Genomic DNA, 272,534 nt, shown 5'->3' on the forward strand with positions numbered 1-272,534 from the left:
GTCCCAAGTGAAAAGTTTTAATATTTTATTAGTAAGTCATCTATACTTGAATCAACATTCTGGGATTAAGAACCTGAGGGTAATTGTGGGCCCATTTCAATAAAATATCATCTTTTTCAGGTAATTTTCCTTAAAAAGAGAGCATTCATATTGTTTTGTATTCTACTTAAGAGAATCCAAAAAACTTGAAAAGAATAAAAATAATTCTCAATCAGAGTTCTGGACTCCTAACAGGAAAAATCTGGAATGAACAAAAATAGGAGCTGCCTTCAGAGCACCCCTCAATGAAAAAGCAGGAGTACCTAAAGAATTAAGAATAGCAAAATTACACAGAAATGTACAAAAAGAAAGCCTTACCCATGTTCTTTCACCGAAGTTGTGAACAATAGCTTCCAACTTGTAATGTCATTACTGACAGGCGTGGAAAATTCATGAGAACAATTTATTACACATGCTTAAAATGAGGCACATAAGAAATCTGCCAAATTCAATTCATAAACATTGTCAAAATATTTTTTTTAATTTTGGGGGCTTACATTTTCACAGAATGACATGGGGATCAGAGGATCTTGTGCAACTTGGATTTGCAGCTACAGCTGGGTGTTCCTTTCACTTCTGCTGACACATCTCTAATAGCTTTTCTTCCCATTAGTCACTTGTGTAACAAAGATTTGGAAAAGTGTCACAACCTCTTCAATATCATGACCTTTCTCTAAACCTCTGAGGGCATCTGCATTTTGATTCTGAAGATGAGTCATAGGGAGATTGGTTTTCTTATTTTCCTTGGAGAAGAAAAACTTTCGGAAATCATGTCCGTAGGCTCCCACTTACTTCTCCTGTACAAAGCCTCTAAAAACAATTTAGCCACAACCATTGATCTGCTCCACCTCCTAGTGAGTTTTAAACTATTTTCCAAATCCTTTAGACAATCCCTTTCAGCTCTTCAAGTGTTTATCCCCCAGTGGTCCTGTTTTTATCACTGGTCCCACCTTATCCTCTTTTGGAGTCTCTAATTCATTCATTATTCCGCCACTAGGTTTCCATTGATATGAAGGTTTTCCTTATATGGCATGAGTTTTCCATTAAATCTCTTTTTCTTAGGCTCTAAGAGCTATTGCTAGGGCTCAGATTTATGCTGTTCCTCCTAGCCTGCAAAAACGAACAGCCAATACATGGGGCTCTCTTAACAGACCACTGGTGCCCTTCTGTTTCCTGCTGCTTTTCTCCCCACCACAGTCAGTAGCTGTCCTATCCCCCACAATAAAAGCATCCGGTGCAATTGATGATCTACCAATGGCCCATCCTTTAATGGATGCCCAGCAGATTGGCATTACCTTTCAATCTAGCCAGTGCTCAGCAACAAATTTGGCAGTGTTGTGATACTGCACATCAACAAAATGCTAAATTTGATTTTCCTTGTATATTTTAGCCCTTGAAGCAGAAAGGCTGGTATGTGCTGCCTCCTGATCTATCATGGCCTGTAGCCTTTGCAAAGAGACGGAAAAACTGAAAAAGATCCTGATGAATTTCTGCTTCTCATTCTCACATACAATCCTATAAACAGCAGATTCAAGTTCCTGCAAACAATAGAGTTGGTAAGCAACAAAATTTGCATGATTAAAGTTAAGAAAGCACCCAAAACTTCTCTGCCTCTGGGGCAAGGCAGCAGGCAGGCTCAGTGCAACAACTCAATTCTTTGTGCTCACAGTAGGTGATCAGGGAACTAAGAAACAGACAGAAGCTGAGAGAACTGGGGTTGTTCAGCCTGGAGATAAGAATGCAAAGCAGGAACTTTATTGCTGTCTTCAAATATCTAACGGAAGGGTGTCATACTCATCTCAGAGATGCACAAGGATAGAATAAGAGGCAATGGAAAACGAGGCATTGGAAACATGCAAAAAAAAGAAAATCCCAATTAGGGTGTTTGGGGTTTTGTTTTGCTAGGGTTTTGGCTGTTCGTTTGTTTTGTGTGGCTTTTATTTGTTTGTTTGGGGTTTTTTTTTTTTTTTTTTTTTTTGGTTGTTTGGGGTGGGGTTTTTTGGGTTTTTTTTTTTTTTTTTTTTTTTTTTTTGGTTGGGGTTTTTTTGGTTTTGTAACAGTGAGGGAAATCCAGTACTGGGACAACAAAGAGGGACTGCAGTCTCCATCCTTGCATGTAGTCAAAACCTAACTGAAGAACGCTTAGAGCAATCTGGGGACGCTGGCTCTGCTCTGAGCACATAGTTGAACGAGATGACTTCCAGGGGTCCCTCCCAATCTAAATTATGCCGTGAGGCTACGATTTGTAACTGGAGCTGTTCATCCATTAGAGGTCACTATTGTGCAAGCACCCGGAGCAACACCACAGAAAAAAAACCGACACACGCAATTATACAGGCAAGGTGCTGCACGAATTTGGGTTCCCTTTCACTCAGTAGCTGAAAGTTGAGATCCATCTGGCTGCAGGTCAGTTGTATGATGGACGATGGGGCATATGGCTCACTTATCTCTCGTTTGCCACGTAGCACATTCCAAGTATGGGATAAAAAGGTGAAAAGTGAGGTTAGCAAAAGAGAGAGGTGTCTTGGAAAAAGAAAGGAGAGTAACGCAGGAAGGTAGAAGTATTTGTTTTGAAAGAAATAACTCAGTGTACCAGCAAAGCTTCAGAATATGGAGTTTGTGTATGCTCTCTGCCTAAGTTGACTTTAACAAAAGGACTGTCAGCAGATGGAAAACTGATTCTGGTTGTCTGCTGTGATTGTCAGAGGCATGGATGAATGCATTCTTACCTAACCTAACTTCCCATTTCCTTTGTTTATGGGTTTATATGACAGGTTAGCCAGTCACTTTAAAGTCAGCAGGCTTTGTGACCAATCTGCTATCACCCGCTAAGGATCAGGGATCAGAATCCATTGCTAGTCAACATAAACTTCTTTAAAAGCCCAAAGGACTGGGCCATAGAAAGGATGTTAGACATGCCACAAATCCTAGGCAGAAGAGCTTAGGAAAATTTCTGTTGAAACAGTCTTCTTAGAGATGTTTGGATTAGACTGGGGTTTCATTTCTAAATTTACTGTCTTTAATTAAAATTCCCATGGGAACATTTTTGACATTATTCTGTGTTTTGAAATGTTTATGCTGTGGGAGCATGCTCTTTGTTGTTATTTAGGCCAAACCATTGTCTTTGTTACTGATGTCAGGAATCGTCCTAAGAAATCATATAAAGGGCTGCATTTATTTTTAATTAAACTTCAATGTACTGAACATTTTTCCAGATGCCTGATTTCATGTCTAACAATCCTGGAAAATGTGTTGCTCACACAAGAAAATTCACACTAGAGAATGTGAGATTGCTTATATGAAAGCATTTCTGAGGTTCGGCCGGTTCTGTGACTGGTCAGATGGTCCAGGAAGAAAAGTATAAAAAAGAACAAAAGGCTCATATGGAAGACCTTGCAGTACAGCACTGACTGGGAGATGGGAATAAGAATGATTCTGCCCATGCGCAGCACAGAAATTACACTATGTTTGTATTTTGCTTGTTCCTGTCTAACTGACCAAGCTGTCGTGAAGCTGTGTTCAAAGTGTGTGTACCTACCTTCCTTCTCCTCCACTGCAACAGTAGTTCAGGGACTCCTCAGTCAAGCACACCTCTAGTACAGTTACTTTAATACTATGTTTGTTTGTATTGCTGATATAAATTCTGTACCGTGTAACCTCAACCAGTGAGATTATTTGGATTGAAAAGCACCTCTCCTCCAATACCACGGTTCCCTTCCTTTTCACTCATTTTCTTTCCTCTCCTTGAGTATTCTTAATCTTGTGTATTTTTCAGTGATATGTGGTACAGAACAGCCTTCTATAGCATAAAACCTGAGGGAAGGTAAGTGAGACACCTTTACAAGCTGCTGTGGAAAAGGTCAAGGTCATTACACAGGCTTCTAGCCTTTTGGGGAAACATGTAAAAGTGTAATTATTAGGTGTCCCATGCCTCACATCAACACTGAGAACATACTACTTCCTCAGAAGGTACAACTAGTTAAAGTGACTGAAGGCAATGACAGCATAGGCTCATTTTTTCTTTTGTGAATTTTCCACTGATGTGGTTAAACTGTTGACTTACTGGAGGAGTTGCAGAAACGGTGCATAAGATGTGTGGCAAACGGATGAATGATGACTTATAAATAAATAGAAAAGGTCTGTAGCAAGAAAGAATAAATGCCAGGCCTACACATGGGACTCCTAAATTATGTTTGCACAGTGGCAGTAGCTGGAGATTAAATGTGTTCTTGTCTTCCTTTCCCGTCTCTTCTATTGTGCATCTTCCCTTCCACAACCCAGACCTTTATTCTACATCCTCACCCTTCTACCTGATGCTACACACAAACTGGGATCTCAATCCATTCCCTACCTCCTTACAATACAGCTTTAGCTCTGCAAAAAAGAACCCTAATTGCATCCTGACACAAAGACCTGTTTGTAATACAGCATATATGGTAACTAAAAAGTTAAAATCCAAGACCATGAGAAAAATAATACTAATTATCACAGAAGCATTGTGAAAGGGTGCAGAGGCAGAATGGTAAAAGATTCATGGCAACTGAGAATTTAACTTGAGCTTTCATTTTCTCTGTTTCACATGTTTTCAAATTTGGTCCTACTTGTGACAGGTACTTTCTTCCTGAGAGCACACAAAGTACAGAGAGATGCCAACTGAATTTCACTGAAAGACATTTTGTCTTAGCTTTATTATGGATTGCTTGACTTACAAATGTGACCACGAAAATATATTTTTGATTTTTTTTTTTTAATGCAAATATATTTTTAAAGCAAAAGCAGCCTGACCACCACTGGTGCGATTTCAGCAATGGTTACTAAATGTAGGTCTGATCTTCCACTTTTTAAAAGGAAAAGACTGAAGAGCTGTTGGTAAGAAACCATATGATGTTAACAGAACCTAAATTGCTCTCATCTGAAATCTTTTCTTCAGAGGTTTAAGGAGGAGATTTTGAGGGATAAAGGCCCTTTGCTATCCTCTTCCCAGAGAAAGCTCATGATAACTGAGCTAGGTGTTACCTGAGGAGGCACAGACGTCAGCTGCAAGTCCTCTGTGCCCCCATGAGCTAGTGCAGAAGGGCAAATAGTGAGAGCAGGGCCTTGCCTGGAACTGAGATGTGTTTGGGAAACATGGGTTTCTGCTTTGCTTCTCTGCACTAAAAGCAGATGAGACTTGCAGAGCTGATGGGGGTTTAACATACAAGAGCGCAGGAAAGGAGGTTAAGTTTGAGTGTGAAAATATGGGGTGTCCCTCTCTCGCTCCCACAGGTTTGCACAACTCCCGGTGAGATAGTTGCATGTTCTTGCACATTTTTTTGCCTCACAGGCGGAGGCAGGGAAGGACATGTTGAGGAGAAAGGGAAGTCAGTGGTGTCTTGCTAAAGCTGTCTGTTCCTCTTGCTTTTCCACTTCCTCTTCCTCCTGGTATCAGCAGCTGTGGGGGATGCAAGGGGAAAGCCAGGCCAGTGGATAATCCCTTGCCCCACCATGTATGTGAGGGTGTATGGGGAGGAAACCTAAGCAACTTCTTCCTTGCGAAAGTTGTTTCCTCCCTCTCTTCCCATCCAATCTCCCCTTCTCCCAGTGCAGGCTCCCTCTCTCCTTCTCTCCCTGGGTGCCGGGACACTGGTGACAGGAGATCCTAAGATGGCCGCGCCCACGTGGGCCCTCAGGCTTGTGCTGGCTCCAGCCAGTCCTGGGTCCCTCCATGACAGCCTAAGCCCCAGCAGGGAGGTACAGAGCTACTCAGGGCCCCATGAGCTGATGGCGGGGGAAGGCAGGACACAGCCATGAACACTGCTGAAGGGCACAGAGGAGGAGGGCTGAGGGAGCACAGCTTCATGAGCTCCCCAGCAGCCAGATCTCTTTTCCCCACACAAACTGCTCGTGCCAGCTCCTGTTAGACCTGCATCGCCCTTCCATTCTCCCTCTCACCCCAGGCTCTACTGATTTCCCCTCATACACAGCTTCTAGCAACTTCCCAGCCAGCAAGACCACTTGCTTGCCAGCCTGCTTGTTTGCCTGCCTGTCAAGATGGCCACCAGGTCCTCTCCACATCCCCCTTGCCTCAGGCTAGGAATAGGTTGCTGCAAACTCAGCCATCACAGCTACATGCACATCACCTGCAATTTAACTCATTAATCATCTAATCAAGCTACCACTGATGACCAGCTGCAGTCCTGAACAAGGCACGAGCTGTGGGATGTGAGGGGCAGTGGTGCTGTGGCAAGCCCTGTGAGTCCTCCAGCTCTGTGTTTCACGGGGCTGTGGCTGTAAGCTTCAGGGCTCTTGACAACTATGGTGAATTCTGCACTTTCAGGAGGGTTTTCTCGTGCCTCTGGAGGGTTTAGTAAAGGCTTGGTGTTCCTGTTTGGTCTGTTTGGAGTGTTTTCTGATGCAGCACTGCTTTCAGTTCCCCTGAACTGCTGCTGAACCCAGGCAGGCAGAATGCAGGAGCACCGACATTTGCAGAAACCACAGAGCTTGTAGGGCAAAAAGAGCAGAGTTCAAAAGCCACTTAATCGGAGCCCGCTCTGTGAGTGAGCTTCACAGCAAAAGGGGCAGGGAAGAGCCTGTGACATGGCAGTGAACACTGAGGGCAGCCCAGGGACAGAGCGCAGAGCACAGAGCAGGGAGTGCAGGGCAGTGAAGATGAGTAATTCAGTGGAACACGACAGTTAATACCTGAATACAAGCTTTGTATTCAAAGAATTGCTTGAGATTTGAGCCAACAGAGCACTTCTAAGGTCAAGTCACAAAAAAGAAAGACTTTTTGTGTGCAAGATTGTTTCGTATGGCAGGTGCTTTCCATCAGCTTTAGATGTCCATGGGAAGGACTGTGCCTGGAAGGAGTGATATATTATAGTGGATACACCCAAGCAGAAAACCAGGAGCTTAACACGCACCTGACCGTGAAGCTGTGGAGTATGCTGGCTTTCCTTCATGACAGAAATATATCCATCACAAAGCACAGCTGGGGTAAGGAGGCTCTGCCAGCATCATTTGACTTCTTTCTTGAATTTGACAATTCTACTTTCTCTAGGATAGAAAAATACAAATAGTGGAAAGAGATTTCTGCAGTCCTTGTCAGACAAATATAACAACAATAGTTAATGGTTATAAGAGTATAGGGATTGAATTATGACAATTTTAATGAGTCACAGCATTGGCTTGAGGAGCATTCAGGGAATTCTGCACGTCACCTGTCCACAAACAGTATCTGGAAAGCCCATTTGTTCCCACAAACGTGACAGTGTGTGTATATATGAGAGAATGCTGCTAAGTCACCCATGAACACTTCAAACTTCTGTCATAAATAGTAAAACCACCTTCAAATGACAACCCAATGGAAATGCAGCAGCACATTTTTCAGGAAGTCTAGCCATGTCTGCAGACATAAAGATAACATAGACTGAACAATCATGAAGAAACATTCAGTGTCATAGTGTGCTATAGCAATTGGAGTTAGAAGCTCCTGCCAGTGTTCACGAATATCGAGCTTTTACTGAAAATCAGGTACTTTCCAGAGTGTTGCTGTAACAGGATCAACGCTGCAGCACAGTGGCACTTTTCCCCAGACCTTAACTCTGTGGAGTGGCACAGCATTGCAAAGCAGAGCTGCTAATTCTCTGCCTTGCCCTCTGACAAGGTTCACATACATGTAATCATGGAGCAGCATGAACATAGGCAGACTGTAACTCTCTCAGAACAGGTACGTACAAAGAAATGATCAATGGCAAAGTATGTAATTTCTGCTGCTGCCTAGCATGCCACTAGGAGGCAAAAGCCCCATAAGAGCAAGAAGGAGGCAGGAAGAGAAGTTTCTGTGGAAAACTGTGCTAATATTAACTTTCTCTTGCTGAGTGCTCCTTACATTTGCATGTGTTGCATATTACACACATACAGAGCAACACTATTCTGACTTAGGAAGGAGATTGTCAAACTTCCTTAAACAATATTAATGCATCTGTTCAAAGATGCTCTCACATGTACTTTTTTCCCCCATATATACATGGTTTACGGATTACCTGCCCCAGCCAATAATTTTTGTCTTGTTCTTCTCCACCCTCATTCACCACATAATTCTGTTATGACATCTCACCTGTTTTGGGATCATTTAATAGACTAAAATCAGTGAAATGAAGCAGGTTAAAAACAACATGGAAAGAAAAAAAAGGTATTTTTATTTTGTATCATTTCACTTCACCTCCAAGCATGGTACTGACACAACTGTGGAGGTGACAAGATCCTGACTATGATATTCTTTGTGAGCATTGAATTCGAAAGCCAGAGATGTTCAGATCAGAGTGCCCAATCACTCAAACCACTTCGGAGTACAGGACAACATCGGCAGATGAAAGATACCTTAAAAAGATGGACTAGCACTTATGTCAGAGAAACTTAGTGAACATCTTACCCACTTCTTTTTCTTTCCTCTGTTTTTGTCAAATTTAATATAATTCCTAACCAGCTACTTTTCACAAAGGTAAATGGAAACAAAAAGTTGAATAAATGCTCTGATAAAAAAAATACTTAAAGCTGCAGTCATAAAAGTTGCACATGGGAACAGTAACACATCATTGCTACTCTGGGATTTAGATGCTGGTTTTGGTCTACGCAGAGAATGGAATGGCATGTTTATACATGAGAAAGCATGACTATTGCTGGTATTCTTGTCTTGCTTGAATATAATCTTGTAATTTTGTTGCTGGTACTGCTGTTGGTTTTTATGAAAAGTAAAAAACCAAAATATCTATAAGCTGCTTTTAGGCTTGTGGGTCCTCTTCCTTAAAATATTAATTCCTTCAAATTTTTTATTCACCTCAAAATAGCTAGTTTCCCCGAATCAATCACAGGCATCCTTCACAGAAATAAGTGGAAAAAACAGAGGATCCAGGAAGCTTTTGCACCTGCAAGTGTAAAATTAAGCATATGATAGACATTTCAGATGGGCAACTTTCACAGAAATTTCACAGCATGAACAGTTATTTTAATTGTGTTTGTTGCAATTTATATTCTCAGAAGCATTCTATCAGATATGAATATATTCATTTCTGAGTACTGGACAAACGAGAAGATGACAGGAACTGCCTAGCATTCAGAGTTGCAAAGATGAGCTCGTCCTTTGATCATTGCAAGATTTGTCTAGTGCTGATACTGTGCACATACTTTTGCAGTGGTGTTTACCCATGCAAAATGACTGTATTGCTACAATTAGCACATTGATGGTCATGACAACTGCCAGATAGAATAGCAACAGTCACAAAGTTTAATCTTCCTTAATAATAAATGCCTCATCATCAGTTGATTGTTTATTTTCACAAATAAACATGATTTTATAAATAAAATCCAGTGTTTAGCAGAATGGATAGCATAAAGAACTGCATTTCTCCCACTAAGAAAAAGCCCCATTGTGTTATGCAACAAAAAAAACTAGTTGTCATTGGTAAGTGGCAAATAAAAAGCACATGGCAGTGTTTTTAACTCAAATAAGCTCCATCCAGTACTCTAATAAGCTTCTGAACTAGCTAAGATTGGTTTGTTTTTTTTTTTTTAATTAAGCTGGAAATGTCAAGCACTTCCAAAGCTTTATTTTAACACCCCAAAATGTTTCAAAAAGTAGTTAAAATTTTGTGCAGAAGGGGAAGCAATAAACAATGAGGAAGAGTCAAACAACCTTTTGTGAAGCTCAAAGACAAACAATTTTTATTCTGCAATCTCATCCCTGCGAAAAGCTCAGCAACTTCACTGAGGCCTATTTAATATAGGGTTCTGCCTTTGTGGTTTGGGTTTAACTTAGCACAAACACAGGTTTAAAATTTCATGCAAAACTTATTTTCTCAGTATTGGTTTTCCAATCCTTTATTATCCTTCAAAGTCTTTGATTCATGTAATGAACTCACACACAGAAGGACAGAAGAAATTTATGATCATAGTTTTAAAAAAAATAAATATATATCTCCACATAGCTAAATCTTTAAAAGACTGACCAGCAGAATCTCTTGAGATCCTACTGGCAAAGGAGAGAGCAAGCAAACATGTTATCGGTCACCTGAGGAGTGGGAATGTACACAGCGATTCTCAATGGTAGCAGGGAACTAGACTTCATGACCCAAGAGGTTGGTCCACTTTTGTCTTTACACCTGTAATTACCACACAAATTTTGTTAGCCATTACTCTGTAAAGACTTGAGCTTGTATGCACCAATATGGCTCTACAGGACTCTGCAATATGCGGTAAATGCATCACAGGGTGAATACTGCTGATAGCAGCAGCCAAACAGTCTGAATACATTTTAGTTCCCGTTCTCCCACCACTTCTTGCTTAATATCCTGAGGAGAGCAGTTTTCTCCACTGATCATAATGAAACCCACAAGCAACACTGTTATGCAAACCCTTGCTGAGAAGCAGAACTCATCTTAGCAAACAGAGCATGCTGCTGAAGTGAGATACCCATGGGTTGTCTCATTGCTGGAACCAGTTTTTCTGCCTCTATCAAAGTATTGGAGAGCTTTGGGGAATCAAGGTAAATTGTTGTATATGTTTGTCTTAGAAATAAATGAGCAAAGTTTCAGGAGAAATAGAATTGGTATGAGGTATTACATATAACCTCATATAACTGAAAATTTTAATTGTAGATTTTACTTAAAACTACTTATGGAGCCGAAAAGATGCCAGGTTAACATGAACTTCTCTCTTTCAGAGTTTTCTGTCTGGTTCCCTGAAATTTTACTAAAAGCAGTCCTACTTTAAGTGCTCTTTGCATTTTGAGTAATAACAGAAAAGGTATCACTTAAATGTAATTATTTTCTAGTAATTCTTTTTGCATTATTTGTGCCTAGTTGGTTGTGGGTGGGGTATTTTATAATATACCATGCCCTGGATTGAGGTATCTGTATATAATTTGTTTGTAGTGGGTCATGAAAAATATTTGTCTTTCCATCGGTAAGTCAGAATGGTAGTCAATGTCTTAAAACTGCACAAAAGTTCCTTTACAATCACAGGGGACCTTGAAATTCTAGAAATAAGGGTAGGAACTTTTCAGTGGCAGGAATTTACATTTTTCTTCCTGGAGATTTGGAGACGTTACATTAGCTTTAGTGGAATAACCAGAGTCAAATCAAAGATGTTCATAAGGCGGTCACTGTATACACTATATTCAGAATGAAGAGGGATATGTCTGCTTCATTTCTGGGCTGTCTCTCTAGAAAATTTACATTATTCTGAAAGCTGTTGATTAGTATATGAGAAAAATTATTTTTAGAACACAAATTATTAAGTACCATGGAAGTCTGTAGCTATATAAAGCCATGTTAAAAGAAAAATGGTAATCCTTTTTCAGAAAGGGATATTAGCTAGCCTGTTCTTATTGGATAGAAGTTCTTGGTGGAGAAGTTGCCAGGTTTCGGTTGTTGAAAACTGAGTTGCCAATATTTGACAGGTATTTTTATTTTGACATAGACAGGTACCAAAAAAAAGCCAGAAAATATGAGTTAAACTTTGTGCTGGACTTACCGTGACATAAGATGAATAGATGACCATGAATGGATAGGTGCTTTGGCCTCTTGCATAGGCTGTAACAATAGTTTGAGTCCAACTGGGGTGCCATCTGGCTGTTCTGATCAAGCGCTATGCTTTTGCTAGTTCTGATCTCAGTCTGGAGTGGATAAACTATATTTTCCTCTCATGCTCCTGAAATATGATGCAGTTGATCTTATGATTTGGTAAAAGATTAGAAAAAGTGACAATGGAGAGGGACAATGGAAGTGTAGAGGAATGCGTAATGGAAAAGATGCAGAATGCAGTTGTGATCAGGCTGGAACACTGTCTTGTCTAATTTTAACAACTACATGTCCTCATGAGTGTGCTGGTTTTGCCTTGCTGGTGTTACATAAGGATGTTTGAAATTATGCTCTCAGGATAACATAGAGGGTGTGAGCCTCTCATCAGGGAATCACTTAGATAGTGTTGCACAATTCCTTGTACAGTCAACAGTTATATACATTTCACTTGCTTAATTGAGGGTGGTATGCACACCCTTTTATTGATTCGGTGTTGCTGTTTGAAGAAAGAGCAAGCACAAGCGGAAGTCGAAGTGAAATGGTCTTTCGGCTTCACCAAGACTGAAAAGTAAATAATGAGACCATATTTATGCCAAAACAAAACAACTTTTTTTTTTTTTTTAATCAAGCTGCTAGTTGAGACTGGAATATTCACAGTGAATTCAAGAGGAATACAGTTGAAACATTTGTATTTCTGTGTTCTTATTACACTGTATGGGAATGTGCAGTTATATTGTAAAGAATGGATAATTGCCCTTGTTTACACTGAGGTGTAATTAGGATCCAGTTGTGGAAGAAGTCTGTACAAGTGTATCTTGATATCTGTGTGGGTCTTTGTTGAAGGCAGTGAGAGGCTGGGAAAGTACTGCATATGCAAATCTCCTTGATGAATCCATGGAATGGGAACTAAAACCTGAGTATTGTTCCAGATTTGAGCAAACACGTTTGACTAATGCAACCATCTCATAACAAAGCAAATGTTACTGTGCACCTTATGTGCTGCTTCCAGTTCAGAGCAGAAGCTGAAAATCTGAAGTATTTTCCACTGAATTTCCCAATACAGTGCAAAGAGAAAGTTCAGAAAATAACCCAACTACTTCTTGCATGAGACTCCTCTGTCCCACAGGCACTTTTCACTTTAGAGGGGAAGAGTATGGTGAACTTAATCTCTCTTCAGAATCTTTTCAAGTTCCCATTTCATGATTTACAGCATATTATATGTGCTAATGGAATAGGTAACTGCTGTCACTTCTGGGAAGGGAAACAGAAACTGCGGAGATTTCTCTGGTGAGCATAGCCACACATAAAAGATTTTCCCTTTATCCCAGTTCTTTTTCTGCCTCCCTGGCCAGTCAGGTTTTACATTAGAATCCACAATATGGCTTCTAGTATAACGTACCTTACGAAAGCAGGAACTGGTGACGTACATTAGAGAGAAGCAGATAGACTTCAGTTTCTTACTCTATTTTGGTTCTTAGTGTTACCTTTACCCTTTACTACTGATAAGTAAGTAAAAGACAGAGGCTACATTGCTGATTGTAAACCCTTCCACATGCCCAGGAGCTTTTTACTCTTGAAGTGCTTGTAAATCCGCATGACTCGGGCAAAGTTTGTTCACAGTACTGGTAAGAAATTTATTAAAAGAAATACATTGACAGTCATAACGTGGCAGTCATGAATGGTTCAGTGCACTCAAAAGCATGTATGAATGTAATTGATCTTGCTATTACAAAGATGTAGAAAACTTCTGAGAAACCATAATTCATAACAAGAACTTCCTTTAAAGCTGCATTTCCAGCTTCCGAAAGTCTACATGATGAATGTCTATTTTCCAGGAGGATCACATAGTTTGACACAGGACATTTTCTTGAATTTCAAATGGAAGAGGTAGTGGAAGAATCAATTTATTGCTAGAACTTTCGAAATAAATGAACTCCTGAGTTAGCCAAGTGGCTGATCAGATTGTAATTTATAAGTTCTGAAGACTTCAGACACTGAGGTAAAGCTATAGTATCTCTGATGGTTTAGATTTTGTTACGACAGTTGAAAAAAAGCATGCATTAGTACAAAGTCAAATGAGATCAGAGACAAAAGGCTTTGTTATTCTCTCTGGCACTGCAATTAGCTTAACTTTCTACTTACGTGGGTGAAATCAGTGCTTTGTGAGGCAGTGTGGGAGAAATCTTGAATGATCAGTGATACATATACATACTTCTACAGTGTAATTGTGTGTATGTGAGTGCATATGCATCAAATAGCAGTAGATGGCTTACCCCTGATAATCTCTATAGTAAACGCGTACTTCCTCTCTTCTCTATACGTGCAAAAGAAATGACAATATCGTGCTCTGGGGAGAAGTTTCACACACGTCTTAGTTTGGCTGTTTTTATTGTATGTAAGTTTGTAGTATAATACGCACAGCTTGGAAAGACTGAATTTCTTGGTAATACTGAAAGACTGGGAAAGTTAACTTTAAGTTGCAGAAGTCACAGGTAAAACTATTCCAACATAACTGGCAATTCATGCAATGTGATACAATCAAACAGAAGGCAAAAGGAGCAACACCCCAATTTAGAAGCTTTTGTTAGTGAAGTAAAAAATAAAAAAATACTGAACACCTACTGAACTGTACTGGGTAAAGATAGTATATCATTCTTCAACCTCTTTCTAAAATATTTTTCAGACCCCCATTTATTGTGCTTTGTAGTGATACTCCTTTAATTCGAAACAAATGATTCAGAACCCTTCTAGATATAACATTCTAGCTTTGTACCATTAAGTTTTACATTTTAACTTCCATACACAAAACAGATCCCACTTAAAGAAGTTGTGAATCAGATACACCACTATTATCTGCTGTAGCTGCACCCCTGCTTCCACTGTTGGCTGGGAAAGGAGTCCCTGCTGCAGAGGGCTCCTGGAACCCAAAGTTAGCCCCAGCTCAGGGGTCCAGCTGCTTCCTTATTACCCTCATCCTTCACTGCACTGTGCTTTAATTGTACTGAATTCAAACATATTGAGCTTTTGCTCTCAGTTCACACTAAAGACTGGTTCTGAAAGTTAATGAAAAGGGCTGACAAATGAAAACAGTTTCAAATGAAGCTATGTTTTTTCCACTTGGAATTGTTCAACCTTTTTTTTCTCCCTCCAAGAAATTAAGTACCTTTGACAGTTTCTAGGTGGTTTGATTGTTGTATCTTCCTAATTTACTCCACATTTTTTCATTTTCCATCCAAACATGCACTTTCTTTTTTTCCAGATACAAAGTGGAGAAGATAAACAAGAACACAGAGTGGAGAGGGGGAGCAGCAGGGAAGAAAATTGCTGAGAAGGAAAAGAAAAACTGACACACACCCCCAAACCAGAAGAATTTCTGTTTTCATAAGGGAACTTGCAGTTCTCTAAGGAGTTTATAGGAATAACCTTAGTCTAGCAACCCAAGTTCTAGTACAGTCTATGCTTCTCACCGCAGGACACTCATATTTTAATTTTAAAGTAGTATGTATTTTCTTGGGTTTATTAAGTGTTCAGTTCCTAATTCTAGAAATGAAGAGAATTTTTAGTATGCCCAAAAGGAGCTGCATGACCATTCTCTAAAGGCGGTACCTGCACTGAAAATTTTAAAAGATCGTATAACCACAGCAAGGGTATAATAAAATACAAATCTTCTCTAACCCTGCAGGAAGATGTGCTATAATATCTCCACAACCAATCAGCAGTACTACAAGCCTCAGACCAGGAAACTCTTTAAAGTACAGTATGTGTGAACATTGCAACAACGACTTTCTCATTGCCGCTCTTTCTTTTTGTCTTTTTTATGCTTATAGGATGTCAGGGTAGATGTGAAATCACTCATGGCGAAATTTAACGCGGGTAACAACCCCACAGAGGATGTTTCTGGTAACAGCCACCCCTTCAAAGCCTCTGGACAACCTACCTATACAGGATTACAGACAAGGAAAGCAGCATTTGAGAAATTTGCAAGTCAAGGAAACGCAACTACTTCTTCAGGACCCAGTACCTTTCACAAACCTGTTCATCCTAAGCCTCCTCTGGCAATCAAGCCTTCAAGTGATGATAAAACAGAGAAGGATCCAAAGCTCCCATATTTGAAACCAGTGGCACAAAGGTTTGGAGTTCAGCTTCAGGCAACTAACAGAGAAAATTATGAAAAAGCTGGATGCACTAAACTCCCCACCAAAACAAGTGACTCGGCAAAGGAAGAGCCAGTGCCTCTGTATCCAAAACTTGCACAGAACAGGTTCCTTAACTCTGCTCCTCATGAGAAAGAAAAAAGTGCTCTGGGAACAAAATCAAATCCAAATTTTGCACCACAGGAGAGTGAGGCAAAACCAGCATTTTCAAAAGTAACTGGAGTTAAGGAAAAGTTCTTGTCTGCAACACAAGAAAATGAGCCCAAATCTTCTTTCTCTAAACCACCTCTTGCACAGAAACCTTCTCTAAACCATGATGTCTCCCACAATGAAGACACTTCTAATAAAAATGTTTTTCTTCAAAAAGGACTATCAGGCCCTAGACAAAATATACACTCATTTAAGGCAACAAAGGAAATGGATGAAAATAGTAACTGTTCTGCAGAAGCTACAGGCAGTCATATTTCTAACATAGCTCTGAAGCCTACTGATCACTGCGCCAGTTCATCTCAAGGAACCCCCAAAAATATGGAGGAAAAAATTGAAGAAAAGGGAATGAGTGCTGCGAAGAACATCTTTCTCAACAAAATTATCCAGGAAGAGTCAGGTTCCTCTTCTAAGTTCCATAAGACAAACACAGCATTTGCTGAAGGAAGGCTATCAGGTGGATCACAAGAGAAAGAGGATGGGGACAGGAGCTCAGGAACTCCCAAGCAAAAAGCCTTGCCCCCACTGTTCAAGCTGGGCCAGCCCCCGCAGAAGCCCAGCAGGCCCCCCAGCGTGCATCTGGAAAGGTTTCGGAAAAGCAGCCCAAAAGACAGTGAGTCCTCTCTGGTTTTTCTTTCTTGGGTATTGGCATTTTTATGCATTTAGTACCCGTTTCATTTCAGGTGGAATCCCTTTTTCTGTTCAGAAATAATGATACTCATGCATCAGACAACACTTTAAAGCTTTAACCTATGTTTGTGTCTCTTCCACGCAGGACAAAAATTAAGATTATATTCTCCATCCCTCAGTGATAAACTGTAGGACGAATGCTTTCTGTATTGGGTTTATTTGTTTTCAAAACTGCCTAGAGGTAACTCTAACTTGCATCAGGTAGTGTAAGTATTTTTCTCAACAGACGTTTAAGTCTTGACTTCCTATAAATGAGATGTTCATGTCGTGTGCCCCGTTCTTGATAGTAACTTCCTGGGCACAGTTTGAGGGTCATCAAAATGATATACTAGAACCTGTAGTGACCACACTTTTTTTTATTTCTTTTTTGCCTTGCACAATGATTAATCACAGTGTGACCCTATAAGTTACTATATTTTAAAGTTTGTTTAGAAAGTTGAACACTTAGCAAAATTACAGAATCAATTGTTCCCACATGATGCATTGGTTTTATACCCAGATCTGAATCCAGACTCCACAAGCATCTTCTGGACTTCATGTTTTCTGTTAGGCATGCATGATTTCAGCAGTACCACAGTTAGTGGCACCTGAGGGTCTGCCTCACTCTTTTTGTAGAGAACCAGACCTCTGAACTTCCCAGTGGTCGTAATCCAGGCATTAATATTAAGGCTTGTCACTAGGTTTCTGTAAAATTTGAGGTTGTCTTGAAATATCTGGAAGGACACAAATCCTTGTGAAAGAAAGAATTCCACTCCTGCAAAGAATTCTGCTTCAACAGGTTCCTTTCACTGCGTAAGACAAATTGCAACAATGATATAAGCTGTTTCTGAGGTACTCAAAATATGCCTTTGAAAATCTCATGTAAAAATGTAGTTTCCTAAAGTTAGGCCGACATAACTGCTGTCAGCTCCTTGAAGGAGAGGTCAATTTTGTGAGGTTCTGAATGTCCTTAATTCCTCTTTAAATCACCTGTATTTCAAAATTTGGGTTAAGGTTTTCCACCAAAGCTTTTAGGCACTTTTCAGCAATTCTAAAAATTTAAAATCAGCAACTCCAGCTGGAATGGGTGATGCCAATTGACACATTTCTGTTACAAGTTTTACAGTAGCTGAAGGAGGCTTCCTCTTTTTAGTATAGCAGCAGGTGCAAGGAACAGTGATTGCATAAGAAATTCTGATCACGTTTTAAAATCAAAGTTTTAAGTGGTTTTTAAGTTGGGTTGTTTGGATTTTTATTTCTGCCTTAATGCACTGCTGTGTGCATGGATCTCAGGAAGCAAAGACGTGTTCAATCCTCACGTATATTTTCTTATCTTAAGTAATTTTAACTAGTCATGTCCTGCAACTGATTTTGTCAGGTGATACACACAGAGAAGTAATTTCTGGTAATGGGGGGTAGTTCATGTACATTAGTCTGCCGCAACCATCTGGCTTCGATTTAATTAAACACATCAGACTTAGACTCTTAAATTTTCAGCATAGTCAGTGGGAAAGGGAGATGCCCAATATTGTGATTCAGAGGGTTAAAGATAGATGCCTAATGTAGCTGGTGATAGATGGTCTGAATAATTCCACACTGTGCATGTGCACTACATCAGGCACATTAATGTAAAAGTTTGGCCTTGTGCCTCACGTATTTAGAATACACTATAGTTTGTGCTTCAGCATTTTTGAATGCACATAAGACTGGTCTTCCTGAGAGAGAAGATACTCAAAGGGATTATGACTGGATGAAAAAGCTCAGAGATGACTTTCTATAAAGACAAAAAGCCACACTAAAACCACAGAGTGTGCATACAGCTATATATTGTTATTATTAATTTCATTTAAAAATTAGGAGCATATCAGTAACATAAAATGTATGTTCTTGTCAGCTGCTACATCCTGTTTTTTCCTGTCTAATCTTACAGTTACGGGAATGTTTTCACGAATCCATGACCAGAGCCAGATCCTCAAATGTTGTAAATTTGTTTCTCTCTTTAAAAGAAATATGCCAATGTATAACAGCCTGAGCAGCTGCCCCTTCTCCATAGAGCACTGTTCAGGATGGCTGGCTTTACATGAGTGCCCAGAGCAGTTTCAAAATGGAAAGGCAGCATTTTCAGCAAATGGTACCAGAAAATGTTTTTATTAAATAAAAACAGCTAGCATTGCTAGCTAAAACTTTGAGAAGTCCTGATAAAGGCTAGAGACACCCAAAATTCCAACTCCTTTTTAAAAACACATTTTTAAGTTTATTTTTAAGTAATGGAGGAATGATGTTACTTTTTATTTGTTTGTTTGTTTGTTTGTTTGTTTTTCTGGTTGCCATGCAGTTATAGACACAAAGCCTTTTTATCTCATCCTGTTTTTATAACCAAGGGCTAGAAATATTTAACCATTAAAAATGAATACTGTAGCATTAAGGATATAACTAGAACTTTTGCTAGAAGGAGGATCTCCAGTTTTCACTAACCAGCACTAATGCAACCACCAGCCTGGTTGAGTCGCATTGGGAACATGAGGAAAACATGGAGCTGCCCAGTGTGGTGGCACAGGTTTTTTTCCAAACATGTCGCAAAATACACACCCAACCAAGTAGAACTGAAGGGTCAGAGATGGTCTTTCTCTACCTCAGTATTTGGGTCAGGGCAAGACTGAAAAATTTAGGAACTACATCTATATGAAGCTGTTCATAGTGGCTCCGAATTTCTGCCTTCCCCTGTAGACGTGGCATGTAGACACTGACATTCTGTTTGGCTTTAATTAATGTGGCCAGAACTCTCCATAGAGTAGTTCTGGTGGAAAGAATGAATCCTGAACAAACTAATTTTTAGCTCAACAAAGTTATTCGTTGCTGATGGGTTTCTTGGAATACAGTTCAACTGATTTTTTTTGCTTTTTTTTAACTGTCCTTTTAAGAATCAAAGTCATGTCAGGAAGGTGCCACCCCACAGCACAAATTCTTCCTGCTCTTTGCTTTGTCCTGATAAACAGTGGCTGGCCACAGTTGCCTAATTTTTTGCCATGATTGAGGTGCTGAGTGAAAAGAACAAGCAAATGGAAAGGGTTTTCCCATCCAATAAAGCTCCGGAGATCTAACATTGGGTGGGGTTGATCTGTACTAGGGCAAAAGTTAGGCTTTGTGTTGTCCTTTGAGAAGAGAAAAGCTCTGCGTATAGCGGTCATTACACTTGTGTTATGGGCATATGCCTGGGGTGCAGAAAAGCTTGTATTGTCTGATATAAAGCAAGAGTTTGAACTCTGTTTACTCAGAAGTGTCAATTCACCCTTTTGTCTTTGGTTGTTATCCTTTCCCATGAAATCTGCTTTGCCTTTTTTGTAATCAAGCATTCACTTGGCATGAAATAACTTTAAACATTAGAGGCTGAAGGACTTACTTTTGATGAAACACTCTTAGTCATGTATAGGAGAAGGATTTGCATGCCTGCAGGAATACTAAGGGATGCTGATTTGGTGTTGGTCTTGCTTTGGGTTAGAAATTTTCACCTGAAAAGCTTTTCATGATAGAACTTCTGTAGATACAAGTGTCTTGCTGAGGAAAGTGTGACTGCTGATGCATTACTATTTTCCAGTGAAGGCAGGCTTTTAGAAATTCCTGTCTGGGCCTGTGCATACATAGCACTCCGGTAAATTCCTGCGTTATGTCCCATTACAGCAGTTTTCCCTGAGAGTAGATCATATTTACGTCAGCTCAGAATCAGTGAAATGCATGTGATTTCTAGATTCAGAAAATAATGCTAACGATACTGTTTTATAATGAACACCCGAAGTGCAAATGGGGCTTTGTTAGAAACAAGAAGACAAAGTTATTTGCTGACAGCTTTCCATGTGAGGCCACAACCGTACTGTTGCTTTCAGAGAACTGCACCGGGGCTGACCTCAGTGGGATCGTGTGTGTACAGATGGCCACCCACATCAAGTCAGTTGAAGGCTCTAAACACCTGTGAATGCCTTGTGAATGATCAACACTGGGTTTTCTGCTAGAGAGAGTATTTTGAGCTGTACTGGGAGAAATGAAAGGAAACTACTGGATCTAGAAAAGAAGTATACATCTAAGAAAATTTTCACAATTTATAATTTGGGTAATGGTTCTGTTTGCAGTCCTTGTAGAGGTTCTGTTCTGACGCAGGCTGTATACCCACACAATGACATGGCTATCTGAGTTGGGTAAGACAACCAGAGAGAAAGGAGGAATTAAAATTGGAGGTGCTTTGTCAAAGTTACCACAACCCTCTGTTGACAAAGTAATTCACAATCAAGCACAACTCCTGAGGATGGTAAATGTTTTAATTGTCTTTTCAAAGTTCCTTAGAACCAGTCAGTTGTTCCTCTTACTTGATGGCAAGTTGAAAAAGCAGCTTCTGAAGTTATAAAGAACAGGGGATTTTTTTTATCACAGGATGTCACAGCTGTTTACTGCAGAATCTGGACTTAAAAGGTCAACGTAGGTTTTCTTTTTTTACCTCAGTGCTAGATGGGATAAAGTTATGCAACAGCTCAGTATTAAGGTGAAAGGGAATAAAAAGAATTGTAACCTGAAATAAATCATCTTGTTTCTAAGACAGATGAAACTAAAAGTGGGTGATGATCTCAAACAATGCAGTTGAGGGTGGGGGTAGCCGTGTGTAATGATGTGATGTCTCTGTTTGCACAGGTGAACTACAGTATGCCACATAGCCCTGACAGCTCAAGAAAATGTCAAAATCATAATTTCAGAATGGAATGATAATTATGTGCAACATAATGCCTGCACATCACTATACAGAGCTAAAATGTTGAATTTTAAGCAATATGAAAATTGTGAGACTGAGAAATGAGACTGTGGGACTTTGAAGACCTTCAGTGCTTTTTTACCTAGTCTTTTATTAGGTTTCACGATGTTGATGTCTATTATTATTGGTCCCCTGTACATCTACCTTAAAACTATGGAAGTGAATTTGAAATTATGATCATACAGATCTGCCAAGAACTTAACTCTGCTGGATCTAGAAAAACTGGATGAGTATTTACGTGTAGTTTTTAGTGGAAATGAATGTAAAAGCTCTTCGGCTTTCCTCTAAGGGCATTCCTCTCTCTCCTCTGGGAGAACCCAAATGATTCTAGTTTCAGCAGCATTATATTTTCACCTCTGAGAAACAGAAGAATCAGTTTTTGAAGCTCCTAGAAGTAGACAATGGTCAGCTGAAATATAATTCAAGTTGTGCATTTATCATGAAAATCAGTCCTCAGTGTATGAAATCTCAATGTACATAGTTTGGTACAAGTGCAATGACATCACCTGTGCAGGTCTCACCCCAAAGGAGTTGTCTTACTCATGGGATTGGTATAAGGCTAGTTTCAAAAAAGAGTTCTGAGTTCCTTTCTAATTTCAATATTTTCTTTGGCCATCTTTCAATATTTCAAACTGTAAGTTCTGAAAGACCAGGTGAATTAAATTTCCCTTAGTCTTTTTGCTCATATCTTCATTCTCTAGCTGTAATTACATGCACCACAATTATAGAATATGCATGTAAGACTAAGGTTTTCAACAAGCAAAGTTTGGAGACATGCTTTCAGTCTGCTTCAGTCAGAGAGAAATTTTTCTTTAAGGGCCTCTACCGCAAGGAATACTAATGCTATGGGAGAAACCCTGCCACACTGAAGTTTTTGTAGTATTACCTGTAATTGGTCAAGGATTCATCATGTAATTCTGCTAAAATCTGTAGACAAGACTACAAATTAAACTGCTAGCATGTCCTACAGCACTACAAAAGATAAATCACTGCAATTTAAACATGAATGCACCCATCCTGATTGATAGAAATATGAATGAGAAGTTATTTATCTGCCTAAGTTATAGATAAAATAAGTCCTGAGGGAAGCCAACATTCAGAATTTCCCTGCAGAAGATTGTTCTGGGTACAACTTGCTGTTGTTGTGCAATAGGAACAAAATTACGCAAAAAACATTGCAAATTAATATTTAAACTCATTGCTCATTATTATTTCCTAAGCTACAACAGTCTGCAATATCTTTAAAATAAATTAATGTATATTTTTACTTATAAAGGAGTAAAATGTATCCGTCAATAAACCACCAGAGGGCAGTTATCAGTTGCGAAATATTACAGCTTAGGCAACTGGCACATTTGTCTATCTTCCTCTAAATATCTCTGCTTTTGTTTGTTAGGCCTTATGTGGCACACTTGTTTGCTTCCAGATTATCTGATTCTAGTAAAATGAGTAAGATATGGGCTGTTTATATCATAGTATGACGGCACAGGAAAATGTATTTTTCTCAGGTAAACACATGTTATAGTTTATGTAAGAATTCTGGAGTCATTCCTGCAGTTGACTATGCTAATTCTCATTGAGTGAGTTATAATAACTCCTGAGTGAAGACTTCGGAGTGTAAGATGTAAAATTTAGGACTCTGAAGATAAATCATGCAAATGCATCTGTTAATTCTGTTGATTAAAACTAGATGATCACTTAATAGGAATTCCAAACACATGTTGATATGCAATTTGAATTGTTTTGAGGACTCTTCTGTTATGAATCAAAGTATGTGCCTAACATATTCTCTCAATAGGTCTGCACTTCTGAAAGAACCGAACAAAACACATGAGGTGTTACAATGTATTGGAAACCAGTGTCCAGCCCCAGCAGCATGAGTGCTGGATGGTTTTAACACAATGTTTTGGGGATTACACTGTGTGTAAAAGGAGTCTTTGTGAAGAAATGTTGAGAACACTAGTTAGAAACAAGAATTTAAAAGTAGTAAAAAAATAAGACAGCTATGACTTTACCATGGAAGGTGATAGAAAGTAAATGGCTAGAAATAAAGCAGTAAAATTGAAGTAACTAATTATCTCTGCTTAATTATGTTACCTTAATTATGTATCTCCTCCATTTCTGAATACTTCCAGTTGCTGTTCTTTATTCATACATATGAAATGGAGTATACCATGCAGTATAAAATTAACAGGCTCAGGCTTCTAAATATTTCTTATTAAAGAAAGAAGTAATTATTAAGGCTTCTTATCAGACAATGAAAAGTTTTACCTATATTTCGATTGGGAATTAATTTTGTGTTCTTCCTTAAATAAGGATAGGCATCTGCATATGATTACACATCTGTAGTTTGAAATCACTTTCCTTATGCCAGCAGCACTGCCCAAATGAAATGTTCTGAATATCTAACCTCTTATTTAGTCACCATAAGGCTCAGTCTGGTGAGCTTTAACATACCAAAGGAATTTGGATGAAACCTGTGGGTTTTCTTTTGGGAGCAAGATTACATACATGCTTAATATTTTTCAGCTGTCAATCGTAAATGTAGATTTAGACCTTCACTTTTGGGTGTTGTTTATCCTTCATCTGTTTTTCTCTACATTCTCAAATAGAATGGGAATGCCCACTACCAGGTATGTGGTCTGGGACTTGTATTGAATAGTTATTAATTATTAGGTGAAATAGCCTTGAGGTAGTCTGTGCATCTGTTCTGGAAACAAGATTTCCCAATTGAGATCAACAAGAAGTTCTGCTTAAAAAAAGACAAATCCTCTGTTTTCTCTGATCATGTTTTTCATGATGTACAAGCAGCAATCAACATAGTCTTAAAATGGGTGGAGATCTGTACTGAAAAAAAAACTTCAGGACTTCACAAACAGTTACATGGTCAAAAGTTTTGCATTTTGAAAGAAGCATCCTTTAATAGAACAAAATGCTTTTGAGCTACTCCGCAAATGCAATGTTGGTTTTCAGTGTTACTGCAAAACATTCACTATTTCTATATGCAAGATCTGGGAAGCTTTCTTGGTTTTACAGGGGGTTTGCTAACAACCTGAAGCAACATCTGCAGGAGCTGATCACCCACTTTATTCAAAATGTGCAGGGAGCTGTTGTCTGCTCCCCTAACCTGCAAATTAATTTAGGTACAAGCCGTGGTTTCAGGTTTCACAATTATGCTACTTTGGAGCTGCTCAAAGTAAGCAGGTAAACCTGCAACATTACTGAAGCTCAGTGCTTTTGATTGTACTGTTGTCAGACATCCTGTAACAACAGAGACATGAAGCTTATTGGAGACACTGCTCACACTTTGAAAACAAAAACCACAGAAAGGTTTTGGTTATTACCGTCCTTGAGTCCAGACCCTGCTTTAAGAAATGCCCAGATAAAATCCTCTTTTTTCTTTCCTTTTCCTTATCCCTTTCCTTTACATTTTCCCTCCCTCCTCTCCTCTCCTCTCCTCTCCTCTCCTCTCCTCTCCTCTCCTCTCCTCTCCTCTCCTCTCCTCTCCTCTCCTCTCCTCTCCTCTCCTCTCCTCTCCTCTCCTCTCCTCTCTCTCCTCTCCTCTCCTCTCCTCCTCTCTCCTCTCCTCTCCTTTCTTCTCCTCTCCTCTCCTCTCCTCTCCTCTCCTCTCCTCTCCTCTCCTCTCCTCTCCTCTCCTCTCCTCTCCTCTCCTATCCTCTCCTTTCTTCTCTTCTCCTTTCCCCTCTGCTCCTCTCCTCTCCCCTCTGCTCCTTTCCTGATTTTATTTTTCACTTCCTTCAAAATATCTCCTTTTTTTTTGAGGTGATTCCCATTGTTACCAGGTAAAAGCGTTGTGTCAAGTAATCACATTCTATTGCAATACAGGTTGAATTGATCATGAGGGTTTGTATCTTCAGCCAATGGATGGTGAACTGCAGGTGTGAGTGCTAAACATGTTTGTTTGGGTTTTTTTTCTTTGAGTACTTCTGTTCGGCTTAGGTTGATAATTAGATACTGTTATTCATCTATGTGCCAATCTCTCATCCAAGCCATATCAATACCCTAGTATTTAGAGAGAGGAATGAATAGAGACATGTAATTTCATCCATAACACCCTTGCACTGAGTCCAATTTATTTTATGATTTTGAAAAGGAATGGGGAGAACTGGCACTGGACAAAGTACTGGTTCCCACGGTTCCTATCCCACCAAATTTCTTCTTACCTCTACTACTCCAATAAGGATGCCTGGCACTGATGCTACTTCCTTTCAATTCGCCACATATTTCTGGATTAGCATCTCAGGGTAGCATAATGCAGCGTCCCAGAAGAGCACTGAGGATTTTAGCAAGGTGAGAATGGGTCTTTTTCCCATTCTGTTGAAACTTGTTTCTGACTCCATAAAGTACATTGGTTCCAAACACTTGGACTTATTTTGGGGTTTTTACTAGTTTCTCTTGGAGTTCACACAGGAGAAGCATTAAGGTACTGTTATATGCAGGTTGATTTGTCCTGAGGTTGTTGAATACGCAATATCCGGATATGAAAGGGAGATGGGATCTATCTCTAGATATTATGTCACCTACCAAATAGGTATCAGCATTTTCTTTTCACAAGCCAGGAATGGCAAGGGTCAAAGTCACAAGTTCTTCATCAAGACAACTTGAGTGCCCTGAACTTCTGGATAAATAAACATTCTCCAAGAATGTACGTGACCTTTGCTCACTGCACGTGTGGAAGTTGTTTGAGAAGGTTCCCCAAGAGCACAGGAAAAGTGTTTGAAGTGTTCTATGCATAGTTCTGCTGTAAGTGCTGATGTCCAGCACAATTAAAGAAGTTTAATACCACAAGCAGCGGTTAATGGGATATTTGGTACTTTCTATGGACAGTTATAGCAAATTTATCTTAGTTGCAATTCAGCTGCAGAGGTTTTGAGGAACTCATTCCTTTTCATGTATGCTTTCATTTCTTTGGGAAGAGCTTCAGTTTCTGCATCTGTTTTTCAGTGCAGCACAGCATGTGAAAAAACTTAGAGTCCCAAGAAGCAAGAAGAGGCTATCTGGTCAGTGATCTGTTAGTGGCCAAACCTACCACACAGCGATGATCCTTAACACTGTTTCCTGTGATGAGAGTGCATTGGATACATTTGAAGTCAGAATGTAGTTTCAATTCGTTTTCTTGTTCTGAGTGTACAGAGCTGACTTCAGTTTCTCTACCCACACAGACCCTTTCCATGTCCTTAGTGTACCAAGTGTACACAAAAAGATGGAACTGGTGTCAAAATGAAATGCTCTGTTAAAACAGGAAACAAAGCACTACTGAAACATTTCGATATCTTTGGCTCCACAGGCCTGATTATGAGAGCTTTTTCATACTAAATGTCACCTTTCATACAGATGTAACTCATTCCATTATTTTCAGTACTAGAATTAAAGCATTTTACACCCACATCAGTCTCAGTCATAAATGTAGGCAATTACAACTATAAAGGCAGGGAAGAGTCAGTTCTAATCGCTAGAAAATAAAAAAACATTGTTTACTTTAATATGATGATCATTTAGTTATTGTTAGATTCCAGCAGTGTACATAAATTAAAAGGGACAGCTTGTTCAGCCCTTATACTTAAAAATACATAATTAATCTAAAATGCGTGTGATGTCCTTTCCTGGCTCAGTTTCCTATTGCCTGGATTTGGCTCCCAAGAGACATTAGATGAAAGAAGTATTATGCACAGAGACTTGGACAGACTTTTTACCTTAATCCTAAAAAATAGTTGCACTGAAGTAATGCTGTATGAAGACATAATGCGTTTATGCATGTCAAACATATACACAACACTGTATTAGGGAAACATGACCCTGTTAAACCATAGATATTTGAGAATATAATTAATAACAACTAACATGCCTTTAAAACAAAACAAAACCAAACAAAACCAAACCAAACCAAACCAAACAAAAAAGACACCTTTCTGGCTTCTTTTTTTCGTTAGAATCTGCTTAAAAGTATTCAGTTGCAGATACATGCTTAGATTGCCAGTGTTACTCATCCTTATCAGGGATTTTAGAACAATAAGACATTATAGCTGGTAAATAAAGACTATGAAGAGTTAAATGGGAACACAGAATCCTCAGAGAGTCAGATACAAAGAGAGAAAATCGTGTAATCTCGGCTCATTTAGACAAAATTGGTCTTGACTGAAAGTACACATGTAGAATGAAGAAATGTAAACCACACCTGCAAAAAGAGGTAGTGTAATGTCTTGGGAACAAATCTAGATCTTCTAAACAAGTCTATAAATTAGTAAGGACAATGATGTGACAGAAAAGTCTAATGCAGAATTGTTGTCAGCCTGTAACCCTAAATTCTTAGAGATTTAGCCTTAAGGATTCTTCATATAGCTACAAAGTTTTTGAATAAAAGAATTTGCTAATGGGCCTTAGTTTGATATTCAGGTATCTGCACTTCCAAAACAGGAGGAGGGATAACAATTGAAGAAAATACTGAAATACCCTAGACGCAATCAGTAGAGATATGGCCAGATTAAGAATGGCTTTTAATATTCATCACTGCATGTGGTAGAGAAGTGCATGCTGTGTAGAATTCCAGTGCCAGGTTTTTTACAATGCTGGAAAAGTTGGAGAGATTACAGAAATAGCTACAAATTAATTGCTAAATGGGGGGTGGGGGGGGAAGGAAATGCCTTAAGATGAGTCTAAAAATTTTGGGTCTTTGAAGTTATCAAAATGAAATCTAAGATATTGGTTAAGTTCAGTGGTATCAGTGCTTTATGGGTAGAAAACAGTGGTTATAAAAAGACTTTTGATCTAGTTAGCAAAGGTACAAATAAAAGTAATAGAACCTGAAGCCTGATGAACTTGGGAAACAGTAAAATACAAATTTTAACAGTGAGCAAACTTAACCAAACAAACTCTGTAGTGGTATATTCCTTCTCTCATCTTCAAACAAGTGGGACATCTTCCTGGAAGACAAGTTTTAGCCAAAATTGTGTCTTAGTAGATCTCTAGTTGTTGGGCTCAATATATGGCAAGTATTTTAAATGTGATGTCTTCTAAAATATAGGACAACAAACAGCAGATGTCATCTTTGAATTGCAAGGGACATAAAGAAACTGTTTGATGTCCATCCATACAAGTACTAGAACTTATTCATGATGTAAGTTTATTCTACTTCTTCAACATGAACCTTCAAGCCATGCAAATTCCACCTTCAGTATTAGAAAGGGACTCCTAACAAATGTTGCTGGCCTTTAAACACATTACTTCTTGCCTTCTCCACCATGGAAATGGAGAAAAAACATTTCCCTTTCTTCTTTGCCAGAGACTTAAGTATTAATTTTGTTCTCCCTCAGTCTTATCACATTGCCCTAAATAACCACCATTTGTTCAATATATCCAGGAATCGATGTTTTCTAGATCTCTAATCTTTCTCACTTTTCTCCTATGGACTCTCTCCAGCTGGCACACATTAACCCTGCAGTAGCCTCCCCCCTACTAAGTGGACAGATTATTTTACTTGACTTTAGGATTATACTTTTGAATAAAATTATTAAAAGATGTGTGAATAAAAAGATATGTGGTACCGTACAACTTTAATCTTGGCATACCTTAAATTACAAGGGTCTGCTTTTGCAAGATGAATGTTTATGAAGACAATAACTGAAGAATTCACCTGTGTTATCAGCAGCATTGGGACTTTCAGTACTTTGCTGTTTAAGTAACAAGGAGCTTAACAGGTTTCAAATGCACTGTTGTTGACACACATGTTGACAAGTTGCTCCAAGAAACCTTGAAGCCCAGCCTATCTAAATTTTTTGAGTTCTTTGTTAGTAACGAGAAAAATGGTCAAGGCTTGGTAATTTCGCTTTGATTTCCATGTGACACATGAGATGTCCTTCAGAGAGTTGTTGATTCTCCTTCTCCTGTCTCTCAAGGACAGATTCTTAGACTCCTAAACAGCTAAAGAAAGCTCTTTCAGTAGTTTCTGTAATTTTCAGTCTTGATATTAAGCATTACTAAATATTTGTCACTGTTCTGTGTTTAAATCACTTTTTTCTTAAAAAAAGTGAAAGTTTATTTTTCTTGACAAGATTTTACTTCCACTGTACAGGTGTGAACTTGAAGAAAATCTCCAGAAAACAAGGAGGTTCTTTTCAATTTTAATTGGTTTAACTGAACTGTGAATTTTCTTTTTCCTTCTGCTCTCCTCTTCTTAGATTTTGCTGGACTTCCCTCCATACAGCTGACGACAATTCTTTCTGGATACCGTTAAATCCACTCATGATACTTGAAAGAAATCTCTAGTTTTCACGGCATCATGGCATCCAAACAGTGATGTCATTTGATTGTGTTGAATAACTTCTCTCAATGTGAACTCTCAAAACAATGGTTACTATGATTGTTCATAGAGCATGAATTCAGTGCAGCACACATGCACACCAACCCACTCATGTATTATGGCATCTGTGCCTGGTGCACTGCATCATTGTGTTTGTTAGGCTGCATCTATTTGTGTAGCTTCTGTGCAGCTTCTCAAACTACCATTTTTCTGGTAGGGGCTTGCAAGGAAATTAAGTCCAGCCTTTTACAACTTATGTTACAAATGTATTTGAAGATGTAGAGAGACCAGTACACCTCTTAATCAGTGCCAAAATATCTTTTCATCCCTCATCCCTTCCCTTGAAACTCTGTCTCTGAGCAAGGTAGACTCCAGCAAGACTGCATCAGTGCTCACATGAAACTTTGCAGCTGATGTTTTCAAGTAATTCATAGAATTAATTGGCAATTCAATTTTAAGACACAAGAGCTTAAATAGTGGATGAACTGATATTTTTATGTCTTATTCATACCTTGACAAAAAAAATTTCAAGGCCTTCTTTAGGCAGTACATTCTTCTAGGCAAAGTCTCTCTATTCTGGCAAAATAAGGCACCAAATATATCTAAGAAGTGAGTTCAGCAAAATGTATTTGCTCTGGAGTGTGTGCAGTACTGATAATGTATCCTAATACTTCATGTAAACAGTGAGGTTCTCCCCTTAGTTGTTTGCTTGGTAAATTCAGACTGTCCTGCTTTTTTTCAGACCCTAAAAATGAAGGTTTGAAACAGATAGGACCTCCCTCAGCAGCACTTTCCCTGCCTGTACCTCCACCACACTCTGCTACGCAGTTGCCACCTCCTCCATCAGCCTCTCACCCATCTCTGCAGGCCCAAGCAGCTCCTAACCTGCCTCCCAGAAACGTCAAGCCCAGCTTTGAAACAATGTAAGTGAGCATAAACCCAAAGGTCTTTATTGTCTCATCTTTTTCTGTCTATTACTTTGCTCATGCAGTAGCAGATTAAAGCTGCAGGTATCCCAGAGTTCTATGGCAGTGAGGTCCCACACCAATTTCCTTGTCCTACCATGTCCTTGGCCTGTTTGGAATTAGTTTTGGTTAGCTTGAACCCTCCATCTATTCAATTGTTTCCCCAAACTGTCTTATCTATAAAACCTCCTTTTTCTGCCTTGTTGGTAAGGGGAGGAGGGAGGGAACAGACACCCCTTTGGGTTCATTACACCAGAACAGTTCAAGGGTTTTATACACTGGTAGAAAATCAGTTGTATCAATAACTAAAGCTTTCCCCTGCCCTTTTCTGGGGAAAGAGGGCCAGGAGGGTCAGGTCTATCAGCTGATACCCCAGGAAACAGCCTTGCAAGCCGGAGGTACTGAGCTCAGCGCTGGTTGTGAAACTGCAGCAGGGGCTGCGCTGTGGCCTGTTGTGATAACACTGGAAAGCCTCCGTCACATATAGGGCTCCTTTCTAGATCCTTCCTCAAGGAGCTGCAAACAAAATGGGAACCACTCAGTGATGAAGAGCTAAAAGCATCTCAATCTAGTGTCAAAACTGACCAGAAGCAAGCTGAGCCTGAATAATGACCTGCTCTCTGGCCAGCAGTTATGGCAAATAGCAGGAAACAGACGACAGGGAGAATGTATTGGGGATTAGAGAGGTGTGTATTAGCACGCACACTGTATTTTGGTACGGATGGTGTGACAACATCAGCCCAGAGCTGCTGCTGTGCTCAGGGCTGTGGAAACATTCCCCTGGCCCCGCCATGGCAGCCCTGTGGAGCTGCTGTCTTTGTCCCATCCAGCAGCTGGAGCACTGGCCACCTCTCTGCAGCCCCTGCCACAGCTTGCCCAGACACCCTCCTTGCCAAGTGCTTGGGATCCAAGTGTGCCCTCTTTGCCTGCAGGGATCTGCAAAATTTACCTACAGTTTGTCCTTCCACTGTCCCATTCCTGTGTGCCCTCTGGACGCTCCCTTCTGCTGAAAATGTGTGCCTGGGTGCTGACACCGTCCTTTCATCCTGTCTTGGTGCTTTCTCCATCAGGCCAATTTTAAAACATCACATTCTGCTTTCAAGTCCTTTCTTTGATTACATTTCTTTGTTGATGACTGTCAGCTCTAGTTTTCTTTCAACTAACACAAAGTATTCTAAAGTTAAAAGTCCCTGATATTATTATTACTTACATTCTCAATTCTTGCTTCGCTCAGTTTGACCGCACTGTTAAATTTAACAGCATCAGAGACTTACCTGGCCTAACCTCATACCACTGTTTCTCTTGTCCCTTGTTCAGACTTTAAGCACTGCAAGTCAAGGAGCATATTTTAGAGCTATATTTAACACGAAGCAAAAGTCTGGCATTATGCATAAGCATTGTGTGAGAAGCCTGCACCTGTGAAGATGGTTAAAAAGCCCAACAGATTCTTTGCATTGTCAGCCCATCTGCCTATTATATTTTTTCATACAATTTTCATTTGTAAACAAATAGCATGGGTAAGTTCATCTTCATAGTATCTGAGTGCCTTTGGCTCATTTTGTCCTTTCATACTCAGAATCTAGGTGTCCCAAGTGAAAAAAAGTCGCAGTTAGGAAGAACAATTAGCGAATCTTGTGGGTGCTTAAGTAGCATACAGGGCTCTACAGCCTGTCCAGCCATTGTATAAAATAGCTGAAAAAAACACCAGAACAATGGTGCTTGAAAATGCCATCTTCATAGGTTTCACATGTCCACTTTTTCATATTTACAGAAGTCCGGAAAATGAAGAAAATTATGATGATGTTGCATTTGTTTCACAGGGTAAGATGCATACGTTTTAATTAATGGCAGCTATAAGAATCTGTAAGCATACTGTATTTATAAGATATGCAAAAGCAAGTTATGTTCATGAGTGACTTATGTTACTAATTATACTGTTTCTGCAGTTTTATGCTTGAAGTCAGTTGTCTCATAACACTAACTGTTCTATAATTAATATGACAGACTCTCAGGAACTGCTTTAAATATCTCCCCTCTCCCCCCTTTATTCTGTTAGAAGTATGCTGTGACCATAAATTACCAGATTTTCAAATCTGACCCAATATGAATGATGCTGTTTCAGAGTTGAAGTTGTGTGCTCTGGTGAAGCAGGCATTGTTTTATACTTGATAAAAAAAAATAATTGTTGACTGTGCTTTTAATGTCTCTTTGTGGTCTGCCTTCAATAAGAGACAGTGAGTCACCATGTTGTACCAGGAGCAGCCAGAGAAGCAGATTGTGACACAAAGAATTTCAATCTGCCTTCTGATCTCTCCTCTGGAGGACTTGGTTTGTGCCAGGCACAGTATGCATCATTTAGTGTGCTAGCCATCCCTGCCATACAGCAATGTGGGCTGTGGAGCTGAAACTGAGCCCAAGCTCTCTTCTTGCCTAACTGCCTGCAGAGGAAAGAGGAAGGAGGAAATTCTCAGTTTCATCTGCAGCTCAGGGTAGAGGCTGGCTTAGCAGAAGAGCCTTTACCTCCATATTCAGCTGTGGGCCTGGTGCAAGCCAGTTCTTTGAGGTCTATTTGGATTTATTAAATTTTTAACAATTACTTTCTTGCATAAACAGGTATTTTGGTAAACATATAGCATAAGTAAGTTCATCATTGCCACTAAAGAATCTTTAAAGAAAAATTCCACTTTTAAAAATACATGGTGAAATATGCTATTTTGTAGATATTTCTAGTTTACAGTGTATTACAAAAGCAAACTGAAAAAACCTCTGATTTTTGCATTCATACCCTCATTAAAAGCCAGCAGCCTGCACATATTTCTACTTAATATCACTGGTATTACTAGCAGTTTGTAAATAGTTAATGCTAGAATGAATTATTTTCTGTACAGCAAAAAATAAATACCCTATTTTCATTTTTTGTCATATAGGTCATCGAAACACAGAGGGGGTAAGTGTTATCATCCATGATAAACCTATCCTTTTAGCACAAACTTAAAAATTTAGTAAAATCCCTTCAACACATTAGAAAACTAATTGCTGAATGAATCCAGTGTATTGACAGTCAATTATAGAAACACTTACTTATTGTTAAGTACAAAAATAAAACTGGTTAAGTGGAGAAAACTGGAACTAATTATCAAAGCTGGCTAGACACCAGAAATCGATTTTTAAAAAAGCAAAATCACCCCTTCTATTTCCCCTAATATTTTGTTTCACTAGAATTTTCCAGAAACAAGAATAGCTTAAACCATGACACTGTTTTATTTTAGTAATAAACCACTTGTTTCAGTTCAGCATAGGTCTGTATTGGTGTCTTTAAGTACCTAGATGTGTTAGGACTAAAACAGTCTCTGAGACCTTCATCTGAGTCCCATGCAGATCCCTACTGTTCCAGTTTAACTACTGCTAACCCTAGCACCTTCATCATGGCAGTGCAATAATCAACACAGATAAAGGCTTTCCAGGACTAACATTGCAATTAAAACATCCACTTTGGATTAAGCAATGCGCTAGTATGATTATCTCCAGGACTTCACAGATGCAGTAGTATAAAACAAAGCCAGAAAAAAGTGACAGTGGGTTTGAATAATATAGTAGCTTGGTTTGGGATGATTAAATTTATTTGTATTTCCATTTTGTTGGAAATGGTTTTATACAGTTTTTATTAAGCTTACATAACAAGTCTGGTTTCCTCATGTCTTTCTATTGAAAACTGAATTTTTCTTATAGGGCCAAGAAAGCGATGGTGAAATGTATGAAGACATAAATGACATCAGGTAGTAATTTTAAGCTCTATAACCTAATGTATCTTTACTACTAAAAGCTTGCTAACAAAGTTATTTCATCTGGCACATAAGAGCAATTCCACTGCAGTCCCTGCCAGGCATTATTGTGTTCATTCATTTCACCTAGAGAAAGTCCAGTTGTTCACAGGTTCTTTCCTACTTAGATCTGCTATGCCCTGGGCTGGAAAAACTCTTGCAATAAAATCATGTGGTTACTATGACCAAGAAAACAGAAGTCTGATTTCTGACCTAAGGAACAAGTCTGAGTCACTGTTTGGAAAGGAGGAAAAATAAGCTCAGCCCCTAGGTACTATGGTCCCAGATAGAGCTTTTGTTGTGGTTGTTTTTCTTGCATTCTTGGTAAGTGTTCTTAGAACTCCTATGAAAGGCTGGATTTACAGTTTTCACGGCCTGAGTCCCCTAGCATAACTACAGAGACACAATATGAATTCGACTTATTCTTCTGCCATTTAGTCCCTTACTTTGAGTCTCTTGTCCTGCTAATGTCTAAATGTATGGGACTCACTGTGTGACAATAGCCAAAGAAAAGCTCTAATTCCCTTGAAATCAGTAAGAGTCTAAAGTTCCTTGTTTAAGACGTAGAATGACTTTCAGCAAAAATTCATTGTTTAAGTCCTTCTGAAAACAGATGATTTTAAAACTATACAACTGAAGTAAGTAATCCTCATTCAGTCTTCTTTTTTTTAATATAATTTGAGCGTATTAGTTTAGCTAAAGTACCAAAAAAGGAAGAGGAGGGACCCACACTCAGTCAGTTCCACAGGGTTTGTAAAGCACAGCTCTGCCAGTGAAACCATTGGCACCAAATGACAGAGCTGTAGCTATAGTCCTAATTACATCCCAGGGCCCAGATCTCAGTACCATCCAGTACCTAAGGCAACGAAGGCAATGTACCCTGGCGTCATAGGCATATTTGTGATGCGGTGCAGAAGACTGACTGTCATTTATGTAAAATGCTGGAATAGGTTGCAATTAGTTTTGAAACCTCAGCCCAGTGGTAGCTCAGGCTTCATTTCAGGCTGCATCAACCACTGATGGCCTGAGTAAATATTTAACAGCTGCAGTCAGTGCCACAGCACCCAAACTGCTACCAATTTCCAAGCTTGCTTTCTAAAATTAGCTCAGAGATGTTCAGGCATGCACAGGTAGAGCCAGTCTTTTACCTTCAGATAATGTTTTCTTATGTATTGTCCTCTTAAGGACAGCCACTTTAAATTATATTTGTAATAAAAGATAAAGGGCTGCTTACCCTACCTGTTGCATCCAGATTAGGATTTGGAATCTGTAGCTTTGATGTCAGTCTTTTTCCACCACATATAGTTCTTTGTTACCTTGGATAAGAAGGCTTTAGTGAGATTTCCTTCACGGCTACATTCAATCCTGGCAATGCACTTTCAGATCATCAAAGGAAAAAGAGAAGAAGTGGGACAAGGAAGAAAAGAGAAGAGTGGACCAAGAGAAGAAGGAACAAAAGGAAAAAGAAAAGAAAGAGCAGGAAATAAGGAAGAAGTTCAAAGTAAGCATTTTGGTTTGTAATCTAACCAAAGACATGTAAGAAGCATTGTTTAGCGTTGTGAAGTTCAAAATACACTCTTCAGCTGGCTACAAAACTATTTGTTATGATAGGTAGTTCAAGCACCTGGATGAATTCAGAATAAAGGTTTAAGCTACCCTTTTATGTTTGGCATATGCTTGACTTCAGGCTCTGTACTGAGGACAAAGTAATTTTCAGTGCTTATATAGTTTTCATTAAACTCCCTTCTCATATTCCTTTTATGTAAAAAAAGTCTTAAAAACATTTCCTTTCACTTTTCTGTTTAAAAAGCATTTATATCACTAGAATAGCATCAAAAGTCCTTAATAAAAGTGGAAATTGAATTGCATATACTTAATGGGGTTTGCTTTGCTGGAGTCAAATACAACAGTGTCCAGCCCTGAAGAGATTTCAACATTATACTGCAATACATTACCCTTGTCTTGGTCTAAAGAGACCTAAAGGGACTTCCAGCTAGGGGCTAAATGATGAGATAGTTCTTTCTGATATGTATAATTTTTGTACAGCTCGTGGTCAGCATGCTACCACAGTTTACAAACCTGCCAGTCATTTTCTGTTGACTAATGCCTGTTCACAGTGCTGCACTGTGTTTCTTTCAGCATCGTTGTACATAGTGGATAGCTTTGTTTTTCTTCATATTATGCTCTCTAGACAGTAAAGCCTATGCTTTCTCACATCATAGCCTTGGTTTGCTGTGCCATGAGCTGAGGAGCAAATATTGAAAGAAAATACTAATAGTTAATACTAGTGGGTTGGGTAGTGTTTGCCAGGCCCCAGGTCTATTTTTCAAACCACTCCTGTAAAGTGTAGGCATTAGTGCACAGAATGCTTTCAGATTGCAGACTGCTCTCTTGCAGCCATTTAGGTATGTTATTATTCTGAAATGCAAACAAATATATTTTAGTGCATATTTTCTTTCACATTTCTACACCACCTGAGCTAGTCTGCAATTGTCAAAGGCCACTAGCCTCTGCAAGATCCCGTATATCTTGAAGCCACAGATACTAAATCCAAAACAGTTTCTTCATAACATATACTAAAGATTTCACAAAGAGGATCCTGAATTCCAGTAAACAGTGTGATCGTCTCTTGTGAGTACTTGTAGGATCATTTACAGAGCAGAATTGAAAACACAGGACATTATGTGGTAGACTTATTTATGTTAATGCATATTTACTCATATGATTTGTATTAGCAATAGTGTGACAGCAGGGCCAGGGCACTGATCATTCCCCTGTACTGGGCACTGGTGAACCCACACCTGAAATCCTGTTTTGGGCCCCTCTCTACAAGAGAGACATTGAGGTCCTGGAGTAGGTCCAGGGCAACAGAGCTGGTGGAGGGTCTGGAGCACAAGCGTGATGAGGAATAGCTGAAGGACCTGGGGTTGTTTAGCCTGGAGAAAAGGAGGCTGAGGGGGGCACTTACCACTCTCTACAACTACTCTTGTCCCAAGTCACAAGTGATTGTTAGTTTTTTGGGTTTTTGTGAGTTGTTTCTTTTTTTTTTTTTTTTAGGACCCCACTTCAGACCACTGCTGCAGAGATTACTTAGCTCTGGTTAACCCTTACTCTTTACCTCTTCAGAAGCTTTTACTTTTCTATCCAAAAAAAGACAAAGAAGCTATTTGTCATAAATTTAAGACCCCTCAAAAGTCTATTCTTTCCTGACTTACCTCATTTATTACTGATATGTTGACTCATATTAGGAAAAATTTCTTCACAGAAAGGGTTGTCAAGCACTGGAACAGGCTGTCCAGGGAAGTGGTGGAGTCATCATCCTTGTGGGTATTTTAAAGACGTGTAGATGTGGCACTTAGGGACATGGTTTAGTTGTGGACCTGTCAGTGCTACTTTAACAGTTGGACTAGATGGGTCTTTTCCAACCCAAACAATTCTATGATTCTATGAGTAGTTCTGCTGGAACTACATGGAGCTGCCCACTGGAATGAAATATGCGTCTATTTTGTGAACCTGTGAAAGGCTCCATAGGTTCTTAACCTTGTCGGGTTTAGACTTTGTATTTCTGTGATCTTGCCAGTCACTTCTTCAGCTGCTCTATTGCTATGCCATTTCTCTATGTTTTCATTCCTGATTATTAATTTAAACTGGGTAGTTGGGGACAGGAATCATGCCTTTCTGTTTATTTGCCTAGACTATTTTAAATGTTAATGAAGCAAGTAATCAGCATTACAGTTATTTTCTCTTCTGCCTGAATGTTTTGGAAAGAACTTAGTTTTTCCACATCTGCAATTTCTTCTGTTGCTTCTTCTCTGCAGTTAACAGGACCCATCCAAGTCCTTCATCAGGCACGAGCTTGTGCTGACCACAAGGGAGGGAAGAATGAACTGACTGTCAAACAAGGGGATGAGATTGAAATAATTCGCCTCACGGACAACCCAGAAGGAAAGTGGCTGGGCAGGATAAAAGGATGTTGTGAGTTCTGTTTCTTCCCTGTGCTCCTGAGTGTTTTTACTGTAAGATAGCAAATTTGTAAGCATTATACCAAGGAGTAGCCTTACCAAGGCTGAGTCATTGGCCACCAAAGTAAAAAATTACCGCAACTCACTCTCCTGTCCTTAGCTGGCATGCTAGGCTTAGTTCATAGTAGGAAGTTATTTTAGAAGATAATGTAACATCTACAGATACTAGGATAAATTAGGAAGAATATGTTTGGATCTTCATGGACCTATTGAGAGGTAATTCCATGTCAGCCTTCAAATAGTATCATGCAAATAACAAGGATCACTTTTTTCCATGTCTGTGTGCTAAAAATATCATAGGTGTTCCTAAAATAGAAGTGGAAAATATAGGGTCCTGTTTTAAGTGTTTGTCTTGTTCCTATTCCTTACTTGCTTCTAGTCTTTGTCGCAAATCCAAGATCTTTCTCTAATAGAATAAATATCATCAGTGGATCTATGAACATGATAAGGAGTTTATGACCTGGCTCCTGGGTTATAGCAAAGACATTAAAAGACTGAGCCATAAAATCAATGAAAACTATTAAAGCACTTGCTTGATTTTTAGAGAGACTAAAGTGACAGTAAGTTCAGTAAGATGGTTCACACATGTAGAACTGAACAATACCAGCTGAGCACTTTGTAGTGCTGGATGTAAAAAAAATATTCAGGAACTGGATCATGTCTTACACAAAGAGAGGCTGAGAAAGCCAGGACTGTTCAGCCTGGTGAAGGGAAAGCTCAGGGGGGATCTTAAAATTGTTCATAAATATCTGATGGGAAGGTATAAAGAAGATGCAGGCAGGACCTTTCAGTGGTGCCAAGAGAAGAGCTAGAGGCAAGAGGCACAGACTGAAACATGAAATTCTGTGTGAACATCAGGAAACACTTTTTTACTGTCAGGGTGACCGAGCAAGGGAACAGGTTGCCCAAAGAGGTGGTGGAGTCTCCATTTGTGGAGATTTCCAAAACCTGATGGGACACAGTCCTGAGCAACCTGCTCTAGCAGGTCCTGCTTGGGCAGGAGAATTGGCTAAGATGATCTCTAGAGGCAAGTTCCAATATCAGCTTTTCAGTGCTACTTTGAATTTTCATAAATAAGTCTTTTGCATGGGTCATTTTGTACACAGGAAGGCAAATGTTGGTGGGGGCTGGAAGAAGGGTATTTTCTTGAGCATGTGCAGTCAATTAATTAATAGATCTTTAGTAAATTTACTTTTCATAAACCAGTTCTTGCCTCAGCAAACCACAAGCTGCACAAGGCTTCTCAGTGACAAGTGCCAGTGGTACAGCCAAATATGTTTCACCAAATGCCAGTAATGGTCTGTGAAGAAGACCAAACAACAGAGAAAAATCAGTTCTGATCATTTACATAAGAAGGAAAAAAAAAAAGTGACAGATTTTAGGAGAAGCATGCTAAAATCTGGGTTCACTCAGAAGCAGTGAGGGGGGATTTTCCATTTTCAGAAATGCAGAAACATTTTTCACATTCAGGAAAATCCATTTGTGCTCATTTCTAACAGGCAGCACACTTGTCTAAAATTCCTCTCAGCAGAGACATTGTTCCCAATCCCAGGTGAACTGCTTTGCCGTAAGATTCTCCTGAGCCACAGGACTCAGGGATATAACCAGGTTTTTTAGCAAAGATCCATGGACAAGAGGATAGCAATACAGCTTCAGCATGTCTACCAACCTGAAGCAAAATCAGTGCAAAAAAAGTGTGTCTCCCTCCTAATGACCTGTCAGATTCTTGATGTCATGGACTGCCCTAAAATATGCCACGAGACTGCAGTGATACCAAGGTTAGCTGAGAAAGGGAGCTTTCCCCATGATTCCTGGAATTTGCACAGAATATTCTTCTGCTGTACCTGAGGAACAAATAAAGGTGTAGTTAACTTGACACCAGCTGAGGAGGGTTTGGGGGTAGATCTGGGACGGGTCTGAGATTTGTATTTGTATAGACAGATGGAGACCCAAGCTGAGGCTAGTTGGAATGAGACATTTCTTTGAAAGTTTTGAAGGATCGTATAGAACAATTCAACCACGGATTCTGAACCTTCGGTTAAACACATCCCTTTACCATGAGCTTTAAAACTCTGCGTAATTGCATGTTTTCCTTCATATAGATGGATACATTAAAACAACCATGGTGGAGATTGATTATGATTCTTTAAGAAGAAAGCAGCAGCTGTCTACCAGAGCTTCTGTGAAATGTCCAGAGAGTGACCAAGAAGTGTATGATGATGTTGGAGAGCAGGACAGTATTAGCAAGTATGTACAAGGAATGAATGAAAAGGAACCAATGATTCGCCCCAGTCAGCCTAGGCAGGGGAAGGTTTACAACAACAAGGCAGACTCTTGTCACAAAAGAGCAGCCATTTACATAAGAAACATGTAACTGAGCTATTCAAACTGATGTAGTCAGAAGAACAAGGATGGATTCTGGAAGCCAGCATCTATAACTACTCATACTCAGGAGGAATACATACTATTGGAAGAGGACCTACAGGCTTGCAGTCCAAAAGATAATAAAATGTAAAACATGCAGGATTACAAATCAGATCTGACTTCAGGCTGGCATTCTTTCAGCAACCAATATAGTTTTGAGTCTGATATTTTCCCAGGTTGGTCAGTATCAGTTTTCCTCCCTGCACATTGATCTCATAGCATCATAACCTAGCCAGAAGTGTCACTTTAGTTGTTCTAGGTTTTAGGTAAACTGAGCATTAGGTACTTCATTGCAGAAGTATCTTTGCCACTTTCACTATGGCAAGTATTACAATTAACCACCTCAATGCAAGGAATTTAGAAAATTTATTGAATCCGAAAGCAAACAAGAATATTCACACTGTTACACACTAAAGTAACAGTGTAAGGAACTTGGAAGGACGAATGAATGACTCAGATTCGTTAAATCCTTTAAGATGTATTTTGCCATTTTTATCTTCTCTAGTGATGAATAGCATTCTGTTCAGTTCACAAGCATGAGTTGTTGGAAGATCTGACATACATCAGTATGTTTTGAAACCACTGTAAGAATGTCATACTAAAAAAAAACTCTTGATCAAATAGTATTGTTAATATTCCAAAATATTCCTAGTGACCACTAAGGCTGTTGTCTTTTAGGATTTCTTGGCAAAAGAGTTCAACAAAATATATAAAAGTTTAAGAAAGGCTCTGACCTGGAAATAATCTCAGCTACTGTGAAATTACCAGGTTTTTTCAATTACTGTTGGAACACTGGGCTAATATGGAATCCTCGAAATGTTAGAAACATGCAGTTAGAGGTAAAACATCACCCAATGAAAGCTATTTGAGCATTAAGTTTATTTGTTTAACATTTCCTCTCAAGAAAATCCCCTTATAAGGGATAAATCTAAATGATGTGGATGCACTCTTTAGTGTTCAGTCAAATTATATTTTTATCCCCACCAAGTTTGACTTCATGAGCTCCTAAGATCCTTTCCAACATGAAATATCTTATGATCCTAAGTCATATTTCGTACTTTAGTTTGAAGACAGCAACAAGAATATAAAATATGTTCTAAATATATTAAATTATTACAGCTGTAGACATCAATTTGCATTTCCTTGAAAATGACACTTTATTGGAAATTGCTAACAGTTGCTAACAATTACTAACAATTAGGACCAAATGTTCTGCTCACATGAAAATGCACACCTTCATTAGCTTGAAATATCTGCTTTGATTTATGCAAATAGAGAATTTGCTTCACAGATTTACTTATAAAATACTGTACTTTTTTTACATTAACTAAACATGGTATCATTAACTGTCTCTCATTCTCCTTTGATTTACTATGATATTTTAAAATACTATTTTCTGATTTGTAATTAATTATTTCCAAGAAAAAGAACGGTATTCTTTCCTAGTTTACCTAAATCTACTTAATCTTTCCTCATCTAAGAGCTAGTTTACTTACGAATTAGATGGCACCTTTTCTTTAGCATCAGTGAGAATGCAACTAGCATTTGACTGTAAGAAACTGGTGTGCATGTAGTGAAAACAGAGAGAGAAAAAAGAACTGGCACATTTAGTTGTTGCCCATATAGAACACACAAGCATGCCTGAGCTTCCAGTGCAGAATCTGCAGTGCTCAGCTGGCAATGTAGTTGAGTACCAAAGCCAAAATGTTGAGAAGTAATAACTACAAAAGGGGTGGGTGACCATGGGGTTTTCATTTTCCAAAGGATGACTGTTTTTCCCTAAAATGTCTCTCATTTGCTTTTCCAGTCACAGTGGTGGTCAAAGTGGATCTGGAAGTAAGTTCTACATATATTTTTGGGAAGGAATTGTTTCTGCCTACTGCTTACCATCACATCTGCACCTTCAAAATAATACAGTAATTATCCATAACCATGCTAAATATTAGCAAACAGGCAACAAACAAGGAAGTATAATGGCTAAATTCACTTTCTTTCCACCTATGAGAACTTGGGTGATTCAGATACAGTGAATCAGAAGATGACAAAACTCTACTTTCTATTTGTGTGTAAATCATCCCACAAAACAGCACATATATAAATGGAAAAATATTAACATGAGCAACAGGTTTTGTGCAGGAGAAATTTAGTTCTGAAATAGCCAGTAATACTGCCAATTCAAGCTGAATTTTGCTGATAGACTTAAGCGGAACTTCAGTTTCAGCAATACTCTGGAGTCCTAACCAGTATGACTGCAGCTGTTTCACGCTGTCAAGAATGCACCTTCAAACAGTTTCCCTTTCGGTAGCCCATGTATTTTTATAGGATTCTCAGTTGATCACAAGAGCACAGCTGATCTTCTCAGCTTAGAGTTTAGGTACGAGTCATGGCAGAAGCATCCCCTGGCAGTGCTGAATGAAACTGCTGCCAGCTAAGTACAGATTTCAGTGATTAAGCTGACCAGAGGCTAGAACTGGACATGGAAAATGAGCTAACTCTGCACTGAAGGAGGTGGGGCTCAAAGGTCAGACCAGAGACCAAAATGGGGAGCTTACACTGCGTTTGCCTCTGGCTTCTGTGGGTTAGCACAAGACATCAGTTGTTGAGAGTGTTGGTCTGACACCTTCCATCATCACTAGAGTCACACACAAAAAGGTAAAAACCACCAGTCATCATAAGGACTGGGCCAAAATTAGCCATTTAGAACTTCATCAAATACAGTGTATTCATACTCTTGTGATTGGCAGTACCACATTTAAATGCTGTGGATGGCATTCCTAACTGGGATAAGTCTAAATCACTGTTTTAATAAATGGGCTGTACTGGTTTACAAAAAGATTCCATTTGTAAGGATACTGCACAAATTGCACACACATCTGAACTACTTAAGAGGCCAGTAATTAATACCCTATTCAGCAGCATTTAATATAATATATTAATTCACTGTTTGATCTGTTAAAGATATGTTCCCACCTCCTCCTTCTGATCAAGATATTTATGATGGGATTAATGATGAAGATGCTGCAACGAGGTATGCTTTTATATCATTTAAATAATTTGCTTCTTTAGCAGAGTGTTTTCATTTCAGTCTTTAGTATTTTTAAATTAGGAATAATAAGTAGCAAGTATTAGAATGATCAGCAAATTGGTATAGATCAGGATGGGTTCATGAAGCTAAAGAAAAGAGCTCTTTGGTCTTTGGGAGTGGTTTTGTTCTCTAATTAATTTTGATATGTCAGCAAAAGCAGCTGCAGTCATGAAAATCCCCGAATTCCCAACTGGACAGAATAGCTCTGAAATTAAAAAAACAAAGTAAAATGCTAGCTTTTGGAGTAACAACATGAAAACAGTAAGCCACTAGATTAATATCTATACCTACAAATACATCTCAATTTCTAGAAATGATGTAACATACGTATTTCTAGTTTAGCATTTTAGCGTTTAGCATTTATGTAAGAGTCCTCACCTTTTGGTATAGACATTGTTGGCATTAATGAGAATCATGTGCATCAATGGAGAATTTAAACTGGACCTTTTAAAAAGAATGTTACAGTTTACATTGTGATAATTGCATGCATACTCCAAAGGTCTGTATCACAGGATGAAGACAAGAATGGTATCTGGTCCTGGGGAATCTTGAAGAGGCTAATGGTCAAAGATGACAAAAAGAAAAGTGTACGAGAAAAACCAACTAAAGTCAATGGGGCAGAAGATAATGGAGATTTGTTGTAAGAGTCTGCCAGGAAATCACAGTGCTCATTAACTAATTCTAAAAAAATTGATCACATGCTACTAACATGTTCTTACAGCAACCTAATGAATCATGCATCAAATTGCAGCTCAGGATGATACTTTTCTGCAAAAACACTGACCTCCTTTCTTTTCACCTCCATAATATAACTATTTGCATAATAAGCTGCATTTGTTGCATAAGTCTGGTAATTAAAATTACTTTTTTTTTTTTTTTTTTTGGTGAAGAGTGCCAAAATAATGCATCATCTTTGTGCCACTCTGGTGATATAAGTTTTCTGTATCCTCAGTTAAAATGTACTTTGCTCACCAGTACAATGTAGCTGAAACAAACTGGTAAATCTAGCCCCATAATCCAAATTTTAAGAATACTATGTTCAACAGAAAAATGGAAAGATTGTCTTTTACCCATCTTGCCTACAGGTTAGATCAGCAACTGCTGTTTTTACCACCATCTTCTTTCATTCAGTTCTGAACCATTTTGTTTTGATTTAGTGGTAAAAATACGTTTAGTCCATGAGTATCGCTGGTGTCAGCAGAGCTTCAAAATATCTAGAGATTACTTGGAGCCCTCGTTGGAAGTTTTTTAAATTACTTCAATGATGCAAAAGCCTATTAATGTGATATAAATACTTAATGAGGATCCTTTTTTACAGCATGCCTCCTTCAGCAAAGCAGTTTGGAAAAGGTAATTAATAGCCTATTGTTCAGTCTCCATATTGATTCCCAATCCTTTTTTTTTTTTTTTTTTTTGTATACATTACTCTGTATTATGCTGGTCACAAAAATACATTCAAGGAAGGAAACAGGATTTCCCATTGCTTACCCAGTTCCAGTAAACAAATTTCAAATATTGTGACTGATTTGTCTACAGACAAAGAGATACATAAACATTGAAAGCTCTTTGGACAACAATTTAATGCATTTTTTTAAGAAGCTGTGATTTTTCTATGTGAGATTTACACTATTTCATTTTATGTGTCATTAAGTATGAACAGCTAGTCTTGGAAAGAAGTACTTAATGCAAGAATTCAAAAGTAAAAACAGATGCTTGTTATTTTTATCACTTGCAGTGTCTTTGTAAGAGAATGTATACTCATAAATATCAGCTCAGCCTTGGCATAAAAAGCAAATTCTTACAATTTTTGAGGCTGTTGCCGGTACTGAGTTCTAAACCTTCTATTTCCCACTGTGATTTTTCTAGCCATTGATTTGATGAGTTGAACAATTGCTTCCTCTTTCCAAATATGTTGAATGTGATTCAAAGTGTATTCTTGGGTAAGAGCTCTTATCACTGCTTTGGCATTGCAAGATGGCCTAAACCCTAACATACATGTGACTTATATTCGCTCCTAAGCAACGCTGCACTGACCATAGTGCTATAGAAGTGCCTGAGTGTACATTAAAATCAAACTCCAAAAATATACTTTGATGCAATACAGTGGGAAATGAACTCATTCAAATTAAGCTTAAAGACTATTGAATTAGCCAACATGCTAAAACTTGCCTCAGCATCAAAAGATTAAAATATTAGTGAATACCTATTATTATTAATAAAGAGTCTTCTGAAAAGGTTAGCTGGTGTATGTTTTGCACAGTACATTATGCAAAACAGAGAAGCTACAGTTACTATAGAGAGTAAAATGCTACAGTACCATAGATTGTAACACAATGCATTCACTACTCAAGGATCGCATAATGATTTTCCATTCTTTTAAAAACTTTTGTTTCAGATTGTGGAGACAATGATGTTTATGACGACGTAGATTCTTCAGACTTCCCTCCTCCCCCTCCTGACCTCAGGCAAAAGAAAATGGGAATTTCTCCCCTGATTAGAAATATGTAATGCACTGAAAAACATTTTCAAAGTATTTACTAGAGGCACATTGCTACTAATGTATGCTTTATTTGGTGTTGTTAGGTTTAGTTCTCATGAGCCTACTGTTGACAATGGCAGTTGAAGATTCCCTGCCGCCATTTCAGTTTGAAATAATAATTAGACTACAGAATAAATAAGCATGCATTGAATTTCAACAAATTCAGTTCGTGATGGACAAAAGGTAGAAAGGAATGCATGGCCTAACAGTACTTTGTTGTAGATTCTCTGCATGCAGTTCTCTTCCTATCAGAATTTGGGGACTGATACGATAAGTACTTGATTTCAACTGCTGCAATGTTTTAAGAGAAAAGGAGATAGTGTGCTGTTATAGGTATGAGACACATATAACAGTGTAAAGTTCAGCTTGGAGAACTTTTATCCCTATATCAAGAAGTTATGGCCATCTCTAGAGCACAGATGTCTGATGAGAAGAGATGCATCTATGAAGATGACTGCAACATGTCACGTTCTGTTGTCACTAACTGCGCTCAGGTGGAGCTACAGTGTGCGCTACAATAATCTAGTCTGGAGGCACTCAGAGGCAGCTTTTTGAACTGTGTATATAAAGGAAAAGACATAGCCTTCCTAACCTAAATCTAGGTTAGCTCACATACACATGCACATTCATTATCAGTGAAACTGTCATCCACACCTCCTAAAGAGATCAGGAAGGATCAAAAAATAGAGTCAGACTTTGAATTCCCACGTATAGCATCAGGAAACCCTTCCATCCTCATTGGCACAAGTCAACAGTATTCGGCATATGAAAAAAACAACTGAACTTGAAATGGCTCATGTAATGCAGATTCCCTTGTATAGCAAAGTCTTCTGTGGGCACACAGAACTAACACAGTTCCTGTATGAAAGGCCAGGAGGTTCCAGTTGCCTCCGCAGTGGGATATGTGTTATTCAGCCAATTATCCAAAGATACATAGACTTCACAAAATTTGCTCCCTGCCTAGAGATACTAAAGTGATGGGTATAATTTACCTGAACTATTTTTGGTAGATTTAAAGTTCTTATTGCTGTAGCAGCTAGAAACATCAAATAATTTTCCATATTCACTTATGTGATAGATATATTAACATCAGAACGCACTAAAAGAGAACACTAAGAAAGACAACCCAAGATTTTATTTCTTTTGAAATCAAATCTGTATTGATTTATTCATATTAGTTTTGTAGAGCAACAAAAACATATGAAAGACACATGAAGGCAAATGCATTTTCACTAAAATTATCAAAAAGTTTGTCAATACCTCAGATGTGTTGTTAATTTAGTTTTTAACTGTAACTTCTTGTTTTAGTTCATCAAAATCAGCAAAGCTTGGAAAACATAAATCAGATGAAAAAGATGCACAAAAGTTTAAAAATACGGAAAGAGAAGAGAAAGAGTTCAGGAAAAAGTTCAAAGTAAGTTTTGTTCAAAGTTTTGTTCACATAAAATATAAATGCTAAAATATCTGTATTGTATTCTCTAATTTGTATCCTCTAATTTGTCAGTAATCAATTATTTTGCCTTTGAACATAAAGTATTAGTATTCGTAAAAATAGTGATCTGAGTATTTGTAAGTCCAAATGCAAGCATTGTCACGTGCTACACAGCATAAACAATCTTTTGCCCAATTTTCAGAAATTTACTAATGAATGGGAATATATTGGTCTAAAAAAATGCATGATCATAAGCTTTATGTTGAACATTTTTAATCAGCAACTCTTTATTTTACTTTTGCAGTTTGAAGGTGAAATTAAAGTTATTTACTCTACCACTGCAGTCCAGGATTTGCCCCAGAGAAAATGGGGATCTAAAGACTTACAAGTTAAACCAGGGGAGTCTCTCGAAATTATAGAAAGTACAGATGATACCAAGGTCCTGTGCAGGAATGGAGAAGGAAAATGTAAGTTTTATTAAAAAGCTGTAGTACAAATCAAATTATCAGAGAATGATTGAGTCAAGATGTGTAAAAAACTCTCTTCCCTGCCGTATTAAAGCAGAGTCTGGTATTTGTCTCTTTCCTTGCCTGGTGGTTGACAAGAGGCAGATTCTTGTTATTTTGTTATTTTAAGACAGGGTTGCCTTAAAACAATTAAAATTCCAACAGTCAAGAGATACCAAATGAGACAAAAAGTACAGCTTAGTTATGTAAATCTTGCTTTGCGTCAGCTGAGATCAGCAAATGAGTTTGTTGCTTCTGTCTCTATTTGTCAAAAAGAGTAAAGCTATAATACCCCACAGACACTAGCAAAAGTAAAATCCTTGCTGCACCTCTAGGAAGCATTTGCCCATTGATTGCAACCAAGGGAACATCGGTAACAATATTCTTACTTTGAGAGTCTAATCTTTCCAAGAGGCTGTGTGGGAAACTGCTTAGGAGTCTTTCCCCCATCCCCTAGCTGATTCAAGGCATTCCTGATTGTTTGGGGAGCTGCACAAGGTCGTCCAGTGTTTCTTCGAAACCCTTGGCTGGGGCCTGCATTGGCAGAAGTTTTTGCATTTTTTGGAGAAGTTTGGGCTATTAACTGCTGGTTTCAATTTATTAATGTGTTTCTGTTATTTTTCAAATCTGCTAATGAAAATTCACTTTGTGTAAGAAAACTGCATCCAAAGGAGCAGCATTTTTCTGCTCACTTTACTTTTTACCTCTGACCTATGTAGATGACAGTCCAATGCTATAAATCTCTCAAGGAGATAGAGTCACTTTCCTTCTATTTTTCCCCACTTTGTACTGATCTGTTGCAATCTGGATTATAGCCACCTTCTTGGCAGGCCTGCAGGGTAAGGGAGAACTTCTTGCATGACAACACATATGTTTTTCAAAATATGGACTACACTGCTGTAGCCACGTCCCAAAGTGCAGCTTTCAATGCTGTGTTTTTTGAATCAAGCTAATAACAAAATAGAAAATAGTTCATGTCAACTGTTTCCCTCACAGTCTTCAAAGCTTTTCAGTGACAAGAGCTACTGCTTTGCTATGCATAAAAGAGCAAAACAAATAAAAATATCCTCCCTGAAAACTTCTGAATAGATGTCTCATTAATTTTCACATTCATTAGTGAAGTTTGAATCCTACTTTAGTTAAGTGCATGACAGTTTCAGTTATTTTCTCTAGTTGCTCTAGTTTCTCATATCTTAAAGATATGATTTTACCTTTTGAAGGTCTGATAGATGGAAAATCAACAATTAAAGATGTTTTTGTTAATTTCTTGCACATAGATTCTTGTGCTCCAGACCTTTCACCAGCTCCGTTGCACTTCTCTGGACCTGCTCCAGCACCTCAATGTCTCTCTTGTAGTGAGGGGCCCAGAACTGAACGCAGGATTCAAGGTGCAGCCTCACCAGTGCCCAGTGCAGGGGGATGATCACTGCCCTGGCCTTGCTGCCACACTATTGCTGATACAGGCCAGGATGCTGTTGCCTTATTGGCCTTCTTGGCTGCCTGGGCACAAGCTGCTCATGTTCAGCTCCGTCAATCAGCATCCCCAGGTCCTTTTCCACAAGCAGCTTTACAGCCACTCTGTCCCAAGCCTGTAGCATTGCATGAGGTTGTTGTGGCCCAAATGCAGGACACAGAAATTTGCGTTGCTGAACCTCATACTGCTGGCCACAACCCATTGATCCAGCCTGTCCAGGTCCCTTTGCAGATCCTCTATGTCCTACAGCAGATCAACACTCCCACCTAACTTGGTGTCACCTGCACATTTACTGAGGGTGCACTTGATCTCCTCATCCAGATCATCACTAAAGATATTAAACAACACTGGCCCTGACACCGAGCCCTGAAGAACAGCAATAGTGACCAATTGCCGACTAGATGTGACACCATTTACCACCACTCTCTGGACTCAGCCATCCAGCTAGTTTCCAACCCAGCTAAGAATCCTCCTGTCCAGAACGCAAGCAGCCAGTTTTTCCAGCAGAATGCTGAGAGAGACTGTCAAATGCTTTACTTAAATCCAAATACACAATGTCCACGGCCTTTCCCTTATCAACCAGGAGGGCCACCTTATTGTAGAAGGAGATTAGGTTGGTCAAGCAGGACCTGCCCTTTATGAACCTATGCTGACTGGGCCTGACCCCCCTGTTTTCCCACACGAGCTTTATGATCTCACTCAGGATGATCTGCTCCATGAACTTTCCTGGCACTGAGCTCAGGCTGACAGACCTGCAGTTTCCGGGGTTCCTTCCTGCCCTTTTTGTAGAGAGGCTTCATGTTGGCCAACCTCCAATCCCCTGGGACCTGCCCACTAGACCAGGACTGCTGATAAGTGATGGCGAGTGGCCTAGCAAGCTCCTCTGCCAGCTCCTTCAGCACTTTTGAGTGGAACCCACCCAGTCCCATAGACTTGTGTACATCTAAGTGGAGCAGAAGGTCACTAACCATTTCTCCTGAATTATGGGGACTTGAACCAGCTCCCCGCCCCTGTCATCCAGCTCAGGGAACTGAGTACCCTGAGGATGGCTGGTGTGACTATTAAAGACTGAGGCAAAGGCAGTATTGTTCTCAGCCTTGTCCTCATCCTCAGTCATGAGGTTTCAACCAGTATCCAGCAGAGGATAGAGGCTCTCTTTGGTCCTTCTTTTACTGCTAATATATTAGAAAAAGCACTTTTTATTATCTTTTATGGCAGTGGCCAGATTTAGTTCCATCTGTGCCTTTGCCTTTCTAACTTCCTCTCTACATAACCTAACAACATCCTTGCACTTTTCATGGGGTGACACTCCCTTCTTCCACAGGTGATAGATTCTCTTTTTTCCCCTGAGTTCCAGTACTATCTCCCTGCTTAGCCAGGCTGGTTTCTTCTCTACTGGCTTGATTTTTGGCACATAAGGACTGCCTGCTCCTGCACCTTAAGGATTTCATTCTTGAAGTGTGTCCAGCCTTCCTGGATCCCTTTGTCCTGCAGTAATGTTTCCAAAGGAATTCTGCCAAGCAGTGTCCTAAACAGGCTGAAGTCAGCCCTTCAGAAGTCTAAGGTGGATGTTTTTCTCACCTTCTTCCTGACTTCTCCAAGGATTGAATATTCAATCATTTCCTGATTGCTTTGCCCAAGATGGCCTCCAACCATCACATCACCCACCTATCCTTCTCTTTTTGGAACAGCAAATCTATCCAGGCATCTCCCCTAGTTGGCTCACTAACCAGCTGGGTTAGGAAGTTATCTTCTACACCCTACAAGAATGTCCTGGATTGATTCTTCTCTGCTGTGTTCCACTTCCAGCAGACATCTGGTAGGTTAAAGTCCCCCACAAGAACAAGGGGAAGCGATTGTGAAACTTCTCCCAGTAGGGTGAAGAACACTTCATCTGTAGCTTCATCCTGGCTAGGTGTCCAGTCTTAAACAGAAGGTAATGCAGATCAGTGTCAGATAAATATGATCACATGGAATTAATGTTTTTTTAGGCAACCTTCAGGTTGCCTAAAACCTTATGCTTCAGGTCTAGCATAAGACCGAGGTTTTCTTTAAAAATGCAATGTTTTTAATATATTATGGCCTTCACAGAGCAAATTGCTCATCTACTTTATATATAGCACATTCTGGGGGAAAAAAAAACCAAACCTTATTTACATTTCAGATTTATAGCACTATCTGATATCTACCTATTTTAAGATGGACATACACCAAGTTAAAATGAATTATGCAAATATTTCTTTATGAAGAAAAGCAGTATATAAGAATTAGCTATTTGTTACAATCTGCAGGACTATTGTGGATATTAGTCTTGCCGGATAATTTTTCAATATTCCATATAGGAATCATAGGACATTTTACATTGGCCAGTAGAAGACTGTGACAATATGGCACAGCTTTTGGGAACAGTACTAGCACATTGTGACTGATGCTAATTTGCAAGGGATGGTTTCCTCTACTAGTAAATATCTTGAAAAGTGCAATTTCAGTTAGAACAAAATTAGGGCTTGGATGTGAAAAAGGCTTAACACAAAATATGAGATAATCTGGACATTACTGTGCATTTATATTTAAAAAAAAAAAAAAGAGAGAGAAAGAGAGACTTAATTGACTTTCACATCTTGTGTATCAGAAATAAAAAAATCCTTAAGGTAAAACTGTAAGATCTGGAGATTCAACTGGACTGACCTGAAGGATTGCTACAAGAAATATTAGCAGAAAACTGATATTTTCTATACTACATAATGATTCTTCTAAGTACATGGAGCAGTATCACCTCCAGGAATTAAAGGAAATTTCCAATTTAGGCTAACAAATTTATTCTAAATCCTATGAATTGTGTATGAACTACTAAAAACCTGATATTTTATTACGACCACTTAAGCCTCCTAATGAATAAAAGAAGGAAACTTATGTAGTAATTTCAAATATAACACAAGATCGCATTTCTCCTTTAGCACTGTCCTAATTTTGTATCAACATACTAATGTTTACCTACAAATATGTAATTACTATTGCAGCTTTCTCTTTGCTTGTATGTTACACCAACTGACAACTATTTCTGTAGATATCTTTTACCAAAGATAGCAAGCATTTTTTCCAAGAGATTAGATATATTGAAGAAGAATATGTGCAGTTTTATCTTATTTAATTAGTAATGCAGCAGAGTAATAAACTATTTAGCTAGTGAGCATCTTTTCTAAGGTATTTCCATTATCTATATAAACAGACCTTATCAATGTAATACAGTTAATGATTAATTGGTGTATACATCTTGAAAGACATTTTGTCCTATATACATATTTCTGGGTTTTATTAGTATAAATATTATGTGGTTAGTATTATACCACCTTTTTGTGCTACAATTCATGAACTGTACTGTATTTTGTGTCAATAGTTATTGTCTCACACCTCTCTCATGCAGCCAGGAAACTAAAATATAAGATGAAAACCTAATCTCACACAAACTGTATTACTATTTCCTCCTTTGAGCACTAATTTTGTACACAATGGAAACTACTGCAGCAAAACAAGAGAAATGAGATTTTATGAATATGTGAGGTACCTAGCACAGTAGTCATCTAACTGGTCTTGGAGCTACTGTAGTATTCTGATTCCCTATCTAAGGCACCAAGCTATGTTAAACAAGCAAATAATAATTAAAACTAAAATTTGCCATTGGAGAAATTTCCTGAAGTATATATCTATTGTATGTTGTTATCCATCTATTATGTCTTTCCATCTGAAATAGCTAAAAGAGAAAAACTGTATTTCACTAGTGCTAGCAATGGAATAATATGAATATTTAAATTTAACTTAAATACATATATATTTCAATTTTACAGATGGCTATGTTCTGAGAAGCGATTTAGTTCAGAAGTAAGTACAAAGTTATCTATTTGAAAAACTTGTTGTAACACTCAATTTTGTTCTAAACTGTTTGTTAAATAAAAGTGGAAATGCAATTATTTTAGTATGTCATTCTAGTCCTGCAAATTCATTTATTTTAATGGCGTTTAAATTTCTCAAGAATTAGTCACACAAATCCATGCTGGAAAGTTTCCAGGTCTCCATTCCTCATCGCTTAACCATAAACTCTGGTTTAAATCATGAAAAAATACACAAATTAAACATTATTAGTACTAGAATCTATTACTGAATGGCACGTTACTGGGATTAAGTGTGTTGATGCCATTTTCAACTGTTTAACTACCACAGACCAATTTTTCTTTAGGTTTAATATTATTTCAGTCACATTGGGATTGAGCAGATTTGGCCCAGTGTTGCTCCAAATAATTGCATGGAGTTGAGCTTTTAAGTTCTAATCCAAAACTCTCATCGGACAATGTCATTCAATTTCCTTCAATGGGCTTTATGTTAGACCCTTAAACATCAAATCAGACGTCACTTTTAGAATTTAGGCCTGCAAACACTTATTCACACATTTCTTTTATGTATAAATAGCCTTATTGGCTTCCATGGGCCTATTCATGTATCTAACTGACATATTTTGAAAATTCACAGGCATGAATAATTTATCAACATTACCTAAATTCATCACCTAAATAGCTGCTCCTCCAAAACCATTATGGCATTGCCAAATATAGAAACAAATACAAATTTTAAGGGCATAATGATTTTTTTTACTCATCTTTTCTGGTTTTCATTTTAAGAAAGTCAGTAAGCATTTTTTTATGGCAGTATCTCTATGAGTTTTTTAGAATAGCTACTTAAAAGCTCAATTAAAAAACTTTTAATAAAACAAGCCTTGCATGTTAGAAATGTATCCAGCTCTACCCTTTACTGAAAATCTTTTGACATGACCATCTTGTTCAACACTATACTGTTACACAAAGATTGCACTTTCCTAATTAGCAAATTAATTACTTCATAGCATGTCTGCATCATACCGCTACACTAGTTCGTATCTGCATGCAAGTAGTAATATCAACCCAAATCATTCTGATTCTATGATCTGACATCTCAATTTTTTACATACATTATTTTTCTTTTTTTAACTTACAGTGATGGAGAGATTTACGATGATATTGGAGATGGTATGTTGAACATTTCAAACAATACAATAACAGTATTAAATTACACCAAATAACTTTATTCTCGAGTTGAAATACTACACAATACTAATATTTTTGCATTTTATTTCCATTTCAGATTGCGTCTATGATAATGACTGAGGCAGAATTTTATGCAAGTAAGAGGTTCATTGAAGATCAAAATCTATTTCAGACTTGCTAATTGTGGAAGCGAGAGAAGTCACTAAAGCTGATTACAAGTTAACTCTTCTAAATGTACAATTAAACTTTCTTTAGGATTTCAGGGTTCTTTCATTCCTTGCTTTGTATGAAATTTGTATTGCCATTTATCTGAGCAAATAAAATTCAGGGAATATGAGCTAAAGTTAAGGTTACCATTTTCCACTTTCTTTCCACATTTATGATTATCTTCAATTAGCTATACCCAGAGAGGCTAGTTCAGGTCTATGAAGGATACAGATGAGAAAAAGCCCTGGGAACAGGTTTTACTCTGGCTCTGGTCTATTAAACACCAGAGACTGCCACTCTGGGGAGGACAGTATCCTGAAAAGAAGTGCTTCCTTTGGTGATAACATCCTGTTGTGAAAACAGGAAATCAAAAGTGGGCACCAGAGAAGACAATACATTGCTGACTTGCCACTCCAACCGCAATAGCGTTAGCTACACTGACATGTACAGCCATGTACCATTATTGCTCAAGTTTCTTTTTCTATGTTGTGCTAATGATAGAATATCATTCTCTAAGGTTTATTTGACCATTCTGTAAGTACTTTTTGACTAACAGTAAATTAGTAACAATGCTATCTGTCTTACACACAGCACTCTGAGATATAAACTATAGAACAGCATAGTATAGACTATAGATTATAGTATAGCATTGCTCAAAATATATTCAGAATATTTAGGTTAAGATTTAGTTTCTGTTTAGTTTGCAGATATGTTGCTGTTGCCACTATAGTAATTTAGGCATTAAAATGGACCTATAAACTGATGATAAATTGATGGAAAATCACTTCTAGATTAAATACATATTTTGATAATAACTTTTACATCTAAGTACTATATTTTATACTAGACTTGGCTGAATGAGAGTATAGAAACAACATTTATTCCTAAGAATCATTGTGATGCTGTTCTCTGAAAGAACAAGTACCAAATGAAAGTAAAATGAACAATGAATCATAAGTATCACTTTGCACTTATATATCTGAACTCACTGGAAATCAAAAGACAGTTATAGTGAACTCCCAATAAAGAGGGTGAGCATACGCAGAAAATGGAATGTATACTTTTAATGTGTGATGCTTTTTCTGTAGTGCAAGATAATCAAAAACGTGTAATAACCAATGTGGCTGGATCAGTGTAAACAACTCCTCTTGATAATAAAGTATCCTATAATCCTCAAGGGAAGCAAAGTACACTGTGAAAACCAGTGCAATGTAGCAAACTAGCAAGTTTAGCTTATAATCAGAAAATTTTTGGTTCTGTTGAAGTCAGTGAGCTTTGGTCTTACCTTCAGTGGTGCTGAGATTTCATCTTACACAAGTGCCTTTTACTGATGATTCAAAATACAGTGAATCTTGAAGGAGGTATAATGCTATGGGGATATCAAACATAAAATTAACTGTTGAGATAGTAGCCTATAAGCTGTTTTATACTGTATTTAAAATCACTTGTAATACACTGAAAAGCTATATGCAAACTTGAGCTTCCTGTTCTATATTTGTTATTCAAACCAGCATCCAGGCACAGAAATACTGATTTTCTGTGTAAACATCGGCACCAGCACCCAAATTTTAAAAATGACCTTATTATATGAAGTGCAATGAATGCATTTGGCTATTTGACTATGTTGCTGCTGGTGGTTTATTTATTTTTCAGGGGCATTCAAGAGGGTATCTGCATCAAAGTACTGATACACCAAAGAACTGAGGTGGAAGGCAGACATCTAGAAATACACAATCACTTGTTAGTTTTACACAGTTAGTTGTCTCAAAAAGAGTTGGTGTTAAATTCTAGCATATATGCCCAGTCTCGTGTCAGTTTTAACTGATAGTAAATTTCACGTGTTGCACTAAGACCAACAAAGGAACTTCCCTTTTGAGTATAGTTTATCTATCTTGTATTAAAGGACTTCAGTAGAACACAAACCTCTTTTGTCTCCCTGAAAAAGTGAATTTTATTCTTTGTGAGATTTTTCAGTCATATATTTTTAATAGCTTTTAATATTCTTAGCCTTGAGGTGTGTTGTAGGTATTGTGTTTCCTTACTGAATATACTGACTGGATTTGTCATACGATACATTAAATAATGAAAAGAAATAATCATAAGATTCTTCAAGCTAAAAATCTGTGTATTGTTTGCACAGATCAAATATAATGTGGTTGTTACAGGGTCTATAAATGTATTTATAAGGTACTATACACTGAAAAATTACTGTATTGTGTATTTTTTCATTATTTTACCAATGCTGTTAACTGGATGCATTTTTTTCTCTCTTCTGAATAAAAATGTGCTTTTTGACAAAAAATGTGAGTGCACCATTTTCTGACAAAGTAGAACAAGAGTAGCTAAACAGTAACTTCTGAAAATTATCACCAAGTAGCTAGGAGAATGAAAATCAACTTTGCCGGCAGCATAACTACAATGTGGCATTTCTTTGTCAGTAATTACTATCCAAAAAGTGAAATGTAAGCAGAAAATCATCCAAGCAGGAAAATCTATACTTAGCGAGTTTAATAAAGTCTGTGTTTTAAGGGCTTCTCACCTGTAATTTATTCTGTTATCTTTTGAAGGACATATATAAAGAAAGAAAAGGAGAACTGTTCTCTCTCAGATTTTTCCCTCCTCAGACTCAGTCTATAATCCTGGAGTATTTGGCTTTGCCTGCTAAAACATTCAGTAGTGAAAACATCAAAATATTGACATAAAAATTAGACTTCAGCATGAACACCACAGCTATGGTAAACAGAGCTGTTTTCATCTGTGTTGTACCTCTATGCTGCACCAGTAAACAGGCTAAGCAAAACCAAAACTGGGAGGGCAAAAAAGGCTTCTCTAATTCAGGAGCTTTAGAGCATTTCTCTGCTGTTAGCACAGGCTCTGGGCTGCAGGAATGCAGCTGATCTCCTGTGCATTCCTGTGTAAGAGGTTTATATTCCCGATCCACATAATTGCAGATCCCTTGGCTACTCCTCCCACCGTGGTAACAAAACTCCTCTATGTGCGATCTTGTTGCACAATCCGCCTCAGATGTGAAGATCAGTGCTTTAGTGAGGGGAAGGAAACTCAGTGGAGGAACCTAGATTCACTGTGTGAATTATATTACCCATCCCCACAACATTACTTCATGACAGGTACAGGTGTAAACATGTTTGTGTGTACACATATGTGTATCTCTGGATGTGTATATTTTATGTCAAGTAAGACAACCTCTGAAGAAACTAGTGGACCTTTAAACGGACTTCTGTACAGCAGCTCCAGACCATCCTACATGGAAAAGCTGTTGCATGTATCTTTTCTTCAAAGTGAAGCACTCAAATGGTAGGAGGTGCAAAAAATTAGTTTGTATTTGCACAGCCTCCACTCTGCCTCCTTGTGTGGATGCGTCTTTAACTGTGTGCACAGTCTGTAATTATGTGAGGTCTCAGTACTTTTTTCCATAGGATCCCCGCCTCATTTAGTGCATGGGCTGGATGAAAGTGAACAGAAAAGGCAGTTGTTCAGCCCTGCTGATTCAGTTTCTGGCCACTCCTCTATTTAGTGCAAAACTTCTCAAGCCCATGCTGCACCCAGAATTAGTTTCTCATGGCATTCATCACAATGATATCTCAGATTTCCTAGGAATAGTAATGGATTTATATTGTGAGAGAGGAAAATATTTTATCCCTGCTTTTAATATATGAAAGGAAGGCACAAACAGAAAACAATTTGTGGCACATATCCATTAATCCTGGATATTAAAACAAACAGCTAAAGCCAAATTAATTATATTTTTAGTACTTTCCAAGATTAAGACTCTCACAATTTCCCATCTCTTTGCCTCTACTTGTGGTTAAACACAAAGAGAAGATTGAAAACTCTTTGTGTTTAAAAAGTATTAGCATTCCAAATGTGTATTTTAAATATACCGTGCTTACAGTAATAAAAAGAGGGCAAATAAGGGATACTGATTAAAAGTTAATTTAAGTAATAGGTCACATTACATTCTGAAACTTCATAAAAACTGGGGACAAATTCTAGAATTGAGTGGTTGTCCTGGGTTCAGCTGTAGCAGTTATTTTTCTCCTTCTTAGTAGCTGGTGCAGTGCTGTGTTTTCGAATTTAGCCTGAGAACAATGCTGATAACACCGATGTTTTTAGCTGTCCCCTTCACTTACACCCAACCTACATGTCAACAGCAAGTTTGTTGGCCTATATATATGGTTTTGAGTCAGGTCTATGGCTTTTGCCAGAATTAAAACCTTCCGTGTATATGGTTTGGGGATACGCCAGGCTGAGACACCCAAACCAGTTCTGAAAGGATTAACTTATTTATCAGAAGCCATTCAAGCAGGATTGCAGCTAAGCCTTCCAAGTTTGCCACCTTGACTACTTAGCCGGGCTAAGAAACAAGGTAGGGGTGCAGCTGAGGGGTCACCCTAAGCAGTTTCCATCACTGAAGCCAGCTGGAAGGTATCTCTGTGCCACATCAGAGAGTTAGCCACGACACTGCAGAAGGACACTGCAGCATGTCATAGTGTTGTGCAGAACAAGCAGCGTGGTAGCCCCAGGTCCCCTTCTCTGGCTGGGTGGAGCAAAATTGCAATGATCTCACAAAGCCTTTCTTCTCTGTCTTTCATCGTAGCTAGCTGGCTCCTGAACATACGTAAAGTTTGTTAAATTATCTCCACTTGCCGCCTTCTAAAGCACTTTGAGAGGATTAAGTCGTTATTAAAAGTATAGAGTTTCTTGCTCGAGGCTTTTTATATTGTGGGCCTCGTTGAAAAGAATATGGGAAACTATGTTTATTTTCTTTCTTAACACACTGACACATAAATATTGCTTAAACTTAAAGCATTCACTGTTAGGCAAAAAGGAAGTATGCAAAACGTCAACACAAATGTGAATGAAATGTGAATTAGATGGATACCAAGGGTTTTAAGAAACATTATACGATTTGCATTACTTCATTAATATTGCCAAATCCTGCAGCTCAAGCATCATGAGACAGACAAAGAAAAGAAAAATCAGCACTGACTTATTTTCCTGCCGTTTAATTCTTTTTTTGGCCCCATTCCTGATTTTCAAGGTCTTAGCAGGAAAAGCTGCCTGATCCCTCATTTGCGTGTGGGTGAGCTTCAGGTGGAAAACGTACACAACCCAGAGACACAGAAACCAGGACTCCCGTCCCCTTTTCTTGATGACAGAAGGGACACACTGCCAAGCTCCCTTGCCCTCTCCTGCATCTCAGCTTCTCTCAAGTTCTCCTGCCCTGGACAATGCTGTCACACACCTTCCATCTCATGCAGGTAAGACCAGTTTCTTCTTCTGTATTGATCCAAAGACACCCTTCTTTTTGTGTTCTCATTGCCTCCTTTCACCACCTGAGAAGTTCTCTGTACTCTTCTACTTGTTTTCTCTATTACTTCCTGTTCCCAATAATTATTCCTCTTTTCCTTCTTCCTCTGACCATGCTGTTCTGCCATTTGCTTTTGTGCTTCCTTGTTCCTTTCTCTTTTTACCCTTCTAAACTGTTCCCCTACTTCTGCATTCCTGCCCCTGGCACTTTCATTTTTATCCCTTTTTTAAAAGCTGCTCTGTTTAAACGCTCTTTTTTTTTTTTTTTTTTTTTGTGCAAGATTCCTAACTCTGTGGGTGACACCAGCAGAGGTTTTATGAGTCACCAACCACTGAGAAGACTTAGAATTCTTGTAATTTGTGTTCTACACTGTTTATCCCACAGCATTTTAAGTCAGGCCAAACATACCTTCCTTCTACCCTCAGTATTTTGGGGGGGGGGGTGTGTTCAGTACTTAAATTGGGATGATATATGTAAATAAATTTAAATTATTTAAATTTATTTATAGTTTAATAAAAAAGAAAAAAGATAAAAGAATGTATTTTCTACCCCATTCCTTTTTCTGCTCCTATATTCATAGCCATCTACTTGCTAGCAGCCATCTAAGGGAATGAAGCCTGTTCTAATGATATCCACTGACTGCTGAGCATCTCAGATATCCAAATATTTCAATATGGATACCATGATGTATAACAGCATCGCTATTAAAATGTTAGCCAGCCTTTGCCAGCCCATGCCCAAGGACAATGTTAATGTTAAATTAAAAAAAAAAAAGAAAAAAAAGAAAAAAAAAAAAAGACCATGAAGACCCACAAAAAAGTGTCTTCTGCCGCCACATGGATTTTGAATTCAATAGTGACAAATTATCCTTACATACAGCTCCAGCACTATTGCCGAAGCTTATTTGGCCTGAAACACTTAACATCTGTGGTTTTTAAAGATTTTTTCCTCAGGCCTAATTAATATGCCGACCATACCCAAACTCAACACCTGTTGCTTTTCACAGCTTCAATAGGATTACGCAGCGCAGAATGCTGTGAACAATCTTACATGAACGGGTGCCTGCGTGTGAGGTTGCACTAATTAACAATCTAGTTAGCAACCTGCCTAGTTAATCAGGAAGACTTGCTGCATCACTTGACATTCTGTTATTTTGCAGCTGGTTGTTGTTGCTTTAGTTTGACACTTATTGCTACTCTTCATACTTTTCTGCCATGCGCTGTATGTTCGTTTTTCTAATGTCTTCCTTTTCTGGATACTGAAGGAATATTAACATTTCACCTCTTTGCAATTAGTTCAGATTTTTACTGCTAGTTTTTATTTCTAGCTGGACTTAAGGGTACTATATTAATGAATTAACTTAGATTATGCTGTTTTTCAAAATCAGAGCAATTCCAGAAAAAAATATTTACTGAGATTAACATTGTGTTAGGAATTGTTTTTTCTTTAGCTAAATCACATTGCTTTTGCAATTTGTATTACTGATACTTAAAATATTACCTACAGAACTCCTTTTCCATAAAAACATATGCAGAAATACACCTATTGAAAAGGCTAGCACAGGAAAATATTAGGACTATGCCACATCAGCCAGGAGCACAACCACATCCCAAAAAGCAAACCCAGTGGAAGCAGCCTCTCTGGAGAGCAAACTGCAAATTGTCCCTTACAGAAAAAGCTGATTGGTAAACATGAGACCAAAAGGGGCAAATCAAAAAATCAACACATGGCTCAAAAGTTCAACAAAAAATATTCAGCATCCACCTAGACCTAGTGGTTACCCACTAGGGTCTTCTTTGCTTCACTTATTCTCTGCAATGCCCCAATCTGAGCAGTTTGGCAACCCCCCACCCTTGCCTATACCCAGACACAGCAGAGGCACAATACCTACACCCGTATCAATCACTTAAAGCAGTGCCAGGAAAAAAATATCCCTGGGCACTGGATGCTGATGGTCTTTTCTGTCACTCTGGCCAAACCAGACAGTTTTGGCTCAGGACCAGTGTGAGGCTGTACAGAGATGTCCCACCACATATTTACAGGATCTCCATGTCACCATGTCCTTCCCAAGCAACCCCATGAGCCAGCTGGATTCCCAAGGGAGCAGATGTGTGTAAAACGCAATATCCATGCTTTCACATTGCCCTTGTGTTTCAAGCCCACTGTCCTTCCTGATATCCCAAGGTCTGCTAGGTTTTCAACCAAGCTCTGGACGTGTTCATATTTTCTTGGATCCCCTGGCAGGGTCCAGGTCAAAGAGACACTCTTCCCAGGAGGCAGCTGGTTTTATACAAGGAAGAAGGAATTTTCCTATTTCTGCTCATTATTGTATTATAGAGACACACAAAATAAACCTCAAGAATGTCTTATTAAAGGACTTTGATTTATGTTGATCAAGCTGCAGCCAGCAGGGTCACCTTTTCCCCCTAGTTTCCTTTCCTGCATCCTCTGAAAACTCTGCCTTTTCAATCTTTCAGCACAACCCTCTCTCTAGTTGATCCTAGCACTTTCCATTGCACAAGAAGCACACAGGAAGCACGCAAACAAGCTGCAGCTACAGCTGATACCATATGCAGTATCAGACTGCATACAGTCTGATACTGTGGGTCTGATACAGTCCCACAGGCTGCTCTGTATCACTGGATGAAGACGCAGCGTGCAGGCTCGTACTCTTGTACACATACTATGCAGCACTTGGAGGTCTGAGAATGTGGGTGCCAGGCATCGTGCATGTCTGCTTAGTGCCTCTGTGTTACTTCGGAGTGATCACTGATAGTACAGAACTCCAAATAATGTAATTTGATATATTGCACCTTTGTCTAGCTGCCGAAAAATGTGTGATGATCTGGATTTGGTTGTCTCAGACTGCAGAGCTTCTAAACCAAATGCCCACTAGCACCTTTCTCGACCTGACTCTGAGCTTCTGCTGAGCCAGACACTTCTACAGCCTGAGATTTCTTTACATAAGAAAAACCAGTCCAAGCGATTCTTGCAGCATCAAATGGACAAACTAGTATATGGTCATCTGTGGTACAGAAGCCCCCATCCACCGCTGAGAGTATAGAAACATTTTAATATGGTTTTGAGATTAACGAGCCTCTGCAAACCTGCAGATGACACTGGAGATCTGTTGTTATGTGCTTTTACATTGTGCTTTGCAGGTGGGAAAGGAAGTATGCCAGCAGCTCACAGAAACTCTGCTTTCATACCATATCCCTGGCTTAGGGAGACTTACTTATCTATATAGAGAAGTTATAGTAACATAAAATTATAAACTAAGAGGTAAAGTTTTACTATTCTGATTCCCCATTTGGCCATTAAAACATACATTCTTTAACGTTATTTATTATACTTTGGTTTATTGTTATTTAGGCACTGAAAACCAAAAATAATAAATCAGAGGCCACCTTACGCTGGATCAACTGTAATTTGTGACACAGATAAGCCATCAGACAACTGAACAAGCTAGTTTTCTCTTTGGTATTAATTTCCCCCTCTAAATGCACAAAATAGCTCCCCCCTGCCTCAGCGTTTCTCCCCTCCTGCATACTCAGGAGCAACAGTGGCTGATGAAAACATGTAGAAAATTTGATACATAAGGAATCTTTATCATTTTTTATTTAATCTTTTGTGATTCTTTCCCCACATTCTTGGGGGAACAGAACATGGAAAAAGTTCCAAAAATAGATCCTGAAATGTCCTCTACTCTCACAGGGCAAGGAGTCCTCATACCAGCAATGACCATGACATTTTCAAGGCTGGATTTTCAAGGCTGGACTCATTTTTTGGCATGCTTTTTTTTTTTTTTTTTCTTCTTTCTTTTTTGTCCCAGCAGCTCCCTTGTATCTAAGTGGTAGTTATGGGAGGAGCATACTGGACATTTTTCATTTCACCATAACAAAAACTTAAAATTCTAGAGCCCAGAGAATTAGAGTTAGTAAGTGAAATATTTCTGTTATTAAAAGGTGTCTGCAGGAAGAAAGCTGCAAGAGTACTCCGGAGTTCAAACATTACTCCTCTCTTACCCTCGCTTGTTGGAAGATATTCTGTTTCTTTTAAAATACATTGTGTCCTTCTGTATCTGTAAGGGAAGAAATAAGTGCTGAATGGCACTAGCGCTTAGCATGAGGGTCCAAAGCGTTTCACATGCAGATTACACGTTCAAATCCAGTGCAGAAGTTTAACAGTGGCGCAACGCTTAGTGGTGTTTCAGACTTTAGGTGAAATTAACCAGTTCCAGCAGAATTTGTAATAAACAGGATACAATATTACTACCACTAGCAACAGTTGATTAGGCATTTTTCAGGAAGCCAAGGGTTCCCTGGACAAGAAATTTTAAAGGACAGCCCTGAGGCATATTGATGAAATTAATCAAGGAAGTTTATTATGCTTTGGTCCTGTGTTATGGATGGATATTTTACTGTTTAGGCCTCTTAATTTTGAGTAAAGCTGGGGTTCCTCAGGACCATTATCTTCGTATATAAAATAAAATCAAAATAAGAAAGTTGTTGGAATTTGCATTTTAAATTAAATATACTTGACATGTTCCCATTAAATTCTTGTACGTGTGTCATGAACTGATATGCCAGAAAGCTTTTATACTCTTGTTTTGTTAATTATTATTTTAATCTCCTAAATGAGTATTAATGTTTCAGACATGCACCAATCAGCATAAAAACTTCTTTAGAATTTTTGAGATGAAACTTAAATGTCCATGCATACTTAATAAAACCAGATCTTTATGAGTAATGCAGGACCTGAACTGAAAGATCTGAAGAGAGAAAAGGGAAAACTCAGCATGGAAAATGACATGAGTACGAAGCAGGAAAACAATTACCTGAGCTTGTGAAGCTGTTTTTGTACAGCTGGCTACTTCTACACTTCAATTTGGTTATTACTTGCTGCTTTTGTCCCTGAGAATCTGGAAGCCTGTGTGCAAGAACTTGCCTTGTCTATGGCTGTCTGAAGTGTCAGGACATGATGTAAGGTGCTACCTCCTCGTTTAAACTTTTGCCTAAAAAGGACAAGAGCAAGTATATGTAAGCATACTGTTTCTTGTAGCGAGACTTCTTTTCAAGTTCTGAGGGTTGTTTGTTTTTTCTTTTGCATATATACACGTTGTATTAGGTAAGTTTAACAAACATCAAGGTAAGAAATAGATCAATGCTTGAGACTGCAGAGAGACCTTTCCTGCATAAATCAAGAAAGCAATGAGAAGTCTTTTTCCTGTTTTTAATTGCTTCACACATTAAAAAGCAGAGTGCAGATTAAAACCCGGTGTACAAAGCTAATGGTCATGCCGCATCCACTTGAATTACTATCACATCACAAGTGCAGCTTAGAAAGGGAAAACCAAGCGGGCAAACCTCGTAAGAACAAAACCAAAGGGAAAAAAGTAATTTCACTTGACAGACCAAAACCTTCTGATGTGGTGACAGCACAGTTTATGCAGGAAGCCCGCTCCCAGCACAGCAAGCTCTTCGGGACAAGGAGGCGTTCGCCACGTTTTGCGGCGCAGCGGGGAAGCCCCGTCAGACCTCTCTCAGCTCCGGCCACTCGGGGCTGAGCTGCCCGATAAGCCCCGCAGCGAACCCCGGCGGCGGCCGCTGTTTCTCCCTCACCACCGAGGGTGCCCACCGCGGCGCTCGGAGCCGTGGCAACCGTGGCACTGACAGGCGGAGCCGCCCGCGACCGCCTCGGTGAGGCCGGAGGGGCGGGAGCTCTCACCGGCCCTCCGCTACTTGAGCCCCCACATCGGCGTCACCAGCGCCGCTACAACGCGGCAGAGCCCGCGGCCCAACCAATGCCGCCCGGCCCGGCCCGGCCCGGCCCGCCCCGACCCAGCCCCGCCCCGCCTCAGCCAGCCCCGCGGCGCGGCGGAAGGGAAGGAGGGAGGGGAGGGGCGGCGCGGGGGTGCCGGCCGTGGCGGCGGCTCCGTGGGCTGCTCCTCGCGAGAGCGGGCGAGGTTTCCGGTGTTGTGACTGCGGGGCCGTAAACATGGCGGTGAGTCTCCGCGCCCGCTCGTTGAGGCACCTCCGCATCCGAGGTAAGGGGCCAGGGCGGGCCGCGGCCGCACGCTGTGCCCTCGCCGGCTCTCGCACCGCGCTGCTGCCCAGCCGCACCCTCCCTTCTTTTCCTCCCTATCTCCTCCTCTGGCACCCTCCTCTCCGCCAGCCTAACGCGTTTCTCTCCCCCCGTCCCTGCAGGTCGGAACGACAGCGGCGAGGAGAACGTCTCCCTCGATCTCAGCCGAGGTACGGGCCGGGGGCCGGCGGGGCGCGGGGGTGCCGCCTGCCCCTCCCTGCGCGCCCGCGGCGGAGGGCGGGGGGGAGCCGCCGCCGGCGGCGAGCGGCCTGGTGCTGCGGGGCGGCCGCGGGGGCCCGGAGGGCGGTGGGGGGAGGCGGAGCGGGAGGGGGGTGCCGGTGCCCGCCGCCGGTGGGCTGCCCGGCGGCCTGTAGTGAGCGGCGCTGCCCGTAGGTGGAAGCCTCTGCTCAGCCCCCGCCGGGCACCATGGGGCCGTAGGGCTGGCCGTCCCTGGCCGCAGGCGAGCGGAGCCCCCTTCTGTAGGCAGCGGCTCTCCGGCCGCTCCTGGGGTTGTTTCCACACGAGGCTGTGCGTTGTACACCGTGCTGTCTGTTTACAGCTGCCGTCCCGCGCGGGACTGCCCGCCCCGCAGCCGTCGGCCTCGCCGCCGGGGCTCCCTCCGGCCGCCGGTCCGCTCGGCGGGTCGGGCCCTGCGGCTCGGGGGAGCACCTCTGCGGTGGGGCTGGACCTGCCGCCATCCCTTGTCGTAGACCCCTGCCTGTCCTAGGCCGACTGGCCACGGTGCTTGCCGTGAGCTGCTTGCTCTAACACCAGAAGGCACTTATCTCCCGTTTACTTGTTAGATTGTTCCAAACATCCTCCACTAATCTCGGATGTATGGGGAGGAACAGGGACACAGATAAGAGGAAGGAAGAAACAATAACATCTGCTACACACCAACTGGTTTCGTCTCAGGCAAATAGGAACTCGTTTCCTACTCAAATATTTAGTTCATCTTTCCTTGCTGAGGGCCAAGGTAAGGGTTAGACCCTCTCAAGGAGGTGAATAAAATGCAGAAAACGAACTGGCCCACTAGAAGCAATGACCTTTCCTGGTGCAGAAGATCTTGATCTGAGGGAGGGAATAAATTTGATCGTTGTAGTATAACTGTTCTGCTTCAGGAGATGCAGGACTGCAGCTATCCTGAATAGGTCCATTTTATGAGGAAGTAGGCAGGGAAGTGATAGAATCAATGAGACGACTGTGAAATGTAAAGGAAGTACAAATATTAGCAGCATCGATAAAGTTTTCAGCTTAGTAAGAGGCTGTACCAACAATTCCACCTCTACTTTTTTCCGTCAGTATGATAAGTGTTTAGAATTTTTTTTTATTAAGCAGTTTTGCCATGGGCTGAAAGCTGTGTCTCTGTGTACATGTCATGTTTGCAAGTACATTTTTGTTCCTGGGAAAAGTGCTGAGGTTTTTTCAGTTTAAAGAAATGGACTCTTACGTCTCCTCCCACCCTATCTCCAAATGGACATGACTGGGTTAGTGACATACTGTGTTGATTTTTGCCATGAGGTGTTTTCAGCCACCTACTGATTCCATGAGACTGTAGTAGTAGCAGCGCAACTACTTCATGTGTATCATATTATAAAAGAGGCTCTCGGGTAAGATGCAAAATAATTTTTAAATACAATAGAAAAAAAAGCTGTTTTGCATTGTGACTGCATATAGCCCCTATTTAAAAAAAAATATTGTGGTAGTTCCAATTGATTAACAAGCTGCTTTATATTTAGTTGTGAACCAAGTATCAAAAAAGTAGGGGTTTTGGGTTTTTGTCAGAGAAACTACAGCTGACTGATCAGTAGTCATATAGCTATCCATGGTAGGTATTAACCTCATTTTAAAGAGAAAGCAAAAGTAAGAAGTTAAAAAGTCTCAGCAGGACGTTAACTAGGCTAGATCATAACTTGATTTCCACACTGAGCACAGTGTTTGGGTTTTTTTCCAGCTGTTGCAGTAGTTACATAAGTGATTATTTTAAATATTTTAAATTGCTAGCCTCATTCTGTACTGACAATACACTGATCTGATTCACTGTGTTGAGCGAATCACATAGTTTTCCACAGGGCTCATGTTTTCTGTAACTTTAAAGAATATTCTAGTGGTTTTTGTTTCCCCAGTCAGCTGAACTTTGTTTTGATTAACATGAAATATCTGATTTGGGCAAAGTAGAGAATCACCATAAACAGTGCCTCAGACATATGGTTCTAGTTATAGTGTCCACTTTATTACAAACATGTGAAATTATGTTGGTATTGCCTTGTTTTGAACAGATTGCTATTAGTGATGGCTTGGCAGACATGACTTAGCATACAAGTTAGATCTTCACTAGTCCATACCTGTGGACTGTATACTAATTACAGTCTTTCCATGCAAAAGGCCAGTGCTGTTATTAAGTATTTCAGAACTAATAATAGATGGGGAGGGTGTTAGCCCTGTTTGTGCTGCTTCAGGTTCTACTTCTTCCTGGCTTTTTGTGCAGTAAGGCTGGGGGAATGCTTTGCTGCTTGTAGAGCTTATCTACCTTTCTCTGTGTGCTTTTTGTTTGCTCTTTCCTTTGCTGCTGTAGTTTGAGGGTTGCCCATGTTTTCCCAGGACTCACCATGTTGACCATGGCTTGTATAGTAGGGTTTCACTCTTTAGAGCCTTCTTGGTGCCCTGCCATTTTAAAAATGGTGTATAATAATGTTTATGAAAGACATTTTATGTAATGGTGCATTGTGATTATATGTGTGTGTGAACTCCTGTGTGTAAGACTACTCTGGATAAAGATTATAATGTAAGGTCTATGGTTTGCTGTTTCTCATTGGTTTGAGGATTTTTTTCTCCTTGGTGTTTTTGGTGGTTGTTGGGGTTTTTTGTTTGTTTGAGTTTTTTATTTGTTTGTTTGTTTGTTTCGCTTTGTGTTTTGGTTTTTAGTTTTGTTTTTTTTTTTTTTTCTTTTTTTTAACTCACGGGCCACTCAGTCCAGGCTGTCCTCCATCTTTTAAGAGGATTCTGGTAAATCTTCCATTTTTCCAAAAGAAAATTCTTTGGGACAGTAATTTTCTTAAGAAAATCAGTTTGCTGAAAGGATGATTGACTCTGGAAAAATTGTCCCCAGCACATGTCTTCTGTTGATTACAAATTGCAGTTAATAATTGGGATTCAGAGTACTCAGGTTTTGGCCTTGTGTTATATTACCTGCTCAGAATAGAACAGAAAAGGAAAAGGAGGACAGACTCCGCCACCAGTGCAACTCCCATTACAGTCATCTGGAAGGAATTAGCAGTGGGATGAGGCAGATTGGTTTAATTAGACTACTGAAATCAACCTCGTAACTTCTTAAGGCCAGAAAGGACAATTGGAGTTGCTGACTAGGTTAGTGCATTCAGTAGGAATTTTTGCACTGAGTCTGGTCATGGTTGTGTATGTAGTCACGGTACAAGTATTACATGATTTTAGCATAATTCATCTTGGTTTCTGACTGTTTTACAGGTATTCCAAGCTGAATTACAGAAATGTATATACCTCTCAAAGCTCAAAGCTCTGTAAAAGACTTGTGTAATCCACACTTCATTTGCTGCTAAGTTCTTTTCTCGCCTCTGTGGCTGAATCTCCCTATTCTCTTGGGTGACCAACATCTCTTGCGTTGTTCTGAGTTTCAGCTCTTGTCCTTGGGTGAAGGCCTAAGTAGTTTAGAACTTGGTAGTTGAAGAACCATATCTCACAGTGCTCTATCTGTAGTTAGGCTCCTTTAAATGTTCTTCGTTCAAGGGATCCCAGTTTTCTTGGATTCCTGTAGCTCTGAGCCTGCAGTGGCGTGAAGAACCTTTCATAAGCTTTAGAGAGATACAAGAGTAGCAAGTGCTGATGGTCAAGTACTATTCATGTCTCTGTGTCTTCATTTCCTCCGTTTTGGGGCAACAGTCTTCACTTTCTGGTACTGTACTTTTTAATTAACCAAAATGTACCTGTCTCCAACATCAGTACTTTCATTTATTATTCACAAACATGCATTACGAGGTAATGCTTAGATGTAGCAGCTCTTTTTGTACAGCCAATTCTCTCTACTTTGTAAATGTTGCGTCTTCTAGCTACATGAGACAGATGTGAACAAAGTAGCTGAGAAAGCTGCCTTTTTCTCCCTGAGAATGTTTCACAAAATTGGCTACTATTATCTGCAAAACTACCATTTTCCTTTTCTGCCTCTACTGTCCATCATTTTCTCCTATCATGTAGGTAAAAATAAAAGATACAGACGTTCCATATAATTCATGAGATCTGAACTGTATTATTTTTTGTAGTGTGCTTTCATCACTTTAAACCATGTTGTATTTGGTTCCATGTGCCCACATGGCAAAATGTAATGCATTGCATGCAGGGCAAACATCTCAGGATGCTATTTGCAGTTTACAGCCCACAAAAATGTCGGGCATTTTTAAGGGTTATTTGCGGGATAGTCAGAGAAGGCTGGATGAATTTAGTTTCCAAATCCAGCTTGAGATTTGATGACCATGCTGTTCCCAGCTTCCTTCATCAGTACGGAAGAAGCAGGAAGGGACACTGCGCACCTCTCTGATTACTGAGAGCCCAAGTAGTGGAGGAGGGAAAAAAACCCCACTTGTTCTGGAGTGGAGTGCTTGCAGCAAGGCAGTGGGGAACTGGGGCATAAATGGTATCTGCTGTATTCTTCCTTGGTGGCTCAAAGGCAATTCTTCCACACTAATGGCAAGACTTACAGAAAGCCTTTTAGTTCTTTTTGTACTCTTGCAGTACATGGTCTGGCTTGAAAAGGAAGGAGTGGGGCTACAGCACACCGTCAAAACATTACCTTAAAAATACACAAATAAACAAAATATGTGGGTACCTTTCACCCTTGCTTTGCAGTATGCCATCACTGTGATGGGTAACCATAGCAGAATACTTGTGTTAGATCAACACAGAGAAACAGCTAGTTTTTTGCTCCCTGATTTGTGAATCTATGGAAAAAGCTGTAATAGGAGCAAGAAAATAATTAATAACATTTTTTTCAGTTCTGAGATACAAAAGAACAGCCTGAAAAACAGTGGAGAGAGATCTTGTCTTGCTGTCTGAGAAATTTTCTACTGCATTATTCTTTTATATTGATTTTTTTTATATGCGGACACCAAAAAGGAACCGATTGGTGATAGTGGCCTGCCAACTTTTTGGGTAACGTGTTACCTTTTGTTAGGTTTTTAAAGTAAAAAGAGGTACAGGTGCAGGGTCTATACGCTCTGCAAAATGAAGCATGCACTTAGCTTTCCTGTTTGTACTTGCCCTTTAGCTGACTATTGTTTTGGTGACTAGAGTACACTGGCCTAGTTAGATTAATGACTCTTGTGTACCTTTGGCTTTGCTTTCTAAAGTATTACTACTTTTACAGTTTTAAAACTTCAGAGTTACTAAGATGGTGTGTGCTTAGAATATTTTCACTTTTCATTTCTTGAAAACAGGAACAGTGTTTTTAATGAAGAACAAACTTAACAAAAGGCAACTTAAAAACCTTCCAACTTGCTTACCTAGTGTTAAGGTATCTGTAGGAGCTGGGCACTACCATGTCTTTCAAGATCTGCGTTCATATCAGTCTCTAAAGTTTTTATGTGCAGCATCTCTAGATTTGTTTTTGTGGGTGGGTTCTTTATTTTTTTGCTTTTGTGGTTCAGAGTAGTCAAGAAGTGTCAGCCCTCATTCTGAAGGGCAGAGAATAAAATGACTGTCCTAATATCTTATAGTTTCTATTTATATTTGACAAAAGAGATTGTTCTGCAATTTGGATTGGTATGAGTATCTTCTTAGGTGTTTAAGCTGTGCTGTATTTCCACAGCATTATAGTATTCTACTTCCTACCCTCTCCCCCACACCCCACAGAGTCATTTGAATCTTACGAATCTCAGAACCTGTTAAAGTACCAATATCTCTAGTTCCTGCCTTCTTGATATGAATGTTTTAGTCTTTGTCATAAATGTTCCTCATTTTTCTTTTTCCCTTCCCTCCCTTCCCCTCTACCCCACCCCCTTTTGAGATTAATGCTATGCTTAGTTTCAGGATTTTTTTTTTGTCAGAGTCTATCCAGTGTAGATGCTGTGTAAAGAAACACACCCCTTATCATAATTACAGTAAATAAGGAAGCTATGTCAACGATGGCCTTCCCAGAAAGAAATACATCACTTACTTGCCCAATCTCATGACCTTCGTGCATACTTTACCAATTACCTAGCAGTCTCATAAGTTTGCCCCTAATAACATAGAAGAGATAACATAACTCAACATCAGGTAGAGTTTTCTCTTTCAAGTGAGGAAAAAGTGAAATAGTCAGTTATAATGAAAACCTGCTGTTTTCCAACTGTTTATATCCATACAAACCCAAATACTGCAGAAAAGAACAGGGTGGCTTGAGAATTGATATTGAAATGATGGCTGACTAGTTTGGTGGAATGTACTGAAAAATGAGGTAAATTTTTTAATCTTAAATGCTAATTGAGATTCCTGCCTGAGACTTTTTTATTTTGAAATAATAAATGACACGAGTCATCTACCTTAAAACCAGCTAGTTTCTTACAACTAAGACATAAGCATGTGACTTGAGGCTGTGATAGCTACACAAAATGTTAGATAAAATAAGAGGTTTGCTTTTCATTGCAAGTGTTTTTAACTGCAGGCAGGCAGGTGCTTATACCATAGTGTAGATGAATTTGCACACTGAACAACACTCCTGCGATGAGTTCTGATACAGAAGGGAAGGTGCCATAACACCTCTACACAAGTGCTGGCTGATACATGACAAATTGTTTTACTGGATATATTTTGTTCTAGTTTTTAAATCTGTAGCTTCAATGTATTCGTGCACAGTGGAGAATTTTTATTTTTATTAATTTGTTAACCACCTGTTATAGTGATGGAGAATTTGGATAGAATGAATCAAGAAAAAAGCAAGAGTTAACATAACCTCAGAGCATGATTAGTGAAGAGTGTATTCTCCAGATCTTTACATCTGATGAAGAGAAGGAACGCTGGTAAAGATGTATAAGAGAGAAAATGGATTTTTTTTTTTTTTTAAAGCAAACAAACAAGAAAACAAACAAACAACAAACCCAAACAAAAACAAGCACCCCCCCCAAAATCCAACAAAACCAAAAACCACCAAAACAATGAAACCAAGCCCAGAGAACAAAAAAATCCTACTTACAATTGTATTTTCTTAGTTATGCAACCGAATTTTACTGTTAGCACATACCTCAAAGCTCTGTAGGACTCACATTCTTATATTCACCAGTGTAGCAAGCTCAACAGTGGCATGAATAGTTTTGGGTAAGTAATTATTATGAGAAATCTCTTCTCCTAAATTCTACCTGAAGAGTGATATCCTTGGAATCAACATTGTTCATTAATTAATTAGTCTGAGTGATAGATTCTGTTCCTAAATTCACTGGTTTTGTTCTTCACTATCTAGACTTGACTAAGCTCATTTTAGTCCAAATGCTACTTACTGCTATGGTTTTGGTGACATCTGACCATTTATTCAGGTAGCTGTTCCTGTAGCAGTTCAGAAAGCTGGTTTTACTGCATTTATTTTATTTACTATGTAGAAGTTAAATATGCTTCATTGTTTGAAATGTAAAATGAAAAGCACAAAGATTTTGAATTCCCTTTCAGCTGGAGAGATGGGTAGTTAAAGAAATTCATGCTGTTTATCAGTGGTACTTTGAGTAACCTTGTGAGTCTCAGACAAAAAGGATGGCAAAACGGTAAAAATGAGCTAGGACAGCTACTCACCCGTATTTCAAATGGCTGCTGTCAGTTAGTTTGGTTAAAATGAGAGAGGTACATTTCTATACACCATCTGCATAAATTTCACAACAAATAAACTACAGCTGTTGATTTAAGACTACAGAATGATTACTCAGAGATACTTTACATAGAGGTAAGGTATTTAAAGCAAAACAATATGGGCTTGATTTGTGCAAAAAACATAAAAGAGTAACAAAGAATAATTTCATTAGTTGCTTCATGTAAAATGTGTAGTGAACAATACAGGGATTTTGTTTGGGTTTTTTTCAGCTGCATAAAAGATTGATTTTCTGCTTGAAGTGTACACAGACTACACAAAAATACATGTATTAAATAACTACTTCATACAGATAGATTACTATCAAGAACAGCTGTTGCCTGAAAGTTAGTTTTTTTGTGTGTTTTTTTTTTTTTAAAAAGGTTAGATCTATAATCTTTTTCCTTTGTTACCTTCTGAGTATCAGTGATGTCAGAATTCAGCTTTAGTAACCTCATATCTAGAGAATTTAGGATGTGTTCATCTCCTCTGTGCAAACCATATGTGATTCTTGTGGGTAGACTTACTGAGTGGTTTTTTTGGTTTTTTCTTTGGGTTTTTTTTTTTTTTTCATGAAATATAAAAAAAAAAGAAATGGAAAAAAAGTTAGTGTTTACATAAATGCGGTGTTTCCATCTCAGTTTTTGGGGTTAGCCTGTTACTTCAGTGGGATAGACTTTTGTAAGTTGAAATTGACCAACGAATTAGGTGTTGTCTGTGTTTAAAGAATCACACTTATATATTGTTGTGAAATTCATGAATGTGGTCCTTCCTGTCCCTTCTCTGAAAATGACCTTTCCAGGAGAAAGAGTAAAAGTCTTGAACAGTCACAGCAACAGACAGATGAGACCTGTCCTGTCTCTGGTGCAAAGGACTGGAGTTCCCAAGCATCATCAATCTGTGTGCTATTCTGAAATCTTCTGGTTATAGCATTTTAAGGGGGTAGTTGTCATATCATACATTTTTCGCAGTTTAAAGGTTTCCTGCTGCAGATAGTGCTGTTTGCGGATTACTTGCAGTTTCTAGTTGTGCACCTTTATTAATGTTTGAGCATGTTATTATTTTGCTCCTTCATGTCTTGCCAAATTGGCCTTCGTGTCTTCGTCGGCAAACTGGGTGATCCTACAGCCGCTTTGCTTTTTTTTTCCTGAAACGACACCCTGTGTAACAAGGCATTTCTGGGGACAGAGCCTGCCTCCTGGCAGCATGGAGTGTATCTGCAAGGGCCATTTAACTGGACAACATTTATGAATTTGGATTCTTGAACAAATTAAAATGATGCAGAGAAGACTCTGTTAATTGGGAATATACTCAATATATTCATATATATCAAAATGATCCTTTTTCTCCCTTTCACAAATTTTCTTCTAACGTTGGTAATACTGTTACCAACTTGCTTGTCAATTTGGGAATATTCAGAGGAATACATGATCAGAATGCAGAATTGGTGGCAGAAAAAAAGAAGAAAATGAGTTGGAGGAATTGAAGATAATTTTCTAAACCATTACAATAAACTCACATACACCATTCAAATTCATAGCTGATGTTCTGGAAAGTATAATTTGATTTGTATACCAACATAACCAATGTTATGGCTTATTCTCCAGCCTTTTACTGGCTTTTGAATGTAAGAACAGCTGTACTGCTCCAGCCTTGTGTCCTGTCTCTGACAGAAGCTGATAATTAATGCAGAGGAGAGAGTTATAACAACAGGGCAAAGAAACACATAGTCACACTGCTATGGAGTGTTCTCTGGCCTCCAGCATTTTGTGCCTCCGTTTGTGTTCATTTTGTTGTCTTGTTTCTTTCCCTCTTCCTTTTGAACATCAAGACTTTGGAAAGTTTTAGAGAAAGTTCTTCTAGAGTTTGTAACTGTGTATTCTAGAATTTGTGTTTCTGTTTAATACAGGGTCATAATGAAAGAAATTTTGTTAGGACAGTACAATCCCTGCTTGGTTTTAGTCATCGGGTATATAAAGACTGTATATACCAAGAGTGATTGCTAAGATTCTTGGCATTAACATCATGTCTTCCTGAGAGTTGAGGACCTAGTGTAAATGTAAAGGGAGGACTAAATCAAACATTTGTTCTCTATGAATAGGCAAGTTATTTAAAGAAGAGGGTTTTTAAACCTGCCTTGGTACCTAACTTTAATACTATATTCATAATTGGTCTCTGGGGAAATTCATGCAGGTCAGTAGTTTGTGTAATGCTATAAAGCAGTGAAAGAATAGTTTATCAAAAGATATATGTAATTAATTTTTAAATTGTCATTGTAGCTATTCTTTGGAATGGTCCTTCAGTTTTCTCTTTCTGTGTTCAAAATTTAAAGGTATTTTAGGTTTAGCAATGCCAAATAATTTGTGGCCCATCTTCAGCTTTGTTCTGTGCTTCTATTGAAGTAGTAATACTGTAGCTTTAGATGGTAGAAAAGCTGTTAACATTTCAACTATAAAACCTGTTTTTCAGAAGTTTTAGCAGTAAATCAACATTGTCTACAAATCTGACATAACAAGATCACACACTGGGAATAACTAACATAATTCCAAGTGTGGGAATGTAGGGATGGCTCTTCTACGCATGTAATCTCAGGCTCTTGGTTAGAAGTAGTGCTCTAAGACTGTAATTTGGAATGTGGTCCGTCCTTGAACTGCTGTCATTGCTTCAGGATGATGGCAACACCAGAATGAGTATTTCCTGTCATCTTTACACATACTTAAGAATATGAACAAAATTACCTTTTAATTTAAAATACTCTATGCACATCTGCAAAAGAGAAATCTATACATTTACAGTAGGCATTCAAACTTTACTTTCCTGTTTATTTACAGAACGTCATATGTGCATGTCTGGATGTACAGAGCTAACTATGAAGGCTTAGACTCCTAAGTGTAACCCTGGTAGAAGACTTTCTTCTTATCTGAGGTTCTAGCGATTGCTGATTCTACCTTGGATATTCTGTCTTTTGCACTGCTTACTATTTATTAGATTTTTCTTGTTTTGTGTGTGAAGGTTAATTGCTACCTGGTTGATGTAGGAAGAACAGTTCTTTTGCTTTCTTTGCTGACTGCCATGAAAGAGACGAGGTCTGGTTCTTTTTTTCCTACGTTACTGAGCCACTTTCATCTGTTCATAGCTTTTTTTAAGCAGCAAGAATGAGAATAATCTGAGTTCTTATCTGTTGTTTCTGTTTTCATGAACATGAACAACTTCTTTGTTACTGTATTCAAAATAAAGTGCTTTTTGTATGGATTACCTATAGAAGCTATAGGAATCAAATCTATCTCTAGGTACATTCTACACAAATTGCTGGGTTTGATCACCTGTACTTTTCAAGGGGATGCTCTCGATTGCTAAGATTTCTTATACATTGTGGGTTTTTCTAAAATCTAAAATTTACGAGAATTATTTCGCAACACATAAACATCACACTATGCCAGTGCAAAATATTTTTCACCTTAACTGATTCAGGTGTGATAAAAGCATTTTAATAGTGATCATAGAGGATGTCTGTCAGGCTTAGTATTCAGTACATTTTTCAACATAATAGTAGCTATCTAAACTTGATGCTACAAACAGTTTATGTGTTTTTTACCTTGTATGTCTAGACTGAAGGTATATCTCCATTTACGTTACTGTGGTTTTGAAAATCAGGTTGAATGTAAATTGTTCACTAATTTTTTTTCAATCTGGTGTGGGGAAGCTGATGCATCAGTATAAATAATTCAGGAGTCACGTCTGTCATGCAGTTTGCTTTATGTGGCTTTCTCTTCTCCTTTTGTTCTCAGAACTTGGCTGTTTTTCTGTCAGTTTCCACATTTTGAATTAGATGTAAATTAAGAATACTTCATGTTATGACAGATTACATAATTGTCCTGATTACTTTTTTTAAGCAAGTTGATGATGGCAGGATATGCCTCCTCATTGGTGTTTCATTTCATTATTAAAGGTGTTGATAAAAAGTGTTGTAGCAGATTGATTACCTGTCACCTAGGCTTATATAGACACCTTTAACTAACTGATTTCTAATATTTCATTGCTTTTATTAACTGATAACTCATTACTATTTCAGTAGGAATGAAGAAAAGTGCATTAATGTTTCTAGTTGGTGTGTGTTTCACTCAACTTCCTTCATTTTGGCAGCATGTAGTTTAACAAGCCACTAAGAACAGCTTTGCAACATACAGTTGCCTAGCACTTAGACTTTAAAAATGTCTAATGTAGAGGTTTATAGTAAGTTCACCAGGATCATCCATTTATTTCTTTCAGTAAGAGGAAGATATCTCTTGTGTTCTTAATCAATGATGAAATGCTTAACTGTACAACTTCCTCCTTTAAAGGAAGTCTTTAGGCATATTTAGTCTCTTATTTCACTTTTGGCACTGTGATTCCAGTAGGTGTGATAGCAGCTGCTAGTGCAGTCTCTCACGTCAGAGTTTACTTACTGTATGTAGATACTGTCCTAGCGTCTACCAAGTGATGCATATAAATTTTACATGCCTCAGTTTAACTTATTATGCCTGACTTCAGAGTTCCTAAATTACTTGTTTGCTAGAGCCTACCATTCTTTTTGTTTGGTGGTTGTTTTTTTTTTTGTTCACATATGCGTAACAGAATAGTTAACTGGCATGCTGCTAGTGTACTGAATGTTGTCAAACAATTCTGCTAAATCTGTCAGGGGAAAGGGGTTGTCACTTGTGCTAATACAGCTATTGCTGGTCCTGTTTCATCCCTGCATTAGATGCAGCGCTGGCTGTTTTGTGTAGCTGGAGCTCTGTGGTATTCTTTCTCTTGGGAGAATAGGATCTGTCAGAACGCATCATGATTCTCACTGAGGAAGAACAATGTCACAGTCCTGTAGGGGTGAAAAAATGATTCAAGCCCTAAAAGGTTATGAGAGTTCAAAAACAAAACAACAGCACAACTTTGAAGACTTTTAATATACATACATCTGTGAATTACTTTGAGTCATAGAGAATCGTGAAATCCTTGAGGATAGGGTTTTAAAGACACCAGTGTCGCTCTGTGCTAAAGATTATCTTTGTATGTACTGGATGTTAGTTGTCGCAAACAGTTGTGGGTAAGAAACTGTTTTGTGTATCAGAAGTACACAAAACAGATACCTGCTACTTAAAAGTGGTTGCTGTCTGAAAAAGAAGGCAGGTACACAGAAGATGAGACAGTAACGATCAACAAGCTAAGCTGTTCTTGCAAAATACAAGTGTGCTGGCTCAAAATGTTTGTATATATCAAGTTTTTAGATGAGAGTTGAGGCAAAGTGGCTTTATGTTCATCAGTGGGGACAATTTGTCAAGGAAAAAAAAAAATTCTGACTTTTTTTCTAACAAGTCCCTTCTGGAAAGGGTCTGTCCTGCTTCCACCACTCTAGCTGTGAATGGCTCATTAGCACAGCCACTTCTACATGGATTTTTGTAAGACTTTAGTATTCAGTTTGACTCAGTAACACAACAGAAAACTAACATAGCCAAAGAATTAAAAGTATGCTGCTGAGTTAGTTAGAATTATTTTAATGTGAAGTTGATAGGTGCTGGAGTAGTGTAAAGGGTAGAGTGTATCATACAGTGGGAGGGAGTAGAGGGAAGGAAAGTGCATCTTTTGGCAGAAGAAGTAAGATCAGCTCAGTCATTTTGCGCAGCTCCACCCTCAGAGAAGTACCATGCCAAAGAATGTGAAGATACTTATCTTTTGCTATGGGCCAGCTCGAGATCATGGAATCATTTATGTTGGAAAAGACCTTTAAGATCGAGTTCAGCCATAAACCTAACACTGCCAAGTCCAGCACTAAACCATGTCCCCGAGTGCCACGTCTAACATGTCTTTAAAGTACCTCCAGGGATGGTGACTCAACCACTTCCTTGGGCAGCCTGTTCCAATGCTTGAAAGCCCTTTTGGTGAAGAAATTTTTCCTTATGAGTCAGCATATCAGTAATAAATGAGGTAAGTCAGGAAAGAATAGACTTTTGAGGGGTCTTAAAATTATAACAAGGAGCTTCTTTGTCTTTTTTTGGATAGAAAAGTAAAAACTTCTGAAGAGCTAAAGAGTAAGGGTTAACCAGAGCTAAGTAATCTCTGCAGCAGTGGTCTGAAGTGGGGTCCTAAAAAAAAACAAACTAAAAAACCCCATGCAACCACCCAACCAAACAAAAAAACCCCAAACCCAAAAGGCTTTGTCAACACCAGCATGAGCTGTTGAGAATGAAATTTTCAGGCCATGATGTTTCTTGTTTTGGGAGATCAGTTTCATTTTGTGCCGTGTTTTTTCCATTTCTGCGTTAATCAAAGTTCTTCAGTGCTGTTGCATGAGATTTTGTGACAGGAAGATGTGCAGTGCTGGATCTGAGCTTTGATTACGGGAAAGCCACATGGCTTAGTTGGTAGAATCCAGAATGTATTTAGTCTTTTTTTAAGCCTATTTTAATGAAAGGGACAGACTAGCAAGAGACTGTATCTGAATTTGTGAAGTCATCTATTATTTTGTTAAAATTTTTTACATGTGCCACATGTGGAGTTCTCTTAGGCCTGCCTACCTTCCCTGTTGGCTTTTTTTTTAATAAAGATGAGTCATGCTTCAGTAACTAAGTAAATTTGCTACTTCTTTCTAATATATGATGAATTGCCAGAAGAGGAAAAACAGGATAGCCAGTCTTTCCTTGAATTTAATATGTCACAATTTTTTTAACTTTTTTGCAAGATGTTTTTTGCAAGAAGGTGGTTCTGAAGTTTAAAACAAGACTTGAACTGACAAGACTTGGCTGAAAAAGCTTCTGCAGTCTTAGTTCTTTCTGTAGTAGTATGGTATTAGCGGGTATTTATTTCATTACTATCTTGTTTTATCTGCAGCAGTAGTGCTATTGATATAATCAAAGTCTGAGCCAGCTAATGCGCTGTATTCATATTATCAATTTACTAGTGGAAACATCTGCTGTGTTCTCAATTTTCTCACAGTGTTGTTAGATCTTACACTGTAGTCTCCACTTTGCTTCAAATTACTTGTCTGCTGATGAAGCTTCTGGGAAATACCTGGCTGCTCTGCTAAACACTGTGAAAATTGCTTTCCTCAAACTTTTCTGTCCCTCAAGAAATGAGAGTTTTTTTCAGCACGAAGAGGACTCTGTGAGGAGATATTGCTGTAATTGCAGTTTTTCACACACATGTAGAGTAAAATGATCTTAATGTGCATTTTAATCAGCGCATATAGTGAGCTGAGTTTCGGTAGAGGTTTACCTGAAGTATGTAGCCATCTGCACTTAAAACTTCTAAGCATATTTCTAGTCATTTTAGAAAGTTATTGTTGCTGCTTGTTCTCCAGGGAATTGAAGTAGAACATTCTGGAGAGCGTTCCCCTGCCCATTACCTAAGGCAGGCCAAAGCATAGAAATCAGCCAAACTGTATTATAAAGAAACCAAATTATGACTAATTTTCCTCTACTGTAATGTTCCCTTGAAATTAGGGGCTGTGGTGTAGACTATTTGTAGTGTCGTAACTATCACAACCTGCTTGTTTTTAGTGTTTCTCTTGTTCTCATTTTTATGGCTTATGCTACTGCAAACCTCTCAAACTGAGTTAAGCCCTGGAAAAGTAAACTCTGCAGAGGAATCCCGAACTTGGGATGGATCTAGTAAGATTTTCACTGTCTCTAATTGCTGTGATAGTATCAGAGATTTTCTGTTTTCAGTGGCTGGACTGTGGGGATTCAAAGAGGTGCATGCATGTATTCCAGTTTAAGTTCAAAGTCATTGGATGTCAGTTTCACTATGCATACTGTTGTGCAGTGCAAGCTAGCTCAGCGTGCACTTGTGGCTGAGTATCCAACAACTGATCTAGCTTATTGCTGTGAGTTAAATTTGTGGAAAAGGACATTTCACACCAAGCTGGTGATGATTGAGATTGATGCCTCCCCAAAATCTCACTGATCCTTTGTCTCAAAAAGTAACAATTATGTGTTGTGGCAGTAGCATGTCTGTACATGTGCTAATGTTTTGTTATAAGCAGTGTAGTCAATACAACTGATTCCTCTTATGCTTGAGAAGGCATCTTGCAGCTAATCAGGTTAATTGCTTTCGACTTCATTGGCTGATAGGCAAGATCTCCGTTGACTGCAATGCATTTACAGGTTTACACACCTTAGTTCAGGTGCTGTGTTCTTTAAATACTGTTTTGTATTCCTGATGGTAGCGCATATAAAGGGTCTTGTCTTTGCAAGTATGTTCTGGACATATCCTGATGAGATGGCTAGTTAATGTCTGCTTTTTCAAATTTGTTGCTTTTTAAAGTTTTTAAACTGCAGAAGGTGATTAAAAACTCAGCTTGGTTTGTAGAGAGGTGGTGAAGGAGGTGCTTTCTTTACATTTCTGATACTTCTGATTTCTTTTGTGTTATAAAAAATAAACAAATATCCTTTCAGGGTGAACAGGGAAGTAAAAAATTCTGTGGTTGCCACAAATTCAGCTGTATTACAAGGGGATTAAGGATAAATTCAGCTGTAGCTGTTCATACTGCAGTAGGAAGCAAGTTTCTTTTACTGAAGTTAGTGTGGGGTACCACACACAAAACCCTTCTCTTTGCTGCTTTCCAGATGTCTGGTGTTTGGACTCTTCAGGCTTTTTCTAAAGACTTCATTTTATGTAATGAGGTTGTTGGGTTTTTGTTTTTTTTTTTCCTTTTTTAGTAATGTAATACTTTCTAAGAGCTCACATCTGCAGCATAGCCTTGATATTTCATTTATTTCGAACTACAGCGCTGTTGATAGTATTGTTGTAGTGCCTATCACACAGTGACTATTTAATCCAAGACTGCACGAGAATCCTGCAGTCAAGTATCTCCGTTTGAAGACTGTCCTGCTGCAATACCACCATGTACAGGGCTTACTGCAGTTTGTGTTACAGTAGTTCTGCGTGCAGCTCTCTGTGCCCAGCCCCACTCTGTGCTGCTTGTCCCACTCTGCCACAACTCCCAACCTTATTCCCAAAAGTAGATCAATATTGTCTCTTCTCACCATGCTTGGTAGCTCTTTTCCATTTCCCAGCAAAATGCAAGGTCATCAGTTGGTGTCTGAATCTTTGTTTGTGGTTTTGGTTGAGTTTTTTTTGTTGTTGGAATAGTGGACCCTGAGGAAGAAAGGGCATGATGTTTCTTGTCCCCGTATACCTTGTAGTTCACTTCCCATGTCACTCAAAAGTCCTAGCCCTCTAGTTACAGTTTAGGGTGATTGTAGATGGAGATTAATACGGAGCGCAGAAAAGAGCTTTGTTTTCCCCAAATCCCACCAACACTTTGTCTGGAGGGAAAAAAAGTCAAGTGGTGCGGCAGTAACATGTTATCTTTTTACTTCTGTTGTTATGTTTACTTCTTGTCTTTAAATTACAAGGAGATTAAGGATAAAGCTGTTCAGTTACGAGATGTTAGAACTGGAGTTTCAGACACTAAATGGATTTCTTTGTCAATTGTAAATCAAACATATTGATTAAAATCTGCTTTAAAATAGAAGTCTCTCTTCTCCAGGGGCTTTAGCATTTATTCTAGAGAACTCAGTATGCCTGATTTGGTTCTAAACATAAATCAAATTGATCCTTCTTGAGGTGAAAATGATCTGCCTCCTTTATTAAGAGCTGGAGAGTAGCTGTTACATTTAGAAAACTGCATGTTGAAGGCATGTGTAGATTTTTGACTTCAATTGTATCTGCTAATAACCTGTTTTCTTTTGCAGAACCGTCGGATAATATGAGAGAGATTCTCCAAAATGTAGCCAAATTACAAGGCGTCTCAAATATGAGGAAACTGGGTCACTTGAATAATTTTACTAAGGTAAGAGCTTAAATAGTGTCGTAAAACAAATGGTGGGTTAAGTTGCACAAGTAGAGCTAAAGATTGCTTCCTGCTCCACAGAATTGAATCAAAAATGTGAAATGCCAACTCCATGAACGTAAACTGATAGTGTAGTGAGGTTGAGGACTTTATCAATGAGTATGATATGCAGTTGTTGGGAGGCTAATAGAATAGTAACAGCAACTTTCACTACAGTTTTCATGTTTTTCAGTGAAAAAAGACTTAAAGGGGCGATTTCTAGTCTGTATTGTTGATTTTTGAGGTGCTTTTCCAAATACATGCTTCCAAATTACAGGAATGTGACAAGTACTTGCCTGAAAGTGCAATGGATATGTTGGAAGCTGTCATTGTGAATTGACAGGAGGCAAGAATTAAAAACCTACTGCAGGGTGAGAGTGTAGGCTGAATGAAGAGTCCAGGAAAGGCCTTCAGAAGGAGAGCAAGTACCATATTTTTGGGGGGGGGTCGATGAGGAAGCTGTAGAGAGGAGCAGAGGGGGCTGGTGGGAGATAGGTAGTGAGTTAGGAAAATGGTTCTTGTTGTAGCATACTTGAATGGTTGTGGTTGGACCAGCGTTCCATTTGTCAAAGCAAGGGAAAAATGCTCCTAGTCTGCGAGCTAGGAGACATTTTTGAGCTTCAGTGTGAGTATTACCTTAACGGATGGACTGAAACTCGGAAAGAATTGTACACATTTCTGAGAGAGCACTACAGATGCAGCAACGTGCCTGAAGATGATCCTGCAATCAGTGGTAGCCAAGCAACAAGGTAGTTGCAGAGAATTTTGTGAGTAAATTGAGGTTAAAAGCTAGTAATGAATCATTAAGTAAGGTAACCAGGAGGCTACTTGGTATTTTTGAGGCAATCATCTCAGGCGAAAGAACAAATGCTCAGGGGCGGGTTTGGGGGACCAATTGATATAAGAAGGACAAAATGCATGATAAACTTCGAAGTAGGGATGCTTGTTGGCTGTTAAAAGCAGTCCTTGTAAGATTGAACAGCTCTTCAGTGGTATTGTTCGAAATTCAGTTAGCAGGAGGTACTGAGGACAAAATCGGTAGCAAATAAATTTATCTTCCAGTGCATTATAACAAATCTGTAAATGCTTCATTTCCTGTGTTGGTCCAGTATACTGTAAGTGCAGAGCATTCACTGAGGAACTGAACTTGGTTATAGTGGAATCTCTTCTTTGGGTCATTGCCTTGTTCTGTCTGTCAGGCATCCACAATTGACAAAATGTTGCTGTTTGTACTGAGATTCCAAATTGTGTTGCAAGAAAGCCCTTTATTCTGTTAGAAAAGGCCAGTGCATAACTCTGTTTCCTTTTCGTGCTAATCTGAAAACTTTTAAATGTGAGTGCTTCCAAATTCTGTAGTTGCCTTAAAATTAAAGAACTGGATTAGATTTGCAGATTCATGATTCCCAGTGAAAAGGCAATATTCAAAACTATGGATCTTAAAATAGTGTTAGTTTTACACTGAAAATCAGATGCTAAGCACCCTTAAATGTGGTAAAGTCGTAAAGATGCATATTGTAATTAGAGGACGAACCAAAAACTCTTAAAAGGATAATTTTGAAAAATTGAATTATTTGATAATTGAATATTTGAAGAATTTGTTCTTTATACTGAACCTGGTGTTAAAAATGGAAAATACTTAAAAAAACACAAGGAAGATTTTCATAAATTGGACTTAAGACTAGCAAGAAAGTATGAATTCGTGAAGAACAACTTGCTAAAATGAAATATTACTTTTGAAGACAAACTATAATTCATAACTTGGTTTTGATCGTGAATCAGAGTGACTCTGTATAAGAGAATCATCCTATTCTATTTAATGTTGAGCACTTGTTCTTACAGTCGTCTCCCTGGAATATCTGCTTTATAAATGTATAAGTTGTACATTTGGTTTTGAAAACTCTTTGTATTTTTGTTTGAACTGTAGATGCAGTTATGAAAATAGATAAAGGTTGCAAATTGTACTGTATTATCTGCCTTGTGGTTGGAACAATTCTGTGTTTTTCATTCCAGTGGTTAAGAGTGAAAGCCTGGAGCTTGGGGGAGATAGTTTTATTTCCTTTCTGCGCTCTGGCCTTCTACCATGAATTGAAATAGTCTCAGTTCCCCCTTTGTGAGATAAGAGTATGGGGAAGATAGATGTGCTGAGACTTGAGATCCTTGTATCCTATGTTGGAATTACATTGAAGATGAACTTGGATTTCAAGATGAACCTTGTAAATTCTTGTATTTTGTGATCCATTTTTGAAAGGCTACTAGTTATCTAGGATATTTGTCCTGTAGACAGGAAAGAACCTTTCAAAAATTTTAATTAGCATATTTCTGATTAATACAGAAAATTGAGAAAAATTAACCCTCCTGCTAGAAATATTATTCTTATTAAAAGAAAATGTCAGCACCAGTCTAAGCAGTTACTCCCCACTGCCCCAGATTTTCCCTTCAAAGACTGGGCAAATCTCACATTTGGAAGAAATACTGTTCTACTTTTTTGGTCAGGGGAAGCAAAATGTTTGTATTAATGTAAAAACAAGTAATGTAAGTTAATGTGGACTTTTCTGATGGAGACTGTGGTAGATATCTTGAAATTAATATAAAACTTGATGTCTGAGGTATGTTAAGTTCAGGTTTCTTTCCTTGAAAGAGGACTAGATTTTTAAGCTGGAATTTGTTTTCCCTACCCCTTTTTTTTTTTTAAGGGAAGGGAACAAATCACACAACAGTTTGAGTTGGAAGGGACTTTAAAGCTCATGTAGTTGCAACTCCCCTGCCACGGGCAGGAACATCTTCCACTAGAGCAGGTTGCTCCAAGCCATGTCCAACCTGGCCTTGAACACTGCCAGGGATGGGACAGCCACAGCTTCTCTGGGCAAATCACCCTTCAGAAATTGCTGAACTAGACTCCAGGATTTTATGCAGAAGTTAAATACTTTACATAAAATTTATTAAAATAATGATGATCAGCAGTGAACAGGATTTGTTACTTTATCTGCAAGAATCTACCATAAGGCAGATATTTTGTTTGAAGCTTGCATTCCTAATTGGTGTAACTCCCTTTTCATTTGTCTTGCCCTTCAAGAAAAGCATGAACAAGTAATGGTCAAGTCCCCACAGCACCTATACTTACTGTGCAAAGTAAGCTTAACATGAAGTTTTACAAGAACTTGCATTTCATTCATTAAGTTTTACCTAATGCTTCTTAATAAAAACCTTACTGCACACATTCTTGGCACTTTGGCTGCAGAACATGGGTTGTTCTTGCCCATCAGGCACTGTAAGGTTTCTGCTCCAAGAAATTAGCATTCCCAGTCTCATGATAACTCAGGCAGTAGAAAGGTATGTTTAGTGTTGAGCAGTGGAAAACTTAGAAATTTTTCTCCTCCTCTGGTGCTCATCACCTAAGTAAGTGAAGCTGCAGTTTGTGGGCAAAATTACTGCCTAACCTGTGTTAGACAAAAATAATCTTGTTCCTTTCAAACCACCTCTATCACTGTTCAAGCTAACCCAAATTCTGACATGAAAACTGAGGATTTGACCTCCAGCAAATGGTTGGTGACACCTTCAGTTGTCACAGCAGTTCACAAGCTCGGTATGTGCCTTTGGCTTCAGTAAGCTGAGTAGGATTACCCATCTTTCATTTATATGGCCAGCTACATAAGGCGAGCGCCTTGAAGTTTCCCAACTTCTGCTGATTAATACCAAGATATCATGGTTACTTCTTTGGGGTTTTCCCCACCCCCATGAGAAGTAGTAAGTGATAAATTACTGAAAACCGGAAAGAACTGCACAATTATATTTACCTAGTGGAAAATATATTTTGAAGTATTTATTTAGAATCCTTTATTACAGAAGGTTTATCCCACTGTTAGCTTCTGAGAGATCCTCTATACCTTTTCTAAAACCGAAAGTGTATTTAAATAATGAACAGAAAAAAAGATCCACAGGTGGTGTTTATAGGGATTTCTATTTTTCATTCAAAAAGGAAGGTGCTTTTTAAGGACAAAATGAACCTTAATTCATTTTAGCTTAAGCTTAGCAATTGACTAGGCAGTGTGATATGGCAAATATTATTTTCCATCTTCTCAAAACTAATTCGTCATTATTTAATGAGGCTCTACTGTTCTGCGCTATATATCTGTTAGCTTTTGACCATGCTGCGAAATTTCACTATATAGATAGAGTTTGGGGCTATAGAGGCTTTCACGGATTCTGTCTCACTCCGGTTCATAGTCTGTCATTTTAGAGTCTCATTTGTCGTTTGCAAAGCCCAGGTATCTTAGAATCTGAATGTAGTACTGACTGACTGTAACATTCATCCATGCAGCTAAACCACAGTGGGCAAAACTTGAAATGTTAAGGTGAATCATGTAGCAGATATCTGCTTAGGGGCATTCAGCGGTGGAACAAACCTTGAGAGTTAATGGTATAAATCCAGAGTCCACAATTTCAGTAGAGGCTTCTCTTCAGACTAGAATCTACTGAATAGTCCCCTCATAAATATTATCAGTGATGGTTCAAACTGTATTTTCAAAATTACAGTGTAATTAGATTTGGATGCACAGAAGAATATCCTACTTTTACCTACTAATTGCTGTGACTATTCTGTTGAATATAAATTTGAATTGTCTCGGTGTGCACTTAGCTTGTGTATGCTGTTGACCTCCTGTGGTTTTGTTGTTTTGAGCTACTGTTTCCAAGACATGTTGATGTGTTACTCATATTGCTATGACTCATCCAAGTAGCATGAAAAGCTCATAGCTGACAGTAAACATGAAAAAACCCCTTCACTGTGAGTTAGTCAGTCTGTCCTAGTGTAAGTACAATTTTGTCCTAATATTAAATCATACTCCCAAAAAGACTGTGCTATTCCCATACATTTACTATTGTATCAAACATTTTCAATTTTAGAGTTGACTTATTGGGAATTTTAACAAGCAAAGTATTTTCTGTGTGTTTATGTGTGTATATATAGAAATAAGTAATGTTGTGTATGTATAAAAATATATACCTTTTGCAAGATGTATGAAAAATATAAACATATTTGCATAATTCCAGGCATTTACATGATATGATAATCCACTGCAATTTTTGTGAAATACAGCAATGTATAGCCAAACGCAGATTTTAATATTCTGGTACTGCTTGCCTGCAAAGTTAAACTACAATGACATGCACATTAATTTTTTTAATGTTACAGTCAAACATATGACAGTTAGTTGGATTTGTCAGGAATTCAGCCATCTACAAAAGTTACTTCATTTGGGCCAGAATCATTGACGTGCTAATGTTGTTTGAATGTTAAATGAGAGGAAAGTGTCAAAGTTTTCCCTATGATATGTGTAAAACCAGACATTTATAACTGAAAAAATACCCAAAGCATTGAGGGTACCCAAAGCTGAACAGTATCTTCTTTATAGCAGCTTCATGACTTTTTTTCCTCCTTTAAACATGTATCAACCCAACCTTACTTCTATTTTTTTCACCTGGACTAAATGAACCCAATGTCTTAGCCTTCATGGGTGTATTGGGTACATTTTCTAGCTGCCTTGTGCATTCTTCTGCTCTACTTTTTCCAGATTGTCTGCTCCTAAAATGTCGCACCCAAAATTTTGCAGTTTTGAGAGCAGCCTGTGAAATGGTGAAAAGAGTCTCTTAATCTCAAACATAATGCAGTCCCATAAGTACTTCCAAGGGTAAAAATTACTCTTTTTTTTTTTTTGTGTGTGTGTGTGAAATTGCATCACATTAATTCATTTACTTTATAGTTTGCAGTAACTTAGAAATTTTGCTTTCCTTTTGAATTTTGTTTTTGTATTTAGTATTCAGAGTGTTTTCAGAACATCTTTTCTTTCTCTGTTGGACTGGTTTCAGTTTGTGTCTTATGTGTGATACCCTGAAGGATCTGTTCTTTTTATTTAATTAAATGTTCTTACTGAGTTTGGGCACTCCTTTCAAATTACTGAAACATTTTGAATTCTGATCTTGCTGTTTGTCTTTTAAAGCCTTTTCTAGCTGGAAGTCCTTTCATCACACTACTGTGTTTAAGTTGCAAAGAAAGCTAATACATAAGTAATGGTGGTCCATTGGAATGGGAGTAAACTAACAGCTAAAGAAGCTAATTTTGTACTTACCTTTTTTTTAGACAATTTTATCTATTCATTCTCTGAAATATTTCACATGTATTCATAGGCAGCATCAAACACTTTGATAATAATTATTGTTACATTTAGATATCTGTATCCACAAAGCAGTTGAACTTAATGAAAGTTGTAACTGTCATCAGGTTACATGATCATGTTTGAGTTTCAAGATAAGGTTAAGTTGTTGAGTTTCTTTCTATGTCAGTGGGGATCTGTGCAGTGGAAGCGTGTATAGAAGAAAACGATTGGTATTGTGGAGCTAATAACCTCACTATATGTATTTGGTAATAGTGGTTACTGAGAACTAGACTAGAGATGGTCCAGTGGATTGAATGCTCATTAGCAGCAAGTTAGGTGCGTTCTTGGAACACATCTGCTTTATTTTCAGGACCACTCAAGATGAAAACCAGTGGTGAGTGCAGTGATGGGAGACTAGCTTCAGGAATGCAGTAGTGCACACAGTAGCAGCTTTCTCAAAAATGGTTTTTCTACATCAGAATTGTGATTCTGTAGGGGTTTTTAAAGTAGGAAAGAAACACTGTTGAGGATAATGTGGTATGTTAAATGAGGATTTCTCCTTTGTGCGGGGGTGGAATGATGGGCAGAGGTTTAGATGTATAAATGATTAGCCTAAACAACTCTTGATGTACTTGTCTGAAACTGAACAATGAACTGTTTTTACCCGCTGTCTTCTCACACTGTTTTGCTTACACTCTGCCAGCCAATTTTTACAGTTCATAAGATGCCAATAGAAATGCTAAAGCAGCAGTGTTGGCCTTAGGCAGTCCAACAACATGGCATAAAAATAGATTGATGCTAGGAAGTGACATACTGTCATAACCAGTTAATGCACCAATTGTCTTGTTTTATTATCAAATTTGAATGGTGGTGGAAAAGAAATTATATAACTTGCCTTATGTTTTATAATCATCTTTGGTTATAGCCACTGTTAAGAAAAATGCAAAATCCAAAATATTTCGATTAACTGAGATTATTTGAACCCAGACGTGGAGCTGATCCAGACCAATTTAATAATCTAACAACTTTGGATTTCAGCATTATCACTATGCATTTTTCTCACAGTACAAAAAGTCATCTCTTAAAATGTGACGTGATCCTTGGAACAGTTTGTACTTGTTGAACGTAACCTAAGTGTTGTTTGAATTTAAACCATCATCGTAATAAAATGGGTTTAATTAAAAGCAGAGTTTCTGCAATCTACTGGTTTTTCAGATGAACGTGAGGAGTAGAATGGAGCATGGAACATGTGTAATATTTGAACTTACAGTAGCCTTACTTTAACTGTTTAGCTTATTTTTTTCTTTTTTGTTAGCAGTAAATACAAAGAATGCAGCACAAGTTTTGATATATTCTAATGTATTCTAATATTTTCACTAGTTAGCACAAACACTTCCTGAGTTCCTCACTGAGGAGAAGCTGTTAATGCTGTGCTGGCTTGGAACTGAACACGTGCCTGTTCTGAAAAGAGAGGACAAAGTGCAAAGCTATTGCAATCAGTACTAGTCACTTGAGGTTTTGGAAGTGCTTTGGGATTTGGATGTGATAATCAAGTATTTTAGCATTTTAGCTGGGGGTAGTAGTGAGATTTTTTTTTTTTTTTTTTTTTTAGCTGCTCTTGCAAAGGAGAACAGTATCAGCTCTTACAGGAGAGACTGTTTTCCTTCCTTAGGAGGTTAAAACATTGGCATGCACTAGGTTCCTCCTTTTGAGATTGGTTTTGAATGTAAAAGCTGCACTTGTAAATTTTCAGTCTTGTGTTCAGAATGGATAGATATAGTTGAAATGTTCAGAATTTGCAACAGTTTATGGGTGTCTTTTTGTGTGCATGAATTCAACCTTTGTACTGGTGTTTTTCAGAGGTACAAGTTCTATGGAATCAATGGCAGGCCAGACCAAATGTCAGTTAAAGAACACTTATCATTGGCTATACCTTCTCATTTATTTTTTTTCCTTACACCTCTGCCGGTGTGGCCAAACATGATAGTGGACCAGCAGTGTCAATCTGCTTCAGAACTCTCACATTAGAGTTCACTCTTTTTGAATGCAGATGTGACTTCAGTCTCTCTCATCTCTGCTCAGGTTACCAATTGCCAAACTAGCTATTTGGAGCTGAAAAACTGACCAGCAGGCATCTTATACAACTGTGCAAGCTTTTTGCTAGTATGAGAGGCCACAAATTTGTGTGTGAGTGATGTATATAGGAACAGAAAAGTGACAGCAGAAATTCGCAGGAAAGTCTGAAGTTGGTACCCTTCTCCTTGCCATGAATGAAATTGCTCAGGTTTCTTTGAATGCATTGCCAAATATCTACCATTTTACATAATCATTTTTAAAGAGTTAAAAATAATACATGTTTTCTGTTTTGTTTTTGTTCTTTTTTATTTTCAGCTACTTTGTAATATTGGCCATGCTGAAGAAAAGCTAGGGTTTACGTATGACAGCATCATAATATGGTAAGTAGTAAGGAACACTAGAGCAATACTAGGGTTCTTTAATTGTTCTAAGTGCAATTAAATAAACTTTATTTCTGAGCTAGTATTTTGTTTCCTTTATGAGTTTAAATTTCCTAATTCAAACATATACCTGACAAATATTCTGAGTAAAATCAGAAATAGGTTATTCACTTTCAGGCATTTCTTACTTATATTCCCCATAGAGTAAAAATACTTCTGAATATCTCAGGACTTGCAGAAAACACTAATAGCGAAAATGTGCACCTACAGAATTTAGAGCATACTCTTGATGTGGCATCAGGATTTAAGGATAAACATTTATGTTAATTGTGCTTGTGTATATGTGTCTGTAACATTGCTTTTCCTGCTACTAAAATGCCCTGTGTATGTACTTCCAAGTGGAATTTTCCTATATTTTGTTGCCATTTCTGACAGTCAAAAGTAACTACATGCTTATTTCCTGAACTTCTGTGGGTTTACACAAACATTAGTAAGTTTGTCCTGAGACTCAGCATAGATGGCAGAAACAACTAAGATCTAGTATTTAATACGATTTTTGTCTTCTTCCAATTTAGTTATCAGACTTAGAAAAGCTAGTCACTCTTCAAGTAAAATGTAGCTTCTTGTGGAAATATTGTAAGTTCTTTTATAAATAGTTGGTTTTTTCTTGCTAGAACTAAAAAATTTTAAAAATGTTAGTGTATTTTTATGAATGCATATTTTCCTGTAAGCTTCAGTAAGTTATCTTCTGATCTTATTTATGTAATCTATTATGGTTCTTTATGATGGGACTAAACATCACTTAAGAGTATAACTTCAAAATTCAGAGTTCTTTGGCAAATATTTTTAAATACAAGCCTTAAAAGGTTATGCAAATACTAGTGTTTGTTTTTATAGGCAGAAGTTTGCAGAAAGATCTGCTAATCCAAACACAATTACAGATATTGATGTTCTCAGCAGCCCCAAGAAGAAAAATAGCCTTCTACTTAGAAAAATGCCAAAAATGGCTTCTCAAAAAGAAAAAAAAACAACCCAAAAAACCCCACAAACCAAAAAACCACCAAACCCCAAAAAACCAAAAGGCCAACCAAACACAACCCAAAACAAACAAACAAACTCTAAAAACATGTATCAGGAAGGTTACCTTGGTTAGTGTTATTTTGGTCAGTCCAGTGGGTCCTCTGTGTATATACATGAGAAGCAAATTTTTAATGTGTTTATGTAGGTTATTGTGCTATAGTGGTAATTTTCAAACTCAAGGATTCCACTCAGATACTAACATTTTAACAACCATAATCATACTGATTTGTGGTTCTTCAGATAAATTTATAGGATGGATTGTTTTCACAAGATACTGACTTTTCAGGCAAACTTAAAAATGTTGCTCGAGTTACAGCCATTCTGTGGTAGTATTTTGTTTGCAGATTATTTTGCTATATAGCAAAATATGCAGTTATTCTGAGTAACTTGCAAATATCTGAAGTTTTTAGTAGATTTTGGAAGCGACCTTCAGGTAGGCTAAGTACATATAATTATTTGGAAATATTTTGCTCTGCTGATGTTCCCAGCATTATCTTGGATTTCTATAAGGGGAAACCTTTTTGTTCTACAGAACAAATGTGGTTTTCTTTGAAAATGTGGAAAGTTATTTGGATGCAAGAAATACCTTGTGAGTTTTCTGTGTTTGTGAGTTATAAATGGCTAGCCTGAGAGCATTAAACTAGAAGAGAATTATGACTTCAAGCATAATTATAGATTTCCTATAAAGTGCTAGGGTTTGGGGTCAGTAACCTCGTTAGACTATTTACCGAAACTGAAGACAGTCGCAGTCTGCAATAATTGCAATTACCCTCCAGTTAGAAATCTGTTTCTACTCATTCTCTTTTTGGAATTTTGTTAGGCGCCTAATTTTAGTTTCTTCCTACCAGCAGATGGAGGTAATAGTGACACCTTTTGTTGTCATTCCCAGTGTATATGGGTCTTCCTGGTTCCCAGAGTACCATACCATTGACAGATGAGAGGAAGCCTTGAGCCATGAAGAAAATGGAGTGTTGGTAGGCCTCAGAAACTTTTGAGGTCTTTTAGAAATGTGCCAAGAGGCTTTGGCCATGAAAGCAAAATTCAGAATATTCACAATTACCTGACTGGATCAAACAGGGATTTGTCAAAGTCATGGTTATCTCTGTGTAGTGAGTAAATGAGATGCTTTAGAAGAAGGTGCAGGAGTGATACAATAATGGGTATTGAATATCCTTTCTTATTCCATTCTTTATTAGCTCTTCCAGACTTTTTATCACTCTCAATGTTTATCACCTTTAATTCTGTCTTAAGTTATTTTCTTTTCTGCAGTGACATTTAAAATACTAGGGTAAGTAGTAATGTGCTTAGTTTTTCTCTTACACAATCATGATGTCTTTTTGGCACTTTCAGCCAAATAGGTGCATGTGGAATGTGCATAATAATTTTCTTGAGCTGATGGCTATTTTAGAGCCATATAGTATGGGTTTATAACACAATTTTTGTCTCGATGTGTGTGAAGTCGTATCTAAGAATCTTGAATTTTCTTCATCTTGTTAACTATGCATACAGATGATTTTTAAGTTCCCTTGGAGTTTTTTATCACCCCATCCTATTCTTATTAATATAAACAATGTTGTTGTGTATTTTTGCACACCCACCCACATTGCTTCTTCCAAATCAATTATTGTACACTAAATACTGTCTACAAAAAGAGATTGTGAACCTGGATAAAAATGCGGATAAAGACTTGTCAGGGCAAAAATCTTCTAGTCACCTCTACTCTTCCATTATTTTTTCAGATTTTGATTTTTGAAACTACTTTTCATCTTTCTATGATCTCTTTATATCCCTTAATATAATCTTCAGCAACATTTTATGCCTTTTTATACATTATTGTAATAACTCCTTTCAAGTCTTTTTAAAGATTAGTAGAACATAGTTTTTGTGAACTGTACTGGGTGCTTCACATGGCTAGCCAGTTTTATTTTGAGGTGATTTTAAGATCATTAACTGTCCTCTGGATGCCTTTCAGAATCCTTTTTGTATAGACCTGTTTATTGGCATTTCTCCGTTGTGGCCACAACCGTTTATAATTCGGTGCTAGCAAATATATGCAGATAGTTCATGTTGATGTTCTTTCCAAAACTTAGATGTGAAGCTTGGTGGGCTGCTGACAATACTTACTGACAGATTTCCTCCAGTTCTTCCATTATTTTTACTTCTTAGACTCACATGTTGTATAACAAAAAAGGCTTTAGGATGGGAGTCTTCATGCAGATCTCTAAAGTAATGACTTAGTATGGAGAAAATGCTTCTATCAGTCATACCTCTGTCTGTCTCTCACTTGCTTCATTCCTTCTCCTTTTTCTTTTGCCGTATCCAGTGGATCTGATTTAATTTTTCAGGTTTTCTCCTTGTGGCACAGCTGAGAAGTCAGAACATGTAGACACATAGAGCCAAGCACACATAGGTTTTCTTACGTGTCTTTTTTTCTGCCTGCTGTAGCATGTCTTTGTTGTCTTTATAAGGTCAGGTTTCTTTCAAGTTTTTATAGTTCAGTCGTTAACTGGTGAGGGTTTTCTTTTTTTTTCTGTTGTTCTTGTTGTTGGTTTTGTTTTTAATGGAGATATTTTTGTTCACCCTTGTGCGCTTTTATATGTCACTGCTTTCATTGGACCCTTATGGATTTTATGGCCTTTATTTTAGGTCTATTATCTTTCTGGGTAGCTATATGTTTTCATTGCATTCTCACTGTTTAAAGATAGTGACACATCCCTTTTTGATACCTTCTGCTTTTGGATTTTGAATCTCGTGATAGTTTTGTCCTTTGTAGTGGTTTTACTGTTGCAAATTCTTAAATTAACTTCTGTCTACAAATTAAGAACATCCTTCTCTTGTGAGATGTAGAACAAGCTTTCAAAGCATTGATTGCATTTGAGAAACTGTTTGTCTGAAGATTGGTTTGGTCTGCTGTTCAAAAAATGTTTCCTCTCAAGTATGAAAGTAATTGAGGGGAGGGTGAAGGGGAATGGGGGAGTGTGGTGGAAAATCCAGATTTGGTATATCCTAGTAAGAAATGTTATGGATAGCAACAAAACCGTTCCCATGACTAATGGTCACTTCTGCCCTGAAAGGAAACTCTACTGAAGTGTCATAAACTGGCATATCCAAAGCAATTGTAAAGTTTGAGGTAAAAGTCCAAATACAAAAATATCACTGAGTAGAACTGAGTCTTATGTGCTCATTCCTCAGACTTCCATCTCTGCAAAGCTGCAAAACTAGAAACAATTTTTTTATCCATGATCTAAAGAATACCTGCTATCTGGTCAGCAGAATTGAAGAGTTACTTGTCTGCTTTTCTTGAATAACTTTGGAAGTAAATCTTTTCTCTAGTACAGCTTTTTTTAGAGGAAGAATTTTTCTTAACCTCACAGTATTGAGAATCTGTTTCTGATTTGCTTCTAGCTCAGCCTCAATAAACAGAGGCAATTAGTGGCACTCTTTGTATGTAAGAATCATACTTGATATGACAGCAAAACAGGACTTTTCCTGAATTAATTTCCTACGTCGTGCTGAAAGTAATCAATTCATCTTTATTTGCATCTAGTATCGCAGCCTTTTTACTCTGTCTAGATACCACCTGAAAGTAGGTTCCCATTACAGTAATTTTTCAACAGGCCAATTCTTCTCCAGAAATACTCAGAAAATTTTTGGCATTGGAGTAAGCTGATTACCATGCATGACAATCCTAGAATAAGAAAGGAAAAAAATTAAGCCATTTGTATACCACATGCTGAAGTATTTACACTCTTAGATGTCCATTGAAGGAATCCTACTAAAATACGTTACTGGGAGGTTGGGATGTTTCCCCTGCCCTGTATAGTCAAGGAAAAGGGGTGAATTTTTGAGGGCCTTCAAAAGGACAGTGTGTCATTTAATACTTTCAAACTCTTACCTCAGGAGGCCTTCAGTATCTTGTTTCCTTTTATGTAGATAGTGAATTTAGGAAATTACATTATGATGGCAGTTTTGATGACAGGTCTGTTTAGGAAAGCTTACTTCAGAGCAAGCAAAATGCTTTTAAAATCTGTATGAAGAGAAATAATATTTTGGTTACATGTTAAAATGAAATATGTAGGAATCTGTGCTGTGTGGGACTGCTGAAGTTATGACTCTGTCATATTTCATGCAAAAATAACGTGGTGCCATAACATCTTTAGTGAGTGGTGCATATAATTACTTAAGGTGCAAATTTGTCTCTCTTAGGTGTCAAAACATTGTTTTGAGGACCCATGCTTATGGGTTGGCAGTCTAGCAGAGGAGGAGATGTGCTCTACCTGTTAATTTTCTTGGACTAATATTGTGCTCAGCTGTTCTGTTAAATAACAAGTTGTGTACAGGTCTTGGTCATGTATTATTTCATGGATGTACAAGCTCTTCTCTGGGGAGTGAGGGGGCTGGAAATTGGTTTGTGGCTTGTTCAGATTGATACATCTACACCTGCTGGCAGGGGAAGGGTTTGCCTTCCAGTCTGTACAGGTAAGTATCTCAAAGTTGGAAAGTTAATGCAGAACACTTCTCTTTTTTTTTTTTTTTTCTTTTTTTTTTTTTTTTTCCTTTTTAAGCAGACTTTTTATTTTAAATGAGTAGATAGTAGCTGCATATGGTGAAATCAACTTGCTGCTAAGTAGTTGTTTGTCCCCCTTGTTTTCTTCACTGTAGTCTGAGGTTAGCTTTACTGAATGAAGCAAAAGAGGTGCGAGCAGCAGGATTGCGAGCTCTTCGCTATCTAATTCGAGACTCCAGTATTCTGCAGAAGGTCCTGAAGTTGAAAGTGGATTACTTGATAGCCAGGTAATTTTTCTCTTTTTTCTGTTGTAAATCGTACAATTGTAAGTCGCTTGCTTTTTCATGGTTGAGACAGGTTTTTTAATATCCTCTTACATTCTTGATTTGTAGTTGTATAAAGCCATTTTTCTTCAATATGAATAACATCCTTTGTAAAATAGAAGGATAATATATTACACAGGCTAGTACAAATAAAATGCTGTCCTAATATATGATATACTATGAGTAATACAAATTTCTGTTTTCAGACATAAATGCCATTAATCATAAATTAATCTGCGGTGTTCTTGGAAGGTTGAAACCTGATGAAAATCAGTAATTTTCATGTCATTAAGTTGTGTTATAGGAGATGTCATTCTTTGTATTATCATCAGGCTTTGGAGCCTCTAGTACAAACGTAGTTCATGCTCAAGAATTTGTATTTTAAGTATAACCCATGACTCAACAGAAGAGTAGCAACAGACACACGAACAATGAGATGATAAGATCAGCATGATAAGTAGATGTAAATGTTAGCATTTCTAGTGCTTCCTTAATTAAAATCTTCTTGGTTTTAGTATACTGATATAGATGTGTGTATTTCTGCTTATAAATATATATACATAGTCAGTTTTAGTGTGCTGTTTCATCTTGTTGGAGCAGAAGGACTTCTCTGATCACCACATGTTGATGTGAAACATTACTAATACTTTGTTTAGTCTCATTTGAAATTACAAATGTCATTATGCCTTGCCATAGTATATTTGAGAACATTCTAGTGATTTAATTTTAATGAAGAAAACTGGAAGAATATAAAGCAAAGCTGATTGACCAATCATAATGAGTATGCGTGCTGAAAGGCAGAATTTTTTAAACAATCAGTCATAATACTCTTTTTATTCTGTTTATTCAATTTCATAAATATTAACACAAATTGTTAACAGTTAAGGTGAAAGTTAATGTTGTAAACAAAATGTGTTTTTTTTTTTAACTTGTTTTAGGTGCATTGACATACAGCAGAGTAATGAAGTTGAAAGAACACAAGCACTTCGATTAGTCAGAAAGGTAAAACCTAATATATGGTCTTATCAGCTATGCCTGTCAGTCATACTGACTCCTGGTTTTCTTCATCAGCAGTTTTTTTTTCACACAGTCTCTAATACCATATTTTGATTTGAGAAGAAATTATAGCTGATACTTCAAAAGAGAGAAGGAAGGATAGCACTGAGACTTGCTTTGATTTTAATCTCTCACCACTGAGGATCTTGAGTGGGTTAGAAAAATCCTGCTAATTTTCCTTTGATAGAGATCAAAATGGACAAGATTTGGGAAAAACTTCTCAAATAATGAATGCAAGGGTATAAGAACCATATATTAAGTTTCATCTAATGACTTAAATTTGTTATAAAGTGCGTTTTAAGGATCTGTGAATCAAGGATGGGAGATTTTTCTGCCATTTGAGATATGAGACAAATTGCTAACGCTGGAATAATCAGTTGAAGGAATGTTTCTGGCCTTATTGCTTTATCCATACAGGTTCATGCTGTTCATAGTTCTTAGATACACAATGTGACGTAGGTAGTCTGTGGTAGTTACTCTATGGTGTACCCACAGATTTGAGATGTTTGAAGCTGGTAGTTGCATTTGCAAGTTCATTTTACAGAAATTGGCATATACAGCTGTGGAAGATATTCTGCCTTTATACTGGACTTATTTATTCTTTATCGTGCTTATATTCTTCTACTGAGCATCTTAGCAAAAACTACCTCAAGTAAAATTTGAAGTAGTTGGAAGAGTGGTTCCCCAGGAGCACTGTGTGTTTAATCTGTTTTGTATGTATATGTGGTTTTTTACATATATATTTAAGTTGAGAATATGGAAGTGTGATGTGCAGTTTCTTCTCTTATAATAAGCTTACTTGGTTTCTCTCTTGTAGAAGAGATAATATGCTTGATTAACTGTTGCACCAAAGAGTTTTAAAGCTGCAAAACCAGCCCCCACTCCTCCCCCAAACTCAAATGAACAGAAATCATAACCGTAAAGGAATGGATCCTTGAGGAAGTCACAATGTATAAAAGTTCTTCGCTGATCTGCTTTAAAAAGAGAGCTTCAGTGTGGAGCCAGAATAACTTAAATCAGAAGAGGAATGGAAACAGATTTATAATTGGTTCTATTTGGGTCAGAAATATGTCCTCATTTTTCCTGGGCTTTTTTGGACATTTCCTAGTTGATCAAAGACTTCTGTCTTGCTTGAAAGGAACGAGACACAGCAAGAGAAGCAACTCCATTAGTTTGATTTGAAAAAATGATCCTGAAAGATAAGCATTTAAAAAATCATAGAGCTGACCACCAGTTCTGCTTTCTCCTCCATCATTGTAGAAGGATGCTGTGCATGGGATGTACGTTCTTTGATGCTGAGAACTATACTGATGAAAGATTTCCCAACACCTTTTGCTACCTAGAATGTCCTTTTTTTCTTAAAAGACACTGTCAGACAAACAAAAAGCCAAGCTACCTGCCTACCAGTAAAATTAACAACTTTTTTGTGTCCTATCTGGGTTAAGCATGCATTGGCATAGGGCAGTCAGAGCGAGCTTTCTCAAGTACTCACAGGGAGTGCTGTGACATACATCCAGAACGGCACATTCCATATTTTCACACTTTCTTTTTGTTATCCTGCTCTATCCACCTTTTCCCATCTCTCCATCACCCTCAATATCTCACACTCAGTGGCTTGATATCAGGATTCCTAAAAGCTTAGACAAAGGTCTAGAAGAGGACAGCGCATGGCAGATAAAACAGAGTTAATTCATTTGTGCAGGAGGTGATTTACTGTGAGCCACGGAAGAGCTGAACTGGGTTCCATCAGCATCACAGAGCTATTTTCAGTTTCAGATTCTGGATGTGCTTCTATAATCTTATCCTTTGATAGAAAAAATGCTTATGTAAGAATAGATACAAAACTTCAGAATTAAAATAGTCTCTCACTTTCTTTTCATAGAGTAGAAAAAGAGTCAAAATATAAAACGTCCTGTTTAATGAATTTATAAAATGCACTTAATAAATCTGTTTAAAAAAAAAAAGTGCAGGTTAAAGTAGTATAGGAAGAGAAAAATAAAACTTCAAACTTCTAAAATTTAGTCTCTGGGTTTTTTTTAAGGCTTTGAGTGCTCACTCTCTCTTGACTGTAGTCACATCTATATTTCCTAGTAGGAGCTTTGCAATTTAGCAGTGTCTTTAGCCATGAAAAGAAAGGCATAAAGTTGCTTCAGAAACTTTCTCCATCTAATAGAAGTCACTAAGACCATTTTTTATTAAATAATTTAATAGGCAGGACGATGTTTTTATTTTCGAAGCAGAACTCGGGGTTAGGTACAGTATGAGCCACCTTCTTTCTTCCTCTTCTTCAAAGGAATCTTTAAACACCAAAGACATAGTCTTTGTTACTTATTTCATCATAGCTGCTTGTAAGTAGTCTTGCATCACCAGTACTTGGTCTTTAGAACTTCATTTCAATACACAGAGCAGAATGAAAGCAAATGTGAAGGCTTGTATTTATTCTACTAATGTAGATTGGTATGCTCATTCTACTGGTAATTCTTTTTGCTTCATAGCATTGTAAAAGTGAAAGACTGTGTGGGTGGGGAAAAGTTTGTTTTTTCTTTAGAGTCCTAACTTAAAGCTTCCTGTTTTGTGGGTGACAACATTATATATGACAAGTTGTTTCTCAAAAACACATTTTAAAAATTAACTTGTTGAAGTGTTCCAGTGTATTTGTCAAAATGGTTGATCTTATTTTAACATACTCTGCAAAGAAGACAAAACAATTAATTCCCTTTATCTGAACAAATATCTGTAAGACATCCAAGGGAGCTGTAAAATGAATATAGGACAAAACAATTTTGGAAAAATAATGAAGATAAGCTTGCTTTTGTTGGAAACAAAAGGGATATTAAACAAAACCTTTGGAAACTAGCTTTAATTATTTAGATGTTTGATGGACTTTTTTTTTTTTTAACATCTCACTTTCATTTATTAGTAGAAAAAAAAATTGACATGGTTTAGTGGGCTATAACACATTACGTTGTTCCCTTTTTAAGCAAACTACTTCCTCTTTAGTAATACATCTGTTTAGTGATGTTCATGTTCCAGAGTAAAGAGGATATGTATATTTAATTTTCGCAAACTATGAAAAAATGTGAACAGTTACTCAGCCTTTGCAGTCAAAGCCTCGTCTGGGGGAGGGCAAGGAGTTGGTGGTATTGGTTGGTTGTTCTGGTGCAGGGGTTTTTTGCCTTTAATGTGTGCACAGGATTTTGCTCCTGAATCTGGTGTAAATTCTGATCATCCTAAACTTGGCAGCTGAGGATTTCCAAAATGTAGGACTCTTCAGTAGTGTAAAGGAGCATTGACTATTAAATGCATTGTTCTGTTTTGTCTCAAATTTATTGCCTTTTTCTTTATTGAAGAATTAATTGATTTAATAGGACACAGGTCTTGTTTTTATCTTTGCTTTCAGTTTAATGTGTTTAAAATGTGTGTGCGTTTTTTGTGCCATAGTTATATAACTTATGATGAAGTTGAATTACACTGCAATTCTAGGAAGATCAGGAATGATACAAGAGGATTGTAGGGGTGTTACTGACAGTTGTTTTCCAAATACTATGGCAGCTTCTTCTTTGGCGGTCCTTTTTTGTAGTCTGCAGCAATCTAAGGATCTCAGTATGAAACAGGAGATTTTAGTCTTGGCTAATGAAACAGTTGAATAGGTATTGAAGAAATCTTCTAGGAGAGTTTGTAATCTACTGTGTCGTTGGACAGCATTCATTGTTAATAAAGAGATTCTTGGAAAAAAAATAAGAAAAATAAGAAAATTCTTGGAAAAAAGAAAAACGCTGCAGTGAGTGCATAGTTCTCACTGAAGCAGTCATCTTTTTAACCCTTTCCTGTTATGACAATATAATACAAAAATAAAGTGAAGCAGGAAGAGAATGGTAAAGTAAATTGACAAACAAAGAATTTCAAGAACAAAAGAAATAGTTCTGAGGATTAGCCAGATATAACCAAGTAATAGATGAAGTAGTCTGTCTGGGTGTATCTAGGAAACAGATTGCTGGTGAATCTGTGAGTACGTTGAGTACGTTTAGAGAAATACTGTGAAGAAACCAGAGGGCTTTTTCTTTCGTTTTTGGCAGATGATCACTGTGAATGCATCATTGTTCCCCAGTTCTATTACTAATTCTTTGATAGCAGTTGGAAATGATGGTCTTCAAGAAAGAGACAGAATGGTTCGAGCATGTATAGCCATTATCTGTGAACTAGGTAAGATAACTGAAAGCTAATTAAGAAAAATTTTTATATGGTTGTCATCAGTTTTCTAAGAGATTCTTTTCTGTGGGTTTGTGTTAAATAGATGATATTCAAATAATTAAGGGCATAATCAGATGTTAAATATTCGTAATGTCATTTTCATGGATTTTAGTCATTAGTTTGATATAAACTGAAACCACTTTAACTTAAAATCAAAATCTCTTTAAGTACCTGAAGGTATCAGGTGCTGTTCTTTCCATTTAGACTTGCCAATTTTTAGTTTACATTAAAAACATTTCCCTGCTGCAGCTGATGTTTCTAAAGCTAATAGACTGAAAGAAGGGAGAATTCCATCCGTGAAATGCTGACAAATGTACAAGATTTTGGAGAACTACAAAACATCTTCCTTTAAATTTCTTTACAGTGGGTACTGTGGTTCGCTGGCTTCTGGAAGTCGGTGTATGTGTCCACCATGTAAAGGCTGTCTGGATGGTGGTTTATACCAGCTCCCTATACTTGTCTGTGGGTGCTGATTTTCAAAGTTTTTTCAAAATAAATCAATATGAAATAACTTCAGCAGTGTTTTGAAGACAAACTTCTGTTTTAAAGAAATAAATGATCTGTTACTCTTTGGGGTTAGTATAAAATATTTATACTAGAATATAAAAGATACTGTATTTTTAATTTATACATTTCATAATCTCAATTCATTGCTAATGTCAGTCAGTTCCATTAAAAGCTTTACATATGCCTCAGCAGTGTTCAGGAAGAAAAATATAAATGTACTAAAGAGACAGGTTTGTCATATTGAAGCTGTGAAATGTTTTCTTTCCTACCACTGGTCAAAGTGATGTGTTTTTCTTTATTTAGCGCTTCAGAATCCAGAGGTGGTGGCTCTTCGGGGTGGTTTAAGTACCATCTTGAAAAATGTGATTGATTGTCAGCTGAGCAGAATAAATGAGGCTCTCATAACTACAGTTTTGCACCTCATTAATCATCCAAAGACCCGACAGTATGTGCGAGCAGATGTAGAATTAGAGGTGGGTTCAGTTTTACTTATTTAGTGACAGAAATTAAACATTGTATTAATAACAAAAATGTTTAAGTTTTAATCTCAGATTTCACCCTCTGTGTTAGTGCAAAATCTTTAAAATATAACATTTTAGGCTAAGAGCATAATGATTTATAAAGCACGAATAACATGACAGATTGGAGTGGGACTGAGGAAAGGGCAAGACCCATTTAACTGTATTCTCATGTGAAAGTAATGCACGTCTTTGTCTTTTTTTTTCCTTTTTCTTTTTTTCTTTTTTTTTTTTTTTTTTTTTTTTTTTTTTTGTTTAGCGAATTTTAGCTCCTTACACAGATTTTCACTACAGGCATAATCCAGATACGGCAGAAGGACAACTCAAGTAAGTGCCAGTGCTGCTACTTGTGCTGTCAGTTGTTTTCGTTTTCATCGTACTGGAATTGAACTATTTTTATTTCCAAAGTGAAAATAAAAGCATCGACCTAATGCTAAACAAACATCTAACATTTAAAAGAGCTTGTTTAGCCCAGAGAAGAGAAGGTTTGGGGACACGCTTCCTCAAATAGCAGCTTTTCTAATACTTATGAAGATGATGTAGCCTGGGCCCTTCATGGTGGTGAAGGGTGGGAGGACAGGAAGCAACAGGACGAAGTTGAAACAAGAGAGGTTCCAACTTGATTTAAGAAGTGAGGAGGTAGGGGGTGGAATTTTCTGTGGGGCTAGTTAAGTGTTAGAATGGGCTGTGCAGCGAGGTCCTGTAGCCTTCGTGCTTGAGAGTTACTAAAACCCAGTTGGATAAAGTCTTGAGTGTAGCCTGGTCTGGTGTCGTGGTTCAAGCCCAGCCAGTAACTCAGAACCACACAGCTGCTTGCTCACTCCCCCACTTCTTTCCACCCCCCTTTCCCCTCCCAGCTCCCAGAAGGATGGGGAGGAGGATCAAAAGAATGTAAACTGCACGGGTTGAGATAAGAACAGTCCAGTAACTAAGGTATAATATAAAACCACAACTACTACCACCAGTAATGATAATGATAAGGGAAATGACAAGGGAAGAGAATGTAAAACTAAACAGGTAAAAGGAAAAGAAAACAATAAACACAAGTGATGCACAATACAATTGCTCACCACCCGCCGACCGATACCCAGCCCAACCCAAGCAGTGATCTTGGGCCTTCTGGGTAACTCCCCCCAGTTTATATACTGGGCATGACGTGCTGTGGTATGGAATATTCCCCTGGCCAGTTTGGGCCAGGTGTCCTGTCCCTGCCCCCTCCTGGTTTCCCATGCCCCTCCTCAGTGGCAGAGCATGAGAGAGTGAAAAGTCCTTGATCAGAGTAAGCATTACTTAGCAACAGCTAAAAAATTGGTGTTATCAGCACTGTTCTCAGGCTAAAGTTGAAAACACAGCACTGCACCGCTACTGAGAAGGAGAAAAATAACTGTTACAGCTGAACCCAAGACATCTGGTCTGATTGCTGATAACTTCTTTGTCCAGGTTTTTGTATCAGAGACCTCCTGAGATTCAGTGAATTATTCAGGTTTTTTAATTACCAAATGTCATTAGATGCTTAGGTCTGGATAACCAAAGAAGATCCAAATCTTTAGATCCCCGATGTAGACTTGCCGTCAGGGGAGGTGCAGAGTGATTCATCTGACCACATATAGGTGTCTACTTTGTGATGTTATCCTCCTACCATGGAAACTCCCCTGAAAAAGGGGAAGTAACAAAAATTCTAATCTTTGTCTGTGTGGTTGTGTATACATTGCATAAATACATATACATGCATATATGCATACGTAAACGATCTCTTTCACTATGGGTTTTGTCCCTCATCTAAGATATCAGTTAACTACTTTTTACTTCCTACGTTAGTAACACTGTTTGGTTTTTAGTAATTAACTGTATTGTGACATTTGTTGTTTTAATGACAGGGAGGACAGAGAAGCACGTTTCCTAGCTAGTAAAATGGGAATAGTGGCAGCATTTCGATCATGGGCAGGTGAGATTTTTTGTTTGTTTGAAGCTGGATGATTGGAAGGGGAATTTTATTTTCTAGTATAAAAGAGTGGTTTGAGAGACAGTCTGTCTCATTTCATATGTCTGATTTCTATCACTGCCTTCCTACAATGCTACTAACGTGTTTTGGTATTGTAAAATTGGAGGATGCATACATAGTTTTCTTTGACAAGACACAGCTTCCTCAACTCCCATATAGAATGCCTTTTAAGGTGTACTTTGATGGTAGTTCTTGATATCTGATGGGTGAGAGGATGTTGAAAATAACATCATACGGTAAGAATTTGCCCTTAACATCATTCTGCCACTGTAAATAAGATATCTTTTTCTCTGTGTGAGGAGATACCACCAGAGTAGTTCCATTACCACCTGCTTCTACTAGGTGCCTTAGCTGAAGGAAAATTGCAGATGGACAGAGTTTGGGATTTTTCATGTGGAAGACACTTCTAAATTGAAAAAGCAGATTATTTTTTTTTTCTCTCATTTTTCTAAATTCTGTCTCTGCAATATTATAATTCCTAACATGAAGATACTGCCTTAGGGACTCATCACTCTTTTAGACAAGACAGTGTCTTGCAAGTAAACTGTATCAGTTGATATGATGATTTACAAAAACTTTGAGTAGGATTTTTACAGGCTATACTTCGGAAAGATTCAAACTGTATAGAAAGCCGTCTTCATTGTAAGACTATTTGCTGTATCTTTTATGTTCTGAAAATGATCACTAAGCTTCTTTCAATATCCAGGTATCCTTCAAAAATTTTTTACATGTGTTCTCACTCGTTTGGGGAGGAAGTTTGTGACGACTTTGAAACTTTTAGGAAGCAGTTTCTGATAGTAAGGAAGATGAAGCAACTCCCCTCAGACACTTAGAACTAATTATATATGCCTAAAACTTCAAGTGGCTGAAGAAACAGTTGTTGTGGAATACATTAGTTGCCATGGCACTTTCACTGTTGAACAATTATCCTTTTTTATTACTTATGTTGGAGCCTAACATCTTAAATATTTTTAATACGAAAATGTCCTTACGCTGTCAGTCTTACCAAAGGACATGTAGCTAAACCAGTCTGCTTTTGGGGTGTTTTTTTGCCCGTCTGTACTATCTGCTGTGTTATACTGTTCTGCTCTCCTGATTTTTCCAGACTGGGTTATTCTTCAGAGCTGATGGTTACTATGTCCTTTATCCTCATAGGCAGTCATATCCTTAGAGGTAAAATGGGCATGCAAAATGACTGCATGCACCCAAATCTATTCCTGCATTGCATTTAGGATGTGGCCCCTACATGCTCTTGGAAAAGACCTTTGAGAGGTGCATTTTGGAGCACACTTAAGTGCCCTTATTATGTACGTGGCCGTATGTGCATGTCTTTGGTTTTTGTGACATGAAGTTTTGAAATTCAGGATTTTCAAGCAAAGTTCATACAAAGCACATGTCATTAAAGTTAAATTTATGTTAGTGAAAATAAATAGGTAGGTGACATTTTTAATTTTTTAGTAATTTTTAAAGAATAACGGTTTGGGATTTGTTTATGATCTGTAAGACAAAGTGGATTCTTTTTGTTCATTTAAAGTTGCATTTTGGAGAAGCTTGTTTGTTTTCTAAATAGCATGTGTCTGTAAATTTTAATTCTGTGAAGTACAAAGAAAAATGGTCAAGGAAATGAGAAGGATTATTGTCTTTGCCGCCACATTTTTGATGAAGAGATAGATATATATATATATAAATTGAGGCTAAAGATCAGTGTAAGCTGCAGGTGTAACATTTAGAAACAGTTTGAAGGTTTTTCCTATTAATATTGAAATATTAAACTGATCAACAATACTGTATAAAAGGACCAAATTATAAGAGAGGCTTTGAGGTTTTATGCAAAGTTAAATCTACTATGTTGAAACTCTGGAGATGAGCATTAGTCATTTAGGAAAAGATGGTTTAAAACTGTGCACAGAGAATGGTGTTCCGAGTATGTTTAAACCTGCTGCTTAGAATTCATGTAGGTTAAAAGGAACTGAATAATTTGTTAGGCTAAGATGCAGCTTTTGATGGAGAAACTTCTCACAGTTCTGCCAAGATGATGCAGATCTTTCAGGTTTAAGATTAATTCTCTACTGACAATTTTATCTTTTCTTTCTGCTGTTTAATAAATGTTGCTTTTGCAGATAAATTGAAAATACTGTGTACAGTAGAAAGGGCAAAAGTATCTATAGTTTTTAATGAAGAAGCAGATTTTTTTATTGAAGTTTTGTTAAATGTTAGTTGTTGGAAAGGAGATAGCATGATAAAGGTGAAAATGTTTATGATTGGTAAGTTTTATTATCTGTGCTCATACTCAAACTGGAAATAAAATTCAACATGTTTAATGTTTTTGGTTTGGTTTTGAGGTTTTTTTATTTTTTTATTTGTTGTTTTTTATTTGGTGCAGGGATATTATAAAGTATTTGATGTTTTCTAGGTATTATCAGCCTGTGCAAACCTGGAAATTCGGGGATTCAGTCTCTTATCGGGGTACTCTGTATACCAAATATGGAAATACGGGTAGGTGATAAACATTTAGTACTGATGTAGGTATAATATTGAATGTTTTACTTAAGGTATTCTTAAAAATTTCACAATTTAGTGGTTTAAACACAGACTCCAGTGAGACCACTACCGTCGATTTTATTTGATCCCTGAGTTTAAGACTATAATTCTGTTATAAAATTCCTGTGAGAATGGAAACACCCTGTATGGCTGAGAGCAGGGAATGGAGGAGAGAAAAATACATAATTTTCAGTCTGGTCACAAGTCAAAGCAATTTCACAGTAGCTGCAATTATGAGTTTAAAGCGTAATAATCAGTGTTGAATCCAAGATAAATAAAAATGTTTCTTCACAATTACTAGCCAAAAAGTTGATGTTCGCAGCAGTAACTGTTCTAAAAAAATCTGTAATCCAAGTAGCTTGAATTTCCACAGAATTCAGAGTGACGATAAGGCACAGTTCTAAAGTAAACAAGCCTCTTCCCTTATTCTTTTCTCCAGATTATTTCAGTTTATGAATATAATCATGTTACCAAAAAAAAAAAAAGACCCTGAAACAGGTTACACCAATTTTAGTACAATGTGGAAAATCAACTTGAATATTAATAGTGAACAGAAGGACAATTTTTGTAATCTAAATTCTGTGTTTGTTTGGTTTTTTTGGTAGCGAGGTCTGCTTGAAGTTCTATATGATATATTTCGCCTTCCTCTCCCAGTTAATGCAGAAGAATTTATTGAGGCACTTCTCAGTGTAGGTGAGTATTTAGAACCAGTTCATATAAGAATTTTATCTATTAAGCTCTTCTATTAAATTTTAACTTTACTGTCTCCTCTGTACTGTAAATTATGTCAATATTGCCTGTTTCATCAATGAATTCATTGGGTGCTCTGAAGTATTGTTTAAAATTCTTTATCAACTGTTAAGTGTTGTAAATTTGATAAAGATCAGTGGTACATAATGGAGCATTTACACAAATGACTGTGTAAACACATTACTACAAATTTGACTTATTTGAACTGTTAAAAGAGTTAGTGAATGTTACAGAAAAGTTACTGAACAGTCTCTTCTATATATTGTGCATGTGCTAGCCATCTCCACTGCACTTAAGCAGACTTTTCCTAGGGCAGGTGTATGCTTTTTCATGTCTTTATATTTAGCAGTTAGTTTACTCCATTCTAAACCCAAGAGTATCTTCTGCTTTCTTTCACACTGCAAAAGTATGAGCCCAAAAGGAGCAAGTTTCAGCCTGTAACGTTCCAGCAATTCTCCAAACTAGTTGATAATAAAACTTTAATCCTTATTCCACATTTATAAGTAAATATATTGGGTTTTCTTGCAAACTTGCTACTTTGCAGCATATGGATGTACATTTTAAATTTTTTGGTGTAACAATGTTTTGTGTTAAACAAGTTTAATGTGTTTATGAATTGGAAATGTCATTATAGTGATAGACACTTGGATACATCTTTGTCGTAGCTTTAAAGTTAGCTTTACTTTGTTCAGGAGTATGTATTAGACAACTTCCTAGAGATCCCTTCTGACAAAAATTTCTATAATTTGAAACCTCGAATATTTTTTTTTCCTGCAAGAAGTGTTATTTGCATACTGATAACCATTAAAATAACACTATGAAATCCTGTGTTATAATTACCATTGTCCATATTGTCCTAGATCCAAGCAGGTTTCAAGACTGTTGGAGACTTTCTGATGGCTTTGTAGCTGCTGAAGCTAAAACTGTATTACCCCATCGAGCCAGGTCAAGGTGAGTATTTAATGAGCTTACTGTAAACCCTTGCTTCTGTTCTGTGGTAGTGTTAACAAAATATTTGTTGTTTTTCTTGCAGATGCAATAAGAAACTAGCTTTCTAAACTGTTTCCATACTTCTTTTCTTCTTAGGCCTGATCTCATGGATAATTATTTGGCTTTAGTGCTTTCAGCTTTTATTACCAATGGACTTCTAGAGGTAACTGATGTCTTTTGAGTAGATGCTTCCTACTTTCAACCTATAAATGTTAAAATAAAATGTTATACATTAAGTGTTGTAATAATTCTTTAACTTTTTGAAGGGTCTGGTTGAAGTGATCACAAGTAGTGATGACCATGTGTCTGTTAGAGCAACTATCCTTTTAGGAGAACTTTTGCACATGGTAAGTAGAACTTGTGCTGAGAATAAGTAGTATCAGTAGCTAGTTGCAAATACATATTTCCAACTAAAGCTTTGAATTTGTGTTATGAATTTAGAACAGCTACTTTTCATTAGAATAATGGGTTAATCTACACTTCATCTTTTGGCACTTCGTACATCAAAACCAGGAAGGCTGTTTGGAAAATATTGAAAGACCTCATAGCAGCCTTCCAGTATCTGAAGAGGGTCTATAAGGATGCTGGGGAGGGACTCTTCCTTAGGGACTGTAGTGGTAGGACAAGGGGTAATGGGTTCAAACTTAAACAGGGGAAGTTTAGATTAGATATAAGGAAGAAGTTCTTTACAGTGAGGGTGGTGAAGCACTGGAATGGGTTGCCCAGGGAGATTGTGGATGCTCCATCCCTGGTGGTGTTCAAGGCCAGGTTGGACAGCTCCCAAACTCTTACCGGTACACTTCCTTGCCTCAGTAGCTAGTTGTATTTTAAGCTGGAGTCCTGCAAACTCACGTATCAGTTACTGTGTTTGGGAAAAGGACTTGCTGATTTTTGCTGTCTTCAGAATGATGGTAGCCCTCAGGCAGTATGTTTAGGTCCCTGCCTCACAGGCTAGGCAAATGAAAACTTTTCTTTACATTCAGCTTGATGTAGCTAGGGCACTTGATATTGCTCATTCAGGCAACTGCAACGTGGCAGAGTGCTCTATTAGCACTGCTGTGGGTAGACCACGCTACAGAGAAGCCAAACAGACCTTGCTTTGATCTGCTTCCCTCAACCTAACATACCTTTTACAGTAGCTTCTCTCCCTTAATCTAAACTATTCTGCTATTGAGATGATACTACTGTTTTCATATATGCTCCAGTCCTACCTTTCAGCCTCACAAGGAGCTGTTAGTCATATGTGAAGTGATATGATTTACCTTTCTTGCAGAACAGTTCTTTTATTTCATCCTCTCTTGATGGCAAGAATAGCATATGCAGCAGAGCACTTCATGATGACTTTTCTTGCGATTATTTGGAAAAAAAGAGTTTAAAACCCCCTTACTTCTTAAGAGATGCTAAGATTGCAAAATACAGCTTTGTCTTGCAAAAATTTGAATATGAGTTACCAGACGTAGTCTGCAAATTTAGACTATCAACTCATTTCGTTGGTGGTTAATGGTCCAAAAAAGAATGGGTTATTACCACAGTGATTTACAACATCTCAGCTCAGCAGCATGGGTCACAATCACAACAAATCTGTTTTCTAGCCTCCTCAGTAATTTGTCTTTAGACGATTGGTGAAATTTCTTGAGTAGTCAGTCAGCCATGTAGTTTAAAAAGAGGTATCTGTAGTAACTATGCCATTTTTCTGTTGCTGACATTTGAGTATGCTGCAAAGCACAGGTGTTTTTTGGCTTTCTGGAGGCAGTTCATTAGTCAGAGGTAACTGTTTATCAAAATACTGAACAAATGTTTGTACTTCTATTTAACGTAAGAGATTGAAGTAACCATTTTCATTATTCTTTTGTTTCCAAAAATACTTGCCTATGTTTCCCAAAATAAAAGCAATTAAATATCTAATAGCTTAGGAAGTTAAGTTAATTAATGAGGGTTTGGGGTTTTTTGTTTTGTGGTGGTTTTTGGTTTTGTGCAGAAAGATTTTAATAGAAATCATCAGCTTAAATTGTGTTTCTGGTTTTAGGTATCTTTGTAGTTTTATACACGACATCAGAATATCTGATGCTTCGCATGTTTTTGCATGTTAACACTTAAATAAATTAGAAGGCTCTGAAATCCAAAATTGTCTTAAGTCATTAGTGAAAGTAGTGTGAAAAGTGGTAGATTCTTCAAATGTTGATCCTAAACAGATGGCTTGAAAATGTTGTAGTAAGTTATTCTAACTGGTTTTTGTTGTTTTTAGGCAAACACAATTCTTCCTCATTCTCACAGCCATCACCTGCACTGCTTACCAACACTAATGAACATGGCAGCATCTTTTGACATCATGAAAGAGAAAAGACTGTAAGAATTCTAAGTTTCACTTAAAAGCAAAAATATTTACATCTTCTTTTCCCCCTACAAATGAGTGAAAACCTACAAGTTTTCTGGTGGCTGAAACCATTGCTGTCTTTACTTAAAAGCAAACAAATGCATGTGTATATAAATGCTGCCTGATCTGCTTGCATTTGTTTGTACGAGACAATTTAAATTGAATGTTTCTTTTGGGGGGGATTTCTAACATTAAATTATAGGAAATGTCTTTGTTAATTACTCATGCCATTCCAGGTCTCCCTTATCACATCAGTATGCTGATAAACATATCGTAACTTTCTAAATAAAATATTGTTCATTGTGTTGTCAGAACATAAATTACAGAATCTTTCTGAAATACTACTGTGAAATACATGCTGTTTGTAGAGTGATTCAAAGAAACTTGGTGCTCTTCTGCTCTTTAGTTTTGAAAGTTTGTTATATGTCAGTAGAAGATTTCGGTAGGTGATAACAGTTATTTTTCAAAAAAGACATAACTGAAACTCCATCACAGTACATTTCACTTGGATAAAATTGTGGGATCAGAGGAAGGATGAAGAGCAGATGGGATACGTTTGTGGATTACCTGCATTTTTTTTGCATTTTGACATTTGTAGACGTACCTGATAGAGTAGTAAGACTTCATGGTTTTGTTGGAAGAAAGTGATTTTTCTACAGGTAGTATTTTTTTATTTGGGGATCTTGGTTTTGGTCAACACTGTGTTGTTTCATACTCTGGAAAATTGTAAGCCCTGATACGGATTAAATTTAAGTAATGTAGATAAGTGACCAAATCCAAAGGTATGTTTATTTGAAGATAATATAAATAATAATATAAACTCCCCTATGAGAATTTTTGTTTACCAGGAAAAAAAGGTAGACTTACCTCCTCATTTTAGACTTTCTTACTTTATTTTGCTCATCAGGTTTTTTTCTGCTACTACTATTTTGTAATTAACTGTTTCTGCCCTTGTCAACTGTCATTTCTATTACTGCTTATCTTTTCCTGGAAGACTTCTTACATGCTGTTGCTGAACTCTTTAGAGATAAAGAATGGAAAACATATTACTTATACTACTGCCACCCTCCGAGGGTGGGGAAGGGGGGAAAGTGGGGTGGGCAATCCAAAACCAAAACCCATAAACAACAGAATTTACAAGAATTACTTTATTAGTCGAAGTTGAAGCTAGCTCACTCAACTCTTAACTTTACTGCAGAATGTTGTTCTACTGTGGCATCTCACAATACTTTATCAGCTTTAAACTTTACGATATCTTCTGTGAACTGTGATAGATTCCTTACTACTAGAAATTCTAAAAGATGATTTTCTGTATAATTTCAGTACAAGACTGGTGCCTATGGATGTATGAAAACATGTATATTAAGAAAATTATTTTCTTATTTGCTTCAGATTGTTAGTTGGCTCTTTCTTGAGCTGTGTTTATTTACTCAAAATACAGCAGTGGTGCTATTGGATAACAGTTGCCAAATACTGATCATAGGGTATTTTTTCTATTAGACGAGCAAGTGCCGCACTCAACTGCTTGAAACGTTTTCATGAGATGAAGAAAAGAGGACCTAAACCTTACAGCCTCCATTTAGATCACATTATTCAGAAAGCGATCTCAACACACCAAAAAAGGGATCAGTACCGTGTGCAGAAAGACATCTTTATTCTAAAGGTATTACCATTACTGATTTTTCTAAACTGAATTTCACTTTGTATTTTGGAGACTTAGATCCTGCCCCCCAAGCTTCACTCTGATTTAATTCAGTCATTTGCACGATTTCTTTGTAGTATTTTGTTCATTTCATTTGTCTTGTTAGGTACTTGTGGATACTATATTGTACTTCTAGAAACTGAGGAGCGAAATTACACTAACGTTTGATGCCTTTTAGGACCAACTGTGGTCTTTTAGATTATAACCATGCAATTTACTTTCAAATGTAAATTACTGTGGAGTACTGTGAGCATAGCCCTTTTAATGATTGTTACATGACTGGTTAGTATATCATGTGACAAGACTGAAAAAAATGGTGCAAGGAAACTTACTATAGTTTTTCATGTCTGTATTCCAGGATACAGAAGAAGCACTTGTAATGAATCTTCGAGACAGCCAGGTTCTCAATCATAAAGAGAATCTTGACTGGAATTGGAATTTAATAGGTACCATACTGAAGGTGAGCTTAAAAAGGGTGTGATATTAGTTTTATGAAATTGATTGAAGGAAGTCTGCATTTCACATGTGAGCTTTGACATTCTGACATTAATTGCGTATGTAATGTTATATGTTTTGGACTAATACAAATACTCCTGTATAATAGAGTTTATTATAAAATGAATTTGTTTTTACAAAATAAAAGAAATATCTCTGACAGGAAGGGCATTATCTTAAATATATTTAATGCACAGCTTTTAAGCAAAAAACTTTCTGAGTGAGTACTCAGTACAGCTTTCAAATTAAAATAGCTCCTGTCATTCTGTGGATCAAAGCCATACTTTCGTTGTTACCTCAAGGAACATTTTCTTACTGTCTTCTTTACTGTGTTGTTATAAAGATGGTCAAAGGGCAGTCAAGGGTTAATGGTGACAATGATAATCAATATTATATTAAAACAATAATAGAAACTAAATGTTTCTGTTAATTGTGTATTATTTCTCTTTCCCTCACCCCCAGAGACTGATAAACTTGACAGAGCAAGAATCTGGTACAAAGACCTGAATATGTATATTAAAGTAACTTTGCTCCACCAAATTTCGCTCTTCAGAGGCTTTTAACTGCAATTTACTGGATTACTAGATACCCATGATGATTAATCAGATGGCTTTTTACCTTTGATTCAGTATTAAAGATATGAAGGAACTTTTTCAGAATCTTGCTCTTAATTAATCAGAGTAATACGTGGACTATGGAAGCTTTATGTAGTTGACTACTAAGGTGTTGGATTTTTTTAGTTGAAATTTAAGTCACGCTGCAAGTTTCAATGCTATCTCAGACTTCTCTGGCAATAGATTTTCTAGTGTCCTGTCAAACTGTTGCTAATGTCTCAAAATCAGAGGCTTCTGTCTTTTGGAATGAGAAATTTGTGTGTTTTCTGGTTTAATTCTAACCACTTCTGTTTCTGTTAAAATGCACACCAGCATAAACTAAGATAATGTTATCAGGGTGGTCCATATTTAGTCCTTGAATGAGAAGGATCCAGATTCCAGTGTTTGGACTTGGCTGTCTCATGTGGATCTTCTTCTTGTCTCTGTCGCAGACTGTGGACAGCTGTGGAGCATCAGCTTTCTAACAACTCGCTACTTGCATCTCGTGTGGTCCTTTACTGCCTTTTTTACTTGCTCAGCGTGCTGTCTAAGCCGCTAAAAGAGCAGCAAAAGTGGCAGTGGTCAGTACGGAGGAATTGCAACTTTGTCATTGACAGTAGAGCTTCATACTTTATCTGGCACTGTTACTAGTGTAATCAGTTCTACTAATCATTAAGTAGTGCATTTTATGTCTTTAGTGAAGTGTATCACTTAGGTAGGAAAGAAGAATGTTTTATGGAGCTTTTCTCCATCCGTTCTACGAAGATACTTACTAGCAGCAACAAAAATAGATCTGAAACCATAGAGACAACAGATGGCTGTAAAAACAGAGGAAAATATAATAGAAAGGATAGGTCCAGGAGAGAGTGCTACGGCTGCATGTGATCCTTCTTAAAACATTCATGATGAGTTTAAGTACTATTTTAATAAGCAGTATTTAAATGAACTGTAACAGAATGATTATTTTAAAACAAATAATAGTGAAACGACTACAAAAAATTATTTATCTATTATGCAGATCATTTTTTTTATTTGCAGGGAAGAAACTGAAAAAACTTATTAATTTTTCATTAGCTTTTCATAGTTTGCTGTTTTCATTAGAATTGTGGCCTTCAGCACATTGCATGTGACTGACATTCCCTGTCCTTCTCTAGAAAAAAATTGAATAGTTCTTCGAGCAGGAAGTGTGGGTTTTTGAATAAATGAGGGGGTTTGATAGGTAACATTAGATGCAAGAAAACTTACACCTCTAATTATTAGGTAAATATAAATTTAATAGTAATGAGGAAATTTTAGTGATTAATCAAGCACTGATGTACAAGCTTCATATAATGCTATATTTGCTGTTTTTCTAGTGGCCAAATGTAAATCTAAGGAACTATAAAGATGAACAATTGCACAGGTATGTAAAAATTACATAGACCTCCTTTGCAGAGAGAAATTTGGAAAAACTGGGTTTTAATATTGCAGTAAACTATTCATTGCATATATCACATTTCTATAACTTAATCTCTAGATAAGGAGCAAACCAGAAAATTAGCATAATAAGGTTGCAGTATTTGCTTTAAATTAACGGGACTTTAAGCTTCAGTAGTTGCTTTTCTATGCACAGCTACTTCATATATATATTCCCTTAACAAGAATCATACCATCTTTGCAAACACCTGTTTCATTTTAAACCTTGAAGTATTACCTCTTTGATATTTAATACATTACTGTTTAATGTCAACACTTGACAAATTTTGACACGATAGGTCTACAGTTGTACATTTATATAGTTCAGCTTTCGTCAAAAACTAAAAGGAAGTTATTTCTAGTTGCTCTTAATGGCGAGGAAAGCATCTGTGATTTGGGGAGGAAAAAAAAAGTACAGCTCTGGTTCCTTTCATGTCTGTTGGCATTTAGACATTTTTATTTTGTGCATGTATGGTAATAGTATTACTATAATTAGTTCTTGAATGTGCCTTTTAACATGAATTTCAGAAATTTGTTTGATGAAATTACTTTGGAGAGTAGTTCTGTTCTGTAGGCATCAAAAGGTACTTCTGCTACTTCTGTGAAAGTCCAAATATTTTTGATAGAGATGCATTCATTTTATAGAAATACAGTTAATACATGTGTCTACACATGTCCATGCATAAGGATGTATATATATGCATATACATATACATATACATATACACTTGAGTATACACATATATGCACACATAAAAATGTACTAGTTAATATGTGTAACATATTTATTGCTAGTAACCCAGAATAAAATAGATTTCATTTAACAAAATTTAAAGAAGCCCTCACATTTCCTTTATAATTCATCCTGTGTTTGGAGTTGGGGTAGTGGCTTACTCTAACGAAAGGCTCAGTGCTCTAGTTAAGTTTTCTTAATGTTCAACATACCTACCTTCAGACAGAACATTCTGTGTTATTTTTAAGCACAAGTGTGTGTTTATTTTTTGACAAAGAATTGGTATGGGGAAGCTCTCTGCTGAAGATTTATTTCTGCAATGCAAAACGCAAGCTATATATACCATGATCTCAAAAAGTCTGAGTGAGTCTGCATCTGCATTTGCAATCACTGTGTTATTCTACAGAAATGCTAAAGAGAGCTGAATGAAAATACTGTTGCAGAATAAATATGGCCTTTTCCTGGCAGACCACAAAAATGTATTTTTCACTTTAGTATTAACTAAAGTAGCTGAAGAAAACTCATGTCACAGATTCTTGTTTTGCTCTTTTTACGTCCAGATAAGTGTAGTCTTTGAAACTCACCACAGGCTAAACTGCAGCAAAATAAATTACAAGCATGAGAAGAAGGAAGCTATAGCTTCCGAGAGTATAGAGGTTTTTAGTTCCTTTGCTTATTTTAAATCATGGCATGGAAAACCCTTCATAACATGCAGTACAGGCGCATGTCTGAAGTTGTGTCTGGGTAGTCTCATTACTGCTACCTGCTACTCTTCTTAATAACTTTTGAAAATTTTATTTCCAATAAACTAATTTAGTGGTAATGTATCTTTTCTACCAGCATCATTTTGTACTGTGAGACTGTCCTTGTCATACTGAAAAATAGCGATTTTTTTTTTTTTTTTTTTTTTTTTTTTTTTTTTTTTTTTACTTCCCATAGGTTTGTAAGGAGATTGCTGTATTTTTACAAGCCTAGCAGTAAACTGTATGCCAACCTGGATCTGGAGTATGCCAAGGCTAAGCAGCTCACTGTGGTGGGTTGTCAGTTTACTGAATTTCTTCTTGAATCAGAAGAGGTAAGAAATTTTCATCTCTTTAGAATGAGTATGCCACTTAGAGGAAAAACCTCAATTTTAGTAAAGACTTCTGTAGACTTTGGGTGTTAAAGCTGAAATGAACAGTGTAATTAAGAAACATAACTTAAGATCTTAAATTACCCAGATGAGACACTGAGGAAGATGACTGTGTTTAAGTAGAAGTTTTATTAAATACATCTTTATTAAATGAACTTAGGCTTTGGAGTTCTTTTCATTTTTACTATGTATATCCTTCCTTTCTCTACCTCCTTTCTTCTTGCGTGCTAAAGAATTTTTATGCCTCAGGTCAGAGCAATATGTCATTGAACAGTCCTTTTCCTGGAAAGAATAGAATTGATCCTGAAATGTCTCCAAGCTAAAGTCCTTTTATTTGCCTTGAACCTTTTTCTTTAGTCTGAATTGTGTTTTCCAGTCAGCCTTTCTCTTTTGTATGTGCATTGTGTTTGTACATTTTAAGAAAATTAGTATGATGGATTTCAGTAACGAGACACCGAGTTCTAGTAAATAGAATTTACTTTGTTTTGTTAGGATGGACAAGGTTACCTGGAGGACTTGGTTAAAGATATTGTACATTGGCTTAACTCTTCATCAGGAATGAAACCTGAGCGTAGTCTTCAAAATAATGGGTTGCTGAATACTCTTAGCCAGCACTACTTCCTATTTTTTGGTACTCTCTCTTGTCACCCTTATGGAGTGAAAATGCTAGAAAAATGCAATGTATTTCAGTGGTGAGTGTTTTTATTCTGTTTAAGCTGTGCTTATGGGTATAATGAAAATTGTAACCTGCATGAGCACCACCATCTGTAAAGCTGAAAAATAAAGATCCCTAGTGGGGGGGGGGGGTGTTCACTGTTTTTTTTGTTTGGGGTTTTTTTTTTTCGTTTGTTGGGGGGGGGGTAGTGGTTTTGTTTTGGGGTGGGTGTTTTTTTTGGGGGGGGGTTTGTTAAGGAGAAGTCTTTTAGGCTGCCATTACTGAACAGATATGTGTGAATCTGTCACAAAATTCCACATCTGTCTGATAGAAATCAATATCAGGAAGGATGGTACTGTACTGAAAAGATGGGGGGAGGAGGGTAAACAAAAACAAGCAAGCAAAACCCACAAACCACTAAAAACTGTCAGGTATCGTACTCTTTGTGAAATGTGATGATGCATGTTGTACCTAAAATTCAGACCAATATATTTGAATGAAGCTGTGAAGTTAAAATTTTGTTCAAGTCCAAATAAACTAAGGTGTTTTGATGTACTCTGGGGTTTTTTTGGTTTTTCGATTATTTTTTTTTTATTGTTTTCATTGATTATTAGAATGCAGTTTTTTCTACTAGTTTCAGAAAACCTAGTTTACAGGAAAATCTAGACAGTTAATAGCACTAAACTTATGGCAAGCTAGAATAGTGCAGACTTTTACAATGAGGAATTGCACACAGAGCTTCATGAACACTGTTTTTCGTGCTCAAAGTCACTAATTAATGCAGACAAAATTATTACTGAGCAGTTATGAAAAAATGTTCATTTGGGGTTTTCCCCTTTGCAGTTCAGTGCATTATTTGGTCCCCATTTGACTCTAACAGATATAACAGGTTAGAGTTAACTTCATTTCATATGAGAACTTACTTTGTATTATGTATAGAAATTAAAGTCTAATTCAATGTACTTAATGATCAGTACAGTGATGACTGAAATAAATTAGTTTGAGTGGCTTCAAATACTAATATTTTTTTTTTTATTCTTTCTCTCCCTTTGCCCTTCCTTCCCCCCAGTCTTCTTAATCTTTGTTCTTTGAAGAACCAGGATCACTTGTTAAAATTGACTGTTTCTAGTTTGGATTACAGCAGAGATGGGTTAGCAAGAGTCATCCTTTCTAAAATCCTGACCGCAGCTACTGATGTGAGTTTGATTCTACTTATGTGCCAGTGTTATTTGCCACTAGTTGTTTATTTTGTTACTCAAGGTGTTTGACTTTATTTTTAAGCTATTATATATCCAGAAAGATTTTTGTGTTCAGAGAAATGAAACTCCTACACATGCAGCTTTTCAATTTGCTGTGAACTTCACACCATACATCGTGTTCGTGCTTAAGGAATTCAGCCATTCAAACAGGGGCTCAGAGCCTATTGTATGTAAAAAGCTGGGATTATTTTTTCACTTCAGCTCATTGTTTCAAATATATTTGCAGTAAATTTTACTTGCCATTTTATGTCCCATCAGAGTCATGAGTTCATCTTTTCCTTCTCCAAACAGAAAATAATAATTGTTTTAATCCTATACTAGCTATTTTGATTAATTCATGTTCAGGAATTATATTACAGGAAGTGAATATTGTGATCTTTTGTTCTCTGTATCATACTTGGTATAGTTACAGCAATTACAAAGATTCATTCTAGACAGATTTTAACACTTGAACTATGTAACGCTGAATTCTGCTTTTGCATTACTGTGTTATTCTGTAAGCTTAACTTACCAAGTGGTCGTTTCAGCACAATAGGTCTTGTTCTCTTCTTCTGATAATTACGCTGCTAGTTGTCTATTCCAAGTACAAGGCGTACCACTAATGGGATGCAAGCCATTTCAACGTGGTTGTGCAGCCTAGGTCAGAGTTGCAAATCACTGTTCCACAGTCTTTCTTGATATATGTGGTATGTCGTTCCTGTCTCTCTTCCAAAAAATAAGCCTCTGTACATTGAATATGTGGAAATGTGCACATGATATTTGAGTTGAAATAATGAGACAAGGTTTTGGAAATTAACTATGCACATTCACATTTTCCACTCTCATTTTCTTTCAAGAGTCCAACCGGGACCGATTCACCTATCTCTTGCAGTACAGATACTCGCATGCATCTCGACATGGATCAGTTATATTTTAACATCTAAGAAATTTACTTGGTTATCTGTCATAGCCTTAAAGGTGTAGGGACTGAAGAACTGAAGAAAGATTTGGACATCTAATACTGTTTTTTACCAGCTGTGATTGTCTCAGTACAGATAACACCTTTCTTAGGAAGCGTACATTGTGAGGATTGTTCTGTGCTTACTCCAGAACACCTGCAAATTCTTGTAGATTAAGCCTGTTTGCATCTACTTTCTTTGTATTTTTTCTAACAGAAAATGGTGATCAGTGCATGCTGTTTATTCAGGAAGTTCTGAACAGCAATACAGGAACTGTTCTGCTGTCACTTGGAGAAATTCATAGTAGTAAACCAAGTGCTGGGAAACTCTCTTATTACAGAGAACAACACTTTTCTATTTAGAAGATTTTTTGAGATGTTTTGAAGATCATATACTTTTAGGAAAAAAATTAAAATGTATTAACAAATTCCCCAGAGGTTCTTGTATTTGCTTGTTAACATTTTTTGCAAAGCATTGCATAAATAAAAAGAGTATGCAATTGAACTGACCATTTACAGGGTATTTTTCCTGCTAATTCTGATTTCTTTGTGGGTTGCTGTCACAGTGAATGACTAATTGATAAGGAATTTCCAAGGAGACTTGCAGTGAACAGATTACTTGTGATCTCAGATTCAAGTTTCCCATTTAAGACAGAAATAGCTCTCTGGTAGACTGTAGTTCTAGTACAGGTGTGCATCACAGCTACTTGCTGTAAAATACAGCAAGTGTTTTGCTGTATTTTACAGTACAGTAATTTAAAGTATTTTTGCTGTATTTTAAAGTACAGTAATTGAAATGTATTTTTAAAACTGATAAATCATTAATTACATTAGCTGTTTTTCTTCTATTAAAAAAAAGCATTTTCCCTGCTTTTGCAGAGCTGCAGGTTGTATGCCACAAAACACTTACGAGTGTTACTGAGAGCAAATGTAGAGTTCTTCAGCAACTGGGGGATTGAGTTACTGGTGACCCAGTTACATGATAAAAATAAAACTATTTCTTCTGAGGCACTTGATATTCTAGATGAGGCATGTGAAGACAAGGTGAGCATCCTTTCTCTTTTCAACCTCTTTTTGGTACACTATCCCATAAGCTATTCCCCACCCCTTTCCTCAGTAGCAAAGTAAAAATATGCAAGAAGCTACTGACGGTTTCCTTCCTTGATTGTCATTGATGGACTTTATAATAGTTTATAGACCCCTTTGCTGGAAATGCTGCAGTATTAATGACAAGATAATGTAGATTTCTGGATTATGCCCACTTTTAAATATGAATTCAGACTAATTCAGCTATCTTGATAGTTATACTTTTTGTGAAAATAATATATATTTAATGACAAAAGGTGCAGTACCCAAAGTAGATTGTATAAGGAGGAGGTTAGTCCTGTTTGATACTTCCTTTTGTAAAAAACATCTTGCTTCTTTGCTGGCAGATAGTTGTCATTGTATTTTTCAGAATTATGTAGTGCTCTGATACTCCTTATGCATTTTCAATTATTTTAGGCCAATCTTCATGCCCTTATCCAAATGAAACCAGCTCTTTCTCATCTTGGAGACAAGGGTTTGCTTCTACTTCTAAGGTAAATGTTGAATATGCTCTTTAAGTTTACATTGTGTTTGGTTTTTATTAAAATTATGTGATTTGTTTTAAGTGAAATATTAACGGTCTGATGTTACTTTACAGATTTCTGTCCATCCCAAAGGGGTTTTCATACCTAAATGAAAGAGGTTATGTAACAAAACAGATGGAAAAGTGGCAAAAGGTAATGCTAAGGATAAAAAGTGTGCTTGGTAATAGGACGAATGGTGTGAATATGCACATCAAGGTCAAAGATTCTTTAAAATATTGCACTGCTAATGCCAATATATTTATTGCCTCAGTGACTTAATGATTTTGCTGAAGAAGGTTGACAAGGACTTACACTTCCAAAGCTCCTCTGTACATGCTTGCTTTTAATTTATCTAGGCCTTTTATATAATATGGATATTTCGGCAGATGTTTCCGGAAGAAATATTTCAGGAGTTTAGTGACTTTCTAAATGATTGTCGTGGTTTGAGCCCAGCCGGTAACTCAGAACCACACAGCCGCTCGCTCACTCCCCCCCCCCACCTTCTTCCTCCCCCCGCTCCCGGAGGGATGGGGAGGAGAATGGGAAGAATGTAACTCCCACGGGTTGAGATAAGAGCAGTCCCGCAACTAAGGTATAACACAGAACCACTACTGCTACCACCAATGATAATAACGATTAGTGAAATAACAAGGGGAGAGGATACAATTGCTCACCACCCGCCGACCGATACCCAGCCCGACCCGAGCAGTGATCTGGGCCTTCCGGGTAACTCCCCCCGGTTTATATACTGGGCATGACGTGCTGTGGTATGGAATACCCCTTTGGCTAGTTTGGGTCAGGTGTCCTGTCTCTGCTTCCTCCCGGCTTCCCCTCCTCCCTGGCAAAGCATGAGACTGAGAAAGTCCTTGGTTGGAATAAACATTACTTAGCAACAACTAAAAACATCGGTGTTATCAGCGTTGTTCCCAGGCTGAAAGTTAAAAAACACAGCACTGCACCAGCTACTAAGCAGGAGAAAAATGACTGCTATAGCTGAACCCAGGACAGTATCCACCCCTTATTCCATACCATTCACGTCATGCTCAGATCCCACATCTCTCAGCACACCATCACCCCTGTCCCATATATACACATATATATACACCCACACCCACACACAGAGAAAGATATCGTTCCCTAGTCCATGGACCAATCCCTGTAAAATTGCTGAACTCATCCAGTCCATGATGTGAGGCTCCATCTGTTGTAATAGTCTTTCAGGGCAGGAGGGACGGTACATAGTGTTGGGTTGTTGCCTGCTGATGATACCGCCAAACTCATCTGGTCACTGCTGAGCTCGTCTGGTTTCCTCAAAATTCATTCTTTGTTGAGGTGATGATCGGAGGGAAGTCAGGGTCAATGGCTGGTGACCTGAAGATATCTAGCTGGTGGGTTATAAAAGTGTTATAGAGCAGGCAACAGCGTACAATTGAGTTCATTGGCTGTTTTCCCCCAAAATCAAATCCCCTTGAGGTACACATCGGACTTCCCCATCTTCCCGCATTACCCACCAAGTATATCCAGGTCCCTGAGCAAAAGCAACCCCACGAGTGGGTTTGCCTTTACCTGAAGCAGGAATAACCCAGACTGTCTTCCCCAACAAATTCTTTATGTGCACCACAGGAACTTTATCCCCCTCTACAGTACGTAAAAGTTCTGATTGGGCTGGGCCAGCCCTGTTGGTAGATCCCCTACTGTTGACCAACCAGGTGGCTTTTGGTAAATGTGTATCCCAGTGTTTGAAAGTCCCACCACCCATTGCTCTCAGTGTAGTTTTTAACAGCCCATTGTACCGTTCGATTTTCCCAGAGGCTGGTGCATGGTAGGGGATGTGGTATACCCACTCAATGCCATGCTCTTTGGCCCAAGTGTCTATGAGGTTGTTCCGGAAATGAGTCCCATTGTCTGACTCAATTCTCTCTGGGGTGCCGTGTCGCCACAAGACTTGTTTCTCAAGGCCCAGGATAGTGTTCCGGGCAGTGGCGTGGGACACAGCGTATGTTTCCAGCCAGCCGGTGGTTGCTTCCACCATGGTAAGCACATAGCGCTTGCCCTGGCGGGTTGGTGGGAGTGTGATATAGTCAATCTGCCAGGCCTCCCCATATTTGTACTTCAGCCATCGTCCTCCATACCAGAGAGGCTTTAACCGCTTGGCTTGCTTAATTGCAGCACATGTTTCACATTCGTGAATAACCTGGGCAATAGTGTCCATCGTTAAGTCCACCCCTCGATCACGAGCCCATCTATATGTTGCATCTCTGCCTTGATGGCCTGAGGTGTCATGGGCCCACCGGGCTAAAAATAATTCACCCTTATGTTGCCAATCCAAGTCCATCTGAGCCACTTTAATCTTAGCAGCTTTATCCACTTGCTGGTTATTCTGGTGTTCCTCAGTGGCCCGACTCTTGGGTACATGAGCATCTACGTGGCGTACCTTCACCACCAGGTTCTGCACCCGAGCAGCGATATCTTGCCACAATGCAGCAGCCCAGATGGGTTTACTTCTGCGTTGCCAGTTGCTCTGCTTCCATTGCTGCAACCACCCCCACAGGGCATTTGCCACCATCCATGAGTCAGTATAGAGATAAAGTACTGGCCATTTTTCTCGTTCAGCAATGTCCAAGGCCAGCTGGATGGCTTTCACCTCTGCAAACTGACTCGATTCACCCTCTCCCTCAGCAGTTTCTGCAACTTGTCGCAGGGGACTCCACACAGCTGCCTTCCATCTCCGATGCTTTCCCACAATACGGCAGGACCCATCAGTAAACAAGGCATATTGCTTTTCACTCTCTGACAGTTCATTATATGGTGGGGCCTCTTCAGCACGCGTCACCTCCTCTTCTGGTGACATCCCAAAATCTTTGCCCTCTGGCCAGTCCATGATGACTTCTAGAATTCCTGGACGACTGGGATTTCCTATTCGAGCTCGTTGTGTAATTAGTGCGGCCCACTTACTCCATGTAGCATCAGTTGCATGATGTGTAGAGGAGACCCTGCCTTTGAACATCCAGCCCAGCACAGGCAACCGGGGTGCCAGGAGGAGCTGCGCTTCAGTTCCAATCACTTCTGAGGCAGCTCGAACCCCTTCATAGGCTGCCAGTATCTCTTTTTCAGTGGGAGTGTAGCTGGCCTCGGATCCTTTATATCCCCGACTCCAAAAGCCAAGGGGTCGACCTCGAGTCTCCCCTGGAGCTTTCTGCCAGAGGCTCCAGGTAGGACCATTCTCCCCAGCTGCGGTATAGAGCACATTTTTCACATCTGGCCCGGCCCGGACTGGTCCAAGGGCTACTGCATGAACTATTTCTCGTTTAATTTGTTCAAAGGCTTGTTGTTGCTCAGGGCCCCATTTGAAATCATTCTTCTTCCGGGTCACGTGGTAGAGAGGGCTTACAATCAGACTGTAATTTGGGATGTGCATTCTCCAGAACCCCACGACACCTAAGAAAGCTTGTGTTTCTTTCTTGTTAGTTGGTGGAGACATTGCTGTTATCTTGTTGATCACGTCTGTGGGGATCTGGCGGCGTCCATCTTGCCATTTTATTCCCAAAAATTGAATCTCCTGTGCAGGTCCCTTGACCTTATTCCGTTTTATGGCAAAACCGGCCTTCAGCAGGATTTGGATTATTTTCCTCCCTTTCTCAAAAACTTCTTCCGCTGTATCACCCCACACGATGATGTCATCAATGTATTGCAGGTGTTCTGGAGCTTGCCCCTGTTCCAGTGCAGTCTGGATCAATCCATGGCAGATGGTAGGGCTGTGTTTCCACCCCTGGGGCAGTCGGTTCCAAGTGTACTGGACGCCCCTCCAAGTGAAAGCAAACTGTGGCCTGCATTCTGCTGCCAAAGGGATTGAGAAAAATGCATTGGCAATGTCAATTGTGGCATACCACTTGGCTGCCTTTGACTCCAGTTCATACTGAAGTTCTAACATGTCCGGTACAGCAGCACTCAATGGTGGTGTGACTTCGTTCAGGCCACGATAGTCTACTGTTAGTCTCCACTCTCCATTAGACTTTTGCACTGGCCATATGGGGCTATTAAAGGGTGAGCGGGTCCTGCTGATCACTCCTTGGCTCTCCAGTCTGCGGATCAGCTTATGGATGGGAATCAAGGAGTCTCGGTTGGTGCGATATTGCCGCCGGTGCACTGTTGTGGTCGCAATTGGCACTTGTTGTTCTTCGACCTTCAGCAACCCCACAACCGAAGGATCCTCTGAGAGACCGGGTAAGGTGGACAGCTGCTTAATTTCCTCTGTCTCCAAGGCAGCGATACCAAAAGCCCATCTATACCCTTTTGGGTCTTTGAAATACCCTCTCCTGAGATAGTCTATGCCAAGGATGCATGGAGCCCCTGGACCAGTTACAATGGGGTGCTTTTGCCACTTCCTCCCAGTCAGGCTGATTTCAGCTTCCAGCATAGTTAATGCTTGGGATCCTCCTGTCACTCCAGAAATAGAAATGCGTTTCACCCCTTGATACCTTGATGGCATCAGAGTACACTGTGCACCGGTATCTACTAGAGCCTTATACTTCTGTGGGACTGATGTGCCAGGCCATCTGATCCACACAGTCCAGTAAACCCGATTATCCCTCTCCTCCACCTGGCTGGAGGCAGGGCCCCTCTAATAGTGATCACAAAATTCTCCACTTCTGTCTTGTAGAAAGGGATTAGTATTCCTTATCACAGGAGCTGGAGTAAAATCAGCTCTTTCGCTCCATCTGGGAAACTGCTCGCCAGAGACTGGAGCAGCAGCTTTCCTGGGAGGATCATCCTTGACCATTGTTCTCCTCTTCAGTTCACGCACCCGTTGCTCCAGAGCTGAAGTAGGTTTTCCATCCCACTTTCTCATGTCTTCTCCATGATCCCGCAGGTAAAACCATAGGGTGGCCCGTGGCGTGTACCTCATATATTTTCTTTCTCGAGCAGTAGGGCGCCTTCTGTTAATAGCTGAGACATGGGTTGGTACGCGTGGAGAGCTGGATAGATCGGATAAATCGTCTCTCAATTGTTTGAACTCCTGGGACAGTTTTTCCACAGCTGAAATGATGGAAGGGGTGAGATTGTCTTCGAACTCTCGGAGTTGACGAATCAGGAAATCCACTGTTGGTGATACTCCGTCATTCCAGGTCATTGATGCCAATGTGTGGGCATATGATGATGGCGCACTCCGTGTAAGTTTCCGCCACATGGGTCGTGTACATTCGACTTCATCTGGGTCTACGGATGTGTTCCTGGAATCCGGCCTACGATAGATCATCTCTATAATGGCTGATTCCCTCAGGGACTGGATGCCTTTCTCTATCGTGGTCCAGTTGGCTGAGCGATTCGTAATATCGTCTTTGTAGGGAAACCTTTCCTTCACAGCTGCCAGGAGCCGCCTCCATAGACTGAGGGCTCGCTTCTCTCTTGCAATCGCTTTGTCAATTCCTCCTTCCTTAGCAAGTGATCCCAGCTGCTTGGCTTCCCTACCTTCTAGTTCATGACCGTCGGCCCCATTGTCCCAGCACCGGAGCAACCAGGTGACAATGTGCTCCCCTGGAAGACGGGTGAAATCTTTTCGCATATTCCGTAGTTCGGTTGAGGTCCGGGGTCGAGAAGTGACCTCTTCTTCTTCTTCCTCTTCCTCTGACCCACGTAGTAGTAACTCTTGTTCAGGTGCTGTTGCATATAGTAATGGCACTGGGTCTTCATCTTTCTTCGCTTCGCGGGTTGCTCTTTGTGCCTTTCGTTTGCTTTCGCTTACAGGGGCAACAGACATTGTCACAAACTGGACATTTGGTTTAGCTGCAGTGTTTGTCACTGTGGTTGGAGTGGCTGCAGTGTCTGCCACTAGGATTGGAGTGGTTGCAATGTCTATTGCTGGGGTTGGTGCAGCTGTTGTGCTTGGGAGTTGAGTAACACCGACAGCTGCATTATCCGTTGCTGTCGGGGTTTGAGTAGCTACTGTGCTTGTCACTGGGGTTGGTGTAGCTGCAGTGCTTGGAGTAGCCATATTGTCTGTTGCTGTCGGGGTTTGAATAGCTACTGTGCATGTCACTGGGGTTGGTGTAGCTGTGGTGCTTGGAGTAGCTATATTGTCTGTTGCTGTCGGGGTTTGAGTAGCTACTGTGCTTGTCACTGGAGTTGGTGTGGCTGCGGTGCTTGGGGTAGCCACATTGTCTGTTGCTGTCGGGGTTTGAGTAGCTGTTGTGCTTGTCACTGGGGTTGGTGTAACTGCTGTATTTGAAGTTGGAGTAGTTGCGTTGTCTGTTGTGGTCAGGGTTTGAGTAGCTGTTGTGCTTGTCACTGGGGTTGATGTAGCTGCTGTACTTGGAGTAGCTGTGTTGACTGTTGTGGTCAGGGTCTGAGTAGCTGCTGTGCTTGTAGTTGGCATAGCTGCGTTGTCTGTTGCTTTGCCATCAGATCCAGAGACATTTTTTTCCCTTTGAAGGTGCTGGATAGTGTTGAGCAGGGCTCTGTAGGCATAGGCCAAGCCCCAGCACGTTGCCAAAATTTGTCCCTCTCTGGTATAACCAGGACGACAGCACACCTCGTTTAAGTGTTTTACTAGTTTTTCCGGATGTTGCACTTGTTCAGTGGTGAAGTTCCAAAGCACTGGAGGGGCCCACTGGCCTAGGTACTTGCCCATACTATCCCACACACCCTGCCACTCATAACTGTCCAGCCTCAGGGAAAATCTCCTGGTGGTCCTCCTATATTGTCGTCTAACCCTAGACCAGATTCGAACCTGATACTGCTGAATTTTTGACATTAAACGAAATAGGATGTTCCTACGACGGGATGGCCGTGGGTAAAACGCACTCCGTATGTTTGCCAACATGCTGATCCCCAGCACAATCAGCAGGCAGGTTTCAAGGGTACTCAAAGGCCATCTAAAACCTTCAGAACTCTCAATTGCTGTTGCAAATAGGCTGGTGGGGGAACGGGGGGTGAAAGAGAATGCTTCCTTCATAAGTTTACCCCCCGAGGAGAAAAAAAAAGATATGCAATTGCTAAAATATTTCATTATATACCTCCCAATGTATAGTGGTGATGGCCGCGCTGGAAGCACAAACCAGACCAGTTTCATGATCAATGAGTCTATTGTATTACAAGTCATTACCATGAAGTACAGTGAAACAAGAACCTTAGCCCAGGCCCCCCAGCCGATAAACGCTAAAACAGCAAATAGTGGCTGTAAGTAAGGTACAACATGCTGAAATTCTGAGATCAAGCGCAACACGTCTGAGAGCCAAATAATCACCATTGTGACGAGTAGTAACAATGAATGCTTATCACAAATATGATTAAACACACTCTGGTCAGATCTGTCGTTATCTCAACCCTTCGTGCCCCACGTTGGGCGCCAAAAAGAACTGTCGTGGTTTGAGCCCAGCCGGTAACTCAGAACCACACAGCCGCTCGCTCACTCCCCCCCCCCACCTTCTTCCTCCCCCCGCTCCCGGAGGGATGGGGAGGAGAATGGGAAGAATGTAACTCCCACGGGTTGAGATAAGAGCAGTCCCGCAACTAAGGTATAACACAGAACCACTACTGCTACCACCAATGATAATAACGATTAGTGAAATAACAAGGGGAGAGGATACAATTGCTCACCACCCGCCGACCGATACCCAGCCCGACCCGAGCAGTGATCTGGGCCTTCCGGGTAACTCCCCCCGGTTTATATACTGGGCATGACGTGCTGTGGTATGGAATACCCCTTTGGCTAGTTTGGGTCAGGTGTCCTGTCTCTGCTTCCTCCCGGCTTCCCCTCCTCCCTGGCAAAGCATGAGACTGAGAAAGTCCTTGGTTGGAATAAACATTACTTAGCAACAACTAAAAACATCGGTGTTATCAGCGTTGTTCCCAGGCTGAAAGTTAAAAAACACAGCACTGCACCAGCTACTAAGCAGGAGAAAAATGACTGCTATAGCTGTACCCAGGACAATGATTGTTGTGTTAAGGTCTTACCTAGAGAAGTATGTAAAGGAATACTACTCTTCAGGATACCTGTTATCTCTACTTATTGCTAATTAAAGCTAAATCTAGAGCTCATGAAGACAGAGTTAGCTTATGCTGTTAGGAAGTGAATAAGAACACAAGACCATTAAGAAAAATTCATCATTGCCATGAATGTAATAAAACTCTCCATACATTATTTTATTTTCATAATTGATTATAACTGCTTGGTCTCATTCCTACTGGCAAGTTTTTTACTAATTTATAAGCTAGCACTTTTGTAGGAATACTGAACTGCATGATGGTCTGTTGGGATTCTTCAGGTTAAAGTCAGATGTGAAGTATTTCCTTCTTTCCTTCCTTTTTTAACAAATTCACGGAAATGATTATGGTATGAATTGTCAACTCTGCAAACTCATTGTATACATGAAGAGCAGTAATTTGGATGAGGAGGACTTCAATTATTCCTTCCTTATAAATTACCATACTATAAAAAACGTAAGCCGCTAAATGTATTGCATTAACCTGTGTCTTGTTTTAGGAATATAACTTAAAGTATGTTGAATTGATTGAAGAACAACTAAATGAAGCACTTACAACATACCGGAAACCTGTTGATGGTGATAACTATGTTCGTCGGAGCAACCAAAGGTAAATTTTGGAAAATGTGTCTTCGGGCCTAAGGTGGTGGGACTGATTGAGAGAGCTTTAAACTAGCATCTGGGGGGATAGGGTGTAGCAAGAGGATTACAGTAGGTAAGCCAAGGGTTGGTATGTCATCACTTGAGAGTGGAAGGGCTAGTGGGGACATTTACACTGCCCCTGGGAGCACGGATAACTCAGGAGTATATCTGAAATGCTTGTACACCAGTGCATGCAGTATGAGAAACAAACAGGGTGAACTGGAAGTGCTGGCCAGTTTGCAGAACTATGATATCATTGGTCTTAGCGAGACTTGGTGGAGTGAGTCCCACAACTGGAGTGCTGGGATGGAGTGCTACAGGCTGTTCAGGAAGGATAGGCAGGGCAGGCAAGGTGGAGGTGTTGCCCTATATGTAAGGGAAAGGTTTGACTATACAGCACTTACAGTTGGTGGTTATGTGTTTGAGAGCATCTGGGTGAGGATTAGGGGGATGGGAAACAAAGGAGATATTGTAGTGGGTGTCTGCTGCTGATTGTTCAGCCAAGATGTTAGCATTGATGAGTTACTCCATTGGTATTTAGGAGCAATTTCTGGTAGCCCTTGTCCTTATGGGAGGTTTCAACTTCCTAGATGTGAACTGGAAATATCATACTGCTATAATGAGCAGGTCTTGGAAATTCTTGAAGTTTGTAGGACATAAATTCTTGCCACAAGTGCTCAGTGGGCCAACTAGGAAAGACGCCCTCCTAGAGATGCTGTTTGTGAATAGAGAAGGACTTGTGGGGGGTGTGACTGCAGGTAGTTGTCTTGGCCACAGTGATCAGAAATGGCTGAGTTTAAAGTTTTCAGTGTAATGAATAAAAACAACAGCAGAGTTGCTACCCTGAGCTTCAAGAAAGCAAACTCAGGGGGCTATTTAGCAGAGTACCCTGGGAATCTGCTTTGGAGGGATTAGGACTCTGTGGGTGCTGGTCTGTTTTTATGACGTTTTAAAAGCACAAGAGCAGGCAATCCCATTGTGTTGGAAGTCAAGGAAGCAGGGCAGAAGACCAGCTTGACTGAACAGGGAACTCCTTGTGGAGCTCAAGAGGGAAAAAAAATTGTGTTATCTCTGGAACGAGGTCAGGCTTCACAGGAAGGTTATGGAGCTGTGGTTCATGTATTCAGGGAGAAGACATGAAAGGCCAAAGCTCAGTTAGAATTAAAATTTGGCCAGTATTGTGTCAGGTAAGAATGGGTTTAAGTATGTTAATAGCAAGAAGTCTAAATAAAACATTTTACCAATACTTGAAGATGGTCACCTGATTAATAGGGATGAAATAAAAGCGGAGGCATTCAATACTTTTTGCCCCAGTCTTTAAGAACATTGGTTGATCTTGGGCTGCCTGGTCCCGTGAGTCAAAAGAGAACAGCCACTTTCCATTTGTAGACACTGAAGTTGTAAGGGACCAGCTGCATCAACTGAATGTGCTCAAATCAATAGGATCTAGCACATGTTATGGTGAGATCCCTCTCAATCATCTGCCAAAGGTCTTGGGAGTCAGGGGAAATCCCTGCTGACTGGAAGCTACCCAGTGTTATTCCAGTTTATAAGAAGTGCATAAGGGAAAGCCCAGGAAACTACAGACCTGTTAATCTAACCTCAGTTGCTGGAAGAATTACGAAGCTCATACTAGGTAATTTTGAAAGGCATTTAAAGAACAAGGCAATCATCAAGCACACTTAGCACAGGTTCACAAAGGGAAATTAATTTGATATTCTTGTATAACAAGGTCCCCCACCTGGGATGAAGTGGAAGGCAGTAAATGTTGTTTTTTCTGGATTTTAGTAAGGCTTTTTATACTGTTCCTCATAGCACCCTGCTGGACAAACTGTCAGACTGTGGAAGAAGTGGGTTCACAGTGTGCTGGACAAAGAACTGGCTGAAGGCCAGAGCTTAAATGGTTATAGTGAATGGGGCTACATCTGGCTGGTGACCGGTCACCAGTGTTGCTTCTCAGGGCTCAACTCTAGGGCCAGTTCTGTTCAATAAATTTATCGGTGATGTGGATGCAGGAGTCAAGTGCAATCCATTATCAAGTTTGCTGAAGATGCCAGATGTGGAGGTGCTGCTCACTCTCTTGAGGGGCAGGAGGCCTTGCAGAGGGATCTAGATAGATTGGAGCATTGGGCAATCATTAATGGGGTGAAATTTAGCAAGTCCAAAAGATTCTGCACCTAGGACTGAGTAATGTCAGGCACAAGTACAGACTGGAAGAGGAGTGGCTGGAGAGCAGCCCTGCAGGAAGGCATCTGAGGGTGCTGATCGGCAGCAGGCTCTGTGTGAGTCAGCAGCATGCCCCAAGAGGGCAAACCTCATCCTGGGGTGCATCAGACACAGCATCACCAGCCGGTCAGCAGAGGTGATTCTGCCGCTGTGTTCAGCGTTGGTGCAGCCTCACCTGGAGCACTGTGGGCAGTGCTGGGACCCACCATTTAAGGAAGATGTGAAGCTCCTTGAATGTGTCCAGAGGAGGTCAACAGAGCTGCTGACAAGGCTGGAAGGAACATCCTGTGAGGAGCAGCTGAGAACTCTGGGCTTAGTATCATAGAATCAGAGAATAGTTAGGGTTGGAAAGGACCTTAAGATCATCCAGTTCCAACCCCCCTGCCATGGGCAGGGACACCTCGCACTAAACCATGTCGCTCAAGGCTCTGTCCAGCCTGGCCTTGAACACCGCCAGGGATGGAGGATTCACAACTTCCTTGGGCAACCCATTCCAGTGCCTCACCACCCTCACTGTAAAGAACTTCTTCCTTATATCTAATTTAAACTTCCCCTGTTCAAGTTTGAACCTGTTACCCCTTGTCCTACCACTACAGTCCCTAAGGAATGTATCTCACTGCATCCTTGTAGGCCCCCTTCACATACTGGGGCCCCCCCTTGTAGGATCCTCCCCAGCATCCTTGTAGGCCCCCTTCACATACTGGAAGGCTGCTGTGAGGTCTCCACACAGCTTCTCTTCTCCAGGCTGAACAGCCCGAACTTTCTCCGCCTGTCTTCATACAGGAGGTGCTCCATCCCCATGATCATCCTCGTGGCCCTCCTCTGGACTTGTTCCAACAACTCCATGTCCTTTTTATGTTGAGGGCACCAGAACTGTACGCAGTACTCCAAGTGAGATCTCACGAGAGCAGAGTAGAGGGGCAGGATCACCTCCTTTGACTTCTGGTCAAGCTTCTTTTGATGCAGCCTAGGATATAGTTGGCTTTCTGGGCTGCAAGCACACACTGACGGCTCATGTTAAGTTTCTCCTCAACCAACACCCCCAAGTCCTTCTCTGCAGGGCTGCTCTGAATCTCTTTTCCGCCCAACCTGTAGCAGTGCCTGGGATTGCCCCAACCCAGGTGTAGGACCTTACACTTGGCTTGGTTAAACTTCATGGGGTTGGTGTCGGCCCACCTCACAAGCGTGTCAAGGTCCCTCTGGATCCCATCCCTTCCCGCTAGCGTATCAACCGAACCACACAGCTTGGTGTCGTTGGCAAACTTGCTGAGGGCACATCAATCCCACTGTCCATGTCGCCAACAGAGATGTTGAACAAGATTGGTCCCAGTCTTGTTCTGATCCCTGAGGGACACCACTCATTACTGTTTTCCAACTGGACATTGAGCCATTGACCACAACTCTTTGCGTGTGGCCATCGAGCCAGTTCTTTATCCACCGAGTGGTCCATCCATCAAATCGATGTCTCTCCAATGTAGAGACAAGCATGTCGTGCGGGACAGTGTCGAACGCTTTGCACAAGTCCAGGTAGATGACATCAACTGTTCTGCCCCTGTCCATCAGTTCTGTAGCCCCGTCATAGAAGGCCACCAAATTGGTCAGGCAGGATTTCCCCTTAGTGAAGCCATGCTGGCTGTCACCAACCACCTCGTTGTTTTTCATGTGCCTTAGCATGCTTTCCAGGAGAATCTGCTCCAAGATTTTTCCAGGCACAGAGGTGAGAATGACTGGTCTGTAGTTCTCTGGGTATTCCATTTTCTCCTTCTTAAAAATATTACCCTTCTTCCAGTCATCAGGAACTTCAGCTGACTGCCATGATTTTTCAAATATGATGGACAGTGGCTTAGCAACTTCATTTGCCAGCTCCTTCAGGAAAACCAGGCCTGCCTGGTTTGGAGGGAAGGAGGCTGAGGGGTGACCTTCTTGAGCTCTTACAGCTTCCTGAGGAGGGGAGGTGGAGAGGGAGCTCTGCTCTCTGGTACCCAGTGACAAGACACATGGGACTGGTTCAAAGCTGCACTAGGGGAGTTTTAAACTGCACATTCAGGAAGCATTTCTTTACCGAGAGGGTGGTCAAACTCCAGAACAGGCTTCCTAAAGAGGTGGTCAGTGCCCCAATCCTGTTGGTGTTTAAGAGGCATTTGGACAATGCCCTTAACAACAGGCTTTAACTTTTGGTCAGCCATGAAGTGGGGCTGAAATTGAAGTTGTTCTTGTCCTGAAGTTAAACAAGATGATCGTTGTAGATCCCTTCCAACTGAAATATTCTATTTATTCTTTTCTAAATTCTCAAAAAGAATTCTCTTGGTCTGAAAAAGCTCAATGGTGACTCATTGCATTACACTGCAGTGTAATTTATTTAAAAATAAAATGTCAGAATTCCTGGAAAAGCATCTGATTTCTTTCTTCCAGATTACAGCGACCACACGTCTACCTGCCAGTTCACCTTTATGGCCAACTGGTGCACCATAAAACAGGCTGCCATTTGTTGGAGTCTCAGGTGGGGATAATAACTATTTATAACATGAATCACTTTAAAGAGTACTGTAACCCATTTAGAATGTTTTAAAAGGGATGGCATTTAAACAGTCATTTGATTATGAATGTCTTAAGTTGCTTGGGGCCAAAAGGTTGTGAAGACAGTCTTTGACATCTTAGTCTCATGTAAAATTCCTCCCTGAAACTGAAATGCCAGAGAAATACCTTGCAACATTTTCCTTAAAATGGCTACCAAAATCTTAGAACGGAAATATATTTTCAGTCTGTGTGTAAGTGAATTGTACATTGATAAGTAAAACTGTGCCTATCCTTTTATGCATACGAAAATGTGGAAATGAGGAAATAAAATCTACTTTCTAGTATTCTGAAAGCTAAGAAAACAAACCCTAAGCCACTTCACAGTTGCAAGGATCTCATAAGATGATGTAATAAAGTAAATATGGTAGTTGAAAAGTTCAAGAGAAAGTTTATACATTGTAGTGTGTTAGTCTGCGTCAAGTTAATTCAGCTTTTATAAAGATAACAGATTAAGCAATCAGCGGTTACATTAAAAATTTCTAAATGCATTACCATTACTGTTAATTTATGCTTATTATTCCAGAACTGTACATTTTAGGGTGCGTACTTTAAATTAGTGCTTTACCTTTTATTAAAAATGCAAGAGAACCTGTTTGACTGAGGTCTTGTTTTAATTTTCAACTGAGGTTTTTTTCTTCTGTTTTTCTCCTTCAGAGTATTGTTACAGACCTAAGTTACACTGTTCGTTCCCCAATGCTGGATAAGTGGGAAGGAATTAAGCAGCTGAAAGCAGCCCTTTGGGCCTTGGTTAGTAACAGATTTACAAACTTCTTGCAATTGTTTGAGTTTTGTTATGACTCTTGATTCTGAAATAACTAAGCAAAATCCCATAAAATCATTAATTAGGGCTTTTGTCATAAAATGTGTGATTATTTTCTTTTCTTTCTTTTTTTTCCAAGTTGGTGCTCAGTACCCTGACTGAACTTTTAGTCGAAAATGGTTCACTGCACCTTTTGCTCTGTTTTTCAATAGTCACTTTTTTCTTTTCTACTTTTTTAACAAATAAAAAGATGTAGCAACAGTATTAGTATGGAACCAGTAGTTCCAAGTTGCTGTGGTCTGATTTTAATGTATGTACTGTGGTGGTCCAAAATTCACTGTTTCTGGAAGAGTTGGCTGCCGCTGATGTGTGTGAATATATATGGCCATGGCACTCCTGATACTTGGGACAGGCAAAAACCTAGTGTCTGTGCCTATCCAAGCTACACTTCTAAATTTGCTTTGCAGTCTCAACTGTTCGTCTGCATTTTTCCTGTCTTCCCCAAAGTTTATTTTGGCACATTTGCCCAAGGTGGCTATTAGTGGAAAATATTGTAGGTATGTAATAAAACATCAGTGTAAGTGGGATGTAAAATGAGTAAACCAAGATCATACTGCTGGCTGTAGTAGAATTGGTAAAATGAGAAATACATAGTAGGTTATAGTGGGATGAGCCCTTTTTTGGGTTTGAAGGACTAGGAAATGCCAAAAAGGTTGCTCAAATCTCTAATTGCTTTGAGAAGATAGATCTTGAAACTATACTATCAACAAATAAAAATGTCAAAGGCTTTACACTGATAGTACTGCAGATGACATCAAAATCAAAACTTACTTGTCAAACTTTCATTCCAGGGCAATATTGGATCATCAAATTGGGGTCTTAACTTGCTTCAAGAGGAGAATGTAATTCCTGATATAATGGCACTTGCCCAACATTGTGAAGTTCTCTCTGTTAGAGGGTATGTGTATCTGATTTATACATAAAATTTTCCGATAGTAATTGCCATAGGTTTTCAAATAGTCCTACCTAATTTATATGAAGATAGTTTTGCACTTACTTGGAAATAAGTTATTGATCATTGAACATCGATAACAGAGTATCAGTTGTGAAGTTCTACAGGAGGTCTGAAAGAACATGCAATAAGCAAATGAAACTCATGAAAAAAGATACATGTTACTACTTTTTTAAAAAATTAAATATTTGCTGCTTATATCTCTGTAGGAATCAATTTATTATTCCAGCATTTTTATTAAATAACTTTTTTGAATCTTTAAAAGCTTGAATAGATGGTATTTTGCCTAATATTGCTACTGCATTAGTGTTTGTCCTTTTATTTAAAAAATAAAAATAGGTACTTCTACTTTATGTAATCAGGCTCTTGTAATAATTAATTTTTATTTTTGAGTACTGTATTGTTCTCAGATATTTTAGTGCCTTTCTTAAGCTTCAATTGAGTTACAAATAAAAATTAACAAACAGCTACTTGGCACTTTCGTGAAGTTTCTGCTGAATTGTTTTGAAGCTCTTTCAAAAGAGAAACAAGTTTAGATAAATTAGATACTATTATTGTTGCCCTTTTTTTTTTTTTTCCCCCCCTATGTATACATTAAATACAGAACCTGTGTCTACGTGCTTGGTCTAATAGCCAAAACTAAACAAGGATGTGACATTTTGAAGCATCACAACTGGGATGCAGTGAGACACAGTCGTAGACAGCCTTGGCCAGTGGTCCCTGATGATATGGAGCAGCTCTGCAATGAACTTTCTTCTATACCCAGCACTCTTAGCTTGAACTCTGAGTCCACCAGTTCTAGGCACAACAGTGAAAGCGAATCTGCCCCTTCAAGTAAGTGACAACAAAATAAAGGGACAATAACAAAAAAACCCACCACAAAACAGCATTTTGGTGTTCTTACCAACACTTTGGCAGGGTGAGGTTCAGGCAAATGGTACAAAGGTGTTATTGCAAGGAGAATGCAAGCAAGGAGAGGGAATTATATGCATTCAGAGAGATGTAGACAAGTGAGAAGGAAGTCTTAGGCTTACATTTGATATAGAAGTAAGAAACTTTAACATAGGGGTAAGTTACTAGTTTTTATGTCCAGTCATGGCAGCTTGCTGTAATACCCTGTGGAAATCTCCATGCTTTTGTAAAAAGATTACTTGGTTGTCCTCAATGGAATATTCTAGAATATAAATACATACATTCTCTTGTGTGTATGCACACACACAGAGTGTTAGTGTATTTAAACTCTTGTATATTCTGAGTATCTAATACATTTTAATTTTGCTATGGATATTCAGAATTTAAATCCAGAAATATACCATATTTAGATATCATGAAAGGAGCACATTGACTGTAATCCTAGTAGCTGGATATTTGCACTGAAATAAGATACTGTAGCTTTTCTTTTGAAGCAGTGAGACCTCCAGCTCAGGTACTCCTCAAGATACGTGCTTTACACTGCGTTAAAAAAATGTTAAATTGCAGTAAGTCAGTCTCCCACTTTGAGTTCTGTAGAATTGCTTACTTTTTTTCAACGTAGTTGCAAAGACATGTCCACTTCTAGTGACAAAGTCTCATATAATTTCAGGTATGTTCATCATGGAGGATGACCGTTTTGGTAGTACTTCCACTAGCACATTCTTCCTAGATATTACTGAAGATGCAGAACAAATATTTTATGACAGACCTGGACCTTCAAAAGACAAAGACCGTAGTCCCTTTCCTTTTTTTTCTTCTAGTAGACTTGTGAAAAACCGCATTCTAAACTCTCTTACTCTTCCTAATAAAAAACACAGAAGTAGCAGTGATCCAAAAGCAGGAAAGCTGGCATCATCTGACAGTAAATCAGTCCTGAGGCGAAATCGTACAGTAACAGAACCTTCTGGTAGCATAGACTTTCCTGCTGGGGAAGAATTAAACCCTGTTTTCAGAGTTCCTAAAATCCAGACTTTACGATTAGAAACTTCTTTTGTTGGAAGTAAGCACATGGAAGATACTGATAGTACCCCAAGTATTGGAGAAAATGATCTGAAGCTGCCAAAAGGTCTTGGAAATGAAATTCACCGGGAAAACACAAGCAGAGAAAAGCTAATAGGAGATGGTACTACACAAACACATTTCAAGAGTCGTAGCTTAAGTTTTAATACAGATACCACAACAAGTGGCATAAGCTCAATGAGCTCTAGCCCTTCAAGAGAGACCGTAGGTGTGGACACTACAAATGTAGATACTGACTGTGGAAGTTTGAGTACTGTGGTAAGCACAAAAACAGTTAAACCAAGTCTCTGTTCAACACCACAGTCTAACCACCTGCCTATCTCAAAGTCCAACTCTGTATCTCTGGTACCACCAGGCTCTTCTCATACACTTCCTCGAAGAGCCCAGTCTCTTAAAGCTCCTTCTCTTGCTACAATAAAAAGTCTTGCTGACTATAACTTTAGCTACACAAGTTCTCGAGATGCCTTTGGCTATGCTACACTAAAACGCTTACAACAGCAGCGGATGCATCCTTCACTGTCTCACTCGGAAGCCCTGGCATCTCCAGCAAAGGACGTGCTGTTTACTGACACTATTACCATGAAGTCTGGCAGCCTGGATTCTCGGCTAACCCCAAGCCGGTAAGAGATTATAATGTGCTTATTCCTTACTTCAGAGCTGTAAGGGCAATTAAATAAGAAAAGTGTCTTTCTAGTACCCTTTTCTCCGCCCCCCCCCCCCCCCCCCAACTTCACCTAAAAGTGACAGTTGTTGCAAGATGATTCATAACTTCACTGGAAGCAGTATTGGTAGTAGGAGAATAATAGAATGAGAATTCTCAACTTTGTAAGTGCTGTCAAAGAAGCCCAGCTTTCATAGCTGTGCTCAGCCCTTTCAGTGCTGTTAATGGCAAAGGAAAATGTTTCCTTTTATCACATTGGCTTCCTGTTTGACTTTTCTAATATCTAAATGCAGTCACACTGCTAACATTACTGAAGTTGCAATCACATGAAATAGCTCTGACTACACTACATGAGCAGTATTTCAGATGAGAATTTTCCCGATGCCATTCGGTGAGGGTTTAGGACACGTACTCCTGCCAGGATGCTATATTCGTCTTCACTGTTACGCTAAGGCCAGTGATGAGATACTGGTACCACTGACAGGAATGTCAGTTTGGCTTCTTAGCTACAGCAGAGCAAAGATTTTACAGAGTTTATTTTTAGGTGGCAGTGTCAGCTTTTCATTTTTGAGTAATATTAGGTGTTCTGAAGACTAATTGGAGAGTTACATAAGATACTAGCTCATGACATTGACAGTGTTCCCCGCAACTACAGTCAGTGCTTAACAACTTTCTCTTTAAAGCTCTTCTACCAGATTTTTCCTCTCAAATCATCCTTTAGGTAGTGCATTGGATTTTCACATTAGTATTGAGAGGGAAAAGATACTTTATATTTCAGTTCTTAGCTAAACATCCTCTCAGGTGAGAGAAGGGGGAGAAGCTATTAGTACATTAGTCATCTGCTTACTGCACAGAACAGCAAGTCCCTGAACTGCACTACGCATATCCAGCTGAGTGTATATAAGTACCTGTTTATTACTATGCATTTTTGTCCTGATTAAGAGCAACATTCCTTTGTTGATGTTTTCACATGATTCTGCAAAGATGGCATAAAAGATAGGTATTTTTCCCTTGGGTCAGTTAAGTTAGAACTAGACTGAATGTGGTGATTAAATTAAGGATGATTCAGTAGTTAAGCTGCATTATCCTGGAAATCAGAAGTGCTTTTTCTTGCTCTTGTCACTGGCTTCCTGTGCTAATGCAGGAACAAATTGGTGTCATTTCAGTGGTAGTACAGGTTCTGTTGTGGCTGTACTAATGTACCATTCCTTGCAGTCGTGCCTTTGATATGCAAAGCAGCCTTCCTGCAGCAGGCTTTCATCCTGAGACTGCATGCAATGTAATACTAACAGTATTCCTGGTGTTCAGCTGTCCATGATCTCTTATATCAGTGGGTAGGCTCAGGGATTTGAGCTGACCAGTTTTAACATTGAACTGAAACAGCTGGAGTGCTCATAACTCAGAGAAGGTTTAAAAAATTGCAGACATACATATTAAAAGAGATTGTCCAATTGTGTTGGTTACTTAGATAATTAATTGGCGAGACTATGATGTAACTAGTACATGTGTTTTCTTACTGGTTACAGCTGGGTGTCTGCACTGAATAATTGTGTTTTTTTTAATTTCAGAGGATGTTACTACTTCCAGCTAAATATTGTCCCTAACTGCCATCAAAGTAATAAATTGGAAGGAAATATTGTCCTTTTTCTCTCCAAGCCTATTTTTGTGTCAGCCTTAAGAAAAATTTCTTTAATTCATACTTCATTGACAAAATCATGTGTTCACAGCGAGTAGCAGCTGTAAATTGTGGGGTTTGGTGTTTTGTTTTGTTTTTAATCTTTCCAGTTGTTCTTTTCATTCAAAAGGTTGAAAAGCTTATTTCTTTGCATAATTTATTTTGTGAGGCTAGATTTCCCACCTTTGTCCTCAAAGACCTACCAAAACGTTGATGTGTGTATCATGAATCCTGATTGTGGCTCTCACCCAACCATCTGCCGGCATGCTTTCATAAAAACTTACCAGTGTTTATCACTACTAATGATATATCTGTTAACTTTTCCAGGAAAAGCAGGGACAAATTTTTAAGATTAATACTTCTATCTTTAATTTTATGTTGAGTAGAGTAGAATTGTAGTAATTGTAGAGTACAATTGGAGTAATTGTAGAATGCTTTATTACAAAATAACTAATGCAATTGGTAATTTTAGGGGGTTTAGTACCATGGAATCATTCACGTTGAAAAAGACCCTTAAGATCCTCAAGTCCAACCATAAACCTAATACTGCCAAGTCCATTGCTAAGCCATGTCCCTAAGTAAACATTACATGACATTTAAATACCTCCAGAGGTGGTGACACCACCACTTCCCTGGGCAGCCTGTTCCAATGCTTGACAACCCTTTCTGTGAAGAAATTTTTCCGAACACCCAGTCTAAGCCTCCCCTGCTGCAACTTCAAGCCATTTCCTCTTGTCCTTTTGAAGTATGGCTTGATTTTTATAGTAAGTCCACTTCTACTTGTCATTAGCATTGGTCAGAATTGCTTAGTAGCAAGAAAACTATTGATATCCTGTAATTTGTGTTCTGTGCATTCCCATTGCATAATAACCTCTTGAACCTTTTGTGTTCAAACCTGGATAATTTAACTTTTATCTCAGTATAAATCAGTTAACCTCTTAGGGATAAGAATACATTTTAATTGCCCATCTAAACCAAAAGATGATAGAAAATTATTTCTAAAGAAAATTATTTCTAAAACTGAAAGTCTAGAAATCAAATGCTTACTGTACTTTACCTCCTAGTGTATAATAATTTACAATAAAAGAATTAAAATTTACTGTTCCTGAGGTGTCTTTTTACTAGGAAGCTTTAACTCAGTGCATATAGACCATCTACATAGGTTGATTGGCAGAAAACATTTACAGGTTTTTATCTTTAACAAGAAGTGAAATGACAGATGGCCCAATGAGAAATTTCCATCATCAGGATTCCGATCAGCACTGAGAACTCCAGCCTCCTCTCTCCCATCCCATTTTTCCTAACCTATTTCTTTGTTCCTCACGCTGCTTGTCACAGTGAGCTCTGCTCACTGCGCAGGTTCAAGTTTGTCCTTTGCACATTCACCCATTCACCTTGAGCCAGTTCTTCCTCCATGCTCGGGTGACCTAATGGGTGGCTCCTTTGAGCACAGGAAAAAAATGTTCCTTGCTTGCATCGCTGGTACTGTAGCAGGCTCAAGCCTTGCATTTGCAGGATGTGCCTGCTCAGCTTGGAGTTTCTGAGTATCCAGGGGAGATACACTCAGTGCATACGTACATTTCGAAATACAGCAGTTAGCAGTTTTAGTATTTACTGACTGTGTCTGAGCTATAAATCTTTGAAGCCTAGCAAGTTGGAGAAAATTTGTGGTTTCGCAGGGTTGGCAGCCCCTCAAGCAGAAGTTTCATCCTGCCATTTTTCAAGTCCTTGTCCCAGGACTTTCAAAGAAAACATATTTACCCCAGGAACTGCCAAACTATGCAATACAGTATGAGACAGAGAAAAGCAATGAGGCTATGGTTGTAATTTGTCAGAGTAACAAGCTCTGGGTTCTGCAATGGGAAGATGAGAATAGTCTTTGTGTCAGCAGTCCTTCTAACTTCTAATGTGCCAGAATGAGAAACGTACCAAGATTGTGAGTTCTTATTTCAATGTTGCAGGTTCATGAAAGCTTTAAGTTATGCTTCATTAGATAAAGAAGATCTGTTAAGTCCTATTAACCAAAACACACTTCAGCGTTCCTCTTCTGTTCGCTCGATGGTTTCTAATGCTACATATGGTAGCTCTGATGATTACATTGGCCTTGCTCTCCCAGTGGATATCAATGAAATATTTCAGGTATGTATGTGATAATTTACTGGGGTTATTTGCATTTTCATACCGAAATGTGGTCAACTGTTGCATTTTCATCAGAATAGATTAGATCGAGAGAAACGGGGGAAAAATGGATGTGGTAGTTTCAAGGAATGCCTTTTGGAGAACAAGAGTTTCTAACCCAGTTTACAGAAAATTGTTTGCTTTGTATTGGGCAAATAATGACACAGACGAGGTTGGAGAGTGTTAAACAATGGTAGCATAAATAATGTCATAAGATCTTTAGTTGACATCAGCTTTCATACTGGAATTGGCATAGTCTGTGGACATTTGTTAACACCTCTTTAGCCAACTAATTGAAATGTTCAGTGGTCAACGGTAAGTGATGTGCATAATCCCACAGTAAACTTCCTGCTACCATGACAATATTAGTTTGTTGTGTGCATATGTACTCATAGTAGTAAATTATATTGTCTTTACTTAACCTCACATATATATGTATATATGTATATATTTAGGTTAAAACAGATTATTTTAGGTGTCTTATCAATTGCCACCTTCTTCCTACATGGTTAAAACACATTCCCATCTCAAATTGATGCATCACAGGGTTTAATATTCTGTTACTTAATTATCAAAAGCAGAACATGGTCTATGTCAAAGGTAAATCAGTGGGCTTGTCTTCAGTTTACTTAGTCTTTGTCTTTCAAACCGAAATAGTTTCTTACTAATCTCAAAATCTAATAAAGCTAGAGCAAAGTCAAGATTTGAGTTAAGTTATGACTTAACTCAAGATGTAATTGACTAAACTACATCTTACGGGAAACATTTTAAATGTACCGTGTGGTTCTGCACTGCTCTCTCAAGATCTCCAGTGGTGTAGAGTGATAATGGACAGATCTTTAGTATGTGCTTCTGGATCACAGGTTTCCTTACAGCCTGTCACCACTGTTTTAACATTTACTGACTGTTCGTAAACCTTGCTTAATAAATGTTCATTCACAAATGTATGTTTTTCTTATTGGCTTTCCTTTAGTACTCATGAGCCCATTCTTAATTTCTCTAATCAGATCGTTTTCCTGAAGTAAGAAATGGACAACACTTTATTTCCTCATAAAATCTGTTCTTTCTTTATGTATGGCTATCACCTGTGCTAATTTTAATTTTCACTTGAATATTCCAGGTAAAAGAAACTCCATATTTCCAGAAGAAAACCACACCTCCATTTGATGACCATGGTGCTAAAGTCTTTGCACCTGATACAGGAGGTACTGCTTTTGATCCCCTGCTGTACCTTTGTGTTGTGTATTTGTATAGGATAGCTCTGGTCTTGCCTTCTAGTTAACTGGAACTTTACTACAAGCACTTTAAACACCCAAACAGACATACCTTACTGACTTCTTTTTCTCTTGTGTGTTGTTGGTGCAATATATAAATCTGACTTTCCAGAAAGCATGTTTCTGTAGCTTGCTAAGTTTCAAAATTGTTCAAAATTGTATTTGTTGGTATTTGCCATTTAGGGAAGAGCATGTTACTAAAGTGTCTTCAGCTTTTTCCTGCATTGTTGAGTCTAGTTTCTTCCTACTACAGGCAGGGTTCTTCCTACTACTAGGTTACAGGTTTTTTTAATTGTGTTTCTGTGTTCATTGGTGCATGTGTTGTTTAAACATTAGTATATTGTTGTACTGATCTTGTTTGACACTATGAAAATTGGTAATGTATTAGTGTTACATGGGTATTACTAATGCTGACATAATTCAGGACGTACGACACATCACCTTACAGTAAGTACATACAGTGTGTGTTTTTGGAGGTTGAATTATGTCCTTTGCCATGGTTCGTTACACGTGATAAGCTGGGATTAAAGTGTGATACCTGTTTCCCAAAGGCTAACAACCTTGGGAGCTTAACCACTCAACGTTTCTAATCTTCACACACACATACCCTCCCCAGGCTTAAAAGGGGAAATTTAATTGAAATAATGGTTGCTGGGGTTTGGATTTTTGCTGATGTATAATTGCTTATCCACAGGTCTTCCGTCAGGTACAAGTGATGTTGTCAAAAGCCCTTTTCAGATGCTCCGACAGCAAATCAGTCTCACAGAAATAATGAATACCAGCCGTTCAGATGCCTCCCAGTTTTTAGAAAGTACAGAGGATACAGGGCTGCAGGAGCACACAGATGAGAACTGCCTTTACTGTGTCTGTGTTCAAATACTGGGTTATCAGCCTAGCAGTAAAGTGAACTCTTCATATGGTCGTACAGGTTAGTGTTCCTTGTCGGGAAATGTGATGAAACTGAAGGAAAATAGTGAACTTTGTTCATCTTGAAAATGTATTAATCTATGAGGGTTTTTTTTCCTACTGACTATTGGCCTTGAAATTAATTCTCCATAGTAAGCTCACTGTGCAACCAATGGTATTTGTATGGTCATTTCCAGCTTTTTATTTCTAGTGGTGTTAGTATGACTAGGTGCCTGTGTGATTTTTTTTTTTTTTTTTTTTTTTTTTAAGTATTTCTAAGCGCTTATCAAAATATATAATTTGGAACCTTATTTAGTACTTAAACTCTGTGTCCTGGTAACTGGTGCTTGCTGTCAAGCTCATGAAAAGTCTGACTTCAAAGCAAGTCTGTACCATAAAACAAAACAAAGGAAATCTAAGGAATCTGTTAAAGTAAGAGCTGTAATTCCTGGGATTTAGTCATCTTCCTTTATATTTTGAGATTCAGATCAGATTCAGTGTATTTTTTCCTAACCACCTCTGCAGAGCTTGCAGCTACATGCCTGTTTGCAATCTCTAATAGAAAGATAATCCAGTAATGGATACCCAATAGGAATAATCACAGTTATACAACAGTGTTGCACATGAGCTAGTAGCAGATTGAGTACTGTCGACAAAGGGGACAATGTACAAAATGTGAGGAATGGCCCAGAGAGCAGAGTTTGCGCTTGAGTTCGGTATCAAGAACGGATGGCAAATAAAATCCCAGCTGTAGTCTTCAAGCAGCATTAAGGGGATTAGAGGTATGGCAGAGCCAGGCTCTTGTCAAGCACACAGGCAAAAGACGGGAGGAGAAGAACATGTTCTGTAGGAATAGAAATTCCAGTTGAACATAAGGGGAAGGAACCTCTTTGTAGTGTAACATAACCTCATTTTGAGGTGAACCCTTTTTTGAGCAGGAGGTAGAACTCTGTGATCTGCAGGAGTCCCTTCAGACCTATGTTACTCTGTGGTTGTTAACTGTGCACCAAGTAGGAGTTTGGATATTACATCTATCTCTTAAAAATACTAGAGACTGTGGATAGTGAAACCTCTCAGTAGAATCTTAGTTGTCAGATCTTTCTGTTGATGAAGTCAACTTTCTGCAACGCCTGCGTTTTATGAACAAAAAAAATTATATATATGCAAAAGCATCTTTATTATGTTACATAAAATACAGCACAGATATATCAATAAGAGCTGTATGTGTGGTGACACTTTTTAGGCTTCTGTTAATGTCTAAGAGATTATTGAGTTTGACTATTTTAAGATTCAAACCAGTGATTTATAGACATTTTGAATATGATTTGTCCGAAATCCAGCATCTAGTTTCCAGATGGTTTATATGCACAGTACTTCATGCATCAGTGTCTTGAATGCTTATAATTGTTGGAAAATAAGCATTTGAAGTGAGGAAAACTGTGAATAACAAAGATGCAACATCATGTTTATGTCAGATTTTTCAGACATTCCATATACTGACTGGTGTGGGCAGACCATACACAATCACTTAGATGTGCATTCCTCCAAATTTTCTGGAATTTCAGGCTGTAGTGATGCAGTATCGCATGGTTCAGCTAGCAGCACCAAGAGTACAGAACTTATGCTAGGTAAGTTTGGAAGCTTTTTGATTATTAAAGACTAACTCTGGTAGTATGTTTTAGGTATTGCTTTTGCTATGTGACATTTCTGCAGGTTACTAAATTAAATAGCTCTGAATTTCTGTAAAGAGAAAGACATTCCTTTTTTCAGGCTTGTGTTTTATGTTTTGAATTATCATAATTTCTTAGGAAGTAGCTGCTTGCTAACTTCTGCAGCATCTGATAGAAACAGGGCAGGTAATCACCCAGTTTGCAACATGGTTTAGTGGTAGAGACAGCACTGTAATTGAATCCTACAGGCTTTTCCATTTATGAAATGGTAGTTTACCTTATTAAAATATTTGTATCTTAATGCCTGAAAATATTTTTTTTTCCTCAGTTTTAATTTCAAATGAAGTGTTTGTTGGAAGTTCAGAATACATACATAAAAGCATGTTTATGTGTTTATGGAATCCTAAAACAGACTCGTGGCATAAGATTAGCACAAAGATTCTTCTGTTTAAAATCCATCCTGTTTAATCTGTTTTTCCAGGAGTAAAATCAATCCCAGATGATACACCAGTGTGCAGAATACTTCTGCGGAAGGAAGTCTTACGTTTAGTCATCAATTTGAGTAGTTCAGTAGGAACTAAGGGCCATGAAACTGGACTGCTGACGTAAGTTCAATACATCTCAGATGTTTTAGCAATTTGTAGTATGTATGCTCTTAAGGTTAATCACTATCCCAGAGATCTTATTTCTTACTCCTTACAAAATTGTAAGCAGATATGATTGAATATAACGTAAAGGCTAAACAAAGAATTGTTCTTTTAATGTTTTTTGCTCTGTCTTTAATTCTTACTCTTTCCCAGTCTTTTTAAAATCAGTAGTTCAACTATAGTGATATTCCTTTACATACCCAGTGTATCGCACATCTTAAAAAACAAACAAAAAACAACCCACCAAAAAAAAAACCAAACCATCAGACACCCCCCCCCCAAAAAACCCAAAACCCAACAGTAATTCTTTTTTGTTATTTTGCCAAAAAATATGTATCAGATAAGGAGAATAACAAACTGAAAGTAACTTCTTGAGAAACACAAATTTGCTTTGAGCAAGAATGCAACTACTGAAATTAATTTATAGAAAAAAAAATGCTGTTAAAATACTGTAATATAAATCCAGGGACCAAAAGCTATAATAAAACCTGTAGGTTCCTGAGATAGTGACATGGTAAATTGGCATATGACTGCTAAAAGAAAATGAGGAAATGCTCATTTTAGTTTTAACAATGCTTACAGGTAATTAAGTTAGCTTTTTCAGATTTTTCTTATTACTGCTGTACGTGTGGATGCCAATTCTTTCATATATTGTTCTCTTTCTACGTCTATTATTTTAAGGTTAGGTGATTCCAGAAATTCTGTACAACTTCATATATTCTGTTTCATCTCACTAATACAGATTTCTTGCAGTTTTGTACAAAATAATGCTGCCTGTATTTTCTTGCTTTGTCAGACCTAGAATTTATAATGCCTAGTAACAAAGAGTTCTACTTTGTTAATGATGACTATCAAAACCTAATTGAATGTTTTTTTTAAATATGATGGAAATCTGTTCAAGATTTAACAAAGCTTTGTTTTTCTGTGTGTGGGTTTTTTTGGTTTTTTGTTTGGTTGGGGTTTTTTTTTGTGGGTTTTTTTTTTGGTTTTGTTTTTTTTGGTTTTTTGGTTTTTTTGGTTTTTTTTGTTTGTTTTTGTTTTTGTTTTGTTTTGTTTTTTGGGTTTTTTTGTTTGTTTTGTTTTGTTTTCTGGTTTTGTTTTTTGTTTTTGCTTTGTTTTGTTTGTTTTTTCCAGAATAAAGGAGAAGTATCCCCAAGCATTTGATGACATATGCCTTTACTCTGAGGTGTCCTACTTGTTAGCACATTGTACATTTCGACTTCCATCTAGAAGATTCATTCAGGAACTATTTCAAGATGTGCAGTTCTTACAAGTAAGTGGAGTGTTCAGATGTGTTGAATGCACCAAATTGCACCATCTGGGTGCAGGTTTCATGTTGTGAATAATGGATGCTCTCAGATATGTCTTAAGGGAACCCATTTTATGGTATCCCTTTAGCAAAAATCACTAACAACATGAATACTTCATCTGTCTTTTTCTCTTAGATGCACGAAGAAGCAGAGGCTATTTTAGCAACACCAACAAAGCCTCCAGTGATCGATACATCAACTGAATCCTGACCTCTGTCTCATGCAGTGCATTGCATATAGACTTTCTGAAATCCTCAGACAACCTCTGACTGACTGGATAAAAAGCTTGGAGTATCATCTGCTAGACCGTTCCAGAAGCTACTGGTACCTGAAGACTGAACTGAAAACTCTTCCTCAACCAATTACTGTCCCAGTCTTTTGAGCCCTTTGGGGATTTATTAAACATTACCATAGTTTTAATAATAGTAATTATCAGTATATGCAAGAGCCAAGCACTGAACACCTCCACAAGTTTTCATTTCATTGGAAAAAACAAACAAACAAATAAGACAACATGCAGAGACATCTTTTTTTGATTGACTTTCGATTTTGTTCCAGAGAAGTAGAATGATGCCTTGCTTTTTAAACGCTGGATACCAGGAATCAGAGAGAGATATGAGGGTGCATTCCGTTGCCAGCAATGGGGATCTGTGCTGTAATCTTGGAGACTAGGGGATTAATGTTAGTGTTAGCCTTTCTCTGTTTGTTTTTGTACTGTTTATAACACTACTTGGAGGTTTGTAACTTCAGACAGAAAGAAAAGCCTCTGTGACTCTGAGGTTTCCTTTAAGTTATTTTAATATTGCTGTAGTTGTAAGTCATTTTATTAGCAGTCTCTCCAATTTCATTACATTTACATACATGTATCTTATCTGAACCAGTTAAGGACTTTCACTACAGTTTGATTTTTAAAAATAACAAATCATTTAAACTTAAAATGCTGAAATCAGATTGTTCTCCCTGAATGATATGCATGTGTTTGCAGTTTCTACATTCATGCTCATATAGTACGAATGTTGGTCTTATTCTTAACCAAAATCCTTTAAAAAGCATGATTTGTATCAGATAAATGAATATTGTATAAACTAAACTTGAAGACATTTAATCATTGCTGCTTTTGTGAGAAGACATAATATGAGTGTTTTCAAAGTTCTGTGGAAACAGCCTTTTATAAAAACAAAGGTTTATTTGGATTTTCAATAGATGAGTGATCAAGCATCAGATAGTACTAATAATTGTAGTGAAAAGCCTTAAGTACCAAATTTTGGAGCAGCAGTACTTATAATTTTATACTGGTATTTAGGACTTGTTGCAAAAGTTAAATGAGATAGTGACTGTTGATGACTGAAATAGTTGCCTCTATTATGTTGCTGGTGAGGTTTCTAAATTAATGGGTGCAAGCTTAAAAAAAAAAAAAAAAAGTAGAAATCCCTGTCACTTTTACACTTTTATCATGGATCTAGAGATTCAGAAGCCTTTATACAAAGGTTAATATAAATATATGCAAATGTGTATATACAGTAGCATGGCCACCTTTGTTAGAATGCCTGTAATAGAAGGGATTACCCTTTGATTTTGATATAGGAATAACTCAGCTGGACTGTACTAAGTAGAACGTATTTTTTCCATTCACTTTTACCATTTTTTATAATTGTCAGATTAATACTTAAGTGAAGATAAGTGAAATTTATCCTGATGCTCACAACTCTGTTCTTCCTAGCTATGCTACTGGAGATTTCAATAGGTAGTCCTGTGAACAGTAAAACAAGACACATAAGCACTGCTTTGCAGCTATCACTTCACCGAGTTTTCATGTGCACTGCATACTGTCACGTTCTGGTAAAGCAGATTGTAAATTGCTGCTCACAGTCAAATTTAGTTCCTAAGATTACCTTTTCATGAGTTCCCACTGAAAGAAGGAGCAAAAAGAAACTGATTCAGCTTTTCTATGGCCAGTGACACAAATAATACATCTATGTGTCAAGGCATGTTTGAAATGCTCTGAAAATAGCCGGTAACTATTGGACTTCTGCTCATATGAAATAAATGCTTCTGTAAAACCAAAATGTCAATCACAGTAGACCAAATAGTGGTATAAACTCCAAAGGAAATAATGTAGTTTTCCCAAAAATGGGGCTAGCGTATCTTATACCGTAGTTTCAAACACTACCTCAGTTAGGCTAGAGTATAAGAGATTTGTTTTAATAACTAGATGGGGTTACATTGAACAACTCCATGTTATTTTTCTGCAATTAAAGCAAAATAAACAAGTTTTATCACCTACATTTAAAAAAAAAAAAAAAAAAACAACAAAAAGAAAAACAAAACAAAAACCTTTGTTCATTTGTTACCAGTTTAACTTGGAGCACTTAACATAGGAAGTGCTATACAAAGGCCTCTGATTATAAAAAGGTAAGCAAAAGCAGTGTTAATATGCTTTTTGAAAGAATCTCCATCCTGAAATGCTTACATGTTCTGAAGTATTCACTTGTGTGGGGATCTATGACAACAGAAACTTGATGTAAAAATTATGGCTGCAGATTCAGTTGTAAAACATGATTTATTTTTTCCCTGAAAATGTACAAGTGTCAGTAGATTTCAACAAGTACACATCAAGGATGTAAAGTCTGTACTGTACGTAACATACAACATTTCTAGAATGAATTTACGTATTTACATTAAGCTCATTAATGTTTCATTTTAATTGGCAAATGAAGGGATGCTATAATTGAAGGAATTTGATATTGGCCTAGTTATAAACTGTGAATTTCCAATTCTATAGATTTTTCTTTTTGAATATCCCTTTCAAAGTTGTTAGCTTGGGGTTTATTTGCTTCATGATAAAACTTAAGACAATGGTAGTAAATAACAGTTGTGCTTATATTAACCCTGATTAAGAATCCTTCCACTTCTCCTGAAAAGGTTTGCAAGGGAAGCTGACAGACCACCTGCTTTGTGGTTTTTCCAATGCAAACAATTGCTGATGTAAATGCTTGAATAAATGGTAAAGTATATAACCTTCACTCGTATTATATACAAATGCAGTTTGGTTGCTGTGGCAGAGGAAACTCCCAAATGATTCATTATGCTAGCACAAAATACTCAGCTCTGAGGTGAAAGCCTTTGTGGGAAGGAGAGGCCAGCCCTTCTACATTAGGGGGCTAGTTTTCGTAAGTCTGCTTTTACAGTCAGTGCAAGGAGAGCCCTTTCAAAGGCCAGACAGCTAACTAAAGGTGTCCTAGTTACTTCCCCAAGGGTCTGTTTCTCTCCATGAGTGGGGAGGAGGATGGAGCTGGGTTCTGCGAGTGTCCTTTTGGAGAGAGACTTTTTCAGCTGTCTGATATTCGGAGATGCTGAGAGCTCCCAGCTCTTGTGGGCATCACTTGGAGCTGGAGGAGAGTAGGTGCCCAACTTGCATGTTGGGCCCCTGGTATGTTATGCTTTTAACAGTTGCTTTTCCTCATTTGGGTGTTCTTCTTTGACCTGACATAGGTACCCTAAATGTGCTCTTGTTTGTTCACAAGACACAATGAAGTGCTAAAGCATTCGGTACTTTAGAGCATAGTGGATTGGCACACTGAGGTGATCTGCCCTTATAAGCATTTAAAAGCAGCAGTGAGAATCCTGCTTGTCTTTTTGTCATTTTATTTTGAAACGTATGTAGTGGTCTTGAAGGAGAGTTGTGATTTGCAATGAAACTAAAAGAACCTGTAGCACCTTTACTATGTGCCTGAAGAGAAAGGTAGCTATTCAAGAAATAGGCCATAATCAAAGCTTAGTGAGAGATGAAGTGAGCTGTTGCTCCTTCTTATGCTGTGTCCCGGAGTTGGTATTTGGCTTTTTGGACTGCAGAAAGCTGGTTGTTACCTTTTAAGTGTGAGCTCAAGCTGGACACTCGCAGTGGAAGAATTCTTGCCAGGCTTGGGAGCATCCCCGAGGTCTCTGCTTGCCCCCCGGCAGGGCTGCACACAAGTCCTGTTACTCAGAGTTTCACTGGAGCCAGCTGAAAGCAGGTCCCGTAACTTCTTTTTTAAGTTACACTTCTACTACCATGTGCTTATTAAGGGTATACTGGGCGAGAGTAAACTCTGAGAACTATAAAAAGACCTTTGGGAAAATGCTAGAAAACACACTTGTATTTTGCTAGAAGCCTCCTACATCTCCTTGGATTTTGTTTAACTCCCAGTTCTGGTTCCCTGGATAGTTCTGTTTTCAACAGATTTCTATGTTCAGTAAAGAATGTGGGTACTCTTTGGACTATTTTTGTAACGTAAATAGACAGCAATGCCACAGCATGCAGAAATTGCACATTTTGCTTGAGTTGCTTTGTAAAATACACTATTTTATTTGAGAAATGTAATTTATGCCAAAAAGTGTAAGATACCATTTTGCCACTGAATAGGGTGTTCCAGCACAAGATGCAATGTCTAAGGGGGGAAAAGGCAGACACTTCGTAGATTTAATTGAAAAATTGTTCCAGTATTGGGCTGTCAGCATCCCTAAAACTGCATTACAAGAGTGTCTAAATTAATCCTTCTGAGGAAAAAGGGGATCAAGGAAAATCTCAAGACTTTATTCTCCCTGCCCCGTGTGGTCTTTTCTTATTTAGTAATACGCTGCTACATATTTGGGGGTTCTAGTGTTTGTAGGTCACTGAACAGACATTGAAATCTGATTTATATTGTATACCTGTAACATAGAAAGAAAAAGTATTTATATATTTTCCGTAAGAATATTGCATTGAGCTGTGTATAATTTAAACAGAGGCTTGTCCCAAATGGTATTGCCCACCCTGATTTTTTTTTTTTCTGGTTTGGGTTTTTTTTCTTTTTTTCTTTTTGTCCCCCCCCCCCCCCTTTTTTTTTTTAACAGTGTGTACAGTTCATGTCAATGGGCATTAAAAGCCTTCTGAAGCGTAGTCTTATCAAAGGGATGCATTGTTAATAAAATGTACTTAAACTTCATACAATTGTTCTGGTCTCATGTGTACCTCTCAGCACTAGAAATGGATTGGAATTTTATTTAAATTTTTAAGTTACCAATTAACTAGAACAACCTGCAGCTTTGCAAATAAACTTTTGGGGTTTGGGGTTTTTTGTCAAACATACATTTTCACATTAATGCTTTGTAGGATGTCTTACAAAAACATAAGGGAACTAAATAGTTTATACATCATCTTTATTTTTTAAATGTAGCATACTGATACTGAGAATAATTTTCCATTATGTGATGGTTTAAGTATTAGCATTTCAAGGACAGCTGTGAAAGCTGAATTATAAACAAAAAGAGAAAAACAAGTTTACAGTTTTGAATTCTTCAACCATTAATACAAGACAGATGTCTTAAATCTAAAAGTTCTACATACCTCTCCACCCAGGCAAAAACACATTTCTAATCTTTATTTCTCATTCTCGAGGCCAGGCTGTGCCCCTGGAAAGGTCAGTGTGTCCTCCTTGGAATCCTGTTTGTGTGCTTTTGAGCACAGGTGGTTTCACAAAATGTCAGCCCTTGGGGCCAGCCAGCAGAAACGTTTCTCATGGCCTCACCAGCCATCGGGTGGTACCTGGCAACGTGTCTCCTGGCTTCCTGACAGAGCAGTTTCATCGGTGCCGATCTCTGCGGGAAGGACCCTGGGAGCTGAGGTGGGATGTCTCAGCAGGCTGTGGTGTCTCACCACCAGGAAGGCACAGCTTGTTCCACTGCCCCCTCCGCTCGCTTCCTGGGTGGAATCGCCATGGACAGTGTGTGGTTCTTCTCACATAGTTCAAAAGCAGTGATCTGTGCTCTGATAGAGCTGTCCTGGTGTGAGGAGCTGCAGCATGTTGAAATTTAAAGGCTTGGTGGGATAGTTTGACTTTTTGGACTGACTTGTGTATCAGAGTTCCTTAGATGTGAGCTCTTGGTTTAGGATACCTTTCAAACCTCTTCAAATAAACAGGCCTTTTCTTGAAAGGCACAGCTAGGCCATTTTATTTCAGTAGTGCCAAAACTGCTCACTTCTGTTTATTGTCCTTTCTCCTAGCAGTAAAGCTTTTAAACTACACAAGTACGTATGATACGATGAAACACTTTGGAGAAAGGTATGTGTTCTAAGCCACAAGCATAGCGTGGTACCGAACTTTCAGATTCACTGTGACTCAAGGGAGAGTAATGTAAAGAGAGGAAATCTCTGGGATGTCTCCACTGAACGGCATCGGACTCCTCTCTTCCTTCCCTGTTCTCTGTTGAGCTGCTGTTCAGCCATGTTTCCTTACCTCGCTACCTGATGGTTGAAAGGAAGTAAATCAATGTGTGACCCACGTGTGGACACAGCACAGTGTGCACTGACCAGATAGGAACCACAGCTAGCCATTGGCCTGCCTGTACCTTTCTTTGCACCTCTGCCAGCCAGAGGACCTTTCCCTCTGCAGGCAACATGTCTCACCCGAAGTCTGTGTAAGATCTTGTCTCTTTTCCTGAGCAACACAGCTCAGGGACAGTACACACCATCTGTAAGTAACACTATAAATCCTAGATGTGGTTCAGTATTAAGACTTGTTTCTCTCTGCAGCTGCTTTGTTTTTGGAAAGTTAAACATAGGGAAGATGAGTAACTGCATTTTAACAAATTAGCTGAAGATCACATTGTAGAGAAACACTTAATGTTTTCCCTTCTGAGAACAACTTGTCCTGTGCTCATAAAAGAAAAGAATTCAACTTATCTGAATCATGAAAGATTCCAGATAGCAACACAGTTAAGCAAAACCCACCAAGTTCTTAGTACCCACCTTAGTGTGTACTAAGGAGGTTAATCTGATAAGACACTCGGATCAATTCCGACTCTTCTGCTTAATTACAAAAGTACAGGGTTTTTTAAATGAAAATGGAAGACCAAATTCACTGTTGCCTACTGTAGAGATTCTGATGTTAGAATAAAAATACTATTTTTAATACATGCAAAAGTCGTGGTGGGAGATCCGGCTGATCTACAGCCTGAATACGACGTTCTTCACAAATGGGATTCATGTACCTATGCCTCTGTGCCGGCCCACCTGCTTGGTTTGGGATTGCTACATAAGTGCAGGGGTTAATAGTAAGTTAAGTTCTTGTGCACAAGCGGAGAAATGGTGCCATGGTAACACCTCTGCAAACAGCTATCCTGCTGGAAAACAGCTCCCTCCCACTCAACTCCCCACATCTCTTTGTTCAGTTACGGATTTTGTTTAGGATTTCAAAGGGTCATTCTTCCTACAGAGAAGGCAGTTACCAGAAACAAGGCAGCAGACAACTAGCAGGGGTCTGGACTATAAAAACCTGTTTTCTGTGCTCCTTCACCTACCAAGTGTAGTTAGAAGACAGGTGAAGTAAAAGCAGGATGGTCACTGTATTTTGGTGCACAGGGTAGCACTCCTAGCGAAGTCAAAGTTCCCTCTACTCTTTCAGCAATGTGCCACGCACTGAGTGCAGGTAACCCTTCCATGCTGATTCCTTACATCACCTGAGGGAAGCAAAATACAACCCACACCCCCAGTGTTACTGGGCTGGGGCAGATCCCAAAGCTGAGCAATACTCTGTTGCAGCTGCAACCCACTGGCCGGGGTGGCCAAAGCATGGAGTAAGCACAAGTGAAATACACTCTTTGAGCACTCTCACTTCTTTAACTTGCTCCTCTACTTTCTGAATAGATTTTTAATCTCTGCAAAATATAGTAGTTCTCTGCACCAGGCTATGATGAGCTGCTGTAATTTAACCTTCTACATAATACAGGCCACAAAGCTGCCTGTAAAGCTGATATAATGCTGTAACTTGTGATGAAACCATAGCACACATCATTCCTGTGGACAAGATGATAGTATTTTTAAACTTATCCTGAAGCAAGAGCTTTGCAGCATTACAGAAGTAGTGCAGTTGGGCTTGTGAAAGCCTTCATCCAAAGAAGGCGTGGGTTTAGAGATTCTTATTTATATTGTGTAACCAAAAACTGGATGGACTCAAAGGAGGAGAGTACATCAAAGCTTCCTCCCTAGGCAGTGCACATCTGTTTGCGAAACGTATCTCAGGCTGGTCTTTCTGCCAGCTGTTTCTCTGGGTGTTGAGGCAGCTTCCTTAGAAATGTCAAAGTAGTAGTGTGGCTGGTACAGCATGGCTGACAGTTCTGGCTTGCTTGCTTCTATTGTCTCTGGTAGTTGATAGGGATCAGATTCAACTGCGAGATGAGAAGAATAAGCAAAATTTTCAAACCAAGTATGAGTCTGAGGTGTAGGTGTGGGTGTAAAGTCCCTCTCTTCATTTTCATTAAGGTAAATGCAGGAAGAATTGTGATCATCAATGTTATTGTCAGTTGTCATTGAAGATAACTGGCTCCACGGATGTAACTTCTGGGCTTCGGCCTTACTGTCCACTGCTAGCATGTCAGGAATGCAGTCACTTATTTTCAGTACTTTCTCAGAACCGATCTGCAAGAGATCATAAAACAAAATAATTACTCACTGAAAGAAGTCCAGAGTAAAGGAAAGGGAATGATTACTTCAAGCACTTCTACTACTGTCTGATAATTTTTTTGAGTTTGGATTTTTAAAATAAATGAACAGAATTTGAAGGAAAACACATGTACAGAATGCCAACAGAAGCTGTATTTTATGTGGCATTTATCAGAGTATTTATTTTGAGATTTCTTTTTTGAGTAAGTTCGGTATTACTACATTTGAAGAATGAACCACGTCCCTCTGCTTTAAAGCCTTTGCCAGGTTTGTGGTATGTGCACTTTTTAACCTGAACCACTAGTGCCAGGAAGGCAGCAGCGGTTAGGTGGTAAGAGAGTCCTCCTTCTGGTGCTACTGCTCAGTGAACACCAGCAGCCAAACCAGCAGCAGCCCCAGGCCTGCCAGGGTAAAGAACTGTCCCCAGATTTTTGACCCCTCTGCATGGCAGGAGCAGACCCTGGTTCGAAGGGCCTGCAGAAGAAGCTGAATGCCTTTTGCCAGTCCTTTCCTGCCAGCCAGACCTGGAGTGCCTGGCAGGGCCCCCTGCATCCTCACAGCGGCCAGCAAGTGCATCTCTGCAGTGCCCCCTGCTGCGATGCAGGAGGCAGGAGGATGGGGCAGTCACAGTTCACAGGCTGCAGCAAAGTGCTGTATCCTCTGGTCTGTTGTGTTCAGGCAGTGCTGGGTTTTGAAGAGTAATACTGGATGAGTCACCTATTGTATCAAAAGATTTCATTTACTCTCCAATTGCACTTTTACTTTTTGCAGTAATAGACTGCAGAATGTAGAATGATCAATCACATGAATATCCAAAGGAGAATTTTCCACTAAATGATGATATTAAATTATGTTGATTTCTGTATAATGAACATCACTCCTTTTTAAATGTAGTCAACACCGGGAGAGTATTTTTCTGAAACTCCACTAATCAAAGAATGGAAAAATTAAAAATACTAGATTTTCAATGGTCTTACCTTAAACTCTTTGAATGACAGCACTCTGCTCTTGTTAGGACTAGGTATTACAGGACAGCAGCACTCCTTCACCCTGGAAATAAGAGAGCAAAACAAATGATGGAGTTTTTTTTCTTTCATCAAAGCATATTGTACCATCAGAAGCCACATGTAGATGTGTGCAGAAACAGCAGCAGATGATGAGTGTCTCAGAAATGCCAGAAGCCAAATACTTAAATCACCCATGCACACAGTTGGACAGCCAAAGGGAAAAATGAATGAGGCCTTGCAACAGGCTCGAAGCAACAAGCTGCAGCTGTGGTTACATTCTCTGTAATGCATTATAACTTACCACTTCATCTTCCAGCGGCATATAGCTGCTACTAATGCAGGAACTATCACTAGCAGGACTAGGAGGTACAGCATGTTGGCTGTGGAAAAGAAATACTTTAAATACTTGTTTTCATCTTCTCACTTGTCAATACAGCCTGGGTTTCTAGGACAAAAATACCACCAGGCCTACATGGGATAGCTGCCACTAACTCAGCAGTAAAACTGTGTGTGTGGTCCATGGTTGCAAGATAGTTTGGCTGGAAGTTCTGGGGTACAGCTCTAAGTCTTTGAACCTTGATTTCCTTTACCAAAATTGAATTAGTACTAGATTGCATTTAATTTGTTCTCATGTTGGCACCTTAACTATAAGGGTAAATTTCCAAAATCTAAGACAACAATAACCTCACTTCACTTCTTTAGGTTTCATTTGAGTCCCCAAAGAAGACAGATTTTTACCACAAGATGCTGACAGAACATCTGTACCTCCTGTATGAATGGACTACAGCAAGACAGACAGTATACAAGTGTTCATGCTCTCCTAGGACTTACGCTGACACAAGAAACCCAATTTCCTTCTAGTTAGAAGAGAGAGCCTTGGGCTATGTTTTTCTCAGACAGCTGACGCTATAAGGAGGCAGAAGGGGAGCACTAGTTAGTGCTTGCTGTCCCTCTGCCCCTGCCAGTGCCCTCTTGCCCTGTGCCAGCAAGTCTGTGTGTGCCTACCCCACACCACAGCAGGGAATGGGCATGTGTTACATTCTCCTTTTGTCTTTTCTGGGTTAGTTAAGCCCCCATTTTGTTTCCCTATGTGGCTGTACAAATGTCTGTGCCTGCACAAGAGAAGGCTGGCTAATGGGAGCTGGAACACAGGTCTGCGGCAGAGCTGCCTCTCTAAGGGTACCGTGAGGGTTTAGACACTGTTCGGCTAGTATGTCTAAAACATTGAGTCTCCTTGCCTGAGCCAAGGCTTCACCCTTTCCTACCTCTCCCCCTTCACCTCTGCCCCCAGCTGGTTTTTCCAAACCAGGTATCTCTGGTTTGGATGGTTAAGTTTCCTAACCACAGCTGCCTGGTGGTACTTTCAAGGGAACAGAACTACAGGCAAGCGATACCCTGTTCTGCTTTGATGGTCAGATCTCCCCAGTTAGCAAACTAAAATGCTTGAGCCAGCAACCCCTTCTTACTGACTTACACAGGAGTTAACTTCGCAATGGATTTAAAGACTTATGAGAATAATGATCACCATTAGAAGTTCAAGAGCCCATTGAGAAATTACCTGTTTGCACACAGGTCTGTAGTTTTTCCCATATTAGAAAACTAGTTAAATCAAAATGCAATTCTTCAACACATTCTAGCAAACAGGACTCACTAGTTATGCAAACATGCATAAATCAGGCTATGTCCCAGAAAGATATAAAACTTAAATAAGGATGTAAAATTATTTTAATTCTAAAAATGGAAAAAACATAGCTACTTAGAAGTATCACAACGCTGTGTTGGTATGCACATTTTGGTTCTCAGCTGGATTCTCTCTCTTTGTTACATTGAATTAAATATTTTTCCTTCTGCTAGAAGACAAATATTCCACAGCCAATACTCACAGTTAAGCGGTGTATCTATGTATATAAAGTTAACAATGGGAGTCTCTCCTCCACCTGTATATGCTTTAACTCCAAGTTTGTATTTTGTGTTTGACGATAGGTGTTTCACGGTATATCTCTTTTCTTCTGGATTTTCAATTGTGTATTTACAAAGCACTGAATCATCTAAAATGAAACAGATAAGACAGAATCATAGAATCTCAGAATCACAGAATGATTGGCGTTAGAAGGGACCTCAAAGATCATCTAGTTCCACACTGCTGCCATAAGCAGGGACACCTTCCACTAGACCAGGTTGTTCAAAGCCCCGTCCAACCTGGCCTTGAACACTGCCAGGGATGCGGCAGCCACAGCTACTCTGGGCAACCTGTGCCAGCGCCTCAGCACCCTCACAGGGAAGAATTTCCTCCTAATATCTAGTCCAAATCTACCCTATTTCAGCTTAAAGCCATTTCCCCTTGTCATATTGCTGCAGGCCCCAGTAAAAAAAAGTCTCTACATCTTTCTTGTAAGAGCCCTTCAAGTATGAAAGGTTGCAGTTAAGTTCTCCCCTAAATGTTACAAATCAGCTTAAGCCAGATCACTAGACCACCAAAATAACACAACATTTGGAATTTGCATACTTTCTTCTGCGAAGGATGATGCATCCTGACTCACTGCCACTGGTCTGAACTCACATCCCTTCTAACTGGTCTGCCCGCAGCATTGCACATCCTTTGGCAGGCCACCCAATAACTTGCTGTCAAAAGCTGAGACTGTTTAATTGCCTTTTACTAGAGCATTTGAACAGAATGACTTGGGCTTTGCCATTTCCTTTTTCACCAGAATCTTGTAGCCCTTAAGCTTAGGTCAAGTTCTTGGAAGATAATCAAAAGCAAGAATTTGCTGCCTGAAAGAAAACCTCTTTTGCCTCTCTACTGTGCAACTCCCAGACCCCAGGGAGAAAAGGGTTATCTTATTCCTCCTCCTTCCAGTCACGCCCCTTGTCTGAGCTCAGAGAAAACATGAAGTGGGAACTCTTTGATTTAAACATTTTAAAGTCTAATTGGGATGACTTGCAGAAATCTGGTACTTCTATGGTTAGGTTAGTTCTGACAGGAACTTCTATATAAGCCTCCTTCAGTTCAAGCTAAGCTTTTCAGTCTGGTACTAGTCTAATCAGCAGAAGGATCTGATACAGGACATGACCCAACTGGAAGTAGAGGCAAAGGGGAAGAGAAAATATCCTGGAACATGTTGGAAACATCTGAAAATTATAGTGGAGCGAAGTCATCTGGGGCAGTTTTAACTGTGGAGCAGGAAGATCAGATATAAAAGTTTAAATGTGTCTTTGTGCCATCCCACAGCTCAATTCTGCTGAAGGAACTCCACTGTAGAGCACAGCCACAAATACTTTTGCTATAAAAGAATTTAAATAGGGAATTCACACAGTGCTCCAATTCTGAAGGAAATAAACTGTATCCCATCTGTTTCTAAAATACCCCAAATCCTAGTAAAACTAGCATGCTTCCTATGACTCTTATCCAAGTAGACCACAAACAGATGTTTTCAAAATTCATCCAAAACTCAGATCATAAGAGGCAGAAACTTGACTCCTCCTGCAGTACTACAACAAGCTTTTCTGGAGCTCACACTGGAGTTAAAAGGAGCTATGGACAACATGACAGGGGCTATAAATCTGTATAAAGCCAGGACCCACTTCCACCCATTAGCACCTCAAGCATTAGAGAGCATTCAAAGGCAGCAGGTGTTGAAACCTGTGTATTGCCTAATAAGCCAATGCGCCTGCCTGATGTCAACTTTCTAAGAGGCTGCAATATCAGCACCAGCCACAGTCTTTCACCTATATTAATGACACAAATTCCTAAATCCCAGAGCTCAGTTACCTGGCAGAACATGTTTTTGGGATCCTTTCAAACTGCAGTCCTCTTTTAGAGGTGACACATAAACATGGTAGCCTCTTATAAAACCAGACTGTGATTCATTTGTGGGATAAGAATCCCAAGATAGTGTTACTGCATTGAAAGTCAGTTCAACTTTTTCCACAACAGGGTCAAACAGAGGAGCTGGAAGAAAGGAAATTCAGGTTAAACTTGACATCATTCTTAAAGAATGTTCACTTAAAAACCAACCCAAATGGTGTTTCTATCTTACTTGTATTTAAAAGCTGTACAAAGCCAAAGCACTCCACAGAAACTGTCAACTCCACAGAGCCTTCATACAGTCCACATTATGCCTGTCCATATGACTGCTACTCACAGCTTTTTTCAGCTATTCTAATTAATATGGACTCTACCTGGTCACTGCACTAGTCAAATATGCTTGATGTAGGGCTACGTATATTGTTGTACAATTTTAAATACTTATACAGAAACAACATAGCAAATACATTTTTACCTAGTTGCAGGAGGAAGGATGTGGAATTCTTCTGTTTGTGACAGATTAATTTAGCAAATACCTAAATATAAAAACCCTAAATATACTGCCAACTTACGTAGCTCCCTGAGAAAACCAGTCTTCTTCTCCAGTAAGGATGCTTTATTAGCAACAGATCCATAGATTTGGAAGTTGTATCTCACCCCCGGAATAAAAGCAGCTAGAAAAAAGTGGAACTGATTACAAAAATAGGTTATGGTTTGTCTTTTTGTTTTGCTTTTACTTAACTGCTTTCTACAGAGGTCTATAATCCATTAGAAATCTTCTTTGTGGGCTATTGTGCTCTTAAGGCAACTGAAGGAGACACAGGGTAAACCAATTCTTAGTGTGCCTAATGTGAATTGAACAAATTTATTCTGTCTGAAGGAGAGAATTGAAGGGGATTGTTAATATATTTTTGTTGCCCTAGAGTATTCAAGATGAGTGCACAACATACTCAGAATGCATCAAAAGCAAGATGATTTCATTTCATTTCTGGCACAGGCAAGGGCCATGTTTTGGACTGTTTAATGTAGACACATACCCATTCACCAGGAGTCCATGTTATCCTCACTGACATCCACTCCCACTTGCATTAACCAAGTGCATCCCACTGAAGAACCGAACAACATTTTTATCATGTGTTACCACACTCTTCTTCAGTGAGGATGCAGGTTCTCATGTGTTTGTATGCACTGAAGTGTTGTTCCTTCATTGCATATTGAAATATGTTCAGTCAAATTTTATTCAAACACGTTTCATTCCATTCCAAAGTGAACTCTCAGCTTGAGAGACTCCAGGAAGCCTATATTCTTGCAGTTGTGGAAGTACATCAGAGCAACTTTCACACAGCCAGAACCTTTTCTCCCAGTCACCACTGGGATAAAAAAACCACACCACTGGTCTTACGCAAGGACCGGTTCTGACACACATCACTTGTGGCACACTGACAGCACTAAACCTCTCACTACACAGTGGGTTTTAAATTGCTGGAGTCTAAACTTCTGAGCCATGTTACAGATAAGGCAGAGCTCAGTTTTGCATCTCTCCTGCTAAAAGATTTTAACTCTTTCATTTACCTCATCCTCCCTCAAGGCGTGACTAGAAGCCACTCAGAAGAGGTTTTTTTCTAAAATACTGTGCTGACTTCTAAGGCTTAATAGTGCTGGTACATTTGTGGTGTCTAATTCATTTGCTAGGCAACGCATGATGCCACGTGTCTTTGAAGAATTACACCTACACTGCACAGATTTCAACATTCCACAGGATTTGTTTCCTAAATTCAGTTAATGCCCACAGCATGAAAGATTGTTGCGCAGGCATCAAGAAAGGAAAATGGTTCATCTTTCACCTGAGTTGATCAGAGCGCTGGAAGTGTTGGGCCCAAATCTCTTCCACTGCAAATCGCAAGGCTGCAACATTGGAAAGTTACACCAATCGACAATATAATTATCATATATATGTCTGGGCTCCCAGGTAATAAAAATGCCATCATCTGTACCATTAACTTGTTCTTCTTTAAGCTCTTTGATGTCTAGGAATGAACAAAAACATAGTCACTATTATTTTCCTGCATAAGACCCTTGATTCATAAACAAAGATCAATATAGTTTCTATGCTAAGCTGTTAAAACAATAATAAAACAGTCACATTCCTTCACTGTCAGACATACAGGATCTTTTACATGCTGAAAGTTGATTTCTTTGTATGCTGAAAGCCGACAGTTGAAAACAAATCCACTAATTATTACTATATATTCATAAAACTTCAGAAACCTGGAGGCGTAATCACAAGAGGCTAATCACACACAAGAGCTCTCTGTAAGGCACTGACTGCATCTTCACAGCACCTGCCGCAGGTCTGAGGCCCTAATTTAAGGCTAAATATGTTTTGCTCTGTGGAGCCTCTCCGTGCAAAACAGACTGTTGTAAGGGATGGATCAAGGCACTTGAGCTACGTATTCATACAGTTACCATTCTGTAGGCAATAACACATTAATAATTTTCAGATACCAGTGTGTGAGTTAAATAGGCCAGGTTAATTTGTTCCCTCAAGATGATAAATTACCGCTTCACAAAACTCTCATAATGGAAACTAATTGAAAACTGTTACCTGTAGAGCTAGGGATTATCAATATTGAAGGAAGTGAATAATTTACATTGTTCTTTGCTGTGATTCTGATTCTGTAAGAATGGTTATCAATGGAAATCCTTGTGCTATTGTAGACTGATGAAAAGGAGATGCTTTCAGACTCAGAACGATCTTCTACTTTTTCCCAGGTTACTTCATATGAAATACTTTCTCCATTTGCTTGAAAACTTGGCGCTTGCTGGGGAAAAAGTTATAGGGGTAGACACCAATTACTTACTAAACTTTGCAAAAAAAATAAAAGAGAAAAAGAAGCAAGGGACATTTAGAACTTTAAATAACTAATTGGCTATATTATTTCTGTAAGAATATAAACACTTTTTTCCATACATGCATACATATACTGGTGGAAATAGAAACGCAGAAATCTCAGTAATGGGTTTTATCTTGTTATAATAGTTAGAAAAACAGAAGTATATGTCTGAAATGCCAGGACAGCATACAGCTACATATGTTCTGACATATGTTATATATGATATTTGTCTTCGATTCTTAAAAGACATTTTCACATTGAATTGCTATTAAGTGCACACAAACTTGTTAAAGTTCACGGGAGAAACTTCCAACCTGTTCATGAAAGGCTTTGCTTCTGTTTCTGTACCAATGCCTTACCTTCCAGAACAAGGTCACATTCCGCCCCCCCTGAACTGGTGTAATTTCTCTCCAGATATCCAGTTTCCCTGATGGAGCTGCAATAAATACAGCAAATCAAAGATGCTCTAGCTGCAGAAAGGATAAAGCATTTAATTGTTTCCTCCTATTCGAAGAAATTCCAACCCCAAACCCTCTTTTTCCTTTTTCCCCATCACTCCCAGGTCTTGCCGAAGCATTATCCTTAAACTTCTTTCTCTCTTCATTATTCTTTCTGAATGAATGCCTGGTTCATCTCCCTAGAAAATCTTTCTTTGCTTGCAGTTCCCAGGTCCCTGCACCATTCCTCCAGCCCTCACAGAACACTGTAATTCAAGCCTGTCCATGCTCCCAGTCATATGGATTTCACACTGCCTGCACTGGATGAAATGGCAGACCGGCAGCTAGGATAAGAGTTGTTTAATAAGAGACACCTTCTTAAATTTTGCTTAGTGTGCTTCTACTTTTAAGCATGTGACAGGCCTCTGCTTTAGCTACACAGCAAGAGAGTAGCAACAAATGGAAAACAAAGGTGGCAAGAAAAGAACATCCTTCAAGCTTCTCTTCTCAATAGACTGGACGTACCTGCTTCATTTGTCCTGATGGTTCGGGCTTCACTCCATTCACTCCACTTCCAGAAATGCTTAGCTGCCCCACAGTGCACTCTAGTTGTGTATTCAGTGTATGGCTGCAGTCCACCCACGGTGATGCTGGGTGAGGCATAATGAAGGTGTGTGTCTGAACTATTATGCTGCAAGACAGAAAAAGAGAACAGTTGAGGCTCAGTTCAGCTTCCTTTCAGTTCAGAGGTTTTTGTCTGAAAGAAAAAAAATAGTTCTTCCTCTAGATACTATAGTAGCCAGTTAAGTTTGAGTTGGAAAAGATAATCATGGAACAGTAGTCAAAAAGACTCAAAATAAAAGATATGCACAAGATCAAAAGTCTGGGAGATCCAAAAAGAAGTCTGCAGGCTGTCTCAGTGTAACTGAGTAGGAGTCACTCACAACCTGTCAAATGACTACTCTTTACATCAAGCAGGGAATCTACTGAGATCTTAACCTCACAGAGTCTGGGTCTCTTACTCAGTTCATGTAAGTAGTATGCTTTTTCGGATCTATGCACAATCTGTTCTTTCCATTTTTCCCCCACCCCTTTCCTCCACTCCCTCCCAAAAGACAGAGTTCTAGTAAGAGTCAGAAAGTGAACATGCTTTTAGGCCTCTCCTCTAAACTGTCTGCTGCAATGATCAACTGCAGCAGCCATTTGATCTAATAGCTCCTGAGTAATACTTAAGACAGGACGCAACTTGATCCTGATCTTCATAACGCCTTTTTAACATGCTAGAGGCAAGCTGCCTTCATAAGATACGGGCTGCAGAGGAATGACAGTACACATGCAAAGAGTTAGCCAATCTCACCATTTGTGAAACAGGTGGAACAAGACAAGGAGGCCAATCTTCACGGAGGTGGAAGAGCATGGGAAGTAAAACTGTTTGGTGTTTCCTCACTAGAAACCAGACACACTACCACCAAGTACACTAAATAGTACACAGAAAGCTCCTGAACTAATATAAAAAAAGCCTTCAACATGCCTTTCCAACATTTGTGTGTAAGATGAGATGAGTAATAAAAACGTGACAAATCAAGATTAGCAATAGCTAACAGCTATCCTATCCAGCTATTCTCAGTGTAGAGCAAACAAATCCAGAAAACAGACACATCAACATGCTCACGAGATTTAGGCTGTATTCAAATTGCTGGGGAATTATTTTTTAATCTCACATAAAAAAAGATACTCGCTATGTTTTTTTGTATGAAATTCACGTTTCATACCAATTCTACTTTCCCATCAGGTAGGAGCACTTCAGTCTGACAAAAGAGTTCAATTCTTTTGTTTTGATGTTTCCAGTATAATGTGATTTTGGTATCTGTGCATTCTTCCCACAGCTGCGAAGGTGCGGCAGGATAAACTGTCAATGGAAGATCTGAGTTAGCTCCCATAAAACATAAAGTATTTTAAGGTATTTTAGCTGAGTAGTAAAAGCAAAAAAATACAGATTTCTTTAGCAGTGTAGGAGAAACATATCTAAATTTGTAAAAAATTAATTTCAGAATATAAATGCAAGTAAATATTATATAAGATTTAAAAAAAAAAAAAACCAAAAACAAAAACCACAAAACCAACCAACCAAACAAACAAAAAAAACCCTACAAAAAAACCAAACCTCTTGTGCTGACTTGGAAATATTTCAGAAAATGGTGAACATCAGAAAGACTCAGAGACTCTTATTGCAAATGCAGGAAGATTCTCTAATCCAGGAGCTGGTGGAGGCTCCCGATGTAGCATGGTGAGTAACATTTGCCACATTTCTATACCCCAGCATCCAGCCTTTTCACCAGAAATTTTATTCATATCTCTTACATTGACTTCTGCCAGTAGTTGCCCCCTGGTAAACAGGGCCAATGCTACTTCTTCCAGACGATTTCTGAGATCCTTGACTGCTATGTAAGCAGTATTCAGTGAGAGCAGCAGATCTCAAACCCTGCCATATTATCAATACAATTGTAAGGAATAAGACACAGCCATGTGAGTGAGTGGTATGTTTACAGCTCTGGCATTATCCTAAATGGATAATGAATTACAGTTTGAGGACTTCCAGACTCAAAGGAGCTTTGATACAGAAGGTCCCAGCTACCACCTGCAGAACTGGAAATGATGGACATCAGTTTTTCTTTACTTGCTGACAACCTTTAAGTAAGGAAAATTCTACTGTAAATATGTCCAGGATCACAGAAAACATAAAGGATTTTACAGCAATCACTATTTAAAAGGTTAACTCATCATAAGTATTATATATCACTTTTAACTCGTGACAATCACTAGAGCTGGAAAACTAGTAAAACTTTAATGTACTTAGCACATTGAATGTAATCTATTTTAGCCTGAATTTCCATGAAAATGTCCTTTATAATATTGTGTTGTCTCACCACAACCTGTTAGTTTACCCCTTCGCTTTCTTCCTGCTCTATTTCTTCCACCCCCAAACAATCAAATAATCAACTTTTAGAACTCTCTTGCCTTTCTAAGACAAATTTATCAAAGACAGGCATGTAACATTGGTTCCTACAAATCATATGAAAAAACATGTCTAGCAAAACTGTAATCAATGGCTTTGAGGAAGGAAAAACTGCCAGAATGCAGCAGTTACACCAGACTCCCTGTCCATCAGATGTCAGCTAAAAACAAAGCACATATGCCTCCCGCTTTTTCAAACAGGTAAAGCAGCCACAGGACCTTCAGAACACTGAGGTGATGTGGTGGGGCTAGAGGGCACAGGAAGAACTGGAAATACTGCTGCAGACATAGGAAATACCCAGGTGTTTTGAGGTAGAAGTAGGTAGGAACTTACGGGACCTGGTGTACACTGTGATGAAGGATACAACTCATAGGGAAGAAGAAACCACAGCCATCAGCTACTGCTCACAGAATAACCTGTTTTATTTCACTGATGATGAACTGCTCTTCTGTCCTTACAGTAGCACAGCAGATGTTACTGTCCAATATTAGCACCAAGAGAGGTTAGCACTATCACTTCTTTCCTGGCAATGGCTGCTTATACCTGCATCACCTCTCATTTTGAGAGGTGTAATTTTATTTACCCACTTTTCAAAACATGCATCTCTACTTTATATTGGCAAGACAGTAACATCAGCAATAATACTTTGGAGAAGGGACTGAATTCCCATGTAACTGACACAGGCATTTTTCTTGAACTTCCCATTTTATATGCTTGTATCGTATTGCTTCCTATACTATGAACCACCCTTAGCAAGGCAGCAGATTTTGAAGCATTAAGGGGTCATTTCAGTAACCAAATATGACCTTTGTGGTGAAGCTGGTTTTTACCATTAACACAACTTAGCAAGGCTGAAACTGAAAAGACAGCAGATAACTATAGCACAGGGACAGATAACTAATAAAAACTGTGAAGATAAAAATCAAGGACTTCATACTTTAAACTGGGACACTCAAGTATTAGGATCAGGAGGACAAGGCCTGCAACAAAAAAACCTCCACAAAGACATAGAAAAGACCTTACTTCTGTGAGTTACATCAAAAACATCTGTGGCAGTTTTCTTTCCCAGTGGGTTTTCCACAGTCACGGTGATATTCAAGATCCTCTGCTGGCCTATATCCCAAGAACACGAGCACTGCTCAGAACAAGTTACTGTGCATGGAACCTTTTTTTGGGAAAACCTGTCAAAGAAAGTGGGGGTAGAGGGGAGATAAAGAGAGAAAGACATTTTTCCATAATGTACAATTGCCATAGATGTTGAAAATGCCCAACCAGAATACACTGTAAAAAATAAGGGGGAGAGGGACTATAAGAGGCCACCCAGTTCTTTTCCCTAGCCTGCAGTAGGATATTTATAGGTATTCTTACAATTAGAAGAAAGTTTTCTTCAAAGCCTGAGTTTACTTTATCTTTTTAAGATACAGCTAAATTGCTATACTTTTAAGATACAGCCAAGCTTACTTTATCCTTTTAAGATACAGCTAAATTGCTTTTAGTGATTTCCTTGTGGAAATTCTGAACTAGGGACTTATTTGCCAAGAATTAAGCGATTCATATAGCTACCATTATGCTTTCAAATGAAGCAGTGATTTCAAGTGCATCTTCTAACCTTCCATGTTTAAATCAGCACCATAATATCTTAATGGAAGTGAATGATGAAGAGACCATGAAGGTATAATACAGTGATGACCTGCCTTCTGCTAAGGTCTTTGGATGAAAGTTTGTCATTCCCCTTTCTCTGCAGGCCCTGCTGTAAAGTCCCTTTCCTCTTCATTTAGATGCCTCTGTAGCGAGGAGCCAAGGGCCAGGTCTGATATGCCACAGCTGTGTAGCAGCTGAAATTATAGAAACTATAGACAGAAGTAGGATTGTCAGTAGCTCAAGAAGGAAAACACCAGCACGTAAAGTTATAAAATCATAAAGAAAAAGTACTAGGGAGGCTAATCAGGCTAACTGAGGGTTAGCTGGGAATTATCAGTTTGCGTCAGCATTAATGTAAATGGCTTGTGAACACACTAATACCACCTGATTTAATCCTAGTTATCTGTTGTGTGTGTTACCCAATAGTTATGATACACTTTTCAGTTATCTATATTCTGATTGCAGGGTGTTTTCATACACACTGAAAGATATCCAAACAAATTAACCCAAAAGAATGTTTACAACAAGCTTTATCAAGCAGATCCTGGTCTGATGAACCTGGAACTTTGTTGTAAGTAGTCTAATTGAGAGCAGTTCTGCACTGCTCAGACTTTGTTAAATAAAGGATCAGAGCTGGAAAGAGGCAGCAGCTAATTACAACAAGGATAAAACATTTCCGCAGATTTTAAAGGAAAAAACATAACTGTTCTGTACAGCAGAGACCAGAGTTAATATAACAATGAGCATACTTACTCTTCATACAAGGTGTATGTTGGTGAATGATCTCCATAAAGATATGTGTCTCCTCCCTGGCTCCAACTACATGTTACTCTTCTCATGTCTTGAGTTTGGCAGGAAAAATCATTAGGTGCATCAGGTGATTCTTGTCAGAGAGAATAAACAAAGAAAACACCAACAGCATGGCAGTCAAGGCAGAAGTCATCAACTTTTTTACTATACTAACAAACTACAAATAGTGGATATCTACAAAGTTTAGTTTAGTACAGATGTTATTATTTCAGTTAAACTTATTCAATGACTACTCCACAGAGAAAATCAGGATAACACCATAAATTAATTGCAATCCAAACACTTCTGTATGTTATTATTTTTTGTTATATTCATATATTCACTAATTTAATCTGCACTGTTTTCTACCTGTAAAAATTGCTACTAGCCTTCAAAAGGGGACTGTGCAGAGTTTTTACCACATGTACACAGACAACGAAGCTGAACTCCTAAGTGGGTAGGTATATTAAAAAAAATCAGTCACATGTCCTAGAGTCAATTAATGAGAGTAATCTGAACATATTTAATGCTATTCTTTAATGCTTTCTATATGCAAGTGTACAGATATGAACTCAGACATTAAACAGAGTTCAGCTGCACATGACAGGACAATGACAATTTCCCACAGCCATTCTTGACTAATAACAACAGGAAAATAGAATTGTAACAAAGCATTCACTTACTACCCACAAAGAAAACTTCATGATCATAGCATTGCTCCTCATTGCAAGACTCTTGACAGTAGACAGTGATGTGAGGCACTCCTTGATGTGACACATTTTTCACAGTGAGAAGTCCGACTTTACTGTATGTGTGATTGAAAACATGAACAGCTGGGACTAGAAAGAATTCCTTAATGGTTTGACCTTTCCTTCCAATGCAACAAAGAGTGATGTCAGAGCCTTCCTCTACAATTTTCTCATTTGGAAAGATTTGTGGTCCACTGTTATTTGAAATGTCCAAGCCTGCAAATTAATACATAATAAACCATTTCAAAATCTACTCATGGCAGCAGCCTTCAACCAGAACACATAACTGAGCATTTACACAAGAATCTGCTAATATTATATTATCTATTCATGGACTTCCATTTATTTAACTCCACATGTAATTATACCTATATTTCTCTTAAACCCAGAAACATATAATGTAGTCCAACAAACTACCTAAGAGACTAAACCCATCTCCCTGCTTGCCTTTCACTTAGCAGAAAAAAAGAGTGTGCATTTAAGAACTGCCTTTACAGATGAACACTACCTCCTGCACCAGTGAACAGTCTGATGCTTAGCCAAAATGCCTGCTCTTGAAGATCACAAGCAGGGGACTTGAAAAACATAATCTTCTGAAGCTCATGCAGCACTCAGCTAAGAGAAGACAACATCGAATGAATTCGATCAGTAAGGGGATACTCAACCTGGAATGTCCAATTTCAACAGAAAAAATAAAATCTCCAAGATTGAGCTTAGTGAGAAATCAAGGGAGACCTGCATCCTATTTCCCATTATATAAGGTGGGGTAGATGGGTAATTTATGTGCCACATTCCAAGTATACATATCTATGCTGCTTCTACTACCCATGATGTCTCCCGTAACTAAAAGCCCTTGCTGCTCCAAACAAGACTAGTGTTTCTTCACAAAGTCACTGTAGACTGTAGTAATTTTTTCTAAAGCAGTTACATATTTTGCTTATAACAAATTATCTGGAAACCAAACTGTTCTAGTAAGACACTGTAATCTGAAAAATAAAAAAGGGTTTTGTGATATCATGAATGACATTGTTGATTCATTCCCTCTTTACACTCATAATTCACAGAAGGTCATTCCAAATGAGCTGACTTGCTCCTCTCTCTCTGCTGCTTTAATACAAATGAAAGCTATGAACCCCGGACAAAAGCAACACATGCATCAGATGATGTAGCCATAACTATGCGCTTCTTCTCCTCTCCCTCAGACTAGGCCAAGACTGCATCTGACCTGGCGACAGGCTATTCCAGAGCCTATTCAGGATCCCATGCCACTCTGTGTACTGTATTGTTTTAATGTATTAACAATACAAGCTCTAAAACTTTCAGTCTGACAGCTTTGGAAGACAGTCTGCAACTTAAAACAATGGCTAAAGCATTGCTATTACTGCCAGAAAAAAACCCCAAAACAATAAGAGTTGATTAGTAATTAGAGATGAAAGAGTTCAAAATGGATTCTTGATTTGATACCATCTCTCGTGACCTACATTTTAGCATTACAGTCACCAGTGAATTACAATCTAGCTTTGTACTCAGAAAAAATAAAACTAATATTGCAAAGTCTTGTTTTGCTTACCTGGCACAGTCTCCCACAGACTCCACTGACTCCAGATTTTTGATGCTTCTGCTTTGCTCCTGATTCTCACTGAGTGTGCCATACATTCCAAAGGTATGTCTGAATCCCATATCCAATGAAGAGGCTTTCCTGATTTATGAAGTGTGACGTTATGAAACTCCTACAAAGCGCAGTAAGGCAAAGTACTGAAAACACGGCTATGTGCAGACACTTTGGAAGTACAACACAAGCAGTGAGCGAAAGCTCACAAAGAAGAAAAATGCTTTTGAAAAAATGAATCTCCGAAATCCCACTTGCTTCACATGATCCCACACTAACTAGTAGCTAAGTAACTGCTTACAAATCTGTACTAGCAGCAGTGGAGTGACTGATGTGCTGGCAACACTACTTGATTTCTGACAACATAGTTGTGAGTCAGGCCTTGCTTCTCAAGAAATAGATTCACTCTCAGAGCCCTGCTGTACGTTATTTGTGCAGGCTACTACATGAATAACAGCATGCACACATGCACCTGCCTGCAGGTGCACCTTGTATAATGATCTAGGTTACATACATGGCTTTGAATTACAGCCAATTAGGATCTATGCAGATAATATCTCATGGTAGTTCTGAAGCACAACAACTGAGGACAGTACTACCATCAGTGACAGGTAGAGTAGGAAAGTATCTGCTGATTTCATACAGTCATAGAATGGTTTGGGTTGGAAAGGACCGTAAACATCATCTAGTTCCAAACAGCCCTGCCATGGGCACGGACACCTTCCACTAGACCAGGTTGCTCAAAGCTCCATCCAGCCTGGCCTTGAACACTTCCAGGCATGGGACATCCATGACTTCTCTAGGCAACACATTCCAGTGTCTCAGCACCCTCACAGTGAAGAGTTTCTTCCTAATACCTAATCTAAATCTCCCCTCTGACAGCTTAAAGTAATTCCCCCTTGTCCTATCCCTACATGGCCTTGTAAAAAGTCCCTCTCCAGATTTCTTGTAGGACCCTTTAGGCACTGGAAGCTGCTCTAAGGTCTCCCAGAGCCTTTTCTTCTCCAGGGTGAACAACTCCAACCCTCTCAGCCTGTCTTCATAGGAGAGGTGCTCCAGCCTTCTGATCGTCTTCATGGCCCTCCTCTGGACTCACTCCAACAAGTCCACATCCTTCTTAGAGGAAGAAAATCACCTCCATCGACCTGCTGGTTATGCTCCTTTTTATGCAGCCCAGCATACAGTTGGCTTTCCAGTCTGTGAGCGCACATTGACGAGTCTTGTTGAGCTTCTTGTCAACCAACATTCCAAGTCCTTCTCCCCAGGGCTGCTCTCAATCCTTTCTCAGCCCAGCCTGTATCTGTGTTTGGGATTGGCCTGATCCAGGTGCAGGACCTTGCACTTGGTCTTGTTGAACTTCATAAAGTCCACCTCTCAAGCATGTCCAGGTCTCTCTGGATGGCATCTCTTCCCTCCCATACCACACTCCAAAAACCCACTTAGTTGTAGTTATATGGCCCCAGTTTCTCACTTCAAGGTCAGATCTACTCATGGAGTATTAAAAATCCTATCCCATGTATCAGTGGTCAAAATTCTCTGAACTGCATAGAACTCATCTGCAGTGAAGATGTGGTTCTTCAAACACAGAGACAAAATAACACCTGCTGGGCTCACCAGAGTAAGTTGTGATTCTTAACAGTGCTATCTTATTTTATTGACTTCTGGTTTCAGAAAAAAGAAGCCTTTCTCTTCTTTTTTAACATGTGCACTTCATATTCTTCCACAGTTCAGTCAGCAGATGACTCACAGTAAGCTATAATATCCCTAAAACATGCATTTAGTTCCCAAAGGATTTTTGTCAGATCTAAAGGAGAGAAGATTTTCTTTGGAGACAAACGTTTTCACACTGAAGTCACAAACTGGGGAAAACATCAGGATCAGGCCTATGATTTCAGTGATCTCCACCTCTTCAGAAAATTTGGCTACTTTAGCTGTTCAGGCAAACCAGCAGTATAGGGACTTTGCAAAAAAGACATCACTACTTCTTCCTTAACTGGAAGAGTATAACGTAACTGCGTATAACATAACTGCTAACAGGGCCAAGTGCAGGGCTTAGAAGGCTTCACTCACACTGAGAATACGTTTGGTTCGTAAGGTGAGAGGAGTTGCAGCAACATGATTCATGCTCAGTCTCCAGTGAAGGATAGTAATCATGCTATAAAAAAAGACTGCCTTTGGGAGCAGTAGAAGGGATGTTTCTGGGAAGCTGCATAGGGGACCTGCACCTTGAAAGGGAAAGAGAGGCCTTCAAAAATCAGATCTCTTAAGTCTGCCCACCGCAATCCCTCAATAAATGTGTGCAAGGCGTATCTACATTCTGCACAGCTAGAAATTACTTCATCTGACCCAGTATTTTTTTTTTTGTACAAAAACTGGGCATAACCTTAGACCAAGTCTGGCACCTAGGTAGAAATACGGAGGTATTTCTAGTATAGTTTTGTAAATAGTGTGTTGTGAGTTGTAAACCTATACAGGAAAGCTATCTATATATGCATGTGAACATTTGATTTTCCTTTAGCTTCCTTTATACTGTAAATAACTACTATACCTTTTTTAAAAAAATACACTTACTGTCCACATAATACTAGTTTCATCTGTTCGACGGACTTGTATTTCAAAAGACATTGCCAGCTCAGCATCATGTGCTGACTTGCCAACATCCCATTCCACCAGCAGCTGCTGAAGAGCCAAATCTTTGGAAACGTTAAGGTGTGTTACTGGAACCACAATGGATTCTAGGGGCATGAAAAGGACACAAAAATATTAAAATTTAGCTAAGTTATAAAGCAAATCGGAAACAACAGTGGCTAGAGGTAAGATAGGTTCCAAACCAGACAGTTCTGATTTGGGGAGGGAGGAAGAGGGGGAGGAAGTAATCAAGACCCATGCTACTGGTATCAAAAGCAAAGATAATTTTTCATCTTAAGGCATCAGCAGCTAGAATGAGGTTCCTGAATCTAGCCAAAAGTCCCCCCCCCCACCAGATTGGCTATGCTATTCTATTTCTTTATGCCCCCAATTTACTAGCTAATTTATGGGAATACTGATCCATCCCTTTTACAGTCTTACGAAAAGGAATAACATAATGTATTAGCAGAGACTGAATCCCAAGAAATCCCAACCCCCAGCAAGCCTTCTCATCATTACGCAGAAAATCCAGGCTCAATTGTGCTCTCTGACCTAACTGGATAGGTTGAGAGCTTCCCTCTGCTAACTAGCTGAGATGATATTCTAGTATTAGGCACATTCATGGTTGCTCTACACAGAGCTTAGGTCAGGCCTGTGGATTCTCCTACTGGAATTAGACACCTACTTATAAAATGTACCTCCATCCTTTTTGAGGATTTGGAGTTAATTTCCAGAATAAAATAAAGTTTAAAAGTCAGATTGAAGTGCCTTTTGGTGTCAGGAAAGGAAAAGCCCTTAAGAAGACTAGCCAGCTGAAACCTACAGATCAGCTTATAAGTGGTCCCTCTTTTTAGATGTTTGCTCCGTCACCTCTCCCCAGAAAAACTAACTCTTGGGAGAGATGAAATATGCCACTGCCTGATATGTACCTTCTCTCCTTCTTGAAAAACAAACAAGCAAAAAAAATGCTATTGATCTGGTTGTTAATGAAGCCAGGCAACTGAAATAGCCAAGTAACTAGGCTTTTTCTTTTGACACAGTTGCTTTCCAATATGCTTCTGCCTGTTACAAATGACAGTGTCAGAATGCTTACACTGACCAGGATGCAGAAAAGAAATCATAGAAATAACTGTATGTTTTAATAAAACAGAACTCATTCTGGGCATTCCTGTCCCACTACAGCCACAGTCCTTAGGGACGGCATGGACTGAGAGATCTCAGAAGCTCCTTCACCCAGAATGGCCTCCTCAAGTCATTTCTCCCAGTTGTGCTTCACCCACTGACCCAATGATTACCTTAGCACTTTTATAGACTATTACTGGCATAATGCAAGCATTCAGGGAATTTAGTTTAAGAATCTACATTTTGACAGATGCTTTTGGCAGCAATCCAAACTGTTTTGTAATTTATCCTGTAGTGCCTGCTCTGCACTAACTTCTGTGCAGCAGTTTCCCTACATATAGATCTTTACAATAACTGTAGGAAATTAAAAGCTCAAGATAAGCAGCAGTTATAACAATCCCTGATCAAACAAAGGAAGCAAGTAATACTTTATAAGCATATTTATTAATGATGAGAATACAGACACTGACACAGCTTAGATGTTCATGCAAGTCCAGCCTATAAAGAACAAATGGAGGAAAGTATATATTGTTCCATTAGGAAAAATTGACAAAAAACTGTTGAAAGAAAATTGTTTCTCTTTTACCAAATCATCTATGAATTCCATTGGTGTATTTTTAATCCATCCCATTTTGAATGATACTGGAAGTAATTTAAAGCAAATTAAAGCCATATGCTTTTAATCTAGAGGAAACTACTGGCATGGGCTTCTTTAGATAAGCTTGGAGGGAGAAATCAAGTCTTCATTGTTCAAACACTTGGTCTCAGAAACAGAACTGCAATAACCTATAAAAGATTTTGAGGAAGAAGTATACATACAAACATGTGGACATGTACTTCCTATCAATTCTCCCTGTAGCCTTAACATATAATTACTAGAAAAAGATGAACATATGTAAATTACTTGAAAGCAGAATTTGCATTTACACAAGGTAAATGCAAAAATATTTCACATGCAGAAGTAAAATTTCTTTTTTGGCTATGGCTATGACATCATTCTTAAAAAAACCCCATACCTGATGCTTGACATTTGCTTTTGAAAAATAATGGCCATCAGTTTTACACTAGCATAAGGAAACCCAGTACCTACGACTACTAGTAGATGCCTTGAACTGTATAAGCAAAGTGGAAGGCCTAGGGATCAATTTCACTTGCCTAAATGATGAGGGAGTAGCAATTTTAGGTTTTACTGGCAAACAAAAATATTGTTATCTTCACTGCCAAGGACTGACCAGGCAAGGAGTCAGAACAACCAAGGCAACAAAATGAGCCATTAAATTAACTGTGGAAGCAGAGCATCTTACATTATTTTGGGAAGGTAAGACAAGACATATTTCTTTTCCCCACATTCTTGCAACTTTCACCATCAAAACAAGATAAAGGCTGTTAGAATCCCACTTATGCTTGGGAATTGACTATAACGTTGTCGCTCTCCAACATGTAATCTTAGCTGCTCATTTTCTGGTCAAACTTACCTGTACGTTCATCATCCTTTTACCTGAAGCACTACATACCAAGCCTCTGAGGAGATCTCATTTCACATATGCAGGTAGGTGGATGATTTAAAGCTCTGGCCTTTGCCATTCTTGTGTTTTCCTTTTGCAATGCTGAAGCAACTAGGAGAAACAGATGGGCCCAGCACAAATAAACAGAAATAAAAGAAGGGACCCAGGTAGTCTCTCAATGAAACTCATAGGCACAAAGTAATACTCCCAGGGAAAGGAAACAAATATGCCTCAAGTTAAGCCAGGAAGTTGGCAGAAACCCCTTCCTTTCTCAGGGTGCACCATTAAAAGAAACTCCTGTGTATCTTCTGAATTTCCCTATCATCTTTTCTGCTCCCTCTCTAAAGAATTCTAATTGCAAGTGTCACTACTGTGCCTACTGCATTGATGATGAGCTTGCCTCTCTTCTGTCTCTTTTTGTCCAAGCTAAAATGTCTTTCCTTTTCTTACCACGGAGAATATTTTCTCCTGCTACATTGAATTAACTTAAGAAAAAAAAACCCCAAACGTCTCATTAGTTTGTTTTTTCACAATCTGTACAAGTGTCCCTCCACTGTCTCCTTTCAGTCAGATCACATAGGGTGAGGCCAAAGGGGAGCTGCTGGAGGGGCTCCCCGCAGCCCAGCATGCAGCCCAGCATGCCTGCCTCCAGCCCATACCACGTGCTGTCACACATCGTGCTCCACGTGCTGCTCAACCTGGCCAGCACAGTCACCCCAGCCCCCAGAGAGCCACCAATCTTGGTGCTCTGCAGACTGAGAGCAGAGCTGGGGATGTGCTGCCTGCACTCTATACCAGAGCACAAACTCTGCTCAATGTCCAACACTTGAACACTTCCATCTCTGGGAAGTGCTCAAGGCCAGGCTGGACAGGGCTTTGAGCAACCTGGTCTAGTGGAAGGCGTCCCTGCTCATGGCAGAGGGGTTGGAAATACATGATCTTTAAGGCCTCTTCCAACCCAAAACATGCTACCATTCTATGATATCACTTCAGACTTCACACAATTTTGTTTTCATCAGAGCCTGGCATATGACAATCTAGATCACCAATCAGGGCTTATACACCATACCAACAAACAGAAGAAACGATATAGCTAAGGATATATCCAAGATCTTGAAGACCACTGAGTTACAATGTGGGCCTTTCTTAAAGACGTTTTGTAGTATGATTTACACATGCAGAAATATTTATAGCGTTCACAGTTATAATCTTCTCTTCATAGCAAACTTAAATAATCAAGGCATCCTAAGACTTGTTTTTACTTGAAAGCTAACTCAAGACTATATGAATAGCTCTATGATTAACACAGAGACTAATTTTATGCCTGAACAGCTGTATGTGAAAACAAATGACCAAGTTACTGTAATACAGTAACTGTTTGGACTTGCCTGCATTACAAAGTTTTGCCACTTTAGGGGCATTGGTAACAGCCTCAAAACTGAGGAACTGATACCTTAGGTGAATGGAGTATGAATGCATGAATTTCAAGGTTGAAGAGACGCAACAGAGTCTAAAACAGATATATTACCCCCTTCAGTATGATAACAAAAAAAACGCCCTCCTTCACCAACTTCATTAAGGCAATAGAACTTCTATAACACAGACTATAGTCTGGTAAGTTCTGCCTTCTTAATGGCAGTCACAGAAAAGTCAACGTAAAATATTCATTCCCCCTTTTTTTTTAAAAGGAGTCACACCCAATGCTACTGCCAGCAGCAAGTGTGCAATCAGTACTTTCACCTTAAAACACTCAGCCTTCTGGAAAGTTATCTTTATATTCAACTTTGTTCCCTCCAAATATGCATGCATATGGCTTTTTTCTTTATACTGGATACATGTAAATGTAAGAAATAAAAAACTGGTCCCAGAATATTGTGGCATAATCAGAAAAGAGCCAACAGATGTGCTGAAGTTTTCACAGATGAGACAAACAAATAAACAAACAAACAAACAAAACCAAACGTGAAGAGAAGTGACAGAAAAGCATAGAAGTTGTCAAAAAGGAAATAAATTATTTGAAGATGACAGAATACAGATCAAAAAATTAGGAGACAAAGGGGAAGCATATAAATAAATACACTCTGGCTTCACATCATTGCAAGTTACTGATTTAAGAGGCAATTTTGCATGATGGGGCTACAAAAGGTAATTATACAAGTTGCTTCATCACCTTACCAAAGCGAATCATTTCATTAAACACGTAACATGTTGTTTAATCACTGAAGACTTAAAAATGTGCATGTCCAAAGCTTCAGTTGTTGTAGACTGCTTCCAAATAAAAAAGCAAATTTTTGGACATTTACCTTGCTGTGAGTATGTAGTGTAGCAAGTCCTCAGAGGGAGCAATACTGCCAGAACCATGAAGTGATTCATCATTCATCCACCTTTTCCTGCACAAGACTTATCAGGAAAGACGACATTTCTTTTTATTTGCTTCTTTCAGGAGAAATGCATGCCAGGCAATAATCCAGATAATATTACTGTAGTTAAGAATGAATAAAAACCCAACCACACAGACTCCAGGCAGTAAGAGAAATTCAGGAAGAGTTGTTTCTAGGACCTGGTTACAGCATAGGAAAAGATACACTAACACTCAAAAAGGTCAATTTAATCTAAACAAACAAAACACAGTACCTTTAAATTTTCTAAGGAATATTAAAACAAAATTTTGTCCTGATATATTTTGTCTTTACTTCTGCGAAAGTAACAAAATACCTTGGGGGTTGAGGCGGGGGGAAGTATTAAAGATGCAAAAGACCTTTTTCTGCTCCACCTAGAATCTGGCTTATGAATCCACCAGACTCTGGCAAGCATGGTCTTGCCCTTTGCCAGCACACTATATGGAAGGCTTTAGTTAAGATTGCAGTTGAAATACACCTATCAAAGTCTTAGCAACTTCCATTCCTAGGACTGTCACTTCAAGCACCACATAGCTCTATCTAGCATTCTTTTTACAGCTTTTACACTTACCTTGTGATGAAATTCTGTTTGACTGGCACAGCTGAGTCCTGAAGGGCTGATTGTATATCAGATCTCATAAGACATGAATAACCTGCAAATTCCATGCAGAAGGGAGAGGAAAACATTCAGCACCAGAATGGTTAAAAGCACCCAGGCACACAGGGTACAGGAATCCAAAAAACAGGAACAGGACTATGGGTACAGCTATCTTTAATTTCCACATTTTATATTTCTGGAGCTGTGTAAAATACTGATAGAGTCTTCTACCACTGCTTCCATAACAGAATTTGAAACTGCTTAGCAAGACAGATAACCAGGATGACTTTCTGTCCCCACAAGCCAAGGACAGAACATTTACTAATTTCAGAAGGGCCAGTAATTCACACTAGCATTTCTTCCTAGCAGAAAACCTCCAATTTAACACCTCAGAGCTACAGTCACTTCAGTTTAATGACCCTTAGGTTTTGAGAAGCTCTGAATTTCTCCAAAGGATAAAAAGAAAAGATTTCAAAATATTTTTGCAGGTTTCTAAAGGTCAAATGGAAATTGTAGAAGTCCTGCATGCATCACACTGCAACCCAGGGCTCCAACAATGCCCACAACAAACACCCTTGCTGCAGTGTGCCCCAGCTTTTTCCTTGTAAGCACAAATGCGTCACACAGAGCCCCCTGTATTTAATAGATGAGGATTGCATTGACTGATGTATAGGCTTTGCAGTCTTTCTTGTCATTACACCAATATCCTCAAAAGTATTTAGACAACACTAAAATCAACATGAATAAAGCATCTAAATATGCAATCACATGCAACTAGAGGACTCTTCCACTTAGGGAAATCTGCTTATTTATAGATTTTCTAAGTTTACACTTATCATCTGATCAAATTTTATATCTAAAAGGGACAATAATCTGATATATTCTGCCTGGAATAAACATAATACAATGGCTCTTTGTTATAGAGCAGTGAGTGGCAACTACGCAAAACAAAACAGTCTTTCCAAGGCAGATTATGTTAAAACTTCTGGTAACTCTCCAATAGATTGTTATTCCTTTGAATTATACAAAATAAATACTGAGACACAAAGTCAAATCTTGCATCCCTTTTTCAGAAGAAAAAATGAAAATAAAACTGCCTTTAAAGTCAAGACAGTTGACTTTGCTCTAAGACCAATTTAATACAAGGGTGGTCAGTTCAGTTCAGTGGCATAACTCCTGACTTAGTTATAGCAGCATGATGAAAACCTGGCCCCACAGGAGTCCTGATTTTGTAAACATCTTTGGGGTTGAACATGTAAAATTTGCCCTATTTGTCATGTATCACTTAAATCTAATCTAATACAGTGGCAAATTATTACAGTGGCACTCATGACATATTAGACTACTTATTTAAAATACTTCCTATTTTGAAACCAAATCCAAACTCTTTTCTGCTCTTAAGAGGCATTCTCAACTATTGAGTCTAAATAAATGTCTCATTTAACTATCTCTCTCCAGTTCTTTAAGCTGTCAGATCACTAATGACACAGCCTATATCACTTCTATTGATGCATAGTACAAACACTGTATGCTACTAGAAAGCAGTGTAATATAATCAATAAACATCAGAATATAAACATATTTTGGACAGCTACAATGCTCTTTTCAGCTACAATGCTCTTCTCTCTTCAATCTCTTTCAGATTAAATAATCCAATTTAATATTGTATGGTAAATTATGATATGCACAACTGTAGGTATCAAACCTTGTTTTCATAGGAAAGTTCTGGAATTCTCTAACAAAATAGAATACAAAGTAAATTTAAATAAATAAAATGCTATTCAAGAAAAAAGAAATACAGTCCTTCATATGCAAGTAATATTCTGACTTACATCATTCTTATGCAGAAACTATGACTAACAAATTAATCACATCCAATAATTACTACCAACTAATGTCAAGCACTTCTTTATTATCAATAATTAAGTATCTTTATAAAATAATCTTTTAAAAATCAGTCTTGGTTACAAAGATTAAAAGAGAATCAAAACGGTTGTACAAAATACATTACCAATTTAATTAAAAAAGAACACAAAACAAAACACATGATGCTAATAGATTAATGACATATTCGCCAAAAGTGAAAGTGATTGAACAACAAAGGAAATGAAGACAGGAAACCAGGGAAGGCTTTTAGGTATCTAATGCACCACCCTGAAAAAGGCAAAGGACTATCTCTGAGAAACAGTGAGTAGCTACCAAATACCACAAGAAAAGTGACAGTCACAACCACTGTTCTGATGAATACCTTGGTTCAGATTTGCCAATCTGAAAAGATATGAATGCAGTACTAGCATGCCACACAGTTTTTCATCTGAGAATTAATTACCACTGACTTCTTTTTAAGCCTAGGAGAAGACATGTTTTGTCATCATGCTCCAACCTGTGTGCTTTGTTTCCATGAAATGCAGGTAAGAACAAGAAGCTTTTGTGCCAGTGATTCTGAATATGGATGGCAGACATGCAATTTGAATACTTCTTCTAGTTTAATACTTATCATTAAAATAATTTTGCAATGGCATTTTTTTATCACAGAATCACAGAGCAGTTTGTCCAACTGAGTTGTGAAGAACTCTGAGGATGGAGATTCCACAACTTCCCTGAGCAATTTGTTCCAGGGCTTAACCACCCTCACCGTTCACCGTGCAGATTTTCTCCTTATATTCATATATTCATTTTTCTCCTTGTATTTTCCTTGCACCTGTTTGTGCCTGTTCCCTCCTGCCCTTTTGCTGTATACATCTGCAAAAAGCTTACCTCTGTCTTCTCAATAACTTTCAATTAATTAGGCAAGAACTGCAGTTAGAATTGCCCTTACCTTTCTCTTCTCAAGACGGAGCAATCTCAGCTCCATCAGTGATTCCTAGATGTGCTTCAGCCTCCAAAGCCTTCTGGTGTCTCTCTGTTGCACTCAGTCCAGTCTGACAGTCTTCTTTGTACTGTGAGCCCAAAACTGGACACAGTATTTTAAATATGGCCTCATAAGTATTAAATAGAAGGATATAATCACTCTCCTAAGCCCTAATTCTTTGCTATATTAACAACAGTAGTTACAGTTCTAATCTCTGTGATGAATCTGGTTATTAGTTATTGTAATCATAGTGTGACTATTTCACACTGTGAAATGATCTATAATATGGGGGATAATACTAAGCCATAATTTGAGAACGACTGGCGCAAAATGATCTGTCAGTGCTACAGAAGTTAGTTGAGCAAGAAATTTTTCATTTTACCCTATATTCTTCCTCCTTCTAAAAATTCAACATCTGTGAGAGAAATGAAGCAGACTTTAGTCTTGTCAGACTGTAGCCTGAATCACTGATAGATTTTTTTAAATTCATTAATATATACTTTACTTGTCATTCTTCCCATTGGAAAAATGTAACCTGGGGGGTGACAAAACAGATACAGATCGATTCAGGACTCCCCAGCCTAATTTTAAATTAATCAGTACTGATAGATACATCAGTAGAACAGAACCATTTTGGAGACGGGGCAGCAGTTGCGATAATACTCAGCAGCAAAAAAATTGTTCAGAGACCTGCAATTAAAGAGCAATCACTCCAGAAGTGGAGACGGGAGCAAATTACCTTGTCAAGAGATGAAATCTTCTTCAGTAGGTAGTTTGCAAATAGTCTAAATAAGTATCTCTGGGTAAACTATTTCTCCTTCAGTCAGAAGGCTGCCTTAGATGATCCCTGAAATCCCACCCATGCCAATGCTTTCCTGATGCCATCAATGAGAGGAAAAAGAAATTCCCATTATTCTTCTGGTAAACATGCGCAAGATAAACATTTTGCCAGACCTCTCTTCAAAGGCATTACACCACCAAAATTTAACTGAAACCTCTTTCAAGATCAGGCTCATAGCACTCAGCAGTCATTGGCTGGGAGCTGGAGTTATACGGTGTACATACTGCTGCCGTACTTGGAATACCCATGTACAAGAAAAGGAAGCCCCCAGTATGAACATCGAATCATAGCTGACCACAGAGTCAATCTGGTTGTATGCATCTTCTCAAGCCACATATTTCAAATCATACTTCATACAACTTTCCTTTCTCAGTGCCCTTTCCTTTGCTTATTTGAAACAGCTGCCAGTCACAACCCACAACCTCAAATGAATCAGAGCCTGTACGCATGCTGGGAAAAGAAGTGTTTTCAGCTGCTAGGATCCAGAAAATTTTATCCATTTACAGGAGTGTATTAGGGACATCAAATAACAAACACTATCGATAAAACAAATTTTCCTAAAACAGACATGAAAGAGGACTGTCAGAAAGGCAAATGCAATAATAATGCTACTTTGGATTTATATCACATTTTTCATGCCATGTTCTAATTTCTTTTACTTCGTAGACAGACAGACTGAGGATAGGAATCACAATTCAAAGTATATATCATGCAGTACAAGGGTGCTAACATAACTGACACGTTTAGTGCCAAAACCTAATAAACTCTTTCCATAGGCACTAAAAAGACACCCCTAGAAGACAAGCCAGACCACAGGTAGACTAACTTGTCCTCTGGAGGGGTTTTTTATCCTCCTGAAGAGACAGGTAGCTAGCTAAGTGCCAAAATGAGTGAGAATGCCCTAAGTCAATGATTTGTACAAAGTGTTCCTCTGCTCTCCTGATTCCTGCAATTCCCAGTATATCCCTTGCAAACAAAAGTCCAGAACTGACACCCAAACAGGGAGCAGTGTCAAGACATCAGAAACCTATCAAGTGTTAGTGAGGGATCTGCCAAAGCATCCTACAACTAAATAAGTCCCTCTTCAAAATAAACATCACACTGTTCATAGAAAATTTAATTTGCAACAATTCTGAATTCTGAAAAAAAAAGAATAGGTGAAATACCAAACTCTAAAGCAGATAAACGCTTCCTTCAGGCCTTGTACTCAGGCTTTCTTCTCCCAGGCAATTTTAAAGATGGTTTCCATTACACTTAGCACACAAAATACATATAAGACACTGAAAGTTCCTGATAAGCCTTTGTGATCTAATGGGTGAACAACAGTTTTAAAAGCTGTATAGGGAAGAAATGTATTTCTATAATTAAGGTCTAATAGGCATGTAATCATCTGATCACTTACGGATAGCTTTATCTCCCATGGTTTTGTTTGTTTGTTTTTTAATAGAAAGTAAGTTCTTTGATGCATTCTGTTGATTCTCTAAAGAGCTTCACCAAAATAGGAAAACATTATATACTTCATGGCCCCACACAGACTGGAACAAAATAAACAACCCAAACAAAAAAGCAAATTAAATTGTGAAAAAATGGAGTCCAAAACAGTAAAGTGCTCAACAGATTGTGTAAGACTGCTCCTGCCCCATCAGAAAGCAAATGCTAATGCTTGCAGAGAAGTAATCACCTAACATGGTGGCATGACTCATAACAACAGGAAAAATAAATTTACTATGATTTTCAGGCATGGTGTACTTGGAATACTGTTAGGATCTGGTTTGCTCTGCTAGAGTGTGGACTGGTCTGGGCACGCAATAGTTAGATAAAAAGAAAAAAAGGCACCAAAAAAATATACTCTAACCACACTGGATTATATTTTTCTCATTAACTCCGATGGGTTTGAGATTAAACGACTCATTGCTACTATTTAAAAGAAAGCAGGAGCAACACTTTCTGAGTATGATACTAGATTTAAAGGTCCGGGCTTGCCTGTCTGAGAAAGTCAACACTTTCTCGAAGTAGTAGGAACAGGACACCTTAAACCCAAACCTAATCACCTGGCAGGAGCAGCATCCACATCCCACGATGTACCTCACTTAAGTAATTGCTGCTCAGGTTAAATTAGCAGCTTTTATGCTGTAGTTAAGCAGTGACATCTTGAAAGCAGAAAAGGTTAGTGGGTCATAGAACGGCTTAAATTATACGGTAAGTGCCGGTGCTACCGGGATGGTCTGTCTAGAGGATGAGGAACTCCCTTCCCGCAGCCCTTCCGCACCCGCCGCGCCGAGGGATGCCTGGAAGAACGGGGGTTAAAGGGCGGACAACGGGTACCAAAAAGACTAAAACTCAAAGTGAAAACTCCACGGAGAGTTTCAAAACAGGCGCCGCGGTGGAGGAGGTGGATTTCCTCAGCGAAGCAGCCTGTACTCCACTCGGCGAGAGCACCGGAGTACTCCGCGGGAGGAGAGGGGAAGGAAGGCGGGGATTAGTGAGGGAATGAGGGGCTGCCGCGACAGGGAGGGACCGGCACCACTCACCTGCAGCCGCCGAGCTGCAACCGCCGGAATGGGGGGCAGACGGGTCCCCGCCCGGCGGCCAGCGGGACACGCCGGCCCCCCCGATCAGTGCCGGGAAGAGCTGCGGCGCGGCCGTCCCTCGCCGGGCAGGGCCGCACCTCCTCCCACCTCGCGGGGGCCGGGTGAGCAGCGTCCCAGGAATTTCCCCGTCTCTCCGGGAAGCGCGGCCCGTTCCCTTGGCAGTACTCCCAGGGGCGGGCCGCTGGCCTCCCACCCTCCCCGCCGCAGCGTCTGCCGCCGTCTGCCGCCATCTGCCCCCTCCTCGGGAGAGCGGCGCCCGCGGAGGAGGGTCAGGCGGCGGGGCCGGGCCGCGGGGCAAGAGGTCAGTGGCGACAGGGGCCGGCCCCGGGGTGGCCAAGCACGGAGGGGAGGACAGGTAGGGTTAGCCTGAGAGGAGCGTGAGGAGCAGGGAACGGACACTTCGCTCACAAGGACACTCCCGATCTCTCCAGTCCCGAGCTGTTCCGGAGCTGTATATAGGAATGCTCCACCAGCCTTGCTGCTCGGTGGAAGAGGACCTGTAGGTGCTGATTGACGGCTGTGGAACATGATCCAGCTTGTGCCCAGGCGGCCAAGAAGCCAACAGTACCCTGGCCTGTATCAGCAATAGTGTGGCAGCAAGGCCAGGGCAGTGATCGTCCCCCTGCACTGGGCACTGGTGAGGCTGCACCTCGAAACCTGTGTTCAGTTCTGGGCCCCTCACTACAAGAGAGACATTGAGGTGCTGGAGCAGGGCCAGAGAAGGGCAACGAAGCTGGTGAAGGGTCTGGAGCACATGTGTGATGAGGAATGGCTGAGGGACCTGGGGGGGGTTTAGTCTGGAGAAGAAAAAGTTCAGGTGGGACTGTATCGCTCTCTATAGCTACCTGAAAGGAGGTTGTAGTGAGGTGGGTTGGTCTCTTCTCCCAAGGAACTAGTGACAGGACAAAAGGAAGTGGCCTCAAGATGCACCAGGGAAGATTTAGACTGGATGTTAGGAAAAATTTCTTCACTGAAAGAGTAATCAGGTATTGGAAGAGGATTCACTGGAATTGATGGAATCACTGTCTCTCGAAGTGTTCAGAAAACATGTAGATGAGGCCCTTAGAGATATGGCCCTAAAGAGATATGCCAAGTGGTGGACTTGTCAGTGCTGGGGTAAAGGATGGACTTGATTGTCTTAAAGTTCTTTTCCAACCTGGTTGATTCTATGATTCTGTGTCTCCAAGATGCCTGCACCTGTCGTGCCATGGCCCTGGGGTTCCTGTGTCTCTGTGGCCTGGCTCTGGGGACAGGGACAGTCACTCTGGCCACCAAGGTTGATGGGGTGAGGAGGTGGCCTGGTGCTTGCAGCAAGGCTTGAAGGCAAGGCCATAACCTTTGTGGTACTGCACCACTGCCTCGCATGCAGCTTTCTGACAAAATCACACTCAGAAAACATGTTAAGAAAGGCTTTGGCTTGCCACTCCCAGAGTCATACGACCATAAGGCAGGACGGGAGATGAGTTCACCACGCCATTAACCCTGCCCTTGGGCTGTGGGTCCCACCTGGCAGGCCTCGGCAGCACATTCGGGGAGGTGCAGTGTGCCACAGGCTGCCTGCTTCCATCAGAAGAGCCATAAGAAAGTTTTGTTTAAACCTGTTACTTGCCCTTTTCAGGGTGTTTGTGGTGAAAGTTTCTCTGGTTCGTAGGACTTTTACCTAAAAAAGGTCTTCTGTCTCTTACTTTTTCCTAAGCTGTGTTTGTAGGTTAAATATAATGTACCTATTAAGACACTGTTTTCCTTGCTTTCCTTTGGATTCTCTCAAATTCTGAAAGTTTTGTTGCTTTTTCCTTGGAAGGATGGATGTAGATTGAGAAGTGTTGTGGTACAGACTATATTGCTATTTATACTTTTTTCTATTTAGTTTACCTTTTTTTTGGTAACAGCATAGTGTTGCTGACTTACAGTTTGCTTGTGAGCCACTTGAGCACCTTGATGCTTTGCTTCTTCTGAATTGCTGACTAGCTAGTTGATCCCTGCCTCTTTGTGTTGTTGAGGTATCCTGTGCTTCCCTCTATTGAGTAACATCCTGTTCTTAGTCAGGTTTTCCATTTTCTCATGATGCTTTTGCTTTCTAGTCAAGCAAATAATTACTAGTCAAAGGATACTTTTATTCTTTAGGAACTTATTCTGGAGAACTACGTCTATTTCTTCCCCAGAGTTCCTGTGTATGCTGTGTGAGTCATGTAAACAACTTTTAACAGAGGGTCACTAGTTACTCATTTTTCATTGCCCCCATGCAGGCATTTACTGTTGTGTAAGAACTCAGAAAAGTGCATACATGAAAGATGTCTAAAATTGGATGCCAAAATTTTGGCTTTTTTTATTTCTTCTTCCCCCCACCCCCCATGTTTATTCACAACTCTCTGTAATCTGCTAGTAAGTTATTTCCTGTAATGTTTTTAGACAGCATAATTAGAAAAGCTTACGGGAAATTTATCAATTCTATATTTGAAAGCAGGATTTGAGAAATACGCCATAAATCAAACACGGGGGGGTTGTACACTAAGGGGTCTGTTAGGAAATGGCATATCATCATGTAATGAAAACTAAAGGGAATAAATTAGGACACTAGCACTAGACACTTAGTTCTAGCACTCTTTAGATTTTGAATGAGTGTCATTGCACTCCTTTTTGTCTTCTGTATGAGTTAAAATATTTTGCATATGCTATTTTTAAGATAATATATTGTCACTTTTCTGCTTTGAGCCCCCTCATCTGTGTTTGAAAATGTTTCTTCTTTTAGATCTCTACTGGAGAGAACTGTGATATATTTAACATTTTCTGAATCATTTCAACTCTTCTGCAGATTATACATCTTCAGCCCTCTCTTGCCTCTCCATTTGGGTAGCATCAATAATCTCTGGTGCTGCTTTTGCACACTGATTCAGAAGTTCCAGAATGAACAATGTAATAGCTTATCCTTTGAATGCTCCAGGCTTATGAACATATGAACTCACTGCTATCTAGAAATAATGTTCAAGGGCCTAATTAGTACCTAAAAACCTAACAACTTATTGAATAATGTCTATAAGGAATTTTCACGCCTAGTCAGAAAGTGTTTCAAAAAGCAAGTTACCGGATTTCTCATATTTGAGGTGGCAAAACTGAAATAGAAAGAAAAAGAACAAAGGTAAATCCATGAAAGAACTTGGCATTGCAATGTGTCAAGTGTCACAGTGTCTACAGAATTTAAAGAGCAAAGTTAGGTGCCAAAGTTCTTTATATATCAAATCATAGCAATCTAGTTTGGAAAGGTCTTTTTAGGCAACATCCAGTCCAACCTGAGACCTTCTTTCTTCATAGCCACAGTTCTGAATTTCACCCCACATCTCCTAGGTGCTTAGTTGCCTGTGTACATATATCCAAGACCCAGCTCTGATATGGCACAGGTGCATAACTCACTGCTATGAGAGAGCTACGAGAGCTGTTTTGTAGAGAGAAAACTGAAACACAGACACATGTAAGGCTGTTGACATGAGATAGTTAGTAGTTCAAGGTTTTAAAACGGAAAGTATCAACATGAAAAGGTATAAAACCCTAAAGTAAAAAGTCACCTGGGGAAGTCTGGTCAAGTCTACCTGGGGACTAGCTAGGAATCATTGTGTCCTATTATCAGTGTGGATGGAGCTGGTGGAGAATGGCAACTTGATGATGCCAGAGAGCCATGAGAAGTTACCCTTCCCCTTTTGACTCGTATCTGCTGGTCCAGTAGAGACTTCTCAGGTAGTTTAACAGGAGTGGCATGTTTGCTAGTGGTTAGTCTAACAGCTCATTAAACCCTAACTAACTCTTCTGTGTGTTAGCCAGTAACTAACTGTTTTATTTTGAATTATACATATTCTCTGTGCCTGGCTAAAAGTACCTGAACAAACTGACCAAGTGGGATGGATGCACTCAACTCCTTAACCAAGCTAGTGGTAGTCAGATACAGGCTCCAAAGGTGGTAAAGGGTTAAGCCATAACTAGGTTAAGAACTTCTCTAGTTCCAATATGTTACCTGAAAACTCGCAAAGGAACAACTGAGCATCAGTGCATGTGATTAACACATGAAGAGCAATGTGTTCCAAAGTCATTTACCAAGGAACAATGACATTTGTGTATACAAGGATCTTATGGATACCTTTCCCATCGCGTGTAATTAGACTACAAGCCAACCACTTTATTCCATTAATATGACTGCCTAAGTGAGCTTTCTTTGAGCTCTCCCTGCTAAGCAGCTGGCTGCATGGCAATCTCACGTTGGGCTGGGACACCTCTAAAGGTTGCTCCTTGAGGCAGAAAGACTTCTCACCAACTGCAGATCTTTGGTAAGTGGCCGATACTGCGCATAACCTGGCATTATAGTGTGGTAAGATTTTTGTGTTGGTAACTTTGAATCATGTTACACCATTTGTGCAATAAGTAATAGACTGGACCCTGCCATCGAATTTCGTTGGGCTGCACTTTTACAACAACAATTTAGACTGCTTAAAGTAGCACTGCCAAAAGTATCAATAAAACCACTTTTGCTGATACTTTTGGCAGTGCTACTTTAAGCAGTCTAAATCACCCATCTGCAACACCAATAGGGGCCATAACAGACTTCCCATTCAAAGGAGGACTTCACCAGTCTGGTAAGTCTTGAAAACCTCCAAGAAAGGCAATTTCAGAGATTTAGGGGTGACCTATTGTAGTGCTGCAGTTCCTTCCTAAGGACAATTTTTTCCTAACATCCAACCTGAGCATCCCGAACCACAATTTGTGACTATTGCCTCATGTTATCTTGTGCCATCTGCCATTACCAAGAAGAGCTGCCTGTCTGCTTTATAACTAACTCTCTTTCAGGTAGTTGTAGGTTATCTTTAGGTGGTCCCTTAGCCTGCACTTTGGGAAACTAACCAGGCTTCTAGTTCATGTTCTCTAGGCCACAGACAATTTTGGTACCCCTCTGCTATATCTTCCCCTGTTTCTCAACATCTCTCTTGATCTGGGGTGCCCCAAAATTAGTTTCTTTGCTGCTAGTTAAAGGCAATATTATAGCCTTGCATCAGCACACAGAGCTCTTTAGGTCCTCCTGTTTGTTCATTAGCATGGCATCACTTCAGAAGGGCACCTGGGTGTGATGATTCCCCCCTAAAGTATGAGAGCTTCCCCATAATGTTGTCTTTTCAGCTTCCTGTGCATAAGCTTGGTGTGGGCATCCTTTGATTGTCAACCCAGTCCACCTTCCCTCACTTCACTGTCAGTCATAACCTCTCTTCTCATCATTCCTAGTTTAAAGTTCTTGTCAGGATGGCCAACCTGTTCGCAAAGATTCTTTTGGTCTGCTTAGTCAGGTTGCTGTCATCTCCTCCTAGCAGTCCTCAATGGTCAGCAAGCTTTTATCCCTTAGTCATAAAAGCTGATTCCTTAGTGTTGACACAAGCTACGCTGTGTTAACCCACAGAATTCTCCACTCACTGAGGGCATCATTCCCCTTCACTGACAGGATTGAGGACATACCACTTGAGCTCCCCTGTCTTTGGGTCTAATCTCCAGAACCAGGTTGTCACACTTGATACACTCAGGGTTTCCCCTCACAGTGTCATTGGTACCCCATGGAAGATCAGTACAGAATACTTGTCTCAGTGTCTAAAAGATCAGCATGGGATACTAGTCTAGGTGCCAGGCAAACCTGAGCACTCTCTCGTCAATGTCCTGTATGCAAGCCCCCAGCAAGTAGAATACCTTCCTAGACAGCAGGTCGGCAGATAAGAGCCTCTATCCCCTAGAGCAGGTACTCTCCCACTATGACTCACCCTCTGCATGCTTAGGCTCAGCTGGCTTTTCTGACGCTTCGTTGAACAGTTTTCAGGCCCTCATCTGCTTCCAGGACACAGAGCCTATGCTGTAGTTGCAGCTCTGCAGGCAAAGATATCCTCCTGGTGCCAGAAGTCACAAGCTTACAGCCTTCATTGTCCCAGTCCAGTGCACACAGATGCTGCCTATCCCAGCTTCAGCACAGCTGGGGGCTCAAGCTTTTGCATCTGCAGAATCTTGGAGTTTGCGTGGGCACCTTTGTGTCTTCTTTCAGACACGGATTGTTGATTTAAGTGTTCGTGCTAGCAATATCCCACATTGTCTCCCTACAATTCAGGCAATGTAGGGGTGTACTCATTAAAAATTCACCTGTGCAGAATTCTGAATTAAAAGAAAATAAGGAAAATATTCAGATTTTTTTTTCATATTTTGCAAATCCTATTTAGTGATATTTGGGTAGACAGAGAAAATAACTTGGCCTAAGAGGGAAGAATAGCCTAGTTAGGGTTCTGAATAGAAAAAAATCATGCCACTTAATCTCCATGGGTCTGTTTTCCTTCATTAGCTGGAGGTAATAGTATGTCCTTTTTGCTTCTTTTTTTTTTTCTCTTGTCAGTTTTCAGAAGAAAGACTGCTTCTAGCTTTTGCTGCTGTGCTATATCATATAACTGGACATGAACCACAGGAGGATATTTTAGCCCCAACAAAAATAAAAGCATAAATAAGTTAATGAATAAATAAGGGTTAAAAGAATGAACTAAAGAATAAGCATATTCACTATCAGAGCAGAGAGGCTGCTGCTGGTGGTGTTAAGCTTGAATTTCCATTTTAATACTCTCAATTTTAGCCATAATAATTTTAGAAGTGCTCTATTTAATTTACATATTTTCAATATTTTAGTGTCAGCTACGCCTAAAATAGAATATTTCCACTTTCACACGTCAAGTTTTTGTAGCCTCTTGGCATCTAAAACTTATTTTTCTGTATTGAGATCTGTGTTCAACAATGTGCTTGTAATGTTATATAATCTACTTCCAGCATTTACAAAATCTACACTAATGTTGGTGTACTAATAGCTTTTACCCATATACTGACTTCTACAGTGCAGTAAATGTGCCCCTTATAAGTAATAAAAAGGCAATTTTCTGATTTCTCCATCCTTCAGGAAGAAAGCAAGCCATTGGAGCAATGCTATCTACATTAACAGGACCATTTCAAAGAAAAAAAAAATAATCTCCAAACAAAATATACAAAAGAGAATTCCCTTTGTTGGGCACTGAATCAGGGGCTTGAGAAATGGGGTAGTTAAAAGTTGCTCACAAAACAATGCAGTGAAAGACTTCACTTTACAATGTTATTTAAAGTAGAAGCAGAAATCTTAATCTGTATTTCAAGAGTTTCTGATTCTAGGTAGCTAATGATCATACACATGAGTTTCTGAACAGTTTACTAAAGATGTTGACTGTCTTATTAAAAGCCAGTAATTTGTATGAGAAAGCTTGAAGTCCTTTCAGCTGTAACTTTGTATTTAACATAGTGTGAAAGAGGCTGTGTTAAACCCCCACGAAGAATAAATCACACCCACAACCTCATTCTCATTATTTTTCCTTTAAAATTTTTCCTGCCAGAAACTCCACTGCCTTCCAACACAGTCTATAGCTAGGACCTAAATATCCGTAGCAGTAGAAAGTTCTCTCATATGTAAACCAAAAATACTTACTAGCTCTTTACGCTCACCACTGTCTGCCTACAATGTAACTGAGACCAATTTATTCTTGTCTGTTTTGCAGCAGCCTTTGAAATAGTAAGATTAGTAACAGGACCCCCTCAGCCCTCTCTAGGCTAAACAAGCTCAGCTCTTTCAATGGTTTAAAGAATGCAGATCATGATCACCACTATTCACATCTCTGTGTCCAGTTCTGAAAGAAGAAATAGAGGACACAGCACTCCCAGTGGGAGCCTTATCAACAGTGTATTAACTCACAGATGATGCTTCTCTTCCTACCCATCTGTGTATTTGCTGTTTCCTCAGAAGCAGTATGTTGTTTATTTAAGATACACCTGTAATAGTCTGTAAGCCAAAGATCATTTACCATGCTAACTCTTCTCTTTTCTGCTTGTTCAGTTATTTCAGCTAAAGACTACAACCTTGCAGTTTCCCTATCGAGGCACTATTTTTCTAATTTTTCAACATGTTTTTGAATCTTAATCCTGATTTCTGATGTGCTTGTGATCCCTCATAGCTTCATGTCATTTGGAAATCCAAGGCATCTTTTATAAGACTGTTGACTGCTATCAGCCAAGACAGATCTTTCCAACTCCACTGAAGACATTGTATGCTAGACTGCACCAAAAAGAGCCTGTCGAACAGCTCGAGGGAGGTGATTCCCCCCTCTACTCTGCTCGCGAGAAACCCCACCGGCTGTACTGCATGCAGCTCTGGAGTCCCCAGCACAAGAAGGACATGGACATGTTGCAGCAAGTCCAGAGGAGGGACATGAAGATAATCAGAGGACTGGAACACCTCTCCTAGGAAGACAGGTTGAAAGAATTGGGTTGTTCAGCTGGAAAAGGGAAGGGCCAGGGAGACCTTGCAGCAGCCTTCCAGTACCTAAAGGGGCTACAGGAAATCTGGAGAGGGACTTTTTACAAGGTCATGTAGGACAAGGGGGAATGACTTTAAGCTGAAAGAGGGTAGGTTTAGACTAGATATTAGGAAAAAATTCTTCACTGTGGTGAAGACTTCCAGTGGTGAGACACTGGAGGAGACTGCCAGAGAAGTTGTGGATGCCCCATCACTGGAAGTGTTCAAGGCCAGGTTGGATGGGGCTTTGAGCAACCTGGTGTAGTGGAAGCTTGGGCAGGGTTGTTGGAACTAGATGATCTTTGAGGTCCCTTCCAACCCAAACCATTCTATGGTTCTGTGATTGTTCCTTCCTAACAATGAGCTATTGCCAACTGCTTTCTGACTGCACAGTGGCACTGTTTTCCATAAACAGTGTTCTTCATGCAAGATTTAATTCCTAATGAGGAACAAATTCTATTTAGAGTCAGTAGTTGCAGAAATACTCTTCTAGAGCAGAGGACAATAAAGCATTCTTGAATTAAACTGCACTGGACTGAACAATTTCTGGTGTACTTTTTAGAGCAGCCAGAATGACAAGAGGTTTTCAGCAGTATTCATGGAGTTCCTCTGGGAATAATTTTGGTCATCCCACAGCTGTAGAGGAGTCATTGAAATTGTATAGCCATGCTAGTGTTGGACTGTGCTAATATTCTTTGCTTCTTAATGGTGTCTGAGTTTGGAGTCAAGCTAGGATTCCTCGCTGCCAACCTGAACTGTCTCATGAAATGTAGGAGGGAGAAATGGCATAATTGCATTTATTCTGTAGGTGCACACTAAGTGTCCAACACAAATATGCTTTGAGCTTTCAGTAGAGATTTTCATCATGCCTGTGGTAGGTCATTGTAAAGGGCAAGGCCTGGGCTTTTATTGAATTGCAGTGTATTGTACACAAACTTGTGTGGTTCCAGCAACTGTCATTCCTCCAGGCATATCTCTTCTATCAAGTAATAATTGTGGTTCCTAAAAAGAGATAGTGCAGGTGTTACGTATAATGTGATATGATCTCAGCGAGTAGCAACAAGTGTAGGTTTGTAAAAATGAAAAGCATAGTAGCATAAATAAGTGATGGGATTACTGAAGAAAAAGTTATTGGTATTTGCCATTAACTAATAACTGCACAAAAAAACCCTATGTGAAGCAATTGTTATGAAGATGAAAAAGCAGTGAAATGTAAGGAAATAACAACATGAGAATTAGTATGTAACTTCAAGTCACTTTTTATGAATATAAGTGGTTATATAAAGCCTAATTATTTCAGTTCCGGTTTTATACACAAAGTCCATTTCCCCAGTGAAGACTGAGATACATGAAGTTCACTTGTCCTGTAGATCTTTCATATTTTATTTCCTCCCACTTATCAAGTGGAAAGACTGCAGCTTATAGTTATTCTGAATTATTCAAACCAAGCTCAGAAGCTAAAAAAATTTATTCGCTAAAATCTTTTTGTTTATGGTCGTTATATGTTGTGTCATATAATTCAAATTTACATACATTAATTTAATCTAATAAGAATCTCCCATCTTTTCCCCATCTAACTTGCTTGGAAACTAAAGATGCTAAAGCTACCAAAATTTTCTGGTGGTTTTAGAAATGCAGTTGTGTTAAGCAAAGTAATAAATTCATCACTGACTAATGAGTGTTTACACCATTTAAGCACTTGCCCTTGAGGTTGTTTGGGTTTAGAGACCAACATCTTCCAATTACCTTTAAAAGTCCTAGTTTCTTCTCTGAGTAGATCAATTCCAACCTGCTTATGTTTCAGAACTATCCTTTCCCATCAGGTTGCACAAGGCACAAGTAGGCTGCATTTCAAACTCCCATGAGCTCCTTTGTCTTTCTGAACAATGGGGTAGCCTTAACTGGAGGGAAGCGGCTGTCTCCATTTATGCCATCCTTAAATCTGTGCCTTTAGTCATTTTTGGGGGTTGTTCCAAGCGTGTATTTGAATTTCTTTCAACTGAAAAGAGGATTGAATCTTTCTGTCTACTTTCCTGTTGAGCACCCTGATCAGTAGGTTGTTATAAAAGGACTGTGTGCCTTTGCATTTTAGAAGAGGGTGTCCTCAGCATCTTCCTTTGAAGGAATATATGCAACATGCAGTAGTCATTCCCTGAGAAATTAAACTCCTGGGAATTCCCTGTCCTAGTTTTTGACCCCAGAAACATTTGTGAAGGTTTTGTGCTCCTCATATTGAAACAACTGTGTGTATATGAAGTCTAGGTGCTTGGGGAATTTCAATGAAGAGATGCCAAGTGTATTCAGACTTTCAGATTAATGGATACGTAGATGGGATTCCAGAGGGGGAACTAGCTTCTGCCTAAAAGCCTTTTTAAGTGGCTCTGTAGTTTACTGGCTCACCCCGAAGAGATCAAGCTCAAAAATATCCAGTCTCAGAGTCCAAAATTTGAGGCACTAAGGACATTATTTTCAGATTAGGGTTTTTTTTTTTTTTCCAGGAGAAACTCTCTGCTACCATCTTGTGGTAAACTAGCGGAAGAGACATCAAGAGCAAACATTTTTACTTGTGTGGGAGTCGCGGGTTAAAATTCATTATGTATATGGAGCATTGGACTAATGTCATAGAATCATAGAATCATAGAATGATTTGGGTTGGAAAGGACCTTAAGATCATCCAGTTCCAACCCCCCTGCCATGGGCAGGGACACCTCGCACTAAACCATGTAACCCAAGGCTCTGTCCAACCTGGCCTTGGACACCGCCAGGGATGGAGCATTCACAACCTCCCTGGGCAACCCATTCCAGTGCTTCACCACCCTCACTGTAATGAACTTCTTCCTTATATCTAATCTAAACTTCCCCTGTTTAAGTTTGAACCCATTACCCCTTGTCCTACCACTACAGTCCCTAATGAAGAGTTCCTCCCCAGTAACCTTATAGGCCCCCTTCAGATACTGGGAGGCTGCTATGAGGTCTCCATGCAGCCTTCTCTTTTCCAGGCTGAACAGCCGCAACTTTCTCTGCCTGTCTTCATATGGGAGGTGCTCTAGCCCTCTTATCATCCTCCTCTGAACTTGCTCCAACAGCTCCATGTCCTTTTTATGTTGAGGACACCAGAACTGTACGCAGTACTCCAAGTGAGGTCTCACAAGAGCAGAGTAGAGGGGCAGGATCACCTCCTTTGACCTGCTGGTCACTCTTCTTTTGATGCAACCCAGGATACGGTTTGCTTTCTGGGCTGCAAGCACACACTGGAGCGGGCTCATGTTAAACTTCTCATTAACCAACACCCTCAAGTCCTTCTCCACAGGGCTGCTCTGAATCTCTTCTCCGCCCAACCTGTAGCTCTGCCTGGGATTGCCCCGACCCAGGTGTAGGACCTTACACTTGGCTTGGTTAAACTTCATAAGGTTGGTGTTGGCCCACCTCACAAGCGTGTCAAGGTCCCTCTGGATGGCATCCCTTCCCTCCAGCGTATCAACTGAACCACACAGCTTGGTGTCGTTGGCAAACCTGCTGAGGGCACATCAATCCCACTGTCTGTGTTGCCAACAAAGATGTTGAACAAGATCGGTCCCAACACCGATCTCTGAAGGATACCACTCATTACTGTTTTCCAACTGGACATTGAGCCATTGACCACAACTCTTTGCATGCTGCCATCCAGCCAATTCTTCATCCACTAAGTGGTCCATCCATCAAATCGATGTCTCTCCAATTTAGAGACAAGGATGTCGTGCGGGACAGTGTTGAACGCTTTGCACAAGTCCAGGTAGACTTCATCAACTGCTCTGCCGCTGTCCATCAGTTCTGTAGCCCCATCATAGAAGGTCACCAAATTGGTCAGGCAGGATTTCCCCTTAGTGAAACCATGTTGGCTGTCACGAACCACCTCATTGTTTTTCATGTGCCTTAGCATGCGTTCCAGGAGAATCTGCTCCAAGATTTTTCCAGGCACAGAGGTGAGAATGACTGGTCTGTATTTCTCCAGATCTTCCACCTTCCCCTTCTTGAAAATGGGGGTTATATTATCCTTTTTCCAGTCATCAGGAACTTAATGTCGAGAGTGTGATGGATTACAGGCTAGGAAAGTGAGCAGCAGTCTTGATCAAAGTCGTTTTTCTGTTGTCATATATTGAGATTGTGTGCTCAAATATTCTGGATGTGTGCTATTTTTTTAATGTGAGAAAGTTTGCTAGGATGCAAAACAGGCCCAGGAGTTCTGACTGTGATCAGAACATTAGTTATAGTGGTAGCAGGGCTACTTGATGAACTTTATGGTTACATTAGACTGCACTTATTTAGGTCACATATACAGCACTGTCTCTCATGTCGAGATACAACAGGTACAGCCTGTTTCGTGTGATTGTATAATGGACTTGGCCATATCCAGGAGGAGAAGGTGGTTCCCTGTGGATTCTTGCTGTGCTATGCACCTTCATGCTCATGTAAGGACAGATATGAAGTCTTCTGCTCATTTAGTATCTGATGGAGAAATCATGGGTATTACCCACTGAAACTATTAACAGTAAAGGAGTTCTAGTTGATACCCATTATTGTTTAGCACAGATGAAATTGGAGTAACCAGAGGAGAACCAGGCAAGGCACTGGGGCAAGAAAGAAGCAATGGAGGACAAGGAGTCTCTTTTTGCTCAGCATTTGAGAGCAAAAATCAAGGATGTAAGATAACAGGCCATATCAGTGTATGGACAATAATGCTTTCAGATGCAAAAGCTAACATTCCAGCTGGAGATAACAGCTACCAAGAGATGACATATAGGTTACTTGTCCGTGAAAGTCCCGCGGGTGGCTTGGGACTAACCTAAGGCCATTCCTGAGTTCTGGGACACAAGTCACTGACAGGACATGATGGAGTACAGGCATGCTTCTCTGCTAGATAGTTGCACAGATGAGACTAAGGCAAAGGATTGTTTCCCACAGGGTGACTGTTGACTTGCTACCAAAATATAGTCGTTTCTTTGGGTGTTCCACTTTCCCAAATTAATGCTATGCTATTCTAATTCATGAGAGAATTACTTGGTTTACACACAGTTTCAGAATATGTCTACTGTAAATTGAATTAAGAAATCTGAACTAGCAGGCTAAATGGACTTGCTGCAGCCAGATGCCTTCAGGCCTCTCTTCTAGTTATTTGAAATTAGTGTGTAGATTTCCACTGTATTAAGCCTTGAGGTGGTAGAACAGCACTAAATACTCTCCAGATTTCCTTTAAATACCATTCTCAGAAACTGTCAAGTCATTTGGACTGAAGTTTATAAAAACATACAGAGAACTGGCATAGAAAATTCCAGCCTTACTGAGTTTTTCAACTGGATAAACAACTGACGTAGCATCTTCAAATGGTAATGCTACCTTTATATACCTGTTTTTTTTACCTGTATATTTATATGTCAGTTCATGGTAGTCAGTAAAATGAATTGGAAGGGGCTTTGTAAGTGCTTTGGTGATACAAGTGATTTAAAAAATAAAAAAAGTTTGTTTGTCCCATGTCTCCACTTTGGATTGCTTATTCAGCAGACTTGTTCCTGAAAGTCTTGACAGTGGAAAGTCCATGGAAAGCAGAATCAAGAGGTAGGCTTTCTCAAATGCCGTATAATGTAGAATACCTCAGAATCAATCAAAATTCTTTCTTTGTAAAGCATTGATATGTCCTGGATGACAAACCTGATGCATTTAATGGAAAAATGAGAAATGCTGGGTGTTATGTGGATGTGCCAGAAGTAGAAACCCAAACTCCTATCACTGAGAATTAGTGGGCTGTCTCTTTCCTCTTCCTCCAAAATCTAGAGTCTGGCATAGGATGCATGAGGTTTAAAGAGAGAACAAATCAAAGTGCAGAAGATCTTGAAATTTTAGTTATGTCAGTTTCATGTACTATTTCTTCAGTAAGCTGAGATTCTTAGATACTTTAGCTATACAGCCACGAATAGTGCTATTACTGGTTGAAACCTGAATGTGTGTTTAGTGAATGGATAAGGTAATTAATAAATTAGAAGTTAATCATAAATTCACCATAGAAGATGACACAATGTGAATGCATGTTGTAATGTGTAAAAGACTGGCTATATCATTTAAAGAAGATTGCAGCTTGGATTCCTTAGATGGTTTTGCCCAGTCATTTGATGGCTGACAATTAGTGCAGTGTTTCCTATCTGCCATACTGAATAAAAGAATCTCTGTGGCAAAGCCATGTTGCATTGAGCAGTGTATCTAGGCAAGGCTGTGGAAAACTAGTTTGTGGAGGAGGAGGTATTATGAGAACATCCTGGAGTAGTCAACTGAGAGCACCAAGCAGACTGCATGGAGTGCCAAGAGTTGGCATCTCTGTGGCTGATAGCGCCAGTTAATGACCATTAACTAGTGAGGAGGCAGACTTTGGAAGGAACAGCTAGCTCAAAGAACATGTTATTAGAACTGTTTGTGAACATACTCAGAAGTATTGTCCATATAAGTGTAATCCCCGGAAGTATAAGCTTCTGGGGATTATGCTAGTCCAGCCCTAGTGTTGTATCAGCAAGCCTCTGCTGGTGATAAAACTTATATTAGAAAGAGGTTCCTGTTGTCTTCAGTGTCTACACTGCTGCCCTGAGAAAAAGAAGTGCCGGTGGCTTTTCTGCTGGTGTGCAGTGTGTTTGCCACACACAAGGTTGGACTTCAATCACTTAGCAGTATGATAGGACTTTTTCTGCTGACAAATTAAATCCTTTTTCTGCAGGATTGCAGAACATGTCTTCTTCTACAAGGGTAGCTTTTCTGATTTAGCTATAAAGTTTTTGAAGACAAGAAATGCAGTGTGTACTTAGTATTTAAACACACTTGATACACTATTCCAGGACAATAGATGCCAGGGGAAAATGTCCTCCAGGCAAGGCTAGGTGGCGCAGCAGGTTAATGCATTAAAGTTTTTCAGCTGTTTTAGGGTTTGCAAATTCCTGTAAATTTCCAAGGCCTCGTATGTTTATTGACACATCGATGCATTGATTAATGTGGGAGAACCTCATTGCTTTTTGTGGCTTTTCTAATTCATGATTTTCATACTTACCCAAGTAAAAATCCACATAGAAATGCTTCCAAGGTACTTTCTAGACAAGACAACATAAATACTTTTCTCATTTTTTGTACATTGCCTTTCAAGCAGAAGTGTAGTTGAGGGTAAACAGACTCTGGCTGCTTCTAATTTCGGGAAATTAGAGTTTATTTCATCTTACTGCCCTCTTGAATACCACAGGGGTATGTTTATAGATGTTTTGTATGCCAATAAACCACTGTCTCCAAATACTTACCAAACAGTAAAGAAATCCTCAATGTCAGCTTTTTTCTGCACGGAAAAGAAAAATTTCTGAAAATACATTATTAGTGTGCCCTCAGTAGTTCTTCCATCTGTCATAAAAAAGGAAAGCTGAGTCTAGTAGTGAAACATTGATGTTTTGCTTGGAAAAACTTGGAATAACTACCTGGACAGTTTTGTGAAGTGTTAAATGGAACAATTTTTTGTTGCCAAATTAGATTGTAGCAGACTGCTAGTTTCTCAGATAGAGAATACTGTTTACATAAAAAGCTCAAGATAAGTGCCCGTCTCATGTATTGTTATTTGCAGAAGATAACTAAGTGATGATTAATGAGTTATTTATATTCTTTGGAAGAGTTCAGGAGAGGAGTTATCAATATTTGAGCAGCAGTATGTGGCATTTTAAATAACCCCAATTATCAAAAAGGTTGAGAGTAACAGTCAGATGGTTAATGTACTGAGCATTTAGCATCTGCTCCTATGAGGTGTCAAGTGCCTTTGGAAGGCACTGAGTGCTCTCAAATTACATTAAAATAATGAGGGAACTCACTTCCTTCCAGGAGATTCTCAGCCACTGGCAGGATAAAGCTATTAGCATTCAGGCAGTAATGGATAGTAGGAAAAATCCATTTCCGTCTTTCAATTATTTATTTATTTATTTATGTATTTGTTTTAGATTTCTGCTCCTGAAATGGCTTGCAGAAGTTACCAATGGTCTGTAAGCACCCGGCTGAGAGCTGAATGCCCGCAAGCAAAATACCTCTGTCTGCCCTGCGACACAGGGTAAACACAAAAGCTGAAAGCAACAGTGGGAAACTGAAGAGAAAGAGGCCATGAAAACCTTTATGTGGTAGATTTAAGCTCTTCACTATAATGTATTTCTACAACATAGGGCAGCTTCAGGCATCCCAGTGTGATGTGGCCTACTCCTTTGTGTGCAGACACATTGGTGTTAGCTCTCTGCTGCCAGGCTAGAAATGCAATTGCTAAACAAGCTAATTCTGCACAAATCCCAAGAATCACAGCACACAGCTTGTATCAGCATTCGCAGCTCATGTTTGTATCTTGTTCCAGGATAATCTGCTTATCTCATCATGGGGTTAAGGAAGGAGCTGTTTTAGATCCACTTTGGTAGTGTTGTTATAGGGTTCCTACTCTTAAAATTGCCAGAGCTGTGCCAGCTTTTTGTGGTATTTTCAACCACTACAAACCTGGCAGGTTTAGACCAGAGGGAAAACAACAGTAGCAATGCTGCAGCAGAGCAATGGCAAAAGGAACTGTGTGGATACAGAAGTGTGAACCAAGGTGATGTTGCTTTAGAACAGCAGATACCTTCTACTTAGGCATTTTTATTGAGGCACTTTTACTGAGCCAGTGTCCACACACTTCGTAGAGTGTAATCATAAGAAATTTCCGTAGCAGAAAGCTGCATGAGGAAATGTTCTGGAGTTTGAAGGGTAAGGCATACTGATGAAAAAGTCAGCAGTAGGTGAGTGTTTAAATTATTGAGGAAGCTCTTTCCTGAAACCTCAATCTCCTCTGTGCCAAGTCCTGCACAAACATTGGACAAAATAAATGTAAACAGCTGTGGAAATTTCAAGTAAAAGATAGCTGATGATCTTATGCACAGAAAGGAGAGCACAAAGAAACAGTATTTGTTATGTGATAAGTATTGGCAGCAGGATTATGTGACAGTCTAGTTATGGTTGAAATTTCAACATCCTTATGATATTGAGTGTAAAGGTGCTCTGGGGAAACAAACACACTCAAGCATGGCTGCCATTCTAGCTCCATGTCATGTCACCAGTGGTAGGCTGGAACAGGCTGCTGAGTATTCTCAGCTTCTCTCTATGGGAGAAAATAAGCCACCAAGGGTTTCTGAAGCTGACATTGTGACATAACGCTAGGACCCAGCTTAACCCCAAACCACAGACAGAATTGTTGGTCTCCTGGGGAGCCACTGTCATCTTTGCAGAACTATGCTCTTTCTTCATGCAGCTCTCTGAGGGATATGGTGGGTGTCTTGTGGTTCCTAGCCCTCTGGTTTAAGGGTCAGCAAGGTTGTCCATGTTTGGGTTAGTCCATGAAAGGCCTTGAAAGAAAAGATATTTGATATCACAAAGAAGGGAGGTCAGTGGTGTGGTACAGAAAGGTAGCCAGTCAAATTGAAAGACAAAGTCAAAATGCTGGCAATAGTATATTGGATAGGTATGAGCAAGGCTAGTGAGGGGAATTTCTTAGGGGTTGACATGGGAGACAGCACTCTTCAGAAGAGTTTTAACTAGCTATATAGATAGAAGAGGATAAGTTGTAGAAATGTTATGTAGAAAGGATGCTTAAAATTAGACCTAACCTCCAGGTAAATACATGGGAGAGTGTAGTCAGTGATGATTCGTAGGTTATTGACTTGAGAGGCTAGGTGTTATCTCAGAAAAGGAGAGTGTGGAAAGTGTAGTGTTTTTCTGAGAAGGTTAAGAGTGTCATCAAATTTACCAGCAAACAGTTTTAGGTTGGAAAAAAATCTCTGAGTAATATGGTCACTTAATTATCAATTGAAAGAACTGGACAAATTACTAGTATATCTGGGTTTATTATACTGAATGGGTCACACAGTGAGCTTATTTTTACTGATGGGAGAGTGGGTCTTGGGTCATTCTCTATCTCCATTAGGATTTCTTCATATTCTGTGGTATGTGTTAGCATCAAAATTATGCCTGGGAACGCATGATTATGAGAAGTTTGCTACCATGGTTTATGATTCAAAACTTACCTGTTAAGCCCATTGACATCATTGAAACACCAGCTCTTTCTCACTGATGACACAATCATGTAGAAGACACTTCTCTTGAACTTTCCCTCAACGTCTTTCTCCTCTTTTCTTTGCTACTCCATATGATTTTCTGTGTCATTACTCATCCACTGCTTCAATATCAACTTGTGTGTCCTGTCCCAGATACTAAATGGCCTTTCAGTTACCAGCTGATAACTTTACACATATAACATTTTGTTCTTACTTTTGGCAGACATAAAGAAGAAATGAAGTGCCTTTAAATTGATGTAAATTCCATTTATACCATTGCAATTGATAGCTTTTGTATAAAAAATACCTTTCTTTTGCTTACTCATGCTTGTAAGGCATTATCCCAGAAGAAGTAAGAATGTCATCGTTTGATCAGTTCACACAAACAAAAAGGTACTCCTCAGCCAACCTATGTTATCTACTGTTTCTGAGAATAATGCCACCTCATCTGCTTTCTCACCAATTCTATTCACCCAGAAACTTTTCTGAAGGATGCATAAACCCTACATGAGAATACATGAGTGACAACTTGATGATATCAGTTTTTCTGTTTTGGCCTCAGTGAATGTTATCTTTGTAGCTATCCCGAACATGTGGGTGGAGAAAAGGAATGGTGAGAGACAAATTATTTCTTTCTTGTGTAATTGACATTAATCCTTCGAGCATCTAGTGGATGCCTAGATGTACTTTGAAGAGTTTGTGGTTGCACTGGTGTTGGTTCATTCTGACTCAAGGGAAGGGATCAAAGGATCATGATAACTCTGTTGTGGTTGCCCATTGCTGCAAGTTTTCTTTGTGGTAGCATGCAGTAATAAAATGCCTTGAAAGCTACTATAAAATTTGCCCAATGGCTTACCTAATGGTGATGTCTCACCATATAGCAGTGAAAATGGAGTGTAGTTGTGTGAATTGGGCGAGGAAACCATGGCTGAGAGGCAGGGGAAAATAAAGATGTTTTAACATGACCAGCACACAGTGAGAACATCTGGGGTATTTGAACTAACAATTCTAAGGAGATCCATTATATCCAGAAAGTTTTTGATCTACATGGTTATATTCAAACTTCAATAGTTTGAAGTTCAAACTATTCAAACTTGGACCTAATGGGTTAAAAACTCTTAAATTTCTTAACTTTGTGTGATCCAGGTTTCACTGCTGCATGTATGGTGATTTGTGTTTTCATAGAATCATAGAATAGTTAGAGTCGGAAAGGATCTTAAGATCATCCAGTTCCAACCGCCTGCCATGGGCAGGAATGCCTTACCCTACGAAGGATTTATAAGAAGCACTCTGGTAAAAGGCATATTTGTTTGGATTTCACTGAAGGCATTTGGAATATTGAAGCACAGGGAAGTGAGGTTCTGCCTATAACCTCAAGCACAAACAAAAATGCCCACAGTCAAAATCTTATCAACAGTAGTCTGATTGTACTGTATGAGATTAGAGATGCTAAATGAAAAAAACCCCAGTGTTTTCTTCTCTTTAGTACACAGATATAGTGATAAAGCAAGCAGAGTTTTCTAATGGTCATATTGTGCTTAGACATATGGGCAGCTTGGTAATAGTGAAGGAAAGTGATATATCAGCTTTCTTTGAGAGTTGAAAATCCAAACCCATACAGAGAAAATCATGTTTCTCAAATAAGATATTAATTTGAACTTTAATAACCACAGCTCTGTCTCCAGAAATCAGCACTGCAAGCATTTAATAATCCTAGACTAAAGCGGGAAGTATTGCATCAGTTTATTTGCTAAAGTAGGGTTGAAGGAAGTGTAACGGGTCACCTGCAAATCTTCTGAGAGGCTAGAAATGGTAAGGCCTGACAGAAATGATTGACTTTTTAATCTGCAGTAAAACTGCCCTGCACAAATGTCAAGTCTCATACTTATCAGTGTGTGCATGTGTGAGTAGGAGAGATAAAAATGAACCTAAGGATGCTACAGGATATGACTGGATGTTTCTAAATTGAAAACATTAAGAGAGAAGAGCAGTGCTGCCAGAAGTCGTGGATCTTGCATGACATTTTTGTACTCAGCAGGCTCATCTCAAGTTGTCCAGTCTCAGCAGGATTCCTGTGCATTTGACCAGGCTTCTGGAGACTTCTGACAATTGTGTACAGGTCTTTATCTCAGTCCAATAGAGACAATGCAGCCTTTCTATCCTTTTAGATAAGAAAAATGTAGCTCAATGGAGTCACACAAGATTCAGGGACAGGCAGGAGTGGATGTCTTGGCCTCTGCAGTAAGATTTCCTCAGTAACTCATACTTTGCACCTTCACAGTGAGTCGTTGGCTAGCTAGCTCAGCATCCACCCAAATTTAGAATTTTAGCTTTATGAGAAAATGCATTTGTACACATGAAATCACAGTATAATAGCACAAAATGCTCCAGCAGTAGGCAGAAGCCTCCACAGTTTTTCTTCACAGCATTCAGTCACAGGCAGGCAAGAAAGCTAGAGGTAGAAGGCCAATGTGCAGATAAGAAAGGCATACCTGCTCTCATCTGTTTTCAGTGCAAGGAGAAATGGTTGAAGTCTCTTTCTACTGACTCAGTTCTTGGCAGCTCAGGGGATGGTTAGGGTGGAACAGGAAGAAACTCCTCAAGTTCTCGAAGTTGCATGTGACATAGATCCAGTTTTGTTTTGCGCTTAATCGGTCCAATCCTTATGTTGGAAAATGGCTTTGAAAATTATGATTTTTGTAAAGACTATTTTTCTTCACTGTAGTTCCTGAAGCTCTCTCTGGAGCACATGGAGGAGAAATGCATGTAATGGTCGGGACTTGTGCGTCAGATCTGAGGTTGCAGTGGGGCATTCTTCCCACAGCCCTGTTCTGATGGCAGCATTATATTTACTGAGCTTTCCTTCTAAGCATGCTGTGCACTAAGATATAGGATTTATTGCCATAAAGAGTTGTGAGATCACACCATTGCAGTCTCTTCTGAGGCTGGGCTAAGAATTTCTATGCAGTAAGTCCTAATTGTTATGTATGGCCATGTAGATTTCTCATCCTATTATACAAATACACATATGGCTGTAACGTTTATTTTCCATTTTTTTTCTTCAGAATCATGAGCTGCTTTTGTATCGTCATCCTGAAAGAACTTCTCTCACATTTATTTTTTACTATATGTGTATAACCTTTCTTTGGTAGTCAGCATTACTAAAACTTTCTGTTTTCCTAGGTCTTTATTTTCTTGCCTGTATTAACATGAAAATAATACACGAGTTGCAGCACACATCTGTCTGTGGTGGAATTGTGGTCTTCATTTATCAAATAATTCTGTCTGTTCCTTAATGTATCGATTACACTTTTCCTGACTACTGTACACAATAACTTTCTGATATTTAAATAAGCAAATACAGTCTAATTTCAGTTTTCCTTTTGCAAATATTTTGATTTCCTCCCCACTGCCTATGTTTTCTTATGGATAGAGGAAGGAATCAGGGATATATTTAAGGATTGACCAGTTTTTAGATTTGCTTCAACTCTAATTGAGAGATATGACCCTAAGCAAGTTGCTTTGCGTCTCAATTTTAATCTTTGTAGATATGAAAAGTTTTGTAACATAGTCCTTACCAAGAAAATATCTATAAAATACTTAGGTCTGTGGGATTTGAATGTTCTTGGAAAATAACATCAGTATCAGATCTGACAAGCATTAAATGTAGGTTTTATGTTGAGCTTCCAGCCAACGAATGTCTCCGCAAGCTCTGCTTTTTTTTCGGCGTTCCCTCACTGACTGTGTTATGAACATGAAGACTCAGTCATGTTCTTCTGAGCATGAGAAATGTTTATTTTTCCCTGATAAATAGCCTCCTGCTTCTGATTCTTAGGAATTTACAAATTATTTTTCTGGTTATACCTAAGAAACTTTGCTGTACTGGAGAAGCCAGGATTAAGAAATATTCTAAATGTCAAAATTTAGCCATTTGGTTTTTTCTGCAGTCAAATTCACTGGAAAAGAGATCAAATGACTTAGTACAAGTTGCAAAGTTATTGATTGATCTGGAGTGAAGTCCTCACATTTTATCTTTTCCTGGGCCTTTTCTCTGACCAACAATCAAGTTCCCTCTCTCTTGTAGTAAGACAGTTTTATCTGAAAGAGACTGTGATCATCAAGTTCTGAAGTGTTTAATTCTTTTGCAGTACCAGAAAAACCACTAGTGACTTTTATACCAGAGGATAATTTGTTTTGGCAACAACATAAATGCACACTCCAGCAGCTTAACTATATCTCAAGGATAAACTCGTTAATGAAACTACTTTGATGTTGTCTTGCCAATATACTCTTGATACAATGAGCACCATTCAGTTTACTGTTAACTGGAACCGATTCGTTTTGTTCAGACTGTGTCATAGTTCTGGTTTTCTCAGATCATTAAGAAAAGGAGGCAGCCTTCCTTACTCATCAGTGTAATTGCACAAAAGAAATGTAGGAACATCTTTAAATGACTATACACTTTCTATGGAACAGCAAAATCATTCGCATTGTCTGAAGACATGATCAGGAGAAACCCAATTCAAATTAAAGAGATTACTGAATTTCTTAGGTTTCGAAAGGTCTTCTGTAACACTCAGAAGATCTAAATAATCTAATGAAAATAAAGTTTATACAAAGATCCTGACAAAATAGGTTTTCACAGTCACTCTGGTAGTGTTCTTCTATCTTTCAGTTCAGACCGATTTCAAGGAACCGGCACTGTCTTGAAGAGTAACATACAAATCTCATGCAAAGGACAAAGAGTCAATGAAACTCAGGGCATAGATCCTCATACTTGCTATCTTCTGCTTTTTGTAAGGGGGTCTTGGGAAAAGTATGGATAGAAGGAAAAGAAATATGAGAAAATGATTTAAAGAAAAGCTAAACTGTGACTTAATTAAAATTGCTGCTGGCAGCAAGTAAGACTTATGCTTTGCATTCTGATAAGAAAGCACAGAGAGGAGAGGAGGCCTGGAAAATGTATTACAAGGATTGAAAGCAGGAGGGCACTCAGTGGTAGGGAAGAGGAGAGAAAATAGCTCCAAAGAAGAAGCCATTCAAGTTTCAAGAGATTAAGAATGCTTGTGATTCTAAAAGGAAAAAAACACAAACAAAACCACCAAACCAAAACTGACCCGAAACCCAAGCCTTGTTCCTTGCATCTGAAGACAGCAGGAAAGGTGCCTGCATGGGAGTAGCCATGTGTCTATAAATAAATGTTGAAAAAGGAGATTTTAAACAAAATCTCATCTTCCTTTATAACATCCCTTTACAAAAAAAAAAATCTTTATAGAATAGACTCTTGTGTTTATATCCTAAGCACATTCCCTTTTCCCTATGTTCATTCTAGTACAGCTTTAGTTTTTTTAATATGTTTTCTTCTTTTCCTGCTGAAGCAAGGCATGGACGCTAGTCTCAAAAAGGAGCAATAACTAACTAACAGTTTGTTGGGGGTTTTTTTTATGCTGAGTCTGAATTTAACAGCATTTTTTCCTCAGATCGTCATCTGAGCAGATATAGGTACTTGCTAAGTGTTGCTGCTGTCAACATTCAGAAAAAGAGACAATGGCTTGGTTAAATTCCAGCTGTCATTAGAAAAATCTTTCTAAAAAGAGCTCTGTGGGATTTTCTTTTCATTCCATCTGCCCTTCTTCATGACTTCAAAATACCAGTATTTGTAAAAGCCAAGCTAAGTTCCTTCTAGGTCAGTCATGATCTCCAGGGACAAAAGTCAAAAAGGAAAGCTTTAGATGACAGCTTTATCAATGACATATGAGGCAGAACAGAATTCAGTGTTGTTTTCTGTATCTGAGTTAGTTATGCATTGCTGACAATTAAACATAATTTTCAGCAGTAAAGTAAGCTGAACATGATAGTTATGGGTGATTTCTTATCCCTTGAAAAACTCTCCCATACTGGCAGACAGTAATCACAACACAAAGTAGATGACTTTGAAAAAAAGGATTTGCAAGGAGGATAGAGAAATAGACTTGCATGGTTGCACATGTAACCTCAGAACACTCATCTGAAAATTGTGCAAGAGGTAGGGAGACTGCTATTTCAAACTAGTCGGCCTTTAGATTCTGAAGAAGGGATGACAAAGAAGAAGGTGGTGAGAAACAGTTTACTGTCACATAAGAGAAAATAAGGGAACTGGTGGGAGAAATGCATGGAATGGGAGGGAAAGAGAAGGAAAGAAGGGGAGAAGCACGGATGGTCAGAATCCTGGAGGGATCTAAACAGAGCTAAAAACGCTGCCTCATACTGGGGACAGATCTGTCTACAAGTAGTTAGAAAGTGATAACCCAGGGAAAGGTGGTAGAAACTCCAGTGAATTCCCTGGGAAATGAGTGAAGAGACTTCTCTGAATAAGGAATGTATGTGGGGTGTGTAGCTTCTCCAGGGCCTTGGAGCAGTCTGCTTGTCTCGTACATATGTACAGCAAACAGCTGGAGTGGAAGGGAGGTTCTCTAGATGCCTTTTGTGCCTGAGGTTGGTGGGATCCCAGCACTGGGATGGCTCTGAGTGATTAGCTAATCAAGTAAATAGGACATACATCACTTTCTTAGGGCCTTAGCTGAATGCCAGTAAACACACCACACTTCAGATTTTCAGAAGGTCAGCCTGTGAAGGAGGGTACTTAAAATAGCCAGTCCTACTGATATTCTCTGAAGATGGTATATTTTGAAGAGTATTGAATTAGACATGATATGCAAAGGGGAACAAGGGAATATAATCTAGGAAATACAACAGCTTAGTTCTGATACCAGAACTAGGCTGCAAATTACTGGGAGTGGAGTTTTACTTTCGCAGTAAGATGCTTCATAATTTGGCCTGGGCATCCAGAAGCAATTCTTGTCCACAAAGACAAGAATTCTCTTTAATTATGTCAAATTTATTTAGTGTTGAAGAAAATTATCCTTTTCTTGGTCTTTTGTTAGATCCTGTGGCTGCCCTATTTGGGTATTGAGGTAGCGTCATCAGCCTCAAAGTTGTGAATGAAAGCAGACGTGATACAGTCTTTTGGGCACAGTCAACCAGTGGTTTGTACTTTAGACTGGGCTTTCACAAGAGGATAATATTTCAATTTTAGCTTTCAGCGTAAAATTATACTATTGTTCTATTTCAAGATTGATTGGGCGTTTGAGGGTAAGTGTTTTGCACTAGCCTGCAAAAAAAAACCCCCAAAAAATTCAATCTGGTAAATGAGCGGGAGCTTAACTAGATTTTCCCAAGAACACCAGAGAGGGAGGTGAAGAGAGGACTATAGCTGTGGGACCTGCTGAAATCCCTCAGCTGGTTTTGGGCTAATCATGACTGGCTTTGAAGGGAGTGATTCAGTGCGGGAATGTAATTTATTTCCTCAGCTGTCTAGACAAGGTAGAGCTCGGGCTTTTAATATAGGATCAAACATTTCCTTGAGATCCCTGGGCCTCATTTAGAATTTTGAGGAGCTTTGAAGATACTTGTACTTCTATTTCTCCAAGTCTAAGCAACCTATATCCATTGATGCCCATCTGAAATACAGAATCCCTTCCATAGAAACAGGGGGAATTAATACCATCATTGAGGATGCTGTGGTAGCATAGAAGCCATTTTGTCCCCTTGACTTCAGTGGGACATTTTACGGATGGGGCTGCTACTCAACACACACATGGAATTTTTGTGGGCTTTCTGTGGCTCCACAGTTCTGCGGAGCACACTGGAGAAGTATCCATGTGAATTACTTCTGAAATCTTTTCTTTCCTGCACAGAGCTGCACAAGTGCTGTACCAGCCTCGGTATATCCACTGCTGAATCTGTATTGAGAAGCCATATCCAAAGGCCTTGCTAAAACAAACCTTGAGGTCCATATTTTATTTTGTTCTAGAGCGGAACTGAGCCTGTTCTTTTGGGCTGGTGGCTTAGAAATGCTTTCTGTCTTTCCAAATAATGCTTCTAGGGATGGAGTCCTTACTTGTGATATTCTACCAGGAAGGAAACCTCATATCAAGATCATGACTGCCATCTGAATGTTCAGTTAATTGAACTCCAATAGCTTGCCATGCAGCTTTCCTTCCAAAACTCCCAAGAGCTCAGCTCATGACCTTTTAGTTGCTGCACTAAACACCAATTCTGTGTCTCTATTTTCTTGGCTAACCAGCTAATCAGCACAATCTAGGAAAGAAACTGCACAGAATATTCCATTTCTGTGAGACTGCTAAGCTCTTTTAGGAGTCTTATGAGACTTTTAAGAATCTGATTTTCACTGCCATGACTAACAGTAATGCTACTGTTGACATACTGAAATAACAGTGCCTTAACTTCTCTCTAAATGTTTGGTGTGAGAAGGAGGTTTTTTAATTTGCCAAATGATAATTTCATAATGCAAAGTTTAGGGATAAATACCACTTCCATCTTTCAAACATCTGAAGTATAATTAAGACAAATCTTTAGTACTTCTGAGCACTGTTCCAGGATGACAGCCTTGATCCCATGTTAGAGCATAACTAATGCAGGCCTCTACATATTGCCTCTGAAAAGTGAAAGAGGTTGGCAGAAACATGAAATAAAGATACTTATCTCTTGGAGCACTTTTTGGCTGGAGATAATCAAAGACTCTCCAAGTATTATTGCAGCATATTAAACTACAGCTGATAAGTGCAGGTACCCCCTCCTTTTTCTTTTTCTCAGTGCTCTGGTGCTAACATTAACTGACTTACCCTAGGAAATTTGTTCACAATGAGGAATTAAAGCTCGTTGTTTCTGGCATATTGCTTTGTCTAAGGGTCCTTTTTGCTTTTGTAGAAAAGTTTGGAGCTCATGATTCCTCTCTCCAGAGACAAACACGGAACAGGGATTGTTTTGTTTCCTATTGGATTCCACTTTCCATTCTAGTGTGAGAGAGGAGAGAAACCACAGACCAGCTAATACTAGTGATGCTACCCTGCATAGAAATTCAGGAAAGAGGTTATAATTAGGACTATGTCCTCCCATTGCGTGTAGGCACCTGCAAAGCTTTTATCCCTACAGGCTTCTCTGCATGCCAGAAAACACCTAAGGAGCAGTTGAAGGCTTCTGACAACTTCTGTAGAAAGGTAGTATTTCATGGTTCCTCTATGGCTTATCACAGCCCTCCATCAGCTACTAATACAGGTTTCACTTCCTTGTCCTGATGTTTTCTGTAAGCCATATTTCTTGCTTTTTTCAACTCGGCGGGTAAAGACAAAAGTGTTGATTCTCAGATATGCACACATTCTTTTCCTATAGATTCTGACAAGTAAGACAGTAGGAAGCTTCATGGTAAAAATAGATGTTAACCCTGAAATATTTCCATTTTTATTTTATAAATAAGAATGTGCATTAGGTTTCAACAGTTTCCAGTACTAATTCTCAGCTCTCCTTGATTCCTGATCTATTTCTGACTTCTGCTTTGTTTCCCAAATGGAATGTCCTTCAACATCACTGCCTTGCCCACCACTTGAGCATTAAATTTAGTACTTCTGACCGTAACCTTCTACTGCTTTGAAGACCAGTAACTGCCAGTAAAGGCCTGTCATGCACTTCAACAGTTTCAGAAAGCTTAAAAATTTTCAGAGTATGAAATGACTCCACGAGCATGTTCCTCCCTCCCAAAGAATGAAGCTTCAGGTGTTTTCTCAAATATGCAGAACTGTTCTCAAGCAAGGTTGTCAGAGCTGTCACACAGTAAAGCTAGGATGATCTTTGCCTAAGATGATCTAGAGCTTTTCAATATCCTTTCCTTCATCCGGAAGGCTCAGACACGTAAGTTATTGTTCTTCCAGGAGAATTTCAAAACCCCCAATAAACCAGTAGGTATTTTCTGCTGTACAGAAACCTTGCAATATGTGTTTAAGTATGTTTATTATGGTGTAGCCACCATATGGGAACATCTTCATTTGCCTTTAGGATAACTAGAGTTTTAACCAAGTTTGTTCTGCATTTGTACTAGCAGAGAACTGAATCTGAGGGTTCAAATAACGTCATGTTTGAAAATGTATTTTCTTTTTTGAAAACCTGAGAGTAATAATTTGTTTAGAAATTCCAAAGCAAAGCAAGTGAAAGTCATGACTGAATGAGTGTTCTAAGAGAGAAGAGATCTTGGGGGAAGATCTGGGAAAGAATTGTTCCAGCCACTGAAAGTAAACACTGTTTTAATGTATAATAGCACGTTTTCTTTCATTTGGTCTGGCTTCCCTCTAGAAAATGGTACAGAGTAACTGAGTGGTAAGCAAAAGAAGCTAACGGTCTCAAAGTTTTACTTGGCTTTGTATTGCAATTATGTACTGGACCACAGAAATGCACAAGTAAGACCTCACCTGTGCAACAGAGGTGAAAATATTTTCCATCCACCTATTCTTTCAATGATCTCAAGGTCTTCCACCACTGCAGTAAGGAATAGCTTTCCCATTTCTTAATGCACAGACAGCCTAAAACATATGAATCGGAAGGTAATGTTTGAAACAACATAAATCCCCTACATGTCTTGGTCCTGGTTCTGCGCTGTGCACATAGTTTCTACTATTTGTTCTGTTAGAGCAACCAAAGGGCTAAGTCCTACATCCCCCAGAAATCCACTACTTACATTCAGCAATACATATGCTTCATCCTCTTAACTCTGTGTGTTTCTCTTTCCCCTCTTCAGCCCCTTTGAACTCATTGCATGCATGGGTAGAACTACCTAACACTGATAGCAGTGATCAACTTTGATCTCTATCCATGATGAGAAATATCAGTGTGCTAATATGGAAAGAGAAAAGCTGTTGAACTTGACAACCACAACAGTGAGGATCAACTCTTCTCTTGGAGAGCTGGGAAGATGCCAGGGAGAAGTTATAGAAAACCCAAATCTTTTGATCAGATTTTCCACCTGAATTCTGCTGAGCATTTTTTGCACAAACAGTATATGAATCCAGGTCTATAGGAGGTCAGGACATATTTGGAAACTGTCAAGCCTTCAAAGTGCTTCAGCTGTAGCTTTGACTGCTATTAGATGTTTACACAAAGGACCATGAGAAGCCCTGGTAGGAGGTGTGTGGCCTCACTGTACTATGTGCTGCTCAGAGGTATTGAGGATTAAGACGTTTATGATGACATGCAACAGAGAATTAAAGCAAACTGACAGGCTGGGGATGGGAATCAGCAGCACAGGAGCATTGTTTTAACTTAATGACTAGTTGCCTCCACTAGGCAACCTGCCTAACCTTGGTGTATCTGAATTGCATCATTTCAGGGAATATTGTCCTCGAGTGAGCAGTAACTGCAATAAAGTTACAGGTCAAAAGGTCTGAAACATGACCGGTTAGGAAAGATGGAAAGAAAGATGATTGTTTAGTCTGGAGTAGAAAAGACTGTGGGAAGGCAAGCACTGCTTCGAATTTGCAGAGAAGAGGAAAGGAATAACATGTTGCAGAGGACAGGAATTTGCAGCAACAGAGATAATGTGCTAGAAGTGTTAGGTAGAGGTTAGTTAGTCTGTTTCTGCATAAAGTTGCTTTGGATACTTTTGAATCCCCATAAATGAAACTAAGAATGAAGTAGACAAGTACCATTAAGTGACATAGATACTGTAGTTGGGCAGTGAGATGACCTAGGTAACCTCAGGCTTTCTTCTGGCAGTAGTTTCAGTAATTTTTATGGTATCTCTGTGTACTTAATATATACAGAAGGCTGTGTATTTGAGAAGCTGTTTTTGAAGGACCTCTCCTAATCTTTAGGGTTGCTTTATTTTAGAGACCTGCACTGAACATTTTGTGCAGAAAATCATTTTTCCCCCTCACAACCTTTTTTCAACATCCCATATTTGAAAGGGATATGGGCAGCTCTTTGCAATTTTAGTACTTGTGGTAGAAGATATTGATTGTTTGTTTCCCTCCTTTTGTTTACAGCCTATTGAGTTCGTCATCAGGTTCAAAGGAGACAAAGCTGGAGTCAGAAGAAATTTTGTAAAACATCACCAACTGTTCATCATACCTTATCACTGGCTGCAGAAAGAGGGTTTTTTTCTGGTTCTCACACTCTGGAATGTGATAAACAAACATGCTATTACTACAGTTAAGACTTGTCTTAGCCCAACCAAGAGGAGCTAATCCAAATGTGTAGAGATTCACAGGGAGTAGAGTGATTAGGGAGACAACAGGGAGCCAAGGAGCTGTCTAATTCTGTTGTAAAGTAACATACCAAGAGTATGGAACTGACAGCTTACTTATCACTACTTGTTAGTGTTTTAGTAGAGAGAAATAGCTCTCTCAACTGCTGACTACAGGCGTCTTCTGCTCCAATACTGAGCTGGTTTTTCAAGTGGCGCTGTCTCTCTACTCCCTTCTGACCCTATGATATGTGTTTATGAAACTTTCTAAATCAATCGTGTGACTTACTGCTTAAAACTTTCTGCCAGCTCTGATTAAGGAAAAGGCTTGAAAGTATACAGTGGGATGATGCTTGCTTGCTTCACTTAGCTTGTGCAGAAATTTAGGCTTGGAGACACTGGACTGGGACACAAATAACCATTTTTGCATGGCACTGCATTGTGCTCAGACTTAGCTCAGGTGCTCCTAAACTTTCCTATAAATGGTTCTTCTATTAGTTTCTGATTTGTCCATATCTGGACAGATCTTCATGCCAGCAATAAATCTCATTCTCAGATTGTGCCATTATCATATTGGAAGATTGAGTCCCAATCCTGCAATTATATGTAAATCTTGTATTAAATGTAATACAATCTGTTTTCCCCTTATTTTAGTCTCAGGAATGGTGGTGTTTTTGTTTTGCCAAAATCAGGAACAAACCACAACAGTGTAGCAATACTGAACGGTTAAAGTTTTACAAAGGAAAATGAAGGTATGTCATAGTGTAATTGAAACAATAACTTAATATTGCTGGCTGTCTTGTTTGTGGTCGGTTTCATGTAAGTTCTTTATTTCATAGAGAAAAGGGAATGATGAATCAATTGGTTCTGGTTCTTAGAAAAGTTTAGCTTGAAGTTTCTATCTTACTGTATTGAAAACTAAGCTTTGAACATGTTATGACCTTTGCATTTCTTATAACCAGACAGGTTATAAGCCAGGTAACTTGAAGTTATTAATAATGAAGTATTTAGAAATGTTCTAGTTCTGGGGTGACGAGTGACATGCACTGTGTTATCAGTTGGCTGTCTTGCATACCTTCTTAGGGAAGTAAATAGCTGGCACACTTGGAGACCTCTGGTTAAGATTATGTGGGGGCAAGAGCAGGGAAACTAGAGGTGTTAGAAATAAACAGGCGTGATATCTGGCAAATACCTGCCTACGCTATTTGTGGTTCTAACCTGTGCTTTTTATTCCTCCCTAATCATTAGCCCCATTAAGAATTCTAAATGAAAAGTTAAAGGAAAAGGTTAAGTGCAATATCTTTTACCTTTTTTTGCAGTGGGTAATTCTACAACCTAAAGCAGCTCCTATGACAGTGTGTCTCAGAGGCAAGAGGAGAGAAAGTAAAGCAAAGAGACAGTGACATTTTCTGCTAGACTCTTAGAATGCACAAGAATTGGAGCATGATAGATGTCTTCAGTGCATGGTCGCCTTCTGAAAAATACAGGAGACCAGGAGAGTGACTCACCAAAATGTTTTTAAAAATCTAGCCCCAGTTTCTTCCGTTTTTGTTGTGCTCTGCAGGATCAAGGCTATCCAGTCCCATCAAGGACACCTGAAGCCACTGATTGGCCTCATCTGTGCTCCCTTAATCAATGGTGCCTGCACAAGTGGCCCAGGATAGTGGTCATTCTACAGAGTTGCAGCCAGGACAAGAAGGGAGAATTTGTCTGTACCTCATAGCATTGCCTTTGAAATAAAAGAGCCTTACCAGAGGCACAGTCCAGAACTGCAGCCTTTTCCTGCCCACTGTTCCATGTATTGACCCCTGTTTTAAAGGAAATACTCCCCATCATGTGTTCTAGCATCCCTCTGTCTGTCAATATCAAAGACAGTCACCTGCAAGGTCTGCAGATGTCCTATGGTGAACAGCTGATTTTCTTAAACATTGTGTCCTTCCTTTCTTCTCTCAGACTGTTTACAACAAGACCAGTCTCTGACTTCACAAAGTCAATTGTATATTGTGCTAAGTTCCCATATTACATATGAACTTCATGGGCCATGTCAGCCACAGGTTTTATTTGTGATGCTTGCAGCCTAATGTTTTGCAGCTAAAGAAATACAACTACCTAGTGAAGAATCAATAAACCTCAGCTTGTTCTGGTGTAGGTTTTCTTAAGTCTGTATTGGCAAAATTACTATAAATTGATAGTAATATGTCACTTTGGGTGGATCTCATGTCTTTTTTCAAATGTCAATTTTTAAAAATATCTCAGGTGAAAAAAGGTGGATTATCTCTGTGTAAAAATAAATGCAGGCATTAGTAAATGCTGAAAGATGACTTTATGCACACTTTTCTGCTGTGCTTCTATACTAAGTGAATATCATAGAATCACTGCATGAGTACATGCAAGTAAGAAATTATGACAGGTAATTTCTTTGATGTATTTTGCCTGTGGGCAGGGATTGTCTGTGTAAAGGTTATGATTTTCTAAAACTGAGTCATCTTTTGTATGCAAAACAGCCAGAAATAAGAAGATTAGAGGTAATTTAATATTACAGCTTTCATATATTTAAAATTGTTTTTCTTCCCAAGAAGCCAGTGTTTATAAGCACATGAAAATGCCCAGAATGTGCCTAATAATTAGACTACACCTATATCAGTATACATTAGGTGAAATTGGGAGCCAAGTCTTCCCAAGACAGTGACTTTTAGGCATTCTACTACCCAAAACCAACGTGCTAGGCAAGAGGAAGAATATATTTCCCCCTTCCTCCTCCTTCCTTGAAGGTCAAGTCATTACTCTGACCACTTAAGAAAAACTATCATGCTGACAAGCCTGTTAAGCAGACAAGACCTCTTGTCCAGTATCCTGTCCCTGACAGGGACCGGTAACAGATGTCTAGCAAGAGCTAAATTGATGTGACCTGCTGCCTGGTATACTATCCTAGTTGTCGGTCATTGGCAGCTTAATGACTTCCTGAGCCTGTGGTTGCATCTGGAGAGTGCCTAACAGCCACTGACAGATTGAGTGTAATGTTCTTTAATCCCTTCTCGAGCCTGCAAGGGTTGCAGTTTACTATGTCTTGTCTGTGCATTCTCCTGGGAGAAGCATTTCAGATAACAGAGAAGATGTCTGTTTTTTCCTGGCCCCATCCAAAAGAACACTTAAATGTACTTAACAGGAGCAGGACACAAAGCACTTTCCACAGTATGGGGTAGAACAGGCAGAAGAGAGGCAGTAAGGCTGTATTTCTGTTTCGAAGTGAGACAGGCTTACGAGAGGAGTGCAAACAGTGAGCTACTGTGTAGTTGCTAGCACACTCTGGTACAGTTTCAGCCTGTGTAAGACAGCACCCTCTGAAAAATACTTGCCTGAGTATGGTTCAGGCAATAGCATGTGCCAGGCTATTCCCAAGTGGCTTTCATATACTGAAGCCCTATCCCTGAACACAGCCCTTTTTCTATTCTTAGACATCTTAAATTAAAAGAAAAAACATGCAAAAAAATGTTTTAGAGTCACATAATCACGACATAGAACACAAAGGAGACCCAGAGCCAGCTCTGTACAGTGTGGACACTGCCATTTGGCCCAGGGCATGGGAACAGTCCCTGCTCTTGTGTCACTCAACAGAATGAATGGATCCAGAGAGACTTGGAAGCTGATGAGAAAAGCAGGAAGCATACCCCCAGCCAGACCTCAGAGGTGGTAGAGAAAGTGCTTTTTTTTATGAACCTGAGGAGTTGTGTTGAACTGGTTGCATGTCAGAAATCCGGTACACTGCTGGAGTAAGTACTGAAAATCTGAATCCAACAGCAAGATAATTAGGAGGCTTGTAAACCTTCTTAAATTATATTGTTCTCAATATGACCTTCTCTCCTTTAAAACAAGTCTGTTCTCCTAGGTTAAGTCCTTTCATCTCAAAAACATTAAAGTTTAGCCAAACTCAAACTAGTGAAGCCTTCACAGAGGAATCCTGCAGTTTCCATTAGACCCATGCACTGACACTCTCATAAAACATTGACAGGAGCTGTACCTTTCAGCTGTCCTGAACAGGACATTTACCTTGTTCACCAGGAAAAATTATCAGTAATTTTACAGTCACTCCTCTGTGAAAGTTATCATCTATTAGTCATCATTAAACTTATATAGTATGACACTCTTGAACAGGGCCTGTGCCACACAACCTTGGTAACGCAGTCTTGAAAGGCTGATGGACAAGAGATGTAAATAACTCTTTTATTTAATCATAGGTATAGCAGCCATAAAGGGCTTGCATTTCTCCTCAAAAGGGCATTGGTCTTCCAAATTATCTCTCATCATAATCTTGGTTCAAGCAAGCTGTGCTAAGCACCATTTTTGGACAATTCATTGTGACACACTGAATTTAACTACATCTCTTCCAGACTGTTCCTACTGTGGAACAGTCTGGCAGCTAGCTACATGTAGTTAAAATTACATTGGTTTTTTTCAGTTTCTTGTTTTCAGAAATCTGAATATGTTTTTTTCTGGAAATTGTAAAGTTATCTCTCAGCAGACATAAATTCCTGCACCAGTATCAAGTTCTGTCATTGAATTCACAATAGTTTGATTCATAATTGATCTCATAAAAGTTGATTTCTCAGCTTTTTTAAAAAAAATCAGATCAAAGGGAAAACACAAGAAACATAAAAGCATTTAAAAGGAGAAGAAGCATTTGCTGAAAACAGTGCATATCGGTCATATAGATAACAAATATTCACCCTTTCTCATTTATCTTCTCAATGGCTACTCATCATACAAAGAATAGAAGACGACAGCTACGTTAAAGACACATATGGAAACTGAGAAAAACAAGAATTGGAGCATGATAGATGCCTTCAAGTGCCTGGTTGCCTTATGAAAAATGCTAAATATATTCACCCTATAAATCATTTCAGATGCCTCTATCTCTGAATCCACAATGCTGTCAGTGCTTTCCAACACTTCATCAATTTGTTGTGGAGAATGAAATGGCTGCTAACTTGGGAGGGTTCCTTTTTTCCATTGGCACCTTCTGATGCCAGTAAATCACTAGCCCCCTAGGCTGTCACAGGGGAGAAGTCAACATATTGAATTTAGCTAGACAAACTGGGGCCTAATTTGCAGTGTTCAGCTGAGCTCTTATTCCACATGGGGAATATTCAGAGAGAGGACATTAATAAAATTCATGAGCATGATGAGAAGAGGCAAAAACAATCCCTTGAGTAAAAAATTAAAGGGACAAAAGTAGAAGTATTTTCTTCTCATTTCCTGGTTCAGAATAGCTAACAACATACAGATTATTTTCCTCTGCTGCAAATGGCATTTGCTAACATGCGGGTCAAAGTTGAGTGACAGTAATAATACAACTCCAAGAAAAAAGATTCTGGATCTTCAGAATATGTGAATCTGGTGAATTCGCTGTTTTCACTCTTCCTTAATGCACCTTCAGAAGCCTAAATCCACTCTTCATAGAGTACATTAGCAACTTGATGCAAAGGGTTTTACACCATGGCACCAATTAAACTAAATGAAAGTCCTACAGCTGAATTCCCACATGCCCTCAGCTGAAAATGTACTTCTAATGGTTTTGAACTTGTTTTCCTCTATGAGTTTTTCTCTGTAAGTTTTCTACCAATGAAGAATTGCAGCAGAGTTTGCATGTTTTGCAGTCCCTATGTCCATGTGTTCTAATCATGTGGTTTTCCTTTTCAGTTGAATTTCAGCAGAATTATGCTGCATGCTCTGATGGATAGGGCAGAAAGTGTTGACACACTGCACTGATTTCCACTGTTGTCTCCACCTGCCAAATTGGATCCTGACTTTGTTCATTTGATCTATTAATTTACTTAGTGCCTTCACTTTTTCTGATCATGTTTTCCATCTTGTTTTCCTTTAAGTGCTTTTTGTTTCCCTTCTTTCTATCTACTACCTTGATTTTCTTCTCAACTGTGTAATCAACAGAGAGAATTTTCTCATTATATATTAATGGTCTGCATGGTTCCAAAGCTTTTATCAGATCTTTTTACCTGAAAAACAACATGTGGGGAAGGCATATCACAGGTCTTCAAAATAGAGCTGTGACTTTTTATTTTATCAGTGATGTATTCCCTCTTCACTTACATAAGATTATATGCTGTTCTGGACAAATTTTGACTGTATGTATGTATCATTATATGCAGGAGAACTTCAGTTTTTACAATGCAGATGCTGAGATTGTGGTTTGGCACAATGCATTGAATAGAAATGTGGAAGCATTTTCAAAAAAGACCACTAGTTTCGGGTTTGATCTTATATGCACTCGTTCTAGCAGAGGAAGGATACCTAAAATCTGGCTCCATCTTGTATGCTGAGGAACAGCAAGAACAGGCCATGCCACAAAGCAGGACAAACCAAGAGCAACCACAGCACAGCCATTCCTCTCACCAGAGCACAAGTCCATCACAACTGAACAGGCTGGGCAGAATAAGGCTGCTGATAACTGGTTCCTTCAATGGCTCCACACACAGCGAGGGTGAATGAGGTCCAGGGAGTCTAGTCAGGACCAGCAGGAGATGGGGGCAGAGACAGGACTACAAACCAGGCTACAACGTAGTCCTGAGAGTCATCTAGAAGGTAGGGCTGAGGTAGGTCCGCTAACAACATAGCTCGGGCAGGGTTATGAAAGGCCCAGGTCTGAGCTTACATGGAGCTCCTGGGCCTCGGGCAAAGGGTGGAGGTCCCAGGTGAGGCTGGTCCAAGCAATTAAATGGTATTGGTACATTCACAGTCCTCACAGTGTGGACTTGGATGAATTTCTTAGTGCCAGGTTTTTCAGCTGTTTCATCTAATTCCTACCTACTTCAAATTACAGTCAAATGGGCTGTTTAAATGTCTTTAGAAACCTGGCTGTGAGTGCAAATGATACTTAGCTGTTAGACACCTAGGAAGCTTTCAAGCACGTCCCTAAGGTGAGTAAGGCCGTTCATTTTGTCAGCAAATGTTTGTATTGCATTTAGCTTTAATCCTTTTCTCTCTTAGCTTTTTTGTCTTTAAGGTGGTGTTCTCCTGAGGATTAATTAGTTCACATATGTATTGCATGTGAAGAGCAAAAATTTCTGCAAACTGCAAACTGTTATGCTGCAGGTTACTTTCCACGCTAATCCTAACATTATAGCCATCCTAACATTAACCATATAAGCTGACTGACAGAAGAGATCCAGTAGAACCCATGCAGATTTCTCCACCTCCATGTGCTTGTGCTTTGGTCAGTTTGTTTTGCATTAACAAGCATGTGGAAAGTCAAAACCAGTTTCCTTATAGTTCTTTAGTAGGTGAGACAGAGAGCCAATGGCAAGGAAGCATGAACCTCAGATGTGTGAACCTTGACTGATCTGTAATTTTTTTGTAATAAATAGCCTGAACTCCCACAGTGCCTCATGAAACGTCAAAGAGAGCCAGAACAAAGCACATAGAATTGTAGAATCACAGAATGGTTTGGGTTAGAAAGGACCTTAAGATCATCTAGTTCCAACCTCCCTGCAGGGATACCTCACCCTACACCATGTTACCCAAGGTTCTGTCCAACCTGGCCTTGAACACTGCCAGAGATGGAGCATTTACCACTTCTTTGGGCAACCTGTGCCAGTGCCTCACCACCCTCACAGTAAAGAATTTCTTCCTTATATCTAACCTGAACTTCCCCTGTTTTAGTTTAAACCCATTCCCCCTTGTCCTATCACTGCAGTCGCTGATGAAGAGTCCTTCATGAGACCACAAGTATGAGATGAGACTGAATTCAGCTTGAATGTACTTTGTAACATATAGGGACTGGCTCTCAATGTCCAGGGGACAGAACCTGCTGCACTGTTGATCTTGTAAACTCCAAATGCTATCATCCCCTTTGACTTGAGAACTGCAGCTGAGACATTTGGCAGGGCTTCAAGGGCATCTGTGGGAGAAGAGGAGAGGACTGCCATAGTGTGAACGTAAAAAGGGTAGGGAATACAGATCAGCCTCTGATGCATTTCTTGATATCTATATCCAGTGGATATTATGCACCTATTTGTCGTTTTCAAGGCTTGCTTTGGATTTTTAACAGTTCAGCTATGTGGCTGTATAGCTGAGTTACTAATTCTGTAGTAGTGCTATCTTTGGAAGGTGACCCATCACTAGCTGATTGCTGTAGCAGTATGTTGAGCCAAATTTACCCTGATATGACTGCTTTGCTCAGGGCAGCCACACAGGTCTCTTTATGGGATTTCCAGACAGCAATTCACATCCTCCCAGTGATGAACACATTCTATTTCAGGTCTCTGTATCCAGGCTTGGCTCAACGCTGCATTACTTCACATTTATGCTCTAGAACTCCTTTGGGCAAGTTAGTATAAAACTGGAATAGCCTTCCTATTGTCATTTCAGGACACTAAGTCTACCTCCCTCAGACAAGGCTGAACAGACGTACCCGGTTCCAAATTGCTACCTCAGCATATATTTTTCACTTGAAGCTCTTAAGTATTTGCTGTATCTTTCTGAGCACCCCTATTGGATTACTCTGATTTGGTTTTTCCCACAGAAAACTGGCATGAAGTGGTCCTTTTCCCAGCAACAATAATCTCATTTACTATAAGTTATTTTATTTGTAGTACCTTGGAGACATTGTAATGCTTTTACATAATAAAAACCCCATTTATTTACCAATATTTTGAAGCTTGTTTTCAATGTCGGGTTTTTTTTCCCATTTTTAAAGTGGAAATCACTGAATTTTATGGGAAAAGACTGCTATTACAAAAAAAAAAATCATTTATACAAGTATATGTATAACTTCACGTGAAAGGAAAAAACAGAAGAAATGCCTCTTGCTTAAACATACAAAGGAAAATATGAACTTTGTATAGATGAAAAGTACATTAAACAAGAAAACTGTGCACTGGACTGAGCTTCCCATTGACATTTACAGTACAGGTTACAGCTGTCTGGATGACAGAGATGTCTGATAATAAGGCAGGTTTTCAAAATTGAACTTGCACCAGCATGAGTTTGATTTTTCCTCCTCCATGACTAGAAGGAGGAAGCTTTAAAACCTAATTTTAGAGGGAGGGTGAGGTCATGATACATGCTATGGATTTGCATAATCCTTCTTATGTAATCTGAGCAATAGAGCAGTCAGGTAGGGCTGTTCAGTGTACACTGACAAAGAGGATGCACAAGGTACCACAGGAGCCTAAAAATAAAGCAAAGCAATTTTGTTTTCCTAGTATTTATGGAATATGTTCCAGATGTGGAATTATTCTGTGACCGTCTAAAGAGCCCCAATGTCCCAAGGTACCTTCTGGAGACCTGAACCAGCTGTCCCAGTCCAGCCCCATGGTTCCCACTGAGGGGTTGGGACCTGCTTTGGCAGGGTGGGCTTTCCAGTGTATAGCTCTATAATCTGTCCTCTCAAGATGTATAAATGATAGGCAGGATATTGAAAGGATTTAGCACTGTCCCATTAGCACTTCTGAAATTCAGGTGCACTGTAGAGAGATGTTAATGCTTTTATATAGATGACACAAATTCTATTTCTGATTATTTATTTTGGTTCCTTGTACCTGCCTGTACCTACCTTGCCTGTAACTGTTCAAGGCTTAGATTTGATACCTAAGAGAGAGCATAGTAAATGCGTGTAAGCACACACAGGTATGAGTATGTGTTTGAAACATTATTGGTTCTGTTCAGCAAACGCATTTTATTCCCATCTGGCAGGGATGAAAGTCTACCACAGACACAGATCAGTGGATTTGATGGTCTGGGTGTATAGATATTTTTTTGACTGTTCCTAGTTCAGAGACATTGTCCTACTAATGGCAGTCAGATCTCTTCCTATGGAAAGGGGTAGTGAAAATGAAGTGAAAGCTACAAATCTATGTTTACCATATGGGTCATGGCACACATGACAAGTAAGTATCGAATCATGCTATCAAAACCCTGCCTTTGCTGAGCTGGCCGTAAGACTTAAAGAATAATTAATAAAAAGGCAAGATTTTCAAGCTTGTAATGATTTTGCTTTGGTCAGGCTACCTTCCTATGACTTTGATGTTTGTTTTGTACGAACATTTGTTCACCTGTTTTTTATGGAAGTAGTTGTCAGCATTTACATTTATTATCATTCTCATATATCACTATCATCACCAGCCTTTGATCTGACTATTTTTTAAACAGTTATTTTTATGTTTAGAGTACTGTGTTACACTTGTAAAGCTAAATGTACCATATGAATTATAAATTATAACTGGTACAGTTTGTCTTCCTACATACTTAAAGCAGATTTTTTCAGGCTAACCAACATGACTTCGTGTTTGAGAAAGTACATACAAAGGTAATTAAGAACAGTTTTAACAGTGGGACTGAAGGATTTTCATGTCCCTGGATCAGTTTCACAGATGCTCAGTGTGAATGACTAATGTTCAGCAACTGGTCAGGCACATGAAATAGCAGCAGAGACACTCTTCTTTAGAATTGTGCACAAAAAATAGAATCTCTTCTACTTACCCAGCAGTAAATACTGCAGATGCCTATAGTAGGCTTTTTTTATGGAGTGCTGTCAAAATAGGGTGCAAATCTTTACGTTCAATTTATGCACTGCACAGAAGGTACAATTAAGAGGAAGGTCCACATTGATTTTTCCGGTAAGAATTCTTTTTTTTTTTTTTTTTTTTTTATTATTCTTAGCTCTCTGAGAGCCAAGTTATTAGCTATCCATAGAGGTTGCAGGATGTTTGAACTCTGCTTTTTAGTGGCAAGAAAGTGAGATTAATGGGAGTTCTAGTGTCTCTCTGCTGACAAGAAGCCCATTTCCACTTTTGCTTTTAAAGGAAAGCGTTGCATTTCTCGTAATTTGCAGGAGAGGCATCAGCTAGATATAAAGAAAAGAATATATATTCAGCCTCTCTTCTGAGACATGTCATCCTGGTTTTCACACTTACTGGCAAGTGAGCATGCAAAAGCACTGTGCTGTTGTGTTTGTTGAGCAGTTAAGTGCAGACTTCGGTATACTGGGACTTCATAAACCAGTCACTCCACCCCCCCTAGTCAATTAACCCACATGTTGACTTTGCATTCTCCTCCTGGGCTTCTGTTTGCATGTGTTTACTCTGTCCGATGCAGATAGTTTTGCAGAAATCTGTGCTGAAACAGGGTCAACCCCTGTGTCCTTTGTCAAACAGCTTTTCCCCAGCGAAGTTTGCCTTTGGGAGCTGTGGGCTGTGGAGAGTGAAACACTACACAAACTATTCTCTGTTTCCACTGGTTTGTGTGCACAGAGCTCTAGCAGACTTGTATTTGCCCTTAAAGCTTGCCTGGCATCTTTTGATCGATTGTGCAATCATTAATTTCCTCCTTTTCTTTTTCCCAATCCACACGTACCAGCACTGATAAAAGACTGCACAAAGCCTTTTAGCCTATGTGGTTTCTGTAATGTAGTGTTTAACTCCTAGGCTTCTCTATTTAATAGAATCACAGAAGACCTCAAGTTGGAAGGAACCCATAAAGATCATCAAGTCCAACTTCCTTCTCCTTGCAGGACTACCTAAAACTAAATCATATCACTAAAACCATCATCCAAATGCTTTCTTGTGAACTGTAGAGGAGTTCCCAAGAACTGCCATACCTAGGGTATCCAAGAATGGTTTGCAATATATTCCTTAGAATCTTCAGCTGTAGCTTTTATGCCAGTCCTAATCAGAGAGCATCAAATAAATTCCGTATCTTTTCACTACGGAGAGCAAGAAGGAACTGACTGAGGAGGAGGAGAATTAAATGAACAGTAAGGACTTTCCCCACTTTATTAGCACCACAAGTCATTTTAGTAACAGTATCTCCTCCTCTAACCCTCCAGCTTTTTGGGTAGTATCAGTTTGGAAGCTTTAAACCTGGCCAATTTAAAAAAAATGAAAATGTTTATTGAAAAAGATACTTCTCAGTTTTTGTTTGGTTTTGATCAGAAAATGACATTCTGCTCTGTTCTACTGGAAGGCAGGGTAAAGCACACCATATGTATAGTCTAGGCACTTCTATAGGAAGGCAAGATTCCTGTTCTCTGAATAAATGTGCTGTGATGGCTGTCCTCTCATACCTGTTTCTCATCTGTTTCTAGTTGCACAGTTGTCTTCAGTGCCGATCATTCTGTCACAGATTGCTGCTGGACTTAAAGACTTAAAGAGGTAGCTGAAATGAAGCAGGCCTACTGTATTATCATCCCTATATACATGAGGAATAGTGAGTAGGAATATCTAAGCTGTTCCTATCTGCAGGTTTTACAAGGTCTGCAAAGAGAAAAAGAGAAGCAAGTGGTATCACAACCTTTATTGTCAGGGTAGGCAACAGTAAGTGTGTGTCAAGCAGTGCTGCTGAGGTCCATAGAAGAGTCTTAACTTTAGCCCAATGATGGCCAGGCAATCTAAGCTGCATGCATTTGTGGGGAAAACTTGGTTTTTCAACTTTTGGCTGCGCTAGGGTTGGAAGAAGGAAACACTGAATTTGAGAATACTGGGATAGATGGAAAAAGAAGGGGTATGATGATGAAGACATTATTATAGCAACTGAAAAGGTGGAGTGGAAGGGAAGAACCTATTAGGAAGTGGATAAAGTCTTGATCAGGTTAATTAAAACCTATTGTTGCACCCATGGCCCTGACAGCCCTCTAGAAGTATCATGGTAGTAATGGGGAGGCCTGTTGAGGAGGCAGGGGCCATGTGAGACTGATGCAGCAGTGAAGGCAAAGAGCTGGGAAGAAGGAAAGTGATGTGCTTGGGAGTGCTGTGGAAGCCAGGCAATAGAAGGACAAAGGGAGATCTGGATGGAAGCATAACCTCATGCTGAGAGCTTGCAATCTTCAGTTGCTCAACTTTGTGTTATAAAAAAGCATCAGGGAAGTACTGAATGAAACACCACTATACGTTTTATGGCTATTCCACACTAGACATCTTATATGCCTGACTTTGGTCTGAAAAGGTTATCTGTCCTCTGTGTTGCAGAAATACAGAATGGCTAGTAGGATGATCAAGGTCTGAAGTAAATGGTTTCTGATTCTGTTTAATTGAGAGTGCAACACACGAGTTAAAAAAAACAAAGCCATGTACAGCTAGGTTTCCTTATTTCCATACATGTTTTCCACAGTTACTCTCTGCACTAATTTTAGCCTTGTGAAACAATGGGAGAAAAAATGTACATGACAGAGTATTGTACAATGAGGCAGTAGAGGCTTTTGCAGCCTCTCCAGCTTCTGAGTCACAAACGGGATGTCCAAATTTGCCATTCTTCGGAATCCCCTTCCTTGTTCAAGTATAGCTTCCCTGACATTGCCTGAGCCTGCAATTTTACTCTCTCCTACAATAGTGTTATTGCACCTTATAAATCCCCATGGCTTAATATATCTATGTGATCTGCTTAACAATTGTTTTGATACATTGTCCTAAAGCATCACTTCCTGCATCTCTTACTGCAGTCACCTTTACTCAGAGTGTAAATTGGTTTCAAACTACCCCAACTTCTGGACTATTTTATCTTTCCCATTACAGTTGAAGAGGTATAACACAGGCTTTTCAGGCCTTATTTATAGTAGTTTTAGTGGTGTACTTAGTTCCTTGGGGAAAAGACACGTACACTGGTAAAAAAGCTGTTTCACTGTTACTGTCTTTACCGGTTCCTGGAATTCAGGTCAGCTTTACTGACTTTTAGGCTGGTACAACTATGGCTTTAGACCTTGGGTAAACCTCAGTGAAAGAGAGCTAAGATAATTCAAACTACCTTGCTTCTCATGTGGGCAGAGCATACACAGACAGCTACGGTTATCCTGCAGAAACTTGTTTTGTCTATCTAGGGACACCTCTGGGGTGTCTGCCAGCACAGTTGTCAGAGGTGTGTGATGGTTTTTCCCCACACTCTTCACCAGCGTGTCTCTGCCAGTAAAAATTCCAAGTTTAGACTGGCTGTAGTGTGAATGCCCCTGTATCAACAAGGCCTTTTTTCTGTATTAGAAGAGGACAATGTGGTACCACTGTAAGTAGCTTTATCATCACACTTATATTAGGGGCTATATCAGCATAAGCTCTTTGGTACAAGTGAGAATTAGACCATTTATCTATTAGACACCCTGCTGGTGATGAAAGGGCCCAGTTACAATCAGCTCTGAACCTCTGAGTTAAAACTGCAGGATTTTCTGACTGAGTCACTGGAGAGATTCACAGTGCCATGCATCTGCAGTCCTGGTTTTGAAAAGAAGTACGGGAGCCACGTGCTAAAAAATCCAACACTTACTGTACTAACCTGATGGGCCACTACATGTTTCCTGGCTGGTGGCATCACTCTCTTTTGCAGGGTTTGTTCGGCTGGCCGAGGTTTTTTCATCTTGGTACTTCATGCATTCTTAATGAGATATGATTCTGTGACCTCTTCAAAGGTTTTCTTAAGCTGCAGACAAGGCTGCATCTAGATTTCATATATTTTATTTTCAGTAAGATTATTCAAAGGAGAAAAAAGGCTCATCTGACAAAACCCTGGAAGGTAACAACAGCATGACAGGATGAACATACGTGCATTGACCTTACAATTTTAATAGCTTGCTTATGAAACCATGGCCCTGTCATGTCCATCTGTGTAATCATAATACCTTTTCATGTTATGTCACTTACCAGTTGCTAAGGGACATATCATGTGTGTGCTTTTTACACAGACTGTGGGGGATTGAAAGTATTTTACTAGACATTCTTTGTACCCTGCTGTTGAGTGGCAACTGTTTTCTCCATTTTCCAGGAAATATCAGAAGTAGAGTTTCCGAACTGTTACCATCACAAAACAGAGTTGAAAGAAACCTGCAAATATATTCCAGGGAGCATAATTTCCTGACATTTGTTCTTTACCTGAGATCCTCAAGCCCTTGAGCTTGGAGAGGTTTCTGTCAAGGACATTGCTTTGTACTTAGGCTGATTTCAGTGAGACATGGAGAAGCTGAAGGAGGCAATATATCTGTGTGCATCAGTGCTCAAATGAGAGGATGTATAGGAAGCAGGTAGTTGCAGCATTAGTACCTGACTGCCCTCAAAGCAAGATCTCTAGCTTTGATCTAGCCTCTTATAGTACCTAATGTATAGACTCTGGAGTTGATGTTACTGCTAGCACCTGAGACACCACACCCTTCCCTGTCCATACACAAAAGATCGCAATGCTTTTCTACCTTTTAATAGTGAGGAATCATCCATTCCTTTTATGTAAATGCTTTGCAACATGCCAGTGCAGGGTCCTCAGAAAATGTGAAAAAAGGATTGACTCTTGTCTCTCTCAAGCAGTAGTAAACTGTTTTGGATAGGCAATAGCAGGATTTAGAAGCAAAGACTGTCATTTATGTGAACTGACATAACTTCTGCCGAAGTCCAGGATGAAGCCAGGCACAATCCTAACCTGAGCAGGAGAAAGCATTTACCTGTCTTGACTCTTGACTACTGGAATACACTGCAGGGTCCTACCTCAACACCCCACCCCAGGCTGTGAGGTGTCCTGGCATGTTCTTGCTTTGGTCACAGAACTAACAAAGCAAATCTAGGAGGAGAGTTAAAGCAAAGTGAGAAGCTGAAAACGATTTACTAGTATTTCTGTTTGGCTGTTTGCTGATTTTGATTATTTTTATAAGAAAAAATATGACAGTCTAGTTCTTCTCAGACAGACCAAAAACAAATGATGGAACTTCCAGGATTTTTTCTCAGAACAGAAACTGTCCAACATGTATGGCAGACTAGGCAAGTTGTCTCTGGATGGCTTTTTTCATGAATTCAAGAGCAAACATCAACCATCTCTTACATAAGCTTGCTTTGGAGCAGAAGAGACCCTCCAGCCCTCCCTGAGCTTTGGTAAACGCAGGCAGGACAAGGACACCCTGTATTTCTGGTGCTGTGCTTGGCACTCGAGTCTCAGATCAAGCACATGCTGGCAGTCCATCACTAAGAAGAGGCACCTAATAAAACACTCCGAGCAAGCTTCCACATTGCCCTTTTCTTCCTCCAGGCCTTTGCGCACATGGCTATTTTCTGTAGGAGCAGAGTTTTAGAGGTCGTGTTGTTCCAGCCTTTTGAACCTCAATGTTCTGTATGTCCTTTGAAACGTTCTGTTCTTTGTTACACACAGCTTCCAACCTGTTTCCATCAGCACATTTGGTGTAGGAATCTGCTCTCTGACTCTCAGTAAATATGACCTATCTGTGCTTTTAAGATGAGTGTATGTTTAATCTCAAGTTCTCCAGTCAGCTTTTCTACCCTAAACCCATTTCTCAGGGGATGAAGTGCAAAAAGCAGTCACTAGTTTCTGTAAACGTCTGGAATTGGTCTGAGGAATTTGGTAAAATTTGGGGGATTTGAATATAAAGGGTACAGTGTGTTTTCTGCTTTTGATTTTTCTGTCTCTGCATTCACCTATAATTTGTGGAATCAGTTAAGTCATGTTATGCCACTGACATTTTTGTATGGTGTAATCACTCCTTATTGCTGTCTCTGCCCTTTGCTAGGTGGTTTCTGTCTACAGTACAGCTCTTTTGAGAGACCACAATTTAAAAAAAAAAAAAAAGAGGTCACTTTATTTTCATCTCTGAATGTTTGAGTAAAACAGGCCTCCCATGGAAAATGAAGCAAAACAAAATGCTGAGATAAGTTAATAGTATAAATATGCCACCTTATCATCTTTCTTACTAATTCCTTCTGAAGCAACAGAAACTTGCTCTCATCAGCAAGTCTTAAGAAGCATTGGTTGCTGGAAGTGAAGCAGTCCACATTCTAGTAAGGCATGTGCCTCACCATGAAGGGAAATAAAGGCATGATTCACATGAAATCTGTCCTATTTCTATGTTGTACCATGTGAACCTCTCTTGACCTGGCAGGCCCTAGGATATGTGTCTTGCTGTTTCTAGTTTTTCTCTGTGTGCCAGGGTGGACAGGTTGTGAAGGATGCCTGTCCATCTGTACAGACAGTGCATTCTGCCAATTCTGTCCTATGCTGGCCTCGAGCAGTGCACCAAGAAAAATGTCCTCTGAGCGAACAATTTGTCTTAGGGTGAATGAAAGGCATTGTTGTGGCCTGGCGCTGGAAATGTCAGTTGAGGCTAGCTGGCTGGGAAATGTTGGGAAGCTTCCTCCACTCTGGCCACATGCCCACATTCTGCAGTGCATTGTGCTCCCTTTCCAGATACCTGCATCTTCAGGGTCAGGAAGAATGTAGACAATACCATCTTAGAGCGAAAAATGTTTGTAACTTTTGAGGTATTGCTTAGAACATATGGGCAGTGTTGAAGTAGGATTTTTACAAAGGCAGTAGGATTTTTACAAAGGCATTTGTCTCAGGTAGCATTTAACTCCAGATGGGTTTTAATTTTCACTACAGCACATCTGGCTCTGAGAGGACAAAACATAATGCATGAAGTCTTTTTCACTCATATTCTACAAAATGGTGAGCTATGAATGAGGTCTTTTCAAATATACTTTTAAACGAACACATTCTGGCCAGTCAAACTGGCTTCAGCCAGATACCTGCTAGATTCTTACTGAGGGTAACCATCTCTTCAGTCTCAGCTGATTTAATCCAGTAAGTCATTAGCTAGTGCATTTATAGGACAGTACTGTGAGCAATGATGAGAGAGGATTCACTGACATCTTACTGTTGGTGGCTTACACACCCTGGCTATACTTACAGTCTTACGTAGCTCATTAATATAGAAAGAGGGAGCCAAAGGTGCTGGAATTCACTTTGACAGACCATTTCTCAACAGACCATTTCTGCTTGGGATTTGTGTCCTTTTTTTCTTCCTACCCTCCTTCTAGTGCTATGATCCATAAAACAAATGACAAAAGTGTATTTTAAAAACATTTGCAGACAAGCATACATGTTGGTACCCACAAGCAAAGAAGCAAGCAAAATTGAAGAAACTTAAGTAATAAAAGCAATGTTTTGTCTAATTTTCATGGGTTTGTATGTTAGAACCATTACAGTAGCTATTCCCAATATGCTTTTTGGATCATTTGCTTAATGAAAAAAGCTGAGATGTGTCCTCATGAGATTATTTAAAGATTTTTAGTTTGTTTTTTAATATGACTGCTCTATAATCTTTAAATTTAGCTTTTGATTATTTTATAGAATCATAGAATCATAGAATTTTTTGTGTTGGAAAGGACCTTAAGACCACCTAGTTCCAACCCCCCTGCAAGGACATCTTATGCTCGACCACATCGCCCAAGGTTCTGTCCAACCTGGCCTTGAACACTGCCAGGGATGGAGCATTTACCACTTCGTTGGGCAACCTGTGCCAGTGCCTCACCACCCTCAGAGTGAAGAACTTCTTCCTTATATCTAACCTGAACTGCCCCTGTTAAAGTTTGAACTCATTGCCCCTTGTCTTATCGCTACTCTGAGTACTTCTTGCAAATTATAATATGTTGCATCCCTGCTCAATTATCTGTACAAGAAGACAATATGAATAATGAGTCTTTTAGAGAATGTGTATCTAAATCAACCCCATGAAATTTGAATATAAGTCAATCTTTTGTATATGCTAATGTCTATTAGCAGACAAATTCTAGGCTTATGCAAAAAAATTTACTGGCAATGTAGGCCCTTACATTTGAAATTTTTTAATAACTGATATTTAATATCTGTGCATTAGTTTTCATTTGTAGAAACTAGAAGATCTATCTGGTCTCTGCAAATTTTTTGATTAATAGAATTCACATAGAATGCGACCATGGTAATTATTTAATCCTATATTTTGCAGAAGACTGACTGATACGTGGAGCTCTTCAAGACCAGAGGGAATTTATTTTGATTCATACAGTTAGTTAAAGGAGGACAAGCACTTTTCCTTGCAGTTGAACTCTACCCTATTTTTCAGAAAACACAAGACTTCAAGAGTGAAATTTGTCCTATATCATTTCAGCTTTAGTCTTTGGTGTTTGTTGGTTTCCTCTCCAGTCAACACATAAATAGGCACTGCAGGCTGACATGTCTAAGAGTGATGGACTCTATCACCTCCAAGAGCCACCTGTCTCTCCGAACTGACTATAGAGGAGGCCTAGACAATTAGTTGAGGACAGGTTTTCATAAGCAGTAACAGTAAAGTAAATGCCGTGCCAGGTGCTAGTTGGAGATTTGCCTTCAGCTCTATAATGACTAATGTTTGCATGTCACATTTTATTTTTAAAATTCTCTAAGTATAGCTTAGCACCACAAACACTTGCCTGGAGACTTGGTAGATCAAATTGTCACTTAGGTAAACAAGACTGTCATCCTTGTTGTATATCCTAAAAGAAAGTGCCTCCGTGGAGTTTCTAATCTCTTTTTCAAATTTACTACATACATTTCTTTTTAATCTCCATTAATAAGCCAGATTTTTCAGGCCATGAATCATCTCTGCTGAAATAAAAAGAATCGTCAAGACCCTTAGAGGTTGTTTGGTTCCTTTCCTTTTCCCAGGGTAAGATTATCTCCTTTCTCAAGGTAGAACATTTATCATGTCTAATGGATATTTGCATAGCCTGTTCTCAGAAGCCTCCAAAGGTGGAGATTCTACCTTTGGATTCTGTAACCAAGCCATGCTAGGGCTTCACTGTTTTTCTTAGAAGAAGGTTTTCCTTAAAATTTAACCTTCATCTTTGTAGTTGCAATTTAAAGTCCATTATTAATGCCTTTGTAGTCTTCCATTCTCTGGGTATGGAGCAGTAGTGGTTTTCTCAAGAGTACATGCAGGAGAAACTTTACTTTTTGCTCCTCCCCTCGTTTCACAGGAATGCAAAGAAGCATGAGTATTTGATCTCTTTTTTTTTATGGGTTTTTTTTGTTTGTTTGTTTGTTTTTAACCTCTGTGTGGAACATATGTTTTACCTGACAATCTGTATCCGCCTATGCACCACTAACATAATTTCTTGTAAATTTTATACTGATGAGAAACTGAGGTATACAGATAGATAGGTGAAACTTCTCTTAACTTTGGAATACTAAGCATAGACAAAGCATGACTAATGGTTCTTAATAAGAAAGGTCACGGTCAAAATGTAATCACCAGACGAAGTACAGAAATAAAAGGCATGACTGTGGGAAAAGCGTTCTGCTGGTGGGTTCAAGACTAATTTCTACAGATTAGAAGAGAGTGTCAGACTGTAGCAGATGACAGTCTATTGTTCTTTCCAGATAGAGAATCTGCTGAGACAGGAAGGTAAGGAGATGGGTAGCTAAGTTTTAACTTGCATGCAAAGCACTGCCAGAACAAACAAGCTTTCTGGATCATTTCCTAACAAGAAATCAGGGATATAATTTTACTTCAGGGATGTATTAACAACAGAAGGCTACTAAACTAGTGATCCCTGTGTCACACAAAATGCCACAAGCTTCCAGAGTTGAAACCACCTAGTAAAAATGATGGTCCTATTCAGTAGCTAAAATGCTTGACTATAGCCAGCTAAGGTGCGTTTACACTATTTGGCTTATCTTTCTGCAGCTGTGTGTGGTGTAAATGGAAATCAACACTTTTATAGGGATTTAGGTCAGTATTCTTTCCACTGTGCCCCTTCTGAGTGGTTTAGCAGCTGCAAGTGCACACAGAAGAATACAGTAGCTTCTAAAGTCCAAAAACTATCAAATGAAAAAAAAAAAAAAATCTTATAAATGTGCAAGTTCTCCCATTCCTTTAATCTTCACCCTATATGCATATATAATCCACCTATATACATGCATAATCCACCACTCTGGCATGGCACAGAGTCTTCTGGACCAAAGCCAGACACCCTGTGTGCATCACAGAAACACATGACCTAAAGAGGTGGTGCTTGGTATAATTGGAAGCATCTTGGAGTGTACCTGTATGTCAAGAAACATGGGATGTTTGTAACAATTCCAAAGTAGGACACTACACTTTTAATGCTAAGTTTAAACCTGAATGAGAGTGTGAGAGTGCTGACCGTAAATGTTACTGTAAAATATCAGGTTGTTTAATTATTTGGAGGCTCAAACCAGACATACTAGAAAGAGCACCAGACGAAGGGTTACAAAGCCGTACATGCACAAAACCTGTTCTCAAATTCTTTCTTTAGAGAAAGGTGAAATTGCATTTTATTTCTTCTAAGGCCTCATTTTCTTCTTTGTCCATGCTGCAGTGTTACTTGTGGTTCTTCTGTCATGGAGTCTGTATCATTACGAAGGTCATGGCTGAATACCTTCATCACCCCCTGCTTTAGGGAATGCAGCAAAACCAGAGCATGCAATAGCTGTGACCAGTTGTAACATCTCTGTTTCTGAAACAGTTTTTGGCCAGAGCCTCTATCCAAATAATCGCTGGTTGAATAGCCTTCTTGTGTAACGCATGGCTGATTGAACATGAACAGTAATACATCAGATAAGTTCAGTGCACTGAAAACAATGGTATGATCTAAGAATAGTGTTATAAGGGCATGGAGAAAAAAATGTTTTCTTTTGCTACTGAAAATGAATCGTTTTCCAATAATGTCAGTATGAGAGTGAATGAAGGCTGAGGAGAAGGCAGAGAGAGAAGGAGTGAATAAAGCTGTAGTAGAAAAATAATTGAGAAAAAATTAGATAACATCTTTGTTATATTAAAATTAATTATAATTTCATTATATAAGTACTTATAATACCTGGATTTAAAATATTATATATATTATATATAAAATGTCGTCTGATGATGATAGATTTAGGAGGGACTGTCTCCACATACATGCAGATTCAGGAGTAACGGACTGAATTCGAATTACTCAGTTTATCTTCATGACTGTGGCTACAGAGACTGGATCTGGTCAGTCCTGTGGATGTACCCATAGGCCATAATTGCCTTGACCAGCCTCACGTGGGGCCTCCACAACACCCTGGTCTTGGAGCCATGTGGCTCTTCTAAGCTAGTATCAGGGATTTAGTCACTGACAGCAGTATGTTGCAGGAATCCTGATCTGTAACTCAGCTGCGTCTGAGCCTAACGGTGGATCCCATTGATCCTGGTATGCAGACTGACTTCTTTCCTTGTTCTCAGACCTGTCTCATCACTGTGGACCAGCTCTATGATTGCTGAGGAGCGTCTTGCCTTGGGTTGTCCTTACCAGTCTGATCCTGGTCCTGATTTGTGGATTTACTTCCTGGCTTGACCACAGACTTGCCGTATCACCATGAACTCAGCTGATAATCTGGACCCTTTGCTGAACTTGGCTATCATCTCTGAGTCTGCCCTGCTCAGCTTGCTTGGGCAGTATGGGGTCTCAGCTCTGGCTGATAAGGCCCTTGCCTGCAATCTCTTCATTGTGTTCAGCTCCTGGCTCCCATTACCTTTGGGAGCAGCCAGCCCTCACTGTACCCTGAAAAGTCTATCCAAAGCATTGTTACCACAGTTGCTTCTCCAAGTGACTTGGTTCAGATTAGAAGAACGCTTAAAATAGCTATGCTACGTTTCAAAGACCCTCTAAACATGAGTTCAATCTCTGTGCTGCATAAAGTACCATACAGACTTTACTGTGGAATATTTAATGCTTGGTAATGCATTAAAATACTACAATACAGAATAGTTACGTATTCTTATTAGATAATATGGAGCTAAAACCAGTGTATCTAACCCTTGGACTGAGTACCTTGCTAGGAGATATGAAAATAGCAAATCTGTTTCCCCAAATGGCTTTATATAGACTTGATGTGTCAGCTTAATGGAACTAGCTTATGTCTCTAGCAGTACATTGTCTTGTGCAAACTTGATATCCCAGGTCTTCTGTATTACTAATGGATGAAGGCGTCAGATCAGTATTTTAGTGTGAAGATCTCTCTAAGCAGTTATATTAACACATGTGTTTACCAAAGGCAGTAACAGGTACGACTTGCTTCCTGAGATATATGTTCTTTGCTAACAGATCTGATGTAGAGAGTTGTACACGAATGACAGCTTCCTGCAGTGAAGAGTAACCTGCATAGATCCTCATAAGTGAATTAAAGTTTCATTCATTTCTCCCAGAGAATGAACTTTAAAGGCAATTTTGCTTTATTCAGGTTAAGAGTTAGATCTATTAATGATAAAAGATTTCCAAAACCTCCTGCAAGAAAAGAAAATTAAATAGTTGAACCAGAGGCCTGAACAAAACAAAAGCCAGTGTAGCATTTTTTTAAGGAATGAATGAAGGAATAAAGACTTTCTTAAGCTTTATTAGATCTCAGACAAATTCTGGGACTGAAGACAGTTTGTAGTGAAATGAAATTGGTTGCATTACAGTCTATGCTATTCCTCTACAGTGTATGCTTTGAGTTTCACCAAGCTACAATTAGGCTGTGGAAGGACCAAGATAAATGCATCCAATTATAATACATACATTTATCTCCTTTGCCCATATTTGGCATTATTAAAGAAGTAACTGGTACCTAAATACCTAAATATATTTTTAGGTATATAATGTAATAAATTAATATATATTTTTCTCCGCAAATATATGTGCATGTATATACAGTAATGCAGCTCCATTCTTATAGTCAGCTGTAGTCTTTCCTGTATCTGTGATACCAAGAACTATGCTGGCAGGACAGGACAAGTTGCTCAAATGAGAAGGAGGAGATTAAACTGATGGCTGTCTACTGGCAAGTGGTTGAGCAAACTACTGTCTGCACTTGAAAAAGAAATTTTAACACTGAAACATGACAACATAGCTAATCTTTTTGAACAGGGAGAGCAGAAGCTTGCCTGTTCCCTGAATAGTGTCTGACTATACTGGGAATACTCAGGTATGACTGAAAGCTGTGGCTTCAGAAAGCACAAAGTGATCACAAAATAAATATAGAAACGAAAATACACAAATTCCCACCACGTAAGCAGAAGTAGAAACGGATAAATACTGAGTTCGGTTTATTTACTTGGTTGTGAATGGAAGTCAGTGTCACAGTGAAGAACAACATTGGCCTTGGCTTGTTTTTCAAATAGGTGAGGTAGTGTTTTGGTTAGAACGAGAGGAGAAGTAGTGGTTTGAGGCAATGTGCCTCAAGAAATGAGCTGGACTTTCAGAGTGCTTGTGCCTTATTTAAGTCTTACTTAAGCCTGAAGCCTGAATTAAATCCTTATTTTGTGAGCATTACTGGAGACTTCTAAATTTAAGTATTTAGGACTGGTAATTATCTGAAGTCATTTAGGTCAATAGCAATTTCATGAACTTTACCAAACTTAAGGTCATGGCCTTAATGAGAGTATTTAATTGCTATATATGTACACACAATATACATATAATACATACATGATGCATGTATTTCTGTAGAATAAAGCTATACATTAAATATAGCTTTTCTCTGTCTACTAAAACTTTTTACTGTTAGTAAAAAGGTTTAAGTATGCTATGTCTCTCTCTTTTGTTTCCTAAGGCCACCTGTTTCTTTCAGATATGAACAATCACCATTTTGCAAGTTAACTATTACCCAGTGAGTTATTAACTTTAAACACCCTTCATTCCTGAAAGCAATGCAGTAGAAACATTTTAGGCTGGGGCAACTCCTCTTACATAAGAAAGTCTTTCTGCCAAGTTATTACCTCAGATGGTCTTTATGTTGTAGGTGAATGTTTATACAGAGATTTCTTGTCCTCACACAAGAAAGGGCTACGGGATGCCCAGCACATGGCAAAAGCAGGAAGAAAGCAGTCTTGTGCTCGATAAAACCAGAGAAAAACCTTTCCAGAAAGAACAGAGGAGAGGAAACCAAATGCTGGATTGTAATCCTGTTTCCTGTGGAGTCCTCCTCACTCCTGCTGCTTCCAGCAAAAGCAGAGATCTCTTGACACCTTGCAGAAGCTCATGAACACCTGGCTGGCTCTCAAGGGTAAGTCTAAACTTGTCTATGAGTTCACTAGAAAAGCACTAGCATGTTTTTCTTTTTCCACCTGATTTTTAGTTTCAGTTTGCCTACAAAGGCTCTGGTCAGAGCAGTTGCTGCTTCTCAGAAATTCTACCAAGCAAATGCAGATATGCTTGGCTTGCAACTTAAAGTGCCAAGTTAAGCAGCTGTCCTAAAGGTCTTGGGCTCCCTTGGGTGCCTGAGGTTTCTATGTCCTTGCAAAAAGAATAGAGAAGACGACATAAATACATACTCCTTTATTTTTCTCTTTTCACTGGTTTGCTGGTCTGGGGACAGCATGTACTAGCTAACAAGTTCTGCCCTGTGCTATTGTTACCCTAAATTGGTACTCTTTGGTTAGACAATTAGATCAGGCAGTTAAAGGGTTCTGTAGTTAGGCTCCCTTTTAATGTGTATTTAGTTTATGGGAAGCCTAAAAAGACTACTGTGGGTGTCTGGCTAGATCCATACAATTGGGTTCAGAGCTACTCAGTCAAATTCACTCTTTTTTCCCCCAGCCAGGAAAAATATTAGGGTGTCTAAGAGAAAGGAAATTGAGGCGTTTCTCACTAACGTATAGTCAGATTATTAAGGAGTGGCATCTATGAATGGATTTAGGAAGGGCTGAGATTTCTTACAGGAGAAAACTGCTTTGGCCCTAAAAAAGAGGTGTGAGCAAAAAACTTTCAGACATTGGCTTGCTTCCCACTCCCACTGGAGTAACTAAGAATGCCTGTAATTGATTTCAAAGGGAGAAAACCATGCCAGCATTTGCACAGAAGTGCTTTTTTTTATATACTTCAATATGTGGGACCAAAGTTCTGGCCCTTCTGTAGTTTATGTAATGGACTAGCCTCCAAGGAAAGGGAAAATTGGCTGCTATATAGATGTGGAAACATTCATTAATCACGGGATCAGCACTCTAAACATTTCCTGTTTATATCCAGAGTGACACTTCTTTAAATAATATTGCCAGCTCCGATTTGGCATCAATGTCTGATTTTGTAAAAACAAGCTGTTATCAAATTTAACAGAAATAGAACAGTTTCCATGAAGAAAAGGATTCTGAATGCCCTTTGGTTCAGATCTTGTTTCAGAAAACAAACTTTCTCCAAAAGTTGTGATCCAGTCACTTAAGACTGAAAACTGAAGGGAATCTGGTTCGAAAAAAAATAATTTTGGCATTGTCCTGTATTGTCCACTTTATAAGAAAAACAAAAATGAATTATTATAGAGATTTCCAGTTGACTGGCTTGGCTCATGTTAAATGAGCCTCTCATGGATGTGTTTCTTTTTAGAAACACATCCGTGTTTTACTGCTCACACACCCAGAAACATCAGTTCTTGTTACATGTCACTAATGCTCTTTCAGAATTGCCATGATCAACAGTTCTCTCTCTCCCCCACCCCTCCTCCGACCTAAACCTACCTCCTTTCTCATCAGGACCCAAATAACACACAGATTTTAGCCTATTTTGGACGACTGCATGAGCATATCGACAGATTTTGCAGGGAGAAATAGGGACAGAAGGAATTGGGAGAAGTAAAAAGCAGCCGAAAACCAAACTCATATCATGCTCATATCCTATTTCTATCAATCAGTTCTCTTCAGCGTGGCAAGGCCAGGCTTATCAAGCTAACTGTATATGAGGGAATTCCTATACTAGGAAACAAAAAGTATTCTTTGGCACCAAGTTTAACTAACGCAGAATAGCTGTGTCCATGCTGTTAAGCTCTTTTGCCCTCCAAAATGTGATGGTTATATCCAGACTACCAGTTGAGACTGATTCCTGGAAGCATGCCTGGGAATTATTTGGGAGAGCCCTACTTGGCCTCTGCTAAAGTCATAGCCCGCTATTCAACTGCTTTAACAGTTGAACAGTGAAGGCAGTTGACTGTCAATTTGCACACAAGTTTCCTGGCACTATGTAGTTTACTAGTATAAACATAGCCTAATTGTCCCCTGGACTGTAACCACTATGGACACTATAACAAAAGAAAAAGTGCAATAAAAGTTTAAATTAAAAGATGCTCTGGGTTCCAGGATCTCTGCATGGCAGAGATCAGAAAGTTCCACCTTGACATTCTGATGTATCTCCTCTTCCTGCTATACATACCTAGCCAGGGAAGGATCTGTATGGTAGGATGGAGAGAGGGGTGGGAGTAGTGGCAAACTGCATTTCTTAACACACATGGCTTATAAAGGACAAGGGAAAGGCCTCTTTCAGAGAAGATAGTGAAGCAATGCACCCAAATTCCAAATTCGTCCCTTGACTCTGTGTGTGAGCCATTGCATCAGTGCATGAAAACACTGTTCTGAAATGTCAAACTCCCATATCTCTGACCCCTTGGAAGACAGGTGGGTGAGTAATTCACCTAAGACATGGTTGGCTAAAATACAGTGAATACCAGAACACTATGTCTGTTCCTACTTCTTATCTGTTCTGCTGTTTCAGCACATGAAAGAAACAGACTTTAATGGCATATAAACTGCTGATGGAAGTGTGAGTCTCTTGTCATATTTTGTATGAAGCAATTGTGATTCTCAGAGATTAGTTTGCAAGGTAAAATCTCTTTAGTCGTCTCAGCAGAAAAGTATTCTTTTGTGTTTTAGCATTTCTAAATCATGTCCGAAATAAAAGAAGGAAGTCTGTAGTTTAATCCAAGCAATTCAGATCAGCGTAAGAGAAACTGTTTAAAATTCAGTGGTTTGTACCAAAAGAGACTACAGAATAATTTAATCTAGTAATCATCTGTTAAGTGTTTTAAAGTTCAGGTCCCAGGATATGACCAGCACAGGAACTGTAAAACTTTGGGTTTCTGTTCAAACTGTCCTGACATACATTATCCACAACAAAGCATTCAGCCTCTGCCTCTACAACACTGCCTTGTTCGGTGGCAATACCAGGAATGTAGGAATGTGGCTCCCAGCCAAACTGGTGGGGGGAGAATTCCCTCGACCTGAAGGATTCCAGCTCTCTCCGCGTCTGCATCTTTTGTGCTGCACTTCATGCCATTTGTAGTGCATACTTCTCCATGCTGCCCTCAGCTGCTCCTGCATCTGCCATTCTCACACTTCCAGCCTGGGTGGCCATGCTGGCTTTGTGCATTGTGGGATAGCCAGGATGTGGCTACTGAAAGGCCAGAGCTTGGCTGTATGTGCATAATATCAAGTCAGTCAGTGTTCACAGGCTGAGAATACTACAGTGTTTGAGCTAAGGGAAGCTCTTTGTTTGCTTTTCCTTACACTAGTGACTGGGTTACTTCAGCCTAACAGAAGACTCTTTATTTTATTCTCTGTGAACCTGACCCATCGCAAATCAATTACATAGAATCATAGAATAGTAAGAGTTGGAAAGGACCTTAATATCATCTAGTTCCACCCCCCTGCCATGGGCAGGGACACCTCACAGTAAACCATGTCACCCAAGGCTCTGTCCAACCTGGCCTTGAATACTGCCAGGGATGGAGCATTTACAACTTCCTTGGGCAACCCATTCCAGTGCCTCACCACCCTCACTGTAAAGAACTTCTTCCTTATATCCAATCTAAACTTCCCCTGTTTAAGTTTGAAGCCATTACTCCTTGTCCTGTCACTACAGTCCCTAAGGAAGAGTCCCTCTCCAGCATCCTTATAGGCCCCTTCAAAAGGTTCTTCCCTCTTGCTCCTCCCAGGAAGGGCAGTTGAGAATAATTCCTTATGAATAAACTTGATAGTTCCCAGAGGACTGTATTCAGTGAGCTCAAAGTTTTTCCTTCTGCTTCAAATTCTCACTGTAACAGAGAGACGAGTTTCAGGTGAGCTAGTGGTAGTAGGAGAACAGGTATTTTACACTTCATCTTCTCCAGCAGGTAATTCCTGGCTGCCCCTCCTATACGCTCTGTAACTTTGGGAAGCATCGTCACCCAGGGTCTTCTCAGGAGGTAAAGTCTTCTGCTGAGCATCATGTGACTGCAAAGCAGCAGTACTCCAGACTCTTGCCTGATACAGAGATGGGATTTAAACTCAATTCTCTCTGGAGGGTGAATGTACCAATTTCTGGGAAGTTTAGAGTTAAAGGAGTGGTTTATTCTTTTGTAAAGACAGGAACTACTGTGAATTTATCCTGTGGCTCTGGGTCCAGATGTTAAAGTTGACTGAGGCCCATCTCTCATTCTAAACTCAGTGGTAGTCTACAGAGGAATGAAATTAATCAGCAAGGATTTAAATTATATCTTTTTCCAAAGGTTGTTTATATTCTTTGCTTTAATCATACTTTCATTTGGCCAGCAAATAATAACATTGTAATAATATTGTGCCAGATAAGCCACCTTAAAAACAGGAAGAAATAGAAATTACAAACACTCAACTGGCCCAGAAGACGACTGCTAGAGATTGCCCAAATGGTGCCGCAATGTCTGCGGATGTTGCAGGGAGACAATAAGAGACAATACAAGGGGATAGAAACTGGTTCTGGAAGCAGGGTTGTTGTTCAGAGGATGGAGGATCACAGGCTCCAAGATTTGTATTTGATGTGCCTTATGTAAGGCCATGTTTTAAAAAAGTATTAAAAAGTATTAAGTATCTAAAGAGTTAGTTTGGTACCCATGGGATTTCAGATGGGAGCTGTGGATGTAGGTGCTTTTGAGATTTTACTAGTCCCCATTCTGCTGCTTTAAATACTGTAAGAGTCTGGCTTTTTGAAACTGGTTTCTCAAAAGCGCTTGGTTTCAGGGAGCAATGAAACAATCAAACTTGAGGAATGCCCAAGATCATGTAAGCACTGAGTAGCCTCCATTCCCATTCACAATGGTGGGGATATGGAGATCCTGTCATCTGCCTCCGTGCTCCCATGGCCTGTCGCTTAAAATGCCTAGGCCCAAATGTAAGCTTTGACCTACATGAGATTGCTCCAACTAGTGATGTTTTTTTGCCAGCTTTTTAATTTTCTTTCCACCTTGCAAGAGTGTCGTGATGCATAATTTGAGCTTGCAAATTGCTCTGGCAGGAAAGCACTCTGACAAGCAATATGTTGTGTGCTGTGGAGTTTGGTTTTAGCCCAAAGAGACAGAAAAGCAGCAGGAAGGAGGCCAGAATTTTATTTAATCCTCTGTATTTCTGAATCCATGCAGAATGCAGCTAGATGGACCCAGAAATCTCCATATGTTGGACAACCTTTCAATATGCTTAATTGCTGGTTTTTAAACTGTATTGGAACTTTCTTCATGCCATTGACTCTTGCAGGTCTAACATATTTACAGTCTGCAAGCTGAGAGAGGAGGAGTAGTGAAGTTCAGGCTGAATAATGCAGATTAAAGAGATGGTTCTAGGTGTCAAGGGTGGCTGAGTCCTAGGACTTTCACCTCTTTAGATGTAGGTGACTGCAGTGAGGAGATGATTAATTCCCAAGGCATACGAAAGGATACTTAGTTCAATGTAGTGTGTATAACAGAGGAGATATGAATGTTTGTGCAAGAAGAATACACAGCAAACAGTGACCACAGCAACCAATCTCTGACTCACTATATGGTTATTAGCTAACTTCTTTAACTTAAAATTCGCTCTTAGTTAAAGGGAGAACATTGGAAGTTTGGTGTTTGTATATTCTTAATCATTTAATATGGCTTAAAAGGAAGTGTGCTTAAACCATCTATGGAGCATGGACATTCAAGGACTGGCTGCTTTTTATGCTAATACAGACACTTGGTGCTATTTTGATTTTGTGCTTACCTAATCCCAGCTAGTAGGTGCAAGGAGAGAGCTGCTGTTAGCAGCTGAATCTTCTGCTGCTTGGTAGCTGGCAGGGTGGCGGAGAACTTGGGCAAGAGAAGGAAACCTGATTTGTAGCCTTTCTTCTCAGCTTTGAAGAGACCCACATGATTTGTAGCACATATCATGGTCACTTTATAAAGAGAAATCTTCTTTGGTGACAAGATCAGAGGGGAATGGCCTTATACATAGGGACTATGCATATGCACACACATAAAAGCAACAGTGTGACAGTGTCTCTTGAAGGAATTCATAGGTATCTACAGTACAGATGTCCACAGCTCAGATAGACACTCCACACTTCTTTCCAGTCAGTGGTGAGAAACAGGCACTTAGCAGAGCACAGTTTGTTTATCATCTGAAATAAATCACATTTTTGAAAGGCTGTTTCTCTCCATTATCTCTAAAGGAGCATAGGGCAACATCTTCAGTTGCAGATATCCATGTTGCAGAGATGTAACATGAAGTGAGATGAATCCCATCTTTCCTGTCTGAGCTCTCCAGAGTATTCCACATACAGTTTACTGTATCATATGTTGCTTACTTTGCTTTTTGTGTGACCTGAGTTTTCACTTGCCAGAAGGCAATGAATAAACATGATCTGAATCCAGCTGAGAAATACAACAGATTTCTCCACACAACAACCTCAGTATTTATTACAGTGGGTGGTGCTTTCTGAAATGAGGTCTTCAGTCTAAGAGATCTTCAGGTTTTGGATGCCTCCTTTTCAAACTGAGTTTGTTCCTTGATCTAGGTTATAACATGATTGCACAAACGGTAGTATTAGTGCAATAGAGCTCTGCACCATGTCATGGGGCAAGAGACAGGAACCTCTTAAGCCAGTATTTCCTCTAAAATTTGTGTTTGAAGAGAAAGTGTGAAACTGGCACATGCTTGTTATAAGCTGAATGAGTTTACTTCATCAGTAAAGCAGAGTAAATACTTGTCTCCTCCATACACACTTGGCTAGGACATTAGAGGGCATCCCCAGGAGTAGTTAAATAAACTATATAATATAAATGTTCACAATTCAGTAGCATCTACACTGGTCACAGTTTTGCATAACATAAGCTGCATCTCTAAGATGCTTAGGGCAGTTCAAGCTCAAATTATGCAGAGAAAATGTCAGATGTCACACACCTGGTTGTATATCTTTCGCTTATTCATACATAGTGATAGGGACATAGGTGAAACACAGGGATTTCCTAAGGTATACCCAGATTTGCTCTAGCTTCAGATGGTGAAATTCCCAAGTCAGAAATCTAGCTATCTTAACTCACTGTGGAGCTAGTGGGGAGAGACAAAGGGGCACCCCCAGAGACTGATTCAGATTCAGATGTAAATTTCTCTTCACTGGTGTTTCTCTCCACTGACTATAAAAGGTTCCTAGAATAATAGCACCAAATGTAGGTGTTTTAGTTAAATGCATGACTGCAGGTGCTGTTTCTGCCAGCTGCTTAGCAGTCATTCATAAGGTCCACAGCAAGTCTGGGTTCAAATATGCATTTGGTATTTCAAAGGAAGAGCATATTATTCCCTAGTTACTCAAGCACGGGTTTAACAGCGAGCAGCACATTGCTCTGTTTGTTGATAATCTCAAGATCTCTTTCGGAGAGTGCTGACAGAAGGGTACGTGGTGTAGATCTTCAGGCTGTGCTAGCTAAAGAGAAGAGTACTTATGAACAGCTCAGTACTTACAAATGGTTCATTAACTCCACTTGCATTAGGTACATACTCAGTACATGTTTACTGCTGTGTTGGCTGGATTTGTAATGGCAATGGTTGCTAGGAGGCAGGAATGGATTAATCTTATACAGAAAGGAAGGAGAGATAATCAGCTTTTGAAAGGGAAAAGGTTTTGTCCCATTAAAAAGAGAAGCACAACATGACATGCAAGTACTCTGTCCTCCGAAAAAAAGCCCATGACATCCAGCTAACCAGACCAAACTAGGCCAAACCAGGTGCAGGTGCTAGGGAAAATTTGAAGGTGTAGCACTGGGAAAGGGCAGATCAAGCCTGCAGGTACCTACTTTCATGCCTCTGATTTGACATTGCAGTGCAAAAAATTAAGATAATGCTGCCCTGGCTAACATTGCAAAGAACAGAGATTCCGTCTCACCTAGCAGACTGATTTGGCAGGACTTCATGCAGTGGACATAGGAACACATTTTTCCTTTTTGAGAAATCCTATAACCAGTTTCAAACAAAAGGGTAAGGTATCCTACTTGGAAACACACACCATGTTTTCTGTTATTCTTGGAGATTTTGTAAGGAACATTTAGAACTAAGAAGTAGGTGAACTTTCTGAAAAACAGTAGTTTCAAAGCATAAATATTCTCAGAGGTAATTTTGTGAGGTTTTGGGTTTGGGATTTTTTTTGGGGGGTGTTGTTTGGTAGGGTTTGGGGAAGGCTTGTTGGTTAGTTAGTTTTTTAAGGGGTTCTGAAGTGCTGGAGAGTAGACCACTCCATCAGGGACTGGAAGGCACTTTAACCTCCTTTCCACTGTTGAAATGAATTAACAGAGAATTCCAGAAACCCTACCTCTTTCAGCATGTTTGTGATGGGAAATAGGATTTCACTGACCACTGACTCCACAGGGGGATTTTTGCTATGGCTGAAAATAAAAAGCTTTGTGCAATAGCTGGTACAACCTACATGGGGCTGCTGGAGGAAGTCCAGTGAAGGACCACTAAGGTGATTAAGGGATTAGAGCATCTTTTCTATGAGAAAGGGCTGAGAGGGCTGGGGCTGTTTAGCCTGCAGAAGAGAAGGCTCAGGGGGGATCTCATCAATGTGTATAAATATCCAAAGGCTGTAAAGAAGATGGAGCTAGGCTCTTTCCAGAGATGCCCAGTGACAGGACCAGAAGTAATGGGCACAAACCGAAACACTGAGGGTTCCAATCTGAACATCGGGAGACACTTTACTGTTGTACTGGGAAGGTGACTAAGCGTAGGAACAGGTTCCCCAGGAAGGTGGTGAAGTCTCCAGTCTTGGAGACTTTAACAACCATTTGGACATGGTCCTGGGCAACTAGTGACCTAATTGAGCAGAGAGGTTGGACTGGATGACCTCCAGAGGTCCCTTCCAACCTCAGCCATTCTGAGATTCTGTATACGTGGGCTTGGAGAGCATCTATGGATTTGTAGTTGCCAATGCTCAAGGGAAGGAAGCTGTCCTTGCACACATAAGAGGATGTTAGTGGGGAGAGATCACTTCCAGCTTATCTTTGGATGTCACTATCCTTGCAAATTGTTGAGGCATTAACACACGTGGTAGTGCTAACACTTGCAGGATGTGGTGTATGTGGACGGAGCAGAGCCCCATGCTTCCTAGGCAAAGAAATAGCTGAGAAAAATTGTTTAATTGGTAGCAGTACTTGTCTGCACTCCCCTGAGCCAGCTTGCTTAGGCTTCTCTACAACTCTGGAGACCAAGCTGCCAGCAACCTGGTTTGGGTTCAGCTGATCTATTGTTTACCTTTCACTTTAAATGTCATAGACCCAGAAGGTTAAAAAAGCAAAGGACAGAATAAATTTAATAACAAGGATGAATAAGAGTTAGTTGTCTTTCATATGTGGGATGTTTATAACCAAATGTGTTTGGTAAACATCTAACCTATAGTCTCCTACTAGATCATGCTTGAGAGAAGTCCTCTGCATGTAGGTTGCTCCTTTCTTAAGAGAGGCAGCCTGTGGTCCAGGACATATAGTACTAAGGAGTCCCACTGGCTTTGGTGAGTAACCTTAGATCCTTTCCATATCCTTCCCCTTGCAAGTTCATTAGATATATAAAAAGCCATAATTCTGCCTATTTGATAGAAAAAATTAGTTTTCATAAAACTTTAAATAAGTTAACATTCTATTTGTTTAGACTCAACAGGAGAAAGGAGGTCATGTGAAGATGACCTAAGGCAAAATCATTTTTGAGGCCCTGGTATGAGGTGTAATAGTCTTCCTACTGTGCAGAAGCAGAATGAATATGGTGGAAGATCTCAGGTGTATACAGATGAAATAACTGCAAACGCCAGACCCAAATAGTCCTGGCACAACACAGTTCTGCTTTCGCAGTCAGTTGCTCTCAGAAGTTAGAGTTTTCATCCTCCTTGATCATATCTACATCCTTTCCTACAACAGGATCATTTCAGCATGATGCACATGCCACATCTCAAGTTGTATTCAAAGACTTTCCCAAGCAGTTGTGGTAGGGTTCCCTAATATGGAAAGTGTGTTTAAAGAGTGGGCAGAAAATGAAAATGTTATGTGGTCAGAGTCCTCTGTTTTCAAATCTAGTCTTGTTTATATATATATATATATATAAAATATGCCAAATATGGTATCTCTGTATGAACTGAGAACTGTGAATCTACTATGGTTTGTGTAAGGTAAATTGTTCCTGTGGGTAAAGCCTAAAGCCTGCCCCTGTAAAGAATACACGGGCAGGCTTAAAATAATGTGCCAGCCCAAGAAGTTCTTTAAATAGCACAGGAAATATGATGAACTCTGAGTCAACCAGTGACAACACAGGAAAAGGAACGCCAGAGATCAGATAAGACTTTAGTAGCAGGAATGATAGTGGGATAAATTATTCCTCCAAAGGTTATCACGTGGTTGATCCTGATAGGTTGGCTCTCACTAATAAAGAGGAGATTTTACCATGATGGGTAATACTCTCCTAATTATGGACCTCTTTCTGTGGTAAGAGATAGAAACCACATTTACCTTGGTTTTGATGGCTTACTCCACATATGCCTTTAAGAGTCCAGAGAAATAAGCGGAAAGCGAACAGTGATTTGTAGAAAAGGGACAACACAGGAACATTGTTTGTCCTGTTGTCTTGCTTGAACACACTGACAAAATAAAAGTTGTAAAAAGATAATTCTGGCTACATTTTAAAGAAATGTCCCTTATAAACTCAGAGCTTTGAGGTCCAATATCCTTCATGTGCTGGACAGAAAAACTCTTGCTATCAGATACCATATTTAGTTACAGTTTTAAAACAGTCCTACAGCTAGAACAGTATTCCACATTGTGAGTGGAAAAAGCCTTATTACTGATATGTTGCTGCTTTAACAATTACTGCAGAGTCCAGCTCCCTCCCCTTTGTCTGTTGATTTATGTGGGTGTTGTCTCACAGAATTAGTTGATAATCTCATTATAGCTAATCCTGTTTGCTCCTTCTACAAAACAATCTTGCCATAACTGGCAGAGCTCCCTTTTCTTCCTATTTATCTTTTCCCTTAGTTATTTCAGAGATATTCTCTAGAAAGCCTGGATTTTTCAGAGTGAATGCTTATCCTGTTTACTAGCTGTAATTCCAGCCTCATAAAATTCAGCACCCTGTTCTATCCCTTTCAATAAATATTTTCTTTAAGCCAAACAGCATACAATACTAGCTATAGCTCTTTTATGTTCAGTTCACATAATTGCACTATTTTGAAGAAATTAAAGATTATCAAATGACATTTTTAGTTTACATTATCTTTTATGCCTTCAAAAAGTGGTCTCACTTATATGGCCCACAAAGTAAAGACTTACAGCTGCATTTACTTACCTATATTTTTGGTACCTGGTTACTAAGTTGCTTAATAAGGTAGATTCACTTAATCCAGGATATTTCTAAAGTATAACTAATCACGAGTATATTTTTGGTGACTAGCAGCTCTTAATGAGGTTACTGAAAGCATGTAAAGGTTGTTGGGGTGAATACAAGCAGTAGAAGTACGCACATAGTAAACATAACTTTAAACAGCAGTTGTAAAGCAAGGTGAGAACTGTGAATACATTTACGTATTTACCTTGTTAAGTGCTAATTGTATTCAACAATAGCATACCTGACTTGATGAGGATTTGCACAGATAGGCTTCATATTTTTTGTTTTCGTATTTAGTAATGGTGAAAAGTGCCAAGGAAAATTAAGACTTCATGCGTATTTATATGACCTAGACAGTGAGTAAACCCATTTCCCAAGTTTGTTTTAATCAGATAATCCTATTCTGAAGTAATGACTTTCAAAAGTACTTTAGTACACCCTATGTAGCACAGTAGGTTTTGGGAGTAAAGAAGGGTTGCAAATTTCCTAATGATTCCTTTTATGCAGTTCCCAAATGTTATATATAGTTAGTTATACTGTAATTCTTGATTATTAGTTGTGATAGGATTTCTACACTAAATGCGGCAAGAATTGTAGGGGAAATTATATCTCATTTTGATCCAGCCTGGAAAAAGCAGATAAGCTTTTTGGGCATGTAACAATAATAGTTCCACTCAAAAATCTTACCTTCAAACTTCTGGACCAAGAAGTACATAATATGACTATTTACAGCCTTAACACTACATATGTCTTAGTTATATTGCACAAGAAAACAATTTCAGCAGTTCCACAAGCTGCAGTTCCATTATCTTCCAGTATCCAGTATCTCAAGACTGCCTGCCCAGAACTGCCACACAAGCGTTGTTCATTCCCTATGATTCTTTCGCATTCAGCAACACCTTGAGGCTTTGAGCACTACACAATCCCTGCTGGGAAATATTTCAGTCTAAACAGGAAAGCTCTTCTGATTGTGACAATGTGGATTCTCACTGGGGGAGAAGGGGAAAGGTCTCAGAACAGTGACAAAGTCACAGCAACTAAATTTATGAGGACAATTAAATGCTTATATATTAGGGTACATATTTCAGTACCATGTTACCAACAAGAACTTCTACAGCAAAGCCAGTTGTCAAGTAGCTGTATAGCCGCTTAAAACCTCTGTGTTTGACCTCCTGAGTTTAACATTTCTGAAGTTTCTTAGTCCTCTGCATTGGTCTTCTCTCCAAAGTTAAACTGGAAGAGGGGTCCCTGCAAATGGAAGAATTGGTTTTATGTCCTTACTCCAAATTCTTTAAAGAAGAATCTAAATCTAGTCTTGCCAGCCCCCAGTTGAGCACTCTAGTCACTGCCCGCTAAAGTAGATATTTTAGACTGGCAGATATTTTAGAGTCTTCAAGTTTTTCTTCACACCAAACACTGAAATATCTACTTGGAGCCGAGACAGGAATTCCAGTGCTCCAGAATTGTGTCCTAAGCATCAAGAGACAGAAACAGTTTTCTTTTTTCTTGCCCAAAGACTATTTCAATGATTTGTAAGGAGAGAGACAACTTCTGTGGGTGAAATGGAAAAAAATTGCCCTAGTTAGCACAGGAAAGATCTGCTCTCAAATTAGAACCAGAGGAGATCCCAGGTCCCAGCCTAGGTGCTTTAATAAACAGGCTATTAAGTCATTAATGGAGCCCATTTCTTTCATGAGAATAGCTGATATGGACACAAATGGATCTAGCTGAGATGCTGATTAGCAGAAATAGGAGGTACACATAGACAGACTCCCCCATCATGTGATAGGAAATGAGTCCCACTAAGTGGTAGCAGTATGGGGGGGAGGGAGGCTGTGAACAACCTGGTAAACACACATCCTTTTATCATTTCCTCTCAGGCAGCTCTAAGCAGCTCCAGTACTCCTGGGTCTGTGTGTTGTCTTCTGGACCTCCAGTTCTTGGGTCTGTCATGGGCAAAAGGTGTTGTGTTCAACTAAAGCCTGTTATTTCTGTCTAGGTGAAGAAGGAGTTACATGTTCTCAATGTCAAGTTTTGTAGTATTCATTGTTAGTGATGTTCTCAAAGATTTACAGCTGTAGAATTATGTAAAACTAAACCCAGACCTAATTTCCATGCTAGAGTCTTGCTCTTTACAATGTCTCTTTTTCTGCTTTTTCTGTACTCATCTGTTGTCATATGGAAATTATTCTGGGGGGGGGTGGGGTGGGGTGGTGGTGCAACCTGGAGGGGCCAGATTTGCAATCAAGTATATCCTGTGGTTGTATTACTGTATAATATTTTGCAACAAGAATCCATTAGAAATGCACCTATTAAAGTGGCATAGGAAGCATCCCAAGTACTTGCCCATTTCAGAATTTTCCCCAGTTTCACTGGTTTCTCTTCTTTAAAATCTGAGAGCTTTTGTTGTGCAGAATGTTAGCAGAGCATATTCCCTCGGTATTTCGGAATGTTGGCATGTGAAGTAAAGGCTTTTCCAGATAGCTGCTCTTCCTTCTGCTACCCCTCTTGCCAATGCTGGCCTGTTTACCTCATCTCTGTTTACTTTTACCTGTAGGAGTCTTGTAAAACTCTGCAGAGTTGAGCAGTTTGGGGATAGAGCCAAGGAAATACTTGAATATCCTCTCCAATTCAAACCTTGGAGACAAGCACATAGAGACACCCTCCTTGTGAAACTTTGGGGTGCAACTTGGTACAGGCTACTAAGTGCTTTGCAGGAGGAATTTGTAATGTCTTCTATATCTCACAAAACCATTATCAGTGTTGAGATAGTGACTCAACAGAGCATTTTAGAATAACGCTATGTTTTAATTCTGTTCTCAGATCTATCTGTGCTCAACAAAGAAACTAAACATCCACTTGAACTAAAACTTGCTTATATAATTTGCTGAATCAATCCTTTACAGATAGCCTGCTTTATTTTTCACAGTCCTTCACTTCCGACTTCATTGTAGCTGTGATCTTGGCATCTCAACAGCAGGAAAGTATGGCTTGCTCTAGTATTACAAAGGAATTTGAGATAAAAACATTCTGAGGAGAAATTCTAAGTCACAGTTTCCTTTTAATAGTCAAATTAGACCTGCAGTGGCAATGCCACCCTGCAGATATGTGTAGTCTGACATAGATATATAGACAGATATCCAGAGAAAGGGAATTCATGCCAATTTTACTTAAAAGGACACATAAGGGTTTTTTTACTTTACAGGAATTCCCACAGACTTCTAGACGTGACATTGATGAGAGCATGCTGTCTCTTGCCTAAGCAATTTCAATTGATTTTATTAAGAAAAAGGAATCTTGGAGTAACATGTGCTGTAAAAGACAATATCTCTCTTTCTTACTCTGACATAATAAATGCTGACAGAAAGACCATGAAAGTGTATCTTCTGTGAGACGTCTCAAAGTGTCTGATACCTGCATTCAGTGCTGTGCTTGGGCTGGAATTTTCAAAGCAGTGCAAGGGCATAGGTACTCAAATTCTATATGAGTTTGAGCCTTTGTTCTTTCGGTGCCTTTGAAGCTTAGGCTTACTCTTTGCTGCAATATATACTCTTTGCTACTTGCTAATCCTTACCAGACATTCAAGTACTTCAGGCCAGGAGTACTCTAAACTGTAGCGCAGCATAGGTAAAATGACATGCACATGATAGCCTTGCTAATAAATTTTGTGAAATCCATGCTGGTTTACTCAGACAAGACAACCACAGTTTAATGAAATTAAACTTCACAGTGAGTGGTGCCGTGGCCATGGAAAGAGGTATCATTCCCAGGTGGTCCTTAAGGGCTGTATCAAATGGAGAGAAAGATGTCCAAGCCTACTTCTGCTTCTTAAGGAGGAGTATCGCTGCTTATTGTAACAGCAAGGGTGCAAGAAGAAGGTCAAGCAAGAGGAGACTATGCCTCAATATCTCCACTGATATATTGTCAACACACTGAAATGATAGTCTCAACTTTTATAAGCTTTGAAGGTGAAACCAAGCAAACTCAATGTAGCTCAAGCTAGGGGAACATCCAGTACATTAAGGACAAATAAATGTGCTTTCAGCAGAGAAATACCTAACATGAGAGATTAATTCTGTGCTGATTGTGATAATCTTCTTCAAGAATCTTGCAGTGTGGCACCAAAATAATGGCGGATGGCTGTAATAAAAAGTAGAAAAGGAAGATGTGGAAGACAGTCAGAGGAATCTAATGTTTTACAATGTAACAATTAAAATGACACGAGATTTAGTTAAGGATACAGTTGAATAGCTCAGAAAATTTCTAAATAAATATGTTCTCAGGTATATCCATTTATCTAAAGAGGTGGCTCCTCATAATCAGATTGCATATTTTTGTCTCAAGATGCAAGCCAAAGATTGGAAGCATTAGAGCTGCTCATAGAGTGATAGTACAAAAGGGATAAGAAAATTCAGTAGACAAGTTACAGATACAACACAACATCCTGGAAGTATCTGAAAGACAGGCTGGAATAGTTAGCAATTAAAAACAGGCTTCAGGAGATATCATGAAAGACTGAGCCAAAGAAGATAATTTAGGAGAATTCTAAGTGTAAGGAACAAGAGATCATCGAACAGCTCATGGGAATGTAACTGAAGACAGACATGCAACACTAAGAATATAATTTCCAAGCTGCCTCATGCTAAATGTGGTACGACCAAAAAAGATGTAAAGGACTGTGCAGGGTTTCCAGGATTTGGTGAACCAAATGGAGCAAGAGGAAAATGCATATAAAGTGGGGGAATTTTATGGAGACAAGATCAACTGTGAGTGTGATAAAGAACAGATTGCAAGAATGCAGTTATGGACAGAGGGAGGGAGGGAGCTCTTTAATGACTTTCTTAGCATAGACATGTTACAGATAGCTGAGCTGTTTGTAGAAGATAAATTTATAAGACATTTAAGAGGCAGTTTGAACTTTCAGCCACAACTAAGAACAAAATGTTGGGAATTCTAAACCTGAATTATTGAAACCAGAGAGATGATGGAAAGGACTTTGTGGGATGGTGGCATAAGGTAGCTTAAAGACTCTGCAAACTGACATTTTTGGACTGAAAATAGTGTTTCTCCAGCATTTTTAAAAAAGTGTTCAAATACACAGTAAGAAGTACCATAAAACTTCCTGCTCATCGCAGTTCATAAATTCCCATTTGTGACATCTTATATATCCACCCCTTATGCAGAAGAGATAACAGCTGAATAGCAATGTGGTTTCTGGAAAAGAAGAGTGGGAGTAGACAGAAACATTGGCTTCTTCATGTCTTCTCAAAGCATCGTGGGAGTCATGGCACAATTATAAAATTTTCTGGAGGGGCTGAAATATTATGATCTTCACCAGTCCATCTGATGTTGCTAATAATTTTGGTGTCCTACAGAACACAAAAGATATGATACATATCATATGATTGGAGGCTTCAAGGAAGTACAAAGAAAAATGGGACTTCAGATAAATAAAGATAAAACCACCTATTAGCTTTAATCTGATGAGAGGATTTTAGACAAGCTTCTCTAGCAGCTGGTAACTGTAGATACCAAAACTTTGGCAGCTGAACTACCTCAGAGCTAATAGAATACCTCAGAGATAATCAGAATATCAGTGAGAACACTGGCATTAATGCCAGTCTGAGGAAGCAAATGGAGTAGGAATGTGTGTTCCTTTATGTTAAAATCAGAAGACCAGAGTTTGGCCTATACCAGACCATTTGAATGTATTTAGTTTTACATAGAAGTGACACTTGGTCTCTTACTAAAATGACAAAGAAATAAACTAAGTAACTTCAGAAATAAAATATTGTCCAAAGATGTACGGGTAAGATTTAATTAGGAATCATGACGGGGGGGGGAGGGTTGTTCAATAAAGGATAAAAATTATAAATAAATATATATAGATAGTGATTTAATCCCCATAGATTCAGTGGGCAAAGTGTGTGGTTAAGAATGTCACTAGACAGACCAAGAAGCATCTGGGGAAAGCCCTTCCACTGCTGCTTGACGCTGGTCAGTCAAAATGAAGTGGGGTGAAAACTGAGATGAAACCATGTTCTTACTACACGTAACCAGCTACACAAAAAGAGTGCCCTAACAGAGGGAGTTTGGGGCAAACCGGGGAGCCATGAGTCAGTATGATCTGTAAAACCATGAAGAGGGGAAGGAAGCAAGTACATGGAAATGAAATGGACCACCAGCAGAGACTTGTAGTTTGCAGGCATAGCCACATGCAATAAGAGGCAGCCATGTAACAGACAAGTACATTGCGATTGTGGTCTGCCAAATGGTGAGCAAACCAAACTGTAAGCCATATCACCATTTACATCATTCCTGAGTTTACTCATCTAAATCTGAAAATAAACAAAGATGAGCCTTGTATTTTGAGAGGTTCTACTTCAGCTTGAACAGAAATTTGAACATATTCCGTAAGTCCCAAAAGATGTGGGGAATGTCCAGCTGCCGCTAATGCCAGTGCCTCTGAGGTGAAAGTGAGCTGAGTTGTATGTGCTTATAATGCACATTGTACTGCTGGGATGGCCACAGACAATATTGGAAGTTATAACAAAAATTGAGAGCTTACTGCTGCTGCAGCAGCTACACAAGGAGCTAATCTGCCCAGAATTATCAAGCAGGCTGTGGATTTGGAGGCAGATTTAATTGCAATTGTGAAAGAAAAATCTTTCCCATTTATTTTCTGGAGGATCTACCATTTAGCCTAAGTATTTGAAATGCACCTACTGCTGCCCTGAAATACACAGTATTGAGTAATAATGTTCTTGGTTCTTGCATTTAAAACATCCCTGGAGCCAAATAATACCTCTGTAGCAATTTGAACTATTACAAAAGGAGTTACCCTGTAGTTTTCGTAATACAACAAGACCACATTCCTGAAATCAGGACAAATAGGGATTTTTGTCCTTGAAGAGCATATGTAAGTTTGGATGCTCACACTTGAGGATGCTTTCCAGTGTGCGTAAACTGTCCTTGTGCACTCTGATGAAGCTAACCAGCAGCATTTCCCAAACTCCTTATTCTGTATGATTTGATGGAATTATGAAGACAGTGTCACCTTTAAGCTTGGAAATCTAGAGAAGGGTATTTCCCTCATGTAAGTAATTTTATAATAGATTTATTTTTAACTAGCAGTTTTCTTCCAAGTTCTATCTACAATTGAAAACAGAGCTAAATGAAACACCAGCATTTTCTGGAAAGAATCAGTGGTACAGAAAGAAGAGAAATTATTTTACAAATGTCTTCCAGATTTGATTAAATGTAACCCTACAAGCTAAAGTGAATTTGAAGCTAAATCTGTATTTTAAGAATACAAAAACAATTCAGCTGAGTCACCAGGGAGGCAAAAGCAACCACAAAGTTCGTGTAGTCTATACAGTGAGCTTGACATGGTTTCCAAAACCTTTAATTTCTTTTGGTTTAGGGGAACTAAACACATCCTTTAAATGCTATGGTTTTGCAAAGTTTGTGCTTTGCAAAAATGAAAAAGTTATTCAGGACATTAACTCTTCAGTGCCATAATTGCAAAAAATGTGGGAAGGATATGTACTACTGAAAAGCTTGCACAGAAGTCACAGTGGAAATGGGTGTCTGCACTACGGGCCTGGCCTGCAAAGTATCGGTTGAAGAGAAGGAATATTTTTCAGCGTGGCTCCTGTTCAGAGCTTGTTTTCTGGATGTATTTCAAGATTGTATGACAGAGGAGAGAGAGATGCTTTTATTCATTTCATAAACAATAGGTGCCTAGTTTTTGCCAGACAAACCTATGCTCTAGCGTGGCCACAGACTTGTTATCTAGGCTGTTATTGTCAATGAATCACTAAAATTTCTCTTCATGCAACTTTTCTAACCTACAACAAATCATGCCTGCTTTACAGGTACTTATGAAAATTAATGACTCTATGTTAGTGAAGAAAAATTTCTAGCCTCAGAATCCAAGCAGCTTATCCAAAGCTCGTTGAATTCAAAAGCAGCTTTTTCATCATGAGGATTTGAACAAAGTGTTTACTACTAACATGAAATCCTGAAGAGAACTGTTGCTATTCTTAAAGATACATTCTATCAGTATCAACCCGATGTCAGTGCAAAGGTTTTTACTGCCATCTGTGCAAGCTGACTGGTGAGAAAGCAATTATAGTCTGCATGAAATTAAGAAAACAAAAAAACCCTATCATAATAGTCCCCTAAAAAGAATAAATTACACTTAAGCAGGTCTTTCTTTACATGTGACAATACGAACAGAAGTTTGTGATGACAGCAATGAAATTAAATAAACTATGTCATAAGAAATCTGGTGCCCTTAAAACATCAGTGGAAATTCTCATCGCATTCTCACCCTTTTGCCTGAGCTGTGAGTACACTCCCCTCTCCTCACAAGGGGAATGAAAATCTTTCCCAGATTTTCCTTAAGTGGAAAGCCTGTATGAATTTTTGTCAACAACTCACCAAAACAGTGTGAACTGGAACTTACATTTCAACATTTTTTATTGTGATTATTGAGATTATATATTATATTTTCAATGCCATACGTACTTAAAAGTATAAGTGTACCTGTCTCTTGTGTAGACTGAAAAAAAATTGTTACCTAAAATGTTGTATTCATTTGGCTGAAGGAAACTGCATATATAAGGCAGGTAATTCCTTAAGCAGTGTGTGTGACAGGGGCAATGGATGTCTTTTTCACTCTTTCTGTGAAAGCCAAATCACTGTGCAGAAAGACTTCAAGTCTCATCAAGCACGAAAAAAACAACAGAAGCCTGAACTCTTAATGCAGTAATTGAGGCACTTTCATGGACTAATGGAAACCTGCTTAGAGGACTACTTATGTGAAACAGTAACTGAGTTCACTCCACACACAGTCCTTGGAGCAGGGGTTAGAATTCAGATCTCCCCTTCTCTTGACAATAACCAACTTCACACATTTAAAATATCATTCTCATCTCCCCCTATTTTAATAGGAAGCGGAACAAATCCGTGTTGTTCATTTCTTGTATTGGCTACCCTCACATATCTTTTGCAACAAGAACACTGATCTAAGGCATTTCCTTGCACTCAGAGCTCAGAGATTCAATTATGAGAGCCAAATGCTCAAGGGCGAGGCAATGTGTGACTTTGAAGTGCCTAAGAAAGCAGATATTGGAAGCCATGCTTTCCAAAACCTCTTTCAAAGCCTCTTCTAGCCTCATGCCTAACTGCATGGGAAAACAGATCACAGCATCTGGAACACAGTAATTTCCTGCAAACTAATATTTAAAATTGTTAACCTACACTTAGGTAACGTTACTACATGTATGACCCTCTTGCTTATAAAGTACTATGTGTTAAGGATAAGACTGACAGAAAACGATACAGATGCTCTTTAGAGTACAGGAGGAAATATGCTGAAATAGGTCATTATTTGGCTATTATTATCTATGTAATGCAGGGGCCAAAAGTGTTGAAAACAGATTATTTCTCTCTGTGTATATTGAGGAAGAAAAGGTTACCCAAGGTTTTCTATGCATTTGGCTCAAGGATGCTGCAATACGAGAACATGTGATTTGTTAGGGAAATCCTATGTGACTCTTCTACAGCAGCTAACCAAGTAAACAAGAAGTGACCTGGAACTTTCTGTACAAGGACTTTTACTGGAATAATTCGGAAGCCTTTGAATATACTCAGGCTTCCTCGGGAGGTTCCCTCTGTGTTAGAGCTGTTGCTGCAGGCATCACCTCTCCAACAAATGAACTATGAACAACTTAAAATTTTGGACTTCAGAACATGTTTTTCATCCCTTTAGAAGTTCAGGGTCATGTCAACATAGTGATTTCTATGTGAGTTGGTAGGCTTTTACAAAATACACCCTACACTTCAGCCTATTTTTAAAATTAAAGAAATAGCACAAACCACATTTAATAAACCTTTGACCATAACAATCTTGCTGATAAACTTCACATATGAGTATCTTTATAAGGCCATGTTTCATCTTCTTGCATATCTCCACATGTGGCTTTTCAGACATTCAAGCTGGCATTCATCTGTGTCATTAAATCTAGGATGATTCAAAACTTCCTAGCTTATTCTAAGCCTTCATCTATGAAAACCACCAGAGTAATTCTTCTCTTGACTCCAATGAAAAGCATATGGGCACCACAGAATGCTAAGCGCTCAAATCCTTCATGATCAAATTATGTCTTTCAGGAGAAGTCAATGGTAAAGTGTTCTTTGAAATTCACAAACAGAAAACACAAAGAGTATGGTTATTGCTGAAAAAGTTTTATCTGACTGAAGCACCTCAGCTCATTCTTATAAATGATTTTTAGCCCTCATTTTGCACTGACATTTCCAGAGGTGCATCAAGTTCCCCATATTCTGTAACAAAATGTTACATATGTTAGAATGATATATATTTCAAATGTTACATATTCAGTAACAGAATATGGACATTGTTTTTTTATTATTACTTAAAAATACATTCCCCTTATCTTAATATGAAAGTGCTCGTATTCAGAAGTTGGTGACAGGTGGATTCAGGTGTATTTGCCCCTCTTTTGTTCCCTGTTCTTCTCACTTGGTATTCTTTTGCAAGCATTTCCACATTATTTCAGAGGGAGGATCTCAACTCAAAACTGCTGGTTTGTGCTTGCAGAAACAAATATGAATGATCAGTGCCAGATCACCTTCAAAAATCATCTTCTCTTCTTTACAGTGACTATGCCAATCAGGCTATGCTTGGTGACAAAAACACAGCAATATTTTATGCCAAAATCTGGGGACCACTGGGTTTGCAAAGCCCTGTTGATTGTCCTCAGAGTAATCCTCCACCTTTCCACCTTGACCATTATAACTCCATGTTTTATGTTAGTTTCCAATACAGAACTCACCTGTGAAAATTATTTCTCATGCCATATACACTGATGCTTATAAATTGTTTTAGTGAAGGATAAAAAAGACCCAAACCTCTTTAAGTCTGCATACTTATATGAGACTTATTTGCAGATGAAGACTGGACACAGTGTGTTTTAAGTTTCAGGCTGGTTGCCAGCTCTTTAGGCGGCAGTAGCAACCATTAAGAAAAAGGAGAAACATCACTTTGGACATTGAGCAGCTGCTCAGTACTCAGTAGTTATACTTTGTATTTAGAGTATTTCCAAGATGCATGTATCCTACCATTTTGCATAGTTTCGTATGACCTTTCCAAGCAATACTGCCTCTCCTGCCCTCCATTTCATTTGAACAACTAACAAAATGCAAGCTGTTGTAGATTATTCCCATTCAGAGAAGAAGGTAGTGACAGTCTCAGACCTTTTGTGATGTATTCTAGTCTACTTGCAAAGAACCTAGCAAGCCTGTATCCTCATAGTACACTAGGCTCTAAGAGCTGGAATCTCTTCCACGGCTTGTAATTCCCTGTTTCTTTCAGCCAGCGCTCTTAAGAGTTCTCGTTTGACTTTCTCAGGTGCTTGTGGCAAGTACTTTTGCACTGACATCTGGTATTTCCATGACACTTTCTCTTCCTGATTATTTGTCTGTTGGCTATACAGCCCTTCAGAAATACATACCAGAAGAATCCTCCTAACAATCCTTTGGGGTAGGGAAAACATATCTTAGTTGAAACCACTTTCTGTTTTGTTTTTCATTTTGTTGTTTTTGTTTGTTTTTTACAAAGTAACAGTAGACTCACACTTTCCCTGGACAAATTTTTGTTTCAGTTCTGCTATTCTGAAGTGGTAGGAAACTGCATAAACATCGTAGGGATGCTGGCACACACCAAGACAGCTGTGATTTCACCTGGAAATGAAGAACAGTCTTATCTTTTGCATACCTGTGAGATCAGCACTGAAAGATGTGCTTTGTACAGATTCCAAGCTCTTGTCATCAAAATGATGTGGATATGATCACACTCCACAGAGCACTGGGGAGGCAGAGATTGCTGATGCCTAAGGCAGCTCTACGTGCTTTCGTTTCTCTAGGTCTGGATCTCCACATCTTCTCTTGCTTTTCACAAGCCATCAGCACCTCAGGTTTTGCTAGATGAATGAGTTATGCAAAAATATTAATTGATGTCCTCTTCTGCATGGAATATCACAGACTTTTCATTATCTAAGTAATTTTGGATTATTTTAGATGCTATAGATTCATTCTTCTGAACTGATTAGGGTCATACAAGAGATTTAAAAGGTCACAAAAAACATAGATTGGAAAGGTGGAATATATTCCCTTGATAGAGTTAATTGTTGCCTCTTCTGTGTTTTGAAAAACCAAGCTGAATACTTTTATAATAATAAAGCAAAAGAATACAGAAAATGTACCAGCCTGGAACGAAAGGAAACCTAATTTATGTAATGCAAGTAACATGTGCAAGTTAGGTAGTGACTGTATATAGATTGGTTAGCAATTAATATTCAGTTTTTTCAGGAACTGCCCAATGTTGTTTCTCTTCTGTGCAAACAAGAGGATTTCATCTATAAAAACTTTCCTCAAGAAAAGCAAAATGTTTTGCGTCAATTCCAAAAGTAAAATTGCAAAATCACAAATTCTGTGTTAATTACATGTGTTTGCAAGAGCACGCACTAACACACATCTTTTAAACATCATTAATTGGCTTTTAGAAATAAAATTATGGGGTAAGAATGAGTCATAGTGGTAAAGTATCAGTCTTTCTAATGTTAATGTCACTAAAGTCATTCTCTCTGCTCCATTCATCTTCTTCAGGAAAAGCTTTGTGAGGGCAGAGGTCATATAGCAGAGAGTTCAATTCTTTTCTCACCATAACTAACAGCAAAGATTTGCATAGACCTGATCTGCCTCCGCATACGTCAAAGATAAGGGATTCATACTCCCTTTGCCTAGCCAGGTTTGATACTAAACATTCATGCTAACAAATATGGAGCTGTTTTCTGTCCCTTAATAACATTTAAGTTATGTAGCTTCATTTTTCCAAACTGCTGGAAGCTGAAAATGGCTAGCTAAACACAAAGATAACTTTTCCTTTCTAATCTTTAGAGTTCCATGCTTCCCATTTGTTTCCGGGACACAGATTTCCTGTGAAAGTTATTTCTCTGTACAGTGCTGCAATTAGAGGAGAAAATTTAAGGCATCTCTGGGAGGCTATTTTGTGGGTTGGTTCTGCAGTTTGTGGTTTATCTCAAAAGGTAGGAGTAGCATCACATTTGGTCAGCGACTGCTGCAATATGAAATGAGGGCTAGCTCTCTGGAAAATTCTATGATACTTGGGGCCACAGAGGGTAGTCCTCTGTAAGAAAGTGCAAGAGTAGCCCTTTAACCAGCTTCAGGAAAATAAAATGAAAGAAGAGGGAGAAGGGAGAACAAAAAGGGGAAAAAAAAAAAAAAAAAAAAACAACCTAGCCAAAACGCAGCTAGAGAGAGAGGCAAGAACATGGAATATTTTTCAGTGTTTGAGGTAACACTGTCCCACAAACTGTCTCTTCTTTAACTGAAATGCTTATTTCTAAGTTGGTCTGAGACTATGCTGAATAGTTCCTGTTGGAAGCAGACCTTATTCTTGTTCTTCCTGTTACCAGCTGTGGGAACCCATCCCACAGGTGAACTGGTACAAATTCTCCCTGAAGCCTTTGGTACACTCCCTCTTTCCGGAGCCAGGGCCAGCTGCACTACCAGGACAGACTTCATGTCCACGTGCAATAACAACAGCCAGCCTGCAGTCTCTGGCAACCACTTCTTACAAAAAAATAGCAATCATTTATGCAACCACTGTCTTTGGTGGAGCATATATAATGTCTCCTCATTCCAGAGTCTCACTCTGGAGTTGTGAACATGGAAGAAGTGAGATGCCTGCTTTGTTATCACTGCAGGGCAGTGCTGCTCTGCACTCCCAGCTCAAAGCGGTATAATCAGCCCTTTACTTCCTGAGAGTCACCTTTTTCTCACTGTTGCTGAACTTCGGTTGGCACATACCGATGGCTACTGTAGCCCCTGTCTCCTCCAGATATGGAAGGCTTTGGAGAAGTTTTTACCACCTGAACCCTAAAGAAAAACCTGTTACTGTCACAGCTTATGTTGAACTGCAGAAGGAGTGGAAACTTCAGCAAGTCTTTCTGTCAGGGCTCTCTTGTGCTGGTTTCTCTGTGGGAGGAATCAGGCCATTCTGGAATAGCTCAACACAAAGAGTTGTGTTCCTCTAAAATCCGGGAAAGTGGTAGGATTGCACAAGATAGGTCAAGGTTGCTGCCTGTAATAAGGGGCAGGGTGAATCATAGTCTGACTGTCATGGATAAATACAAGTTTCTTCCCAACTTCCTCAGCAAGCCTAACTGTTCTATGTGAAAAAACATGGCTTCTGCACCTGAATACACAAAACATGCATGCCGTGGAGTGGGGACCAGAAGTTTGCACTTTCCCCTCCCTACCCAGGGGAAAAACCTACTGTTTGCACAATCGCCCTCACTTCTGCTCCAGCTTTTTCTGCTTCTATAGCTTCACTTTTGTTTTTCTAGGGATGTCCATGCTTCAAAAGCAGAGTGGACAGTGCCCTCTAGCCTAATGAGGTGGTCAGAGCACCCTGTGGGCATGGGAAACATCCTTCAGAGCACCCTTGCCCATTGCACCCAAGCTCTTCCACTTCTCCAACAAGACTCGTAGCACCTCTGTGAAGTTGGAGGTGATGTTTTCACGAACATATGATAGCATCTGTTTTTTCTCCCGTGTTCTCTCTCTCTTAGAACATTTTCTGGTGTTTAAATCCAAGAGAGAGTTTCAGGTCACAAATACCATTTGAGGAGGCCTGAGGATTGTGAGTAGATAGCACAAGATGTAACACAAAAGATTTATGTTTATGCCATCATCTCCAAAGCCAGAAGAAACTCCATCTAAATGTGACTTCACCGAGTGTGTGTATTCTACATTTTAAAGGTCAAGACTTTCAGAG

The 272,534-nt window shown here is 39.2% G+C and overlaps 3 protein-coding genes and 1 long non-coding RNA gene across 10 annotated transcripts; 2 read left to right on the forward strand and 2 right to left on the reverse strand.

The window, feature by feature from the left end:
- Positions 1 to 8,198: 8,198 nt before the first annotated feature.
- On the reverse strand, positions 8,199 to 12,101 carry LOC115600566. The gene is made up of 3 exons (XR_003989050.1): positions 11,551 to 12,101; positions 10,088 to 10,178; positions 8,199 to 8,945 (listed from the first exon to the last, which is right to left on the reverse strand). It is a non-coding gene; the product is annotated as an uncharacterized LOC115600566 (long non-coding RNA).
- On the forward strand, positions 10,351 to 56,701 carry FYB1 (FYN binding protein 1). Of its 3 annotated transcripts, XM_030469687.1 has the most exons (20): positions 10,386 to 10,561; positions 14,857 to 15,095; positions 15,425 to 16,571; positions 30,482 to 30,662; positions 32,476 to 32,525; positions 33,632 to 33,651; positions 34,434 to 34,480; positions 35,909 to 36,026; positions 38,344 to 38,500; positions 40,650 to 40,794; positions 42,779 to 42,807; positions 43,930 to 43,999; positions 44,556 to 44,696; positions 45,375 to 45,406; positions 46,452 to 46,560; positions 47,904 to 48,009; positions 48,332 to 48,494; positions 53,853 to 53,886; positions 55,033 to 55,064; positions 55,180 to 56,701. In XM_030469687.1, the coding sequence occupies exons 2-20, from the start codon at positions 15,054 to 15,056 to the stop codon at positions 55,200 to 55,202; spliced, it is 2,646 nt and encodes an 881-aa protein (XP_030325547.1). In that variant the 5' UTR covers positions 10,386 to 10,561; positions 14,857 to 15,053; the 3' UTR covers positions 55,203 to 56,701. The 3 variants fall into 3 exon arrangements, with proteins under 3 accessions (XP_030325548.1, XP_030325547.1, XP_030325549.1); XM_030469688.1 differs by lacking the exon at positions 14,857 to 15,095 and having other exon boundaries at positions 10,351 to 10,561; XM_030469689.1 differs by lacking the exon at positions 44,556 to 44,696.
- A 9,803-nt stretch (positions 56,702 to 66,504) lies between these two features.
- On the forward strand, positions 66,505 to 156,958 carry RICTOR (RPTOR independent companion of MTOR complex 2). 4 transcript variants are annotated; one of them, XM_030511744.1, is made up of 38 exons: positions 66,505 to 66,667; positions 66,828 to 66,875; positions 84,268 to 84,365; positions 92,948 to 93,012; positions 98,755 to 98,886; positions 99,861 to 99,924; positions 104,055 to 104,181; positions 105,040 to 105,209; positions 105,514 to 105,581; positions 107,132 to 107,199; positions 109,670 to 109,752; positions 110,403 to 110,490; positions 111,408 to 111,498; positions 111,634 to 111,700; positions 111,804 to 111,884; positions 113,783 to 113,883; positions 115,412 to 115,574; positions 115,972 to 116,073; positions 118,057 to 118,103; positions 119,829 to 119,964; positions 120,514 to 120,713; positions 121,746 to 121,872; positions 123,752 to 123,916; positions 124,376 to 124,452; positions 124,557 to 124,635; positions 132,965 to 133,074; positions 137,745 to 137,832; positions 138,564 to 138,656; positions 139,521 to 139,627; positions 140,286 to 140,515; positions 141,264 to 142,293; positions 145,971 to 146,148; positions 147,308 to 147,392; positions 148,156 to 148,389; positions 149,843 to 149,995; positions 150,519 to 150,642; positions 151,819 to 151,957; positions 152,130 to 156,958. In XM_030511744.1, the coding sequence occupies exons 1-38, from the start codon at positions 66,619 to 66,621 to the stop codon at positions 152,202 to 152,204; spliced, it is 5,142 nt and encodes a 1,713-aa protein (XP_030367604.1). In that variant the 5' UTR covers positions 66,505 to 66,618; the 3' UTR covers positions 152,205 to 156,958. The 4 variants fall into 4 exon arrangements, with proteins under 4 accessions (XP_030367604.1, XP_030367605.1, XP_032775527.1 ...); XM_030511745.1 differs by having other exon boundaries at positions 149,933 to 149,995; XM_032919636.1 differs by having other exon boundaries at positions 105,524 to 105,581.
- A 197-nt stretch (positions 156,959 to 157,155) lies between these two features.
- OSMR (oncostatin M receptor) lies at positions 157,156 to 190,974 on the reverse strand. 2 transcript variants are annotated; one of them, XM_030511749.1, is made up of 19 exons: positions 190,875 to 190,974; positions 184,625 to 184,706; positions 183,958 to 184,044; positions 178,971 to 179,134; positions 176,361 to 176,520; positions 174,725 to 175,006; positions 174,006 to 174,135; positions 172,635 to 172,792; positions 170,368 to 170,504; positions 169,121 to 169,286; positions 168,518 to 168,594; positions 167,870 to 168,086; positions 167,109 to 167,291; positions 165,837 to 165,938; positions 165,229 to 165,408; positions 163,343 to 163,507; positions 161,761 to 161,839; positions 161,430 to 161,502; positions 157,156 to 160,428 (listed from the first exon to the last, which is right to left on the reverse strand). In XM_030511749.1, the coding sequence occupies exons 3-19, from the start codon at positions 184,028 to 184,030 to the stop codon at positions 159,982 to 159,984; spliced, it is 2,793 nt and encodes a 930-aa protein (XP_030367609.1). In that variant the 5' UTR covers positions 184,031 to 184,044; positions 184,625 to 184,706; positions 190,875 to 190,974; the 3' UTR covers positions 157,156 to 159,981. The 2 variants fall into 2 exon arrangements, with proteins under 2 accessions (XP_030367609.1, XP_030367608.1); XM_030511748.1 differs by having other exon boundaries at positions 183,958 to 184,054.
- Positions 190,975 to 272,534: the final 81,560 nt, after the last annotated feature.

Source organism: Strigops habroptila, chromosome Z, assembly GCF_004027225.2.
Source record: "Strigops habroptila isolate Jane chromosome Z, bStrHab1.2.pri, whole genome shotgun sequence".
NCBI classification, from domain to species: Eukaryota; Metazoa; Chordata; class Aves; order Psittaciformes; family Psittacidae; genus Strigops; species Strigops habroptila.

What these genes read in the sequence shown, in the direction of transcription:
- FYB1 (XM_030469687.1), top strand. Translation starts at nt 15,054, where the DNA reads ATGCTTCTCACCGCAGGACACTCATATTTTAATTTTAAAGTA. An exon ending in GATGAAGATGCTGCAACGAG is followed by an intron (nt 44,000 to 44,555) that starts GTATGCTTTTAT and finishes CATACTCCAAAG; the next exon opens with GTCTGTATCACAGGATGAAG. An exon ending in TCTCCCCTGATTAGAAATAT is followed by an intron (nt 46,561 to 47,903) that starts GTAATGCACTGA and finishes TTCTTGTTTTAG; the next exon opens with TTCATCAAAATCAGCAAAGC.
- RICTOR (XM_030511744.1), top strand. Translation starts at nt 66,619, where the DNA reads ATGGCGGTGAGTCTCCGCGCCCGCTCGTTGAGGCACCTCCGCATCCGA. An exon ending in ATCATGAAAGAGAAAAGACT is followed by an intron (nt 113,884 to 115,411) that starts GTAAGAATTCTA and finishes TTTTTCTATTAG; the next exon opens with ACGAGCAAGTGCCGCACTCA. An exon ending in CATGAAACTGGACTGCTGAC is followed by an intron (nt 150,643 to 151,818) that starts GTAAGTTCAATA and finishes TGTTTTTTCCAG; the next exon opens with AATAAAGGAGAAGTATCCCC.
- OSMR (XM_030511749.1), bottom strand. Translation starts at nt 184,030, where the DNA reads ATGATGAATCACTTCATGGTTCTGGCAGTATTGCTCCCTCTGAGGACT. An exon ending in TGGTTTTCTCAGGGAGCTAC is followed by an intron (nt 165,409 to 165,836) that starts GTAAGTTGGCAG and finishes CCTTTCTTCCAG; the next exon opens with CTCCTCTGTTTGACCCTGTT. An exon ending in CATAGATACACCGCTTAACT is followed by an intron (nt 161,840 to 163,342) that starts GTGAGTATTGGC and finishes TCTTTTCCACAG; the next exon opens with CCAACATGCTGTACCTCCTA.